Raw genomic sequence first — 288,358 nt, 5'->3', positions numbered from 1 at the left:
ATACCAGGCTGGTTGACATATATACTAGAATGGGCACAAGATGGGGAACATATATACCAAAATGTAAGACATGTATACCAAGATGGGCCCGGGATTGGGAACATATCTACCAGGACAGGTCCCAGTATGAGGGATATATATACAGTACTTGCAATGAGTACAGGATAGGGGAAATTACTACATAATGTAAGAGGAGGTGGGTCAAAATATATGTCCTTATATGATTTAGAACACTACAATTGCTCATACATCTCATCAACATGTGGGGCCCCATGTCTAAATTTTGCATAGGGACCCATCAGATTCTTGTTACACCACTACTCTCATTCCTTCATATTTATGGTTTGACCTGATGATCCATACTCTCATTCAATTTATTTTACCAAAATAGCTTCATTCCCACAATAAGTATGTGTCTGTACTGTAAAGGCACTAAAAATCGCAGCAAAATTCCTCAAACCCAACAACAGGGAGTCATTCACTGTTTTCTTGTTTTGTATATATTTGTCATGTCCCTGTAATGTGAAAACCTCATATCTATTATCTTTTCCATTTTGATATATTACCAGTCAAATTATTTACATTTATTTTATCATATTCTATGCATTTATCTTATAATGTTCTATGTCTTTTGCTTTGAAATCCTCTTGATAAACCTTCCAATGTTCCTCCACCCTACTTTCACATTTTGCAGCAGTCATAGTAGATACTGGAATTGGTCTGAATCAATCTGTACCCAGTAATCTCTGGGCACTGGACAAGATCACTATGAATTGCCTCCTACTTGAAATCATCTACAGTTCTTCTTTTGATTAGCCAGCCTGGTGCAATATTACAAATGCACTGCATTGTAAAAATGACATTACTAGGCTGGCTAATAAAAAAAGAGCTACAGATACTGAAAGGTAAGGCATGGTTCTCAGGACTCTAGTACAGTAGCTAGAGATTAGAGAATAGCGAACTTGTAGGGGAAATGTTCGCCAATCTCAAAGTCGGCAAGAACACTGTATATTCTGATTCATGTTCGGCTTCTCGAGGATTTTTCACAAAGCTGGCAAAATTTGGCCAAAGTTTGGTAAATTTCTACTTAGGCTATGTGCACACATCGGCTCTGATTAGCGGTAATGTTACCACTGGCAATATCGTTACTATCTGTCAGAGCGCTGTGGGGTTAAGCTGTCAAATGTAAGCGTGACCCCGCAGCTGTGACTAAGACTCAAAGTAAAAAGCTTATTGTAAGTCACAGGCATCAGCTGATGAGAGACTACTACTCCCATCATCTGATGCTGCTTCTCTACCCAGCAGCCAGCAGCACACTGACAGGATCATGTAATCACTCCTGCAGTGTGTAGCGCTGAGCTGCCGTAAGTGAGGTCACTGGAGATCATCAGCTGATGAGCCCCAGAGAGCTCACGGAGCAGAGGTGCCATAAGTGTGGTCATTGGGGCTCATCATCTGATGAACTCTGGTGAACTTTCTCACCCCAGCTCTGTGCTCCAGACTTCAGGAGTGATTACACACTCCTGTCAGTGTGTCATCAACTGCCAGATAGATAAGTGACATTATTGACTGCTCTCAAAGTCATCAGGATTGTCATAGGACAATATGGATTATCTCTTCACTTTGGAGAGAAATACGGTTGTTTATTATTTTAAGTCATTTGCAGGGAACATTGGCTTCAGTGGACTGGGCAATGACGTGAGTATGGATTAATTTAAAGTCAATAAAATACAGTATATACTCGAGTATAAGCCGACCCGAGTATAAGCCGAGACCCCTAATTCATTTAATTTATTTATTTTAAGGGAAAACTTATTGACTCGAGTGTAAGCCTAGGGTGGAAAATGCTGCAGCTGCCAGTAAATGTCAAAAATAAAAATAGATACCAATAAAAGTTAAATTAATTGAGACATCAGTAGGTTAAGTGTTTTTGTATATTCATTTTGAATCAGGAGCCCCATATAATGCTCCATACAGTTCATGATGGGCCCCATATAATGCTCCATACAAAATACGCCCCATATAATGATCCATACAGTTTATGATGGGCCCCATATTAAAATATGCCCCATATAATGCTGCACAAATGTTGATTATGACCCCATAAGATGCTCCATAGACATATTTGCCCCATATAGTGCTGCACAAATGCTGATTATGGCCCCATAAGATGCTCCATAGACACATTTGCCCCATATAATGCTGCACAAATGCTGATTATGACCCCATAAGATGCTCCATAGAGATATTTGCCCCCATATAATGCTGCACAAATGCTGGTTATGGCCCCATAAGATGTTCCATATAGATATTTGCCCCCACATAATGCTGCACATGGCCCCATAAGAGGCTCCATAATAATATTTACCCCATATAACGCTGCACATGGCCTCATAAGATGCTCCATAGAGATATTTGCCCCATATAACGCTGCACATGGCCCCATAAGACGCTCCATAGATATATTTGCCCCATATAACGCTGCACATGGCCCCATAAGATGCTCCATAGAGTTATTTGCCCCATATAAGGCTGCACATGGCCCCATAAGATGCTCCATAGAGATATTTTCCCCATATATTGCTGCACAAACATTGATTATGGCCCCATAAGATGCTCCATGAAGATATTTACCCCATATAGTGCTGCACAAACGTTGAATATGACCCCATAAGATGCTCCATAAAGATATTTGCCCCATATGCTGTTGCTGCGATTAAAAAAAAATGACATACTCACCTCTCGTCGCTCAGGCCCCCGGCACTTGCTATATTCACCTTTTCTCCCTTCCACTGCTGGGTGCCACTGTGTCTTCCCCATCCTCCGCACTGATGCTCAGGCAGAGGGTAGCACACACACTATTCGAGTCATCGCGCCCTCTGACCTGAGGACACGGAAGGCACAGCGGCACCGACGGTGAAACGAGGAACAGGTAAATATAGAGCACTGCCCCGCCATACTCACCTGCTCCCGACGTGGTCCCTGGATGTCCCTGGTTCTCCGGGTGCCAGCTGCTTCTTCCTGTATTGAGCAGTCACATGGTACCGCTCATTACAGTAATGAATATGCGGCCCCACCCCTATGGGAGTGGAGTGGGGTCCATATTCATTACTGTAATGAGCGGTACCATGTGACCACTCAATACAGGAAGAAGCTGTCAGCGCCCGGAGAACGAGGGATGTCCAGAGACCGCGCCAGGAGCAGGTGAGTATTATTAGACAGCTGCTGCTTCCCCTCCCCTGCCGACCCCTGGGAATGACTTGAGTATAAGCCGAGAGGGGCAATTTCAGCCTTAAAAAAATGGGCTGAAATTCTTGGCTTATACTCGAGTATATATGGTAGTCTGTGTCATTATTTCAAATAAAGGACTTTAGTCTGAGTGTGTGTTTTTTATACAATATCACTATGGGGTTAGTAACGGGGGTCTTATAGATGCCTTGATGCCTCTCCATTATTAATCTCTTGGCTTGATGTCACCAGACAATACAAAGGTGACATCAACCCCACAAATATGAACCCCACTTGCTATTGCCACAGGGCAAGTGAGAAGATCTGGGCAATGCACCAGATGTGGTGCATCTAATACATGTGTCTTTTCTGGGGTGGCTGCGGACTGCTATTTTTGGGCTGGAGTGTGCAAAATCCATGGCCCCTTACTAGTGTAAGAATACCAACCCCCAACTGTCAGCTTTAGCTTGGCTGGCTGTTAATCATGGGGGGAACATAGCCAAACAGAGCTTTAAAATTTTTGCTCATCTCTACTAGATGTTACCATCATCAATAGTGTTGAGCATTCCGATACCACAAGTAACGCGTATCGGCCGATATTTGCAGTATTAGAATTCCGATACCAAGTTCTGATACTTTCAGTATATCGGATACCGGAATCGGAAGTTCCCATAATTCAAAGAGCCAGAATTCAGCCAATGAGGAATCATTAGAAGTGTGGGCACATCCTGTTCTGCATGTTAGTCATGTAACTACTGGCATGGCTGTGATTGGCTGCTGAAATGATGTCATGGTGCACTATAAAAGTCGCCGCCTCCTTTTTGAGTTTACTCTGCTGTGAATTCAGTTAGGGACAGAACACTGTGTTCTGACTGAGGGCGAGATTTGAGATAGTGATTTGCTTCATTGCACTTTACCCAGGCTAATTTAGCTACCGCTGTGTGAGAACCTTGTTTTTGCCTTGCAGCACTGTTCACAGCTATCTGCAAGGTCTCTGTGTGAGTGCAACTCACACTGTTGTCTGTTCTACAGCCAGCGCTGGTTGTAGTCAGCTCAGCATGTGTCACTGCCTCATACTGTTCAATTGTCCTTTTTTGCATTAGTGCTGCCTGCAGCATATTTTTCCTGTTTTTCTCCTATTAGTGGGTTTCCATCAGTATCCTGCTAGATTGTGGAAAAACACTATATAGGAGTACATAGAGGAGCTTTTTTTGGCCTTGCAGCGCTGTTCATGGCTGTCCGCATGGTCTGTGTGTGAGTGCAGCTCACTCTGTAGTCTGTTCTGCCGCCACAGCCGGTTGTAGTCAGCTCAGGGTGCATCACTGCCTCATTCTGTTCCATTGTCCTTTTTTCAATTAGTGCTGCCTGCTGCACATTTTTTAAAATGTATCCTATTAGTGGGTTTCCATCCGTATCCTACTAGATTGTGGAAAAACACTATTTAGGAGTACATACAGGAGCTTTTTTTGGCCTTGCAGCACCATTCACGGCTGTCTGCATGGTCTGTGTGTGAGCACAGCTCACTCTGTAGTCTGTTCTGCGAAAAAAACAAAAAGTTAATAAAGTTCACCAAACACTCCACTTTACAGTTCTGTAGGCTACATTAGCTCATATTAAAGGCTAGACTTTAGAAATTTAGTGTTTCTTATACCTGTTAGAAGCTGTTCAGGATTAAGCACACTAAGCCCTTAGTACTTTTCTGCCTATCTTTATCAGTCTACCAAGATGAAGAAGGCAGGGAGTAAGGCACGCGGTCATGGGCGTGGGAAGGGAGAGGACGTGGGGATTCTGTGCCTGCTGCGGGCACCGGTGACCCATCATCCCCCAGTCCTTCATGCGCAGCTTTGTAGGAGATCACCGTACCCCGCTGCTGCGGGATGAACAAATTGAAGCTGTTGTCGGATTGATGGCAGCTAACACATCTACTTCAATTAGTGCCACATCCTCTCAGGCACAGAGCACTGAAGAGCACCCATCTATCTCTTCCCCACCTGCCGAAATGCCCAAGCAGTCAGAGGGCCAAGGACAGGAACCATCTCTACTTCTGTTCTCTGAATCTCTTGGCTTGGAAAGAGGGGGCCAAACAAGCAGCATTCAAAAGATGGAAGAAGAGGCAGTATGCAGTGATGCCCAACAGCTTTGTCTCTCTGAATCTGAAGAGGCTGGTGGGCCAGTGTCTCCGGTCAGCACACCTCAGTACGCATCTGATGATGAGACTCAGGTGCCACTTTCTGGTGCGTACTGTGCTGACGAGACTGCCCAGGAGAAGCAGTTGGTGGAAGAGGGTAGTGTAGATGATGAGGTCCTTGACCCATCATGGCGTGAGGTACAGGAAGGTGGTGGGAGCAGCTCTGAGGAAGAGATTCCCCGAATGGCCCAAAGAGGGAGAGGGAGGGGGAAGACTGCGTTACCTGTAGCCTCCACTTCGGCACCCATTAGAAGCATGCCTCTTCCAAAAGCCAAAACAGGTGCTCCCAAGACTTGCAGTGCCTGGTCCTTTTTTGACACAGTTGCAGATGACATTTGCTTTGTCCAATGCAAGCTGTGTCATCAGAAAGTCAAAAGAGGGAAAAGTGTCAGCAACCTCAATACCACAAATATGTGGAAACATGTGCGGACCAAGCACGTGGTGGAGTCACAAAAACACACTGAAGACCTAGGCCAACCAACAGCAGCACCTACCACCTCTTCAGCTCGTGTTGTAGCCTCTTCCTCCAGCTCACACACAGCTAGTTCGGCTTCCTCACAGGATCGCCAAGGAAGAACCTCTGGCACTGTTGTCCAGAGACCCAGTGTAATTCCACCCACAGCACCACGTTCCCAGTCATCCTCACACTCCCAGCCCAGTCTACAGCCATCGGTAGCACAGGCATGGGAGAAAAGGCGGCCACTCTCTGCAATCCACCCCCGAGCACAGGTTCTGAATGCTGGCATTGCAAAACTACTGTCCCTTGAAATGCTGTCATTCAGGCTGGTGGAGACTGAAACCTTCCGTAACTTGATGGCATTGGCAGTCCCACAATACAACGTGCCCAGCCGCTTTTATTTCAGCAGGCAAGCCATCCCTGCCCTGCAAAATCATGTGGAGGGAAACATTAAACATGCGCTACTAAACGCCGTTAGTAGCAAGGTCCACCTCACCACCGATGCGTGGACCAGTCACCATGGACAGGGACAATACCTTTCCCTCACTGCCCATTGGGTCAATGTTGTGGAGCCGGGTACATATCGTGCAAGTGGCGCTGTACGTGTTCTGCCAACTCCAAGGATTGCAGGAATCCAGTCTGTACACAATGCCTCCTTATACTCCAGTTCCTCTGAATCATCGCTGCAATAGCCGTCACGGTCTACCTCCACCTTGACCCGTGAACGCTTACCAGTTACGACCGATATGAGCACAGCCGTGGCCAAATGTCAACAGGCCATACTGAAATTAATTTCTTTGGGGAATCGAAGCCACACAGCGCAGGAGCTCTAGAATGCCATCAAGCAGGAGAACGACGTGTGGTTTGTGCCAGCGAATGTCCAGCCAGGCATGGTAGTGTGTGACAATGGCCGAAATCTAGTGGCAGCTCTGGGCCTAGGCAACCTCACTCACATCTCATGTCTGGCACATGTGCTCAACTTGGTCGTGCAGAGTTTTTTGAGGGACTATCCGGATCTTGATGCACTGCTGCACAAGGTGCGCCTAGAGTGTGCTCACTTGCGGCGTTCCAGCATGGCAAGATCGCACTTTGCAGCTCTGCAGCGCTGATTCCACCTTCGGGAACACCACATCATATGTGACCTACCCACCAGGTGGAATTCAATGTTACATATGTTGGAGCGGTTGTGTGAGCAGCAGCCAGCAGTAATGGAGTACCAGCTGCATCAGGCGCAAAGAAGTTCAGACTTCACAACCGCTGAGTGAACCACTATGAAGGACATCTGCCAGGTTTTGCATGCCTTCCATGATTCCTTGTGGATGGCGAGTGCAGATGATGCACTAGTCAGCATGACTGTCCCCCTTACTTGCCTGCTTGAAAGAACACTGCAAGCTATAAGGGATGAGGTTGTGGAAGAGGTGAAGGATGAGGAGTCACAAATGCCATCTGCTTCTGGACAGTCTGGGCGACCTGGTTCCTCACAAAGGCCTAGGCAGGGGACTCTTTGTGAGGAGGTTGAGGAGGAGTCAATGGAGGAGGAAGACATCTGTCCTGCGGAGGGAGTTACACAATGCTCCAGTAGTCAGTAGCAAGGGTGGGGCGATGTAGAGCAGGAAGAGATCACGCCTCAAGCAGGGGACTGCGTTTTTTGGCCAGTTTGCAGTCTGCAGCACATGGTTGATTTCATGCTGCAGTGCCTGAGAAACGACCGCCGCATCGCCCACATTCTCAACACGGCTGATTATTGGGTGTACACCCTCCTAGATCCACACTACCAGGACAACTTACAAAGCCTCATCACACCAGTGAACCAGGAGCGTAAAATGCGGGAGTACCAAGACACACTGGTGCATTCCATCATCTTCTCCAGTCCAACTGAGAGCAGCACTGCTAGTGCATTACAAAGCAGCTCAGTGAGTTGAGGCAGTGGTGGAAGCTCGGCACAAACAGGGAGCAGAATCAGTGCCTCAGCACAAGGCAAGACCAGTATGGTCCAACTGTGGTAAACTTTTGTGTGCCCGTCACAAATGTCTACACCATAACAGACGGCTCCAGTCAGTAGGAGGCAACGTTTCATCAGATGGTGACAGACTACATGTCTTGCCCTCTCAGTGTACTCCCACACGGCTTTTCCCCCTTCAAGTTTTGGGTCTCTAAGCTGGATACATGGCCAGAGCTTAGCCAGTATGCATTGGAGGTGCTGGCTTGCCCTGCTGCTAGTGCATTATCGGAACACGTCTTTAGTGCCGCAGGTGGTGTACTAACAGATCGTCGCATGCAACTATCCTCAAATATCGTTGACCGGCTTACTTTTCTGAAAATGAACAAGGCCTGGAACTCGTAGGAATTTGCCACTCCTCTTCCAGATTAAATACTTGGTTGGTAAAATATTTGAAGGGTTTCTGAGGGATGTTATTCTGGATTATCTCAATGAGAATAACTGTTTAACCCCATATCAGCATGGGTTTATGAGAAATCGCTCCTGTCAAACCAATTTAATCAGTTTTTATGAAGAGGTAAGCTATAGGCTGGACCACGGTGAGTCATTGGACGTGGTATATCTCGATTTTTCCAAAGCGTTTGATACCGTGCCGCACAAGAGGTTGGTACACAAAATGAGAATGCTTGGTCTGGGGGAAAATGTGTGTAAATGGGTTAGTAACTGGCTTAGTGAAAGAAAGCAGAGGGTGGTTATAAATAGTATAGTCTCTAACTGGGTCGCTGTGACCAGTGGGGTACCGCAGGGGTCGGTATTGGAACCTGTTCTCTTCAAAATATTCATTATTGATCTAGTAGAAGGTTTACACAGTAAAATATCGATATTTGCAGATGATACAAAACTATGTAAAGCAGTTAATACAAGAGAAGATAGTATTCTGCTACAGATGGATCTGGATAAGTTGGAAATTTGGGCTGAAAGGTGGCAGATGAGGTTTAACAATGATATATGTAAGGTTATACACATGGGAAGAAGGAATCAATATCACCATTACACACTGAACAGGAAACCACTGGGTAAATCTGACAGGGAGAAGGACTTGGGGATCCTAGTTAATGATAAACTTACCTGGAGCAGCCAGTGCCAGGCAGCAGCTGCCAAGGCAAACAGGATCATGGGGTGCATTAAAAGAGGTCTGGATACACATGATGAGAGCATTATACTGCCTCTGTACAAATCCCTAGTTAGACCGCATATGGAGTACTGTGTCCAGTTTTGGGCACCGGTGCTCAGGAATTATATAATGGAACTAGAGAGAGTACAAAGGAGGGCAACAAAATTAATAAAGGGGATGGGAGAACTACAATACCCGGATAGATTAGCGAAATTAGGATTATTTAGTCTAGAAAAAAGACGACTGAGGGGCGATCTAATAACCATGTATAAGTATATAAGGGGACAATACAAATATCTCGCTGAGGATCTGTTTATACCAAGGAAGGTGACGGGCACAAGGGGGCATTCTTTGCATCTGGAGGAGAGAAGGTTTTTCCACCAACATAGAAGAGGATTCTTTACTGTTAGGGCAGTGAGAATCTGGAATTGCTTGCCTGAGGAGGTGGTGATAGCGAACTCAGTCGAGGGGTTCAAGAGAGGCCTGGATGTCTTCCTGGAGCAGAACAATATTGTATCATACAATTATTAGGTTCTGTAGAAGGACGTAGATCTGGGGATTTATTATGATGGAATATAGGCTGAACTGGATGGACAAATGTCTTTTTTCGGCCTTACTAACTATGTTACTATGTTACTATGTTAACAGTATCCAGGTCTCCTGCTGTGTTCATGTTTCTACCACCTGAACTATAATCCCTGGGCTCCATCACCGCCAGTTGCTGCTCAGAAGTGCTGTCTGCACAGTCAACACATGACTGTTGTGAGTTCCGTTCTGGAGCTCCCTCCTGTGGTTGCTAATGGTATTTTTGCGAGTTCTGCCCTTGGGCTCCCTCTGGTGGTTTCGAGTGGAACTGCTGCTCCGTTAGGTGGCTGTAGCAGCTGCCTTCACTAATCGCCTTGCCTGGGTTTGTTATTTAAACCTGCTCTGGGCTTTAGTCCATGCCTGCTGTCAATGTTCTTGGTTGGATTTGATTCTTCCCTTGGATGTCTCATATGGCCAGTCCTTGTCTGCAAAAGATAAGTTTTGCTAGTTTTGTTTGTCCATTTGTTTGGACTCTATTGCTTGCATTTTGTCTCTTTTGTCCAGCTTGTCACTATGTCTTATTCAGGCTAGCTGGAAGCTCTGGGAAAGCAGATTTGCCCCTCCACACCGTGAGTCGGTGTGGAGTTCATTTTTGTAAACTCTGCGTGGATTTTGTAGTTTTTTATACTGACCGCACAGTATCCTTTGCTCTTTGTCTATCTAGTTTAGTTTTGGCCTCCCTTTGCTGAAATCTAATTTCATTTCTGTGTTCGTCATTTCCCTTTCCTTTCACAGTCAATATTTGTGGGGGACTGTCTTTCCTTTTGGGGGTTTCTCTGAGGCAAGATAATAATAATAATAATAATAATAATAATAATTTTTATTTATATAGCGCCAACATATTCCGCAGCGCTTTACAAATTCTAGAGGGGACTTGTACAGACAATAGACATTACAGCATAACAGAAATACAGTTCAAAACAGATACCAGGAGGAATGAGGGCGCTGCTCGCAAGCTTACAAACTATGAGGAAAAGGGGAGACACGAGAGGTGGATGGTAACAATTGCTTTAGTTATTTGGACCAGCCATAGTGTAAGGCTCGGGTGTTCATGTAAAGCTGCATGAACCAGTTAACTGCCTAAGTATGTAGCAGTACAGACACAGAGGGCTATTAACTGCATAAAGTGAATGAGAACATAATGCGAGGAACCTGATTTTTTTTTTTTAAATAAGATAGCTTTCTATTTCCTTCTTTAGGGGTAGTTATATCTGAGGCTGTGACGAGGTGTCTAGGGAGTGTCAGGAACATCCCACGGCTATTTCTAGTTGTGCTGTTAGGATTAGGGACTGCGGTCAGTAGAGATACCACCTTCTCAGAGCTCGTTCCATGTTGCGTTTTAGCCACCAGGTCATAACACATGACCTAGTGTTTTTGGGTTTCAGTAACATCAGCTGATCCCCTGCTGTGTATCCGGCAATTGCTCCTGCTACCTCCACACTCACACTGCTACAGAAATTAAAGGGAACCTGTTCCCCCCAGGCGTTTGTAACTGAAAGAGCCACCTTGTGTAGCACAAATGCTGCACCAGGAAAAGGTGGCTCTTTTAGTTATGCTCCTTGCACACGCTGAACATAACACTTATAAAATATGTGTCCCCTCATACCATGAAACCGCCCGGGAGGTGGGACTTTCCTTGGTAATGAGACACAGCACAGCCGGCATTTATACCCCCTTGGCGCTGGGCGCCGCCCCCTCAGCGTTGTTTGAACCTGTCCCAGAGCCTGCGCTGTTATGTAGATTGTAAGCTCTCACGAGCAGGGTCGTCTTATTTTGCTTTAATTATTGTATTGTTAACGTTGTTACTTATGACTTTTGTGTTTGAAACTGTTAAACTGTAAAGCGCTGCGGAATATGTTGGCGCTATATAAATAAAGATTATTATTATTATGCGCAGTTAGCGCTGCCCGTCTTCTGACATCATTTGCTTGATTCTGCTTCTCCTGGATTCCCTGGGCTCCAACACCACCAGTTGGTGCTCTGAAGTGCTGTCTGCACAGAGACAAACACTCCCTCCCATGTTAGTGGAGTTCAGTAACATCAGCTGCTCCCCTGCTGTGTATCTGGCAATTGCTCCTGCAATCTCCACACTCACACTACTGCAGATTTGATCTTGCTCCAATTGGGCCTCCGCCTACACTCTGTTTCTTCTGTAATCCCTGGGCTCCAACACCACCAGTTACTGCCCAGAAATGCTGTCTGCACAGTCAACACTTGCTGCCATGTTATTGGGTTTAGTTACATCAGCTGATCCCCAGCGCTGTATCCGGCAATTGCTCTTGCTACCTCCACACTCACACTGCTACAGAAATTAACGGGAACCTGTCCCCCCCAGGCGTTTGTAACTGAAAGAGCCACCTTGTGCAGCACTAATGCTTCCCAAAGAAAAGGTGGCTCCTTGCACACGCTGAACTAAACACTTTTAAAATGTGTCCCCTCATACCGTGAAACTGTCCCGGAGGTGGGACTTTCCTTCGTAATGAGACGGAGCACAGCTATCATTCATACCCCCATGGCACCGGGCACCGCCTCCTCAGCATTGTTTTAATCTGTCCCGGAGCCTGCGCTGTTATGTTAAACCTTGGGCATGGGCAGTTAGCACTGCCCATCTTCTGACATCATTTGGTGTCAGGCTGACTGCGCCTGTGCTGTGCGCTGCCCGAGATCCCTCCTCGCAGTGTCTTCTAATTTATTCACACTGTGGGGCTGGGATTCATGGCCATGCGCAGTGCATATCTTTGCCTGTCACTCATCTCCTTCCGCCTGCTTCACCGGTGCAAGGGGGTATGAATGACAGCTGTGCCCCATATGATTTGGAAGGAAAGTCCCGCCTCCAGGACTTTCACAGTATGAGGGGACACATTTTATAAGTGTAAGTTCAGTGTGTGCAAGGAGCATAACTAAAAGAGCCACCTTGTCCTTGTGCAGCACTACTGCTTCACAAGGTGGCTCTTTAAGTTACTAATGTCTGGGTGGGTTAAAGGTTCCCTTTCAAATTGCTCCAATTAGGCCTCGGCCTACACTTTGCTTCTCCTGGATTCCCTGGGCTCCAACACCGCCAGTTGCTGCCCGGAAGTGCTGTCCGCACAGTCAACAGTTGCTCCTCTGTTATTGAGGTTCAGTAATGCCAGCTGCTCCCCTACTGTGTGTGTGGCAAGTTCTCCTGCCAGTCTCTTGCATTGACCCTGGACTCCAACACCGCCAGTTGCTGCCCGGAAGTGCTGTCCGCACAGTCAACAGTTGCTCCGCTGTTATTGGGGTTCAGTAACATCAGCTGATCCCCTGATGTGTGTGTGGCAAGTTCTCCTGCCAGTTTTTTGCATTGACCCTGGGCTCCAACACCGCCAGTTGCTGCCTGGAAGTGCTGTCCGCACAGTTAACAGTTGCTCCTCTGTTATTGGGGTTTAGTAAGGCCAGCTGCTCCCCTGCTGTGTGTGCGGCAAGTTCTCCTGCCAGTTTCTTGCATTGACCCTGGGCTCCAACACTGCCAGTTGCTGCTCGGAAGTGCTGTCCACACAGTCAACACTTGATGCCATGTTATTAGGGTTCAGTAATGTCAGCTGATCCCCAGCTTTGTATCCGACAATTGCTCCTGCTCCCTCCACACTCACACTACTACAGAAATTAAAGGGAACCTGTCCCCCCCAGGCATTTGTAACTGAAAGAGCCACCTTGTGCTGCATTTGGACAAGTTGGCTCATTTAGTTATTTTCCTTGCACACGCTGAACTAAACACTTATAAAATGTGCCCCCTCATACCGTGAAAGTCCCGGAGGCGGGACTTTCTTTGCTAATCAGATGGGGCACAGCTGTCATTCATACCCCCTTGGCGCCGTGCACCGCCTCCTGACTGTGGTTTGTTTCTGTCCCGGAGCCTGCGCTGTTATGTTAACCCTTGGCTATACGCAGTTAGCGCTGCCCATCTTCTGACAACATTTGATGTCAGGTTAACTGCGCCTCTGCGTTTGCGCTGCCCGAGAACCCGCCCTGAAGTGTCTTCTGATTTATGCACACTGCGGGGCTTGGATTTATGGGCATGCGCAGTGCATATCTTTGCCTCTCACTCATCTCCTTCCGCCTTCTTCAGACTGTGCAGCGTCACGGCCGTGACATGTGATTAGGGATCAACTGATGCCACACAGTCTGAAGAAGGCGGAAGGAGATGAGTGAGAGGCAAAGATATGCACTGCACATGCCCATGAATCCCGGCCCCGCAGTGTGAATAAATCAGAAGACACTGCGTGGCGGGATCTCGGGCAGCACGACCACAGAGGCACAGTTAGCATGACACCAAAAGATGTTAGAAGATGGGCAGCGCTAACTGCGCATGGCCAAGGGATGACATAACAGCGGGACAGAAAAAAACAATACTCAGGAGGCTGCGCCCGGCGCCAAGGGGGTATGAATGAAGGCTGTGCTTCCTCTTATTAAGAAGGAAAGTCCCACCTCCAAGACGGTTTCACGGTATGAGGGGCGACATTTTATAAGTGTTTCGTTCAGCCTGTGCAAGGAGCATAACTAAAAGAGACACCTTTTCCTTGTGCAGCATTACTGCTGCACAAAGTGGCTCTTCTAGTTGCTAACGTTTGGGCAGTTAAAGGTTCCCTTTCAACTTGCTCCAATTAGGCCTCAGCCTACATTCTGTTTATCATGTAATCCCTGGGCTCCAACATTGCCAGTTGCTGCTCAGAAGTGTCTTTGGCATGGGTACTCCCTCCTGCCCAGCCTGGTTCCAGCACGCCAGCTGTTTCCGGGTAGTGTCAAGGTCGCTTTGGCTCAAATACTTTGTCCTGTCGTGTTGCGGTCAGGTTAGCCGACTCTATGGTGCCTGCAGTTTAGGTGCTTCCTATGTGGGCTGCGGGAACTGGCAATCAAGGCTGGTTCCGTAGTGCCAATAGAACAAGCTCCCCCTGTAAGACTGTGGGTTTTCGGTAACTACGGATGGAACGCGGCCTAGCAATATTTTTTTTCTGTGGACCTTCTGCTGCCTATCTGAGTTCCAGCACCATTAGCTGGTTCTTAGAAAGACCATCTTGAATAGGTCCCCCTGGTTCCAGTACCATCAGCTGGTTCCGGGCAGAGTCTTTGACTTAGGTGCATCCTTCTGGGTATCCGAGTTCCATCAACATCAGGTGATCCTTGGTAGTGCTTTCTGGCACGGGTACCTCGTGCTTAGTAACCGGGTTCCAGTAATGTCAGCTGGTCCTTGGTTGTTCCATTGGCTCTTGTACCGTCTGCTACCCATCTGGGTTCCAGTACCATCAGCTGCTTCTCAGCAGTATCTTTTGCTCTTGTACCTTCTGCTCCCCATCCTGGTTCCAGTACCGTCAGCTGGTTCCGGGCAGAGCCTTTGGCTTAGGTGCCTCCTTCTGGGTATCTGAGTTCCACCAACGTCTGGTGGTCCTTGGTAGTGCTTTCTGGCACAGGTACCTCCTGCTTAGTAACTGGTTTCCAGTACCGTCAGCTGGTCCTCGGTTTTTCCATTGGCTCTTGTACCTTCGGCAACTCTTCCGGGTTCCAGTACCGTCAGCTTGTTCTCGGCAGTGTCTTTGGCACAGGTACTCCCTCCTGCCCAGTCTGGTTCCAGCATGCCAGCTGTTTCCGGGTAGTGTCAAGGTCACTTTGCCTCCAATATGCTGTCCTGTCGTGTTGCGGTCGGGTTAGCTGACTCTATGGTGCCTGCAGTTTAGGTGCATCTTATGTGGGCTGCGGGAACTGGCAATCAAGGCTGGTTCCATAGTGCCAGTAGGACAAGCTCCCCCTGTAGAACTGTGGGTTTTTGGGAACTACGGCCAGATCACGGCCTAGCAATTTTTTTTCCTGTGGACCTTCTGCTGCCTATCTGAGTTCCAGCACCATTATCTGGTTCTTAGGAAGACAATCTTGAATAGGTCCCCCTTGTTCCAGTATAGTCAGCTGGTTCTGGGAAGAGCCTGTGGCTTAGGTGCCTCCTTCTGGGTATCCGAGTTCCACCAATGTCAGGTGGTCCTTGGTAGTGCTTTCTGGCACGGGTACCTCCTGCTTAGTAACCAGGTTCCAGTAACGTCAGCTGGTCCTCGGTTGTTCCATTGGCTCTTGCACCTTCTGCTACCCATCCGGGTTCCAGTACCATCAGCTGGTTCTCGACAGTGTCTTTTGCTCTTGAACCTTCTGCTCCCCATCCTGGTTCCAGTACCGTCAGCTGGTTTCGGGCAGAGCCTTTGGCTTAGGTGCCTCCTTCTGGGTATCCGAGTTCCACCAACATCAGGTGGTCCTTGGTAGTGCTTTCTGGCACGGGTACCTCCTGCTTAGTAACCATGTTCCAGTAACGTCAGCTGGTCCTCGGTAGTTCCATTGGCTCTTGGACCTTCGGGCAGCCATCCGGGTTCCAGTTGAAGGAAAAAAGAAAAAGTCGTTCCAGCTCCATATTAGTAAAATCCAGGCTTGAAACTTTATTATGCCAATATAAAAGCAGTGGGACAATGCTCTCCAGATGCACACCGGGACACAAGCGACGCGTTTCGATCACTACGGATCTTTATCAAAGCTAAGTTCCAGTACCGTCAGCTGGTTCTCAGCAGTTCCTCAGCCTTCTTGTACCTTCTGCTACAATTCCAATTTCAAGACCCTAAAGACGACGACCCTGAAGACCACCCCAAAGAAGGATGATGACCCCGGAGACGACGACCCCGGAGACGACGACCCCGGAGATGACGACCCCGAAGACGACGACCCTGGAGATGACGACCCTTAAGACCTAGAAGCAGAAGAACAAGAAGCTGCAGAACAAAGAGCAGAAGAACATTAAGCATAAGACTAAAATCAGAGCAAAAGATATTATCTAAATTATAAGCAGAAGAAGACTAAGCAGTGTATGGCGGTGAGTCCGTTCCACCTTGTGGAGCCCCTGGAAAAAGCCTGCTGCTGCAGGCCAAACTGAACGCGGACAAATCCTGTTGTTAATCTTTTGTGACAGGCAGAACGGAAGGTGTAATCTTCAAACTTTTGTAAATAACAACTACAGGAATGCCTGTCACAAATAAGAATATGATGAAGAAGAAGATGAAGAAGTAGAATATGAAGAAGAATAATAGTTGAATAAAAAGAATATGAAGAATGTAAAAAAAAAGAATAATAGGAGGAAGGTGAAGAAGAAGATGAATAAGGTGAAGAAGAAGTTGATGAAAAAAGATACTGCTGCTGAGGATGATGAAGAAGAAAGCGTGGGAAAAGTAAAAAAGAAGGTGAAGAGCATGGAATTAGTGAAAACATAAATATCTGACAAAATGTAAAAAATCTTAACATAGTCATTATGTTTGTAACTCCGAACGTCTTAAAAAAAATATTAATTCCTGCTATTCCATTTGATTGGGCTAAACCTCTATGCATTTAATGTCTCCTCCACCTCCCCCAATACATCCTACATTATTCTTAGTTGTTTTCCTTCATGTAGAATTAATCTACAAGGAAAGAAAGGGTTTATTTTAATTCCGATATTTTTGTCCCATTGACTTGCATTGGTATCGGGTATCGGCGATATCCGATATTTTTTGAATATCGGCCGATCCAATTCGATACCGATATTTCCGAATATCGGAAGGTATTGCTCAACACTAATCATGAATAATAAACCAGGTACTGCAAATCGCTTTACACCAACTCTACTATTTATTTATGCCTAGCAGTAATATCTGACCATGTTCATTTCTGTGCAGCATCATAATATGGTCCATGTAAAGTATATATCTCTATTCCTACTAGATTTGCATCCGGCCTAGGGTCCACAGCTGCAGAGGCAGAATATATAGATATATTTTATTTAAAAAAATCTTTGATATCACTATACTATCAGTGTACTCATTTGGAATTAACACTATACCAAATCAAATATTTGTTTTCTTATTTTATTCTGCATGCAATTTTTATAGTAACACTAGAAGCACACTGCAAATGTAGAAGTATTTTAAAGATCATATGAAGCATAGTGCAGTTCATAAATAAAACACTTATAGCAATCACCGGAGAACATTAGTATCCAGTGTGAATTACTCTACCTAGGGAACAGCATGCCTTTCTAATTGTGGATCCATTCAGAGGTATTTTCCATCTCAGGGCACATGTTTCACAGGCAGGATGTATTTCTAAACCGTGAGAGCAAGCTATAGCTGGTATCTATTTTTGGTGTTGGTCTGCTGTGAATGTGCAATATGCTTAGCATTTATAAAATTGGTTAGTTAGTAAGCTGCAGTCAATAAATACTCAAAATGGTTTTATTTCTCACTCAAAACATACCTTGTTAAAATGTTTTACTGTATATTTATGTACATATACACAAATAGATAAAATAAATAAATAATATATATACTGTACATATACATAGAAACACACCACATCTATATGATGGAAAGCATATGGCTAACAAATGATATTTTATATCATAATGCAAGTCATTTACATATTCATTTTCCAAAGATGAAGTGCAATTTTACATTTGGTTCAACATATGTAAATATATGTTTATATATCTGAGAATAAAATATAGATCATTCACATGGTATTTTATTTTTATTTGGTTGGATTTACCCACAATGGATTGAGGCATGTTTTGGAGCTTTTATTGTCATTTTTTTAGTGGCTTTTAAAATTCAATGCGCTCTCTGATCTATTTATTGGGAGCTATGTGTCCTACATGCTTTCATATATAACTAGTGATGAGCAAATATTTTTGGCACTATTCGTTACTCGTGCAAATATTATGGTATTTGGGCTATTCTTTACTCTGTGAGTAATTTGCTATAAAACCCAGTATATTCGAATGACCCATGACTCAGCATGTTTGGTGCTTTTTTGGCAGCCAATGAACATGCTGGGCTTGATTGCCAATCACAGTAATGCCGACACCATCTTTGGTGTGGTATTACTATGATTGGCTGCCCGAACACCAGGTGTTTGTTGCGCTGTCATGTGCATGACAGCTCAGCAAACACAGCTTCTGATTGGTGGTGAAATCATCACCATCGGCCAGAGAACCGTAGTTAACATGCTGTAAAAAAGATATTGTGAGTGTGCAACTGTGATCGGAGGTATAAAGTTCACTGCCGGTCACTGGCGTCAGCTGATGGAACTGCAGCTCCTATCGGCCGGAGCCTGCTGCCGCTAATGCTGCCTGTTTTTTTCATTTTTTGACTAGCACTTGCTTATTTACTGTGACTTTTTTACAACAGAGTATTTTTTTACCTCTCTGTGCGCTTTTGTGTCTTCAAGTTCTTTGGTGGTGTGAACAGGTTTCTACAGAATTGTTCGCTGTGCAGGTGGCCCATGTGTTTTTGGTTTTATAATAATTGGGAGAGCAGGAGTGGCTGAAAAGGAGTATTCATCAGCCGGCTTCTGTGCTCTAAATAAATAATAATAAAAAAAACGACATGGATTCCCCTGTATTTTTAATAACCAGCCAGGCAAAACTCACAGCTGGGGGCTGCAACTCTTAGCTGTCAGCTTCAGCAAGTCTGGTTATCAAGATTCAAGAGGGGTCCCCAAGCAATAATTTTTATTATTTAAATAATAACAATACAAAGGTGACACCAAACCCACAAACATGAACCCCACTTGCCACTGCTACAGGTCAAGTGGGAAGAGCTGGGCAAATTGCCGGAATTGACAGATGCATCTTTTATGGTCAGCTCTGGGCTTCTATTTTTAGGCTGCGAGGGGCAATATCCATGGCCCCTTACCAGCCTCAGAATACTAGCTACCAGCTGTCTGCTTTAGCAAGGTTGGTTGTCAAAAATGAGGGAAAACTCCACGCTGTTTTTTTTATTTTTTATTTAAATAAATTAAAAATATGGCTTGGCGACCCCTCTATTCTTGATAACCAGCCTTGCTAACACTGAAATATGAGGGTTGCAGCCCCCAGTTCTCAGTTTTTCCTGGCTGGTTATAGAAAATATAGGGGAACCCACGCCATTTTTTTTCATGTATTTATTTATAGCGCAGGCGGTGGGTGAAGAATACTCCCAATAGCCGCTCTTGCTGTCACTATTATTAGCGGCAGCAAGTGTAGGCTGATTGGCGTAATAGTCCCAAAAGCCACTATCTGCTGTCATTGTTCTCACTTGAACACAACTCCCATCATTCTCCCCTGCTCGCACTTATTGCTGGTGGAGCAGGGGAGAATGATGAGAGTCGTCTTCAGCACCAGGGAACAGCGCTTACTGTACTGTAGCTTTACTGGCATCCGCTGCATGGTACTGATGTGGCACACCGTTGCCACACGTGTGCCACACGTATTACACACACGGACAATGACATCTCTGGTACTGATTTGACGTTAGCACATGGCCACGCGCAAGTATGTTAGCGTCGGCTGGACGGCAGTTATGAAATAGCCCCAACGGTATCCCCTGATGAAAAGTAAACAAAACGCGTTGGGACCAAAGGAGGGGGAAAGGGTCCATCGCCATTATTGGAACAAGATATCACGCTGTAGAATGGTTCCAGGGGGGTGAGATCGTTCTTTATATACATGTGACAGGTATAGTTGAGATGGATTCTTGTAGATATTATGAGTAATATATAGTCAATGCATCTTGTGAATATTATAGGAAATATTGCATACTGACTGCACCTAGGAATCCAATGATTAACCCCTAGGTTAGATAATTGATGTTATAAGCCTATTTTTGCATTGGGGTTAAAATCCTATAGTGGTCTGATATGGATTTAGGTTAGAAATCCGGAATAAGAAGCAACCATACCCGCTTGGGTTCTTGAGGCATTGTTGTCCTATACCTAGAACGTGAGGTGTGGTGAACTTCAGTGGTTATTGCGCTATACTGAATTAACCACACCCTGTGTGTTGGAGTGGTACGTTATGAAAGTAATTCAATGATTAAGAGACTTTTGTGCAATATTTTCAATTAGAGACGAGGACTTTACACATATGCACAAAAACAGCAATATATAATAGTTTAATAGTGAATATATAAGAAAATAGAGCGCACTCGCCGATCATCCAGTGCAGGAATCTTTATTCAAACATCGTGCTGTACATCTTCACGACCGGGGGTGCTGTACAGAGAGTGCGGCAAAGCGGGACGACGGCCGTTTCACGCCTGGCGGTTCCCACTTTGTTCTTCCTGGCAGTGGTGCTGTCTGGCTGTTCCTTTTATATTGGCTATATAATAGTTTAAATGTATCACATGATCCTACCAAAATCTTGAGAACATAGCATAAGCAGGAATGAAAACATAACTTTTAATGTATAACCAAATAAAGGAATATATTGAATAAACTGTCACCCCCCCAAAAAAGTATATCGATAAAAAGTACTACTGGGTATACCCTGTCAGGGTACGTGCCATACAAAATTTAGTACTTATTCAGGATTTTTGTGCAGACACTGGCAGTGGTCCAGTGTCCTATCACTCAACCCAAGGTACCTGATTAAATGGTGATAATGCCTATAGAAGAAGCATTTATCAAGTGCCAATACAGATAAACAGATAGCCTTGGTTGCATTAGTATTAGCAGTTATCACAAAATAAAGGGAGGGGTAAGATCAATTGGAAAAGGTACGTACACAAACGTAACATTGGAACAATCTCACCAATTGCTGAGGATAGGTAAGGTGGAGCCCCAATTCGCTTAGGTGGAGAAATCCTTCAAGCCACAACATCAGGAGACAATTCCCTGTCAGTCCCTGGGGGGCTATCAATAAATCTCAATCCCCAAGCTCCTGCCCTTACAAGGACAGTCCACATCTACCCCTAAGGTATAATATGCCCTGCACTCTCCCTATTTCCAGGTCCCAACACGTTTCTTTGCAAGCAGGATCATCAGGGGACTAGCTTGCATGGGAGATAAGTTGCTTCAGTGCTACAAATAGAGTTACCACCGTCTATACTAAACTGCAGAAAGACTTTACACATATGCAGTCATATTTTGGTTTCTAATATTAAACCATAGAGCAATCCACTAGTGTTGTATGTTTGTCTGTTATATGAACCTTGCACTTTTTGATTATGATTATGGACATATTGTGTTTTTTTTTAAAAGAATCTAGTAAAACTTATATTTTAATCCTCTACGCATATACATACAATTATTAGGATTATACCACAAGCTGATTATATTGTAAGTTTCTAATGGTTTAGAAAGCTGAGTCTGATGGGCAATAATGCATTCATGTGCCTGTATCTGCCTGTTTGAGTTTGGCGCCAAACTGTGTTTGCATAGGTAAGAAGGGGAAGCAGCCCGCAGATACCTGTCCTATGCCGGGTCCACAACTGTCGGGGCTGTCTCCTCTGTTGTCCGGGGGAAGGAATAAGAGACCAGACAGACCTTTGAACTTGAAATTAGGGGGCGTGGCTAAGTGGCAAGAGCCATAGCGCGCACAGAAGCATTCAGTCTAGGCAGCGCACAGGACAGAGGGAGAAGCACTCCAGCCCTTGAGCAAAGGGGCTGTGCCGGCCGCTTTCATGTACTTCTGCCGTCACCAGTGGGTCTTGCAGAGAGAGAAGTGCAGCACGCCTGGTAACTGGTAGTGAGCGAGGTGACATGCACTTCATGACTGTGAGTACTGTGAGTGCCGCAAAGGGAGAATTGGCTACCAGAAAGACGTTTGTGGCCCACCTTACCAACAGATACCTTCCTGCCCAGAGAGGGCCTTGATCGTGCTGCAGACTTGTTTGCCCTGGCCGCCTATGTTCATGGACTAACGGCTCAGTGGAAGGTACTGGAGACCGACTGCTGCTGCTAGAAGACGGACCGCCATTGCCAGTTGAATCTCCTTGGACCAACACCACCCCAGCCATTGACAGCGCTACCAACCCCCAAGTGGTAACTGCAGTCTGAAGAACTCCTGACACGATAAGTGCATCACAGAATTACTGTAACTTTATTTACCCTGCCTATTTTCCACAATTGGACTGCTATTCCCCTGTTCAACCCTTCATCTCTCTGCAAGGAGTTAACCCCCTGTTAAATTAAAACTGTTAAATCTGTTAACCCTTGCTCTGCCTCCTGTCTGTCACTGCATCCTGCTTACACGTACACATTCCCACAGTAATCCTTGTTGTAGGCCTGAGCTCAGGATTTACCGACCTGTTTATAGTCACTCTGCCACTGCAGATGAGCCTGTCTGGATGACAGCTATTTGAACAAGGAATGACATGTTTCTAATGGCACATCTTACCAAAATAGACTTGCTGGAGGGCCCTCTGGATGTGTCACAGATGTTGCATCCTGGGGATTTCAGCTCCACTGATGGCGATCGATGGAGACATCACACATCCTCTTCCTTCCAGATTGCACCAAGCTTTCTGAAGATGGCCACCGAACAAATCTCTTTCTGTCAGGCACTTCTTCTCAATTGCTTGTACTGCCCCCACCCAGGGGCTCTGACTAGTTCTGTCCAAACTGCAGTTCAAAGCAGCAGAACAGAGTCCATTTAACCCCTTAATGACAGAGCCAATTTGGTACTTAATGACCAAGCCAATTTTTACAATTCTGACAACTCTCAGTTTATGAGGTTATAGCTCTGGAACGTATCCCACTGATTCTGAGAATGTTTTTTCATGACATATAGTACTGTGTGTTAGTGGTAAAATTTATTTGATATAACTTGTGTTTATTTTTTTTAAAAACTGAAATTTGGCAACACATTTGAAAATTTCACAATTTTCAAAATTTTCATTTTTATACTCTTAAATCAGAGAGTTGGGTCACACAATATAGTTAAAAAATAACATTTGTCACAAGTCAACTTTACATCAGCACAATTTTGGGAACGACATTTTTTTTGCTAGCACTTTGTAAGAGTTAAAAGTTGAGCAGCAATTTCTCATTTTACCAACGAAATTTACAAAACCATTTTTTTAGGGTTTAGGAACCACTTCACATTTGAAATGAGCTTGGCGGGTCAACTCTAAGCCTAATGGAAAAATGGAAATTAATACATTTTTTTTTATTTTATTATTATCAAGCAGCATTTTGCTTCGTTTTGCTCTTCTCAGCAGCTCTTTCACCGTATTTTCCTTCCACATTGCTTTAATTCTCGTGAAGCACATGAAGGGTTAATAAACTCCTTGAATGTGGTTTTGCGCACCTTGAGGGATGCAGTTATTAGAAAGGTGTCATTTTCGGGTGTTTTCTGTTTTATTGACTGCCCAAGCTCACTTCAAATGTGAGGTGGTCCCTAAAAAATGGTTTTGCCCATTTTGCTGAAAAAAAATGAGAAATCACTGGTCACCTTTTAATCCTTATAACTTCCTAAGAAAAAAAATGTTGTTTTCCAAAATTGTGCTGATGTAAAGTAGACATGTGGGAAATGTTATTTATTAAGTATTTTGTGTGACGTGACTCTCTGATTTAAGGGCATAAAAAGAAGAAAGCACAGCGCCGAGACGCGTGTAGGGGTGGGTGGAACCATAAATTTACAGGTAACCATTTGGCATGTAACTAATAACACTCTGGTTGCTCAGCACTTTTTGTTCGGTTTTGGTATACAGCCTTTCCGGTTTCTTTACGATTGTATGAACCCTGTCCTTCTTATTTATTATATATCCTTGCTTACATCTCAGGGCTACTGATTACATGTTTTGCACATGCACTTTGAGCTTATCAAGTCTTCACATTTCATCCATATGTTTATTAGTTTGCCAGAGTCTTTACTGTGGTTCCACCCTTTGGCTTAACTGTCATATTCCTAGTTACTTTCAGTGGTATGTTTTTTATTTTGATGTATTTAATAAAGTTTTAAATTTGTATTATGTGGTTCTGATTGGTGCAGTTTCTTTATCTGAGTTTCAATACTCTTTGCACTGAACCCTTTCTACCTATCCGTACACACTGCTACACTGATTGATTGTTCTTTCTAATTCTGGGTGTTGGCCTGGTTTTATATTCTAGAATATAGCACCAAAGTGAGAAAAAGAAAACTTAACTTTCTAGCTATAGGTATAAAATCACGTACGGGGTAGTATAAAAAGAAAACACCTTTGTACACATTGGAAAAATAAATGAAAAAGCAGCCTCAGTGATGGACAAGTCAATAAAAAAGGGACACACGCCTTCGATTCACATAGCTATTGTATAACGAATAGGCAGCCACAGTGGTGGATAAAACAATAATAGAGAAGTTAGACCTGTGGATTGAAACTCTGCTATTCTGCCTCAGAATGACAGTAGTCACAAATAGAGATGAGCTAACTATTCAAGGTTTGGTTCGGTTAGATTTGCATAATGTTTAGACATTCGCTGAACACATTCGCTGAACACGTTCGCTGAAAGGTTCAACAAATGTACCCTAACCGAACACCATTAGATTCAGTGGGAAATCAAACCAAACGTATAGGCAATACCTTAAGGGGTGACAAAAATCTTCCTAACAGCTAAAATTAAGGGTAGACACCATGAAAAGTGGCATCAATTGACTCACAGTAGAAATTTGCAAATAGCAGAGCAGCAGTCAGCCATGGGCCATGCATGAGGTATGAGGGACTGGCCCAGCATTTACAGTTTAGAATTGAAGTTTCAATGAGGACCTGGTGTTTAAGGGAGCAGTGTAAGCCTTCTTAGCCCGGAGACCCAATACCTCATGCAACAACTCCAGTTTTTTTTTTATTCAAGCCACACTCAAATGGCACAAACATCAGTTTCATGAAGAAATATTGGCCAAAAAATGCAAGGAAAACAATTGGTGGTTGCTTGTTGACAAACAGGCCTTGCGGAGTGAACTGGTGAGTAAACACGGCAACGGAGGAAGTTGTGCAAAATATTGCACCTCACTAATCTCAGTCACTGCCAGATGATTTTACCGCTGATATTGACACTATTAATTTGAGTCAATATTTTTTACAGAAAGATCTGCTTGTTCACAATTTACAGGGAGGGATCATGCTTGGATCGTTTTTTATTTTAGAAAACCATGATAAGACTGTCAATGCAGTAAATTATTGAATAAACTGTTACTTCTTTCCATGATGAAATCACTTTAACATTAAAGACGTACTCCCACGAAAAATTTTCCTCACAAAATTTATTTATTTTACTCACTTATATAGTGCCATTAATTCTGCAGTGCTTTACAGACATTATTGGCACTATCCTCATTGGGGCTCACAATGTAGATTTCCTATCAGTATGTCTTTGGAGTGTGGGAGGAAACCGGAGAACCCGGAGGAAATCCACGCAAACAAAGGGAGAACATACAAACTCCTTACAGATGTTGTCCTTGATGGGATTTAAACCCAGGATCCCAGCGCAGCAAGGCTGCAGTGCTAAACACCGAGTCACCGTGCTGCCCATAGTATATTACATCAACATATTATATCTGACTGAGTACAAACAATTTCTCATTTTGACTTTCTACCCAGCTAATTCTTCTTTTTTTCTCTGCTCTTTGTAAAAAATAGGAAGACTTTTGTCCCTGCAGAAATCATTCTAATGGAAAACAGAATTCATAACTGGGTAGAAATGCAAAATGAGCAAATGTAAGTTCACAGTACAATATAATATGATGACTGCAACATATTAAGATGAAAGACATTGTGATGGCAGTGCTTCTTTAATTTTGTTGTGCTTTTGTTAAAAAGCTTGAACGTGGTAAGATACATTTCTCGGAGTCCTCAGTGTGTTACACACATCTTTTCCAAGAAATTGAATGTTTTACTATATTTTGATGATTTGATTCACTTCAAATTGTTTTTTTTAATTTACTGAACCTGTCAAATTCAAATAAAAAAAATGGGATACTCTATAGAAATGATTACTTGACTCAATAACAGTATTTCTGATTCAGATTCAGAGATTGTGTTCATATTAAAGAATTTTGCTTCTTAGGGTACCCAAAAAGCTCATCGCCACAATTTCACTGTTTACTACCTACTACTAATTGAATAAAATTTGACAACAAACAATATTTTTTTGCAATCAATAGCAGATCGTCATGGTTACCTTAAAAATTGGACATGCTTTAAATTTTCATCCAGTTATCAACTAGTCCACAAAAGATCTTTCCATGGACAAATGTTTCAAAGATGTTCCGAGAAACTTTATTCATTTTTCACTCTGAATGTAACTAAAAATGTATGATCAATTTGAAAAACTGTAACGGCCAATATGGTTTTCAATGTGTTTGACGCCAATGATGTAAGGATCATTCACCAGACAATTGTTCATTTAATGGCTGGTTAACCATCAATCTACTTCTATATAATGTGTATGACCACCATAATAATGATGAATGCTTCCTATTTTTTATCCTATGTGTTGCTGTAATAGCATGTACGGTAAGTGGCCAGAATTCTGCTTTTTTAGCTAGATATTAAATCATATTGTAGGCTTATAAACATTTGAATGATGCAAAATCTCACAGTATTCTTTCATTACTGTCAAAAGTTCATCAGCTTTCTTTAGCAAAGTTATGTGATAATAATTCTCGCGCTTTTCACAATTTAAAAGTGAGTGTTTATACTATGTTACATTTTTAATTACTATATTCTTTTTCATTGTGCATGTATCTTGCACTTAATACAATTTTAGATTAATGAATTTTGTCTTATTAGAACTCTATCTACTCAGTAAAAATCCAGTGGAAATCGTTAAAATAAAATTAAAGAAAGGAATTCCCATTAGGCCTATGCCCAGCGTGTGCATTTTGAGCAGCAGAACTGGTGTCTACATTGACATTTTAAAAGTCAATTCTTCTATTCTGCTTTCAGAATTTCCTGCTACCTATCAAAGACTTTGGTATTTTAGGAGACTTGCTGGTGAGAAAAACAATAATAGAGATACATATTCTGATTTCTGTATGACCTTTACACAGAAGACACCAATAGTGTATTGTTGTTAGACTAAGCTTCAGTATCTTAAAAATCTGTTAGTCGCTTCAAATGTTCATTTTAAATCCTCAAACTGGAATGACAGTAAACTATTGATCCCCTAACAAGCCGGATTTAAACATCACTGCTAAACACCTTAAATAAGAATACATGCCCTAACCTTTCAATGATATCTTGTTTTTCGTTTCATCTTTTGGTTCATTAAAGCTGTAGTTCTACTATAAAGAATTTGTTGCCGCCCTCCACATGCAGCACAAGGAAGATCTGCACAAGTTGTAAGAATGAGATGACAAAATTATTACTGTTGGCATGCAAAAAATTGAAATTAAAGGCAAATAATAAAACCTTTTTTCATTCCCACCAGTTAAATTTGTCTATTATTCATTGGCTGCTTTAATATGTGAAATGTTGCTTGTAAAACTTGAATATAATCTGAATTTATATTACTCTCATTCACTTTAGTGGGAGATAAATTGCAGTACTTGACAGTAGTCACTAAACAATGTACCGAGTTGTGATGATATACTCGAAACATTGCTTACATTCGTCCACCTCCAGAGCATATATCAACAGATTGCTGAGTGCTCCCCACTAATTTCTTATTGAAGACTTGTTTTACGGCCAGGTCATCAATAATTTATCCTATGACAATCCTTTTAGTAAAGACACAGGAAACACTCTCTGCTTGCAAGAAGAGTCTCGCAAGGGAACATGTCACCAAAGTTTTGGTCAAGTGACACGACACTATGCTTCAGTACAGATTAGAAATACCTTTCTGGTCTCTGTTGAAATCTCCTGGTCTAATGTGAGAAAGTTAAAGAAGTTATAAAGCAAAATGTGATACTCACTCTCCAAAAGTCAACTGAGCAGCACTCTAGTAATAAAGAATAACAGTGTTTTGAATGTTAGAAAACTCAGTATTCCATGGATGACATCATTGGGGTGCAACTAATTCATATGCCCTCAAATATGCCAATTAAGGCACCACTCAAGCATCTTTGTTATTTCACTGCTGGAGTGGTGCTACTACCAATTCACGCTCCTTGACCCTGGTATTATACTTATCAGTCACTATCTTCACCTGTTATCAGTGCTATGCCAATCCCGCACCAGCAACTTGTGACCACAACTTCTGACTGACCGGAAGTCAGAGGTAACGGTCACAAGATTTCAATGTATGTCAGTGGGAGATAAATGATGAAGCCCACAACTCGTAATAAAACTAGTGAAAGGGAACTTAGATTGGTAGAACTACCCCAGTATAGCAGTAAAAAAAAGCCCCTGGAGTGGTGCTTTAAGAAACAATAGTCATGCTAACAGTCAGAGCAACAACACTCTTCAACAAGATGTCTAATCTGTCTCTCCCATAAAAGCGAGCGATAGTCATACAGTACGTGCACACTACTATGCATTTACGAAGGTACCTTTTATAACCTCTGGACCCCAATTGATTTAACAATTTTTCACCTGTCCTTTGAAAACCCCCTTTAATGTGTGCCAGCATATACTATGTCAATCATATAGATGATATAATTAATATTAATATGGAAATATACATAAGATGCATAGTATGATTTTAGCTCTGCTCATAGTAAGACCTTAGTGTCAAGGATGGATCGATTTGCAAATAGATCACCTTGGCTTATATTGGGATCCATGTAGATTCCATTGGGATTCAATTGTTTTAACTGCAAAAAAGTGACCTGATTTGTGGAATGTAACATGGTCCAACACAATCACTGTAATCCAAGCCACAAATGTGGCACAAATTATTGCCGAAATGTACTCCAGTCTATAAGTAGTGTACATTTTCTATCACATAGGCATCTGAAATACATGCCAAATTCATTAAGAGTACAATGCACAACTTACACCAACAGATTCTGGATCAAGGTTGGCATATAAAATGCCAGTCTTGATTACCGTAATTACTCCCAAAATTGTTTAAAAATCTCCTTTCTGCTGCTTTCCCATGAGGTGAATCAGGCTGATTCTTTTCCCCTTATATTTACAATGCTTTCACAAAAAAATATTTAGAATTGAGAGTCCTACAACATAATATAGCGTACACTGAAGGTTTAGTTAATAAAAATATGGATATGCCGGGATGTATACTATAACGTTTCTACTTTTACAGGTTATTGTGCTATAATTTCCTTCCCTTCAAAGCCATATCAGGTCCCTTGTGTCACAGTAATAAGAATGAGAAATACATTGTCGATGTTGAGTCTTGGAAGAGCAATGGAAATGAGATGCCAGTGGGTGTGCCACCTCTCACTTCCTATTTTATTACATGGCTACCCTGGAGCTTTACCAGCTGCATCAAACAACTTATACAGCTCCTGGCTATTTTATCTATGCTGGAGACTGAAGTACTTAACAAGCTCAAAAAGTCAACAGAGAGGATATCAAACAAATGCAAATGTTTGTTCCAAGTTATATGAGTGCAGTTTAAATAAAGTAAAGAAGGTACAAATAGCATTTGTATTTATATTACTGCCGTTTATTCCGATGCTGTATTTTCACAATCAGGCCGGGGATTGATCAACTCAGCTGTGTTGTTCTTTAATTTAGTGCTATTAACAGAAGCATCAGTGTAAATGAGAATAATGAATGCACAAATGATGTTTATCTTTTCGTGATCAAATAATATTACCTGGTACTAATGTATTTGACCTATTCTAAGTCAAAATACTCATTTACATTGTATTTGCTTTATTAAAGCAATTCATTTTATTTTGCAACCCATCACATAAAAAATGTTTGGTAATGAGAAAACAAGTGGACGGGCTTGAGAATTGGAGATTTTTTTCATACTGTATCTAGGCCACATAATTCTGTTAAAGAAGGTCATACAAGGCCAAAACTTAGGTTTCCAGAGGCATAACTAGCCTTTTTTTCACCTGGGGTATTTATTCAGTTTGGTTTCATAGTCCTGTATCCAAATACCCAACACTTTTAACACTTGCTATTACCCTGGTGAAGTAATAAAAACTTGTTAAACCTGATGGTTTATATGCACAGAAAGTCTGGTCACGCAATAAATTTATACATTTATGTATGATATTTTGTTGTACACATATAGTTTTGAGAATAATTTTATTACTTTTTCGTTAAAATATTTTAAAGGTAGGTATCGCCAGTAGCTGTAGGATGTTGGCTGGATCGTTTGTTTTCTTCAGGTGTTTCCAGTAATTAGTAATCAAATCTCATCATGCGGAATGCGATTAATGGAAAAACAAGAATTAATAGTCATCAGCAATTAAATCTAGGACTAATCAAGGTTCTTTTTTAATTTTTCATAAGTACATTTAGGAGTTTTAAATCTTTATGGCTCAGTTTTCTCTATCATTCATATTTATTACAGACCAGCGGACACTTCGTGTGCTATCATATTGTTTATCTGTTAGGCACTGTGGTCTTCTTTGTAACAATCTAGAGTTAAAATACCTGCATAATGAAGTTTTTCATGCTAAATTTCACCTCTGGTGTAAGGTTTGGGCTTGTAGAATGTTATGGGCACTGTTTTTTCAGGTATTATCACTCAATACCATTTAGTAATAGTGTTAATACTTCCTATAGGTTATATACTTATGATAAAGATGAGAAGGTACAGATTTCTTGCACAGACATCATGGATGCTAATTAGTATTGGGCAGTTAAAAATACATACTGTGAGACAGTGAGGGGATCATATGCGAGGGTCGATATGTATCCCCCAGGATAGAATCATATTGAGGCTGCTGAAGTGCATTACAGTCACATGCATAGCTGTGATTGCAATGCAAAATAAAAGTAAGCGTGGATCGGGTCAAGTTATTTGGCAAAGGCAATTTTTAGGAAAACCGATTAAAGGCTTTTACTTTTGGAGCGAACTACAGGATGGTAGTGGGATGGTTTGCTCTCTCCAGCTGGGTCTTACAAGTGGCCCATGACCACAGATTTTTTAAAAACCCTGCAGCAAATGAGTAGGTTTGTCAGTCTTGGTTTGCAAACTGCAGAACAGGTGGCTCTGCAACATTCAGCTTGTGTGAAGTAACACCGAACAAAGCGAAGCCAAAATGCCTGGCACCCCTCAGTGGGACACGGTGGTACTGTCGCCCATGGCAACCAGTTTCAGATTCGGACTGCCTTGATGCGCTGGCTGTGATCTTGAGGATACTATTTGTTTTCCATTTGTGAGTTACTTTGGACATTAAAGAAACTTTGCTTTGAACTTTCCCATGGTCCCTGCCTATCTGTCGCACTGCACCAAACCCGCTGCACTGCATGCAGTAAATGTTAACGTTTTTGATATCTGAGTCTTTGTACTGAGCAATTACTTTTCCTATTCTGTAATATGTTATTTGAAATATATATAGACTACATCTTTTGTCCCATTTACTCGTAGAACAGATGTTTTGTACTGATTTCATTTCTTAGGTTCCTATTGACTAAAATTTACTTAAGGGAACCATGACAAGAGCTGGGAAAATCCCATAACAATGTAATTTATACAGCTCACTAAACTGCTAAACTGCTGTGTTTGGTAACACATTTCAGCTTTTTAAATTTCTATTATATTCACTTGTGATTTTATACATATCTGCAATTCGTCACAATGGTAAATTATAAATTCAGGCAATTTCCTTTATATTTACCCAATGATTATGACTTGGGTAAGTCTGAACTGACAAAAAGTGGCTTAAGGTACCTTCACACATAACGATATTGTTAACGATATTGTTGCAATGTCACACTTTTTGTGACGTAGCAATGATCCCGCTAATGATATCTTTATGTGTGACAGCGACCAACGATCAGGACCATTTTTGGTCGCTGATCACCCCGCTGTCATCGCTAGATCGGCGTGTGTGACGCCGATGTAGCGATGTGTTCATCTGTAACCAGGGTAAACATCGGGTTACTAAGTGCAGGGCCGCGCTTAGTAACCCGATATTTACCCTGGTTACCATTGTAAAAGTTAAAAAAAAATCACTACACACTCACGTTCTGATGTCTGTCCTGTCCCCCGCCGTCAGCTTCCCTGCACTTACTCAGCGCCGGCCATAAAGCAAAAGCAGAGCACAGCGGTGATGTCACCGCTGTGCTCTGCTTTACGTCCGGCACTGACACAGTCAGTGTGGGAAGCTGACGCCGGGGGATGTGACAGACATCGGAATGTGAGTATGTAGAGTTTTTTTTTTTTTTTAACTTTTACAATGGTAACCAGGCCCTGCACTTAGTAACCCGATGTTTACCCTAGTTACCCGGGTGCTGCAGGGGGACTTCGGCATTGTTGAAGACAGTTTCAACGATGCCGAAGTCTATCCCCTGATCGTTGGTCGCTGGAGAGAGCTGTCTGTGTGACAGCTCCCCAGTGACCACACAACGACTTACCAATGATCACGGCCAGGTCGTATCGCAGGTCATGATCGTTGGTAAGTCATTTAGTGTAACTGTACCTTAAGAGGGCACAGTTTATAAGGCAAACACAGTTTAGCTGGCACAGCTGTTTAGAGTGCACAGCAGTTTAGAAGTGACATAGTTTAGAGGGCACAGTTTAAATTACTTTTCTAATTTAAAGAGACAATAAGGTGTATGCAATATGCTTGTAGTTACATCAACAACTATATATAGTCCTGTAACAAAGACATATATTCATCGTTACATTTAAGTCAGTTTGTAAATGGGTGACACTCATTTCTTTCCTCTAGGATACTGAAAAAGACCCTAAAAGAACATTTCATTGATCTCTCCCTATTTGCGGTATCTGTGTGGTTATCCTTGCTTGTCATGTATGCCTGTTATGCCCATTGTGAACAGTACATAGCGGCTCCTCGAGTCTCCAACAGTGTCAATGATTGGGAGTCAGTGATTAATGCTTCTCTTGAATTCCAGGTTTTAAAGTTAGCCTGCTATCAAAAAAAATGCTAAGCATCCTGTGCTGAAAGTTTCTGTTTTGCCATTGAATTAATTTATTTTTTTTATTCCTTTAAACTGCATTATTCCACCAATATGAACTCAAACTGAGTATAACTCTAAATGGCTTGCAGGCCATACTGCTGTGCTTCCTAGAGTACCATGTGATATACTGTACGTTGCGAGTTTGAAGTTGAGTGTAGTCAGATTTTGTAAAGTTGAGTCACATCGTAAACTCAAAGGTCTGCAGATGCACAAAGCAATTACAATACGAAGTGAGTGATGCAACTCTGTGATTTGTGCATAGACTAGGCAAGCTGTGGTAGAAAGTAGCCTCTCAGAGACCCATAACAGTACTGTACGTGAAGATGAGAACCAAGAACTATCTTAGTGTAACCCATATTGTTGAGACCTGTGTTAGGGTCACACTAAAGCAGTGTAATCATCTTAATTGTCTGTTGCCAAATTGAATATCTCTGAGAGAATTACGGGTATATTGAGACATACCACTTGTGATTGAAGACACCGTAACTAGCAGCAAATCTGTTTATTGATCAAAAGGCACATCTTTTTATAGGTTTTCACTTGTCACTCTAAATATTGGTAAACCCCCTAACTTCTCCTCCCTCAGGAGGACTTTAATCATTATTCATCAGTTTTTGTGATTCTGTTTTCCTCCTAAATAGGGTTGAGCGACCTTTACTTTTATAGGATCGGGTCGGGTTTCACGAAACCCGACTTTTGAAAAAGTCGGGTCGAGTGAAATCGGCCGATCCTATAAAAAAGTCGGGGTCGGGGTCGGACGAAACCCGAAACCCAATGCAGTGCATTGGGTTTCCATGGTTCCCAGGGTCTGAAGGAGCGGAAACTCTCCTTCAGGCCCTGCGATCCATATTTTAGTGTAAAATAAAGAATTAAAATAAAAAATATCGCAATACTTACCCTCTGACGCGCCCTGGTACTAACCGGGAACCTTCCTTCCTTAGAATCAGCCTTCCAGGACCCTGCGGTGACGTCGCGGTGACGTCACGGCTTGTGATTGGCCGCGCGGCCGCCCATGTGACCGCTCGCGCGGCCAATCACAAGCCGCGACATCACCGAAGGTCCTGGAAGGGCTGATTCTTAGGAAGGAAGGCTGCCGGAAAGAAGCAGGGCGCGTCCGAGGGTGAGTATATACCTAATAGGAATATACTCACCCTCGGACGCGCCCTGCTTCTTTCCGGCAGCCTTCCTTCCTAAGAATCAGCCCTTCCAGGACCTTCGGTGACGTCGCGGGTGACGTCGCGGCTTGTGATTGGCCGCGCGAGCGGTCACATGGGCGGCCGCGCGGCCAATCACAAGCCGCGACGTCACCGCGACGTCACCGCAGGGTCCTGGAAGGCTGATTCTAAGGAAGGAAGGTTCCCGGTTAGTACCAGGGCGCGTCAGAGGGTAAGTATTGCGATATTTTTTATTTTAATTCTGTATTTTAGAAGAAAAGGTGCGGGGTCTGGAAGAAAGAATAGCAACCTTGAAACTCATCAAAGAGAATGAAGACTTTCTAGACAGAACAGAAGCATCTCTACTGGTCACAGAAGGTGAAAAAAGTGTCAGAGAACCTCCAAAAGCAGATGAGTGGAAGCATGTGACCAAAAGAAGCAAGAAGACCATGGAGAAATCACCAACCACACAACTGAAGAACCGATATCAAATCTTTGTAGAGGATGAAGATGGCACACCTAAGGAAGAAGCAATACCAGCAAGCAAAAAAGAAAAGGGCACACAGCAACAAGTGACAGCAAAAAGTACAGCCCAGAAGCAACGAAGAGTGGTGGTGGTGGGAGACTCACTACTGAGAGGCACAGAAGCAGCCATCTGCAGACCGGACATAACTGCAAGAGAAGTATGCTGCCTTCCAGGTGCGATGATCAAGGATGTGACCGATAGGATACCAAAGCTCTTCAACTCCAAGGACTTCCACCCATTTCTTCTGATACATGTTGGCACCAATGACACGGCAAGGAAGGACCTACCGACAATCTGCAAAGACTTTGAAGAGTTGGGGAAGAAAGTAAAGGAACTGGATGCACAGGTAGTTTTTTCTTCTATCCTTCCAGTAGACGGGCATGGCACCAGGAGATGGAACAGGATCCTTGATGCAAACAACTGGCTAAGACGATGGTGCAGACAACAAGGATTCGGATTCCTGGACCACGGTGTGAATAACTTGTACGATGGACTCCTCGCCAGAGACGGACTACACCTCAACAAACCTGGGAAAGACACATTCGCCAGAAGACTCGCTACACTCATCAGGAGGGCGTTAAACTAGAAGAAGAGGGGACGGGAAGAAAAACATTAGACTTGAACAAAGAAGATCCAGGAAAACATACTCAGAAGGGAGGTAAGAACATTTCTAAAACAATCCACAGCGAGGAGATTGGAACAAAACAAAATCCTCTAAACTGCATGCTTGCAAACGCCAGAAGCCTGACAAACAAGATGGAAGAACTAGAAGCAGAAATATCTACAGGTAACTTTGACATAGTGGGAATAACCGAGACATGGTTAGATGAAAGCTATGACTGGGCAGTTAACTTACAGGGTTACAGTCTGTTTAGAAAGGATCGTAAAAATCGGAGAGGAGGAGGGGTTTGTCTCTATGTAAAGTCTTGTCTAAAGTCCACTTTAAGGGAGGATATTAGCGAAGGAAATGAGGATGTCGAGTCCATATGGGTCGAAATTCATGGAGGGAAAAATGGTAACAAAATTCTCATTGGGGTCTGTTACAAACCCCCAAATATAACAGAAACCATGGAAAGTCTACTTCTAAAGCAGATAGATGAAGCTGCAACCCATAATGAGGTCCTGGTTATGGGGGACTTTAACTACCCGGATATTAACTGGGAAACAGAAACCTGTGAAACCCATAAAGGCAACAGGTTTCTGCTAATAACCAAGAAAAATTATCTTTCACAATTGGTGCAGAATCCAACCAGAGGAGCAGCACTTTTAGACCTAATACTATCTAATAGACCTGACAGAATAACAAATCTGCAGGTGGTCGGGCATCTAGGAAATAGCGACCACAATATTGTACAGTTTCACCTGTCTTTCACTAGGGGGACTTGTCAGGGAGTCACAAAAACACTGAACTTTAGGAAGGCAAAGTTTGACCAGCTTAGAGATGCCCTTAATCTGGTAGACTGGGACAATATCCTCAGAACTAATAATACAGATAATAAATGGGAAATGTTTAAGAACATCCTAAATAGGCAGTGTAAGCGGTTTATACCTTGTGGGAATAAAAGGACTAGAAATAGGAAAAACCCAATGTGGCTAAACAAAGAAGTAAGACAGGCAATTAACAGTAAAAAGAAAGCATTTGCACTACTAAAGCAGGATGGCACCATTGAAGCTCTAAAAAACTATAGGGAGAAAAATACTTTATCTAAAAAACTAATTAAAGCTGCCAAAAAGGAAACAGAGAAGCACATTGCTAAGGAGAGTAAAACTAATCCCAAACTGTTCTTCAACTATATCAATAGTAAAAGAATAAAAACTGAAAATGTAGGCCCCTTAAAAAATAGTGAGGAAAGAATGGTTGTAGATGACGAGGAAAAAGCTAACATACTAAACACCTTCTTCTCCACGGTATTCACGGTGGAAAATGAAATGCTAGGTGAAATCCCAAGAAACAATGAAAACCCTATATTAAGGGTCACCAATCTAACCCAAGAAGAGGTGCGAAACCGGCTAAATAAGATTAAAATAGATAAATCTCCGGGTCCGGATGGCATACACCCACGAGTACTAAGAGAACTAAGTAATGTAATAGATAAACCATTATTTCTTATTTTTAGGGACTCTATAGCGACAGGGTCTGTTCCGCAGGATTGGCGCATAGCAAATGTGGTGCCAATATTCAAAAAGGGCTCTAAAAGTGAACCTGGAAATTATAGGCCAGTAAGTCTAACCTCTATTGTTGGTAAAATATTTGAAGGGTTTCTGAGGGATGTTATTCTGGATTATCTCAATGAGAATAACTGTTTAACTCCATATCAGCATGGGTTTATGAGAAATCGCTCCTGTCAAACCAATCTAATCAGTTTTTATGAAGAGGTAAGCTATAGGCTGGACCACGGTGAGTCATTGGACGTGGTATATCTCGATTTTTCCAAAGCGTTTGATACCGTGCCGCACAAGAGGTTGGTACACAAAATGAGAATGCTTGGTCTGGGGGAAATTGTGTGTAAATGGGTTAGTAACTGGCTTAGTGATAGAAAGCAGAGGGTGGTTATAAATGGTATAGTCTCTAACTGGGTCGCTGTGACCAGTGGGGTACCGCAGGGGTCAGTATTGGGACCTGTTCTCTTCAACATATTCATTAATGATCTGGTAGAAGGTTTACATAGTAAAATATCGATATTTGCAGATGATACAAAACTATGTAAAGCAGTTAATACAAGAGAAGATAGTATTCTGCTACAGATGGATCTGGATAAGTTGGAAACTTGGGCTGAAAGGTGGCAGATGAGGTTTAACAATGATAAATGTAAGGTTATACACATGGGAAGAAGGAATCAATGTCACCATTACACACTGAATGGGAAACCACTGGGTAAATCTGACAGGGAGAAGGACTTGGGGATCCTAGTTAATGACAAACTTACCTGGAGCAGCCAGTGCCAGGCAGCAGCTGCCAAGGCAAACAGGATCATGGGGTGCATTAAAAGAGGTCTGGATACACATGATGAGAGCATTATACTGCCTCTGTACAAATCCCTAGTTAGACCGCACATGGAGTACTGTGTCCAGTTTTGGGCACCGGTGCTCAGGAAGGATATAATGGAACTAGAGAGAGTACAAAGGAGGGCAACAAAATTAATAAAGGGGATGGGAGAACTACAATACCCAGATAGATTAGCGAAATTAGGATTATTTAGTCTAGAAAAAAGACGACTGAGGGGCGATCTAATAACCATGTATAAGTATATAAGGGGACAATACAAATATCTCGCTGAGGATCTGTTTATACCAAGGAAGGTGACGGGCACAAGGGGGCATTCTTTGCGTCTGGAGGAGAGAAGGTTTTTCCACCAACATAGAAGAGGATTCTTTACTGTTAGGGCAGTGAGAATCTGGAATTGCTTGCCTGAGGAGGTGGTGATGGCGAACTCAGTCGAGGGGTTCAAGAGAGGCCTGGATGTCTTCCTGGAGCAGAACAATATTGTATCATACAATTAGGTTCTGTAGAAGGACGTAGATCTGGGGATTTATTATGATGGAATATAGGCTGAACTGGATGGACAAATGTCTTTTTTCGGCCTTACTAACTATGTTACTATGTTACTATGTTACTATGTATTTTACACTTAAATCTGAATTCCGATACCAATTCCCGATATCTTAAACATATCGGGAATCGGTATCGGAATTCCGATTCTAGATTCAAAAGATCGCCGACTTCATGGCCGACCCCACACTGGGGTCGGGTCGCCAAAAGTCGGCGACTTTTGAAAAATTTCGACCCGTTTCGCTCAACCCTACTCCTAAGTATTGCTGCATTCCTTATTAGCTCAGTGGATCACGCTATCATGTCAGAGTCCACATGAGTGTTCTAAAACCTGCTGACAGGTATGACTTCGAGCACGTACACACATCAATCAGTCTCTGTGATTCTTATATACTGTACATTCAGTTAAGCGTCCATTTTATCTGCAAACATCCATTTTGGATATCATCAAATACATATCCTTAACACCTGTAGTGGAGGTTGGGGTTCCTGACCCTGGTTTTAAGACACAACTGCACCTATATTGTTTGGGGGATTCGCTTGTGCAAGCTGTGGAGACACGTGGGTCAGTGGGTACTCTTGTCCGCCGGCCCAGCTTTCTTTAGAAAGACTGCATGGACCAGGGTTCATACCACTAAATGACCACTCTCTCTCCCCTTTGGTCAGAACAGTACTAAGACAACAGAGGGTAAGGGAAAAACAGTGTGGCAATAATTTATTGAACTACCAACCCACAATAACAAACAGAACAGTCCTAGCAAATACCCAGGATGGTGCAAATTACAGAGTCTCACCCTTCCGTTGACTCGCCAGGATTATAGCTGCTTCCAGTGCTGCATATCCCCACGAGTGGATCCCCACTTTTGGCGTGCCTCCAAAACGAGGCGGTAACAACAAGCTAAGGAAGCTAACTGAGAGCATTGAGGTATGTGGCCAGGCGACCCTATTGTCCTAATCTGGTATCTTTAAGCTGTCTCTGGGGTTTCAGTGATGGTCAGTGAAGCAGTCCTGTGTTTTTCCAGCTGGGGCAGTAGTCCTCTAAGCTGAGATCCTGAAGAGTCACATGGGCCAGAAGAAAAAGTCTCTTATATAGTTTCCAACTGGCCTTCAACCAGCATCCATAGGTCAGAGAGATGTGAATGAGGCCAACCTGCATTGTTTATGTTTGATTTGATTCTGTCATCTATTTGCATAGTTTTTCCTCCTCAATTTGGGAATGCCAACAAACTGTCTAGGATGGACAATGTATGTAATCCACAAACAACATTGTTCAGTAGCCATGCATTACTGTTTTGCAAAGATAACAGAAAATAAACTGTAGGAGATAATATTAGAGGTAAATATTCGTTCTACAAGAAGAGTCAAAACTTAAGGCAACAGTTTAATATTCTGGGCCTAATACAATTTACATCTGGCATAATTAAGAAGAAATGCTGTGTTGTCACACAAGCTTTTTAATAGAATTGTGCTTTTAAGCTATGATCTTAGACTAATGGACAAAGACAATATTGGATTTACTAAAAATGTAATTTTTTTTCTACAAAGAAATGCATGGGCTGTGTAGCTCCATTTGATCCCTTAACATGACATGGAATAAGGCTTACCCTAAACTAAAATTCCAAGCTGGTAATATTGCCAGATTAATAAATATGTCAAAATGTGCATTTAGCTTACTAAGACTGCTTTCCACTTCAACGTATAAAAAATTTTAACAGAATTAATAAGTAATGAGATAATTTCCATATAAATTGCAATAAGGCCAATAAATATATATTCTGTATATCAACTATAATAAGCAATTCTATTATTGGTTTTCTTATAGCTCAGGTTCGAAATTATAGCAAATACAATTCTGAGGATTATTTATCAGTTTAAATAAACAGTGCAGCAAAAAGACTCAGTCATAGTCATGCTGATCTAGTGCAATTGAACATCACTAGGCCTATTTCATGCCTTAAAGGTTTAAAATAAATCACAAGTGTGTGTGTTTACGGGTGGTAGGGGGGTGATTTTTTTTATTTTGGCACACAGGCTATTTGTGTATGTTTAATGAAAATGGTCTTTTGTTTTCTTAAATGAGAATAATCTTTAGCCTTGACTTTTTCAATTAAAAAAAAAAATAGGTTAAGTAAGGGTTTTAAGTAGCAATGGGTGAGAGTGCTCAGCATCACTAGGTACTTAATCGAGCATCGGGGTACTTGATCGAGTAGTGAGCATTGCCGAGTATCTCATGATACCCAAGTGCTCAGATCCCCATAAGTAAATTATCTGAGCTGGGGAGAGAGAGAGAAAAAAGGAGATGGAGAGAAATTGTATCACAATTTGATGTGCTAAACGGAATCTGAGGACAGCATTCTTTAGGGGTTGAAACACAGATTTCAGCAATACCTCTCTTATCAAGGTCCATACTGTTGTGTACTTGCATTTATTGCTTTAAAGTAGCTTATCATTGCTGTGACTATCTGGTCTCCTGATGCCTGGTCCCACACAACCCCTCCTATGATAGGCACCTTAGTGTTTATTGACTTTGTACATGGAGAGCCTGGTGTTGGCAGGGTTAGCTTCCTTAGCTCTGCTTCATGCTAAATCTTAAAGTACTGTTTATATCAAAATGGCTGCACCCAGTAATCTAATCTATCTGATGCTTGTTGGATTCAGCTTTTCATTGCCTATATCAGGCTGCCCTTAGATGAGGTAGCAAAAACCTGCTGACAGATTCCCTTTCTGTCAGTAGGCTCAACCTTCCTAAGCTGTCTATATATTCATGTAGGTCATAGGAAGCTGAGTAAAATAGTACTTTGACATCTATGATCCAATGTCTTACTCTAGAGAAATCCACATTTTGTAAATGAGCTGTTACGATCTATGGGCCAGAAACAGATATCCCTGAGAATTTGCCTACAGAGCTTATTTTAAAAGAAAGAGGACAGGGTGAGACACGTGGACCTGGAGAGTAGACTATCAGTCATTATATGTCATACTTGTGATGCCTCCTTTCATTTAAATTAAGCTTTGGAGGAAGATTCTTGAGGAGATCTATGTCCAGTCCATGGATCTTAACAGCTCATTTCCATATTAAGAAAAATACAAATTAATTAGAAATATAACATTGGATCACTTATATCAAAATATAATTTTATCAATCTCTTTATGACCTACATTTAGACGGCTTAGGAGGGACAATCCTACTAACTAGGGTTGAGCGACTTTTCATTTTTTCAGGTCGAGTCGGGTTTCACGAAACCCGACTTTCTCAAAAGTTGGGTCGAGTGAAATCGGCCAATCTTATTGAAAAGTCGGGGTCGGGGATCAGCCGAAAGACAAAACCCAATGCAAAGTCAATGGGAATTTTTTTTATATATATTTACTGCAGCGCGATATAGCAGAAAAGTCGGTAATTCAATTGCCGGCTTCTCATTTCTCCTGCCTAAACCCGACATGATATGAGACATGGTTTACATACAGTAAACCATGTCATATCCCCCTTTTTTTGCATATTACACACTACTAATGTTAGTAGTGTGTATGTGCAAAATTTCGGCGCTCTAGCTATTAATTTAAGGGTTAAATCGCTGAAAAAATTGGCGTGGGCTCCCGCTCAATTTTCTTCGCCAGAGTAGTAAAGCCAGTGACTGAGGGCAGATATTAATAGCCTGGAGAGGGTCCACGGTTTTTGCCCTTTTGCCCCCCCCCCCTGGCTAAAGACATCTGCCCCCAGCCACCCCAGAAAAGGCACATCTGGAAGATGCGCCTATTCTGTCACTTGGCCACTCTCTTCTTATTCCCGTGTATTGTAAAGTGACATTAAGCCAGATTAATAATGGAGAGGTGTCAATTCTGACACCTATCCATTATTAATCCAATTGTATGAAAGGGTTAAAAAAACACACACACACATTATTAAAAAGTATTTTAATGAAATAAACACACAGGTTGTTGTAATATTTTATTGTACTCTCAATCCACCTGAAGACCCTCGCTCTGTAACAAAGGAAAAATAAAAAAACAACAATATACATACCTTCCGATGATCTGCCACGTCCCACGATGTAAATCCATCTGAAGGGGTTCAAATATTTTACAGGCAGGAGCTCTGCTATAATGCAGCTGTGCTCCTGCCTGTAAAACCCCGGGGAATGAAGGTAATGTAGGTCAATGACCTATAGTTACCTTCAGTCCTGGTGATGCGCCCTCTGCTGGATGTCCTCAAATTACCTCGAGCGTGGGAACTTTCCTGGAAAGCTCCAAGGCTCGAGTTCGGACTCCGACTTTGGAGTAAAAATCGCTGACCGCCGACCCGATCCCACAGTGGGATCGGGTCGGGTTTCACGAAACCCGACTTTGCTAAAAGTTGGCGACTTTTGAAAATTGCCGATCTGTTTCGCTCAACCCTACAACTCACAGACTCGCTTTAAAAAATATTATTGTGCTGAAAGAATCATACACATGAGCCCCTTCTATGTACTATGTAACCTCTGTTTCTGACAATCTAGGAACATGGCTGGCACATTTTAGAACTCCTGGCCTGGGGAGGAAGCAAATGAGTATACAGACTGGACAACAAGACAGTGCAGCTAATACTTTTTCTAAGGTAAAATAGCAGGGAAATGTTTTACCTCACAAAAAGCAGCCGCTGTGATGCCATGCTGTCCTGTCTATTTACTCTTTTGCTTCCTTACTGCCCAGGACATGTGGTATGATCAGACCATGTTCCTGCATGGTAAGACACTGCCATTACATGGTATATAGCGGGGACACAGTTGTATATTTTTTTAATACATTCAACTCTGGAAGTTATTTCTGTTTCAAGATGTTATGCTCAAAATGTACTTTGTTAGTGTGACAGCTCCTTTAAGGAAAGTAACCTTGTGGATCACTTGTATTTTTAGGAGTTCATTGCATTTGAAACTTGTTCCAAACTATACTTTATACCTTTTAATATGTTGAACTATGCACATGGATGTATTTATATAAAATCTCCAGCTGTAGTAAGAGTTAATTCATGTATCTCAGTATTTTATGTAAAAGAGGTATCTACTGCTTATGGACAAGCTCTCCTTGTATACTGATCAATATCATTCAGCAGGGTCTGTCTTATCAAACTTTTCATGTTTATTCCTTCAATTTAAATGACTGAGTTTTGTAGAGATTGGTGTTTACAAAAATGCACAATTGGACATAGGTAATTATTCTGAAGGTCTACGACTCCTCTTAGAAACAATAATATAAAACTGCATCAGAATATATTGAACACAATTATTTTATTTCTTGGGTCAAATATTAGCTCTATAAATGATCTGTTTTGTGTTACAATCTGTTGTTAACATAAGAAGAGGAAAAATGGAAAAAAGTTGTACTTGTAAGCTAGCCAATTTTGGACTCCGAAACGTGTCGTCTGATACGGAAATCCCGATGACATATTGCAACATTAGATGTATTGATTTCTTGTGATATAACGCTGCTACCTGTGACATACTGCGACTATGACAGAGAAGCAAATGTTTCCTAATGAGTTGGATTTTCTGTTGCTGGTCGTGAGTCGCACTTAACACACTTGCCACAGATTTCAATAAAATAGTCACTTGATAGCAAATGGCAACTTTTCAGAGAATTGCTACCGTTCGGCATTTGTTGCAGGGTAGTCCCAGCATTCCTGATGGTGGAAGATTGCAATCTAGCCTTCTTGTTCACAGAAGTTCATATTTATTTTTAGTTGGGAATTCTTCTTTTAAGAACTTCAATTTATCATGCTACAAAGCCAATGTAACATAATGATATGATAGCAAAACTTGCCTCTTCAAAATATTTTAGACAAATATACATAGACAAGTATGGCATAAACATCTCCAGAAAATGTGTTGTTTTTCTCAAAGCTGGTTATCTTGTGTCACAGACCACAAAATATGGTATTCCATGCCATAACTATGTATTAACCATCTGCAGTTGGCTATTTCTCATGGTCAATACAGTCAGCTGTCGCTTAGATTCCATTATGGCTACTGATGGATTTAGTACCTATAGGGCATTATCAATATATTATTGGGTAAGCCATTTCAGGAAAATATAGTAGGATAGAATAGCAGAAATCCTTCTTTGAGGCATAAAACCCATTATTATTCCACCAGGGAATAATGTTATTCATATTACATGCATAGAAAAAGGAATATAGTACTTTGTGGGGAAAAAAAAGTAAATTAGAAAATCTACTTATGGCAATCTGCTACATTCAACCAATATTTCCCATGAACAATTATACACATTTACGGCATAGAGTGATATATTTTATACATCTTGCTGGAAAAGAGACAAAAATTAGAGTTAAAAATAAAGGAATTTTGATTTGCAATACAAAAAAATTAAACTCTGACATCTTCACAGACCGAGTTTCCAAAGGTTTCTCAGCAAGTAAAGAACATAAAATGCTTGTTCCATTTCAACATTTTTTTCCCCATTCCTCAGTGATGTATATCTCTGAGTTTTACTTATGCCTCTACCAGATCCACCATTGTTTCACCGATGCCTGCTCCAGCCTCTTTTGATCGGACGCAGTGGTTGTGTAAAATAGACAGTTGCACAATCAATTACTGAGCATAGCACTGTGCCGGTGCAGCCAATGAGCTCAGTAATTAACTGGAACACTTTTGATCTAACGTCACCACTGCAGCCAAGCAACAGAGACCGGATCAGCAGGAGGGACACAACACCGGACCCAGGAAGAGTAAGTTCCTTTTTTTATATATCACTGAGCCTATGATTTGTTGAAGGGAGATGCCTCATTTAAATCACTTAAATATGGGCTCCCGTAAATATAGGAGTGGCCTATGGCAAAAAAGCCATTAAGAACAATATGTCCCTTTGAATACTCACAAATATACTAAAAATGCATGGACTTGCCAAATTGTGAAATGCTCTGCTCAGTGGTTCTACCTAATAGAGCAACTCTGAGGCAATGAATACTAATAAATCTTTTCCATTAAATCTACCGTATATACTCGAGTATAAGCCGAGATTTTCAGCCCAAAATTTTGGGCTGAAAGTGCCCCTCTCGGCTTATACTCGAGTCAAGGTGGGTGGCAGGGTCAGCGGGTGAGGGGGTGAGGGCGCTGAGGCATACTTACCTAGTCCCAGCGATCCTCGCGCTGTCCCTGCCGTCCCACGGTCTTCTGTGCTGCAGCTTCTTCCCCTCTTCAGCAGTCACGTGGGACCGCTCATTACAGAAATGAATAAGCGGCTCCACCTCCCATAGGGGTGGAGCCGCCTATTCATTCCTCTAATCAGCGGTGCCGGTGACCGCTGATAGAGAAAGAAGCTGCGGCACCGAAGACCAGGCAGAGGGACAGCGCGAGGATCGCCAGGACTAGGTAAGTATAGCATATTCACCTGTCCTCGTTCCAGCCGCCGAGCGTCACTCCATCTTCCCGGCCGGCGCCTCCATCTTCCCGGCGTCTGCGCTCTGACTGTTCAGGCAGAGGGCGCGATGATGCATATAGTGTGCGCGGCGCCCTCTGCCTGATCAGTCAGAGCAGAGACGCCGGGAAGATGGAGGCACCAGAACGAGACACCGGGAGCTGCAATCAAGGGAGCAGAGATTTATGTGGAGCATCTATGGGGCATAGTGAACGGTGCAGAGCACCGTATATGGCACAGCTATGGGGCACAATGAACGGTGCAGAGCACCGTATATGGCACATCTATGGGGCACAGTGAACGGTGCAGGGCACCGTATATGGCACATCTATGGGGCACAGTGAACGGTGCAGGGCACCGTATATGGCACAGCTATGGGGCACAGTGAACGGTGCAGGGCACCGTATATGGCACAGCTATGGGGCACAGTGAACGGTGCAGGGCACCGTATATGGCACATCTATGGGGCACAGTGAACGGTGCAGAGCACCGTATATGGCACATCTATGGGGCACAGTGAACGGTGCAGAGCACCGTATATGGCACATCTATGGGGCACAATGAACGGTGCAGAGCACCGTATATGGCACAGCTATGGGGCACAGTGAACGGTGCGGAGCACCGTATATGGCACATCTATGGGGCACAATGAACGGTGCAGAGCACCGTATATGGCACATCTATGGGGCACAGTGAACGGTGCAGAGCACCGTATATGGCACATCTATGGGGCACAGTGAACGGTGCAGGGCACCGTATATGGCACATCTATGGGGCACAGTGAACGGTGCAGGGCACCGTATATGGCACATCTATGGGGCACAGTGAACAGTGCAGAGCACCGTATATGGCACATCTATGGGGCACAATGAACGGTGCAGAGCACCGTATATGGCACAGCTATGGGGAAATATGAACAGTGCAGAGCACTGTATGGCACAGCTATGGGGAAATAATGATCTATTTTTATTTTTGAAATTCACCGGTAAATGCTGCATTTCCACCCTAGGCTTATACTCGAGTCAATAAGTTTTCCCAGTTTTTTGTGGCAAAATTAGGGGGGTCGGCTTATACTCGGGTCGGCTTATACTCGAGTATATACGGTATATACCCTCAATATCTGTCATAGACAGAAAACTCTTTGAATACTACAGTATATGTTAATACTAACAAACATGGCAGTCTATTGATCTAAAGATATTATTGTCTATATCTTTGGTGTTCTAAAACACTGAAGAAATTAATGGTGATATCAGGGACTTTGTAAAAAACAAAAAATGTGTATGAGCAATAACAGTCAGATAGTTGCTACCTACCTGCTTGTTGTGCCCAGCACTGTTCTTTCCTGGCAAAGAGAAGTCACAGACCACTCCTGTTGGCGAATCAGTTGCCTCAGTTCTATGTAGATTGGAGGGGGAGGATGTGGGGTGAACTCTGCCTCTAGCTCTGACCTCCTCCCATCTACAGAGAATTATATTCATAAAACTGCCTTGTCCTGTCTCACTAATGGTAAAATCTGTCTTCAGTGAACACAGATTTTACCACAGAATTGAAAATTTTGATAATGACTGATTAATTTTGTCAGAGAAAGAAACAAGTCTCTCAGATGAGATATTTTACAAAGCTGTTTATTTTTATTTGTGCTATTGATTTATGAAATAAAAATTAAAACGACGGTTACTCTTCAAACACATTTTTTTGTTTTTCACAATGTCCCAAATAACCCTTTGAGAGCCAATATAACTGGTGTGCTAACATAATTAAGGAGTTAAAGTTAATTCCATTATCATTAGTACCACTCCAAGGCTTTTTTTTAAACATCGATTAGGTATCAGTAATGTACAGTATGTTGACTTTGTGTTATCACTGGTCATCATCTTCTGCTGTTCCTAGCGCTACTCTTGTCCTCTTCTGGACCATGTGAATGAAGTTGTGACTAGTGAGATCCATGGACAGACCAGTACTCATTAAGACATTAAGAAAGATAGTGACTGTTAGCAATGATTACTGGCCAGTGACAGCAGTGGTCTCAAAATGGCAGAAAGTGACCGGAGCAAATGACCACCAGTAAATAATTTACTGTACACAGGGAACATACATTACTGATATCTATAAAGTGGTAATGTTAAAAGAAAATGGACTGCTACTTCAAGTTCTTTAACCCCTTAGTGACAGAGCCAAATTTTTGAAATCTGACCAGTGTCACTTTATGTGGTAATAACTCTGGGGCACTTCAACAAATCCCAGTGATTTTGAGATTGTTTTTTTGAGACACATTATACTTTAGGACAATGTTAAATTTAGGTCAATATGTTTTGTGTTTATTTATAAAAAATATAAAAAATTTGAGAAAAATGTTAAAAAAATTAGCAATTTTCTAAATTTGAATGATTATCCCTTTAATCCAGATGGCCATACCACAGCAAACCATTAATAAATAACATTTCCCACATGTCGGCTTTCCATCAGGACCATTTGTAAAATATTCTTTTATTTTGCTTATCATTTTAGGAGGTTTAAAAATGTAGCAGCAATTTTTCATTGTTTTCAAGGAAATGTACAACATTTATTTTTTTAGGGAACCATCCATGTTTGAAGTGACTTTAGGGGTCTCATATATTGGGAAACCCCCAAACGTGAAAACCATTTTAAAAACAGCACCCCCTGACATATTGAAAACTGCTGCCAGGTAGTTTATTAACCCTTCAGATGCTTTACAGGAATTAATGCAAAGTGGTATGACAGAAATGAAAATGTGTATTTTTACCACCTAAATGTCGCTAACTTCTGAACAGGTTACAACAGCTGTCAGACTGTAAGACTGCTATTTGGTCATGAATTGCCATGGCAAACTTCAGGACCACACAATCATGATCTGAGAGCACCAATTAGGATAAAGAGGGAGCCCCCACACTCTTTTAACCATTTATAATGATGTAGTCATTATTGACAGCAATATCTAATTGGTTAAACAGGTTTGGACGGTGCAAACCCTGATCGTGGCTGATACAGCAAGTTGTCAGCTATAGTGTACAGCGGACAGCTGCCGGATTGTCACCTGTATAGGGATACTATTCTTTTATATCTCAGGTCAGTTAAAATACGTATTGGCTGTCATTAAGGGGTTAATATGATGAAAGATTATTGGAAAATTCATTGGTGTTTATCCAAAGACAGAACTGTTTAATTATGCTGTGTCTGAATGATGGACAAAATGTAACATATGAAACCGGACACAAAGATTTATATGATTGTAAAAATAATGCTCCTAATCGTATAAAAAATAAATCACATAGATAAAAAAAGGGGGAAATTTATGTGGAAACTAGAAAAATTTTATTAAAAAATTAATTAATGAATAAGCTGTGAAATTGTGAACAAAAGAGACAATTGTGAAAAGAGGAAGTGAAACACTACTAATCAACTGAACACTTTATGAGTGGCAGAAAATATATAATATAATAATGCCAAAACTCTGAATCCTGTTATGAAAGGTAATTCAGTACCACAATGGACATAGAGGTCAGCGCACATACAGTGACCTGGCAATAACCCAAAAAACAAGAACGAGCTCTGAGACGTGGGAACTCTGTTGACCGCAATCGCTAATCCTCTCCAACCACACTAAAGGCAGCCGTGGATTGCGCCTAACGCTCCCTATGCAACTCGGCACGGCCTGAGAAACTAGCTAGCCTGAAGATAGAAAATAAGCCTACCTTGCCTCAGAGAAATACCCCAAAGGAAAAGGCAGCCCCCACATATAATGACTGTGAGTTAACATGAAAAGACAAACGTAGAGATGAAATAGATTTAGCAAAGTGAGGCCCAACTTTCTGAACAGAGCGAGGGTAGGAAAGGTAACTTTGCGGTCAACACAAAACCCTACAAAAACCACGCAAAGGGGCAAAAAGACCCTCCGTACCGAACTAACGGCACGGAGGTACACCCTCTGCGTCCCAGAGCTTCCAGCAAGCAGAAAAATACAAATAGACAAGCTGGACAGAAAAAAACAGCAACCAAATAGCAAAGAGTAACTTAGCTATGCAGAGCAGCAGGCCACAGGAACGATCCAGGAGGAAACAGGTCCAATACTAGAACATTGACTGGAGGCCAGGATCAAAGCACTAGGTGGAGTTAAATAGAGCAGCACCTAACGACTTCACCACATCACCTGAGGAAGGAACCTCAGAAGCCGCAGTACCACTTTCCTCCACCAACGGAAGCTCACAGAGAGAACCAGCCGAAGTACCACTTGTGACCACAGGAGGGAGCTCTGCCACAGAATTCACAACAGTATTCCCCCCTTGAGGAGGGGTCACCGAACCCTCACCAGAGCTCCCATGACGACCAGGATGAGCCATATGAAAGGCACGAACAAGATCGGGAGCATGGACATCAGAGGCAAAGACCCAGGAATTATCTTCCTGAGCATAACCCTTCCACTTAACCAGATACTGGAGTTTCCGCCTTGAAACACGAGAATCCAAAATCTTCTCCACAATATACTCCAACTCCCCCTCCACCAAAACCGGGGCAGGAGGATCAACAGATGGAACCATAGGTGCCACGTATCTCCGCAACAATGACCTATGGAATACGTTATGTATGGAAAAAGAATCTGGAAGGGTCAGACGAAAAGACACAGGATTAAGAACCTCAGAAATCCTATACGGACCAATAAAACGAGGTTTAAACTTAGGAGAGGAAACCTTCATAGGAATATGACGAGAAGATAACCAAACCAAGTCCCCAACCCGAAGTCGGGGACCCAAATGACTGACATCTTTTGAGAGATGGGAAGATCTGAAATAAAATCCATAGAGATATGTGTCCAAGGCCTCTTCGGGACCGGCAAGGGCAAAAGCAACCCACTGGCACGAGAACAGCAGGGCTTAGCCCGAGCACAAATCCCACAGGACTGCACAAAAGTACGCACATCCTGCGACAGAGATGGCCACCAAAAGGATCTAGCCACTAACTCTCTGGTACCAAAGATTCCAGGATGACCAGCCAACACTGAACAATGAACCTCAGAGATAACTTTATTCGTCCACCTATCAGGGACAAACAGTTTCTCCGCTGGGCAACGATCAGGTTTATTAGCCTGAAATTTTTGCAGCACCCGCCGCAAATCAGGGGAGATGGCAGACACAATTACTCCCTCTTTGAGGATACCCGCCGGCTCAGATACACCCGGAGAGTCGGGCACAAAACTCCTAGACAGAGCATCCGCCTTCACATTTTTAGAGCCCGGAAGGTATGAAATCACAAAGTCAAAACAGGCAAAAAACAACGACCAACGAGCTTGTCTAGGATTCAACCGCTTGGCGGACTCGAGATAAGTCAAGTTCTTATGATCAGTCAAGACCACCATGCGATGCTTAGCTCCTTCAAGCCAATGATGCCACTCCTCGAATGCCCACTTCATGGCCAGCAACTCTCGATTGCCCACATCATAATTTCGCTCAGCAGGCGAAAACTTCCTGGAAAAGAAGGCGCATGGTTTCATCACCGAGCAATCAGAACTTCTCTGCGACAAAACAGCCCCTGCTCCAATCTCAGAAGCATCAACCTCTACCTGGAACGGAAGCGAAACATCTGGTTGACACAACACAGGGGCAGAAGAAAAACGACGCTTCAACTCTTGAAAAGCTTCCACCGCAGCAGAAGACCAATTGACCACATCAGCACCCTTCTTGGTCAAATCGGTCAATGGTTTAGCAATACTAGAAAAATTGCAGATGAAGCGACGATAAAAATTAGCAAAGCCCAGGAACTTTTGCAGACTTTTCAGAGATGTCGGCTGAGTCCAATTATGCATGGCTTGGACCTTAACAGGGTCCATCTCGATAGTAGAAGGGGAAAAGATGAACCCCAAAAATGAAACCTTCTGAACACCAAAGAGACACTTTGATCTCTTCACAAACAAAGAATTAGCACGCAGGACCTGAAACACCGTTCTGACCTGCTTCACATGAGACTCCCAATCATCCGAGAAGATCAAAATGTCATCTAAGTACACAATCAGGAATTTATCCAGGTACTCTCGGAAGATGTCATGCATAAAGGACTGAAACACTGATGGAGCATTGGCAAGTCCGATCGGCATTACTAGATACTCAAAATGGCCCTCGGGCGTATTAAATGCAGTTTTCCACTCATCGCCTCGCTTAATACGCACAAGATTATACGCACCACGAAGATCTATCTTGGTGAACCAACTAGCCCCCTTAATCCGAGCAAACAAATCAGATAACAATGGCAAGGTGTACTGAAATTTAACCGTGATCTTATTTAGAAGGCGGTAATCTATACAAGGTCTCAGTGAACCATCCTTCTTGGCTACAAAAAAGAACCCTGCTCCTAATATATATATATATATTTTTTTTTTTTATTGGAGAATTTGTTCAGACATGTGCACATGTCTTGTTTGTAGTATACTGCTTGCCAGAATCATTAAATAAAGGCATTTTTTATATACATCTAGTCTAGTATTTATTTATATACATCAATTGTTCCATATTTATATCCATTGTTTGAGTCTTGTTTAGCATTCCAGAATGCTGTAGATAAGCCCCTGATGCTGGTGGGCTTAGCCCATCTTTAATTTTGGGGGTGACAGGTTCCCTTTAAGAACTTTGCTCGAAACGCATCAGGCATTTAGGGGCTGTGTCCCCGAATGATTTTTTATACTTAACATGAAATTAAAATATTGAAGATTAAATAGACGCCTGGTGCTGGAACTTTTTTCCTTTCTTTGCTAAAGAATTGTAAAAATTATTGCCTATCCGGGACTTTTTGATATGTTTTCTAGAAAACCTAAAAAGGCAAGTTGGCAAGCTTGCACAGGGCTTTGTCCCCTTTGCTGTGATCTCTGCAACTGAACAGTTCACAAAGACAATAACATATTTTCAATCCTTAATAAACAATTTTATGTATGACTCTCCATATTTATGCAAGCATCTCTGCTGCTCAATTATATTTCTTTGGCACTGCCAAAAAGATTTTGGTACCAAGTACACAAAAACACCTATACATTTTAAAATCACATACGTTCAATCGATTCTGAATGCGCTGTATTTGATAAGTGATGCTCAGTTATTACAATAAATGTTTAAAACAATTTGTTTTTGGCTTAAGAAAATATTTCAAGATATATTTATTACATAAGTAGGTTTCATAGATCTATATTTGGGATCCCAGTATGTGCACAAAAGTTTGTGAATGATGATAAAACTGTTTAAAAATTTGCATCTAATGCACATACAGTAATACCAAGCACATTTTTCATATCTTCCAGAGTGATGAGTATTTTTTGTAGTACCATTTGCATAATACGAAATTTTAAGTGACTACTCATATGTTTGTACCTACTAATCCTAATATGGTGATTTTTGAAAGGGTAAGACCATTAATTAGAGACCAGTGCAGCTTTCCTTCTTACTGCTGTAATCATTAAATTGATTTTTCCAGTCCATCATGTAATTGTTCCAGCGATGGAATTCAGCTTTCCACTGTTGTTCTACTTCATCAATATTTCCTGAAGAAAAAAAAAAGATTAAAAGGGGCGTATTAATCTAAATTTGAATCTACGTGTTTACATTCATTGAAATAGAATGAGTGTTAGTGACATTGTTTCTGGAAATACAAAAACACTAGATGGTCTCCCGAAGCGAAACAAGCAATGCAGAAAATGTGCTGTTCATTTATTTATTATTGTATTTTATATATTTATTATTGTATTTTTAGAATCATAATCGAGTATAATGTAGCATTCCAGATCACAATAAAGAAAGCATCAATTCAGCTCATCCTAATGAGGCTTCTGGTCCCTTAGATTGAGAAAGTCCCTTTGAGCTGAGCTGAAATGTTACATATAGTGCCTTGCGAAAGTATTGGGCTCCCTGGAACTTTTCAACCTTTTCCCACATATCATGCTTCAAACATAAAGATACCAAATGTACATTTTTGAAGAAGAATCAACAAGTGGAACACAATTGTGAAGTTGAACGAAATTTATTGGTTATTTTAAATTTTTGTGGATATTGAAAGACTGAAAAGTGGGGCGTGCAATATTATTCGTCCCCTTTAACTTAATACTTTGTTGCACCACCTTTTGCTGCCATTACAGCTGCAAGTCACTTGGGTTATGTCTCTATCAGTTTTGTACATCGGGAAACTGAAATTCTTGCTCCTTCTTTCTTGGTAAACAGCTCGAGCTCAGAGAGGTTTGATGGAGATCGCTTGTGAACAGCAGTTTTAAGCTCTTTCCACAAATTCTCAATTGAATTGAGGTCTGGACTTTGACTTGGCCACTCTAACACCTGGATATGTTTATCTGTGAACCATTCATTGTAGATTTTCCTTTATGTTTGAGGTCATTGTCTTGTTGGAAGACAAATCTCCGTACCAGTCTCAGGTCTTTTGCAGACTCCAGCGTGTTTTCTTCAAGAATGGTCCTGTATTTGGCTCCATGCATCTTCACATCAATTTTAACAATCTTCCCTGTCCCTGCTGAAGAAAAGCCAGCCCAAACAATGATGCTGCCACCACCATGTTTGACAGTGGGGATGTTGTTTTCAGGGTGATGAGCTGTGTTGCCTTTACGCTAAACATATCGATTGGCATTGTTGCCAGAAAGTTCGATTTTGGTTTCATCTGACCAGAGCACCTTCTTCCACATGTTTGGGGTGTCTCTCAGGTGGCTTGTTGCAAACTTTAAACAACGCTTTTTATGGATATCTTTGAGAAATGGCTTTCTTCTTGCCACTTCCATAAAGGCCAGATTTGTGCAGTGTACGACTGATTGTTGTCCTATGGACAGACTGTCCCACTTCAGCTGTAGATTTCTGCAGCTCATACAAAGTGATCATGGGCCTCTTGGCTGCATCTCTGATCAGTCTTCTCCTTGTTTGAGATGAAAGTTTAGAGGGATGGCCGGGTCTTGGTAGATTTGCAGTGGTATGATACTCCTTCCATTTCAATATGATCGCTTGCACAGTGCTCCTTGGGATGCTTAATGTTTTGGAAATCATTTTGCATCCAAATCTGCCTTAAAACTTCTCCACAACATTATCACGGACCTGCCTTTTGTGTTCATTGGTCTTCATGATGCTCTCTGTGCTTCAAACAGAACCCTGAGAATATCACAGAGTAGGTGCATTTATACGGAGACTTGATTACACACAGGTGGATTATATTTATCATCATAAGGCATTTAGGACAACATTCAATAATTCAGAGATCCAAAATAAACTTCTGGAGTCAGTTTGCTGCACTGAAAGTAAAGGGGCCAAAAAATATTGCACGCCCCACTTTTCAGTTTTTGAATTTCCACAAAAATTTAAAATAACCAATAAATTTCATTCAACTTCACAATTGTGTTCCACTTGTTGTTGATTCTTCATCAAAAATGTACATTTGGTGTCTTTATGTTTGAAACATGATATGTGGGAAAAGGTTGAAAAGTTCCAGTGGGCCGAACACTTTCGCAAGGCACTGTATGGGTTACTAAAGTATCATGATTTGGAATGCTACTTTATAATAGATTTTTTTTATCATATATACATTTGAAAATATACAAGATGCAACAAGGCAATTAAACCATACCCATAAATTATGCCTAAAATTCACAACAAATTAGTTGAAATATGGTTTTAACCCCTATTTTTTTCAGGAAATTTTCCATTTTTCAATTGTCGTTTTATTCTCATTATTAAGAGAACAATATTTTTTTTTTTATTTATGTGTTAGCATAGCCATATGAGGGCTTTTTTTTGGGGGGGAGAGGGTGAAAAGTTCTTGTCTTGAATACTACCATTCATTTTATCATGTAATGTACTGAAAAATGGGTAAAAAAAATTTAAGTGGTGTGACATGCAGTTCATCTGCGACTTTTTAGATTTTAATATCATGGAGTTAACGGTGTAGTAAAATTCACCTAGCAAAATGATTCTCCATTTCAGTATGATAGTGGCAATACAAAGTTTATAAAGTTCTTTATATATTACAGAGGTAATGTTTATATACTGTACATGTATATAGTAAAAATATTATACAGCTTTTTAGTGCACTGCCCTAATGTTTTCTTAATGCCAACTTGGAGTACATACAATATTTTAATTGTCTTTTATTTCTTTTTTTGTGAAATGTGTGTCAACTAAGTGACGTTCACTCTGGTGCTTTCTTTCACTTTTCGATATATGATGTACAGTTTCAATTTATTTTTTAGACCTTGCACACGAAGTTAAGTAGCGGTGCTGTTCCTATTTTTACTACTGTCTTTAACATTGGGTACGCAGGCCATGCGAATGTATGCGGATGCCTCCACATGCGTCGTTTTGATGCAACACATTTGACAAAGTTTGGCGCAGCATCAAAACGACGCATGCAGAGGCATCCGAATGCATTCACATGGCCTGTGTACCCAATGTTAAAGATAGATACGCAGGACTCATGCCGACATAGGCGGAGTTTAATGCAAGAGGTGCGGCAGTAGGCAGGGCGTAACGGAGCAACTAGGCAGCTCTCTGCAGCTCTGCCCAACGGAAGTGTGAAACCAGCCTAATAGAGATAAGCAATTGGATTGCAATAATTACTTTGTGAAGAGACAATTTACATATTTCCCAGAGGAGCATTGCACCTTTATGTCTCCTCATCTCGGCATGCTTATCATGTCTCTCTCCGCAAGGAGAAAAGTGATCCCTTGGATACTGGTCAGATGCCTCTCATAGAGCCAAACCAGATCTCACACTTTACACTGATGAGGGGCAGTACCTTGAAACACTGTGTCTGCAAAATGAGACTTTGGTTTTGGTTTTCATCCTAAGTCATGTGACAAGGTTCGTTAAAGGGTTGACATTGACTTTTAGTATTGCTTCTTCCTAGAGGTGGCGCTAGAGTTCTAGATCTCTTCCGCTCTGAAGAGACAATTTTTGTATTTCTATTGTATCAAATACATATTTCATGCAATAAAATACTAATTAATTATGGAAAAATCATACAATGGGATTTTCTGGATTTTTTTAAGATTCCGTCTCTCACAGTTGAATTGTACCTATAATAAAAATTACTGACCTCTCAATTCTTTGTAGGTGGGGAAACTTGCTAAATTTGCCAGTGTATCAAATGCTTGATTTTCCTGCTTGATATATATATATAGTACAGACCAAAAATTTGGACACACCTTCTCACTTAAAGATTTTTCTGTATTTTCATGACTATAAAAATTGTAAATTCACACTGAAGGCATCAAAACTTTGAATTAACACATGTGGAATTATATACTTAACAAAAAACATGTGAAACAACTGAAAATATGACTTATATTCTAAGTTCTTTGAAGTAGCCACCTTTTGCTTTGATGACTGCTTTGCAAACGCTTGGCATTCTCTTGATGAGCTTCAAGAGGTAGTCACCAGAAATGGTCTGCCAACAATCTTGAAGGAGTTCACAGAGATGCATAGCACTTGTTGGCCCTTTTGCCTTCACTCTGCAGTCCAGCTCACCCCAAACCATGTCAATTGGGTTCAGGTCTTGCGTAGCACCCCATCACTCCTTCTTGGTCAAATAGCCCTTACACAGCCTGGAGGGATGATTGGGGTCATTGTCCTGTTGAAAAATAAATGATGGTCCAACTAAACGCAAACTGGATGGAATAGCATGCCGCTGCAAGATGCTGTGGTAGCCATGCTGTGGTACTATGCCTTCAATTTTGAATAAATCCCCGACAGTGTCACCAGCATAGCACCCCCACACCATCACACCTCCTCCTCCATGCTTCATGGTGGGAACCAGGCATGTAGAGTCCATCCGTTCACCTTTTCTGCGTCGCACAAAGAGACGGTGGTTGGAAACAAAGATCTCAAATTTGGACTCATCAGACCAAAGCACAGATTTCCACTGGTCTAATGTCCATTCCTTGTGTTCTTTAGCCCAAGCAAGTCTCTTCTGCTTGTTGCCTGTCCTTAGTAGTGGTTTCCTAGCAGCTATTTTATCATGAAGGCTTGCTGCACAAAGTCTCCTCTTAACAGTTGTTGCAGAGATGTGTCTGTTTCTAGAACTCTGTGAGGCATTGACCTGGTCTCTAATCTGAGATACTGTTTACCTGCGATTTTTGAGGCTGGTGATTCAGATAAACTTATCCTCAGAAGCAGAGGTGACTCTTGGTCTTCCTTTCATTGGGCGGTCCTCATGTGAGCCAGTTTCTTTGTAGCGCTTAATGGTTTTTGCAACTGCACTTTGGGACACTTTCAAAGTTTTCCCAATTTTTTGGACTGACCGACCTTCATTTCTTAAAGTAATGATGGACACTTATTTTTCTTTACTTAGCTGCTTTTTTCTTGCCATAATACAAATTCTAACAGTCTATTCAATAGGACTATCAGCTGTGTATCCACCAAACTTCTGCACAGCACAACTGATGGTCCCAAACCCCATTTATAAGGCAATAAATGCCACTTATTAAACCTGACAGGGCACACCTGTGAAGTGAAAACCATTTCTGGTGACTACGTCTTGAAGCTCATCAAGAGAATGCCAAGAGTGTGCTAAGCAGTCATCAAAGCAAAAGGTGAATACTTTGAAGAACCTAGAATATAAGACATATTTTCAGTTGTTTCACACTTTTTTGTTAAGTATATAATTCCACATGTGTTAATTCATAGTTTTGATGCCTTCAGTGTGACTTTACAATTTTCATAGTCATGAAAATACAGAAAAATCTTTAAATGAGAAGGTGTGTCCAAACTTTTGGTCTGTACTGTATATATATATATATTGATAGATAGATAGATAGATAGATAGATAGATATTCATACATAAATTCCTTAAAAATTGCCATGAGTTTGTCAACATGCTGTGAATATACAAAGATTGTGCAGATATAATGTCCAAATAGTGCTGACATGATGAGAGTAAATAATCACAAAGGAGTCACACAAGGTTAGTGTAAGAAGTAGAAGAAATACATAAATGAAATAGTAAATGGGAAAGAGAAACCTGTGAAGTCAGACTGAAAATAGCATAAGGAATAGTGTTGAGCATTCCGATACCGCAAGTATCGGGTATCGGCCGATACTTGCGGTATCGGAATTCCGATACCGAGAACCGATACTTTTGTGATATCGGGTATCGGTATCGGATCAATAGGGATGTGTAAAATAAAGAATTAAATTAAAAAATATTGATATGCTCACCTCTCCGGCGGCCCCTGGACATCACGCTGCTAACCGGCCGGCTTCTTTGTTTAAAATGAGCGCCTTCAGGACCTGCGAATGACGTCGCGGCTTCTGATTGGTCGCGTGCCACCCATGTGACCGGCACGCGACCAATCAGAAGCCGCGACGTCATTCTCATTCACAAAACTCCTAATTCTAGGAATTAAGGACCTGCGAATGACGTCGCGGCTTCTGATTGGTCGCGTGCCGGTCACATGGGCGGCACGCGACCAATCAGAAGCCGTGACGTCATTCGCAGGTCCTGAAGGCGCTCATTTTAAACAAAGAAGCCGGCCGGTTACCAGCGTGATGTCCAGGGGCCGCCGGAGAGGTGAGCATATCAATATTTTTTATTTTAATTCTTTATTTTACACATCCCTATGGATCCCAGGGCCTGAAGGAGAGTTTCCTCTCCTTCAGATCCTGGGAACCATGAGAATACCTTCCGATACTTGATGTCCCATTGACTTGTATTGGTATCGGATATCGGTATCGGCGATATCCGATATTTTTCGGGTATCGGCCGATACTATCCGATACCAATACTTTCAAGTATCGGACGGTATCGCTCAACACTAATAAGGAATGAATCCCACGCATACCACCAACTCCCTATGGCTTCCTCAAGGGTAAAGCTGCAGTGAATGTTAAACCAAACTCCTTAAATACAGATACTTAATAGAACAAACAATTAAAAACATATTTCTCCTTTTGTTATTTCTAATAAAGTTTTCTTATTTAGTGATCCAATAACGTTTGCATGCTTCTTCTTTATCATGCTTTAGAATAATACTTCTGGCGTAAGTGGATCGCCCCTACAGGGCAGCAGGGTACTCGGTACCGAGTCCTGAGTTCACAGGGGGGTGTCATGGCGGTGACCCGGTCCGTGGCCCTGGAGCATCCATGTAAAAAGGGAAGGGTCTTTAATTGGAATAAAGTTTGTGTTCGTGACGCCACCTGTGGTATTCGGTCAGTGGGATCCGACGCTACTTTAAGGGGTCCTCTGGGGTGATGTTATGGCAGCTAGATGGTATAACTTCCCACAGGTGAAGTGTATCCCCAGGGCTCCCGGTTTGTAGATGGAAGATGGTGAGGAGTGCAGTAAAGAATGAGGACACAGGTTTGCAGTCTCTTTACCTTGGTTTACTGAAGACTTCAGCATCCACAGTCCAGAGTACCAGATCACAGTGCAGGCAGGGTCAGGCCGGCTTGAAGGCAAGTTATGGGTCCTCTTACCCAGGTGGAAATCAAAAGCCTCCCTCTGGAGCTGTGGTGTGGTAGTCCCATATGGCTTAAATCTCCATGTAAGGTCTTCACAGATGTTATCTCTCTCTCTCTCTGTCCCCCGGGTAAGATAGGACATAACCCATCTGGCTGGTGGCTTGAGGCTGTTTATAGGGACTCTAGCACGCCCCAGCCTCGGAGGGGTGCCACTGTGCCTCCTGGGTGTTAGCTCGGACAGGTAACGTAAAGTTCAGCTGTCCTGCCGGTCCCTGATGTAAGTCATAGAGTGCCTTATGATCCTTGGTGTTACGGCTACCGGTCCTGCGCCTCAGAAGGAGGCAGCCTGCTCGGGGCTGATCCCCCTCTGATATCCACTCCTGTGCTTTGCTCTCCTGCATGCTCTCTGCAATCAATTTGGCTTTCTGAATGTCTCTTTCCAGGAACTGCTGCACTGGGGCTACACAGCTCCGTAAAACCTTCGCCTCCCTCAGATAGCTCCTGCCTGCTTCCTGGCAGGAACCCTATGGAAAACTGACTGACTCTCCCTACAGACTACCAGTTATATCTATATGGGGAGTCACCAAGCAAGTAGGATCAAAAGCTCACCCTGGTGACCTGGAGTGTGAATGTGTTGCATGTTTGTGGTACCTGGTTACAGCTATCCCTTCTTGGCTTCAAGCATAACATCACTCTCCCCCCCGTGAGGGTGAGGAAAGCAATGCTACTGTGACGACCAGGACCCTGGGGCGCCACATAAGTAATTCAATGAGTTGAAATCATCATGCCCCGCCAAAATCCTGCTGCTGATCTATCCATTTTGCACATAAAGCTGCCAAAAATGTGCAATTTTTTTCGCATATTTGGACTGTGAAAAAATAATCCCACTGTGATGAATCAGAATCTGTGCATCTTTCATATGGCATATCACCTATTTTTCTATAATTTTGTAAAAAATAAATATGACTATATATTTAAAAGAAAAAGGCTGTTTCCAAAATTGTTAGGTGACAGGTAAGAATAAATATTGTAAAATTTTATTTAATAACTTTATCGACGATGTAACAATGGACATTTATAAACATCTATAATATAACGCTAGGAGCGTCACTCTGTCCGAAGCCTTTATAGACTGCGCTGGCGCAAGCGCCGGCGCAGTCTGGCCCCCACAGAGTGACGCTCCCAGGAGATCGCGGTATGCGTAAGCACTGAACGCATATCGCGATCTCCACCGGAGAGTCAGGGACCGCCAGGAGGGTAAGTATATTCACCTTTCCCCGTTCCAGCGCTGCGTGCGGCTCCGTCTCCCGGCTCCTCTGCTGTGACAGTTCAGAGGGCGCGATGACGCGCTTAATGCGCGCCGGCGCCGCCCTCTGACTTACCAGTCACAGGCAGAGGAGCCGGAGTGTGTCTTCAAGAAAATGGCGCCAGAAAGCGCGGACTGCGCAGGCGCCGATTCCTGCTGTCGGAATCGGCGCCTGTGCAGTCCGCGCTTTCCGGCGCCATTTTCTTGAAGACACACTCCGGCTCCACTGCAGGTGTGTCTTCAAGAAAATGGCGCTGGAAAGCGCGGACTGCGCAGGCGCCGATTTCTGCTGCCGGAATCGGCGCCTGCGCAGTCCGCGCTTTCCGGCGCCATTTTCTTGAAGACACACCTGCAGTGGAGCCGGACGATAGGTGAGTATGGTATATTTTTTTTTTATATGGCAGCAGCATACGGGGGCATACACACTGGAGCGTCTTATGGGGGGCATATAATACAATGGTGGCACAGGATGGGAGCAGCACATGACAGAACAGGGGCAGGATGGCAGCAGTACATGACAGAACGGGCGCAGGATGGCAGCAGCACATGGCAGAACGGGCGCAGGATGGCAGCAGCACATGACAGAACGGGCGCAGAATGGCAGCAGCACATGACAGAACGGGCGCAGGATGGGAGCAGCACATGACAGAACGGGCGCAGGATGTCAGCAGCACATGACAGAACAGGCGCAGGATGGGAGCAGCATATGACAGAACAGGGAAGCAGGATGGGAGCAGCACATGACAGAATGGGCGCAAGATGGCAGCAGCACATGACAGAGCGGGCGCAGGATGGCAGCAGCACATGACAGAACGGGTGCAGGATGGGAGCAGCACATGACAGAACGGGCGCAGGATGGCAGCAGCACATGACAGAACAGGCGCAGGATGGGAGCAGCACATGACAGAACAGGGGCGCAGGATGGGAGCAGCACATGACAGAACCGGGGCGCAGGATGGGAGCAGCACATGACAGAACGGTGGCGCAAGATGGGAGCTGCACATGACAGAACGGGGGCGCAGGATGGGTGCAGCACATGACAGGATGGGAGCAGCAAATGACAGAATGGAGGCGCAGGATGGGAGCAGCACATGACAGAACGGGCGCAGGATGGCAGCAGCACATGACAGAACGGGCGCAGGATGGCAGCAGCACATGACAGAACGGGCGCAGGATGGGAGCAGCACATGACAGAACAGGGGAGCAGCACATGACAGAACGGGGGCGCAGGATGGGAGCAGCACATGACAGAATGGGGGCGCAGGATGGGAGCAGCACATGACAGAACGGGGGAGCAGCAAATGACAGAATGGAGGCGCAGGATGGGAGCAGCTCATGACAGAACGGGGGCGCAGGATGGGAGCAGCACATGACAGGATGGGGGCGCAGGATGGAGCAGCACATGACAGAATGGGGACGCAGGATGGAGCAGCACATGACAGGATGGGGACGCAGGATGGAGCAGCACATACCAGGATGGAGACCATAAACCAATATAAATGCTCGCCACCCGGGTGTAGAACGGGTTCAATAGCTAGTTTTTATATAAGGGGAAAAAGAGCAATGTTCATTTTTTTAGTGTCCTCTTGAGATATAATAAACGTTACTCTTTTTATTAAAGAGTGAAGCCACAACTCTACATAATATCTTATGTGAATTTAAAAAATATTGCAGGTTGTATGACATACATATAATGCTGAAAACTTTCCAGCATTGTCTTAACAGGTGTTTCTATGAAATCACAGCGGGCAACTTCTGAATGTTTTCAGAATCTCTGCTCTTGTCATTTCTCTGTAGATTTCTAAGAGAACAGAACTCTTCTACCTAGGGAGGTCTACAGGCCTAAATCAAAAGCAGCCAGCACTCTAAAACATCAATGTTCTGTGAATTATTTTAAGACTTGGATATACACATGTTTATTTTAAGTGCATAAACCAGGCTTGTGTTATAATAATGGAATCATACAGATAAGGTAAGAGGAGACACCTGTGCACACATCTGAGAATTTACTCATGAGTCATGATTGTCTTTGAGCTCCCACATTTTTTATTGTTGCAAAAACTGATTTACCTAATAAATAGAGCAGAATGATAACATGAAATAACCATACTACAATATGCACATCAGCTGTCTTGTGGAGGTCAGTGTTGGATTACCTTCTCTCTGGGTTCAAATATGACTGCAGAACCTAAATACAAAAGCCTGAAAGATGTTTCTTGTAGCTATCAAGTTGCAGTTTTTTTTGTCTAGTTGTATAAATGCTCAGTGGATAGGATCTCATAGACAGTCTTTAGTATTCAAAATGAGAGATAATTGAAAAATACACTCTAAAGGGACATTCAGACAACCAGATGAAGATCAGAACGCAGTGCACACGGATTTACCGACCCAAGTGTGACAGCTTTACGTATTTCTGTGCAGCTGTCACGTTTGGGTCGGTCTGGAGAGCCGCCGACCAGTCCAAGTATTCTCTTCTGATCTAATTCTGATATATACGGCTGTCAGACTGTAAAAGTATTTATTAGGGTTGAGCGAAACGGGTCGTTCATTTTCAAAAGTCGCCGACTTTTGGCAAAGTCGGGTTTCATGAAACCCGATCCGACCCCTGTGCGTGTTCGGCCATGCGGTACGCGACTTTCGCGCCAAAGTCGCGTTTCAATGACGCGAAAAGCGCCATTTCTCAGCCAATGAAGGTAAACGCAGAGTGTGGGCAGCGTGATGACATAGGTCCTGGTCCCCACCATCTTAGAGAAGGGCATTGCAGTGATTGGCTTGCTGTCTGCGGCGTCACAGGGGCTATAAAGGGGCGTTCCCGCCAACCGCCATGTTACTGCTGCTGATCTGAGCTTAGGGAGAGGTTGCTGCCGCTTCGTCAGAAGCAGGGATAGCGTTAGGCAGGGTCCATTAACCACAAAACCGCTTGTGCTGTAGCGATTTCCACTGCCCAACACCACCTTCGGTGTGCAGGGACAGTGGAAGCTACATTTTTTTTTTTTCCCCCTCAGCGCTGTAGCTCATTGGGCTGCCCTAGAAGGCTCCCTGATAGCTGCATTGCTGTGTGCTGTGCAAACCAACTGCTTTTTTCAAAGCACAAATCCTCTTGTTCCTTCCTTTCTGCACAGCTATCTTGTTTGTTTGTCCACACTTTTTATTTAATTTGTGCATCAGTCCACTCCTTATTGCTGCCTGCCATACCTGGCTGAGATTACTGCAGGGAGATAGTAATTGAAGGACACTCCCTGTTTTTTTTTTTTTTTGTGGGAGATTAAGATTGACATTTCTGCTAGAGTGCCATCCCTGTGTGTGCCATCTCTCACTCAGTGGGCCATAGAAAGCCTATTTATTTTTTTGCTTGATTTGGGTTATAAAATCTACCTGAAAAAATCACTACATCAATCAGTGGGAGAAAAATATTGGCCTCAGGGCTTGTGTGCCACTCCTGACTCCTGTGTGTGCCATCACTCACTCAGTGGGCCATAGAAAGCCCTTTTTTTTTTTTTTTTGCTTTATTTGGGTTCTAAATTCTACCTGAAAAAATCAATAAATCAATCAGTGGGAGATTAATATTGGCCTTTGGGCTTGTGTGCCAGTCCTAAGCGTGCCATCTCTCTCTCTCAGATAGTGGGCCATAGAAAGCCTATTTATTATTTTTTTTATTGGGTTTATAAATTTTCCCTGGAACAAAAAAAAAAAAAAGTGGGAGATTAATATTGGCCTCTGGGCTTGTGTGCCAGTCCTGAGCGTGCCATCTCTCTCACAAATAGTGGGCCATAGAAAGCCTATTTATTTTTATTTTTTTGGTTTTATAAATTCTCCCTGAAAAAAAAAGGGAGATTAATATTGGCCTTTGGGCTTGTGTGCCAGTCCTAAGCGTGCCATCTCTCTCTCTCTCAGATAGTGGGCCATAGAAAGCCTATTTATTATTTTTTTATTGGGTTTATAAATTTTCCCTGGAACAAAAAAAAAAAAGTGGGAGATAAATATTGGCCCCTGGACTTGTGTGCCACTCCTGACTCCTGTGTGCGTCATCTCTCACTCAGTGGGCCATAGAAAGCCTTTTTTTTGTTTTATTTGTTTTCTAAATTCTCCCTGAAAAAATCATTTTATTTTATTTGGTTTCTAAATTCTTCCTGAAAAAATCATTTTATTCTATTATTTTTTTTTCCTAAAGTCTCCCTGAAAAAAAAAAAACAAAAACAAATCAGTGGGAGATTAATATTGCCCTTTCTGCTTGTGTGCCAGTCTTGACTCCTGGGTGTGCCATCTCTCTCTCTCTCTCTCCAATTGTGGGCCATAGAAAGCCTATTATTTTTTTAGCTTGATTTGGGTTCCAAAATCTACCTGAAAAAATCACTATATCAATCAGTGGGAGATAAATATTGGCCTCTGGGCTTGTGTGCCACTCCTGACTCCTGTGTGCGTCATCTCTCACTCAGTGGGCCATAGAAAACCTTTTTTTGTTTTATTTGTTTTCTAAATTCTCCCTGAAAAAATCATTTTATTTTATTTGGTTTCTAAATTCTTCCTGAAAAAATCATTTTATTCTATTATTTTTTTTTCCTAAAGTCTCCCTGAAAAAAAAAAAAAAAACAAATCAGTGGGAGATTAATATTGCCCTTTCTGCTTGTGTGCCAGTCTTGACTCCTGGGTGTGCCATCTCTCTCTCTCTCTCTCCAATTGTGGGCCATAGAAAGCCTATTATTTTTTTAGCTTGATTTGGGTTCCAAAATCTACCTGAAGAAATCACTACATCAATCAGTGGGAGATAAATATTGGCCTCTGGGCTTGTGTGCCACTCCTGACTCCTGTGTGCGTCATCTCTCACTCAGTGGGCCATAGAAAGCCTTTTTTTGTTTTATTTGTTTTCTAAATTCTCCCTGAAAAAATCATTTTATTTTATTTGGTTTCTAAATTCTTCCTGAAAAAAATCATTTTATTCTATTATTTTTTTTTCCTAAAGTCTCCCTGAAAAAAAAAACAAAAACAAATCAGTGGGAGATTAATATTGCCCTTTCTGCTTGTGTGCCAGTCTTGACTCCTGGGTGTGCCATCGCTCTCTCTCTCTCCAATTGTGGGCCATAGAAAGCCTATTATTTTTTTAGCTTGATTTGGGTTCCAAAATCTACCTGAAAAAATCACTACATCAATCAGTGGGAGATAAATATTGGCCTCTGGGCTTGTGTGCCACTCCTGACTCCTGTGTGTGTCATCTCTCACTCAGTGGGCCATAGAAAGCCTTTTTTTGTTTTATTTGTTTTCTAAATTCTCCCTGAAAAAAATCATTTTATTTTATTTGGTTTCTAAATTCTTCCTGAAAAAATCATTTTATTCTATTATTTTTTTTCCTAAAGTCTCCCTAAAAAAAAAAAAAAAAACAAATCAGTGGGAGATTAATATTGCCCTTTCTGCTTGTGTGCCAGTCTTGACTCCTGGGTGTGCCATCTCTCTCTCTCTCTCCAATTGTGGGCCATAGAAAGCCTATTATTTTTTTAGCTTGATTTGGGTTCCAAAATCTACCTGAAAAAATCACTACATCAATCAGTGGGAGATAAATATTGGCCTCTGGGCTTGTGTGCCACTCCTGACTCCTGTGTGCATCATCTCTCACTCAGTGGGCCATAGAAAGCCTTTTTTTGTTTTATTTGTTTTCTAAATTCTCCCTGAAAAAATCATTTTATTGTATTTGGTTTCTAAATTCTTCCTGAAAAAATCATTTTATTCTATTATTTTTTTTTCCTAAAGTCTCCCTGAAAAAAAAAAAAAATCAAATCAGTGGGAGATTAATATTTACATTTGTGCTTCAGTGACAGTCCTGTGTGTGTGGCATCTCTCTCATTTGTTGCCACCAACAACAGAGTGTGTAACATTTTGCCTGATTTTCGTTGTGGTCTTACTCACCTGTAAAGGGGTAGCTAAATCATACTGAAGTTATAGCTCACCGTGTAATTTGTGTGACAGCAACAAATACCGTTAGTTTGTTTACGTTTTTAAAACAATGAGGAAGTCTGGTGGAAGAGGTCGTGGCCGGGGGCGTTCATTGTCAGCTGGTAATGAGGGTAGTGGTAGTGGTGGAGCATCAGCTGGTCGTGGGAAAAAAAATATTGCACCTAAGTCTGGAGCTGTGGAGCCAGGTTTGTCGTCTGGCTACACAAGGCCTCGAACGCTCCCTTTTCTGGGAGTAGGAAAACCGCTTTTAAAGCCGGAGCAGCAAGAGCAAGTTTTGGCTTATCTTGCTGACTCAGCCTCTAGCTCTTTTGCCTCCTCTCGTGAAACTGGTAAATGTCAAAGCAGCGCGTCGTTAGTGGATGTTCACGGTCAGGGACAAGTCGCTTCCTTGTCCTCTTCAGCAAAAACAACAACAGAGAAGAATGCAGCAGGCGACACAACGGGTTACTCCATGGAGCTCTTTACACATACCGTCCCTGGCTTAGAAAGTGAAGCAGTTAACAGTCCATGCCCATTACAAGTTGAATCTGACATGGAGTGCACTGATGCACAGCCACAGCCAGACTACTATGCTGTTCCTTTGACTCAGACCACAACATTGCCCTCGCAGGGTAATGATCAAGAATCAGACCCTGATGAGACTATGTTGCCCCATCACGAACGCTATACCACCGACCGACACGGTGACACAGACGAAGTTGCACACGAGCTACAAGAAGAGGTAATAGATGACCCAGTTCTTGACCCCGATTGGCAGCCATTGGGGGAACAGGGTGCAGGCGGCAGCAGTTCTGAAGCGGAGGAGGAGGGGCCGCAGCAGGCATCAACATCGCAACAGGTTCCATCTGCCGGGCCCGTATCTTGCCCAAAACGCGTGGCAAAGCCAAAACCTGTTGGAGGACAGCGTGGCCATCCGGTTAAAGCTCAGTCTGCAATGCCTGAAAAGGTATCCGATGCTAGAAAGAGTGCAGTCTGGCATTTTTTTAAACAACATCCAATTGATCAGCGCAAAGTCATCTGTCAAAAATGTTCAACTACCTTAAGCAGAGGACAGAATCTGAAAAGTCTCAATACAAGTTGCATGCATAGACATTTAACCACCATGCATTTGCAAGCCTGGACTAACTACCAAACGTCCCTTAAGGTTGTAGCACCCTCGGCCAATGAAGCTAGTCAGCAACGCAACATCCCTTCCGGCAGTGTAGGGCCACCATTTTCCGCACCACCTGCAGTATCTGTGCAGGTTTCTTTGCCAGGCCAAAGCAGTCAGGGTCAGGGAATCACCAGTTTCGTAGTAGGAAACACTGCATCTAGGACACCGGCGGCAACAATACCATCTCCCACCGTCTCTCAGTCTGCCATGTCCACCGGCACCCCCGCTAGTTCCACGATCTCCAGATCTCCAGTCCAGCTCACCCTACATGAGACTATGGTTAGAAAAAGGAAGTACTTAGCCTCGCATCCGCGTACACAGGGTTTGAACGCCCACATAGCTAGACTAATCTCGTTAGAGATGATGCCCTACCGGTTAGTTGAAAGCGAAGCTTTCAAAGCCCTGATGGACTACGCTGTACCACGCTACGAGCTACCCAGTCGACACTTTTTTTCCAGAAAAGCCATCCCAGCCCTCCACCAGCATGTTAAAGAGCGCATCGTCCATGCACTCAGGCAATCTGTGAGCACAAAGGTGCACCTGACAACAGATGCATGGACCAGTAGGCATGGCCAGGGACGTTACGTGTCCATCACGGCACACTGGGTAAATGTGATGGATGCAGGGTCCACAGGGGACAGCAAGTTTGGGACAGTTCTGCCTAGCCCACGGTCTAGGAAACAGTTGGCTGTAGCCGTTCGCACCCCCTCCTCCTCCTCTTCGTCCTCCTGCAGAAGCGAGAGCTCGTCCACAGACCGCAGTCGCACAACCACTCCATCCGCAGCTGCCACTGTTGCACACCAGGTCTCCCATTATGGGGCAGCTACTGGCAAACGTCAGCAGGCTGTATTGGCTATGAATTGTTTGGGCGACAACAGACACACCGCGGAAGTTCTGTCCGAGTTCTTGCAGAAAGAAACGCAGTCGTGGCTGGGCACTGTAGATCTTGAGGCAGGCAAGGTAGTGAGTGATAACGGAAGGAATTTCATGGCTGCCATCTCCCTTTCCCAACTGAAACACATTCCTTGCCTGGCTCACACCTTAAACCTGGTGGTGCAGTGCTTCCTGAAAAGTTATCCGGGGTTATCCGACCTGCTCCTCAAAGTGCGTGGACTTTGCTCACATATCCGCCGTTCGCCCGTACACTCCAGCCGTATGCAGACCTATCAGCGTTCTTTGAACCTTCCCCAGCATCGCCTAATCATAGACGTTGCAACAAGGTGGAACTCAACACTGCACATGCTTCAGAGACTGTGCGAACAGAGGCGGGCTGTTATGTTTTTGTGGGAGGATACACATACACGGGCAGGCAGTAGGATGGCAGACATGGAGTTGTCAGGTGTGCAGTGGTCGAAGATTCAAGACATGTGTCAAGTCCTTCAGTGTTTTGAGGAATGCACACGGCTGGTTAGTGCAGACAACGCCATAATAAGCATGAGCATCCCCCTAATGCGTCTGCTGATGCAAAGTTTGACGCACATAAAGGATCAGGCGTCTGCAGCTGAGGAAGAGGAAAGCCTTGATGACAGTCAGCCATTGTCTGGCCAGGGCAGTGTACAGGACGAGTTAGCGGGCGAAGAGGAGGAGGAGGACGAGGAGGATGATGGGGATGATTATATTTGTAATGAGGAAGCTTTTCTGGGGCCACTGGAAATTGGTGGCGCGGCAAGGCCGGGTTCTGGTTTTGGAGGGACACAAGTGACGTGGATTTGCCTGAAACTGCCCCTCAACCAAGCACAACCGGAGATTTGAGAACTGGAACTTTGGCCCACATGGCGGATTATGCCTTACGTATCCTCAAAAGGGACACACGCATAACTAAAATGATAAACGATGACGATTACTGGTTGGCCTGCCTCCTTGATCCTCGCTATAAAGGCAAATTGCAAAATATAATGCCACATGAGAACTTGGAACTAATATTAGCAACCAAACAATCAACTCTTGTTGACCGTTTGCTTCTGGCATTCCCTGCACACAGCGCCCGTGATCGTTCTCACACGAGCTGCAGGGGCCAGCAGACCAGAGGAGTTAGAGGGGCAGAAATCAGACGTGGCGTTGGCCAGAGGGGTTTTCTGATCAGGTTGTGGAGTGATTTTGCTATGACCGCAGACAGGACAGGTACTGCAGCATCAATTCAAAGTGACAGGAGACAACATTTGTCCAGTATGGTTTCAAACTATTTTTCATCCCTTATCGATGTTCTCCCTCAACCGTCATTCCCATTTGATTACTGGGCATCAAAATTAGACACCTGGCCAGAATTGGCAGAATATGCATTGCAGGAGCTTGCTTGCCCGGCAGCTAGTGTCCTATCAGAAAGAGTATTCAGTGCTGCAGGTTCAATACTAACAGAAAAAAGGACTCGTCTGGCTACCCAAAATGTAGATGATCTAACCTTCATTAAAATGAACCACAACTGGATTTCGAAATCTTTTGCCCCACCTTGCCCGGCTGACACCTAGCTTTCCTATGTAAAGGTCTTGCCTGTGGACTATTCTGAACGACTTTTCCAATCTCATAATTTGCAGCACCTGATTGTCCAGCATCCGACATGTTAACACCTCCCTAAATGGCCAAAGTCCCCACACGGGGCCATGGTATCGCCACTTGGCGCCAGCACCCGTGAGAGTACTGTTTGTCTGAAGAGGTGGGTGTGCCCGCTTTTGGTCGACGGCACTGCCACTAGGTCCCTCATAGTACAATAAAGTGTCTGGCGGTGGTGGTGCGCACCCAACGTCAGACACACCGTTGTAATTTGAGGGGCCCTGGGCCTGTACCGCCGGCCACAAGACAGTCCCCCCCCCCAGGTCAAACAGTGCTCTACGACTTGCAAAATTTTCTCTCACAGCTCCACCAATGTTTAGTCTATGCGCTGACATCCTTCAATGCCTGGCACTGTCAATGCCATTGTATTGACATTTTTCTTATGTTAGGCCTTCGAAGCCTGTCTGCGGTCCCTCCTTCCACTAGGCCTCCACTGACCTGTCTACTGCTGCCCGTGTTCCCCTGGAACCAATTTTAAATTGCCTACAGCCAGCCCAATTTATTATGTTAGGGCTTCAAAGCCTGTCTGCGGTCCCTCCTTCCACTAGGCCTCCACTGACCTGTCTACTGCTGCCCGTGTTCCCCTGGAACCAATTTTAAATTGCCTACAGCCAGCCCAATTTATTATGTTAGGGCTTCGAAGCCTGTCTGCGGTCCCTCCTTCCACTAGGCCTCCACTGACCTGTCTACTGCCGCCCGTGTTCCCCTGGAACCAATTTTAAATTGCCTACAGCCAGCCCAATTTATTATGTTAGGGCTTCGAAGCCTGTCTGCGGTCCCTCCTTCCACTAGGCCTCCACTGACCTGTCTACTGCCGCCCGTGTTCCCCTGGAACCAATTTTAAATTGCCTACAGCCAGCCCAATTTATTATGTTAGGGCTTCGAAGCCTGTCTGCGGTCCCTCCTTCCACCAGGCCTCCACTGACCTGTCTACTGCTGCCCGTGTTCCCCTGGAACCAATTTTAAATTGCCTACAGCCAGCCCAATTTATTATGTTAGGGCTTCGAAGCCTGTCTGCGGTCCCTCCTTCCACTAGGCCTCCACTGACCTGTCTACTGCTGCCCGTGTTCCCCTGGAACCAATTTTAAATTGCCTACAGCCAGCCCAATTTATTATGTTAGGGCTTCGAAGCCTGTCTGCGGTCCCTCCTTCCACTAGGCCTCCACTGACCTGTCTTCTGCTGCCCGTGTACCCCTTGAACCAACATCAGAAAATATAAAAATAAGTATTTTGCTTATAAAAAAGAAAATACTGGAGAGATATCAAATGCAGACATTTTAACATTAAAAACAAACACATACAACAAAAATCTGGTACAGTACTAAAAATGGCCACCAGCTACAATAACTTTCTCCTGCAAGTAGTTAACTGAAAGTTTTTTTCAATTTAAAACACAGATATGGCATCCACCGAGTGTTGTCCTGTCGCGTCTTCTTTATATTATTGCCAAGAAGATGCAAAACAATGAAAATAATAAAATCATTATTTACCAAAAAAATAGAGTAAGTCAAAACCACATTGCAAATAAACATTCATTACAAATAAAGAAGCAGGGCGTGTCCGAGGGTGAGTATATACCTAATAAGAATATAATCACCCTCGGACGCGCCCTGCTTCTTTCCGACAGCCTTCCTTCCTAAGAATCAGCCTTTCCGTGGTGTAGAGAGAGGGTTTGTTACACTCCAAGGTGTTCCCCAGGTAGCCTTTCCTGAGCTTCGATCTTCATGCTCTCGTTTAGTAGTTGTCGGAAAGTAGGCTGCATTAGGCCTACAAATTGGGTATGGGGTGGAGAGAGATGGTGTGTTACACTCCAAGGTGTTCCCCAGGTTTCCTTGCCATTGCTTCGGTCTTCCGACTCTCGTTTAGTAGTTGTAGAAAACTACACTGCATTAGGCCTACAAAATGGGTATCGGGTGGAGAGAGATGGTGTGTTACACTCCAAGGTGTTCCCCAGGTTGCCTTTCCTGAGCTTCGATCTTCCGGCTCTCGTTTAGTAGTTGTTGGAAACTACACTGCATTAGGCCTACAAATTGGGTATGGGGTGTAGAGAGATGGTGTGTTCCACTCCAAGGTGTTCTCCAGGTTGCCTTTCCTGAGCTTCGATCTTCCGGCTCTCGTTTAGTAGTTGTTGGAAACTACGCTGCATTAGGCCTACAAATTGGGTATGGGGTGTAGAGAGATGGTGTGTTCCACTCCAAGGTGTTCCCCAGGTTTCCTCGCCAATGCTTCGATCTTCATGCTCTCGTTTAGTAGTTGTTGGAAACTACGCTGCATTAGGCCTACAAATTGGGTATGGGGTGTAGAGAGATGGTGTGTTCCACTCCAAGGTGTTCTCCAGGTTGCCTTTCCTGAGCTTCGATCTTCCGGCTCTCGTTTAGTAGTTCTTGGAAACTACACTGCATTAGGCCTACAAATTGGGTATGGGGTGTAGAGAGATGGTGTGTTCCACTCCAAGGTGTTCTCCAGGTTGCCTTTCCTGAGCTTCGATCTTCCGGCTCTCGTTTAGTAGTTCTTGGAAACTACACTGCATTAGGCCTACAAATTGGGTATGGGGTGTAGAGAGATGGTGTGTTCCACTCCAAGGTGTTCTCCAGGTTGCCTTTCCTGAGCTTCGATCTTCCGGCTCTCGTTTAGTAGTTGTTGGAAACTACGCTGCATTAGGCCTACAAATTGGGTATGGGGTGTAGAGAGATGGTGTGTTCCACTCCAAGGTGTTCTCCAGGTTGCCTTTCCTGAGCTTTGATCTTCCGGCTCTCGTTTAGTAGTTGTTGGAAACTACGCTGCATTAGGCCTACAAATTGGGTATGGGGTGTAGAGAGATGGTGTGTTCCACTCCAAGGTGTTCTCCAGGTTGCCTTTCCTGAGCTTCGATCTTCCGGCTCTCGTTTAGTAGTTCTTGGAAACTACTCTGCATTAGGCCTACAATTTGGGTATAGGGTGTAGAGAGATGGTGTGTTCCACTCCAAGGTGTTCTCCAGATTGCCTTTCCTGAACTTCTATCTTCAGGCTCTCATTAAATTGTGGTTAAACGGAACAACTGCATTTGGCGTACTAGTTGGTTTGGGGCCTACTATCGGTGTCTGCCACTCCTTGCTGTTCTCCTGGTTTCCTGTCCTGAAATTCCGTTTTCAGGCGCTCGTTAAGTAGTTGTTAATGTTAGACTGCATTTGGCCTACTAGTTGGGTTGGGGCCTACTATCGGTGTCTGCCACTCCTTGCTGTTCTCCTCCACTGAACAAAGCTGTGCCGCCTGTTTACTACGGTTGCCAATTTTGAACTGCATTTCGACTACTTACTGATTTGGGCCTACTCTCTGTGTCAGCCTCTCATTCCAGTTGTCCTCCACTGCAATGCCCCCTGGTTATTCCTGTGTTACCAATTTTGAACTGCATTTAGCCAACTTTATTCTTTGGGCCTATATCTGTGTTTCCTCCTCATCCTGCCCATTGCCGAGCCAGTGATAGATGAGTCTGCTGGTACATTGACCCATAACGCAACATTCCCCGTGCACGCTACACAACAACATTGTGACCCTGCTGAAAGTCAGGTTGCTCTTCCCGCATACCATACCACCTTACACGGGGACAAAGAGGAAGGTGCAGATGAAAGTGCAGGTTCCTTCATCAGGTGGGGGGAGGAATACTAGTTGGCGACGTCACTGGCACAGGGCCTCTCATAGTACGCAAAAGTGTTGCTGCCGGTGGGAGGCGCCCCCGCCGTGCAAACACACCGCTGTACTTTGAGGGGCCCTGTGCCAGTGCCAATGCCAACGAGTGGGCCCCCCCTGCTTGCTCAGGTTCACAGCACTTGCAAAGTTGAAATACTTACCTCTCCCTGCTCCACTGCCGTGACGTGGTCCAGATTTCCTGGGCCCACTAATTACTTGAACCAGCCCTACCCACCACAACTTTAGCCAAATGACCCCCAATTTCAAATGCCTTACAATTATTATAAGGTAAATTACGCTTGACAAGCTTCATTAAGAAGAATGGATGGTTTTGACATTAAAATGGGCACTCTAGGTGTTTTCCTGGCCCCCACTCACTGCCGACTATGCTGCCCCATTGAGTTGCATTGGGTTTCGTGTTTCGGTCGATCCCGACTTTACGTCATAATCGGCCGATTTCACTCGACCCGACTTTTGAGATAGTCGGGTTTCGCGAAACCCGGCTCGACTCTAAAAAGGTCAAGGTCGCTCAACTCTAGTATTTATTGTTATTATCATTATTATTATACATCTACAAATCTGCAAAGATTCCGGTTTGATTAATAACATGGATTTTACAGGGAAATTCGATCTGCATTGATAAAATAAGAATCGATACTCAACTTACCATTCACCAGCTCTGCCATCCCCATCGCCTACTATGCAGGCTTCTGTATATTTTCTTCCCCCATTCTCCTATCATGTGTATTCTATTCCTTGGCTGTATGACTTAATGCTGTGGATTTAATCAACACTGATATCACAGTGCTGACTAGGCCTTGGACGATACAAGTCATAATGTTGAAATATCATAAAATGAGCCATGGCAACAGCACGGAAAGCTGGGATGTCAGAGGCTTCGATAGCAATAAAAGCCATGGCATGGAATTAAGGGGCACAAAAGGACGTGCTCAACTGAGAAGGGAAAAAGAAAAGGAGTGGAGGAGCAGAATATGGGCTGCAGGGCTGGCGGGATAGGCGAGTAGTGAGGCAAGTACTATTTTTTAATTATTTCCCTGGGCCTCTGCAGTTCAGCAAAATAAAATCATCAGCTGGCTGCCATTTTGCTAAATTTGCATTGTCCTTTTTATTCTAGGAATAAGCTTTATTATTTTTGGTGAATTTTGCTTAATGGAATAATAATAGTATTGGTTTACATAACTTCCATTTACTTCATTTGGAATTTACTGCTTAGGTAAAGAGATAAACATTTAAAGGCACTCTGTCACTACATTTGACCTTTTTAAAGCATTACTATGGCCATATAGGTTAAAGATTACTGAGAATAGTACTCCCTGTGTGTTTCATATCAGTTGTTTTATTGCTGAGAAATCATCTTTTATCACTTTATATAATTGACTTCTTCCAAGCTCCAGGGTGGATGGTGTCTTGAGATAACTCTGCCTCCAGGACTAATTTTAAATATAAGGGAGAGTTGCCAGTGTCCTCTCTCTGCTGTCCTGATAACTGACACATTTGAATGTTCCTTTCAGCTTCAGCCTCCAGCTCACAGGAAGGCAGGGTGCAATATTTTTGCAATACAGCAGAGCTGAGAGAGAAGCAAAAAATGTGTTTTCAAGAAGACAAATTTAATTTCTCCTGTTCTGTGCTGGTTACTTGTCTCACTGGTAATTCCCCCTTCATTAAAATATGCTCTGGGGGCAGAGTTATCTCCAGACATTATACACCCCAGAGCTCGGAAAAGGTCACTTATATAAAGTGATAAAAAATAATTTCTCAGCAACAACACAGCTTATATGAGACACAAAGGGAGGCTTGTTTTCAGCAGTCTATAACATGTATGGCATTATTAATAGTTTAGATAGGTCAAATGTGGTAACAGATTCCCTTTAAAAGGGGTGGTCCAAAAATTACACTCACTTTTTAATCCAAAATATCTATTGAAAGTCATAATATAAGCTCTTTTCTAATATACTTTTATTAAAAAGTCCCTATAGTCCCCTAACTACTCTAACTGCTTTATTTTTTATTACCTATTTCCTGTTTAATGATGTTTTATTTGATAATCCTAAAAGCAGGCGTGGATACATATAACCAGTTGTGCTCAAAAATTTACATACCCCAGCATAATTTTTGCTTTCTTGGCCTTTCTTCAGAGAATATGAATGATAACACTAAAACTTTTTCTCTACTCATGGTTAGTGGTTGGGTGAAGCCATTTACTGTCAAACTACTGTTTTCTCTTTTTAAATCATAATGACAACCCAAAACATCCAAATCATCCTGATCAAAAGTTCACATACCCCATGTTAGGAGTCGAGTTTCCTCTGCTGCACAGGGGGAATCTCGATCCGTGTCTGCTGCGGTCTCCCATTCGGTATCGGCCACAGTGGGCTCTGCTAATCGGAGACGTCGCTCCCAGCGTCTCGCTGGGGCTGATTCGGTGCATAGGGTCACTACTGCCTTTTCTGGCTTTCCTATGGTACCCTGCACTGATCTGCGGCAAGCGAGCCTCTCTGGGACTAAGTCCTTGTTTACTCACACTGAGCATGCCCAGGGCAGGGTCTCCCATTGGAGGTCGAGGGCCACATGTTCGGTCACATGCTCAGGTGCTGCAGTACATTCCATTGGTCCTTCTGGAAGGTCCTGAAAGGGCAAAACAGGCTCAGGTACTGCAGCACTTTCTATTGGTCCTTCTGGAAGGTCCTGAAAGGGCAAAAACTTCAGTAGCAGCTTCCTGTGCTGCAACTATATAAACTGCGCATGACCGCACGGCCATGCGCTAGTATTGTCTTATGTTATGTGCTTTGCGCCAGTGTGGTCACATGTATGTGTGTTCAGGGACCCGGCTGAAATAAGCCCCTAGAATGCTGGCTCCTCCGGCGAGGAGATTGAGTCTGAGTGTATTCAGGGACCCGGCTGAAATAAGCCCCTAGAATGCTGGCTACTCCGGCGAGGAGTTTTGTGTGTTTGTGTGACCACTGACTGCTCTCTGTTTGGGCAGTTAGCCTGTGCCTCTGTGGAGTCTAACAGGGCACAGTGCTTTCCTTTCACGGCTACTCAGTGAATTAATTGAGTTAGTCTATACCGCCATATAGCTCCGCCGTTTGCTAGCAGCAGGTACTCCTGCACGGTGGACCCCGGGCTGCGAACGCACCAATATCAATAAACATCTCTATTTACTCGGTGCGTTCCGCTAGCCCTAACACCCCATTTCTTAATACTGTGTATTGCCCCCTCTAACACCAATGACAGCTTGAAATCTTTTGTGGTAGTTGTGGATGAGGTTCTTTATTTTCTCAGATGGTAAAGCTGCTCACTCTTTTTGGCAAAAAGCCTCCAGTTCCTGTAAATTCCTGGGCTGTCTAGCATGGACTGCTTGCTTGAGATCTCCCCAGAGTGGCTCAATGATATTGAAGTCAGGAGACTGAGATGGCCACTCCAGAACCTTCACTTTGGTCTGCTGTAGCCAATGACAGGTCAACTTGGCCTTGAGTTTTGGATCGTTGCCATGTTGGAATGACCAAGTTTGTACCATGCGAAGCTTTTGGGCTAATGAGTGCAAATTTGCCTCCAGTATTTCCTGATAATGTGCTGCATTCATCTTTCCTTCAACTATGACTAAGTTTCCTGTTCCTTTGCAGCTCACACATCCCCCAAAACATCAGTGATCCACCTCTGTACTTTGCAGTAGGAGTGGTGTTTCTTTCATCATAGAACATGTTAACCTCTCTCCAAATAACATTTATGGTTGTGGCCAAAATGTTCAATTTTGGTCTCATCAGTCCCAATTACCTTGTTCCAGAAGTTTTGAGGCTTTTCTCTCTGCTGTTTTGCTTATTGTAGGTGAGATACTTTGTGACATTTGCACAGTAATGGCTTTCCTCTGGCAACGTGACCATTCAGCCTATTTTATTTCAAGTGCCTGGTTATTGTTCATCTTGAAACAGCCACACTGCTAGTTTTCAGAGAGTCTGGTGTTAGGGCTAGCGGAACGCACCAAGTAATAGAGAGATTGATAGGAGGTGCGTTAGCAGCTCGGTGTCCATCGTGCAGAGATACCTGCTGCAAAGTAATGGCGGATGGACATTGAGCTCACCTGTGGGTTAAACTTCACCCTGTGTGAAATGAAAGTAAGCTCTGTTGCCTCACAGAGTCGCGCTGTACACAGAGAATAATACCTTAACTAGGGTTGTGCTTGCTCTGGAACTCTTCTGTGCTAACCGCACACATGAAGGAACCGGATGCTAAGCCATGGCTAATTGCCCCCATTGACGCTAGCTGCCTGCCTGAGTGTACAGCCCCAAAGCTAAACAGACTTACCACATATAAACTGAGTGGTAGAGTATCCACTGGCAACAGCCAAACACAAATGAAACTAGCGCATGGCCATGTGGCCATGCAAACCTTTTATAGTTGTAGCTCTCCCGGACCTTCCTAGTGGACCAATAGGAGCTGCTACAGGACCAGAGTGTGTGACCCCCAACTTCAAATGAGAGGTCTTCCCTTGGGCATGCTCAGAAGGAGAAAAGCAGAACTTAGTCCCAGGAGCACCTGCTCATCACCGAACAGTACTGGTTATAATGGCTTAACCTGGAAGGGCAGCAGTAACCAAAGGTGCAGTAACTGTCTGAGCCAGGTACTGGGACTGACGTCTCCATTGAGCAGGTTCCACTGCAGCTGGAGAAGAATGGGAGAGCACAGCGGACATGGTTCGAGATTCCCCCTTTGCAGCAGCAGGAATGTGACTACTAACATTAACCCCTCCTAGTGCCCCCCTCCTTGTGCCTCGCTACGTTCAAAGGCTGCAAAGAGCAGCGGAGCCCGAATGTGCTCCACAGATTCCCAGGTTTTGTCCTCTGGGCCGTGGCCCTTCCAGTCCACTAGATAGTATTTTTTGCCATGTACCACCTTGCACCCCAAGATAGAGTTCACCTCGTAGTCATCTGTGGACAAACCCGATGTCCCGGCAGATGACTCGGAAAACCAGGACATATAGACAGATTTTAAGAGGGATACATGAAAAGATTCGGTGGTACCTAGGCACAGGGGAATAGCCAAACGGTAGACCACAGGGTTAACCTGTTCCAGAACCTTGAAAGGGCCTATGTAGCGAGGCGCAAACTTAGTGAACTCAACTTGCAGCCTGATGTTACATGCGGAGAGCCACACTAAGTCACCAGGAGCAAAGGTCGGAGTGGGGTGCCGGTTTGCATTGGCATAAACTCTCATTCTCTCCTTGGAGGCCGAATGGCATCCTGTGTACGGTCCCAAATGTCATGTGCCTCCACCGCCAAGTCTGCCACCCTAGAATTGGTGGATGACACGGGCACGGACACGCCGATACTGGCCGTAATTAAGGAGAAATGGAGTCTGCCTGGTGGAGTCGGCTACGGCGTTGTTCAAAGCAAATTCTGCCCAAGGTCACAAAGATGCCCTGTCATCCTGCCTGGTGGAGACAAAATGTCGCTGGTATGTGACGAGTCTGGTTCTCCCTCTCTACCAACCCATTCGTCTCGGGATGGTATGCAGAAGAGAGATTCAGCTCAATGCTGAGGAAACGATAGAGCTCTCTCCAAAACCGAGACACAAACTGGGGTCCTCAGTCACTGACAATTTTCTCAGGCATGCCATGTAAATAGAAAACATGTTTAATGAACAACGCCGCCAAGGCCCGTGCAGAAGGTAACCGTGGAAGCGGAACCAAGTGCACCATTTAAAAAAATGATCGGTGACAACCCAGATAACGGTGCAGCTACGAGACTTGGGTAAGCCCACCACGAAGTCCATTCTGACCATCTCCCAGGGCCTGTCTACCACCGCCAGGGGGTAAAGTAGCCCAGCAGGCCATTGCCGAGGAGACTGATTCTTGGCGCTAGAGACACATGCCCGAATATAATCTCTGACATCACGGGCCACATGCGGCCACCAGTATGTGCTCGTCAGAAGCTCAGATGTCCTCTTGGACCCAAAATGTCCACCCACCCTGGACAAGTTAGCCCAAGAGACAACCTCCGGTCACAAATTAGATGGCACAAAAGTCTTGCCCGGGGGCACAGACTCTAGCGAAACCAATGCCACGGTCCTCAGGCTCTCAGAAGGGAAAATTGGCTGAGGCTCCTCCTCCTCCTCTACCAAAGACACCGCGGAGTAAGAGAGAGCTGTGGCACAGATGTTCTTCTCCCCAGTAAGATAATGGAGAGTAAAATGGAACTGGGAAAAGAACAGGGACAATCTAGCCTGGCGAGAGTTTAGCTGCTGCGCAGTCTGCAAATAAACCAAATTTTATGTTCGGTAAACACTTGGAAGGGAAAACGAGCCCCCTCCAGGAGGTATCTCCATTACAAGAAGGCCAATTTCATAGCTAGCAACTCCCTGTCCCCGATGCAGTAATTCCTCTCTGCGGGTGTAAAGGTCTTGGAGAAAAAGAAGCATGGATTCTTCCGACCTTGAGCATCCTTTTGGAAGAGGACTGCTCCTGCACCAACAGATGAGGCATCCACCTCCATAATAAACGGCTTATTTACATCGGGGCGATGTAGAATGGGAGCGCTAGCAAAATGGCACTTAATAGAGAGGAAGGAGTCCTCCTCCGACCACAATTTGGGAATTGCTCCATTCTTGGTGAGGGCAAACAGTGGAGCTACCAAAGTTGAGAAGTCAGCAATGGCGATAACAGTTGATGATCCATAAAGCAATGCACCGCTTTGAGAGAATGGGGTTCCTGCCAGTCCATAACAGCCTGTAGCTTGGCGGGATCCATAGCCAATCCTTGGGCTGAGATTATATAGCCCAGGAAAGGCAAAGACTCCTGCTCAAACACACACTTCTCCACCTTGGCATAGAGGGAGTTTGCCCGTAGGAGGTCGAAGACTTTGCAAATATCTCTCCGGTGGGAGTCTAAATCTGGAGAGAAGATGATAATATCATCCAGATAGACTACAACCAAGGTGGAGAGCATATTCCGGAAGATATCATTCACAAAGTCTTGGAAAATGGCAGGAGCATTACAGAGCTCAAAGGGCATCACCAGGTATTGATAATGCCCATCCCTGGAGCTAAAAGTTATCTTCCATTCATCCCACTCACGGATGCGAATCAGGTTGTAAGCACCCTGCAGATCTAGTTTAGTAAATACCCTTGCTCCCCAAAGCCTATCAAAAAGCTCAGATATCAGGGGCAGCGGGTACTTGTTCTTAATGGTCATGGCGTTAAGACCCCTGTAAACTATGCATAGACGTAATTCTCCATTCTTCTTCTTCTGCATGAAGAAGAACCCAGCCCCTGCAGGTGACACTGACTTCCTAATGAATCGTCTTGCCAGATTCTCCTGGATGTACTGAGACATTGTGTCCATCTCCGGGAGAGATAATGGGTAGACTTTACCCCAGGGAGGCTCAGCACCAGGCAAGAGGTCAATAGGACAGTCATAGCGGCGGTGAGGTGGAAGGTTCTCTGCTGCCCTTTTGGAGAACAAATCCGCATAGGGCCAATATTGCTTGGGGAGAAAAATCTGCGGGTACCTCAGTAGTAGCAACCTGAAAGCACTCCCATTGAAATCTACCTTCACAAGATTCACTCCATCCAAAAATTCTGCCTGTGGACCACTCTATATGAGGGAAGTGGTACCGTAGCCAAGATATCCCTAACAGGACCTCATCAATTCCCTCAGTAATGACGAGTAAAGAAATAATCTCCTGATGAGATGGCAACATAGATAGAGTAAAAGGGATGGTCTGGTGTGTTATATGTGAGGGCAGTGTCGACCCATTCACCACTCGTACGGTCGCTGGTTTGGCGAGCATCACCAGGGGTATTGTGTGTCTTTGGGCGAAGGCAGATGACATAAAATTGCCCTCCACCCCAGAATCCATGCAAATCTCTACCGAATGAGTGGATGAGCCTATGGTAATTGTGCCCTTAAAGGACAGTCTGGAGGAAAACGTTGCCTTGTCTAGTGTACTTCCTCCTACAACCACATATGTACAGAGTGGTAGAGTATCCACTGGCAACAGCCAAACACAAATAATATTAGCGCATGGCCGTGCAGCCATGCAAACCTTTTATAGTTGTAGCTCTCCAGGACCTTCCTAGTGGACCAATAGAAGCTGCTACAGCACCTGAGCGTGTGACCCCAGACCACCAATGAGAGGTCTTACCTTGGGCATGCTCAGAAGGAGAAAAGCAGGACTTAGTCCCAGGAGCACCTGCTTGCCACCGAACAGTACTGGTTATAATGGCTGAACATGGAAGGGCAGTAGTAGCCAAACATGCAGTATCTGTCTGAGCCAGGCGCTGGGACCGACGTCTCCGCTGAGCGGGTTCCACTGCAGCTGGAGAAGAATGGGAGACCGCAGTGGACATGGTTCGAGATTCTTCCTGTGCAGTGGCAGGAACTCGACACCTAACATCTGGTACTTTAGCTGATGTTATTTGTGGGTTTTTCTTTGCATCCTGACAGTTGTGGGTGAGATTTTTGTTGGTCTACCTGACTGTGGTTTTGTTTTTACAAAGCCCCTGATTTTCCATTTGTTAATTGCAGTTTGAACACTGCTGACTGGCATCATCAATTCCTTGGATATCATTTTGTATCCCTTTCCTGTTTTATACAGTTCAATTACCTTTTCCCGAAGATTGGTTGACAATTCTTTTGCTTTCCCCATGACTCACAATCCAGAAACATCAGTGGCTAGATAAAAGATGCAAGTGTCTGTCTCGATCCAAGAAACTCACTCAGCTTTTATGCACACACTGATTACAAGCAAACAGGTCACAGGTGAGGATTTTATCTTTAGTAGCCATTCAATCCCATTTGTGTCAACCTCTGTGCATGTTATCAGGCCAAAATCACCAGAGTATGTTAACTTTTGATTAGGGTCATTTGGATGTTTTGGGTTGTCAATATGATTTAAAAAGAGAAAACACAGTAGTTTGTCAAAAAATTGGCTTCACCCAACATCTAACCATGAGTGGAGAAAAAATGTTGGTGTTATCATTCATATTCTCTGAGAAAAGGCCAAGAAAGCAAAAATTCTACCGGCGTATGTAAACTTATGAGCACAATTGTATACAGGTGCTTCTTACAAAATTAGAATATCATCAAAAAATTAATTTATTTCAGTTCTTCAATACAAAAAGTGAAACTCATATATTATATAGAGTCATTACAAGCAGAGTGATCTATTTCAAGTGCTTATTTATGTTAATGTTGATGATTATGGCTTACAGACAATAAAAATCCAAAAGTCAATATCTCAGTCAATTAGAATACTTTATAAAACCAGATTGAAAAATTATTTTACTATCCGAAGTATTGGTGTTCTGAAATGTATGTTCAGTAATTGCATTCAATGCTTGGTTCCTTTTGCAACAAATACAGCATCGATGTGGTGTGGCATATAAGCGATCAGCCTGTGGCACTGCTGAGGTGTTATAGAAGCCCACGTTGCTTTAATAGCAGCCTTCAGCTCATCTGCATTGTTGGGTTCAGTGTCTCTCATCTTTCTCATTACAAAACCCCATAGATTCTCTATAGGGTTAAGGTCAGGCGAGTTTGCTGGCAAGTTAAGCACAGTAATACTGTTGTTTTTAAACCAGGTATTGGTACTGTTGGCAGTGTAGACAGGTGCCAAGTCATGCCGGAGAATGACATTTCCATCTCTAAAAAGCTTGAAGTGCACTAAAATTTCCTGGTAGAAGAATGCGCTGACTTTGGTCTTGATAAAACACTGTGGACCTACACCAGCAGATGACATGGCTTCACAAACCATCACTGATTGTGGAAACTTCACACTAGACCTCAAGCAGCTTGGATTATTTGCCTCTCCACTCTTCCTCCAGACTCTGGGACCTTGATTTCCAAATGAAATTCAAAATTTACTTTCATCTGAAAACAACACCTTGGACCACTGAGAAAGAGTCAATTTCTTTTTCTTCTAGGCCAAGGTAATATCCTTCTGGCATTGGCTATTGGTCATGAGTGGCTTGACACAAGGAATGTGACACTTGCAGCTCATGCCCTGGATACGTCTGTGTGTGGTGGTTCTTTAAGCAATGACTCCAGAAACAGTCCATTGCTTTTGAATCTCCCTCAAATTTTTGAATGGCCTTTTCTTAATAATCTTTTCGAGGCTACGGTTGTTTCGGTTTCTCGTGCACCTTTTTCTACAACACTTTTTCCTTCCACTCAAATTTCCATTATTATGCTTGGATACAACACTCTGTGAAACCCTAGCTTCTTTAACAATAACCTTTTGTGGCTTAGCCTCCTTGTGGAGTGTGTCAAAGACATGCCTTCTGGACATCTGTAAACTCAGCAGTCTTCCCCATTATTGTGGAGCCTACTGAAACAGACTAATGGACCTTTTTAAACATGCAAAACCTATAAACAGGCCAACACCAACAATAGATGTGCCGATCAAATGATCAAAGAATAGGGGTAAAAGAATAAATAAGGAAGGTTCATATCAAAGAAAAAAAAACACAAACAAGAACCAAAGTCCAAAAATAATAAAGCTTTATTGAAACAATAGTAAGATAAATAATAAAACGTAAATGGGAAAATGAAAGTAGAAAGCCAAAGAATTGAAACCACGGAAATAGGCAAAATCACAGGCAATATACACAATTGTATATGTACAAATATGCTCAAAAGTGCAAGTGCATTGTGCAACAAAGTGTACCCATAAACATACGTAATGTAGATGGTAATTGTAAATAAATACCAAGGTACGGTTAAGAAGCAAAGGAATCCAAAGTGGCTGTGTGCCAAAATTGGAAAAAATGTGCAGAGCAGACGCAAGGGAAAAGACATAAATGCCTGGAAGGTTACTTGTAAGACCGTGGTGAGAAATAAGTATTTGATCCCTCTGGCAAACAAGACTTAATACTTGGATGCAAAACCCTTATTGGCAAGCACAGCAGTCAGACATTTTTGTAGTTGATGATATTTTCTTTGATTCATAAATGGTCATATAAAGTATATATGGTGACAAGGCCTTCACATTGGCAAAACCCTAATTACTACTTTAATAAATCTGGTAAGTTCATCACTACATCATCATGTGAATAATATAATTGGCTATTGAAAATGTGGTGATGCCAAATACAGGCTTTTGATGTCACATTTTGTCACAGATATAATAAAAAAATTTTTAATGAAAAATATAGTGATACTCAATTATATAGACAATTTCTCGCCATCCCGGGTCTTCATCACCTGTATCTCAGGGACAATAGAAAAATTTCAGAGTGGGTCAAAGCTTGGGTCAGATTTGATAAAAACAATAAACATCAACTATGTCAAAAATATCTTCAGTGCAGTGTAATAATTAGTGATGAGCGAATATACTGGTTACTCGAGATTTCCCAAGCACGCTCAGGTGTCCTCCGAGTAATTTTTAGTGCTCAGAGATTTAGTTTTTTTCGCCACAGCTGGATGATTTACAGCTACTTGCCAGCTTGATTACATGTGGGGATTCCCTAGGAACCAGGCCACCCCCACATGTGCTTATGCTGGCTAACAGATGTAAATCATTCAGCTGAGGCGATGAAAACTAAATCTCCGAGCACTAAAAAATACTCGGAGGATACCCGAGCGTGCTTAGGAAATCTCGAGTAACGAGTATATTCGCCCATCACTAGTAATAATCTATATCTATAATAGATCTTAGTACATTTGTTGCATAAAAAATGTTAAAACTCCTACAATAGGTACCTGTCAAATAGATTCTACCAACTGCTATTTCTTCTGAATTCTCCATATAAAGGAGTACTTGGCTTGACTGAATGTTAGAGCAGGTGTGGATGATCATATTGTTCCCATCCGAAAAAAATTGGATAAATTATTCTAATCCCACTCTGATTAGATTCTGATTAGAATTTGATCAGAGTGTGATCCAATTTTTTTTAGAGGTGGAGGAAAAAAATCAGACCACACTTGATTTTTTCCATGAACACAAAGTTGAATAGGGAAAGAGCCATCCAATTCTCTGGGGCAAATCGTGGAAGGTGTAATTTTTTTTCCTCAAATCGACTCAGTTTTGGGAGAAACGACAGATAGCACTCATCCGAGTGATACGGTAATCCGAAGGACCTCTTACTCTGTTCTCTGTTAGTGAACAACTACCAGACTTCTCTGGCATCAGTTTTTCTCCCTGAGAAGAAAAGCAGTGGTCATCTAAAATTAGACTTGCTCCTTAAATTATTCTTTTCTCTGCTATCATCTGTTGGGGCAGACTCAAGAGAGTCAATATGTTAGACAGTTAGCTGATCTCGACATTATTCAGACGTTAGGCTAGTGTGTATGATGAGGAATTAAACATGGAAAAGAGCTTAAAAATAAAGTGTTAATTTACAAAAAGGAATCAAGTTAAAATTTCCTGTATAGTTCTGTAATAGTAAAAAATATCATCATCAGAATCGGAGAAGCTCAGGAGAGCGAAACGGCCGTCTTCATTTGGAACCACAGGTTCTCCCTGCCATGTCCTGCTGTTTTAATATGAAGCCTCAATAAAGGAAAGACACTTTTTGTACGGATGGTGAGTGCTCGTTTTTCTTCCATATTTCGATAGTAAAAAATATCATTCTTTCAAAAGCAAATGTTCTGATAAATTTGAAATATCTTGTTATTACAAAATGTCTTCTATGCTAAAATTGCTATTACTACTTTATTGGCCATTGCAATAGATTTGCATACTAAGGCACAGAAGGTACAATTATGGTCCCAATTCAGCAAATCATCCTCTGCATGGAACCATGGGTTATTTGCTCATCTACTTGTTGCCAGCTGCCAGCAAAGTGAGAATGTTCTTTATCAGGGAACAGAACAGTGAACAGTGAGACTCCAATAAGCTTACATACAGTAAAACAAAACTACAGCTATGAATGCAGTCACGGTAATGCTGCTGCCAAATGAATGGTGAAGATTGTCTGTACCTCCATTTATACTAGTCTGTCTTTTAATTGCAGAAGAAACTTTTCTATTTCAGTTCACCTAGAAATTACATTTACTGCTTCAAATATCTACTATTCTGGGTTTTTATCCTTTTGAGAATCTCAATAGAGCTTAATGTAATAAAACAGCCCTTGATAATAACACCTGTGACAATAGAAACATAAACATCATTAAACATATGTCTTCATACATAATTGATCTGGTTAATTACTTCACAGAAATTCAATCCAATGTAACACTCTAATTCCACAGAGGAATTCGCATCCTGAAAGGCAGTAGAAGGACACACAGTGTGATATATTATTGCCCCCTGTTTACTTTCTTAGTGATAAGGTCACACAAATCAAATCATAAGTCATGCATCTTATTAACACTGACCTCATCAATCCAAGTGAAATGACTACCTCAGACAGAAATGAGACTGTCGCTAATAAAGTAAGATTAGTGTGTTCTGTTCCACCTCTAATTAAAATAAATTGTCCTTGTACTGGGTTTGATGTAAAGCAAAAATAAGTATTATCAAGAATAGTAAGTTAAATCTGACATGTCAACATATAAGTTAATAAATCAATAAATCAATATACATAAATCAACCCAACATACAACATTTCTGCATTTTAGATTAAATTATACTGTATTGTTTAATAATCAATAATAAGGAACATATTGTACAGATGCCCAAGCATCTTTGACTCCTAACATGTATATAACCCAACTACCCCTCACCTAGCTGAATGTTCTTGTTTTTCAAAGGAAAGTAAACTTTTGCTAGACAGCTTTGAAGGTGTCATTTCTTCCCAAAGAACTGAACGGCATTTTGAATTTAAGAGGTGGAACCTGCACCAATCAGCAAAACGATCATATAGATGTGGGTCCCATTCTATCTTGTTTTAATTTTTTACTCACCAGTCCCAAGCGCACACGAGACTCCTTATGCAAATTCAGATGAAGCTCTCCATAACTCTGAACATGTCTTTGGTTCTTCTGGTGTGGGTCTTTGGTTTTTCTACTGCTGAGGCCCATCTAGCTATGTGACGACCACATGGTCAATTACGTGGTGGTGGACGTCATTGACATTATTGACATGCATTGTCCCCTACACATTTCAATAACAACTAATCTTTCAGCTGAATCCAGTAAATCTGACGAAAACGGATTCATAAAATTGACTCATCTATTTAACCCCTTCATGACCTTGGGATTTTCCATTTTTCCATGTTCGTTTTTCGCTCCCTTCCTTCCCAGAGCCATAACTTTTTTATTTTTCTATCAATATGGCCATGTGAGGGCTTATTTTTTGTGAAACGAGTTGTACTTTTGAACGACATCATTGGTTTTAGCATGTCGTGTACTAGAAAACAGGGAAAGAATTCCAAGTGCGATGAAATTGCAAAAAAAGGCAATCACACACTTGTTTTTTGCTTGGCTTTTTCACTAGGTTCACTAAATGCTACAACTGACCTCTCATTATGATTCTCCTGGTCATTACGAGTTCATAGACACCAAACATGTCTAGGTTCTCTTTTATCTAAGTGGTGAAAAAAAATTCCAAACTTTGCTAAATAATTTGGGGTCGGTTGAGGGCTTATTTTTTGCGTGCAGAACTCACGTTTTTATTGATACCACTTTTGTGCAGATACATTCTTTTGATCGCCAATTATTACATTTTATTGCAATGTTGTGGCAACAAAAAAAACGTAATTCTGGCGTTTCGAATTTTTTTCTCACTGCGCCATTTCATCAGGTTAATCTATTTTTATTGATAGATTGGGCTATTCTGAATGCGGTGATACTAAATATGTGTAGGTTTGATTTGTTAATTGTTTTATTTTGAATGAGGCGAAAGGGTGGTGATTTAACCCCTATCTGACCTTGGACGGGATAGTACGTCCAAGGTCAGATCCCCTGCTTTGATGCTGGGCTCCGCGGTGAGCCCGCATCAAAGCCGGGACATGTCAGCTGTTTTGAACAGGTGACATGTGCCCGTAATAGGCGCGGGCATTATCGCGATCTGCCCGCACCTATTAACTAGTTAAATGCCGCTGTCAAACGCAGACACCGGCATTTAACTACCGCTTCCGGCCGGGCGGCCGGAAATGACGTCATCGCCGACCCCCGTCACATGATCGGGGGTCGGCGATGCATCTCCATTGTAACCATAGAGGTCCTTGAGACCTCTATGTTACTGATCGCCGGTGGCTGTGAGCGCCACCCTGTGGTCGGCGCTCACAGCACACCTGCATTTCTGCTACATAGCAGCGATCAGCAGATCGCTGCTATGTAGCAGAAGCGATCGAGTTGTGCCTGCTTCTAGCCTCCCATGGAGGCTATTGAAGCATGGCAAAAGTAAAAAAAAGTTGAAGAAAAATGTTAAAAAAATAAAAAATATATAAAAGTTTAAATCACCCCCCTTTCACCACAATCAAAATAAATCAATAAAAAAAAAAAATCAAATCTACACATATTTGGTATCGCCGCGCTCATAATCGCCCTATCTATCAATTAAAAAAAAGCATTAACCTGATCGCTAAACAGCGTAGCGGGAAAAAAATTTGAAACACCAGAATTACATTTTTTTGGTCGCCGCGACATTGCATCAAAATGCAATAACGGGTGATCAAAAGGACGTATCTGCACCGAAATGCTATAATTTAAAACGTCATCTTGGCATGCAAAAAATAAGCCCTCAACCGACCCCAGATCACGAAAAATGGAGACGCTTCGATTATCGGAAGATGGCGCAATTTTTTTTTTTTTTTTTTAGCAAAGTTTGGAATTTTTTTTCACCACTTAGATAAAAAATAACCTAGACAAGTTAGGTGTCTACGAACTCATACTGACCTGGAGAATCATAATGTCAGGTCAGTTTTAGCATTTAGTGAACCTAGCAAAAAAGCCAAACAAAAAACAAGTGTGGGACTGCACTTTTTTTGCAATTTCACCGCACTTGGAATTTTTTTCCCGTTTTCTAGTACATGACATGCTAAAACCAATGATGTCGTTCAAAAGTACAACTCGTCTCGCAAAAAATAAGCCCTCACATGACCAAATTGACGGAAAAATAAAAAAGTTATGGCTCTGGGAAGGAGGGGAGTGAAAAACAAACACGGAAAAAACGAAAAATCCCACGGTCATGAAGGGGTTAAACTTTTATATTTTTTTATTTTTTCACATTTTTTTAATATTTTTTTTAACTTTTGCCATGCTTCAATAGCCTCCATGAGAGGCTAGAAGCTGGCACAACTCGATCGGCTCGGTTACATGGGAGAGATCATCAGATTGCTCCTATGTAGCGGAATTCCTGCATTGCAATGAGCGCCGACCACAGGGTGGCACTCATAGCAATCCGGCATTAGCAACCATAGAGGTCTCAAGGACCTCTATAGTTACTATGCAGATGCATCGCTGACCCTCGATCATGTGTCGGGGCCGGAAGCGCTGGTTAAATGCTGTTGTCAGTGTTTGACAGTGGCATTTAACTAGTTAATATTGGCAGGTGGATCACTATTCCACCCGTCGCTATTGCAGGCACATGTCAGCTGTTTAAAACAGCTGACATGTCCCGTCTTTAATGCAGGCTCACCGCCGAAGCTCGCATCAAAGCGGGGGTTCTGACCTCGGACGGGATAGTATGTCTGAGGTCAGAAAGGGTTAATTACTTTTCAGCATGCAAAGGACCATAAATACCCAACTACTATGAATAAAAGACTCTATAAGTTATGTGGTCTATATTGTGACCATTACCTCTCTAGAGCCTTATAGTAATTAATCTTCTTTCTAAAAAAACAATTTTAATACAGAAGAACTATTGCAATTATTATCACTAAATATTTTTGGATCTTTATTCGGTTATCAAACATTACAATAGTTGGAATCATAGGATCTCTTTATTGCAAATAAGATAATCACATTGCTGTATCGAACTGTACATGAAGTCTATGAAGTTGTCTTTAACTTTTTACTTTATATTTACCTGTTATCTGAAGGATTTGGGGATAGAATTTGTTCCAGAATCTGCACTGCTTGGCACGCATTTTCCGATCTGTCTTTAAGTCTTCTGTGTCTAACATAAGGTAATGTTGTTCATCGAGTGTGAAAGCTGGCCATCTGTTTTCCTGAGACTGAGCCCCGTTTGGATTGCTAAACGAAAGATATTTGAACATAACGACTGTTATTGCATACTTTGTTCATATTTTGTATTACGCTCTTTATATCAGCAGCCCTTTGGTTACTCATCCATATTCAAAACACACAACAATGCTTGTAATATTGCTCAGAATTAAAAGCTCTGAATACTGCACTGTGTTGTTGGATTTATCAGTGCTCGGTGCAGACTGTGCTATGCTCTGTACCTTATATATCAAGCTTAGAAATACAGATCAACAAAACGGAGTTGCTTTTCTAAGAAATGTTCACATTTCTGAATAAAAAATGAATTAAAATATAAAAGACAGAAAAGCAACACAAGTCAAGCGCATACTAAGTTTTCTACAATACCTCTAAAAAAATATGAGACTTCAAGCTACAAGTCTTAGAGACATCAACTTGTATAAAGCCTTTTAATATTCAAGTCAGCTCTGTCAATGTTATCTCAGGCTAACAGATGCTGGGTAACATCCACTAATGGCTGCCAATACACGGTGGATAGGAACCACATCTGTAGGTAGGATTTCCCTCACTCAAGGAAAAATTCAGTTTATCACCTTATTCTTGTATCTCAATATCCTTGGTAAAGAAGAAGAACGTGTTGACATACATCCCAGCACTCATCACTCGGGGCATAAACTCCCCAAACACCACCTATTACAACCATGTTAGTAGCTAGCTCCAACCACCTGAAAAATGCATATTCTGTATAGATGAAGCAAATCAAACACAATAAAACATTGAATAAACTTTGTAGATCATGTGTGACAGCAAATAAATCTATAGTGTATAAATTTTAATGGAACGGAACCCATAACTGTAAGGAATAGCCACAAATGGTATCTGTAATTCCCAAATTGGTACCAGCATATCTCTACCATCAGATGTAATAACATGAGTAAAGAACCTAAAGTGCTATTAAAACTTCACAATTTCCTAGACAATTTCCTAGACAACTGACCTAACAAATATAAAAAATTGACCTAAGTTTCCCCTTTCTATCGCAGAAGTCAATAAACTTATCAATTTACTTTGTGACTCTGCAGTCAGAGACTGACTAACCTATCTGGTGTAGCCTATATCAGGGGAGAAACTGATCTTTTTTTTCCCCGCCAGCATTCAGTATTCAGTCATAGGCTGCCATCACACTAGCAATATTTGGTCAGTATTTGACATCAGTATTTGTAAGCCAAAACCAGGAGTGGAACAAATAGCGGAAAAGTATAATAGAAACATATGCACCACTTCTGGATATATCACCCACTCCTGGTTTTGGCTTACAGATACTGATGAAAAATACTGATCAAATACTGCTAGTGTGACGCCGGCCATAGGGACAAGGGCAGTGCTGGTTCAGTTATTGCTGAGTATACAGAGTGGCCGTCAGTCATTTCCAAGCTTCCACACAAAATCATACTACATAAATACATTTAATGGTCCTATGACAGCAACTAATACTATTAAGGGGTAAAGGCGAGTGACAGTGGGTTGATCATCAATGTTCCAATTTCAAACAAAACAAAAAAAGCAATTTCACAGCACATGGCACAGTTATTGCAGAAATTGCAGAAAAGGAAATGCTACACTTTTATCAAAAGAAGCATGAATATTGTATAAATTGTACATGGAAAAATGTAGAACGGAATAATAGAAGGTAACGTTATCATATAGACTCAGAGAAATGTATTTCTTGTTTAATGTAAAGTGATTCTCTGCTCCATCACTTGAAAAATTTCAGAGCCCTATTGTCTTAGTTAAAAGGGCTGTCCACTTTACCTTTAATTTATCAAATATGTTGGGCCCTTGATTTTTTGGCACTTACCTACAGTGGGGCAAAAAAGTATTTAGTCAGTCAGCAATAGTACAAGTTCCACCACTTAAAAAGATGAGAGGCGTCTGTAATTTACATCATAGGTAGACCTCAACTATGGGAGACAAACTGAGAAAAAAAAATCCAGAAAATCTCTTTGTCTGTTTTTTTATCATTTTATTTGCATATTATGGTGGAAAATAAGTATTTGGTCAGAAACAAACAATCAAGATTTCTGGCTCTCACAGACCTGTAACTTCTTCTTTAACCCCTTAGCGACCGCCGATACGCCTTTTAACGGCGGCCGCTAAGGGTACTTAAACCACAGCGCCGTTAATTAACGGCGCTGTGGAAAAAGTCCATAGCGCCCCCCAGAGGCCGATTTTCTCCGGGGTCTCGGCTGCCGAGGGTAGCCGAGACCCCAGAGAACATGATTCGGGGGGTTTTTAACCCACCCCGCATTTGCGATCGCCGGTAATTAACCGTTTACCGGCGATCGCAAAAAAAAAGCGATCTCTTTTTAATTTCTCTGTCCTCCGATGTGATCGCACATCGGAGGACAGAGAAAAGGGGTCCCAGGTGGCCCCCCAATACTCACCTAGCTCCCCCGATGCTCCTTGTGTCTCCCGGTGGGCGCCGCCATCTTCAAAATGGCGGGCGCATGCGCAGTGCGCCCGCCGGCCGGCACCGGGAGAATCTTTGGGGTCTCGGCTGCCGGGGGTAGCCGAGACCCCAAAGAGCACGATCAGGGTCGGTATTACCGACCCCTGTTTTGCGATCGCCGGTAATTAACTGTTTACCGGCGACCGCAGAAAAAAAAAAGTAAAGTGTAATTCTCTGTCCTCTGATGTGATCGCACATCAGAGAACAGAGAAATAGGGGGATTCGGGGACCCTAGCATACTCACCTAGGTCCCTGGATCCTCTTGCTGCTCCTCCTGGCCGCCGGCAGCAGAACATGGCGGACGCATGCCCAGTGCGCCCGCCATCTGTCTCCATCTGCCGGCCGGCAGGAGAACAGCAGTTGGGGCTAAAATTAGGGTTAGGGGTAGGGTTAGGGTTAGGGGTAGGGTTAGGGGTAGGGTTAGGGGTAGGGGTAGGGTTAGGGGTAGGGTTAGGGTTAGGGGTAGGGGTAGGGTTAGGGGTAGGGTTAGGGGTAGGGTTAGGTTAGGGGTAGGGTTAGGGTTAGGGGTAGGGTTAGGGTTAGGTTAGGGTTAGGTTAGGGGTAGGGTTAGGGGTAGGGTTAGGGGTAGGGTTAGGTTAGGGTTAGGGGTAGGGTTAGGGGTAGGGTTAGGTTAGGGGTAGGGTTAGGGCTAGGGTTGGGGCTAAATTTAGGGTTAGGGTTGGGGCTAAATTTAGGGTTAGGGTTGGGGCTAAATTTAGGGTTAGGGTTGGGGCTAAACTTAGGGTTAGGCTTCTTTCACACTTACGTCGGTACGGGGCCGTCGCAATGCGTTGGCCCGACATACCGACGCACGTTGTGAAAATTGTGCACAACGTGGGCAGCAGCTGTAGTTTTTCAACACATCCGCTGCCCAATCTATGTCCTGGGGAGGAGGGGGCGGAGTTACGGCCACGCATGCGCGGTCAGAAATGGCGGATGCAACGTACAAAAAAACGTTTCATTGAACGTTTTTTTGTGCCGACGCTCCGCCAAAACACAACTGATCCAGTGCACGACGGACGCGACGTGTGGCCATCCGTCACGATCCGTCGGCAATACAAGTCTATGGGCAAAAAACGCATCCTGCGGGCACATTTGCAGGATCTATTTCTTGTCCAAAAAGACGGATTGCGACGGAATGCCAAACGACGCAAGTGTGAAAGTAGCCCTAGGGCTAGGGTTAGGGTTGGGGCTAAAATTAGGGCTAGGGTTGGGGCTAAAGTTAGGGTTAGAGCTGGGATTAGGGTTAGGGTTTGGATTAGGGTTGGTATTAGGGTTAGGGTTGGCATTAGGGTTACGCTTGGGATTAGGGTTAGGTTTGGGATTAGGGTTAAGGTTAGGGTTGTGATTAGGGGTGTATTTGGAATTAGGGTTAGGTTTGAGGTTAGGGTTGAGATTAGGATTAGGGGTGTGTTGGATTTAGGGTTTTGATTAGGGTTATGGTTAGGGTTGACATTAGGGTTGTTTTGGGGTAAGGGTTGTTTTTATGGTTAGGGTTAGTGATTAGGATTATGGATGAGGTTGGGATTAGGGTTAGGGGTGTGTTGGGGTTAGGGTTGGAGCTAGAATTGGGGGGTTTCCACTGTTTAGGTACATCAGGGGGTCTCCAAACACGACAGCCAATTTTGCGCTCAAAAAGTCAAATGGTGCTCCCTCCCTTCTGAGCTCTGCCGTGCGCCCAAACAGTGGGTTACCCCCACATATGGGGCATCAGCGTACTCGGGATAAATTGGACAACAACTTCTGGGGTCCAATTTCTCTTGTTACCCTTGTGAAAATAAAAACTTGGGGGCTACAAAATCTTTTTTGTGAAAAAAAAAATATTTTTTATTTTCACGACTCTGCATTCTAAACTTCTGTGAAGCACTTGGGCATTCAAAGTTCTCACCACACATCTAGATAAGTTCCTTGGGGGGTCTAGTTTCCAAAATGGGGTCACTTGTGGGGGGTTACTACAGTTTAGGTACATCAGGGGCTCTGCAATCGCAACATAATGCCCACAGACCATTCTATCAAAGTCTGCATTCCAAAAAGGCGCTCCTTCCCTTCCGAGCTCTGCCGTGCGCCCAAACAGTGGTTTACCCCCACATATGGCGCATCAGCGTACTCGGGATAAATTGGACAACAACTATTGCAGTCCAATTTCTCCTGTTACCCTTGTGAAAATAAATACTTGGGGGCTACAATATCTTTTTTGTGGAAAAAAAAATATTTTTTATTTTCACGACTCTGCATTCTAAACTTCTGTGAAGCACTTGGGCATTCAAAGTTCTCACCACACATCTAGATAAGTTCCTTGGGGGGTCTAGTTTCCAAAATGGGGTCACTTGTGGAGGGTTTCTACTGGTTAGGTACATCAGGGGCTCTGCAAACGCAACATAATACCCGCAGACCATTCTATCAAAGTCTGCATTCCAAAACGGCGCTCCTTCATTCCGAGCTCTGCCGTGCGCCCAAACAGTGGTTTACCCCCACATATGGGGTACCAGCATACTCAGGACAAATTGGACAACAACTTTTGGGGTCCAATTTCTCTTGTTACCCTTGTGAAAATAAAAATTTGGTGGCTAAAAAATCTTTTTTGTGGAAAAAAAAAATATTTTTTTATTTTCATGGCTCTGCATTATAAACTTCTGTGAAGCACTTGGGCATTCAAGGTTCTCACCACACATCTAGATAAGTTCCATGGGGGGGTCTAGTTTCCAAAATGGGGTCACTTGTGGGGGATTTCTACTGTTTAGGCACATCAGGGGCTCTCCAAACGCGACATGGCGTCCGATCTCAATTCCAGCCAATTCTATATTGAAAAAGTAAAACGGCGCTCCTTCACTTCCAAGCTCTGCAGTGCGCCCAAACAGTGGTTTACCCCAACATATTGGGTATCGACGTACTCAGGAGAAATTGCACAACAACGTTAGTGGTCTAATTTCTCCTGTTACCCTTGTGAAAATAAAAATTTGTGGGCAAAAAGATCATTTTTGTAGAAAAAATGCAATTTTTTTTTTCACGGCTCTACGTTATAAACTTCTGTGAAGCACATGGGGGTTCAAAGTGCTCGCCACACATCTAGATAAGTTCCTTAAGGGGTCTAGTTTCCAAAATGGTGTCACTTGTGGGGGGTTTCCACTGTTTAGGCACATCAGGGGCTCTCCAAACGCGACATGGCGTCCAATCTCAATTCCAGCCAATTCTACATTGAAAAAGTAAAACGGCACTCCTTCTCTTCCAAGCTCTGCGGTGCGCCCTAACAGTTGTTTACCCCCACATATTGGGTATCAGCGTACTCAGGAGAAATCGCACAACAACTTTTGTGGTCTAATTTCTCCTGTTACCCTTGTGAAAATAAGAATTTGTGGGCGAAAAGATCATTTTTGTGTAAACAAAAGCGATTTTTTATTTTCACGGCTCTACGTTATAAACTTCTGTGAAGCACTTGGGGGTTCAAAGTGCTCACCACACATCTAGATAAGTTCCTTAAGGGGTCTAGTTTCCAAAATGGTGTCACTTGTGGGGAGTTTCCACTGTTTAGGTACATCAGGGGCTCTCTAAATGTGACATGGTGTCCGATCTCAATTCCAGCCAATTCTGCATTGAAAAAGTCAAACGGCGCTCCTTCACTTCTAAGTTCTGCGGTGCGCCCTAACAGTGGTTTACCCCCACATATGGGGTATTGGCGTATTCAGGAGAAATTGCATAACAAAATTTATGGTTACATTTCTGTTTTTACACTTGTGAAAATAAAAAAAATGGTTCTGAATTAAGATGTTTGCAAAAAAAAGTTAAATGTTCATTTTTTCCTTCCACATTGTTTCAGTTCCTGTGAAGCACGTAAAGGGTTAATAAACTTCTTGAATGTGGTTTTGAGAACCTTGAGGGGTGTAGTTTTTAGAATGGTGTCACACTTCATTATTTTCTATCATATAGACCCCTCAAAATGACTTCAAATGTGATGTGGTCCCTAAAAAAAAATGGTGTTGTAAAAATGAGAAATTGCTGGTCAAATTTTAACCCTTATAACTCCCTAACAAAAAAAAATTTTGTTTCCAAAATTGTGCTGATGTAAAGTAGACATGTGGGAAATGTTATTTATTAACTATTTTTCATGACATATCTCTCTGATTTAAGGGCATAAAAATACAAAGTTTGAAAATTGCAAAATTTTAAAAATTTTCACCATATTTCCGTTTTTTTCATAAATAATCGCAAGTAATATCGAAGAAATGTTACCACTAACATGAAGTACAATATGTCACGAAAAAACATTCTCAGAATCAGCGGGATCCGTTGAAGCGTTACAGAGTTATATCCTCATAAAGTGACAGTGGTCAGAATTGCAAAAATTGGCCTGGTCATTAAGTACCAAATTGGCTCTGTCACTAAGGGGTTAAGAGTCTCCTCTTTCCTCCACTCATTACTAGTGTTGAGCGATACCTTCCGATATCGGAAAGTATCGGTATCGGTTTGGATCGGCCGATATTCAAAAAATATCGGATATCGCCGATACCGATACCCGATCCCAATGCAAGTCAATGGGACCAAAATATCGGAATTAAAATAAACCCTTTCTTTCCTTGTAGGTTCATTCTACCTGAAGGAAAACAACTAAGAATAATGTAGGATGTATGGGGGAGGTGGCGGAGACATTAAAGGCAATGAGGATTAGTCCAATTAAATAGAATAGCATGTTTTTTTTTTTTTTTTAAAGACGTTCGGATTGAAAAAGATATTGAGTATGTAAATTTTTTTTATTTTGTCAGATATTGATGTTTCACTATTCCACGCCCTTCCCCTTCTTTTTTTTCTTTTTTTTTTTTTCTTTTCCCACACTTTCATCTTCATCATCATCAGCATCCTTGACATCAACTTCTTCACCTTATTCATCTTCTTCTTCATCTTCTACCTATTTTTTTTTTTTATTACATTCTTCATATTTATTTTCTTCAACTATTATTATTCTTCCTATTCTACATATTCTTTTTATTCCACTGTTATTATTCTTCCTATTCTACTTCTTCATCATATTCTCATTTGTGACAGGCATTCCCGTAGTTGTTATCTATAAAAGTTGGAAGATTACACCTTCCGTTCTGCCAGTCACAAAAGTTACATTTGTCCGCGTTCAGTTTGGCCTGCAGCATCAGGCTTTATCCAGGGGCACCACGAGGAGGAACGGACTCACCCCCATACACTGCTTAGTCTTCTTCTGCATATAATTTAGATAATATCTTTTTCTCTGATATTAAGTCTTATGCTTAATGTTCTTCTGCTCTTTGTTCTGCAGCCTCTTGTTCTTCTGCTTCTCGGTCTTCCATGTTGTCGTCTCCAGGGTCTTCGTCTCCAGTGTCGTCATCTCCGCCGTCGTCGTCTCAGCCGTCGTCGTCTCCGCCGTCGTCGTCGTCGTCGTCATCGGGGTGGTCTTCCGGGTCGTCGTCATCGGGGTGGTCTTCCGGGTTGTCGACGTTAGGGTCTTCAACTTGGAAATGTAGCAGAAGGTACAAGAAGGCTGAGAAAATGCCAAGAACCAGCTGATGGAACTGGAACTCGGATGGCTACCCGAAGGTTCAAGAGCCTATGGAACTACCGAGGACCAGCTGACGTTACTGGAACCCGGTTACTAAGCAGGAGGTACCCGTGCTAAAAAGCACTACCAAGGACCGCCTGACGTTGGCGGAACTCGGATACCCAGAAGGAGGCACCTAAGCCAAAGGCTCTGCCCGGAACCAGATGACGTTACTGGAACCAGGATGGGGAGCAGAAGGTACAAGAGCAAAAGACACTGCCGAGAACCAGCTGACGGTACTGGAACCCGGATGGGTAGCCGAATGTCCAAGAGCCAATGGAACTACCAAGGACCAGCTGACGTTACTGGAACCCGGTTACTAAGCAGGAGGTACCCATGCCTGAAAGCACTACCAAGGACCACCTGACATTGGTGGAACTTGGATACCCAGAAGGAGGCACCTAAGCCAAAGGCTCTGCCCGGAACCAGCTGACGGTACTGGAACCAGGATGGGGAGCAGAAGGTACAAGAGCAAAAGACACTGCCGAGAACCAGCTGACGGTGCTGGAACCCGGATGCGTTGCCCCAGTGTGCAAGAGCCAATGGCACGACCGAGGACCAGCTGACGGTGCTGGAACCCGGTTACTAAGCTGTAGGTGCCCGCGCTTAAAAGCACTACCAAGGACCGCCTGGCGTTGGCGGAACTCGGATACCCAGGAGGAGGCACCTAAGCCAAAGGCTCGGCCCGGAACCAGCTGACGGTGCTGGAACCAGGTGGTGGACCCGAAGGCCCACAGGAGAGGAGAGAACAGCTAGGCCGCAAGGCAGCCGCAGTTACCGAACCCCAACAGTCCTACAGGGGGAGCTGGGCCTACTGGCACTACAGAACCAGCCTTGACTACCAGTTCACGCAGCCCACATAGGAAGCTCCTAAACTGGAGGCACCCTGGAGTTGGCTAACTCGACCGCCCCACGACGGGGCAAGCATAGGCGTCTCAGTGAAGTTGACACAACCCGGAAACAGCTGACGGTGCTGAAACCAGGCTTGGCACGAGGGAGTACCTGTGACAAGAACACTGCCGAGAACCAGCTGGCGGTGCTGGAACCCGGATGCGTTGCCCCAGTGTGCAAGAGCCAATGGCACGACCGAGGACCAGCAGACGGTGCTGGAACCCGGTTACTAAGCTGTAGGTGCCCGCGCTTAAAAGCACTACCAAGGACCGCCTGGCGTTGGCGGAACTCGGATACCCAGGAGGAGGCACCTAAGCCAAAGGCTCGGCCCGGAACCAGCTGACGGTGCTGGAACCAGGTGGTGGACCCGAAGGCCCACAGGAGAGGAGAGAACAGCTAGGCCGCGAGGCAGCCGCAGTTACCGAACCCCAACAGTCCTACAGGGGGAGCTGGGCCTACTGGCACTACAGAACCAGCCTTGACTACCAGTTCACGCAGCCCACATAGGAAGCTCCTAAACTGGAGGCACCCTGGAGTTGGCTAACTCGACCGCCCCACGACGGGGCAAGCATAGGCGTCTCAGTGAAGTTGACACAACCCGGAAACAGCTGACGGTGCTGAAACCAGGCTTGGCACGAGGGAGTACCTGTGACAAGAACACTGCCGAGAACCAGCTGGCGGTGCTGGAACCCGGATGCGTTGCCCCAGTGTGCAAGAGCCAATGGCACGACCGAGGACCAGCTGACGGTGCTGGAACCCGGTTACTAAGCTGTAGGTGCCCGCGCTTAAAAGCACTACCAAGGACCGCCTGGCGTTGGCGGAACTCGGATACCCAGGAGGAGGCACCTAAGCCAAAGGCTCGGCCCGGAACCAGCTGACGGTGCTGGAACCAGGTGGTGGACCCGAAGGCCCACAGGAGAGGAGAGAACAGCTAGGCCGCGAGGCAGCCGCAGTTACCGAACCCCAACAGTCCTACAGGGGGAGCTGGGCCTACTGGCACTACAGAACCAGCCTTGACTACCAGTTCACGCAGCCCACATAGGAAGCTCCTAAACTGGAGGCACCCTGGAGTTGGCTAACTCGACCGACCCACGACGGGGCAAGCATAGGCGTCTCAGTGAAGTTGACACAACCCGGAAACAGCTGACGGTGCTGAAACCAGGCTTGGCACGAGGGAGTACCTGTGACAAGAACACTGCCGAGAACCAGCTGGCGGTGCTGGAACCCGGATGCGTTGCCCCAGTGTGCAAGAGCCAATGGCACGACCGAGGACCAGCTGACGGTGCTGGAACCCGGTTGCTAAGCTGTAGGTGCCCGCGCTTAAAAGCACTACCAAGGACCGCCTGGCGTTGGCGGAACTCGGATACCCAGGAGGAGGCACCTAAGCCAAAGGCTCGGCCCGGAACCAGCTGACGGTGCTGGAACCAGGTGGTGGACCCCAAGGCCCACAGGAGAGGAGAGAACAGCAAGGCCGCGAGGCAGCCGCAGTTACCGAACCCCAACAGTCCTACAGGGGGAGCTGGGCCTACTGGCACTACAGAACCAGCCTTGACTACCAGTTCACGCAGCCCACATAGGAAGCTCCTAAACTGGAGGCACCCTGGAGTTGGCTAACTCGACCGCCCCACGACGGGGCAAGCATAGACGTCTCAGTGAAGTTGACACAACCCGGAAACAGCTGACGGTGCTGAAACCAGGCTTGGCACGAGGGAGTACCTGTGACAAGAACACTGCCGAGAACCAGCTGGCGGTGCTGGAACCCGGATGCGTTGCCCCAGTGTGCAAGAGCCAATGGCACGACCGAGGACCAGCTGACGGTGCTGGAACCCGGTTACTAAGCTGTAGGTGCCCGCGCTTAAAAGCACTACCAAGGACCGCCTGGCGTTGGCGGAACTCGGATACCCAGGAGGAGGCACCTAAGCCAAAGGCTCGGCCCGGAACCAGCTGACGGTGCTGGAACCAGGTGGTGGACCCCAAGGCCCACAGGAGAGGAGAGAACAGCTAGGCCGCGAGGCAGCCGCAGTTACCGAACCCCAACAGTCCTACAGGGGGAGCTGGGCCTACTGGCACTACAGAACCAGCCTTGACTACCAGTTCACGCAGCCCACATAGGAAGCTCCTAAACTGGAGGCACCCTGGAGTTGGCTAACTCGACCGCCCCACGACGGGGCAAGCATAGGCGTCTCAGTGAAGTTGACACAACCCGGAAACAGCTGACGGTGCTGAAACCAGGCTTGGCACGAGGGAGTACCTGTGACAAGAACACTGCCGAGAACCAGCTGGCGGTGCTGGAACCCGGATGCGTTGCCCCAGTGTGCAAGAGCCAATGGCACGACCGAGGACCAGCTGACGGTGCTGGAACCCGGTTACTAAGCTGTAGGTGCCCGCGCTTAAAAGCACTACCAAGGACCGCCTGGCGTTGGCGGAACTCGGATACCCAGGAGGAGGCACCTAAGCCAAAGGCTCGGCCCGGAACCAGCTGACGGTGCTGGAACCAGGTGGTGGACCCCAAGGCCCACAGGAGAGGAGAGAACAGCTAGGCCGCGAGGCAGCCGCAGTTACCGAACCCCAACAGTCCTACAGGGGGAGCTGGGCCTACTGGCACTACAGAACCAGCCTTGACTACCAGTTCACGCAGCCCACATAGGAAGCTCCTAAACTGGAGGCACCCTGGAGTTGGCTAACTCGACCGCCCCACGACGGGGCAAGCATAGGCGTCTCAGTGAAGTTGACACAACCCGGAAACAGCTGACGGTGCTGAAACCAGGCTTGGCACGAGGGAGTACCTGTGACAAGAACACTGCCGAGAACCAGCTGGCGGTGCTGGAACCCGGATGCGTTGCCCCAGTGTGCAAGAGCCAATGGCACGACCGAGGACCAGCTGACGGTGCTGGAACCCGGTTACTAAGCTGTAGGTGCCCGCGCTTAAAAGCACTACCAAGGACCGCCTGGCGTTGGCGGAACTCGGATACCCAGGAGGAGGCACCTAAGCCAAAGGCTCGGCCCGGAACCAGCTGACGGTGCTGGAACCAGGTGGTGGACCCCAAGGCCCACAGGAGAGGAGAGAACAGCTAGGCCGCGAGGCAGCCGCAGTTACCGAACCCCAACAGTCCTACAGGGGGAGCTGGGCCTACTGGCACTACAGAACCAGCCTTGACTACCAGTTCACGCAGCCCACATAGGAAGCTCCTAAACTGGAGGCACCCTGGAGTTGGCTAACTCGACCGCCCCACGACGGGGCAAGCATAGGCGTCTCAGTGAAGTTGACACAACCCGGAAACAGCTGACGGTGCTGAAACCAGGCTTGGCACGAGGGAGTACCTGTGACAAGAACACTGCCGAGAACCAGCTGGCGGTGCTGGAACCCGGATGCGTTGCCTTGCCTATTAAAGATTGTCTTCCTAGAGCCCCAACTAGCGGTGTTGGAGCAAAGGGTAAGCAGGGGGAGATGAGTGTAGGCCGAAGCCTGCACTGGAGGCAGCTTTGTGTCTGCGTTGCGTTTGCAGGACACTTTGCCGGCTACACACTGGGGGAACAGCTGGCGTTGCTGAACCCCACTAACACAATGGCGTGTGTTTTTATCTGTGCAGCTAGCACTTGCGGGCAAAAACTAGCGATGTTAGAGCCCGTGTTGAAGCAGGAGGAGGAGGAGAGGAGCAGAGTGTAGGCCGAAGCCTAGTTGAACCAATTTCAAAGGAAACCTTTAACCCCCCCCTCAGGTGTTACAAAGTACAAGAGACACACCTTGTGCAGTATTAATGCTGCACAAGTGAAAGGTTGCTCTATTAATTTGTCTACTTGCACACGCTGAATGAAAGACATACACAATTTACCCCATTCTACAGTCAAACTGTAGTGGATGCGTGACTTGGTTTTTTGATGAGACGCAGCACAGGTGTCCAAAATAGCGCCTTGGTGCTTGGCGCAGCTTCCTGAGCGTTGTTATTTGCTGTACAGGAGTCTGCGCTCTTGTGTTATCCCTTGGCAATGCCCTGTTAGCGCTGCCCATCTTATGACCTCATTTCATGTTGGCCGGTGCAGTTAACGATGGCCATAAATCCCAGACCCACAGTGTCTTTTCATAAAGCCACACTGCGGTGCTGGGATTCGTGGCCTTGAGCAGTAAATATTTTGGCCGCTCACACACGTCCTTACACCTGCTTCAGACTGTGCGGCCTCTGCTGATCCCTTCTCGCATGCCGCGGCCATGAGGCTGCACAGTCTGAAGAAGGCGGAAGGAGATGAGTTAAGACAGGCGAAGATATGCACTGCTCGTGCCCATCAATCACACCCTCGCAGTCAAAATAATTAAGACAACGAGGAGCATTTTATTCAGGCAGGGCGGACGAACAGGCGCAAGTAGCCAACCAATGATGTCAGAAGACGGGAAGCGCTACCAAGGGGGGTGCTGCGTATCATTAGAAAGGAAAGTCACACCTCAGGGACAGTGGAATGGTCTCAAAGAGACACATTTTGTACGTGTTGAGTTCCACGTGGGCAAGGAGAAAACATCAGCCACCTTGTACAAATGCAGCAGTACTGCTGTACAAGGTGGCTGTTATACATAGAAACACCTGGGGGTGGGGGCCAGGCTCCCTTCAATTTCAGTTCATGTGCCTGCGTGGCGTTTGCAGGTCACGTTGCAAGCTGCACAGCAGGGGAACAGCTGGCGGTGCTGAACCCCACTAACACATTGGCTGGTGTTTTTCTCTGTGCAGCTAGCATGTCCGGGCAGAAACTGGCGTTGTTTGAGCCCAGGGTCAGCAGGAGGAGGAGAGGAGCAAAGTGTAGGCCGAAGCCTGCACTGGTGGCAGCTTTTGTTCTGTTGTGCCAGCGTGGCTTGTGCTGGACACGTTGCCGACTACACAGCAGGGGAACAGCTGGCGGTGCTGAACCCCACTAACACATTGGCTGGTGTTTTTCTCTGTGCAGCTAGCATTTCCGGGCACAAACTAGCGGTGTTTGAGCCCAGGGTCAGCAGGAGGAGTAGAGGAGCAGAGTGTTGGCCAAAGCCTAGTTGAACCAATTTCAAAGGTTACCTTTAACCCCCCCCTCAGGTGTTGCAAGGTACAAGAGCCACACCTTGAACAGCATTATTGATGCACAAGTCAAAGGTTGCTCTATTTAATTTTGCTCCTTGCACACGCTGAATTAAACACGTACACTATTTAGCCCATTATACTGTCAAACAGTAGTGGAGGCGTGACTACTAGTCTTTTTAAGGAGACGCAGCACAGGTGTACAAATTTACACCTAGGTGCTGTGCGCAGATTCCTTACCGTTGTTATTTGCAGTACAGGAAACTGCGCTCTTGTGTTATCCCTTGGCAATACCCTGTTAGTGCAGGCCGTCTCATGACCTCATTTCATGTTGGCCGGTGCGGTTAACGATGGCCATAAATCCCAGACCCACAGTGGCTTTTCCTAAAGTCACACTGCGGTGCTGGGATTCGTGGCCTTGTGCAGTAAATATGTTCGCCGCTCACACATGTCCTTACACCTGCTTCAGACTGGGCGGCCTCAGCTGATCCCTTATCGCATGCCGCGGCCATGAGGCCGCACAGTCAGAAGAAGGCGGAAGGAGATGAGTTAAGACAGGCGAAGATATGCACTGCTCGTGCCCATCAATCACACCCTCGCAGTCAAAATAATTAAGACAACGAGGAGCATTTTATTCAGGCAGGGCGGACGAACAGGCGCAAGTAGCCAACCAATGATGTCAGAAGACGGGAAGCGCTACCAAGGGGGATGCTGCGTATCATTAGAAAGGAAAGTCACACCTCAGGGACAGTGGAATGGTCTCAAAGAGACACATTTTGTACGTGTTGAGTTCCACGTGGGCAAGGAGAAAACATCAGCCACCTTGTACAAATGCAGCAGTACTGCTGTACAATGTGGCTGTTATACATAGAAACACCTGGGGGTGGGGGCCAGGCTCCCTTCAATTTCAGTTCATGTGCCTGCGTGGCGTTTGCAGGTCACGTTGCAAGCTGCACAGCAGGGGAACAGCTGGCGGTGCTGAACCCCACTAACACATTGGCTGGTGTTTTTCTCTGTGCAGCTAGCATGTCCGGGCAGAAACTGGCGTTGTTTGAGCCCAGGGTCAGCAGGAGGAGGAGAGGAGCAAAGTGTAGGCCGAAGCCTGCACTGGTGGCAGCTTTTGTTCTGTTGTGCCAGCGTGGCTTGTGCTGGACACGTTGCCGACTACACAGCAGGGGAACAGCTGGCGGTGCTGAACCCCACTAACACATTGGCTGGTGTTTTTCTCTGTGCAGCTAGCATTTCCGGGCAAAAACTAGCGGTGTTTGAGCCCAGGGTCAGCAGGAGGAGTAGAGGAGCAGAGTGTTGGCCAAAGCCTAGTTGAACCAATTTCAAAGGTTACCTTTAACCCCCCCCTCAGGTGTTGCAAGGTACAAGAGCCACACCTTGAACAGCATTATTGATGCACAAGTCAAAGGTTGCTCTATTTAATTTTGCTCCTTGCACACGCTGAATTAAACACGTACACTATTTAGCCCATTATACTGTCAAACAGTAGTGGAGGCGTGACTACTAGTCTTTTTAAGGAGACGCAGCACAGGTGTTCAAATTTACACCTAGGTGCTGTGCGCAGATTCCTTACCGTTGTTATTTGCAGTACAGGAAACTGCGCTCTTGTGTTATCCCTTGGCAATACCCTGTTAGTGCAGGCCGTCTCATGACCTCATTTCATGTTGGCCGGTGCGGTTAACGATGGCCATAAATCCCAGACCCACAGTGGCTTTTCCTAAAGTCACACTGTGGTGCTGGGATTCGTGGCCTTGTGCAGTAAATATGTTCGCCGCTCACACATGTCCTTACACCTGCTTCAGACTGGGCGGCCTCAGCTGATCCCTTATCGCATGCCGCGGCCATGAGGCCGCACAGTCAGAAGAAGGCGGAAGGAGGGGAGTGAAAACAGGGGAACATATGCACTGCTCGTGCCCATCAATCACACCCTCGCAGTCAAAATATATGAGACAACGGGGGGCGTTGTGTCGGGCAGGGGGGACGCACAGGCACAGCCAGCCAACCAATGATGTCAGGAGACAGGCAGCGCTAACAATGGGGGTGCTGCGTGTCATTAAAAAGGAAAGTCACACCTCAGGGACATTGTAATGGTCTGTAATGAGACACATTTTGTACTTGTTGAGTTCCACGTGTGCAAGGAGAAAAAGTCAGCCACCTTGTACAAATGCAGCAGTACTGCTGTACAAGGTGGCTGTTATACATAGAAACACCTGGGGGGGTGGGGGGCAGGCTCCCTTCAATTTCAGTTCATGTGCCTGCGTGGCGTTTGCAGGTCACGTTGCAAGCTACACAGCAGGGGAACAGCTGGCGTTGCTGAACCCCACTGACACATTGACTGGTGTTTTTCTCTGTGCAGATTGCATGTCCGGGCAAAAACTAGCGGTGTTAGAGCCCAGGGTCAGCAGGAGGAGGAGGAGAGGAGCAAAGTGTAGGACGAAGCCTGCACTGGTGGCAGCTTTTGGTCGGTTGTGCCAGCGTGGCTTGTGCTGGACACGATGCCGGCTACACAGCGGGGGAACAGCTGGCGGTGCTGAACCCCACTAACACATTGGCTGGTGTTTTTCTCTGTGCAGCTAGCATGTCCGGGCAGAAACTGGCGTTGTTTGAGCCCAGGGTCAGCAGGAGGAGGAGAGGAGCAAAGTGTAGGCCGAAGCCTGCACTGGTGGCAGCTTTTGTTCTGTTGTGCCAGCGTGGCTTGTGCTGGACACGTTGCCGACTACACAGCAGGGGAACAGCTGGCGGTGCTGAACCCCACTAACACATTGGCTGGTGTTTTTCTCTGTGCAGCTAGCATTTCCGGGCAAAAACTAGCGGTGTTTGAGCCCAGGGTCAGCAGGAGGAGTAGAGGAGCAGAGTGTAGGCCGAAGCCTAGTTGAACCAATTTCAAAGGTTACCTTTAACCCCCCCCTCAGGTGTTGCAAGGTACAAGAGCCACACCTTGTGCATCATTAATGCTGCACAAGTAAAAGGTTGCTCTATTTGTTTTGCTCCTTGCACACGCTGACTAAAACACGTACACTATTTAGCCCATTATACTGTCAAACAGTTGTGGAGGCGTGACTTGTCTTTTTAACGAGACGCAGCACAGGTGTCAAAATTTGCACCTAGGTACTGGGCGCAGATTCCTGAGCGTTGTTATTTGCTGTACAGGAGTCTGCGCTATTGTGATCCCTTGGCCATGCGCTGTGAGCGCTTCCTGTCTTCTGACCTCATTTCATGTCGGCCGTTGCGGTTAGCGATGGACATGAATCCCAGACCCACAGTGTGTTTTTAAAAAATCACACTGCGGTGCTGGGATTCGTGCCCTGGTGCACTAAATATGTTTGCCGCTCACACATGTCCTTACACCTGCTTCAGACTGGGCGGCCTCATCTGATCCCTTATCGCCTGCCGCGGCCATGAGGACACCCAGTCTGAAGAAGGCGGAAGGAGATGAGTGAACACAGGCAAACATATGCACTGCACATGCCCATCAATCACACCCTCGCTGTCCAAAAAAATAAGACACCGAGGGCCGTTGTTTCGAGCAGGGGAGATGCACAGGCGCAGCCAGCTAACCAATGATGTCAAAAGACGGGCAGCGCTAACAAGGGTGGTGCTGCGTGTCATTACAAAGGAAAGTCACACCTCAGGGACATTGTAATGGTCTCTAATGAGACACATTTTGTACGTGTTGAGTTCCACGTGGGCAAGGAGAAAAAGTCAGCCACCTTGTACAAATGCAGCAGTACTGCTGTACAAGGTGGCTGATATACATAGAAACACCTGTGGGTGGGGGGCAGGCTCCCTTCAATTTCAGTTCATGTGCCTGCGTGGCGTTTGCAGGTCACGTTGCAAGCTACACAGCAGGGGAACAGCTGGCGTTGCTGAACCCCACTGACACATTGACTGGTGTTTTTCTCTGTGCAGATTGCATGTCCGGGCAAAAACTAGCGGTGTTAGAGCCCAGGGTCAGCAGGAGGAGGAGGAGAGGAGCAAAGTGTAGGCCGAAGCCTGCACTGGTGGCAGCTTTTGGTCGGTTGTGCCAGCGTGGCTTGTGCTGGACACGATGCCGGCTACACAGCGGGGGAACAGCAGGCGGTGCTGAACCCCACTAACACATTGGCTGGTGTTTTTCTCTGTGCAGCTAGCATGTCCGGGCAGAAACTGGCGTTGTTTGAGCCCAGGGTCAGCAGGAGGAGGAGAGGAGCAAAGTGTAGGCCGAAGCCTGCACTGGTGGCAGCTTTTGTTCTGTTGTGCCAGCGTGGCTTGTGCTGGACACGTTGCCGACTACACAGCAGGGGAACAGCTGGCGGTGCTGAACCCCACTAACACATTGGCTGGTGTTTTTCTCTGTGCAGCTAGCATTTCCGGGCAAAAACTAGCGGTGTTTGAGCCCAGGGTCAGCAGGAGGAGTAGAGGAGCAGAGTGTAGGCCGAAGCCTAGTTGAACCAATTTCAAAGGTTACCTTTAACCCCCCCCTCAGGTGTTGCAAGGTACAAGAGCCACACCTTGTGCAGCATTAATGCTGCACAAGTAAAAGGTTGCTCTATTTGTTTTGCTCCTTGCACACGCTGACTAAAACACGTACACTATTTAGCCCATTATACTGTCAAACAGTTGTGGAGGCGTGACTTGTCTTTTTAACGAGACGCAGCACAGGTGTCAAAATTTGCACCTAGGTACTGGGCGCAGATTCCTGAGCGTTGTTATTTGCTGTACAGGAGTCTGCGCTATTGTGATCCCTTGGCCATGCGCTGTGAGCGCTTCCTGTCTTCTGACCTCATTTCATGTCGGCCGTTGCGGTTAGCGATGGACATGAATCCCAGACCCACAGTGTGTTTTCAAAAAATCACACTGCGTGGCTGGGATTCGTGGCCTTGTGCAGTAAATAGGTTTGCCGCTTACACATGTCCTTACACCTGCTCCAGACTGGGCGGCCTCAGCTGATCCCTTATCGCCTACCACGGCCAGGAGGCCGCACAGTCTGAAGAAGGCGGAAGGAGATGAGTTAAGACAGGCGAACATATGCACTGCTCGTGCCCATAAACCACACCCTCGCTGACAAAATAAATATGACAACGAGGGGCGTTGTTTCTAGCAGGGCGGATGCACAGGCGCAGCCAGCTAACCATGATGACAAAAGACGGGAAACGCTACCAAGGGGGGTGCTGCGTATCATTACAAAGGAAAGTCACACCTCAGGGACAGTGGAATGGTCTCAATGAGACACATTTTGTACGTGTTGAGTTCCACGTGGGCAAGGAGAAAAAGTCAGCCACCTTGTACAAATGCAGCAGTACTGCTGTACTAGGTGGCTGTTATACATAGAAACACCTGGGGGGGTGGGGCCAGGTTCCCTTTTAATTTCAGTTCCTGTGCCTGCATGGCGTTTGCAGGTCACGTTGCCGGCTACACAGCAGGGGAACAGCTGGCGTTGCTGAACCCCACTAACACATTGGCTGGTGTTTTTCTCTGTGCAGCTAGCACTTCCGGGCAAAAACTAGCGGTGTTTGAGCCCAGGGTCAGCAGGAGGAGGAGAGGAGCAGAGTGTAGGCCGAAGCCTGCACTGGTGGCAGCTTTTGTTCTGTTGTGCCAGCGTGGCTTGTGCTGGACACGTTGCCGACTACACAGCAGGGGAACAGCTGGCGGTGCTGAACCCCACTGACACATCACCTAGTGTTTTTTTCTGTGTAGACAACACTTCCAGGTGGCAACTGACAGTGTTGAAACCCAGGGAATCAAAGAGGAGCAGAGTGTAGGCCGAAGCCTGCAGTGGAGCAAGTTGAAAGGGAACCTTTAACCCCCCCCCCAGGCATTTGTTGCTGAAAGAGCCATCTTGTACAGCAGTAATACTGCACATGGAAAATGGTGGCTCCGAAAATTATGCTCCTTGCAAACGCTGAAGTACACACTCATATAATGTGTCCCCTCACACCGTCAAACCATCCCGGAAGTGGGACTTTCCTTTGTAATGTGACACAGCACAGCCGTCATTCCAACCCCCTTGGTGCCGGGCACCACCTCCTCAACGTTGTTTGGTTCTGTCACGGAGCCCGCACTGTAATGTTATCCCTTGGCCATGCACAGTTAGCGGTGCCCGTCTTCTGACATCATGTAGGTGTCAGGCTGGCAGTGCCTGTGCGTCCAAGCTGCCCGAGATCCAACCTTGCAGTGTCATCTAATGTAGTCCCACTGCGGGCCAGGGATCCATGGGCATGCGCAGTGCATATCATCGCCTCTCACTCACCTCCTTCCTGCTTCTTCAGACTGTGCGGCGTCACGGCCGTGGCATGCTATTAGGGATCAGCTGACGCCGCCTAGTCTGAAGAAGCGTGAAGAAGGGGAGTGAGAGGCTAGTATATGCACTGCGCATGGCCATGGATACCAGGCCCACTGTGGGATCACATTAGACGACACTGCGAGGTGTGATTTCGGGCAGCGTGGACGCACAGGCGCAGCCAGGACGACAACAAATGATGTCAGAGGACGGGCAGCGCAAACTGTGCATGGCCAAGGGATAACATAACAGCGCAGGGTCCATGACGGAATCAAACGCTAAGGAGGCAGCGCACGGTGCCAAGGGGGTAGCAATGACGGCTGTGCTGCGTCACATTACAAAGGAAAGTCCCACCTCCGGGACGGTTGGACGGTGTGAGGGGACACATTACATGAGTGTGTAGTTCAGCGTTTGCAAGGAGCATAATTTCAAGAGCGACCTTTCCCTTGTGCAGTATTAGTGCTGCACATGGTGGCTCTTTCAGTAACAAACGCCTAGGGGGGGCGGGGACAGGTCCCCTTACATTTTAGTTGTGCCAGCGTGGCGGTCGCATGACACGTTGCCGGATACACAGCTGGGGATCAGCTGACGTTACTGAACCCCAATAACAGAGGAGCGACTGTTGACTGTGCACACAGCACTTCCAGGCACCAACTGGCGGTGTTAGAGCCCAGGGACAGCAGGAGGAGCAGATTGGAGGTATTGCCGCACACACAGCTGGGGATCAGCTGACGTTACTGAACCCCAATAACAGAGGAGCGACTGTTGACTGTGCACACAGCACTTCCAGGCACCAACTGGCGGTGTTAGAGCCCAGGGACAGCAGGAGGAGCAGATTGGAGGTATTGCCGCACACACAGCTGGGGATCAGCTGACGTTACTGAACCCCAATAACAGAGGAGCGACTGTTGACTGTGCACACAGCACTTCCAGGCACCAACTGGCGGTGTTAGAGCCCAGGGACAGCAGGAGGAGCAGAGGAACAGAGTGTAGGCCGAAGCCTGATTGGAGCAAGTTGAAAGGAAACCTTTAACCCCCCCCCCCCAAGACGTTTGTAGCTGAAAGAGCCATGTTGTGCAGCACTAAGGATGCAAAAGGAAAAGGTTGCTCTTTTAATTATGCTCCTTGCAAACACCGAAGTAAACACTAAAAATGTGTCCCTTTATACCGTTAAACCGTTCCGGAGGTGCGAATTTCCTTCGTAATGGGACACAGCACAGCTGTCATTCCTATCCCCTTGATGCCGTGCGCTGCCTCCTCAGCGTTGTTTTAAGCTGCCACGGAGCCTGCGCTGTTCTGTTAGCCCTTGGCCATGCCCAATTAGCGCTGCCTGTCTTCTGACATAATTTGGTGTCAGGCTGTCAGTGCCTGTGCGTCCACGCTGCTCCAGATCCCACCTCGCAGTCTCATCTAACGTAATCCCACTGCGGGCCTTGGAACCATGGGCATGCACAGTGCATAACCTCGACTCTCACTCCCCTCCTTCCCTCTTCTTCAGACTGTGCGGTGTCACGGCCGTGGCATGCTAGGGATCAGCTGACGGCGCACAGTCTAAAGAAGGCGGAGGGAAATGAGCGAGAGCCCGAGGGGAAGATATGCACTGCGCATGCCCATGGATCCCAGGCCCGCAGTGTGACTCAATCAGAAGACACTGCGAGGCGGGATCTCGGGCACCGCGGCCGCACAGGCACAGCCAGCCTGACACCAAATTATGTCAGAAGACAGGCAGCGCAAATAGGGCATGCCCAAGGGATAACAGAACAGCGCAGGCTCCGTGACAGCTTAAAACAACGCTGAGGAGGCAGCGCATGGCACCAAGGGGGTAGGAATGACGGCTGTGCTGCGTCACATTACGAAGGAAAGTCCCAGCTCCGGGACGGTATAACGGTATCAGTGAACACATTTTATAAGTGTTAAGTTCTGCGTGTGCAAAGAGCTAAAAAAAAAGAGCTACCTTTTCCTTGCGCAGCATTACTGCTGCACAAGATGGCTCTTTCAGTAACAAACGACGGGGGGGGGGGGGAGAGGTTCCCTTACATTTAGGTTGTTGTGCCAGCGTGGCGGTCGCAGGACACATTGCCGGCTACACAGCTGGGGATCAGCTGACGTTACTGAAACCCAATAACACTGGGTCGTATGTTTTTACTGTGCAGCCTGCACTTCTGAGCCGCAACTGGCGGTGTTGGAGCCCAGGAATAGCAGTTCAGGTGGTAGAAAGATGAACACAGCAGGAGACCTGGATGACACCCAATTACTTAATCAGGCAGAGGAGTGGCAAATTCCTGCGAGATCCAGGCCTGGTTCATTTTCAGGAAAGTAAGCCGGTCAACGTTATCGGAGGATAGTCGCATGCGACGGTCTGTTAGTACACCACCTGCGGCACTAAAGACACGTTCCGATAAGACACTAGCCGCAGGGCAAGCCAGCACCTCCAATGCATACTGGCTTAGCTCTGGCCATGTATCCAGCTTAGAGACCCAAAACTTGAACGGGGAAGAGCCGTCTGGGAGTACAGTAAGAGGGCAAGCCATGTAGTCTGTCACCATCTGACGGAACCGTTGCCTCCTGCTGACTGGAGCCGCCGGTGATGGTGTAGACATTTGGGGCGGGCACACAAAAGTGTGCCAGAGTTGTGCCATACTGGGCTTGCCTTGGGCAGAGGCACTGCTTCTGCTCCCTCTTTGGGCAGAGCCTCCCCCACTGCCTCGACGCACTGAGCTGCTTTGTAAAGCACTAGCAGCACTCCTCTCAGTTGGACAGGAGAAGATGATGGAATTCACCAGTGTGTCGTGGTACTCCCGCAATTTACGCTCCCGGGTCAACGCAGGGATGAGGTTTTGGACGTTGTCCCGGTAGCGAGGATCGAGGAGGGTGAACACCCAATAATCAGGCATGTTGAGAATGTGGTCGATGCGGCGGTCGTTTCTCAGGCACTGCAGCATGAAATCCACCATGTGCTGCAGAGTGCCAACCGGCCCAGAAACGCTGTCCCCTGCTTGAGACATGATCTCTGCCCGCTCGTCATCACCCCACCCTCGCTGTACACACTGACCACTGGACAATTGTGTCGCTCCCTCCTCTGGACGGAGCTCTTCCTCCTCCATTGACTCCTCCTCATCCTCCTCACAAATTGGCCCCTGCGTACCCCTTTGTGAGGAACCACGTGGCGCTGACTCTCCAGAAGCTGATGGAAAAGGTGACTCCTCATCCTCCACCTCTTCCACCACATCATCCCTTAACCCTTGCAAAGTTTGCTGAAGCAGGCAGATAAGGGGGACAGTCATGCTGACTAGTGCATCATCTGCACTTGCCATCCGCGTGGAATAATCAAAAGGACGCAAAACCTGGCAGACGTCCTTCATAGTGGCCCACTCTGTGGTTGTGAAGTCTGATCGGCGCTGACTGCGACTTCTTTGCGCCTGATGCAGCTGGTACTCCATAACTGCTTGCTGCTGCTCACACAACCGCTCCAACATATGTAACGTGGAATTCCACCGGGTAGGTAGGTCACATATGATGCGGTGTTCCGGAAGGCGGAATCGGCGCTGCAGAGCAGCAATGCGGGATCTGGCCAAGCTGGAACGCCGCAAGTGAGCACACTCTAGGCGGACCTTGTGCAGCAGGGCATCAAGATCCGGATAGTCCCTCAGAAAACTCTGCACAACCAAATTGAGCACATGTGCCAGACATGGGATGTGAGTGAGGTTGCCAAGGGCCAAAGCTGCCACCAGATTTCGGCCATTGTCACACACTACCATGCCTGGCTGGAGATTCGCTGGCAGTAACCACACATCGCTCTCCTGCTTTATGGCATTCCAGAGCTCCTGCGCTGTGTGGCTTCGATGCCCCAATGAAACTAGTTTCAAGACGGCCTGCTGACGTTTGGCCACGACTGTGCTCATGTCGGTCATAGGTAAACGTTCACGGGTCCATGTGGGGGTGGACTGTGACGGATCCTGCAGAGAGGAATCAGAGGAACTGGTGTAAGAGGAGGAGTCGATGCGTACAGACTGGATTCCTGCAATCCTTGGAGTGGGCAGGACACGTCCTGCGCCACTCGCACGATCTGTACCTGGCTCAACAACATTAACCCAATGGGCAGTGAGGGAAACATATCGCCCCTGTCCATGCTGACTGGTCCACGCATCGGTGGTGAGGTGGACCTTGCTACTGACGGCGTTCAGTAGCGCATGTTTTATGTTTGCCTCAACATGCCTGTGCAGGGCAGGGACAGCCTGCCTGCTGAAGTAAAAGCGGCTGGGCACCTTGTACTGTGGGACTGCCAATGCCATCAAGTCACGGAAGCTGTCAGTCTCCACCAGCCTGAACGAGAGCATTTCCAGGGACAACAGTTTGGCAATGCCTGCATTCAGAGCCTGTGCTCGGGGGTGGTTGGCCGAGAATGCCCGCCTTTTCTCCCATGCCTGGACTACCGATGGCTGTAGAGTAGACTGGGAGTGTGAGGATGACTGGGAAGGTGGTGCTGTGGGTGGAATTACACTAGGTCTCTGGGAGGAAGCCAAACCAGCTGTGCGTGAGCTGGAGGAAGAGGCAACACGAGCTGAAGAGGTGGTAGCTGCCGCTGTTGGTTGGCCTACATCTTCAGTGTGTTTCTGTAACTCCACCGCGTGCCTGGTCCGCACATGTTTCCACATATTTGTGGTATTGAGGTTGCTGACATTTTTCCCTCTTTTTACTTTATGATGACACAGCTTGCATTTGACAAAACAAATGTCATCTGCAACTGTGTCAAAAAAGGACCAGGCACTGCAAGTCTTGGGAGCGCCCTTTTTGGCTTTGGAAAGAGACAGGCTCCTAACGGGTGCCAAAGTGGAGGCTACAGGCTCCGCAGTCTTCCCCCTCCCTCTCCCTCTTTGGCCCGTAAGAGGAAGCTCTTCCTCTGAGCTGCTCCCACCACCTTCCTGTTCCTCACGCCACGATGGGTCAAGGACCTCATCATCTCCACTACCCTCTGCCACCAACTGCTCCTCCTGGGTAGTCTCAGCAGCACAGTACGCACGAGAAAGCGGCACCTGAGTTTCATCATCAGATGCGTACTGCGCTGTGGTCACCGGAGGCACTGGCCCACCTGCCTCTTCAGAGTCAGAGAGAAAAAGGTGTTGGGCATCACTGCACACTGCCTCTTCTTCCATTTCTCCAATGCTGCTTGGCTGGCCCCCTGTTTCCAAGCCAAGAGATTCAGAGAACAGAAGTAGAGACGGCTCCTGTCCTGGGCTCTCTGACTGCCTGGCCAATTTGGCAGGTGGTGAAGAGACAGATGGCTGCTCTCCAGTGCTCTGTGCCTGAGAGGATGTGGCACTAACTGAAGTCGATGCCGAGGCGTTAGCTGCCATCCACCCGACAACGGCTTCAATTTGGTCTTCACGCAGCAGCGGTGCACGGCGCTCTCCGACAAAGCTGCGCATGAAGGACTGTTCCCTGCTGAAACTGAGTGACGACGAGTCACCGGCGCCCGCAGCAGGCACAGAATCACCACGTCCTCTCCCTGCTCCTCTCCCTGCTCCGCGCCCACGCCCACGTGCCTTACTCCCTGCCCTCTTCATCTTGGTTGACAGATAAAGATAAGCAGAAAAGTACTAAGGCCTTAGTGTGCTTATTCCTGTAATGCTCCTCCTAACAGGTGTAAGAAACACTAATGTTGTAAATTGTGGACTAAACTTTATTATTTTTCAAATGTGGCCTACACAAGTGTAAGTTGTGTTTGGTGAACTTAACCTTTTTTTTGGTGCAGATCGGGCTACAGAGCTAGTTTAAATCACACGGAGACCGTGCAGACAGCCGTAAACGGCGCTGCAAGGCCAAGAAACCCTCCTCTAGGTTATCCTATATAGTGTTTTTCCACTATTTAGCTGGATACAAGTGGAAAGACACTAATAGGAATTTTTTTTTTCAAATTTTAAACTGGCTGCACTATTTGAAAAAAAGGAAATTGTTTTTCAAGGTATGAGGCAGTAACGCACCCTGAGCTGAATCCAACCGGCTATGGCTGCACACAGACTACAGGGCGAGCTGCGCTCACACAGAGACCGTGCAGACAGCCGTAAACGGCGCTGCAAGGCCCCAAAAAAAACCTCTAGGTTATCCTATGTAGTGTTTTTCCACAATTGAGCTGGAGACTGGTGGAAAGACACTAATAGGAATTTTTTTTTTTTCAAATTTTAAACAGGCTGCACTATTTGAAAAAAAGGAAAATTTTTCTCAAGGTATGAGCCAGTAACGAACCCTGAGCTGAATCCAACCGGCTATGGCTGCACACAGACTACAGGGCGAGCTGGGCTCACACGGAGACCGTGCAGACAGCCGTAAACGGCGCTGCAAGGCCAAAAAACCCTCCTCTAGGTTATCCTATATAGTGTTTTTCCACTATTTAGCTGGATACGAGTGGAAAGACACTAATAGGAATTTTTTTTTTTAAATTTTAAACAGGCTGCACTATTTGAAAAAAAGGAAAATTTTTCTCAAGGTATGAGCCAGTAACGAACCCTGAGCTGAATCCAACCGGCTATGGCTGCACACAGACTACAGGGCGAGCTGGGCTCACACGGAGACCGTGCAGACAGCCGTAAACGGCGCTGCAAGGCCCAAAAACCCCCCTCTAGGTTATCCTATGTAGTGTTTTTCCACAATAGAGCTGGAGACTGGTGGAAAAACACTAATAGGAAATTTGAGAAAAAATGTGCAGCAGGCTGCACTAAGAGCAAAAAAGAACAACTGTGTGAGGCAGTGTGAACCCCCCCTGAGCTGAATACAACCGGGTATATGGCTGCACACAGACTACAGAGTGAGCTGCACACACACACACACACACACAGAGACCTTGCAGAACGCTGTTAAAACAGCGCTGCAAGGCAAGAGCAAGGTGAACAGTGAAGAACACACAGCGTTTTGCTAAATTAGCCTTTGGAAAGGAAAATAAAGCAATTAGCTAGCTCAACTGGCCCTCAGTTAGAACACAGCGTCCTGTCCCTAACTGAAATCACAGCAGAGTGAGCGCAAAATGGCGGCAGCGCTTTTTTATAGTGCAGAGTGACATCATTTCAGCAGCCAATCCAAGCCTTGCCAGTACTTACATGCCCACCATGCTAAACAGGATGTGCCCACACTTTCATTCATTCCTCATTGGCTGCTGCGTTCAATTTGAATTCTGGGAACTTCCGATTCCGGTATCCGATACGCGGGAAGTATCGGAATTCAGTATCGGAATTCCGATACCGCAAATATCGGCCGATACCCGATACTTGCGGTATCGGAATGCTCAACACTACTCATTACCTGTAGTAATGGCACCTGTTTAAACTTGTTATCAGTATAAAAAGACACCTGTGCACACCCTCAAACAGTCTGACTCCAAACTCCACTATGGTGAAGACCAAAGAGCTGTCAAAGGACACCAGAAACAAAATTGTAGCCCTGCACCAGGCTGGGAAGACTGAATCTGCAATAGCCAACCAGCTTGGAGTGAAGAAATCAACAGTGGGAACAATAATTAGAAAATGGAAGACATACAAGACCACTGATAATCTCCCTCGATCTGGGGCTCCACGCAAAATCCCACCCCGTGGGGTCAGAATGATCACAAGAATGGTGAGCAAAAATCCCAGAACCACGCGGGGGGACCTAGTGAATGAACTGCAGAGAGCTGGGACCAATGTAACAAGGCCTACCATAAGTAACACACTACGCCACCATGGACTCAGATCCTGCAGTGCCAGACGTGTCCCACTGCTTAAGCCAGTACATGTCCGGGCCCGTCTGAAGTTTGCTAGAGAGCATTCGGATGATCCAGAGGAGTTTTGGGAGAATGTCCTATGGTCTGATGAAACCAAACTGGAACTGTTTGGTAGAAACACAACTTGTCGTGTTTGGAGGAAAAAGAATACTGAGTTGCATCCATCAAACACCATACCTACTGTAAAGCATGGTGGAGGAAACATCATGCTTTGGGGCTGTTTCTCTGCAAAGGGGCCAGGACGACTGATCTGGGTACATGAAAGAATGAATGGGGCCATGTATCGTGAGATTTTGAGTGCAAACCTCCTTCCATCAGCAAGGGCATTGAAGATGAAACGTGGCTGGGTCTTTCAACATGACAATGATCCAAAGCACACCGCCAGGGCAACGAAGGAGTGGCTTCGTAAGAAGCATTTCAAGGTCCTTGAGTGGTCTAGCCAGTCTCCAGATCTCAACCCTATAGAAAATCTTTGGAGGGAGTTGAAAGTCTGTGTTGCCAAGCGAAAAGCCAAAAACATCACTGCTCTAGAGGAGATCTGCATGGAGGAATGGGCCAACATACCAACAACAGTGTGTGGCAACCTTGTGAAGACTTACAGAAAACGTTTGACCTCTGTCATTGCCAACAAAGGATATATTACAAAGTATTGAGATGAAATTTTGTTTCTGACCAAATACTTATTTTCCACCATAATATGCAAATAAAATGATAAAAAAACAGACAATGTGATTTTCTGGATTTTTTTTCTCAGTTTGTCTCCCATAGTTGAGGTCTACCTATGATGTAAATTACAGACGCCTCTCATCTTTTTAAGTGGTGGAACTTGCACTATTGCTGACTGACTAAATACTTTTTTGCCCCACTGTATATGTGAGTATTACAGGTTCTTCTGCTTTTATATGTTTTACCTGCTTTTCAGTAATGTTTTTAACTTGTGTGCAATTTGTATTAACTATTTTTTTAACCAAATGAGAGGTGCGTAGTGTGTATAAATGTCTTTTTTTAACTTTATATATATTGCCATGATTAAGATTGTAAGGTCAAAACACGTTTGATTTTAATACTGAAGATTACTGTTTTACTTTATTTAGGTTCCTGAAATAAACACAAGTTTTTATAGTCTGGGATCTGAGTGCTGGTTTCCATCTCTTCTTATAGAAATTCCATGTTCATGGCACTGTGAACTTGAGCCAACGGGGAACATTTACAATGGAAGGAGTGAGCCGGCAAGACATAACCTTTAAACTTATGAAGGACACGGAATAATTGCAAGATGGACACAAATGGAGCCTAAAGGACCCCTTTAAATATATTGGAGTCTGTAGTCTATCAATCTAGGTTTTTTCTGTTAAAATTATATAACATGTGACTGAGCTTTTTGCTGGCTGCAGAATATACACTAGAAATGTTAAGAAGATGGTCAAGAAAGCCAATTGAGACAATTTCCTGTCAACTGTTGGCAGTGGCACAATCAAATAAATATCAAAACAATTTTTTGAAAAATATATCAGGTCAGTTGCAGTCATTTTTAATATTTGACAAGTTGTTTGTGTCATATGATAATAAATATAAATAATCTTTATTTTTATATAGCGCTAACATATTCCGCAGCGCTTTACAGGTTGCACACATTATCATCACTGTCCCCGATTGGGCTCACAATCTAGAATTCCTATCAGTATGTCTTTGGAATGTGGGAGGAAACCGGAGTGCCCGGAGGAAACCCACGCAAACACGGAGAGAACATACAAACTCTTTGCAGATGTTGTCCTGGGTGGGATTAGAACCCAGGACCCCAGCGCTGCAAGGCTGTTGTGCTAACCACTGCGCCACCGTGCTGCCCCATATGATAAATAATACCTTTATGAATAAAAGCACTGCCCATGTTCAAGATTCAGCATACCTATTATTTTTATTTGTCTTAACTACAGAGATGAACAAATCTATTGAAATTCAAATTTACCAGCTGTGCCGAATTTTTTCCCAAAATTTGATTTGCCGCACATGTCAAAACTGCAGAGCCTATTATTGTGGGAAAAAAAATATATCATTCTCACCCAAGTTATTCTTTGGTTTCAGCAGCCTAATAAAGCTTGTTGAAAGACTTCAGCACAGCCAATCAACAAACTTTAAGTTTGCGGGCACCCCATCACAGGTTTTTGCAGCACTACTCTCTGAAAATGTCCCGGATCCATGAGGATAGACAATGTGTAAGCATAGGATATTTAATGATAAAGCTATACACAAAGGTGGTGAAGGTGAAAATAAATACATTTAGAAATTACATTTTAGGAGCTGGACCACTCCTTTAAGGTCCTGTTACTATAGCATTTCACAGAACAATCAATTTACAATCATAGAGACTATATACAGTAAGAAACCTGCTCATAGTGTAATAAAAAGAATTGTTTTGCACACAACTGGTATGCATTTATTTTCTCCTAGCAATTGTGATTGAAAAGGCTAAAGCCCCCAATTGGGCCTCACTGATGATCCCATAATCTAATTTTGGCCTGGGTCAGATGAACGTATGGCCATCGGATGCAATATGCTAATGACCCTTGGCTCCTGCCCTGCTGCGAGCGAGAGCCGAGTGTCATGCGTCTGTGCTCTGAGGCTCTCGCACAGAGCGGATCAGAGCACAGCTGCGGAGGAGGAGGAGAAATGAATTTCTCCATCTCCTCCATTGATTGGGTCAGCGTATATCGCACAGCACTCAGATGATATCCGAATGATGTGCATTGTCTCACTCGCACCCATAGGCTTATATGGGTGCGAGTAAGCCGAGACTTGGCTGAGTGTTGATGACAATCGCAGCATGGTGCTATTTCACTTGCTTGCTGTAAACGGCGGAGATAAAAAAACGGTGATGTGAGCTGCCCCATAGATGAATACTGTTCCGAGTGCTATGCTATGTTTTATCACATAGCACTCATTACTATTCATAGCTAGTGTGACCCCGGCCTTTAAGTCAGGAACAAACGCTACAACAACTGCATTATAAAATTCTAAAATGATGCTGCTTAGCGGACCCTCATCTTTTATAGTCCCTGTGATAGACCCCTCTGATTGATTGGACCAAGTAATGTGATATATCCAAGGACTTATGGGGAAGCCAGCATCACTGCTCATGTCATGAGCCCGTTCTATGGCTGCCATAGTCATCTGCATTGAATGGCACAGGGCATTTTTATGTAACCTCGCCAAGCACATTGCACATCGATTGAGTTGGTGTGGACCTGAAAATTTTGGGGAATTAGACTCAAGGTTGATCCACAGTGGATTGTTCCATTCATCTTTAATTGTAATGATTCCTTAGCTATCAGTTTTTACCTACAGCACCTTGACTAAACAATAAATCATGGAAGATAATTAAAGTGCTATCAGTACTAAAATATAAAAAAAAATTAAAATTATGTAAATTATGTAGTCTTATCTAGAGCTGTTGTAGTTTTATCCCTTCTTAAATATAATCAATTTATTTATTAGATACATTTTTAAATAATTAGCTTAAAAAATAAACCACATAAGATATTCATGCTCGAAGAAAGGTTTTAACCCCTTAATCCCATATGACGTACTATCCCGTCCAGGTGACCTGGGACTTAATTCCCATGGACGGGATAGTACGTCATATGCGATCGGCCGCGCTCACGGGGGGAGCGCGGCCGATCGCGGCCGGGTGTCAGCTGCCTATCGCAGCTGACATCCGGCACTATGTGCCAGGAGCGGTCACGGACCGCTCCCGGCACATTAACCCCCGGCACACCGCGATCAAAGATGATCGCGGTGTGCCGGCGGTGCAGGGAAGCATCGCGCAGGGAGGGGGCTCCCTGCGGGCTTCCCTGAGACGATCGGTACACGGTGATGTGCTCACCGTGTACCGAGCGTCTTCTCCCTGCAGTCCCCGGATCCAAAATGGCCGCCGGGCTGCATCCGGGTCCTGCAGGGAGCACTTCCGGGTCAGGATCAGGCTGCAGCTGCAGCTCTAATCCTGCCCGGCTGTATGTCAGATCACCGATCTGATAGAGTGCTGTGCACACTGTCAGATCGGTGATCTGTGATGTCCCCCCCTGGGACAAAGTGAAAAAGTAAAAAAAAAAATTTCCACACTTGTAAAAAAAAAAATAAAAAAAAAATTCCTAAATAAAGCAGAAAAAAAAAAATATTATTCCCATAAATACATTTCTTTACATAAAAAAAAACAAAAAAACAATAAAAGTACACATATTTAGTATCGCCGCGTCCGTAGCGACCCGACCTATAAAACTGGCCCACTAGTTAACCCCTTCAGTGAACACCGTAAGAAAAAAAAAAAAAAAACGAGCCAAAAAACAACGCTTTATTATCATAACGCTGAACAAAGAGTGGAATAACACGCGATCAAAAAGACGGATATAAATAACCATGTTACCTCTGAAAACGTCATCTTGTCCCGCAAAAAACGAGCCGCCATATAGCATCATAACCAAAAAAATAAAAAAGTTATAGTCCTCTGAATAAAGCGATGCCAAAATAATTATTTTTTCTATAAAATAGCTTTTATCGTATAAAAGCGCCAAAACATAAAAAAAATGATATAAATGAGGTGTCGCTGTAATCGTACTGACCCGAAGAATAAAACTGCTTCATCAATTTTACCAAACGCGGAACGGTATAAACGCCTCCCCCAAAAGAAATTCATGAATAGCTGGTTTTTGGTCATTCTGCCTCACAAAAAAATCGGAATAAAAAGCGATCAAAAACTGTCACGTGTCCGAAAATGTAACCGATAAAAACGTCAACTCGTCCCGCAAAAAACAAGACCTCACATGACTCTGTGGACCAAAATATAGAAAAATTATAGCTCTCAAAATGTGGTAACGCAAAAAATATTTTTTGCAATAAAAAGCGTCTTTCAGTGTGTGACGGCTGCCAATCATAAAAATCCGCTAAAAAACTCGCTATAAAAGTAAATCAAACCCCCCTTCATCACCCCCTTAGTTAGGCTAGGTTCACATTGCGTTAATGGGTTAACGCTAACGGACAGCGTTGCACGGCGAAAATGTCACAATTAACGCCGTGCAACGGGTCCGTTAGCACAACCATTGACAGCAATGTGATTTTCAGGTGTAGCGCATCGCTAGAGCGTGCCATTTTCGGCTCGCGCTAGCAAGGTGCCATTCTTTTGTGGCGCGCCTCAGACGCTGCTTGCAGCGTCCGCGGCGCGCCCGAGGTCCGATCCCCGATCTTCCAGAGCGGGGACGTTAACGCGACCACTAAACACGACACCTAAAAAGACATTGTGTTAGCGCAATCCGCTAGTGCTAAACGGATTTCCCTAACGCAATGTGAACCTAGCCTTAGGGAAAAATAATAAAATTTAAAAAAATGTATTTATTTCCATTTTCCGGTTAGGGTTAGGGTTAGGGCTAGGGTTGGGGCTAGGGTTAGGGTTTGGATTACATTTACGGTTGGGATTAGGGTTGGGATTAGAATTAGGGGTGTGTCTGGGTTAGGTGTGTGGTTAGGGTTACAGTTGGGATTAGGGTTAGTGGTGCGTTTGGATTAGGGTTTCATTTATAATTGGGGGGTTTCCACTGTTTAGACACATCAGGGGCTCTCCAAACGCGACATGGCGTCCGATCTCAATTCCAGCCAATTCTGCATTGAAAAAGTAAAACAGTGCTCCTTCACTTCCGAGCTCTCCCGTGCGCCCAAACAGGGGTTTACCCCAACATATGGGGTATCAGCGTACTCGAGACAAATTGGACAACAACTTTTTGGGTCCAAGTTCTCTTGTTATCCTTGGGAAAATAAAAATTTGGGGGGCTAAAAATCATTTTTGTGGGAAAAAAAAGGATTTTTATTTTCACGGCTCTGCGTTGTAAACTGTAGTGAAACACTTGGGGGTTCAAAGTTTTCACAACACATCTAGATAAGTTCCATGGGAGGTCTAGTTTCCAATATGGGGTCACTTGTGGGTGGTTTCTACTGTTTGGGTACATCAGGGGCTCTGCAAATGCAACGTGACGCCTGCAGACCAATCCATCTAAGTCTGCATTCCAAATGGCGCTCCTTCCCTTCCGAGCTCTGCCATGAGCCCAAACAGTGGTTCCCCCCCACATATGGGGTATCAGCGTACTCAGGACAAATTGAACAACAACTTTTGGGGTCCAATTTATTCTGTTACCCTTGTAAAAATACAAAGCTGGGGGCTAAAAAATAATTTTTGTGAAAAAAAAAAGAATTTTTATTTTCACGGGTCTGCGTTATAAACTGTAGTGAAACACTTAGGGGTTCAAAGTTCTCACAACACATCTAGATAAGTTCCATGGGAGGTCTAGTTTCTAATATGGGGTCACTTGTGGGGGGTTTGTACTGTTTGGGTACATCAGGGGCTCTGCAAATGCAACGTGACTCCTGCAGACCAATCCATCTAAGTCTGCATTCCAAATGGCGCTCCTTCCCTTCCGAGCTCTGCCATGAGCCCAAACAGTGGTTCCCCCCCACATATGGGGTATCAGCGTACTCAGGACAAATTGAACAACAACTTTTGGGGTCCAATTTATTCTGTTACCCTTGTAAAAATACAAAGCTGGGGGCTAAAAAATAATTTTTGTGAAAAAAAAAAAGAATTTTTATTTTCACGGGTCTGCGTTATAAACTGTAGTGAAACACTTAGGGGTTCAAAGTTCTCACAACACATCTAGATAAGTTCCATGGGAGGTCTAGTTTCTAATATGGGGTCACTTGTGGGGGGTTTGTACTGTTTGGGTACATCAGGGGCTCTGCAAATGCAACGTGACTCCTGCAGACCAATCCATCTAAGTCTGCATTCCAAATGGCGCTCCTTCCCTTCCGAGCTCTGCCATGCGCCCAAACAGTGGTTCCCCCCCACATATGGGGTATCAGCGTACTCAGGACAAATTGGACAACAACTTTTGGGGTCCAATTTATTATGTTACCCTTGTGAAAATACAAAACTGGGGGCTAAAAAATTTTTGCGAAAAAAAAATAAATTTATTTTAACGGCTCTGCGTTATAAACTGTAGTGAAACACTTGGGGGTTCAAAGCTCTCAAAACACATCTAGATAAGTTCCTTAGAGGGTCTAGTTTCCAAAATGGTGTCACTTGTGGGGTTTTTTAATGTTTAGGCACATCAGGGGCTCTCCAAACCAACATGGCGTCCCATCTTAATTCCAGTCAATTTTGCATTGAAAAGTCAAATGGCGCTCCTTCCCTTCCGAGCTCTGCTATGCACCCAAAAAGTGGTTTACCCCCACATATTGGGTATCGTCGCACTCAGGACAAATTGCACAACAACTTTTGTGGTCTAATTTCTTCTCTTACCCTTGGGAAAATAAAAAATTGGGGGCGAAAAGATCATTTTTGTGAAAAAATAAGATTTTTTATTTTTACGGCTCTGCATTATAAACTTCTGTGAAGCACTTGTTGGGTCAAAGTGCTCACCACACATCTAGATAAGTTCCTTAAGGGGTCTACTTTTCAAAATGGTGTCACTTGTGAGGGGTTCCAATGTTTAGGCACATCAGGGGCTCTCCAAACGCAACATGGCGTCCCATCTCAATTCCAGTCAATTTTGCATTGAAAAGTCAAATGGCGCTCCTTTCCTTCCGAGCTCTGCCATGCGCCCAAACAGTGGTTTACCCCCACATATGGGGTATCGTCGCACTCAGGACAAATTGCACAACAACTTTTGTGGTCTAATTTCTTCTCTTACCCTTGGGAAAATAAAAAATTGGTGGCGAAAAGATTATTTTTGTGAAAAAATATGATTTTTTATTTTTACGGCTCTGCATTATAAACTTCTGTGAAGCACTTGTTGGGTCAAAGTGCTCACCACACCTCTAGATAAGTTCCTTAAGGGGTCTACTTTCCAAAATGGTGTCACTTGTGGGGATTTCAATGTTTAGGCACATCAGGGGCTCTCCAAACGCAACATGGCTTCCCATCTCAATTCCAGTCAATTTTGCATTGAAAAGTAAAATGGCGCTCCTTCCCTTCTGAGCTCTGCCATACGCCCAAACAATGGTTTACACCCATATACGGGGTATCAGCGTACTCAGGACAAATTGGCCAACAATTTTTGAGGTTCAATTTCTTCTCTTACTCTTGGGAAAATAAAAAATTGGGGGCGAAAAGATCATTTTTGTGAAAAAATATGATTTTTTATTTTTACGGCTCTGCATTATAAACTTCTGTGAAGCAATTGGTGGGTCAAAGTGGTCACCACACATCTAGATAAGTTCCTTAGGGTGTCTACTTTCCAAAATGGTGTCACTTGTGGGGGGTTTCAATGTTTAGGCACATCAGTGGCTCTCCAAACGCAACATGGTGTCCCATCTCAATTCCTGTCAATTTTGCATTTAAAAGTCAAATGGCGCTCCTTCCCTTCCGAGCTCTGCCATGCGCCCAAACAGTGGTTTACCCCCACATATTGGGTATCAGCGTACTCAGTACAGATTGTACAACAATGTTTGGCATCCATTTTATCCTATTACCCTTGGTAAAATAAAACAAATTGGAGCTGAAATAAATTTTGTGTGAAAAAAAGTTAAATATTCATTTTTATTTAAACATTCCAAAAATTCCTGTGAAACCCCTGAAGGGTTAATAAACTTCTTGAATGTGGTTTTGAGCACCTTGAGGGGTGCAGTTTTTAGAATGGTGTCACACTTGGGTATTTTCTATCATATAGACCCCTCAAAATGACATCAAATGAGATGTGGTCCCTAAAAAAAAATGGTGTTGTAAAAATGAGAAATTGCTGGTCAACTTTGAACCCTTATAACTCCCTAACAAAAAAAAATTTTGGTTCCAAAATTGTGCTGATGTAAAGGAGACATGTGGGAAATGTTACTTATTAAGTATTTTGCGTGACATATCTCTGTGATTTAAGGGCATAAAAATTTAAAGTTGGAAAATTGCGAAATTTTCAAAATTTTCGCCAAATTTCCGTTTTTTTCACAAATAAACGCAAGTTATATCGAATAAATGTTACTACTAAAATGAAGTACAATATGTCACGAGAAAACAATGTCAGAATCGCCAAGATCCGTTGAAGCGTTCCAGAGTTATAACCTCATAAAGGGACAGTGGTCAGAATTGTAAAAATTGGCCCGGTCATTAACGTGCAAACCACCCTCGGGGCTTAAGGGGTTAATATTTTATCAGAAAACGCTAATGTGCTTACTAGTAATGAGCGAATATACTCATTACTCGAGATTTCTTGAGCATGCTCGGGGGTCCTCCGAGTATTTTTTAGTGCTCGGAGATTTAGTTTTTTTTGCCATAGCTGGATGACTTACATCTGTTAGCCTGCATAAGTACATGTGGGGATTCCCTAGCAACCAGGCAACCCCCACATGTACTTATGCTGGCTAACAGATGTAAATCATCCAGCTGCGGTAAGAAAAACGAAATCTCCGAGCGCTAAAAAATACTTGGAGGACCCCCGAGCGTGCTCGAGAAATCTCGAGTAACGAGTATATTCGCTCATCACTAGTTCTTACATTAGAGTTTGTACCTCAACATCAGACCCTTTGAAAGTCATGCTCTACAGCAGGGGTCCCCAACTCCAGGCCTCGAGGGCCGCCAACAGTGCAGGTTTTCAGGATTTCTTTAGTATTTCATCGGTGGTAATGTGATCATCTGCATAGGTGATGATTCCAACCCCTGTGCAATACTAAGGAAATCCTGAAAACCTGCACTGTTGGCGGCCCTCGAGGCCTGGAGTTGGGGACCACTGCTCTACAGTATTGAAAATTGTCATTTGGTCCTACCCAAGACCCTTTCACACACTCATTAAAAAATGGTTGTCATAACAGATTAGAAATGAAAATATAAAGATGGAATTTTAACCATGTTTTTGTGGTATGTACAGAGAAGCATTTCAACGCTTCCCTATTACAGCAAAATGTATGAATCAGCGAAATTGGGATGCGTTGAAATGGAAGCATCTGGGTGACAAGTATAGTTTTTTTTATTCTAAATATTGAGAATAGTGTAGTTTTGTTTTACTTCAAACTCATCTGTTTAGAAATATCTGCACCAACTGAATTTTGTAGCAGATTTTTACTTTTGATATTGACATCAATGGAAAAAAGTAATACAAAATCTAAGAACAATTCACAGTACTATTTGACACAAAATAGGTGTTAATGTTAAACTAATGGCATGGGCTGAATGGCTTTGCTATAATAAGTTAATACATGAATTTAGTAAAAAAAATCTGCAGCCTGGTTTTCTTTAAATCATCATGTTAAATTTTGTTTTCCTCAGTGCTTTATGCTTCGAAGCGGGACTTGTGGGTGGGACTGTGAGTAGGGTTTTTGTCTCAGAGGACTTAGCCACGGCCCGTCTGCTGCCTCTGTTGCATTCATCATCATGCATTCATTTTAATTTTTTTGCTGGCGCTGCAGATTTCTAAACTGAAGGTATAAATTAAATCAGTATGACAGTGCCATTCTGCCCATACCTTTAGTTTAACATGGATTATCCTAATGACAGGTTTATTTTAAACCAATAAATAGTAGAAATGGAAAACAGGGTTGATTGTGTGTTTTTCTGCACCAGGGGCAAATATTCAGCTTGGCGCCCCCTATTCACAGGTAAAATGGTTTGAGTAGTCGTCATGTGACTACTCATACCCATTTTACATGACTATAGTCATGTGCCGATGAACTGCTCTTCCTATTATTCTCAATGTTCAGTAAAAAACTACAGCCACTACTTCAATGAGCATGTGAAAATCATATATCAGTGGTCATGTGATGACAGCTGTAAACAGCAATCAAAGCAAAATCTTGACAGTAAGGATATTACACGCTGTTTAAGATTTGCCATTCCCCATCACTTAATTTTATAATGAATGCACCTAACATAATTACAGATCCCTTAGCTTGTCAGATGGCACAATAGTTTATTAACAGCCATGTATCATGCTATAAGACAAGTTATCAATTGTTACATGCACACAGGATCAGAAACAAACATCAACAGAACCTCCAAGTGTACAGAAAAGCAGCATTACAACCATCATCAGTACATGAATACCACCAGAACGATCATCAGTGCAGAAATACATCACCAAAACCACCATTAGAACCAGAATACAGTACCAGAACCACCGTCAGTACCAGAATACAGCACTATAACCACAATCAGCAAATGCATACATAATATGTACAGTGATCAATTGTAATTTCAGGTCATCCCCATGTACAATTATTTTGCATGAAACTACAATTCATAGTACAGTATGTCCTTGACAATGATAAGGAGATGTTGCTACCAGCCATCATAAGAATGTGGACCATACAGGAACCACAGTACAGATGAGATGTTATCAGCATCACCAATAAAAAACTTTTTACATTAAGTTACCTTATAGATGACCTCTTCTCTGATTATGACTTTTCACATCCACAGCTCATCTCGGCAGACTTCAATCTTCTTTGGTCTTCTGCAGCACATTCTGACACAGTGCACTTAAAAATAACAGTGTCATTATGATGTAAAAATATCTGCCCTATGCTGTACCCCTGAATAATTCCCCCTCTCTGTGCTCTCTGCACAAAATAAGACTTCCACACTGCCCTTTATATGTTATATGCCCTCTACACTCCCTTCTCCTTTCCATACTGAGCCCCTATTCATTATGTCCCATGACACTATGTGCCCCTTATTCTGAACAGTCTCTATAATGTGAAGTTTACTCACACTTCCAACCCCTCTGCATACTGTTCCATCCTAACTGTGCCCTCACACTGTCCATCAATGCTGCCTTATCTCTATACTGTGCCTTACCCTACCAATTCTCTTTTTTGTGTCCTTCCACACTTTTCTCCCATACAGTCTCTTCAAACTCCATTTAATACTGTATCCTCAGATATTTCTCCCCCATGCTGTCCCCTCTGTATACTGCCCCCCCCCCCACACTACCCACTCGCTACACCTTGTCCCTTCACAAGTTTTAAACAAATATTGATTTTTTTATTATTATTTTTGATTTTTTAAGAAAATATTTTTACAATTAATTATTTTTTTTCAAACTTTTTTCTATCTTTTTTACTTTGTCCCAATGTGGGACAATCATTTTTTGCAGGCTTATCGCTGCTATGACATGTAGATGAAGCAGCATCTGCATGCCATAAAACCTGTCAGCGCTACACTGACAAGGAGCCTTGGTGATCATGCACTGCAAATGATCACCAAGTTTCCTAGCTGTGGTGACCAGGATGTCACCATGATGACATCGGGTCAAAATGGCAATGATCAGAAGCCCACGTCACGCCGCGGAGTCTCCGATGCCAAGGCAAATGGGCTGTCAGCCCCTGTGCCAGCTTTGAGAATGCTGCAATCGTGTTCCATCGCAGGATTTCAGAGGTTAAAGTGCCAGCAGCGGTCCCTAACATCTAGTGGCGGGTGCCAGCTGTCATAATCAGCTGACACCCGGCGGCTGAGATGTACTATTCCATCCATGGTCAAATTGGATCAGGTCACATGGACGGAATAGTACATCTGATGTCAGAAAGTGGTTTAGGCATGTGTACCCATAGAATGAACCAAAAGTCATGATGTTAGGCACTATTGAGTGTCATGCTGCTCTGATTAAGACACAGAAACTGTGTAGATTGCAAGGGAAGCTGCTGAAGAAAATAACATCAGTCTAATACAGTAAAATGTCACAAATAGTGATGAGCAGGTGTATTCCTTACTATTCGCTATTCGCTTGGTTAGTACGGTATTCGGGTTACTCGTTACATTGCAAGTATTTGTGCACTCGCCTCGCTATATTCGGATGTCCCGCTGTGCACTTTTAGTGCCTCCTTTATAGCCACTAAACATGTTGGGCTTCTTAACCAATCACAGTAATGCTGCAGACATCTTGGTTGTGGCATTATTCTGATTGGCTAGCCACCCAGCATCATAGGGTCTATTTAAGCCCTTCCACCGCCATTTTGCGCACATGGCATCCAGAGCCTATATTCTACAAGCATAAGTAGAGATCGCTCAGCTGCTGGGGACAGTCTTTAGGCCTCTTGATAACACAAATAGCCCTTTTCAGGGCTACCTGCAGTGTATAATAGGTCAGTGTAGAGTAGGGCCATTTTTCCCTCTATTTTTGTGGTCACAACCTGGCTTCTGTTGTCCACATTAGTCCACTTAAAAAGGTGTTTAGTGCCATAAGCAAAGCAGTAGCTCAAACATTTCCTACTGCCTGCTACCAAGCATGCACCAGGCCATTTCCCCCCGCTTTTTTGGAGGTCAGAGCCTGGCATATGCTGTCCACATTATTTCACTTAAAAAGGCAGTTAGTGCCCTATGCAAAGCAGTAGTCAAAACATTTCCTACTGCCTACTACCAAGCACGTACTACACCTGCTAACATTTCTGAAAAGTTACCCTACCTTGCCTTACCTACTTGAGAAGCTGCGCTGTATTACTGCCCATTTTGGTCATTCCTCTACTGCTTTTGCTGATCTTACAGCACTGCAAAAGAGCTTGAATTTGCAAGCCACCAACTCATTTGTCACCTGCCCACGTTATTGAACTCATCCTATCATATGTTGGTGAGGATTAGTGATCAGCAGAGGGCAGTACCTGAATACCAGCTTCAACTTGGCTGTCAGACTGATAGTCAGCCACCACACATAACAACTGTCGAGTGGGTGTGGATCACTGACATTTGTGAGGTTCTTGAGAACTACGAGTACTGCACCAAGCTCGTGAGCAGTGATCAGGCTATTATCAGCGTAACCATCCCGCTGCTATGTCTGTTGAAACAATCACTGCATAATCTCAAAGAGGAAGCTTTGAGTGCCCAGCATGTTGGTATGGAGCCAGATTTCACAATGCGTGATACTACCAGCCCAGCCAATATTCTGAGGCAACATTGAGTGATGAGGAGGAAGAGGAGATGGATGAGGAGGGAGAGGACTTGTTTTTCTGTGCTACTGACGGGACTCCTAATGTTACAGAGGGGACACCAAATCAAGTTTTTTGTCTGTGTAGCCTGAATGGGCTGGAGAGGAAGAGGTAGAGGAGGAAGAGGCTAGTCAGCATGAGGAGAGGATGGGTACTGTTCCTACTGTTTGAGACACAGAACATTTGCATTTTTGCAGCTTGGCTCACATGGCTCAGTTCTTGTGTAAATGTCTGTGGCAAGACGCACATTTTATACAACAACCAATACTGGTTGCAACCTTTCTCAATCCACGGTACCAGGAGAAATTTCCTTCTCTCCTTTTGGAGTCAACAAAGAGTTTTACAATGGAATCGTTCAAGAAGGCCATAGTAGAGCAATTTCTGAAAACATCACCCTCAGACAATGCTGGTGGCAGAGGTAGATAGCAGCCGGAAGAGTATAACCCAATAGAATTAAAACATAACTTTTACTAACACTGTTTAAAACATGGACAAAAAATACACAACACAAACACAAAAAAAGAAGGTGCTCACGCCGAAAACTGTGCTCTAATAAAAAATTGGTTTGGTCTCACCAATTGTGGACGAGGGTACCCATGCCAATAGTAGAGGGTCCCAAGGAGGGTCCAGTAGTTGTAGGATCAGACAGAGGGGACGGGGACCTTATCACTAAACCCCTGTCGTGCCCCAGCAATAACTCCTGTCCTCACAAGGATGGGCCCAAATGAACCCTACTACGGACACCCCCCACCATGTGTAGATGTAGTCAACGCCTCCCTACGCGTTTCTTCTCCAATCGCGGAGATTCATCAGGGGAGTTTCCAATGGCCAGAAGGCCCAGATAAGAACTCAGAAGTCCATAGGTAAAGTCCACTCAATGTCCATAAATCAGGGGTATACGCAGTGGCTGTATAACATCCCAGGAATAGGCAGTAACAAGTGACAGTCTGCCACCATAAGTGAGTCCCAAGTGGCAGAGGTAGCAGCTGTTTTCAACACCAAGGGATAATGGGTACAGACACGAACACCAGGTCCAACAGAGGTGGGAGAAAAATGTGCAAAAATTTGGAAATTTTCAATAAACCAGCACAACATCAAGGGCTATCTGTGTCTGTAACAATGCCAAGGAGGGAGAAGTTGCAGAACATGGTAAAGGGGTACTTAAGTGACCATACGTGCACCCTTTCTGATGCTTCAGTTCCCTTTAATTATTGCATGTCCAAGCTGAACACTTGGCCCAACCTCTGCTTATGCGCCTTGGAAGTGCTGGCCTGCCCCACTGCTAGTGTCATGTCATAGCGTGCTTTCAGTTCCTCTGGGTCAATCATCACTGATAGGTGCCCTTGCCTTCCCACGGAAAATTCAGACAGACTTACTCTGATTAAATTCAACAAGGACTGGATATTTCCACAGTTTGCAATCCCTCCAGATGACAGCATGCCAAAATAAATTCACCAAAAATACTGATTCATGCTACTGCTGTTAACGTCAACCCCTTCCCATAAAAACCCATTTCCTTCCTTTGTCAACCATGACTCAGCTCTTAGGGCTAATTTTTACAAACCCTATGCACATTGTGCAGTCGACAAAGCAGGACAGTATTGTTACTCCAGCCTAACTACTATTTGTGATTGAAGGCCCTTGAGATGTTGGCTTCCTGCTTAAACCATTACATAATTTTTACTAACCCTATGCACATTGTGCAGTGGACAAATCTTGAATGTAGAGTTGTCCTACCAAACTAATATTTGTCATTGGAGGCCCTTTTGACAGGTTGTCCCATATTGTGACTGAGATATAGGATACATATTCAATAGAAATATACACTCACTGTTGATGACCGAGTGATGGCCCTCTGAAAACTTGAATTGAGCTAGTCAGTTTTTAATAGATCTAATGCATAGATATCATAGACCTTATGCAAAACAGAAGAATTAATTGGGTGAATGGCAAATTGAACAATCATAAGTACACAGTGCCATATAATATGACCTTCAATATATTAAGAAGATAAACATGTTGATGGGAGTGCTTCTTTAAGGTGTGGTTGGCTGTAAACTGACAGCACAATGCAATAAGGCACTTCTGTCAGTGTCATGCCTTAACAGCATTGTGCAGGGCAGATGCAGTGCCGGAAGGACCTTATTACATGTGTATTTATATCATACATCATGGATATCAATGTGGCTCAGACCAACTTGTCTGATAAAAATAACGGCAGTGCTGCATATGCCCCACATAATCTAGAATAATAGAAATAAAAGAATTAAAAACAAATGGTAAGTGAAACATGTAATATAGTCCGTTAGTGTTTTTATTAAATTTGGATGCACAGTAAAAATGTCAATATCTGATTTTGTGATATTTAGGATAATGTTATATATGTAAATAGTGCTACTATTAAATTTAAAAATATTATTAAAATTATTTATTTATGTTATATTATATAAGTGCTAAAACATACATTTGTCCATATGTTCTTGATGACAGATCATTGTTGGATTAAAATGGATCATGGTGTTACATAGAAATCATTCTCATGAGGACTCACACTTTGTATTACAAGGTAAAATCTAATAAAAAAATGTTGTTAATTTTCATCAGCAATGAATGAGTAATAAACGTAATAAAAATTTAAATAAAGCAATATATTAATCAGATTTACTTGTCTTCTATAATTTGTATATAAATATGCATGAGGTAATAGGAAAATATTACATGTGACAGCCCTGTTCTAAATCTATGCTAACAAATGGATGTGTCTATTTGCTACCTTTCTGAAAGTCTATACGGGGGTAACTTAGACAAGGAAGTTTTCCTTTATATTCATTTTCCATCTTGAATTTTACAGATGGGGCCAAGGAATTCAAAGTTGGCAAAATTCCATAGGGATCCATTACACTAGCTTGTAAATGGAGCCAAACCATCATTAACATACCATATCCATAGTACAGGGCACCACGTGGAATATTCCAAAACAGTATCGTATCGCATTACAGGAACAGCAATCCATTGTAAATTACCATAAGATATATGTCTGCTCATAAATCAAGACAGTGGGGTGACTAAAGCAAGGATGTAAGCATGATAGAGATGGATCTTTACTGTACAAGCATTACAAATGTCCATATTATTTTGGATTCCTTCCATAAATAACGGCATACTTGAGTTTAAAGGAACATTTTATAGATATCTAGTTAGGATGTGCATTACATGGTTTTACATGCTGTTTAGCTATGCAATTCAAGACAGAAGGACTGTCAGAGATTCTTAAAAATTACATTTTTCCTTATGTTTATAATATTGTATATAGAGCCCTAGTGTTTTTTTTGTTTTTCTTAAGTCACTTTTATTTTTATCTTGTGGTCTTCACTGATGTTTTTTTGTGCCAAGTTCATCAAAATGACACAATTCCTAAACTGTGGAGAAAATGTAAAAAAAAAAAAAATCCAGTTTTTTATTTTTTTTTTTCTACTTTTTAGAGTAAGAAGTTGCAAGTTTTTCAAAATGTTACAAATTTATGGTGTATATAAAATAACTCCAGGGGGAACGAAGGACATTTGTGACAACCTTTTTGATTATTTGCAAACAAAACCCAAAGAAGAAAACTTAAAAAACAAAACTATCCGAGCACATATAAAATAGGTTTAGGAATAGATGCAAATAGAAAAATAATTTTATTGCAATCAAGAAAAGGTGCAAAAAAATCAACAAAAAATAGGCACAGGTGCAATAATTAGATTAGCCCACACCAGCTGATTTATTAAGACTGGCATTACTAGTTTTATTGGAAGAAAACTGAAGTTAACACTTTGGTGACTCATTACCATAGTGATTTAAAATCCATTTTTTTCCATTACAATCTCAAATAAATTGTAAAAGTTACATATACAATGTCAACATAGCAGTGTGCACACACCGGCCATAGGGATAATGGCAATGGGTGATGCATGTGTAAGGGGGTAGACAATGTTTCTGCTATGCCTTGCATTTCTCTCTTGTTCCGCTTCCGCCTGTTATATATATATATATGTATAGTATATATACACTCGAGTATAAGCCGACCCGAGTATAAGCCAACCCCCCTAATTTTGCCTCAAAAACTGGGAAAACTTAATGACTCGAGTATAAGGCTAGGGTGGGAAATGCAGCAGCTACCGGTAAATGTCAAAAGTAAAAATAGATACCAATAAAAGTAAAATTAATTGAGACATCAGTAGGTTAAGTGTTTTTCAATATCCATATTGAATCAGGAGCCCCATATAATGCTCCATAAAGTTTATGATGGCCCCATAAGATGCTCCATATTAAAATATGCCTCATATAATCCTGCATAAAGGTTAATAATGGCCCCATAAGATGCTCCACAGACACTTTCCCCATATAATGCTCCACAAACGTTAATTATGACCCCATAAGATGCTCCATAGACAAATTTGCCCCATATAATGCTGCACAAATGTTAATTATTGCCCCATAAGATACTCCATAAAGATATTTGCCCCATATAGTGCTGCACAAACGTTATGGCCCCATAAGATACTCTATACAGACATTTGCCCCATATAATGCTGCACAAACATTGATTATGGCCCCATAAGATGCTCTATACAGACACTTGCACCATATAGTGCTGCACAAACGTTGATTATGGCCCCATACAGACACTTGCCCCATATAGTGCTGCACAAACGTTATGGCCCCATAAGATGCTCCATACAGACATTTGCCCCACATAATGCTGCACAAATGTTAATTATGGCCCCATAAGATGCTCCATAAAGATATTTGGCCCATATAGTGCTGCACAAACGTTATGGCCCCATAAGATACTCTATACAGACATTTGCCCCATATAATGCTGCACAAACATTGATTATGGCCCCATAAGATGCTCTATACAGACACTTGCACCATATAGTGCTGCACAAACGTTGATTATGGCCCCATACAGACACTTGCCCCATATAGTGCTGCACAAACGTTATGGCCCCATAAGATGCTCCATACAGACACTTGCTCCATTTGCTGTTGCTGAGATAAAAAAAAAAATCACATACTCACCTCCCCATTGCTCAGGCCCCCGGCACTTTCAATATTCACCTGACTTTGTTCCGGTGCCGCTCCATCTTCAGCGTCTTCTGGACTGATGTTCAGGCAGAGGGCGCGCACTAACCACGTCACCGCGCCCTCTGACCTGAGCATCACTGCAGAAGACGGTGAAGATGGAGCGGCGCCCGGAACGGGGAGAAGGTGAATATCGCGCAGCGCTGTGCTCCCCCTCCTCATTATACTCACCTGCTCCTGGCGTGGTGCAATCCCTGCTTCCCCAGCACTGCAGTTTCTTCCTGTACTCAGCGGTCACCATTACCGCTCATTATAGTAATGAATATGCGGATCCACCCCTATGGGAGGTGCAGTAGCATATTCATTACTTTAATGAGTGGTACCATGTGACCGCTCAGTACAGGAAGAAGCTGGGGCGACGGGGAGCCAGGGACCTGCAGGGACCGCACCAGGAGCAGGTGAGTATAATTAGACAGTCCCCGCTCACCCCTCCCCTGCCGACTGCTGGGTATGACTCGAGTATAAGCCGAGAGGGGGATTTTCAGCCCAAATAAATGGGCTGAAAATCCTGGCTTATACTCGAGTATATACGGTATAAATATATTTATGAGTGTGTGTGTGTGTGTGTGTGTGTATATATATATATATATATATATATATATACACTGTATGTATATATATATATATACACACAGTATATATATATATATATATATATATATATATATATATATATATATCTATACATACACACATAATTATATATATATGTATATATATATATATATACATACAGTTAGGGTCAGAAATATTTGGACAGTGACACAATTTTCGCGAGTTGGGCTCTGCATGCCACCACATTGGATTTGAAATGAAACCTCTACAACAGAATTCAAGTGCAGATTGTAACGTTTAATTTGAAGGTTGAACAAAAATATCTGATAGAAAATGTAGGAATTGTACACATTTCTTTACAAACACTCCACATTTTAGGAGGTCAAAAGTAATTGGACAAATAAACATAACCCAAACAAAATATTTTTATTTTCAATATTTTGTTGCAAATCCTTTGGAGGCAATCACTGCCTTAAGTCTGGAACCCATGGACATCACCAAACGCTGGGTTTCCTCCTTCTTAATGCTTTGCCAGGCCTTTACAGCCGCAGCCTTCAGGTCTTGCTTGTTTGTGGGTCTTTCCGTCTTAAGTCTGGATTTGAGCAAGTGAAATGCATGCTCAATTGGGTTTAGATCTGGAGATTGACTTGGCCATTGCAGAATGTTCCACTTTTTGGCACTCATGAACTCCTGGGTAGCTTTGGATGTATGCTTGGGGTCATTGTCAATCTGTACTATGAAGCGCCGTCCAATCAACTTTGCAGCATTTGGCTGAATCTGGGCTGAAAGTATATCCCGGTACACTTCAGAATTCATCCGGCTACTCTTGTCTGCTCTTATGTCATCAATAAACACAAGTGACCCAGTGCCATTGAAAGCCATGCATGCCCATGCCATCACGCTGCCTCCACCATGTTTTACAGAGGATGTGGTGTGCCTTGGATCATGTGCCGTTCCCTTTCTTCTCCAAACTTTTTTCTTCCCATCATTCTGGTACAGGTTGATCTTTGTCTCATCTGTCCATAGAATACTTTTCCAGAACTGAGCTGGCTTCTTGAGGTGTTTTTCTGCAAATTTAACTCTGGCCTGTCTATTTTTGGTATTGATGAATGGTTTGCATCTAGATGTGAACCCTTTGTATTTACTGTCATGGAGTCTTCTCTTTACTGTTGACTTAGAGACAGATACACCAACTTCACTGAGAGTGTTCTGGACTTCAGTTGATGTTGTGAACGGGTTCTTCTTCACCAAATTAAGTATGCGGCGATCATCCACCACTGTTGTCATCCGTGGACGCCCAGGCCTTTTTGAGTTCCCAAGCTCACCAGTCAATTCCTTTTTTCTCAGAATGTACCCAACTGTTGATTTTGCTACTCCAAGCATGTCTGCTATCTCTCTGATGGATTTTTTCTTTTTTTTCAGCCTCAGGATGTTCTGCTTCACCTCAATTGAGAGTTCCTTTGACCGCATGTTGTCTGCTCACAGCAACAGCTTCCAAATGCAAAACCACACACCTGGAATCCACCCCTGACCTTTTAACTACTTCATTGATTACAGGTTAACGAGGGAGACGCCTTCAGAGTTAATTGCAGCCCTTAGAGTCCATTGTCCAATTACTTTTGGTCCCTTGAAAAAGAGGACGCTATGCATTACAGAGCTATGATTCCTAAACCCTTTCTCCGATTTGGATGTGGAAACTATCATATTGCAGCTGGGAGTGTGCACTTTCAGCCCATATTATATATATAATTGTATTTCTGAACATGTTTTTGTAAACAGCTAAAATAACAAAACTTGTGTCACTGTCCAAATATTTCTGGCCCTAACTGTATATATATATATATATATATATATATATATATACAGCCCCTGGCAAAGTTTAATTTAATTTTCAGTTTGTCTGATTTTTTCTCTTTATAGGTATATTTTTTTTAGTAAAATGTAAATTGCTCTTTTATTCTCTAAACTACTGACAGCATGTCTCCGAAGTTCAAAGCAATACATTTTGTATTTATTTTCTGAAAATGAGAAATGGTCAAAATAACAAAAAATGCATTGCTTGCAGACCTCAAATAATGCAAAAAAAAAAGCAAGTTCATAATCATTTAGAAACAACAATACTAATGTTTTAACTCAGAAAATCAATATTTTGTGGAATAACCATGATTTTTAATCACAGCTTTCATGCATCTTGCCATGCTTTCCACCAGTCTTTCACACTGCTTTTGGGTGACTTTATGCCACTCCTGGTATAAAAATGTAAGCAGTTCTTCTTTGCTTGACGGCTTGTGACTATCCATCTTCCTCTTAATTATATTACAGAGGTTTTCAATAGGGTTCAGGTCTGGAGATTGGGCTGGCCATGACAGGGATTTGATGTGATGGTCCTTCATCCACACCTTAATTGACCTAGCTGTGTGGATTGGCGCATTGTCCTGCTGGAAAAACCAGTCCTCAGAGTTGGGGAACATTGTCTGAGCAGAAGGATTCAACTGTTTTTCCAGGATAACCTTGTATGCGGCTTGATTCAAATGTCCTTCACAAAGAACAACCTGCCAAATTTCAGCCTTGCTGAAGCATCCCCAGATCATCACCTGGTCATCTAATGGTTAGACGGTGACCTGGAGAGGCTTACATGCCAAAGTGTCTTGCACCCACTGTGAAATTTGGTGGAGGATCAGTGATGATCTAATAACAAGCCTTCAAACAAAGAAGAACTGTTTAAATGTTTGCACCACGAGTGGCATAAGGTCATCCAAAAGCAGTATGAAAGACTGGTGGAAAGCATGCCAAGATGCATGAATGCTTTTATTAAAATTAATGGTTAAAACATTAGTATTGTTGATTCTAAAAGAATAAGAACTTTTTTTTTTTTTTTGCATTATTTGAGGTCTGCAAGCAATGCATTTTTTATTGTTATTTTAACCATTTCTCCTTTTCAGAAAATAAATACAAAATGTATTGCTTGGAACTTTGGAGACATGTTGTCAGTAGTGTTGAGCGATACCGTCCGATACTTGAAAGTATCGGTATCGGATAGTATCGGCCGATACCCGAAAAATATCGGATATCGCCGATACCGATATCCGATACCAATACAAGTCAATGGGACATCAAGTATCGGAAGGTATTCTCATGGTTCCCAGGGTCTGAAGGAGAGGAAACTCTCCTTCAGGCCCTGGGATCCATAGGGATGTGTAAAATAAAGAATTAAAATAAAAAATATTGATATGCTCACCTCTCCGGCGGCCCCTGGACATCACGCTGGTAACCGGCCGGCTTCTTTGTTTAAAATGAGCGCCTTCTGATTGGTCGCGTGCCGCCCATGTGACCGGCACGCGACCAATCAGAAGCCGTGATGTCATTCGCAGGTCCTTAACCCCTTCATGACCGGGGAATTTTTCGTTTTTCCGTGTTCGATTTTCGCTCCCCTCCTTCCCAGAGCCATAACTTTTTTATTTTTCCATCAATTTGGCCATGTGAGGGCTTATTTTTTGCGGGACGAGTTGTACTTTTGAACGACATCATTGGTTTTAGCATGTCATGTACTAGAAAACAGGAAAAAAATTCCAAGTGCGGTGAAATTGCAAAAAATGTGCAATCCCACATTGGTTTTTTGTTTGGCTTTTTTGCTAGGTTCACTAAATGCTAAAAATGACCTGCCATTATGATTCTCCAGGTCATTACGAGTTCATAGACACCAAACATGACTAGGTTATTTTTTATCTAAGTGGTGAAAAAAAATTCCAAACTTTGCTAAAAAAAAAATGTTGCACCATTTTCCGATACTCGTAGCGTCTCCATTTTTCATCATCTGGGGTCGGTTGAGGGCTTATTTTTCGCGTGCCGAGATGACGATTTTAATGATAGCATTTCGGTGTAGATACGTTCTTTTGATCGCCCGTTATTGCATTTTAATGCAATGTCACGGCGACCAAAAAAACGTAATTCTGGCGTTTCAAATTTTTTTCCCGCTACGCTGTTTAGCGATCAGGTTAATACTTTTTTTTAATTGATAGATCGGGCGATTCTGAGCGCGGCGATACCAAATATGCGTAGATTTGATATTTTTTTTATTGATTTATTTTGATTGGGGCGAAAGGGGGGTGATTTAAACTTTTATGTTTTTTTTATTTTTTTCACATTTTTTTAAACTTGTTTTTTTTAACTTTTGCCATGCTTCAATAGCCTCCATGAGAGGCTAGAAGCAGGCATAGCACGATCGGCTCTGCTACATAGCAGCGATCTGCTGATCGCTGCTATGTAGCAGAATTGCACATGTGCTGTGAGCGCCGACCACAGGGTGGCGCTCACAGCGACGGGCAATCAGTAACCATAGAGGTCTCAAGGACCTCTATGGTTACCATTCACAAGCATCGCCGACCCCCGATCATGTGACGGGAGTCGGCGATGACGTCATTTCCGGCCGCCCGGCCGGAAGCGGTAGTTAAATGCCGCTGTCTGCGTTTGACAGCGGCATTTAACTAGTTAATAGGTGCGGGCAGATCGCGATTCTGCCCGCGCCTATTACGGGCACATGTCAGCTGTTCAAAACAGCTGACATGTCCCGGCTTTGGTGCGGGCTCACCGCGGAGCCCTGCATCAAAGCAGGGGAGCCGGCATCGGACGGTATAGTACGTCCGATGCCGGTAAGGGGTTAATTCCGAGAATTAGGAGTTTTGTGAATGAGAATGACTTCGCGGCTTCTGATTGGTCGCGTGCCGGTCACATGGGCGGCACGCGACCAATCAGAACCCGCGACGTCATTCGCAGGTCCTGAAGGCGCTCATTTTAAACAAAGAAGCCGGACGGTTACCAGCGTGATGTCCAGGGGCCGCCGGAGAGGTGAGCATATCAATATTTTTTTTATTTTAATTCTTTATTTTACACATCCCTATTGATCCGATACCGATACCCGATACCACAAAAGTATCGGATCTCGGTATCGGAATTCCGATACCGCAAGTATCGGCCGATACCCGATACTTGCGGTATCGGAATGCTCAACACTAGTTGTCAGTAGTTTATAGAATAAAAGAACAATTTACATTTTACTCAAAAATATACCTATAAAGATAAATATCAGACAAACTGAAAATTTTGCAGTGGTCTCTTAATTTTTTTGCTGTATATGTCTAGGTATAATTATCTATTGGTAGTGCTACAGCACTATGTGTATTTTCATTCTTGCTAAATATTTATTGCATTTTTTGGGCTGCTATGTATAGAGTAAGTACAGTTATTTTACTGGCCACTAGATGGGGCATTATAGTGTACAGAGATTTCATCAAGCGTGTAATGTAGGAAATGGTGAACATAGGAGGGGCTGCAGTGTGGGAAGTTAGGAACGTTTCCTTGAATAGTCAGAAGGGCTCGGGCATCCGAAAAGTCCACACAGGCTCTAGGCCCAGGACACCACAGTAGCCACACAATGTTATAAGGAGGGAAGCTTAGCCATTCGGAGTCTATAGGACAGAAGTATGTATCAAGCAGCAGGATTGCAGCAGTTCATAGCTGGAGAAAGGAAGTGGTCTGGAATAGCACAGGGCGCAGATTGATCAACATGTGGCAGATTATTGCATGGACCGATGCTCTCAAGAATTGGGCAAAATGGACTGGAGAGTCCCCAGGCACAGTGAGTCTGAAAATGGAGAATGCTATGGTACCGCCTAAGGCACAATTATCCCGTAATATACTGGAGGATGTGGAACTGAGTGCAGGGAAAGAGCAGAATGAGAACTGCATGGGACTTGCTGTTGATGTTGTTACTGACATGAATGTGCTGCCAAGTTATTCAAATAAAGTTTCACAGGTTGCATTTGAACTGGACTGTGTCTCAATTCTTGTGAAATCGTCTGCAGACAGCCTTCAGTTGCGCAGAGGAGAACCTGATGATGCTGGACCTGAAGACATAGGTTTACTGACTAAGGAGCATTGTGCTTATGTGAGGGGAGGCCAGGGTGCGATGGAGCAGGAGTCCTCAGCCACGGCTACAGCCCTGGCCTACCCGAATACATGCACACTGTTATGTTGACATTGTAGTACATTACTTCAATAAAATGGCGCTGGAGTCAGCATGTGGGCATTCCGTGCTATCCGGCTCCATTTTATTTAAGGATCTGTTTATACCAAGGAAGGTGACGGGCACAAGGGGGCATTCTTTGCGTCTGGAGGAGAGAAGGTTTTTCCACCAACATAGAAGAGGATTCTTTACTGTTAGGGCAGTGAGAATCTGGAATTGCTTGCCTGAGGAGGTGGTGATGGCGAACTCAGTCGAGGGGTTCAAGAGAGGCCTGGATGTCTTCCTGGAGCAGAACAATATTGTATCATACAATTATTAGGTTCTGTAGAAGGACGTAGATCTGGGGATTTATTATGATGGAATATAGGCTGAACTGGATGGACAAATGTCTTTTTTCGGCCTTACTAACTATGTTACTATGTTACTATGTTACATGATGGAAATTTGCAGACAGTGTTTTAAAAAATGATGCTGGATAGCATGGTTTACACACACTGACTCTGGCACCATTTTATTGAAGTATTGTACTACAAAATTAAAGGGCACCTGTCTCCAGAAATAACGCTATTTACCTGCAGATATGCAGTTAATCTGCAGGTTAATAGTACTATTATGCTGCCTAGCACCTGCATGCAACTGAATACAGTGGGAAGAAAATTAACTTTATTGTCCCCGCCAGTATTCAGCTTCAGTCGGGGCGGTACAGGTTCAGTCACGAGCGGCCACTGTAACCACACTTCCTGCCCTGATTGACACCAGCTCTGCATTGAGGCAGGCTGTCATTCAGGCTCGCAGGTGACTGAAACCGAATGTCGGCAGGAAAAAAAAACAGTTCATTTTCTCCACGCTGTATTCGGCTCCGTGCCGGCGCCGAGCAGCATAATATCGCTGTTACCCTGCAGATTAACCACATATCTGCAGGTTAACAGTATTCTTTCTGGTAACAGGATCTCTTTAACAGCGCATAAAAATGTACCAATAAAAATGCTCGCCACCCGGGCGTAGAATGGGTTCAATAGCTAGTCCTTGAATATGCTCCTGAAGCCTGGTATATCCTTCCCCATCCTGGTACATGCTCCTCCAGCCTGGTACATGCTTCCCCTGCCTAGTATATGCCTCCTCAGCCTGGTACATGTTCCCCCAGCCTGGAACATACTCTCTCTGCCTGACATGTGCACCTCCTGCCTGGTATAATGCTTCCCATCCTGGTATATGCTCCCCCATCCTGATATATGCTTCCCCAGCATGGTACTTGCTCCATCATTCTGGTCCCCCACCTTATTATGTGCTTTCCCATCCTGGTCTCCCATCCTATTATATGATCCCCAATGCTCCCCCATCCTGGTATATGCTCCCCATCCTTTTTATATGCTCTCCCATCCTGGTTCCGCACCCTGGTATATGCTCCCTCACCCTGGTACCCTGTCTTATTATTTGCTACCCCATCCTGGTCCCCCATCCTGCCTGTGCTGCTGTTGTTCCATACAATCAAACAAAAAAAACTCCTATTCTCCTTTTTTCTTCTCTCCTGCAGCGTCTTATCTGAGTTAAATATTTAAACAAAATGGCGCCACAGTCAGTGCATGCACATATCGCGTTATCCAGTGCCATTTTGTTAAAGACACTGTGTGCAAATTTCTCTTCAATATGCACAGCCTTGCCAAATATCGGTGCATGTCCTAATGGCGCTGGAGATCACAGTATGCAGTCAGCGATTACACATATCGCGATCTTCGGGGCCACACTCCTCCATCCTCATCCTCTGTATGCTGGATGCATTCTTCTGATGTGGCCACACTGCACAGGGGCAGTCTATAGAGGCTTCAGACAGACAGACAAATCCACCGATATATTATAGATTACATCCATCGAAATGTGCAGCCTGATATTAGTCTTTTAATGAGGTTGTTTTCTTACTAACGTACAGTTGTAGCCAGACCTATTTTATCAAATGTCACACTACTGAGATTAACTATCTCTATACTTGGAAGGGCTGTACCTAAGTGTATCCCCACAATGCATAGGCCAAGTTCACATGAATGTATTTTTGTTCTGATTGCTGTCTGTGGAAAAACGGACAGCACACAGACATGATTAGACCTAATATTATTAATGGGACTGTGCAGATGAGCAATGTTTTTTTACTGACCAAATTCCCATGGGAAAAAATTGAATCATGTACTAGTTTCTTCTATATGTCAGATGAAATTTACCCAGTCAAGTATATGGGCTTGCAAAAAAATCAGAGTCAGAGTGTAACATTTTTTCAGATACATTGAAATTCTTTATTCTTTATATAGGCTTATGAGACTGATAATTCAGATCAGGAGGCCTATGGCTGGCCCAGCTATTATGTTCCATAAATTGACAATAGTCTTAATCAGTGAAAGCAGCATTTTACTATCCTCTGCAATGACATCACAAGAAAAATCATAGTGTTATACTGTTCTCACTAAAATCAATCTGTTATTTGTCTTTAAATAGAGATTATTTCAATTACAATAGCCTAATTTCCAATATTTACAGATTAATTTCTTGAATATTTGCCGAAGATAACCTAACACCATTCATGTCAATGGGACGCAAAAACAAATGCATGCATAACACCTTCTAAAAGCCCCAAATGGTGCCAAAACACATCAAATGAGGGACAGACAAGGAAAGTGGTCTCAATTCACCCACAGTACAAATTGTAACATAGAACTGCAGCAATCAGCCAGACATGATGTATCGGGGTCTTGGATAGCCTTTACAGCTTTCAATTGAACGTCACAGTAAGATAAGGAAGGTGAGGGATTGGGGTAGGCCTCCTTTGCTGGAAGTCCTGATACCATATGCAACCCCTCTACCTGTTTCATGCTGAGCCACACTTAGGTGGCACAAATATAAGTTTTGCAGTCTACCATTGACAGAAAAATTTAAAGGAAAGTAGCACGGGTAGTTAATTCCAAATAAGTGGAGACCTGACGGTTTTGGAGGCCTACTGCTACAGACAACACGCATGAAGGAGACCCAACCAGGAGTGGTCACATTTCCAAAAATTATTGGCAGATGATACCAAATTGGCATCAATTTCTCCACAGTACAAATAGTAAAATAGTGACAGACAGGTCTTCTGCTACACCCAATCCAGCCGATGAACATCTAAACAGTAGTGTTCACATTTAAACAAATGAGGGACTTATACCATAGAAGTGGCATAAATTTCACGAGAGTAGAAATAGTCTTAAAGGGACCGACAGGTCTTCCACTGCACCCAATCCAGCAGATGAAAACCCAGCCTGGAGTTTTCACATTTTAAAAAATGAGGCCCTAGCATAACTGAAGTGGAATAAATGTCATGAGAATAGAAATAGCAGAAGTGGGACCAACACATCTTCCACTATAGCTAACCCAGCAGATGTAGACCAACCATGAATGTTCAAATTTTGACAAATTAGTGTTAACATCAGCAGCAGCAGCCATAGCAGGCACAGAAGCCATACTAAAGATATCACAGAGTACAGTTACGTGACATTAATGCATCAAACTAAAAAATTAAATGTCACCAAGTCTGTACTATTTGCGATTGGGGTGCAAAAGTCCTTGGACATCCTTACCTTGGTGAAAGTTAGGCAGTCTACACTTTCAGGGGACAGCTGTGTCACATCACCGTCACTGCTGCTACTGCCTCCCGACTCCTCCCATACTTATCTTCATTCGGCGTCTTGGTGTACCTCTGCAGCTGTCGATCCTCGCCGGCTCTCTTTCTCGGCGCTCCCGCTCGGCATCTGCCTCCCATCAGGTGCACACACACACTGAGTTCTGTGCTGAGTTCTCCGGGCCTTCCTCTCACTTGTCCTCTCTATCATCCAGGAGGACTCCCACCCAGAAGTACTGCGCGGCACTACCCTTATTACTCTGCCTCTTCCGCTTTGCTTTGCCTCTTTCTCATTTGTGTTTACAAGTGATTCTGGCCGTATGCCTGTTCAGCGTTCCCTGTTATCTGACTTTGTTCTTCTGCCTATTCTCTCCTTAGATCCAGCCCTCGTTCTCTGTCCTGTCTGTTCTTTAGTGTCCTGCCTGCCAGCTTGTGTCTTACGCCAGAGGTCCCCAACTCCAGTCCTCAAGGCCCACCAACATGTCATGTTTTCAGGATTTCTTTAGTTTTGCCCAGGTAATAATTGCATCACCTGTGCAATGCAAAGGAAATCCTGAAAACATGACCTGTTGGTGGGCCTTGAGGACTGGAGTTGGGGACCTCTGTCTTACGCCATGCCCGTGTTCCTGACCCCAGACTGTCATTTCTCTTCCTCCGCCCACTCCATGTTTCCGTGAATCGCCTTCCTGTCCATCCAAGCCTACAAGCTGCCATGGTGATAATCTCCAGCGGGTCTGCCCCTAACGCTCCCTGTATAGGGGGTGGTCTATCTGTTCAGCTCGCCCGTGGGAGGATCGTTGTCATGGTCCAGTGGGTCCACCACTTAGTATTCTCAGTACAGTCCTCGCAGTAGAAACAGGCCATGGATGTCTCCTCCGCTACCCAAAAGGAATTACTTTTCTTATGGGAGAAACAGACTAGGATCATGACCTTTTTAAAATCTATGGAGTCTCATCTCTCAGCCTTACAGTCCTCTGATCCGGGTAACGCCTCTCAGTTAACTGCTCTTCAGCAGGAGCTCATCCAGCAGCGGGACACTCAGTCTCATATTCTGAACTATATGGCCTCGGTGGATAACCGGCTTCTCTCTCTCTAGACTGCCGCCTCTGCTCCTGCACTGGCCTCTGCTCCGCATTCCTCACCCCATTTAGCCAGACCTCCACGGTATGGTGGAGATCCTAAATCATGTTGTGGATTTCTCAACCAGTGCCAGTTACATTTTGAATTGTCACCGCTACTATACCCCACCAACCGAGCTAAGGTGGCTTTTGTAGTCTCCCATTTTGAGGGTGAGGCCTTAGCCTGAGTAAATCCCCTTTGGGAGTGTGACGATCCTTTGGTTTCCCAACTCACTTCCTTCTTAGACACCTTTTCGTAAGGTGTTTGATGAACCCAGTCATCTGGTCTCTACCACTAAATCCCTCTTCAACCTCCATCAGAGCACTCTTTCTGTTGGTCAGTACGCCATTCTTTTCTGTATGCTGTCCTCAGACCTAGGCTGGAACAATGAGGTTTTGGTTGGAGCTTTTTGGCGAGGTCTGTCATCTCAGATTAAAGATGAGCTGGCAGGACGTGACACACCCACCTCATTGGATGATCTTATTTCATTGGCGACTCGCATTGATTTATGCTTCCAGGAGCATTCCTGCGAAGCCGCCAGAGAGGAGACCTCTTCGTTTGTCTTCTGCTACACGTGGTCCCTCCTACTCTCAATCCGCTTCTTCTTTTTCTCCTGAGCCTATGCAGGTAGATTGTCTCAAACCAGCAGAACAACGCCGCAAGGAGAGACTCGCACAGGGCCTTTGCTTTTATTGTGGCAGTGCCACTCATCTTCTGCGTTCCTGTCCTCAAAAGCTGGGAAACGCTTCCTCCCAGGACAGGTAAGAGGCCTCCCTAGGTAACTATGATTCCTCTCCTCCTCTAATCCTTTCCGTTTTATTGCATTTGGGTTCTAGTCGCTTCTCTCTAGAGGCTTATATTGATTCGGTGCGGCTGGGAACTTTGTTCACATAGAGGCAGTAAAAAAACTTGGGATTCCTGTCAGACCCTTGGAGACTCCTTGGCAAATAGCTTCAGCTGACGGTCAGCCTTTGCAGGAGACCATCAACTTGGTCACCGAGGAAGTGGAACTGCAAATTGGAGCCCTACATCGAGAGAGGTTGGTCTTCTACATCCTGCCCTCTTTGTCACATACGTTCCTTCTGGGAATTCCATGGTTGAGAAGTCACGAACCCACCCTGGACTGGTGTACCGGAGATGTTCTTCATTGGGGACAGTCTTGTCTAAATGAGTGTCTGCTTTCCATCCAGCCAGTTAGACCTTCTCAGCCTGCTTCAGAACCTGCGAACCTGCCTCCGGCTTACTGCTTTTTTTCGGACGTCTTCAAGAAGAAAGAGGCCGAGATCCTACCACTGCATCATCCATATTATTGCCCGATCGATGTCGTTCCTGGTACTACTCCTCCTAGAAGTCATGTTTATCCTCTATCTCCTACCGAGATTCAAGCCATGTCTGAGTACGTTCAAGAGGAGGCTTTATTCAAAAGTCTTCTTCACCTGCAGGAGCAGGTTTTTTCTTTGTCAAGAAGAAGGATGGTTCTCTTCGTCCTTGCATCGATTACAGAAGGCTCAATAATATCACGATAAAAAACAAGTACCCACTTCCTCTTATTCTGGAACTCTTCGATCGCCTTCGAGGAGCATGAATCTTCACTAAATTGGACCTCCGAGGTGCTTATAATTTAATCCATATCCGCTCTGGGGATGAGTGGAAGACTGCTTTTAACACCATAGACGGTCATTATGAGTACTTAGTTATGCCCTTCAGTTTATGCAATGCACCCGCTGTTATCCAAGAGTTGGTGAATGATGTATTTCGGGACCTACTTTACACCTGTGTAGTAGTTTACTTAGACATTATTCTTGTGTTTTCTCCTGATATGCCTTCTCATAGAAGAGATATTCGACAAGTACTTCAGCGTCTGAGGGACAATTGCCTGTGCGCTAAACTTGAAAAGTGCGCTTTTGAACAGTCTTCTCTCCCATTCTTGGGTTTCATCATCTCCGATTCCGGCTTACGCATGGATCCTGGGAAAGTCTCTGCCGTGCTCGACTGGCCACGTCTGCTCGGTGTTAAGGCAATTAAGCGATTTCTAGGATTCTCAAATAATTATTGGCAGTTTATACCCCACTTTTCCTCTTTGTCTGCTCCCATCTCTTCTCTACTACGAAAGGGGGCCAACCCTCACCTTTGGTCAGCAGAGGCCGAAGAAGCCTTCCAATCTCTCAAACAAGCATTTGCCTCAGCTCCAATACTCCAACATCCTGAAGCTAATAAACCCTTCGTTCTTGAGGGTGATGCCTCAGCCATCAGGGCCGGAGCAGTTCTTTCCCAGAGGTCATCTACCGGTTGGCTTACCTCCTGTGGTTTCTTCTCCAAGACTTTCTCCTCTTCTGAAAGGAATTATTCCATCAGCATCAGGGAATTTTTGACCATCAATTTGGCACTGGAGGAATGGAGGTATCTTTTGGGGGGAGCTGTACACCTCTTTGTAATCTACACGGACCATAACAATTTGACGTACATTCATTCTGTGCACAGACTTAATCCTCAGCAGGCCAGGTGGGCTCTGTCCTTCACCCCTTTTTGACTTTGAGCTTCGTTTCCAGTCCAGTAATAAAAACATTAAGGCTGATGCATTGTCCAGATCCTTCTTGTCGGTGGATATTGAGGAGGAACCCACGCACATCATCAATCCTTCTAAAGTCATCACGGTTGCGCCAGTCTGTCTAACCTCTTTACCTCCAGGTAAGACTTTTGTTCTGGAAAAGGACAGGAGATGTGTCTTACATTGGGGCCACACCTCCAACCTAGCAGGTCATCTCGGTCTCAAAAAGTCTCTCATTCTGATTTCTCGCTATTACTGATGGCCAACCCTTTTCGTAGGATATCCGAAGTTTCATAGCCTCTTGCCCTTCTTGAGCTAAGAATAAGGTTCCTAGGCAATTACCTTCTGGGCTTCTTCATCCTCTTCCAAATCCTTCTACTCCGTGGCAACACTTTGCAATAGATTTTATTACTGACATGACCCGCTCTTTTGGTTGCACCATCATCCTCGTGCTCGTGGATTGATTATCTAAGATGGCTCATTTCATCGCTCTTCCTGATTTACCTTCAGCACCTGAGTTGGCGAGGATCTTTATCCACCCTATTTTTCGTATTCATGGTCTACCACAACACATTGTTTCTGACAGAAAACCAGTTCACCGCTCAATCCTGGAGGTCTCTTTGTAAGTCTATGAATATCTCGCTTGACTTCTCTTCGGCTTACCATCTGCAGACTATTGGCAAAGTGGAACGTACAAATCAGATTCTGGTGACTTATCTTCATCATTTCTCCAATGCTCATCAGAATGATTGGTCAGACTTCCTTCCATGGCCTGAATTTTCCCATAACAACCATACCAGCGAAGCTTCTTCCAAGTCTCCATTTTTTATCGCCTACGGTCAACATCCTGGTCTTCCTCTACCGGTTCCTCCTGTCTGCCATACCGGTGGCTGATCTTCTGTCTAGAGAGTTCTCCAGGATCTGGCAGGAGACCAAGTCCGCTCTTGAATTAGCATGGGATAGGATGAAGAGACATGCAGATAAAAGGCGCCTTGATTCTGGCCCACCCAAAAAAGTTTGCATCATCACTGAACATAATGTTCTGTGTAAATTGAGGGTCCTGTTCCAATTTTTGTTTTGCCCATTCTGCAAATTCAGCGCGCTGATCTGGCATCAGTCAAACATCCCTTCAGCGCATATTAGCTACTCACAAATAGCAGCCTTACAAAATCCAGCTGCTGCAGTATCTCAATGAGGATGACCCAGACCAGCGCGCTGAATTTGCAGAATGCGCAAAGCAAAAATTGGATCAGGACCCTCAGTTTACACAGAAAATTATGTTCAGTGATGAGGCAAACTTTTTTGGGTGGGTCATTTATATGGATACACCTAAATAACATGGGAATGGTGACAGTTTTCTTGCATAGAGTGTCTTGCATTGAAATCTGCTGCAGTGACCCGGGTACTGCGTTCACCAGACATCAACACAACTTCTACCACTCCTCGATTGTTAACCTCTGTAACAATGGCTGTAAATGAAGAGAAACTTGAAAATAACTCATGAAAGAATAAAGTTACATTAAAACCAAGCACACCATTGTTTTTCTTGTCAAATTCTCAATAAGTTTCATGTGTCACTTGACCCTCTTCCCATTGGAAAAAATAAAGTTGGATCCAAAATGGCCAATTTAAAATGGCTGCCATGGTCACCACTCAACTTGAAAAGTTTTCCCCTCCCATATACTAATGTGCCACAAACAGGAAGTTGATATCACCAACCAACCATTCCCATTTTATTTAGGTGTATTCATACACATGGCCCACCCGATATAGTAAAAATAATTGTATTATCATGATTGTAAATACATCATTGTAAATACACACCTGTACTTTGCATCTCCCCCTCCTCATTGTAGATTGAAAGCTCTCACGAGCAGGGTCGTCTTACTTTGCTTTAATTATTGTATTGTTAACGTTGTTACTTATGACTTTTGTGTTTGAAACTGTTAAACTGTAAAGCGCTGCGGAATATGTTGGCGCTATATAAATAAAGATTATTATTATTATTATTATTAAATAACAGCTCTAGTTTAAAGAGTCCCAGTTTACCCAAACAAGAGATTGAAATTACAAATATCTGATATGTATGACCAGCTTTATCCTCAGTACTGTGTTTACTGTGTTAGATTGAATAACAATATGCACCACAGTCGAAAGGAATGGAAAAAGGAAGTTGCTCATTCATTCATGTTATATTGATTTACAGGAGTAATGACACAGCGAGGGTAAATTGCAGGGTTCAAAGAAAAGACACCCCAGAATTGGCATTTTTATGGGAAATGCTTATAATTAGTGTTGAGCATTCCGATACCGCAAGTATCGGGTATCGGCCGATACTTGCGGTATCGGAATTCCGATACCGAGATCCGATACTTTTGTGGTATCGGGTATCGGTATCGGATACATAGAGATGTGTAAAATAAAGAATTAAAATAAAAAATATTGATATATTTACCTCTCCGGCGGCCCCTGGACTCAGCGCGGGTAACCGGCAGGCTTCGTTGTTCAAAATCAGCGCTTTTAGGACCTGAGAATCACGTCCCGGCTTCTGATTGGTCGCGGGCCGCCCATGTGACCGCCACGCGACCAATCACAAGCCGCGACGTCACCGCAAGCTATTAACGCGCTCATTTTTAAAAATGAGCGCGTTAATGACTTTCAAAGACGTAGCGGCTTGTGATTGGTCGCGTGGCCGCGACCAATCACAATCCGCGACGTCACCGCAAGCTATTAACGCGCTCATTTTTAAAAATGAGCGCGTTAATGACTTTCAAAGACGTAGCGGCTTGTGATTGGTCGCGTGGCCGCGACCAATCACAAGCCGCGACGTCACCGCAAGCTATTAACGCGCTCATTTTTAAAAATGAGCGCGTTAATGACTTTCAAAGACGTAGCGGCTTGTGATTGGTCGCGGCCACGCGACCAATCACAAGCCGCTACGTCTTTGAAAGTCATTAACGCGCTCATTTTTAAAAATGAGCGCGTTAATAGCTTGCGGTGACGTCGCGGCTTGTGATTGGTCGCGGCCACGCGACCAATCACAAGCCGCTACGTCTTTGAAAGTCATAACCGCGCTCATTTTTAAAAAATGAGCGCGTTAAGGACCTGCGAATGACGTCACGGCTTGTGATTGGTCGCGTGGTGGTCACATGGGCGGCCCGCGACCAATCAGAAGCCGGGACGTGATTCTCAGGTCCTAAAAGCGCTGATTTTGAACAAAGAAGCCTGCCGGTTACCCGCGCTGAGTTCAGGGGCCGCCGGAGAGGTAAATATATCAATATTTTTTATTTTAATTCTTTATTTTACACATTCCTATGGATCCCAGGGCCTGAAGGAGAGTTTCCTCTCCTTCAGACCCTGGGAACCATGAGAATACCTTCCGATACTTGATGTCCCATTGACTTGTATTGGTATCGGATATCGGTATCGGCGATATCCGATATTTTTCGGGTATCGGCCAATACTATCCGATACCGATACTTTCAAGTATCGGACGGTATCGCTCAACACTACTTATAATTAATTTTTTTACTATGCCTATTGTACATCTCAGGGCAGCTTACTGATGCACTTCACAATGATTTAACCTAATAGTGAGCAAGCACTGTAAATTTACTATGCTTAGTTCTGGGCTTTAACACTGTGCCATTGTAATTTTATGTTTGAAATGAATGCACTTGGTCCTGTGCAAGTTTGTGACTTAGCTGGAGACCCAGAGGAGAAGCCAGAAGTGGTTTAATACAGCTTCTGTCTTCTCATTTGCTTAGAACTACATAGTCCAGAGAGCGCAGCAAACAGAAGCATCAGCAAGTGGGATGATTCTGGGTGAATTGGCAGTTACAAGATCAATGGGGCTCTGGCTGGCATAGCAGAGCTGCTGGTTCCAAAATGATCCAAATCAGCTCTGTCAGTCTAATATGCCATTGCAGTAGTCTGTTTTATCCTATAACTGGGGCTCCTATGGAATTCTTTAGTTACAATGGAAAAAAATAAGATATAAAGAAAAAAATATGTTCCTAAGAGATCTCTTAGGTTTCCCCAGGGAACAAATTATGAGAATATATACATATATGTATATCTATATACAGTGGGGAAAATAAATATTTGATATTCTGCTAATTTTGGATGTTTTCCCACCTACAAAGAATAGAGAGTCGTGTAAATTTTATCATTGGGAAACTTCAACAGTGAGAGTGAGAATCTAAAAATAAAAAACAGAAAAACATTGCATGATTTTGAAATAATTAAATTGCATTTTATTTCATGGAATAAATATTTGGTCACCTAACAACCAGCAAGAATTAATTGCAGCTGATTGAGCTCCTCAACCTCTCCATCATAGCCAAGAATAAAGAGCTGTCTAATGACACCAGGGACAAAATTGTAGACCTGTACAAGTTTGGGAATATCTACAGGACAATAGGCAAGCAGCTTGGTGAGAAGGCAATAACTGTTGGCACATTTATTAAAAAATAGAAGAAGCACAAGATGACTGACAATCTTCCTTGGTTTAGGGCTCTACGCAAGATCTCGTCTTGTGGGGTAAGGATTATTTTGATTAAGGTCAGGAATTAGCCAAGAATTACATGGGAGGATCGGATCAATGACCTACAGAGAGTTTGGACCATAGTCTCAAACAATACCGTTAGTAACACACTGGGCTGTCATTGATTAAAATCCTGCAGGGTACGCAAGATCCCCCTCCTCACACCAGCACCTGTCCAGGCCCATTTGAAGTTTGCCAATGACCATTTGAATGATCCAGTGGAGGCATGAGAGAAGGTCATGAGGTCAAATGAGACCAAAATAGAACTTTTTGATATTAAACTCGTCGTGTTTGGAGGAAGAAGGATGAGTACAAGCCCAAGAACACCATCCCAAGCATGGGAGGGGAAACATCATACTTTGGGGTTGCTTTTCTGCAAAGGGGATAGGACAACTGCATATAGAATAGCAATTGGATAAAACGTAACCTTTATTAGGTCTACATTTAAAATCTAAAAATCAAATGAAACAAAAACAATGGGGAAGAGAAACCAAGTGTCAATGTGACCCTCACCAAACACAGAATAGGGAAAACAAATATATACAAAAAATGGCAAAGTCACATTCCCCTATATGGAGATAAGGTAAACAAACCATAAAGGCTACTGGCAACCCTCAATATGCTGCAAACAGTGGTGCTCATATGTAGCCAATAAAATCAGGTCTGTATGTATGACTTGGATCATAGAGTTAGAATAACCCAAAGTACTACCTTAATATATCATAAGTATGCTCCATATAGATACAATGCCGCTAAATATAGGTCCTGTACACTATATATGAAGGTGATTATCTCATTAATGTACCATTCATAACAGAGAGTACATTAGCCAAAGCAAACATGAAGACTACAATATGACCCAAAGCATGTACCAAGCTCATTTAAAGCGGCAGTGACACACACACTGTGCGTCATATGTGACTGTCAAATAACATGGCAGCGTATAGGAGGCAATATGAGCCAAGAATGACCATAAGGAGTATTAGCAAACCAGCATCAGAACGGGACCATGCTGCCCCATGAAGCCGTTCATGAGCATCCCTCTGTGTGTGTCAATATACTCCTGGTTCTATGGAGAAATAACCTTTGCTGTCAGACACATTAGTGCCAATCTCCATATAGCTCAAAATAATGGATGGATCTCACCCAATGTTGGAGAGCCTGTTCCTAACTCTCAAAGGGTGAGACTGCCTCCACTAGACCGTAGCGTCTCCCGATGCGTTTCGTCCAGATGGACTCATCAGGGGAGTATAAAGACCTGTAACTGCTGCTTACCGGGCTCCCCGCTACTGTGCCATAAAATTACTCAAAGCGTGTAAGCGCGCCAAGGAGACCCCGCCCCTAGCGTGTGATGCGCTTCCCATGCTTCGCTCCATACTTCCGGTATTACGGAGCTCCACGGAACAAACAGCGCTGGGTGCCATGGAGACAGAACGCCAAGCGCTCCTCTCCACGGACCACCCCGCACCATCCAAAATGAGACTCATGTTGCTACGCACCGGAGTATGTCTAGTGTAAGATCCTGCAAGGATCTTACATATTATATGCGGGTGAACTATATTCCATGTCCAGATGGACAAATGGCCAGATAACATTCACCGCATATAAAAGGATGGACAAAATCTTGTCATATCAGTCACATCCACCCTATGATATGGTCCGGTATTTTACAGGCTCGCTTTCATTTCAAACAGTGTTCTGAAGGCCCACAGAGGCCAAACTCGATCTTTTATACAAGAAACAATCCAAAAAAAGGACAAAGAAAAAAGTGATGAAGGACTTAATGAGTATACTGAACTCAGTATGCTCAACCCACGGCAAAAGTAGTAGTAGATAATAAAACAGACTAATTCGTCACTGAAGGCCCAACTGTGGGCACATCCTTGAGAGATGAGGCAACGAGGAAAGAGGAGAGAAAAACCCCATATATGGACTACAAAAAAACGCAATAAATAGAAATATGAAAAATAAAAATAAATATAAAGGGGGAATGCGAGACACCACCAAAAAGTGGGCCAAAAAGAGATGAAGGAAGGCCCCCTATTACGCCCTTACATGACTCCCTATCTTTCTGTACCCTACCTGATGCGGACAACTGCACCATACTGACAGAAGGCTGCATGGGGATTTGTAAGGCAAGATTTTGGCCAACAACCATCTTTGTGGCTGGGTCTTCCAGCATGACAAATGCACAGCTAGGGCAACTAAGGAGTGCCACGTAAGAAGCATTTCAAGGTCCAAGAGTGGCCTAGTCAGTCTTCAGACCTGAAACCAATAGAAAATCTTTGGAGCGAACATAAACTCAATGTTGCCCAGAGACAGCCTCAAAACATAAAAGATCTAGAGAAGATCTGTATAGAGGAGTGAGCCAAAATCCCTGCTGCAGTGTGTGCAAACTTGGTCAAGAAGTACAGGAAATGTCTGACCTCTATAATTGCATCAAATTCTTATCTCATGCAATAAAATGCAAGTTCATTATTTTAAAATCATACAATGTGATTTTCTCGATTTTTTTAAGATTCTGTCTCTCACAGTTGAAGTGATCCTAGGATAAAAATGACAGACCTCTCCATTCTTTGTAGGTGGAAAAACTTTCAAAATTTGAGGTGTCAAATGCTTAACGTCCTCACTGTACATTTTCCTTGCCTTATTGAAATTATCTACTGGATTGCTTTCCTTTCTAAATAAATACAATATATATTCTGTTCCTTTGGATCTCCTTATACTGTAATTTGCAACAATGTTATTTATTAACCTTTACTAAAGTACTGATCATTTTGAAAATACTATTAACTTGTGTATTATTAATACATAATTCATATTTATTTCACTTTAGTTATCAGTCTTTGCCGTTTTATTAGAAATGCACAGAAGCATCTCTGTCTTTCATTAGCAGCCGTGATCGTATTTTGTTACTGTGTGACTAGGGGAGGAAAAGTCAACTCAAGATACTTTATAACATGGCTAAAGTTTCCAGCCTACTGTCATCATGCTGGATTCTATCAGTTTTCCTTTAGTTGATTAGTGTCTTGGCAACATATGATAAAAGAAAACACAACATTTTTTTAAGCAGTAGGAAGGGTGTGAGTTACTTTGTGGTTTGTCAGACATAAACCCTTTTGGGTTGCAGCCATGCTTCTTTTTATGAACTTCTTCATTAATTTCAGAAAGACGCTTTGTTCCACTCCTTATTAAGCAAGATTGATGCTGCAGTCAGCTGAGATAATGTATAAATAGATCACTAACAGCATCAAAATATGAATATATTTTTCTTTTAAAAGCTGCTATGCTGTAAAATGTCATTTAAAAATAGGAAACTTTTTTTCATACAATTTGATTTTTCTTCTAGTAAAATATTTTTTGAAAGTTTTCTATATTTGAATGTTTCCATGTTTCACTTTGTCTATTGAAATTAGAATCTTTTTTTAAATGTGGTATTGTAGTGCCATTGCAGTATATTATTCATGATACAAAAGATAGTCTTTTATTTATTACTTAGTTGGGTTGAGAAAAACGCATGTCACGATCAACCGAGGGATGGCAGAGGATAGTAGGAAGGGAAATACATAAAATCACAATGCATGACCTAATTTGTCCTAAAATAGTAGGTTTTTCCCACACAATGATGAGCGTCAATTGGCTTGATAATAATCGAGAACAAGAATTTTATGCATTTAAATAAATATTTCCATTAATTTTGTCTGAAATATTTTTACATAGGTTTTGAAATGTTTTTCAGAAGTATTTTATTGGTAACAATATATCCCCAATGTTTAAAGTACATATCTAGTAAATGATAAATTAATTCCTTAATGGCTTTATCTGTCATGAAACACGTGCACGTTTGTGATGCTTACGCCAGATCTACAAAAGGCACGTTAAGTCCTGCTTTCAGATTTGCTTTAATCATAATAACTAGTGATGAGTTTTTATATGAGCACTAAGAAATACTTGGAGGACCCTCGAGCGTGCTCGAGAAATTTCGAGTAACGAGTCTATTCGCTCATCACTAATAATAACCATTTAGATGCCAATACTATAGCAGCTGGGAAAACATGGTGATAGGTCACTGTGAAGATAATGGTCCCATTGCTATCCTCTTGGAGCTCTTATGGGCTTCATAGGTTATCATTATTTTTTACTTTTTGAGGAAATTGAAATGTTTAGCAGAACAAATTACAAGAAAATAAGTTATCACAGGTTCAAACCTTTTAAGGCAACAATACATGTGTGGTAGATGATTAAAGAATTAAATACACATTTAAAAAAAGCATCACAGTTTAAATCACTTTCCTGTTTCAATCCAAAAATAAATAAAAATGCTTATTTGTAATCACTGCAAGTAAAAAAGGCCCCATCAAAATAGAAAATGATTTAACCTATGCTGTAAACACCACTAAGAAAAACAGCATACACACGAGAATTGCTGTTTTTCTAATACTTCACTTCCCCAAACATACGTAATGAGACAAGCACAAATCGTTATATGTACCTGGAAATGGTGCCCGTTAAAAGTACAGTTTACCTTACCAAAAGAAGCACCTATACAGCTATTTTATCTTCATTTAAACAAAATAAAAAAGTTATTTGATTTCTGAAAATGGTGACAACAACTCTATAATTCCTTATAAAAAATGTTTTAGATTTTACATCTTACTTTTATTATACTCTCGGGTATGGAAAGATCCTGGAGAATAATAAGGAACATTAAATTTGCAGAGAATAACTTGTCTGCTAATAAAATTTCCCAATAAAATTGTCATGAATGGGCAAATTCAAATTTTGTCTGATCCGCTCATCTCCATCTTATTTTTGCAAACTTATGTACAATATTGTTTCTTAGACTTTGATCATACAAAATCTCTGACTTAGATTTTACACTAGAAAAAAGCATCTAAAGTACATGCTATGTATATCCATTGGATTTTATTATCCAGACAGAGGTTAAAAATTTTGAGAAAAAGATATATCTGGACAATAATCATAACAAAAATGAGAGGACTCCTACTAATATATTGCCTAAGACAAATATGAAATCACAACCTCCAAATAATAAAATATTTTTTTTATTGAAAACAATATAAACATTGAAAAAATTGTAACAAGAAAATCTAGAGTAAATGTATATGTATTATAACTGGTAGTAAGCGAGGTTCACAGTGAAGGGTCAAAAAGGAGGAATACACCTATTGCAGGCAAAATAATGTATAAATAGGTAGTAAGAGGAAAACACTAGCATATTATGATGTGAAGGGCGTTAAACTAGAAGAAGAGGGGACGGGAAGAAAAACATTAGACTTGAACAAAGAAGATCCAGGAAAACATACTCAGAAGGGAGGTAAGAACATTTCTAAAACAATCCACAGCGAGGAGATTGGAACAAAACAAAATCCTATAAACTGCATGCTCGCAAACGCCAGAAGCCTGACAAACAAGATGGAAGAACTAGAAGCAGAAATATCTAGAGGTAACTTTGACATAGTGGGAATAACCGAGACATGGTTAGATGAAAGCTATGACTGGGCAGTTAACTTACAGGGTTACAGTCTGTTTAGAAAGGATCGTAAAAATCGGAGAGGAGGAGGGGTTTGTCTCTATGTAAAGTCTTGTCTAAAGTCCACTTTAAGGGAGGATATTAGCGAAGGAAATGAGGATGTCGAGTCCATATAGGTCGAAATTCATGGAGGGAAAAATGGTAACAAAATTCTCATTGGGGTGTGTTACAAACCCCCAAATATAACAGAAACCATGGAAAGTCTACTTCTAAAGCAGATAGATGAAGCTGCAACCCATAATGAGGTCCTGGTTATGGGGGACTTTAACTACCCGGATATTAACTGGGAAACAGAAACCTGTGAAACCCATAAAGGCAACAGGTTTCTGCTAATAACCAAGAAAAATTATCTTTCACAATTGGTGCAGAATCCAACCAGAGGAGCAGCACTTTTAGACCTAATACTATCTAATAGACCTGACAGAATAACAAATCTGCAGGTGGTCGGGCATCTAGGAAATAGCGACCACAATATTGTACAGTTTCACCTGTCTTTCACTAGGGGAACTTGTCAGGGAGTCACAAAAACACTGAACTTTAAGAGGTTTATACCTTGTGGGAATAAAAGGACTAGAAATAGGAAAAACCCAATGTGGCTAAACAAAGAAGTAAGACAGGCAATTAACAGTAAAAAGAAAGCATTTGCACTACTAAAGCAGGATGGCACCATTGAAGCTCTAAAAAACTATAGGGAGAAAAATACTTTATCTAAAAAACTAATTAAAGCTGCCAAAAAGGAAACAGAGAAGCACATTGCTAAGGAGAGTAAAACTAATCCCAAACTGTTCTTCAACTATATCAATAGTAAAAGAATAAAAACTGAAAATGTAGGCCCCTTAAAAAATAGTGAGGAAAGAATGGTTGTAGATGACGAGGAAAAAGCTAACATATTAAACACCTTCTTCTCCACAGTATTCATGGTGGAAAATGAAATGCTAGGTGAAATCCGAAGAAACAATGAAAACCCTATATTAAGGGTCACCAATCTAACCCAAGAAGAGGTGCGAAACCGGCTAAATAAGATTAAAATAGATAAATCTCCGGGTCCGGATGGCATACTCCCACGAGTACTAAGAGAACTAAGTAATGTAATAGATAAACCATTATTTCTTATTTTTAGGGACTCTATAGCGACAGGGTCTGTTCCGCAGGATTGGCGCATAGCAAATGTGGTGCCAATATTCAAAAAGGGCTCTAAAAGTGAACCTGGAAATTATAGGCCAGTAAGTCTAACCTCTATTGTTGGTAAAATATTTGAAGGGTTTCTGAGGGATGTTATTCTGGATTATCTCAATGAGAATAACTGTTTAACTCCATATCAGCATGGGTTTATGAGAAATCGCTCCTGTCAAACCAATCTAATCAGTTTTTATGAAGAGGTAAGCTATAGGCTGGACCACGGTGAGTCATTGGACGTGGTATATCTCGATTTTTCCAAAGCGTTTGATACCGTGCCGCACAAGAGGTTGGTACACAAAATGAGAATGCTTGGTCTGGGGGAAAATGTGTGTAAATGGGTTAGTAACTGGCTTAGTGATAGAAAGCAGAGGGTGGTTATAAATGGTATAGTCTCTAACTGTGTCGCTGTGACCAGTGGGGTACCGCAGGGGTCAGTATTGGGACCTGTTCTCTTCAACATATTCATTAATGATCTGGTAGAAGGTTTACACAGTAAAATATCGATATTTACAGATGATACAAAACTATGTAAAGCAGTTAATACAAGAGTCTTTAGAAATACCCTGGTTTAGGGAAAGAGGGGAAAAAAAAAAAAAAAAGAGACAAGTGCGGCGCTTCCTCTGAGCGTAATACGTTTTTACCAACAAGTTAAAAACATTTCTTTTATTTGTAGTTATGCTCACCTTCTATCGGTAAGAAATGCACGTTGAGATTCTCAAGGAATCAATTCTTTAGGCAACTCTTCTTCGTATGTTGTATAATCCAATAAGGTGTGCAGCTCACTTTGGAGAACTATGTGTTGATCCTGCTTCAGATCCACATAGGTGGCAATTTCAAAGAGAAAAAAAAAAAAAAAACTCCAAGTAAATGTGGCGCTAAGCACCTACGGATTTTTTGAATTCATCCACTTCAAGTGAAAAATGTTAAAAAATTCATTTATTTTCTCAAAATAAAATATATTTGAAGTGGATGAATTCAAAAAATCCGTAGGTGCTTAGCGCCACATTTACTTTTTTTTTTTTTTTTTTTTTTTCTCTTTGAAGTTAATACAAGAGAAGATAGTATTCTGCTACAGATGGATCTGGATAAGTTGGAAACTTGGGCTGAAAGGTGGCAGATGAGGTTTAACAATGATAAATGTAAGGTTATACACATGGGAAGAAGGAATCAATATCACCATTACACACTGAATGGGAAACCACTGGGTAAATCTGACAGGGAGAAGGACTTGGGGATCCTAGTTAATGATAAACTTACCTGGAGCAGCCAGTGCTAGGCAGCAGCTGCCAAGGCAAACAGGATCATGGGGTGCATTAAAAGAGGTCTGGATACACATGATGAGAGCATTATACTGCCTCTGTACAAATCCCTAGTTAGACCGCACATGGAGTACTGTGTCCAGTTTTGGGCACCGGTGCTCAGGAAGGATATAATGGAACTAGAGAGAGTACAAAGGAGGGCAACAAAATTAATAAAGGGGATGGGAGAACTACAATACCCAGATAGATTAGCGAAATTAGGATTATTTAGTCTAGAAAAAAGACGACTGAGGGGCGATCTAATAACCATGTATAAGTATATAAGGGGACAATACAAATATCTCGCTGAGGATCTGTTTATACCAAGGAAGGTGACTGGCACAAGGGGGCATTCTTTGCGTCTGGAGGAGAGAAGGTTTTCCACCAACATAGAAGAGGATTCTTTACTGTTAGGGCAGTGAGAATCTGGAATTGCTTGCCTGAGGAGGTGGTGATGGCGAAATCAGTCGAGGGGTTCAAGAGAGGCCTGGATGTCTTCCTGGAGCAGAACAATATTGTATTATACAATTATTAGGTTCTGTAGAAGGACGTAGATCTGGGGATTTATTATGATGGAATATAGGCTGAACTGGATGGACAAATGTCTTTTTTCGGCCTTACTAACTATGTTACTATGTTACTATGTAAGATGCAGACCTGAACCTCATTGTAAATATCTGGAATGCAATCAAGAGGATGATGGATAGTCACAAGCCATCAAACAAAGAAGGACTGCTTAACTTTTTGCGCCAGGAGCAATGTGAAAGACTGGTGGAAAGTATACCTAGACGCATGAAAGCTGTGATTAAAAATCATGGTTATTCCACAAAATATTGATTTCTGAACTCTTCCTGAATTAAAACATTAGTATTGTTGTTTCTAAAAGATTATGATTTTGTTTTATTTGCATTATTTGAGGTCTGAAAGCACTGTTTTTTTATTAATTTGACCATTTTTCTTTGTCAGAAAAAAATACAAAATGTATTCCTTGTAAATTCGGAGACATGTTGTCAGAAGTTTATAGACTAAATGAAAAGTTTACAATTTACTCACAAATATACCTATAAAGAGAAAAATCAGACAAACAACATTTTGCAGTGGTGTCTTAATTTTTGCCAGAGCTCTATATATCAATTAACCTCAAAGTATAAGAGTAATAAGTATCCTCAAACAGTCCAAGATAAAGGAAATCACAAAAATGAATCACCATATATAATATAGTATATAAGTGAAACACATGTGCGTTAAGCACCCACTATATACATGATACATAACTGCACTAGTATTAAATAGCCAGAAATTCCCTACCCATACTAATGGTGTATGCCTCGTAACCCAATTGCGTGTCTCACTTAGGCTTCAACTAAATTTAGATTAGATGTTCTTGGAGAAATTTTTGCAATTTTTATTTTGTTTTCAATAAAATTTATATTATTTTTTTGGAAGTTGAGATTTCATAATTTTGTATGTTATGTACTGTAAGTCTAAAACGATGTCCTTAAGCCCTCTTTTAGGCTATGATTGTGAAAAAAAGCCATGGAGTACCCTAGAAGATTACAATATTACATATAATGATATCTAGCATAGCAAAAAGTATGGGAAGTATTTCTGATATGACTTTGTGGTTGATTAATGCAACTGCAGCTTTATGATTTACAGTGAAGGCTTTCCTGTAATGAATGCTTCTGAAGCTTTTGCAGGGTGTACATCAGATGCCATATATTTGATTTGCTCTTATCCTTGAAGGTCTCTTATCAAGTATACAAAAACAGGCAGGGAGGATTTTTCCATATTTTAGTATCCATATAACTTGTGCAATACTTAGACCTTTTCTTTAGTCCCTTGGATGCATGCATACTGTAGATGAACAGTATTAATAGCTGACTAGATGGTGGCCCGATTCTAACGCATCGGGTGTTCTAGAATATAGATGTAGTTTATTTATGAAGATTTTAGAATAATACAATGAAAACACAGAATTCAGCTGGCCGTGAAGGACCAATTAGCGAAGCGTGGTTCAAATCCCGCGCCAATTCACGCCCGGAGTGCGCCTGTTGATGATTGTTCGCAGCCAGCCATGTAGTATATAGCACCGCGTTATGCCGCGGTGTAAGGCAGTCCGGTTAACGCTATGTGGGCGCTGACTGGGGGGGAGTAGGGAGGGGACACTGACTGCAGGGGAGGAGGGAGGGGCCAATTCACGGCTGGACTGTGCCTCGGACCGCGACCAATCAGCGACGCTGGATTTCCGTGACAGACAGATAGACAGACGGAAGTGACCGTTAGACAATTATATAGTAGATTGGAACAAGAACACATAAATATATTAATATTTGTTATTTATGTTTTTCTAAAAATGTTTCATAGTCATGCTAGTTTATATTATATTATCCAAAGGGGGGACATATAATGTATTGAGAGAAAATTAGCAGCTAATTGGATTGAGATGATGCGCTCATTGGTAAACTGTTATTCCAAAATGCAAGCCGTCAAGTAAATTCAAGCCTCTCTTTCTGGAATGTAAGTAGAAGGATCTGAGCTAATCTCAGCTGCTACGTCCAGAATGTATTTATAGCATTAACTATAAAACTGATATCCAATATTTAATGAATGGTCGTCCTTAACCTCTTAAATCTTTTTACTCACGTGTTTGTGGATAGATAACAATAACACTTACACACATACTATATATTATTTATTCTTGGATTATATTTAGTAAAGCTGCCCAATTATGAAGCACAATTCAGTATATTAGAACTAGTAAATAGAGATGAGCAGATGTTAGGACTGGCGGAACGCACCAAGAAAGGTGATATAGATGCGTGAAAACCTGCTGCTAGTAAATACAGACTATATGGCGTACACTAAAGTATATACACGTGGGTTCAACCTCACCCAGCGTGAAGGGAGCAATCCTGTTGTGTCACAGGATCGCGGTACCGCACCTAAAGCGCGAGCGAGTAGTCAGCATACTTAACCCCAACTGGGATTGAAGTCCGATTAGACCCTCGCTGGCACTACACCACAACTGGGTGTGTAAGGAAACTAAGTTTAAATATATAAATGCACAGGAGTGCGAGCAATGCCGCACAGACGGACGCCACCAACCACACTGGCTAGGGTATGGAAAGCGCAAGGCAAGCGCACGGCGCCGTACAGGCGGACATAGCAAAGAGGACGCTGTAATGTGTGTATCGTGCAGATGATTAGTCGGGCGCTAGATAGCTACCAACATCCGCGAGCAGACAACAACTCTAGGGAGGGATATTTAGGAGCTTTCATCCATCGACATACATTCATCTACACACACACATATAACGTTATGAGACAATACTAGCGCATGGCCGTGCGGTCATGTGCAGTTTATATAGTTGCAGCACAGGAAGTGGCTACAGCACTTTTGCCCTTCCAAGACCTGCCAAGAGGACCAATGGAATGTGCTGCAGAGCCTGAGCACATGACCCTCGATCTCCAACGGGAGATCTTACCCTGGGCATGCTCAGTACGTGCAGACAAGGACTTAGTCCCAGAGAAGTCCGCTCGCTGCTGACCAGCACTGACTTTAATGGCAGAGACTGGAGAAGCAGCAGCAACTCTTCGCACAGAGTCAGACTGAGCGAGACGCTGGGATCGACGTCCCTGCTGAGCAGACTCCACTGCGGCTGGAGGAGAATGGGAGACCGCAGCGGAGACGGGTCGAGATTCCCCCTGTGCAGCAGAGGAAACTCGACTCCTAACAGCAGACCTTTTGAAATTCATATTTGTCTGCTTAGACAAATTTTTCCAAAAAATTAGATTTGTGGTCAATAATTTTTTTTTTTTTCTCAATACTAGAAAGTTTGTAATTGCTCATAAAATACACTAGGAGGAAAGGAGATAGAAAGAGAGAAAACCTGCTGACCATAAGAGCTTACACGCTAAAGGACAGAGATACAGAGAGAGGACTCTGCTCTCGTTAAGGGTATGTGCACACATCAGGATTTCTTGCAGAAATTTCCTGACAAAAAACGGACATTTCTGCCAGAAATCCGCATGCGTTTTACATAGTAACATAGTAACATAGTTAGTAAGGCCGAAAAAAGACATTTGTCCATCCAGTTCAGCCTATATTCCATCATAATAAATACCCAGATCTACGTCCTTCTACAGAATCTAATAATTGTATGATACAATATTGTTCTGCTCCAGGAAGACATCCAGGCCTCTCTTGAACCCCTCGACTGAGTTCGCCATCACCACCTCCTCAGGCAAGCAATTCCAGATTCTCACTGCCCTAACAGTAAAGAATCCTCTTCTATGTTGGTGGAAAAACCTTCTCTCCTCCAGACGCAAAGAATGCCCCCTTGTGCCCGTCACCTTCCTTGGTATAAACAGATCCTCAGCGAGATATTTGTATTGTCCCCTTATATACTTATACATGGTTATTAGATCGCCCCTCAGTCGTCTTTTTTCTAGACTAAATAATCCTAATTTCGCTAATCTATCTGGGTATTGTAGTTCTCCCATCCCCTTTATTAATTTTGTTGCCCTCCTTTGTACTCTCTCTAGTTCCATTATATCCTTCCTGAGCACCGGTGCCCAAAACTGGACACAGTACTCCATATGCGGTCTTACTAGGGATTTGTACAGAGGCAGTATAATGCTCTCATCATGTGTATCCAGACCTCTTTTAATGCACCCCATGATCCTGTTTGCCTTGGCAGCTGCTGCCTGGCACTGGCTGCTCCAGGTAAGTTTATCATTAACTAGGATCCCCAAGTCCTTCTCCCTGTCAGATTTACCCAGTGGTTTCCCGTTCAGTGTGTAATGGTGATATTGATTCCCTCTTCCCATGTGTATAACCTTACATTTATCATTGTTAAACCTCATCTGCCACCTTTCAGCCCAAGTTTCCAACTTATCCAGATCCATCTGTAGCAGAATACTATCTTCTCTTGTATTAACTGCTTTACATAGTTTTGTATCATCTGCAAATATCGATATTTTACTGTGTAAACCTTCTACCAGATCATTAATGAATATGTTGAAGAGAACAGGTCCCAATACTGACCCCTGCGGTACCCCACTGGTCACAGCGACCCAGTTAGAGACTATACCATTTATAACCACCCTCTGCTTTCTATCACTAAGCCAGTTACTAACCCATTTACACACATTTTCCCCCAGACCAAGCATTCTCATTTTGTGTACCAACCTCTTGTGCGGCACGGTATCAAACGCTTTGGAAAAATCGAGATATACCACGTCCAATGACTCACCGTGGTCCAGTCTATAGCTTACCTCTTCATAAAAACTGATTAGATTGGTTTGACAGGAGCGATTTCTCATAAACCCATGCTGATATGGAGTTAAACAGTTATTCTCATTGAGATAATCCAGAATAACATCCCTCAGAAACCCTTCAAATATTTTACCAACAATAGAGGTTAGACTTACTGGCCTATAATTTCCAGGTTCACTTTTAGAGCCCTTTTTGAATATTGGCACCACATTTGCTATGCGCCAGTCCTGCGGAACAGACCCTGTCGCTATAGAGTCACTAAAAATAAGAAATAATGGTTTATCTATTACATTACTTAGTTCTCTTAGTACTCGTGGGTGTATGCCATCCGGACCCGGAGATTTATCTATTTTAATCTTATTTAGCCGGTTTCGCACCTCTTCTTGGGTTAGATTGGTGACCCTTAATATAGGGTTTTCATTGTTTCTTGGGATTTCACCTAGCATTTCATTTTCCACCGTGAATACCGTGGAGAAGAAGGTGTTTAATATGTTAGCTTTTTCCTCGTCATCTACAACCATTCTTTCCTCACTATTTTTTAAGGGGCCTACATTTTCAGTTTTTATTCTTTTACTATTGATATAGTTGAAGAACAGTTTGGGATTAGTTTTACTCTCCTTAGCAATGTGCTTCTCTGTTTCCTTTTTGGCAGCTTTAATTAGTTTTTTAGATAAAGTATTTTTCTCCCTATAGTTTTTTAGAGCTTCAATGGTGCCATCCTGCTTTAGTAGTGCAAATGCTTTCTTTTTACTGTTAATTGCCTGTCTTACTTCTTTGTTTAGCCACATTGGGTTTTTCCTATTTCTAGTCCTTTTATTCCCACAAGGTATAAACCGCTTACACTGCCTATTTAGGATGTTCTTAAACATTTCCCATTTATTATCTGTATTCTCATTTCTGAGGATATTGTCCCAGTCTACCAGATTAAGGGCATCTCTAAGCTGTTCAAACTTTGCCTTCCTAAAGTTCAGTGTTTTTGTGACTCCCTGACAAGTCCCCCTAGTGAAAGACAGGTGAAACTGCACAATATTGTGGTCGCTATTTCCTAGATGCCCGACCACCTGCAGATTTGTTATTCTGTCAGGTCTATTAGATAGTATTAGGTCTAAAAGTGCTGCTCCTCTGGTTGGATTCTGCACCAATTGTGAAAGATAATTTTTCTTGGTTATTAGCAGAAACCTGTTGCCTTTATGGGTTTCACAGGTTTCTGTTTCCCAGTTAATATCCGGGTAGTTAAAGTCCCCCATAACCAGGACCTCATTATGGGTTACAGCTTCATCTATCTGCTTTACAAGTAGACTTTCCATGCTTTCTGTTATATTTGGGGGTTTGTAACAGACCCCAATGAGAATTTTGTTACCATTTTTCCCTCCATGAATTTCAACCCATATGGACTCGACATCCTCATTCCCTTCGCTAATATCCTCCCTTAAAGTGGACTTTAGACAAGACTTTACATAGAGACAAACCCCTCCTCCTCTCCGATTTTTACGATCCTTTCTAAACAGACTGTAACCCTGTAAGTTAACTGCCCAGTCATAGCTTTCATCTAACCATGTCTCGGTTATTCCCACTATGTCAAAGTTACCTGTAGATATTTCTGCTTCTAGTTCTTCCATCTTGTTTGTCAGGCTTCTGGCGTTTGCGAGCATGCAGTTTAGAGGATTTTGTTTTGTTCCAATCTCCTCACTGTGGATTGTTTTAGAAATGTTCTTACCTCCCTTCTGAGTATGTTTTCCTGGGTCGTCTTTGTTCGAGTCTAATGTTTTTCTTCCCGTCCCCTCTTCTTCTAGTTTAACGCCCTCCTAATGAGTGTAGCGAGTCTTCTGGCGAATGTGTGTTTTTTTCCGCTTTTTTTTCTTGTTTTTTTGTGCGTTTTTTTTGTGTTTTTTCCCAATGCATTATATAGAGGGAAAAACACAAAAAAATCTGCAAAACTAATGAACATGCTGCTTTTTTTTACTGCGATGCGTTTTTTTTCGCGGAAAAAGATGCATCATCTAAATGATAGGATGCATATGTCTGCATTTTTTATGTGTTTTTATAGCGTTTTTATCGTGAAAAATCGCGAAAAAACACGAACAAAACCTGAACGTGTGCACATACCCTAAAAGCTTACACACTGCAGATGCAAAAGAGAGGGTGAACCCCACTGATCATAACAGCTACCACACTACAGAAGAAAGCGAGAACCTCGCTGACCATGCCCTCCACAAGAGAAAGAGAGAACCCCACTGATCATAAGAACTTACTCTCTACAGGAGAGAGAAATACATTTCTCTGGTGATCACAGGAGCCTACACATTACAATTAGAGAGAAAGGATTATGCTATCAGAGCTTACACTTTCAATGATCCTGTTATTATTATTTACATGGAGGGTATTACAGCTGTATGCCATATAGAAGAATTCACACAAACCACATTGCAAACTCTTTGGATTTAGGAATATCCAAAATGTTTTTAAAATTCACCAAGGATTAAATTATCCTCAAATAAATTAGCTTATCTGTAGTCTTTTAACTTCAATGCCCTACATGTCCTTACACCAGCTAGTGTAAAAACCATACATATGTCCTGCCAGTAGCTAGGCTAGCTTTAGGAATAGTGTGTTGGGTCCTGAAGGACCTGATATGGCAGAGAAAGTCTGTGAGACCCCTGGATTATAGGGACCAGTTGCAACTGTAACTCCTGTGACTTGTAAAACATTGTTACTGGTTGTAAAAATTGTTACTGCTATTAATGTATTTTTTGTAAAAAGCTTTGGTCATGATGCAGAATCAGAGAACAATAATACATTTTTTATATTGACCAAAGTCAGGAGCACATTTTAGATACTAAACATTAATAGGTAGATGATAGATAGATAGATAGATAGATAGATAGATAGATAGATAGATAGATAGATAGATATGACAGATGAATAGGTTATGTGCAATACATTTTCCCATTTTACTTCAGCATGTACAACATTGTGTGTTTATACACATTTGATGAAATCAAGATAGAACATTTTCCAAACATCACAAATACATATACTAGACAAATATGCAAAATATAAAGACTCATACATTATATACAAAAAACCTAGATCTTATAGGCTGAGCATAATGTCATGGCAACAGCATGCGTGGTTTTTTTAAAATTTAGAACAGCTGAAGCGTTCACCCTATTAGTACGCATATAAGGCAGAGTTAACATGTTACAATTGCTGGCATGTTTTCTAAGTGATTTTTCAGAATCACAGAATAATTTTTGAAAGTCTGCCGGAATTATGCTGCGGTTTGTAATGTGTTAAGCATTAGAGATAAACTAAGCAAAATCTATAAAAAAAAACTGCCTATTAAGATCATGCTTTCCTGCCAAGTACATTGCAAACTTCCACAGAATACTTAGAAAAAATAAGAGTAATAATTCTATTCCTGTTGTTAATAGCAATCATTTTAGACTTTTCAAATTCAGTTAGCAAATTATTACAGCAAGATTAAAATATTTTAATTTTCTTGGGAAGAAGATCAAACTTACCCAGTTTTGGCAAAATTGGCCCAAAATCTCATTACATTTCTGCTCAGTGTTTCTTCTTCTTTTGTATAATTGAGTCTCCTGTACATTGGAACTCCAAAAACAAATTCGATTTCATAGCCATGTACAACTCCCATCCAGCCTGCCCATGCTAGCTTTGATGATCTATGATTGAAGAAGTATAAATAGGCTTTGTTTCCAAGTTCTGAATTTCTCTTTGTGAATTCCAGCAGAGGACATATAAAATTGTAATCTCCAACAATATCATCCATCGCATCACGATTAAGAACTGGATTCTTCTCATCTTCCCAGTTTGTGTAGTGAAAAATTATAGAGTCAACTGCAAGCTCGGTGACTTTGGGAAATGCTAGTTTTACACTTTCTTGAAACTGAGTTCGATTTATAAAACTGTCATGATCTTTGCTAAACCCTGGTAACAGATAAACTAAGAAATATGACCCTTCATCTTTATTAACTCCTGTTAGTATCTGTGTATTTTTTTTTAGTTGACCAAGTTGTAGAAGATTTTTTGGTAAATCAATGAGAAAATCTCCATCAACTGTTGGCACAAAATTAATTTCTAATAATGATCTACGTGGTAGAATAGAAATTGATTTTTCAATGACTTCCTGTGGATTTTTACTCCGAATACAACCAATTATTTCTGTCTCATTTCTGAAAGAACAACTCAACATGTTTGCCAATGTTACAGCTCGGTTATGAGCTTCTGTGCTGTCTATAGCAGCCCAAGGAGCATTTGCTGTTCCACTTTGCATAATGGCCCTTGTAAAATATGGATGACTATTAGGAGAAAGCACATGATAACTGACCGATGCTCCTCCTGCACTTTCTCCAAATATAGTTATACTTTTTGGATTACCACCAAATGCTGCAATATTATCATGAACCCACTGTAATGCCAACCTCTGATCAAACAGTCCAGCATTTCCTGGTGCTTCAGAGTTACCTGGAAAAGCCAAAAATCCCAAAACCCCCACTCTGTAATTCAGTGACACAACAATAACACGTTCATTCCGAGCTAAAAACTTGCCATCATAAATATCTAAGGAAGATGTTCCAGTCTCGAAACCACCACCATATATCCAAACCATAACACTTGCATTCCTTGGCTTTGGGCTTGGTATCCATATATTAAGATAAAGACAGTCTTCACTTAGTTGCGTATTAGGATTCCACATTTCAGCCCCAGAAAATCCAGGGAATGTTTGATCAACATACTGATAGCAGGAATTGCCATATGTTGAAGCATTCCACACTTCTGACCAAGGTTTGGTAGGTTCAGGTTTTTTAAATCTCAAAGCTCCAATTGGTGGTTCTGCATAAGGTATCCCAAGAAATGCTGTAATTGTCTTTGAAAACACTGATATTTGCAGTCCTTTCACTTTTCCAGATTTGGTTAGAACTACATCATTATCATCATGATCACTGCCGATAGTTGAGGAAAATACACAAATAACTGTGAAGCAGATTGCAGAGATGTTCTTTCTTTGTGTCGGCTTGTACCACATAACTGATAACTGAAATGGATATAATAATTTGTTATATTAAATGTTTATAGCAACACAAAGCAAAAATAATAGAAATAGGAAATATTCTTGCCATGTAACCAGTTATTATAAAGAATGAAGCAAGCAAGGAAGGTTTGTTGGATTTGTAGAATGCGGATTGTTAACACCCTTGTCATAGTGGCCAGATTCTGCTTTAAAGTGAACCTCTCAGCTGATACATGCTACTCAATCGATTGGCAGCATGTATCAGGCTTTGGCTGTATCACCTCAGCCATGTATGTTCAACTCTGAAACACTGCGACGCTCCAGAAGAAAACATACTTTAAAAGCCTCCGCGGACCAAGACTATGTTATAGACTACTTAAACAGGCAGGTCCCTGGTGGTTTCTACCCACCCGCTGCCCTGGAGTGAAAGGTCTCTGCCTATATATCAACATAGACAGAGACCTGTCAATCCAGGGCACTGGACAGACCCTGAGGACAAGCCTATTTTTTTAGTCTATAGCCATAATGATCCATTATGAATGGTCAACCATAAAGATTGATATCAACATACTTGAAAACCTCTGTAAACCCTATTCATGTTGCTTCACAGCAGTGTATTGTCTTGGGTTGCTATGAATATGGGCAGTTGATGTGTTGTAATCTTTGATAGATCGCTCAACGCACATCTGAACTGTGTTCGCAGTGCACATCTGTCTGCTTGTCTTAAACGTTACCCCTTAGACCCCAGTCCAGAGCCTCTCACCTAGCCAAATTAGTTCTCATGCTTCGCACTGATGAGGGTGAACAGCCCGAAACACCATGTCTGTGAATTGAGATACTGATTTGGCTTTTATCCTAAGTCATATTGCACGACTCGTTAAAGAGTTGATTGTGACTTGTAGGATCGCTACTTCGAGCAGGTGGCGTTATAGAGTTTAAGTCCTCTTTTTCTCAGAAGAGGCAATTTGCATATTTAATTTCCCAGAGGAGCATTGCACGGCGAATAAGCCTCCTTACCTTGACAAGCCAGCTGGTATATCACTCTCCATAAGGAGAAACCTTACCCCTTAGACTCCAGTCCAGAGCCTCTCACTCAGCCAAATCAGTTCTCATGCTTCGCACTGACGAGGCCCCACAGCCCGAAACACCGTGTCTGCGAATTGAGATACTGATTTGGCTTTTATCCTAAGTCATATTGCACGACTCGTTAAAGGGTTGATTGTGACTTGTAGGATCGCTACTTCCAACAGGTGGCACTATAGAGTTTAAGTCCTCTTTTTCTCAGAAGAGGCAATTTGCGTATTCTCGTCTTAACAAATAGCTAATCATTTACTGATGTCATTCGATTAGTTTAAATGGACCTTCAGTGGCTAAGCCTCAGGTAAGCTGGGTGAAAGGAGGATCCATCTATACCTTGTTCAAATTAAAAACAGTCTTGGATGAATCGGGTGCAGCACCAATAAAGGTAGCAGTGTCCGACACCTCCGACAATCTATATCTTAGATTACTTATGTTTGATTGCATAAAAGATCACTTTTGCCTACAAAAATTAAAATTGTTCCCTTTGAACTGTAATTTAATCAGGTTTGAGATTAACTATTCCCGTAATTAATTGTATGCTCTTCTGATGGTGAATTGCATAATTTCATATTAAACAACATTTAGACTTCTGTAGTTCTTGCACATGTCTATAGAACATATATACGTTTAGGGCTATTTATGATACACTTTAATAACATTATTTTTGTAGTGTCATAAAAAAGTTTCTAGTGCAAGTGCACACCAAAATATAAATGACAATAAAATTATAATTTATCTTTCTCAATTGTGCACACCTAAAGCATTATAACCAGCAACAATGTTGATAATTGCAGTTTGTAGTACCTATGAAATGAAGACACTTTTGGCTCAGGAAGAGGACACTTCTCTAACTGATTGATCTAATGGAAACTGTCCCCACATGACAGAAGATTTTTTTTAAACCACCCACCAAGAAGAACAAAAACAGCTGTATCTAAAATAAATAAATAAGTGGTGACATTTTTAAGCAGAGTGTAATATCTGTTACCAATAAAGATTACGGTATGTTTAAGGATATGTGCGCACGGTAAGTATTTGCTGAAGACATTTCTGCTGCAGATACTTCAGCATTGGCAGAAAAATTGCAATTTAAAATATTTTTTTACAGCATTTGTTATGCGTTTTTTACATGTCTTTTGCATCCTTTTTTTGCCATGTAATGGATTGGGTGAAAAAACACCGCAAAATCGCTGAAATACTTGACATGTTGAAGATTTAACACCACTTCACATAGGCAAGGAAAAACTAAGCAACATGTGCATGAGACATTACGAAACTGATTAACTTTGCTGGTACTAGGAAATATTTCAGTTTTTATTATAAAACTCAGCAGAGAAAAACAAAACCAACAGCAAAGACTCTAATACTGTATTCTAAATCGCTGCAGACTTTACTGATAATTCTGTAATGCTGCATTGCTCTGACCACGTTGTTGGATAGCATTGTACTAATGGAAAGTGAAATCATTATCTGCCATTATTTGTAAGCATATAATAATCTCTTGCATTGTCTTGAAGCTGCGATCCCAATATGCTCCACTGCCCTCATGTGCCCTTTACATATTAATAACTTAATTTACGCTAATATTAGATGCTCTAATCCTATTACTTGTGCTATTTTAGTTCAAGTATATTTTTCACATGATAATGGACCAGGAATTAGTGCAGCTTAACAACTGACTGAAGGAGATAGAATGGCAATATGCTGGTGTTTATAAAAATAAATCACAAAGCCGTATTGATGTTCAATTGTTATATTGTGGCTACCATAACAATACATCCATTCACGGCGTATGCTAATTAGCATGTGCTCTTCTGCTGCGTCTGTGAATGCAGAGAGCTTCTGGAATTTGATTATTGTAATTTCTAGTAACTTCTAAGATGTTTTCCACTTAAATAAACAAATAGCACAGGGTTATACTCAGTTATTCTTGTATTATTTTTGGCACATGTATTTTTCTTTGGCAAGCATTACTATAGAGCAAGACAACATAAATAAAGCCAAGTATGGCAGCATGGTAAAAACTTTATCAACCGTAAAGTTAGAAACAAAATTCCCTCTTAGGTAAAACTTTATTCAACAGAAATTTAAAGCAGTAAGTAACATCATAGCAAATGTATTTCAAATGGTTGGTAACGACTTGTTTATCTGTCTGTCTGTCTGTCTATCTATCCCATATCTATTTATCATCTCTTTATTATCTAGCTATCCCCTATCCATCTATCAATCTATCTATCTATCCCATAGCTATCTGTCTATCTATCCCATATTTATCAAGCTATCTATCCCTTTTCTATCTATCCATCTATCTATCTATCTATCTATCTATCTATCTATCTATCCCATATCAGTCTATCTATCCCATATTTATCAATCTATCTCATATCTATCTATCTCATGTCTATCTATCTATCTATCTATCCCATATTTATCAATCTATCCCCTATTTATCTATCTATCTATCTATCTATTTATCTAATATCTATCTATCTATCTATCTATCTATCTAATATCTATCTATCTATCTATTTATCTATCTATTTATCTATCTAATACCCATCTATCTAATATCTATCTATCTATCTATCTATTTATCTATCTAATACCCATCTATCTAATATCTATCTATCTATCCCATATCTATCTATCTATCTATTTATCTATCTATCCCATATCTATCTCATATCTGTCTATCTATCTCATATCTATCTATCTATCTATCTATTTATCTATCTATCCCATATCTATCTCATATCTGTCTATCTATCTCATATCTATCTATCTATCTATCTATCTATCTATTTATCTATCTATCCCATATCTATCTCATATCTGTCTATCTATCTCATATCTATCTATCTATCTATCTATCTATTTATCTATCTAATACCCATCTATCTAATATCTATCTATCTATCTAATACCCATCTATCTAATATCTATCTATCTATCCCATATCTATCTATCTATCTATCTATCTATCTATCTATCCCATATCTATCTCGTATCTGTCTATCTATTCCCATATTTATCTGTTTTTTATTCTATACATTTATAAAGTATAAGATCATCTTTCATCTTATTTTAAAAACTAATCTTAGCAGATGTCCAGAAAATATTTATTATTGTAAGGTATCAAGGTATAAGTCTACAGAATTAAAACCCTAATTTGATATGTTTGTTCCAGCATAAAGTAGAGGTCTACAACCAGTGAACGTGTGCAGCTTTCATGGTTAATTGTAAGTTTTGGTCTCAGAACAGCTGGAGAGCCGCAACTTCTTGCTTATAACTCTATATATTAATAATCTAAAAATAAAATACTATATATACGAATCATTTTAATTCATATTATTTTTATCTTATTACAACATTGTAATTTGAAATAACCCATATTGAGTAACATACAGAATGCATAATTTTTACTATAGTAGTAAAACCAGTGCAGTTTCGTGCAGCAGATCCCTTTTTTTTTAACTGGAGTTATAATATAAATGAATGTCACCAATCAACTCAAACACATGTACATAATGGAATGATTGGTAAAACAAAACAAAAATACATTTTATTGAATTTCTTTTTCGGCAGATGATGCAGGATTACTACAGTCTTTTCTGTTAGATATATAGTAAACCTGCATTCATTCTTCCTGAAATTTTCTCCGTCATCCAGGTTTAAATGGACATATATTAGAAGACTTTTTGAAATGTAGAAATATAGCAGCACTTACCTTTTTAATGTTTCAAAGTTTAGGCTAAAAGCGGTGAAGTGATCTTAAGTAGTTCAATGCCTAGAAGTGCATCTGCTGCCTCAGTTCTGCAAATTGGAAAGTACAGACATTAATAGAAACTGTGTCTGAATTAAAGCTCGCGAGACTTGGCAGTAGCAACATGATCTGCAAGCAACACAACTTTACCATCTGACATCTGCTCTATGCATAAGTCTTGTCTATACAGACTGCTAAAAAATACACAATGTCGTCACATGATTGACAAAAGACAGTTTTCTAATGCAACGAGAGGGTAATATAGTAACACACTGATTTAATGTGTTCAACAGTAATTACATACATTTTACTATATAAAGCTGTAATTACTGAATTATGACATGCATATTAATAGAAACTGAACAGTTCCCACTTGTTGAGATTGAATGTAATTATACAAATCTTGGCATGAAACCAGAGATCTCTTGTGCATTTTATTTCACCAATTGCCATCGGCCGCTCCAGGGCTTTTTCCCTGCAATATGGTGCCTGAAGGCTGTTGGAGACTCTACTCTCTTATGTCCTCATTGAATATCAACATCTCTTGTCTTTAATGTATAGATTTTCCTGCTCACATGACTAGAAATATAATTAAACTCACAGAAAAAGCATGGGTACCATGTGGTAAAAAACATAGAAATCAAAGTAAATCCAAGTATTCCCTCATGAAAAAATAAATGGATAAAGTACCGTATATACTCGAGTATAAGCCAAGATTTTCAGCCCATTTTTTGGGGCTGAAAGTCCCCCTCTCGGCTTATATTTGAGTCATACCCAGGGGTCGGCAGGGGAGGGGGAGCAGGGGCTGTCTAATTATACTCACTTGCTCTTGGCACGGTCCCTGCAGGTCCCTGCTTCCCCGGCGCTGCAGCTTCTTCCTGTAGTGAGCGGTCACATGGTACCGTTCATTACAGTAATGAATATGCGGCTCCACCTCCCATAGGGGTGGAGCCACATATTCATTACTGTAATGAGCGGTAACAGTGACCGCTCACTACAGGAAGGAAATGCGGCACCGGGGATCAGACGTACAGTGATGGTGCCAGGAACAGGTGAGTATGACGGGGGCAGTGCGTGATATTCACCTGCTTCTCATTCCACCATTGGTGCCGCTGTGTCTTCTGCACTGACACTCAGGTCAGAGGGCGTGGTGGCGCGATTAGTGTGCGCGCCGCCCTCTTCCTGAACGTCGGTGCAGAGGATGGGAAAGACACAGCGTCGGTCAGTGGTAAAACGAGGAGCAGGTGACTATAGCAAGTGCCGGGTGGCCGGAGAGGTGAGTAAGTAAATTTTTTATTTTTGTAATTGCAGCAACAGCATATGGGGCACATTTCTGTATGGGGCATCTTATGTGGCCATGTGCAGCATTAGATGGAGCAACTATCTGTATGGGTCATCTTATGTGGCCATGTGCAGCATGATATGCGGCAAATATCTGTATGGGGCATCATATGTGGCCATGTGCAGCATTATATGGGGCAATTATCTGTATGGAGCATCTTATGGGGCCATAATCAGCATTTGTGCAGCATTATATGGGGCATATTTTAATATGAAACATCTTATGGAGCCCAACATAAAATGTATGGAGCATTATATGGGGCTCCTGATTCAATATGGATATTCAAATACACTTAACCTACTGATAACTCAATTAATTTTACTTTTATTGGTATCTATTTTTATTTTTGAAATTTACCAGTAGCTGCTGCATTTTCCACCCTAGGCTTATACTCGAGTCATTAAGTTTTCCCAGTTTTTTGTGGCAAAATTAGGGAGGTCGGCTTATACTCGAGTATATACGGTAAATGTGTACTCCTAAATAATATGAAGAAACAAAGAATTGGAGTTCATACACAGTTTTATAAAAATATACAAAATGTTTTATTAAATGACATAACACAATAAAATGCCAATATTTGGAAAAAGGAAACTATGATCCTAGTTATAGCACATAGGATCCATGGCATATAATGAATTAGTAATTAGCACCATGGTAACGAGAAATGGCATTATATAACAAAATTATAATCACACCAATCATGCTAATATAGAAGTGCATAATGAAGTCAGCCAGTTTATCCGGAAAAAATTCTCCCTAAAGTGTCATAGTGACAAAATATATGCACAAAAAAACTTTTGTTTGCCTTTAAAAGCTCAAGTGCTTATCAATGGTTTAAGTGATGAATGCCTAAGAGCCAAGCGCACCCCCTTTAAGACAAGAAGATGCTAGGCTAAAGAAGTGAAACTAAAATGTCTAAAGGTACCTTCACACTGAACGATATCGCTAGCGATCCGTGACGTTGCAGCGTCCTGGCTAGCGATATCGTTGTGTTTGACACGCAGCAGCGATCAGGATCCTGCTGTGACATCATTGGTCGGCGAAGAAAGTCCAGAAGTTTATTTCATCGCTGGACTCCCGCAGACATACGCCGATTCAGCGATGTCTTCACTGGTAGCGAGGGTACACATCGAGTTACTAAGAGCAGGGCCGCGCTTAGTAACCAGATGTTTACCCTGGTTACCAGTGTAAATGTAAAAAAACAAACACTACATACTTACATTCCGGTGTCTGTCCCCCGGCACTGTGCTTCCCTGCACTGTGTAAGCGCCGGCCGGAAAGCACAGCGGTGACGTCACTGCTGTGCTCTGCTTTCTGGTGGTGCTTACACAGTGCAGAGTAGCACAGCACCGGGGGACAGACACCGGAATGTAAGTATGTAGTGTTTTTTTTTTTTTTACATTTACACTGGTAACCAGGGTAAACATCAGGTTACTAAGCGCGGCCCTGCGCTTAGTAACCCGATGTTTACCCTGGTTACCAGGGGACTTCGCATAGTTGGTCGCTGGAGAGCTGTCTGTGTGACAGCTCTCCAGCGACCACACAGCGATGCTGCAGCGATTGGGATCGTTGTCTAGATTGCTGCAGTGTCGCTAAATGTGACGGTACCTTAAGGTCCTACCGGCAAATGGGTCCTAAGTGGTTTATCCTCTGATCAAAAACTTTATCCACCTGACGTTTTGAAAAACATATTGCAAGTTTATATATTAGGTTAAGTCCTTTGTGAATTTTTAATGAAATTTTTGATTTTGCATGCGAAAAGGTGAGAGGGTTTAGAAAGGAAGGTATTTTGCATATGTGTCCATGTCAACAAGGAGTTTTTTTTCAGCAAGCAAATTTCCATGCTATATTCTTTTTAGCAGAAATTTCTCCAGTTGAATATTGGTTTAATCCGTCTGAAAGGTTGTTTCAGAAAAATTGAACAGCAGTAACACCATTTTCAGCAGATATCCAAAGTATGAGCTATATAAAAGGGTAAAAATAACTTAAAATCAATTTTGGAACAAATTAAGCCAGATATGTCACTTGAAGTAAGGATCATCAAGTTATGACTTGACAACATTGGACACATCATACGAAGAGAGCAATCACTGGAGATGAACATTATGGTAAGAAGAATAGAAGGAACAAATCAAAGAGTAAGACCAGCTACTTGATAGCATAGCTTGATACTATCAAGATAACTGAAGAGAGGACCTATCTAGGGTTGTAGAAGATCGATCTTCCTACAGATCGTTCATTCATCAATTCACCATGGCTCCACATTGAATCGAAGGCCACTAAAATGTAAAAAACTATGCAAAGTATAAACATATCATAATAGAGAAAGTCTTTGTAAATGTAGAGAGTGATTATGTGAGGTGTATAACTGTACTATACTGTACTGGAGGAGGCAACCTTAGATACATTTCTTAATTTGACCAAAAAATTTTCAGATCCTATGGTTTTCTCCTAATCTATTCATAGTCTAAACTACACCATAGTGATTGACTAAGAGGTTTTGTTTTCTGCCCTCAAATAAATAAGATGAAATAATGGGTATTTCCAGTCCACAATATTTTAGTAAATACTGTTGACATTCAATAAATGAGTGTCTAGAGAATTGATAAATGGTGTTATAGTGGATGTGCTATTTAGAAAATAAAGACACTTTTGCAGAGTTCCCTGCACAGGAAACTCTGTCAGTGCAAAAAGTATCTATTTAAATGGATCTTCTCCCTGGCTTTAAAGTAGTCCTACGATAAGGGATGCCTCTCCGGTTGTGTCCAGCTTTATGTGAACATGTAATGCTGAAGGATGAAAGTTATTTATTTTTTAATTCCAAATGTTCTATTAAGCATTTGATGTAATGCAAAGAAAAACATAGTATGCAGCAATTTTACATTTAATTGCATTGTAATATCATAAATCAACTATTAGTGATACATTTCATTTATCAATATATCAATAATAGAAGGTTCTGGAGTCTAAATGATGTCTAGCTCTTTCATAAGGCAAAACATCTATTTTAATCACCTATTTGTAGAAAGAAGAGAATGAGAAAAAAATCATACAGCCAGAAAGATAGAAAAAGAAGAACAATATATTAACAATGAGGCTATGTGCTATTTTGGAAGAGCTTCTTTAAGAAAAGAAAAATGGGCTATTGGTTCAGGTTTCCCAGATTTTGTAAGAACATATTGTGTTGTGGAGCGTACAGGGAATTTTTAAAAGATATGAATGATACGGTGTAACATCAAGCACTTTATCAGAATGCACAAATTCCTCATCCATACTGCTATAGTAGCAGATCAGACAGTCAGAGATCGTAACGGGTTCCATGTAGTAGATGTCATAACTTAAACCAATTTAACTCCAGGTTTTCTCATATTTCATAGAGTTAGCAGCTGACATTTCCAACTAGACCTATTTCATATATACCTTTAATTTTATGAAGTCTTCAAAGATAATCATAGCAATCAGCACCAAATTTGACACATGGGTACAGAGGTAAAACCTGATCCAAAACTTTTCAAATTTGACTAAAATGCAGAACTGCACTTTCCAGGCCACACTTGCAAATTTGGCACTCCATTTGTTGCAGAACTTAACCTCTCAACATTCCCCGACAGCCTCAGACTGTCAGACAGCTGTCATGACACGTTGGAAGTTGCACGTCCCAGTATTAGAAAAAAACTTAATAAATGTATAACCTATCTAGACTATGTGACAATATGTATATACACTGTTTAAAAAAATAAAGACTAACTCCAAGTAAGTCAAACTTCTGTGAAATCAAACTGTCCACTTAGGAAGCAACACTGTTTGACAATCAATTTCACATGCTGTTGTGCAAATGGAATAAACAACAGATGGAAATTATTTTCAATTATTAAGACACACACAATAAAGGAGTAGTACTGCAGGTTGGGACCACAGACCACATCTCAGTACCAATGTTTTCTGGCTGATGTTTTGGTCACTTTTGAATGTTGGTTGTGCTTTCACACTTGTGGTAGCATAAGACGGACTCAACAACTCACACAAGTGGTGGTGCACCATCTTGGATATAAGGTCCGAGCATTCCTACATGAACAGTTTCCTAGAAAGTGGATTGGTCATTGTGGGCCAGTTGAATGGCCGCCAAGCTCTCCAAACCTGACTCCCTTAGACTTTTATCTTTGGGGTCATCTGAAGGCAATTGTCTATGTTGTGATTATACGAGATGTGCAGCATCTGACAAATGGATATTGGAAGCCTGTGATAGCATTTCTTCTGCAGTGTTGCTATCAGTGTGTCAAGAGTGGGAGAAGAGGATTACATTGACAATCAAACACAATGGGCAGCACTTTGAACACATTTAATGAGTGGTCATAAACGTGTAAATAACTAATGAAATAATGAAATTACATTACAACCAAGCACATCCTTGTTTTTTGTGAAATTCTCAATAACTTTGATGTGTCACATGACCCTCTTCCCATTAAAAAAATAAAGTTGGATCCAAAATGGCTGACATCAAAATGGCTACCATGGTCATCACTAGAGTTGAGCGACTTTTACTTTTTTCGGATCGAGTCGGGTTTCGCGAAACCCGACTTTGTCAAAAGTCGGGTCGGGTGAAATCGGCCGATTATTGCGAAAAGTCGGGGGCCGACTGAAACACGAAACCCAATGCAAATCAATGGGGAATCAAAGTCGGCAGTGAGTGGAGGACAGGAAAACACATACAGTGCCCATTTTAATGCCCAAAACATCAGTTCTTATTACTTAAGCTTGTCAATCTTAATTTACTGTATAATAATAGTTAGGCATTGAAAACTGGGGGTCATTTGGCTAAAGTTGTGGGAGGGTAGGGATGGCTCAAGGTTTTTGTGGGCCCAAGAAATGCAGAATACGTCACGGCGGTGGAGCAGGAAGAGGTAAGTATTTCAACTTTGCAAGTGCTGTGATCCTGAGCAAGCAGGGGGGGCCCACTCGTTGGCACTGGCACAGGGCCGCTCATAGTACGGTAGTGTGTTTGACGGCGGGTGGCACCTCACACTGCCAGAGACACTTTTACTGTGAGAGGCCCTGTACCAGTGTCGTCGCCAATGAGTATGCCCCCCCACCTGATGAAGGAACCTGCACCTTCATCTGCACCTTCCTCTTTGTCCCCGTGTAAGGTGGTATAATATGCGGGAAGGGGAACCTGACTTTCAGCAGGATCAGATTCTGGCTGTGTAGAGTGCAAAGGGAATGTAGTCTGGGTCAATGTACCAATAGACTCATCTAGCAGTGGCTGGGCAATGGGCAGGATGAGGAGGAAACACAGATATAGGCCCAAATAATAAAGTAGGCTAAATGCAGGTCAAAATTGGTAACAGGACTAAACAGGCGGCATTGCTTTGTTCAGTGGTGGAAAACTGTAGTGAGTGGCAGACACAGATAGTAGGCCCAAATAATAAAGTGGGCTAAATGTCTGCCAAAAAATTGTTGATAAATAAACAGGTGGCATAGCTAGGTACAAGGGTGGGCTCCTCTGCTGAGTAGCAGACAGTGGTAGTAGGTGCAAAGTATTAACTGGTCTAAATGGAGGGCAGGGCCCCTGTATATTTTAACTATCATCTATCATTTCAACAAATTTGTATTGGCAGTGCCATTGAAGGATATAACAGCACAGACTGCACAGTGGTGGAGCAGGGAGAGGTAAGTATTGCAAGTGGTAGAGCACTGTTTGAGCTAGGGGGAACACTCTCTCATGGGAGGCGGTACTGGCACAGGGCCCCTCATATTACGATGGTGTGTCTGACATTGGTTGTGCACCACCACCGTCAGAGACACTTCATTGTACTATGAGGGACCCTGTGCCAGTGCCGTCGCCCAAGAGTGGGCACACCCACCTGTCCAGGCAAACGGCACTCGCATGGGTGCTTGCTCCAGGTGGTGACCACGGCCCTGTGGGGGAAGTCAGCCCATTTAGGGAGGTATAAAAATGGCCTATGCTGGACATTCAGCAGCTGCAAATGGAGGAATTGGAGAAGTCAGTAAGAGGAGGCCAAAAGCAAGACATTTTTCAGGCAAGTTACGTGTCAGCAGTGGAAGGTGAGGCAAAATAATTTGAAATCCATGATTGGTTCATTTTAATGAAGGGTAGATCATCAACATTCTGGGTAGCCAGAGGTGTCCTTTTTTTCGGTCAGTATTGAATCAACAGCACTGAAGATTCTTTCTGATAGCACACTAGCAGCAGGGCAAGCGAGCTTCTGTAATGCATATTCTGCCAATTCAGGCCAGGTGTCTTTTTAGATGCCCAGTAATCAAAGGGGAATGATCTGTGAGGGAGAACATTGATAAGGGAGGAAAAGTAGTTCGTAACCATACTGGACAAATGCTCCTGTCACTTTGAATCGATTCAGCAGTACCTGTCGTGTCAATGGTCATTGCAAAATCACTCCACAACCTGGTCATAAAACCCCTCTGTCCAACGCCACTTCGGATTTGTGCACCTCTAACACCTCTGCCATGTTGCCCTCTACGGCTCGTGTGAGAATCATCACCGCCACTGTGTGCTGGGAATGCCTGAACCAAACGGTCTACAAGAGTTGCTTGTTTGGTACCCAATATTTGCTCAAGATTCTCGTGTGGCATGATATTTTGTCATTTTCCTTTATATCGTGGATCCAGGAGGCAGGCCAACCAGTAATTGTCATCGGTCATCATTTTGATAATGCGGAGGCCCCTTTTTAGGATACGCAAGGCATACTCAGCCATGTGGGTCAATGTTCCAGGTGTCAATTCACTGCTTGTGCTGGGTTGAGGAGCACTTTCTTGCAAATCAATATCACTTGTGTCCCTCAAAAACCCTGCACCTGACCTTGCAACGCCACCAGTTTCTATTGCCCCCTGAGAAGCATCCTCCTCCCATAAATATTCATCCCCATCATCCTCCTCCTCCTCTTCATCTGCCACTTCATCCAGGAGAGTTCCCTGAGCAGACAATGGCTGACTGTCATCAAGGCTTCCCTCCTCCTCGGCTGCAGACGCCAGCTCCTTAATGTGCATCAAACTTTGCATCAGCAGATGCATTAGTAGGATGCTCATGCTTATGATGGCGTCGTCTGCACTTACCAGCCATGTGCATTCCTCAAAACACTGAAGGACTTGACAGAGGTCTTGTAGCTTCGACCACTGCACACCAGACAACTCCATGTCTGCCACCCAAGTGCCTGCCCGTGTATGTGTATCCTCCCACAAATTAATTACAGCATGTCTCTATTCGCACAGCCTCTGAACCATGTGCAGTGTGGAGTTCCACCTTGTTGCAACGTTGATTATTAGGTGGTGCTGGGGAAGATTCAGCGATCGCTGATGGTTCAGCATACGGCTGGAGTGTATGGGCGACCGGCGGATGTGCGAGCAAAGTCTTCACACCTTCAGGAGCAGGGCTGGATAATTTTTGAGGAAGCACTGCACCACCAGGTTCAAGGTGTGAGCCAGGCAAGGTATGTGTTTCAGTTCTGAAAGGGCTATGGCAGCCATAAAATTCCTTCCGTTATCACTGACTACCTTGCCTGCCTCAAGATGTACACTGCCCAGCCATGACTGAGTTTGTTGCTGCAAGTACTTGGCCAGTACTTCCGTGGTGTGTCTGTTGTTGCCCAAACACTTCACTTGTAACACAGCCTGCTGACGCTTACCACTAGCTGTTCGATAATGGGACATCTCGTGTGCAACACTGGCAGCTGCGGATGGAGTGGTCGTGAGACTGTGCTCTGTGGATGAGATTTTGCTTCTGGAGGAGGAGGGGTGGCGAACGCCTACAGCCAACTGTTTCCTAGACCGTGGGCTAGGCAGAACTGTCCCACTATAGCTCTCCCCTGTGGACCCTGCATCCACATTAACCCAGTGCGCCGTGATGGACACGTAACGTCCCTGCCCATGCCTACTGGTCCATGCATCTGTTGTGAGGTGCACCTTTCCACTGACCGATTGCCTCAGTGCATGGACAATGCGGTCTTTGACATGCTGGTGGAGGGCTGGGATGGCTTTTCTCGCAAAGAAGGGCAGACTGGGTAGGTCATAGCGTGGTGCTGCGTAGGCCATCAGGTCTTTGAAAGCTTCGCTTTCAACCAACCGGTAGGGCATCATCTTTAACGAGATTAGTAGAGCAATGTGGGCGTTCAAACCCTGTGTACATGGATGACAGGATGAGTACTTTCTTTTCCTAACGAGAGTCTCTTGTAGGGGGAGCTGGACTGGAGAGCTGCATATGGTGGAACTAGCGGTGGTGGTGGTGGTGGACATGGCGGATTGAGAGAGGGTTGGTGATGGTATTCTTGATGTTGGCCTATGTACAGTGTTTCCTACCAATAACCTTGTGATTCCCTGACTGCTTTGGCCTTGCGACGATACCTCCACATTTGCTGCTAGTGGTGCCCTAACTGGTGGGCTTACAGTGAGGGAAGCAATGTAGCATTGCTGACTACCTTCATTCTGAGCAGATGCACCAATGGTATGGGACGTTTGGTAGTTAGTCCAGGCTTGCAAGTGCATGCTGGTTAAATGTCTAAGCATGCGCGTTGTATTTAAATTTTGAAGATTCTTCCCTCTGCTAAAGGTCTTTGAGCATTTCTTACAGATAACTTTTGACTGATCATTCGGATATTGGTTAAAAAATTGCCACACTGCACTCTTCCTACTATGGAATACCTTTTCAGGCATTGCATGCTGTGCTACTTTCACCGGATGGCCACGCTGTCCTAAAACTGTTTTTGTTTTTGACAAACGTTTTTGGCCTGATACGGGCCTGCAAGATGACAGCTGTTGCAATGTAGATGGCTGCTGCGGATCATCCTCCTCTGCTTCTGAGCTACTTGCAGCAGCACCCTCTTCCCCCAATGGCTGCCAATCTGGGTCAACAACTGGGTCATCTATCACCTTCTCTTCAATGTCATATGCACCTTCCTCTGTGTCACCGTGTAAGGTGCTATAGCATTCAGGACGGGGCACCATAGTCTCATCAGGGTCAGATTCTGGCTCAGTACACTGCGAGGGCAATGTAGTGATCTGAGTCAATGGAGCAGCATAATAATCTAGCTGTGGCTGTGCATCAGTGCACTCCATGTCCGATTCATCTTGTAATGGGCATGGCCTGTTAACAATTTCCCTTTCTAACCCAAGCATGGTATGTGTAAAGAGCTCCATGGAGTAAACTGTAGTGTTGCCTGACGCATCCTTCACTTTTGGTTTGGGTGAAGGACACAAGAAAACATCTTGTTAATGACTGGAAGCTTCCACTGACGACTCGCTGCTTTTATATTTGGAACTTTCTGAAGAGGAGACGAAAGAGCTAGAGGCTGAGTCAGCAAGGAAAGCCAAAACTTTTTCCTGCTGCTCTGGCTTTAAAAGCTGTTTCCCTACTCCCAGATAAGGGAGCCTTTGAGGCATTGTGTAGCCAGACGATGCTGCTGGCTCAAAACCTCCAGCCTTAGGTGCTATTGTGCTTTTGTCACTACCACCAGATGCACCACCACCACCACCATCAGTACCAGCTGGCAACCACGGTCCATGGGCTCTTCCACCAGATTTCCTCATTTTTTGGAAAATCTAACCAAAATAACAACCGTTATATGGTACTGTAAAACAAGGTAGAAGGTGAATATAAACTTGTTGAGAATTTAAATCTCCCTTTTTTTGGGGAGACTGAACCAAAACTCAGGCTTTGTGTATAAAACAACACAATGTTAGTGGCAGAAAGTGGCTGGCTGATATACGACAAACTAACAGGACTGAAGTATATCCACTTTGTGAGAATTTGAATCTCCCTTTTTTTTGGGGGAGACTTAACCAAAACTCAGACTCAGTGTATATAACAACGCAAACTAAGTGGCAGAAAGTGGCTGGCTGACATATGACAAACTAACAGGACTGAAGTATATCCACTTTGTGAGAATTTGAATCTCACTTTTTTGGGGGAGACTGAACCAAAACTCAGGCCCAGTGTATAAAACAACACAATGTAAGTGGCAGAAAGTGGCTGGAAGATATATGAAAAAATACAAGGACTGTAGTACAATTTCAATCTCCCTACAATGATATCAGGAAAAGTATGGCAGCAATAAAAAGTACTGCTGCACACAAAAGTGTGGACAAATAAACAAGATAACTGTACAGAAAGGAGCAACAGGATTTTTGCTTCTAAAAAAGCAGTTGGTGTGCACAGCAGCGTGCAAACAGCAATGCAGCTATCAGGGAGCCTTATAAGGCAGCCTAATAAGCTATAGAGCTGATGCACAAAAATATAGCCTCCACTGTCCCTGCAAAGAAATTATGGTGTTGGACAGTGGAAATCACTACAGCACAAGCAGTTTGGGGGTTAATCTTCCCTCCCTAACTATATCCCTTCTTCTGATGAAGCTGCAGCAAACTCTCCCTATGCTAAGATCGGCAGAAGTAAGATGGCGGTCGGCGTGCATGCCCCTTTATAGCCCCTGTGATGCCGCAGAAAGCAAGCCAATCACTGTCATGCCCTTCTCTAGGATCGTGGGGACCGAGACCTATGTCATCACGCTGCCCACACTCTGCGTCCTCCTTCATTGGCTGAAAAATGGCGCTGAAAGCGTCATATGAAACTCGACTTTTGCGAAAGATCGGCGACCTCATGGCTGATCCCACACTAGGATCGGGTCAGGTTTTATGAAACCCGACTTTGCCGAAAGTCGGTGATTCTTGAATTTGTCTGATCCGTTTCGCTCAACTCTAGTCACCACCCATCTTGAAAAGTTTTCCCCCTCCCAAACACTAATGTGCCACAAACAGGATGTTGATATCACCAACCATTCCCATTGTATTTAGCTGTATCCATCAAATGGCCCACCCTGTACAATCCTATCTCAAACCAATCACCAATCCTCCACCAAATTTCACAGTGGGTGCAACATACTGTGGCTTTTACACCTCTCCAGGTCTCCGTCTAACCATAAGACGACCAGGTGTTGATCTGGGATGCTTCAGCAAGGCTGGAATTGGGCAGGTTGCTCTTGCGAAGGACGTATGAATCAAGTTGCATACAAGGTTATCCTGGAAGAACAGTTGATTCCTTCTGCTCAGGCAATGTTCCGCAACTCTGAAAGCTTCTTTTACCAGCAGGACAATGCGTCATGCCACACAGCTAGGTCAATTAAGATGTGGATGAATGACCACCACATCAAATCCCTGTCATGGCCAGCACAATCTCCAGATCTGAGCCCCATTGAAAACCTCTGGAAAGTAACCAAGAGGAAGATGGATAGTCACATGCATCAAACAAAGAAGAACTGCTTAAATTTTTGCGCCAGAAGCAGTGTGAAAGACTGGTGGAAAGCATGCCAAGACGCATGAAAGCTGTGATTAAAAATCATGGTTATTCCTTAAAATATTGATTTCTGAACTCTTCCTGAGTTAAAACTTTAGTATTGTTGTTTCTAAATGATTATGAACTTGCTTTCTTTTCATTATTTGAGGTCTGAAAGCACTGTTATTTTTTTTAATTTTTTTTGACCATTTTACTATGTCAGAAAAAAATACAAAAATTAATGCTTGGAAATCCGGAGACATGTTTTCAGAAGTTTATAGAATAGAAGAATAATTTACATTTCACCCAAAAATATGCCTATAAAGAGAAAATGCATGTAGAAAAGCCGCGGAGACACCATCACGTGTTTCTCAACGCAACAGTAAATAGCCAGGTCGTTCACCGGGAAGGAACAACCACGGGAAGGGCAGCATCCATAAAGGAAAACCACCGATGCCAAAACATGGTATCCATCCACAGACAGCTGTTTTGGGGTATTTGCTCCTCATCAGTGTGGAGTTGGAAACTGCCTATTAGGAGCAGGACTATAAACATAAGGATGAATGACCTCCGGGAGATCAAAACATCCAACATCGCGGAGACACCATCACATGTTTCTCAACGCAGTGATCCAGAACACTGCCCCCATCCCTTATGGGAAATATGCAAATGCATGTAGAAAAGCCACGGAGACACCATCACGTGTTTCTCAACGCAATCAATAAATAGCCAGGTCGTTCACCGGGAAGGAACAACCACGGGAAGCTGTCTGTGGATGGATAACATGTTTTGGCATCGGTCGTTTTCCTTTATGGATGCTGCCCCATGGGCATGCTCAGTATGTGAAAAGCAGGACTTAGTTCCCGAAAGACCTGCTTACTGCTAAACATTGCTGGCTACAAGGACAGAGCCTAGAAGGGCAGAAGTAATCAGTCATCTAATATCAGCCTGAGCTAGACACTAGGATCGACGTCTCCACTGAGCAGACTCCACTGTGGCTGGAGAAGAATGGGAAACCACAGTGGAGATGGTTCGAGATTCCCCCTGTGCAGAGGCGGGAACTCGACACTAGTGTTGAGCATTCCGATACTGCAAGTATCGGGTATCGGCCGATACTTGCTGTATCGGAATTCCGATACCAAGTTCCGATATTTTTGTGATATTGGAAATCGGTATCGGAGTGTGCAGTGCGTGTGGTTCCAAGGGTCTGAAGGAGTGGAAACTCTCCTTCAGGCCCTGGGATCCATATTAATGTAAAAAATAAAGAATAAAAATTAAAAAATATGGCTATACTCACCCCTCTGGCGAACCCTGACTGTCACCGTTGCGAGCGTCCGCCTCCGTTCCTGAGACTGTAGTGAGTGAAGGACCGTCAGTGACGTCACGGTCAGGTGAGCGGTCATGTGAGCGGTCAGGTGACTGGTCACCTGACCGCGATGTCATCGAAGGTCCTTCACTCTCTGCAATTCTCAGGAATGGAGGCGGACGCTTGCAGCGGTGACAGCCAGGGTTCTTCGGAGGGGTGAGTATAGCCATATTTTTTAATTTTTATTCTTTATTTTTTACATTAATATGGATCCCAGGGCCTGAAGGAGAGTTTCCTCTCCTTCAGACCCTGGGAACCATCGAGGATACATTCCGATATTTGTGTACCATTGACTTGTATTGGTATCGGAACTCGGTATCGGCGAGATCTGATATTTTGCCGGTATCGGCCGATACCATCCGATACCGATACTTTCAAATATCAGAAAGTATCGCTCAACACTACTCGACACCCCTCAGGCCAGTCCATGCCTAAAAGTGAGATTTTGTGGGGGGGTTTTAGGAGAAAGCTGTGTGTGCAGATTTGTTGGACATCTATTAAAGAGAATTATTATGCAACTAAATAAAATGTAAATGTTCTCGCCTACATTATTTATTTTAATCTGTTAAAGTGATAATTAAAACTTTATAACTTTTCATGAACAGAACACATTTCTGACATTTAAAAAATGTTATCAGTGACCACTATAGCCACCCTTCTTTATAATAACAGCCACAAGCCTTCCATCCTTGACGTCTGTCAGGCTGCCATTTTTTTGCTAATATGTAAGTGTCTGAGTGTGAGAACTGGTTGGCAGCAGGAGATTAGTAGTACAATATCAGGCTGCCCGATAAGAGCTCACTGCCGCTGTCGCTGCAGTGTTCGGAGCATGTCAGTGTAATCATTCACAGCTGTGCTTTGAACACTAACTTAGCTCTATTCAGTCAGTGTAACTCATCATTCAGATGTCTGTAATGCAGGATTTATGATGACACAGCAAAGCCATGTATCTAATCACATCATGTAGGGATATAGTCTGACAGAATCTGGGGATTTATTCTGATGGACTCTGGAGATTTATTCTGATGGAATATAGACTGAACTGGATGGAGAAATGTATTTTTCGGCCTTGCTAACTATGTTACTATGTGTCATACTGTCCACTGAGCCCTGTATCTAATCCTATCATGTGACACATACAGTCTGCCAAGTCTTGTATCTAATCCTATCATCTGTTATACAGTCTGCTAAGGCTAGGCTTACATTGTGTTAGGGCGATCCGTTTAACGGATCTGTTACTAAGCGGCACTAACGCAATGTAACGGATCTGTCAATGGACCCATTGCCATACATTATTGTAACGCATCCTAATGCATGTCAAAATCTCCATGCATTAGCGATGATGCGTTACTTTGTGATACACCCTCGAACGCGGTCTATGCGGTATGTTTGGTCTAACGCACAGTGAACGGACGCGTTCGCTGCACATTGACCTCTATTGTTAATGCATGCCAATGCAGTGGTACCATGTGTTAGTGCATGCGTTAGCGTGATTGTAGAAAAAAAGAGATTTTGCGCATCAGCGTTAGCGCATCTGTTTAACGGATCCATTTAACGGATCGCACTAAAGCAATGTGAACCTAGCCTAAGCCCTGTGCCTAATCACATCATGTGTGATATGGTACGCTGAGCCTTATATCTAATCCCATCACGTGATACAGTCAGTTGAGCCCTGGATCTAATCTCATCCTGTGTGATACAGTTCATTGACCTGTACATCTAATTCCATCATATGTGATACACTATGTGTATCTAATCCCATCCTGTATGATACACTCCATGTATTTAATACAATCATGGGGATAAACTCTGTGCATCTAATCGCAGCATGTTATACAGAGAAGAGCCCCAATTAACAGAATCACCACATTGCTCACAGTTGTTCTCAGTGACAGTGTCCATATGTCAGTATCACTTTGCAGTCATCAGGAAAATATCTCTGCACTGTGATCCTAAACTTCAACCTCTTCTTGTCCTTGAGCAAATGCCCAGCAAGGGAAGGACGGAGTGACATCAGACACATGCAGTATATCTCGCCACTTTCACTACAATCGTAAAATGAGTTCAGGAGATTTTCATTGGACATTTCAGCAGCTGCTTCCCATAGTGTTTAACTCCTTTCAGATCTTTGACATATCCATACATCCCAGGTAAGTAAGTACCAGGCCACAGGGATGTATGGAGATCTCCTGGCGATATTGCGCACACAGACGCTGTGTGCACATGATCGCCGCCTGGTGTCAGCTGACACCCGGAACTCAGTGCCAGGAGTGGTCAGACAATGCACTTGGCATTCTAACCCCCTAAATGTTGCGATTGAACTCAATTGCAGCATTTTGGGAGTAGGCAATGCTATAACTTATAACTGTGATTAGACTGCATACAGTAAAAGTAAAAAAGATTTTAGAAAGTGAAAAAAAGCAGTAAAATACATTTAAAAAATATAAGCTAATAATAAAAAGATTAAGATATAGTACACCCTTAAATAAATATTTTTATGGAAAAAAATATAAACAATAAAAGTACACTTATTTGTTATTACTGCGTCTGGAATGACTCAACCTAAAAAACTGTCTCACTAGTTAACCCTTTTAGGGAATACTGTGAAAAAAAAAGCAAGGCAAAAAATTGGTTTATCATCAAAACGTGGATTAAAAGGCGATCAAATAGACGAATATAAATATACATGAGACCGCTGAAAATATAATCTCGTTCTGCAAAAAACAAGCCATAACACAACTTCATCAAAAGAAAAAAAAGTTATAGTTCTCAGAATAAAGTTAAGCAAAAATATTTTTTTTTTATAAAAATTGTTTTTTATTGTGTAAACGTGCCAAAGCATAAAAGAACTATATAAATGTGGTATGGCTGTTATCGCACTGACCCAAAGAATAAAGCTGCCTTATCAATTTCAGTACACACGGAAGGACATAAATAAAATCCCCCCTAAAATTCAATGAATTGCAAAATTTTGCTCATTCTGCCTCCCAAAAACTTAAATAGACATCGATAAAAAAGTCACGTGTCCAAAAATGGTACCAATAAAAATGTCAACTTATCCTGCGAAAAACAAACCATCACATGACTCTGCGGGCTGAAATATGGAAAAATTGTAGCTCCCAAAATATTGTAATACAAAAACTAGTTTTGGCAATAAAAAGCTTCTTTTAGTGTGTGACAGCTGCCAAACATAAAAACCTGCTATAAATGTGGTATCACTGTAATCGCACAGACTCGAAGAATAAAGTCGCTTAATCAATTATACCACACAAAGAACAGCGTAAAAAATAAAACCAATTTATCACCTGCTGTTTACCTGTAAATGTCTGAAATACATGATGCAACCTGATACGCAGCAGAAAATTCCTTACAATGAGGCAGATGGAGGCACTGTGGACGCTGTCTGGCCTATGATCCCTTGGTGTCCGTCTTTTTAAGTGTACATAAAAGTGCAGTTGGCCACAGTTTTATGCACTTCTGAAAAGAAGGACAACGCTGAACAGAGGCCAGACAGAGTTCTGAGTAACTCTGCTTCGTCATTATAGTGAATGGATCCCTTGGGGGTTTCATCTGAAATCAAATCACTCTGAGATTTAGATAGAAACCTCAATGTAAGTGCTCAGCGTAGAGCGCCGGTGAAATGTGATCCTAAATGTTATGTAAAATGTTCCCAATAAAAGATTCAACTCAATCCACTAAAAAAAAACAAGTCCGCATTCAGATTTGTCATCTGTTAATGGAGATATAGGGCACTTCCACGTAAGTGGTAGTACAAAGACTCTGGAAAAGGAAAATGGCTCATCACCCTCCAAAGGAAATTCCACAAATTATGTGCTCCCAAATCCAAATACCCACATCCTTTGTGAGTCCCAGAATGCCTAAACCACATATAGAGTCCACGTGTTTGGTATTCCTGTAGCGATAAGAGCCCACATAAATTATGGGTGCGTGTCTCTGGAAGCATGAGCTTGGCACAACAAACTGGTCACTAGTAGGGACAGGTCACTACAGCATACTGGTTACTACAATGGCAGTTTGCAATTTTCTCTCTTCAATATCCACTGCTGCTTGTGTCTGAAAAACACCCATGAAGTTAAAATCATCACTACACCAGTAGATAAATTCCCAATGGTGTATGTTTTCCAAAATAGGGTCACTTGAGAGAGGTATTCTGTTCTTTTATCATCTAGGGGCTCTGTATTTGAAGTCTGCAAACTATTCTAAGAAAATCTGTGCTCCATGAGGCAAATAGAGCTCCATCCCTCCTGAGTATCACCATGTGGCTAAGCAGTACTGTACAGCCACATATGGGGTATTGCCATGTTCAGTAGAAAATGTACCCACTTCTTGAGTGAAAATGTAAAATCTGGGGCTGGTGGTAAAAAATGTTTGTGGTAAAAAAGAAAAAAAAAATTCTTCACTGCATAATGGTATAAAATTATGTGACTCACCCGTTGTATCAATATGATCACTGCACCCCTAGATGAATTTGTTGAGAGGTGTAGTTTAGAAAATGTGGTTACTTATGGGGGATTCTTCTGTGCTGCCACCTCAAAGGCTATACCAGTGGGTTATGGACCCCGTAAACCACAACAGTAAAATCTACACTATCATACACTCCTTTCCTTCTGAGCTTGGCACTGAGCCTAAAAAGCATTTTCCGCTTATGTGTAGAGTATTTGTGCACTCAATTAAAAATGTACCTCAGTTTGTTGGAAAATTTCTTCTATTAGCCCTTAGCAAAATTAAAATCTTGGGGTTTAAACATATTTTAGTGGTAAAAATGTAATTTATTCTATATTCTCCGCTCAATGGTATAAAATTCTGTAAGGCACATGTAGTGTCAATTTGATCACTGCACCCCTAGATGAATTAAGAAGGTGTAGTTTATAAAATTAGTTCCCATATGGGGATTTCTTGTGTTCTAGCACCTCGGGGGCTCTGCCAAAGTAACATGGCACACTAAAACCATTCCAGCAAAATCTGAACTCCAACAATTCAAAGTTTGAAAAATGCAAAATTTTCTAAATCTTTGCCAAATTTCCATTTTTTTCACAAATAAATGCAAATCATATAAAAGAAATTTTACCACTATCACAAAGTACAATATGTCAAGAAATATGTCAATATAAGAAAAATGTTCTGAGAATGAGTGGGATCCCTTGAAGCGTTCCAGATTTATTACCTCATAAAGTGATGCTGGTCAGAATTGCACAAATTGAATGGTCATTAATGTGCAGAACACCTTGGGAGGTAAAGGGGTTAAAGGTGGATAACATCAAAACCTCTTATATTATTTTTCTAATTTTATACCAATTAAAATATATATATTTTTATCAAACCATCAATACTTCATAGAATGCCATAGAATGTAAGTCCGCAAGGACAGGGTCCTCTCCCCTCTGTACCAGTCTGTCACTAAACTTGTTTACTGTAAACGATATCTATAACTCTGTATGTAAACCCTTTCTCATGTACAGCACCATGGAATTAATGGTGCTATATAAATAAATAATAATAATAATAATAATAATAATAATAATAAATACTTCAGATTTTATCAGTTGCTGAAAAACAATAATTATGGCACATTCCCTTTAAGACCTTTAATGGCTAACCACGCAGTGGAGACTTTGATGCATGTGTTGGAGCATCATCATTCATAGAAATCATGTTTTTCTTGAAAGATGCAGAGATTTTCCAGTTTGTGCCCGTTACTCATCAAGCTATGAGCTCAGTCACCTGGTCAATCAAGAGTCACTTTTATCTCATTAAACCATAAAACCTTTGGAAATCTGTCTTCAGATATTTCTTCGCTCAAACTTGACTGAACAAGACACAGAAGTTGAAACTGTTGTGAACTAAAGGAAGTAACTGCACACCAAAAAGCATGTGGAGATGCTTAATTAGAATTTATCATGAATATTTCAAATCAATAGCTCACACTGCAGTTGATATACAAATGCAAGTGCTTCTCACTAAATTAGAAGATCATCGTTAGTGTTGAGCGATACCTTCAGATATCCAAAAATATCGGTATCGGATTGGATCGGCCGATATCCAAAACATACCGGATATCGCCGATACCGATGCCGAAAACCAAGGCACGTCAATGGGACAAAAATATCGGAATTAAAATAAACCCTTTCTTTCCTTGTAGGTTAATTCTACATGAAGGAAAACAACTAAGAATAATGTAGAATGTATTGGGGGAGGTGGCGGAGACATTAAAGGCATAGAGGTTTAGCCCAATCAAATGGAAGACCAGGAAATATTTTTTTTTAAGACGTTGGGAGTTACAAAGATATTGACTAGGTTAAGATTTTTTATATTTTGTCAGATATTTATGTTTCACTACATCCATGCTCTTCACCTTCTTTTTTACTTCTCCCACACTTTCTTTTTCATCATCCTCAGAAGCAGCATCTTTTTCATCAACTTCTTCTTCACCTTATTCATCCTCTTCTTCACCTTCTTCCTATTATTCTTTTTTTATATTCTTCATATTCTTCTTATTCAACTATTCTTCTTCTTCATATTTTACTTCTTCATCTTCTTCATTTTCTTCTTTTTCATCAAATTCTTATTTGTGGCAGGCATTCCTGTAGTTGTTATATCTAAAAGTTTGAAGATTACACCTTCCATTCTGCCTGTCACAAGATTTACAACAGGATTTGTTCGCGTTCAGTTTGGCCTGCAGCAGCAGGTTTTTTCCAGGGGCACCACGAGGAGGAACGGACTCCCCCCCCAAACACTGCTTAGTCTTCTTCTGCTTATAATTTAGATAATATCTTTTGCTCTGATTTTTAGTCTTATGTTTAATGTTCTTCTGTTTTTTGTTCTGCAGCTTCTTGTTCTTCTGCTTCTTTGTCTTCTTTGGGGTGGTCTCCAGGGTCGTCGTCTCTGGGGTCGTCGTCTCCGGGGTCATCGTCTTCTTTGGTGTAGTCTTCAGGGTTGTCGTCTTTATGGTCATTGTCAGGGAGATCCAGAGTGATTAACAAAAACCATTTCAAAAAGCTTGAAATTGGAAATGTAGCAGAAGGTACAAGAAGGATGAGGAACTGCCGAGAACCAGCTGACGGTACTGGAACCCGGATGGGTTGCCGAAGGTACAAGAGCCAATGGAAGTACCGAGGACCAGCTGACGGTACTGGAACCCGGTTACTAAGCAGGAGGTACCCGTGTCAGAAAGCACTAACAAGGACCACCAGACGTTGGTGGAACTCGGATGCTGAGAAGGAGGCACCTAAGCCAAAGAATCTGCCTGGAACCAGCTGACTGTACTGGAACCAGGATGAGTAGCAGAAGGTACAAGAGTAAAAGACACTGCCAAGAACAAGCTCACGGTGCTGGAACCCGGTTACTAAGCAGGAGGTACCCATGCCACAAAGCACTACCAAAGACCACCAGACATTGGTGGAATTCGGATATGGAGAAGGAGGCACCTAAGCCAAAGGCTCTGCCTGGGACCAGCTGACGGTACTGGAACCAGGATGGGTAGCAGAAGGTACAAGAGCTAAAGACACTGCCGAGAACCAGCTGATGGTACTGGAACCCGGGTGGATAGCAGAAGGTACAAGAGCCAATGGAACTACCGAGGACCAGCTAATAGTACTGGAACCTGGTTACTAAGCAGGAGGTACCCGTGCCTGAAAGCACTACCAACGACCACCAGATGTTGGTGGAACTCGGATACCGTGAAGGAGGCACTCAAGCCAAAAGGCTCTGCCTGTAACCAGCTGACGGTACTGGAACCCAGGGGGACCTATTCAAGATTGACTTCAAAAGAACCAGCTAATGGTGCTGGAACTCAGATAGGCAGGAGAAGGTCCTCATGAAAAAACAAATTGCTAGGCCATGAGCCGTCTGGAGTTACCGAAAACCCACAGTCCTACAGGTGGAGCTTGTCCAATTGGCACTACGGAACTAGCCTTGGTTGCCAGTTCCCACAGCCCACATAGGAATGACCTAAAGTGCAGGCACCATAGAGTTGGCTAACCCGACCGCAGAAAGACAGGACACCATATTGGAGGCAAAGGAACCTTGACACTACCCGGAAACAGCTGGCGTGCTGGAACCAGGCTGGGCAGGATTGAGTACCCATGCCAAAGACACTTCTGAGCAGCAACTGTCCGTGTTGGAGCCCAGGGATTACAGGAGAAACAGAGTGTAGGCTGAGGCATAATTGGAGCAAGTTAAAAATCTGTAGTGTCATTGTGGAGGGAGCAGGAGAAATTGCTGCACACACAGCTGGGGATCAGCTGACGTTACTGAACCCCAAAACAATGGAGCATGTGTTGACTGTACAGACGGCACTTCCGAGCAGCAACTGGTGGTGTTGGAGCCCAGGGATTACAGGAGAAACAGAGTGTAGGCTGAAGCATAATTGGAGCAAGTTGAAAGGGAACCTTTAACCCACCCAGGCGTTTGTAACTAAAAGAGCCATCTTGTGCAGCACTAATACTGCACAAGGAAAAGGTGGCTCTTTTAGTTATGTTCCTTGCACATGCTGAAGTAAACACTAGGGTTGAGCGACTTGTTTTTTTAGGGTCGGGTTGGGTTTCACGAGTGAAATCAGCCGATCCTATTAAAAAGTCGGGGTCGGCCGAAATACGAAACCCAATGCAGTGCAATGGGATACTAATGGTTCCCAGGGTCTGAAGGAGAGGAAACTGCTGCCGGTTAGTACCAGGGCGCGTCCGAGGGTGAGTATATCCCTATTTTTTATTTTTATTCTTTATTTTACAAATAAATATGGATTCCGATACCGCAAATATCGGCCGATATCCGATACTTGCGGTATCGGAATGAAACGCGACTTTTGCGCGAAGATCGCCGACCTCATGGCCGACCCCACACAGGGATCGGGTCGGGTTTCATGAAACCCGACTTTGCCAAAGGTCGGCGACTTCTGAAAATGGCAGACCCGTTTCGCTCAACCTTAGTAAACACTTTTAAAATGTGCCTCCTCATACCGTGAAACCATCCCGGAGGCGGGACTTTCCTTCTTAATGAGACGCAGCACAGCCGTCATTCATACCCCCTTGGCGCCGGGTGCTGCCTCCTCAACATTGTTTGAATCTGTCCCGGAGCCTACAATGTTATGTTATCCCATGGGCATGTGCAGTTAGCGCTGCCCATCTTCTGACATCATTTGTTGTCAGGCTGACTTCGCCTGTGCGGCCAGGTTGCCCGAGATCCCACCCCTGATTTATTCACACTGCGGGGCTGCGATTCATGGGCATGTGCTGTGCATATCTTCGCCTCTCACTCATCTCCTTCTGCCTTCTTCAGACTGTGCGGCATCAGCTGAACCCTACGCGCATGCTGATCCCTAAGCACTGATTCAGAGGAACTGGAGTATGAGGAGGAGTCAATGTGTACAGACTGGATTCCTGCAATCCTTGGAGCTGGCAGAACACGTACAGCGCCTCTCTCAAGATCTGTACCTGGCTCCACAACATTTACCCAATGGGTAGTGAGGGAAAGGTATCGTCCCTGTCCATAGTGACTGGTCCACAAATTGGTGGTGAGGTGGACCTTGCTACTGACGGCGTTTAGTAGCGCATGTTTAATGTTTCCCTCTACATGCTTTGCAGGGCAGGGACAGCTTGCCTGCTGAAATAAAAGCGGCTGGGCACGTTGTATTGTGGGACTGCCAATTCCATGAAGTTACGGAAGGTGTCAGCCTGAATGAGAGCATTTCAATGGACAGTAGTTTTGCAATGCCAGCATTCAGAGCCTGTGCTCAGGGGTGGTTTGCCAAGAATGGCCGCCTTTTCTCCCATGGCTGTAGACTGGGCTGGGAGTGTGAGGATGACTGGGAACATGGTGATGTGGGTGGAATTAAACTGGGTCTCTGGACAACAGTGCCAGGGGTTTTTCCATGGCGATCCTGTGAGGAAACCGAACCAGCTGTGTGTGAGCTGGAGGAAAAGGCTACAACAAGAGCTAAAGAAGTGGTAGGTGCCGCTCTAGGTTTGCCTAGGTCTTCAGTGTGTTTTTGTAACTCCACCACGTGCCTGGTCCGCACATGTTTCCACATATTTGTGGTATTGAGGTTGCTGACACTTTTCCCTCTTTTGACTTTCTGATTACACAGCTTGCATTTTACAAAGCAAATGTCATCTGCAACTGTGTCAAAAAAGGGCCAGGCACTGCAAGTATTGGGAGCGCCCGTTTTGGGTTTTGGAAGAGCCATGCTCCTAATGGGTGCTGAAGTGGAGGCTACAGGCAACGCAGTCTTCCCCCTCTTTCTCCCTCCTTTTTGGGCCGTTCAGGGAATCTCTTCCTCAGAGCTGCTCCCACCACCTTCCTGTACATCACGCCATGATGGGTCAAGAACCTCATCATCTACACTACCCTCTTCCAACAACTGCTTCTCCTGGGTAGTCTCAGCAGCACAGTACACACCAGTAAGTGGCATCTGAGTCTCATCATCAGATGCATACTGAGGTATGCTGACTGTGGCACTGGCCAACCCGCCCTTTCAGATTCAGAGAGACAAAGTAGTTGCGCATCACTGCCTCTTCTTCAGTTTCTTGAATGCTGCTTGGCTGGCCCCCTCTTTCCAAGCCAAGAGATTCAGAGAACAGAAGTAGAGATGGCTACTGTCCTGGGCAATTTGGCAGGTGGTGAAGAGACAGATGGGTGCTCTTCAGTGCTCTGTGCCTGAGAGGATGTGGCACTAATTGAAGTCGATGCGTTAGCTGCCATCCATCCGACAATGGCTTCAATTTGTTCGTCCCGTAGCAGTGGGGTACGGCGAGCTTCTTCAAAGCTGCGCATGAAAGACTGTTGCCTGCTGAAACTGGGGGATGATGAGTCACTGGTGCCTGCAGCAGGCACAGAATCCCCACATCCTCTCCCTGCTCCACGCCCACGAAAACGTGCCTTACCCTCTGCCTTCTTCATCTTGGTAGATTGAGAAAGATAGGCAGAAAAGTAGTAAGGGTTTAGTGTGCTTATTCCTGAACAGCTGCTAACAGGTATAAGAAGCACTAATTTTATAAAGTGTGGACTAGACTTTAATATGATCTAATGTGGCTTACACAACTATAAAATGGAGTGTTTGGTGAACTTTATTAACTTTTTGTTTTTTTTCACAAAAAGACACTGGATGTGCTCAAAGATGTAAAACCGATAGTATCACCAACTTTTTGTAGCGATTACAATGCAGGAAGGTAACCTACAATGCAATAGATGAGGCTCCAAAAAAAGTCTAATACTAATCTGGCTGGGGCTGCAGGGCACAAGGCTGCAGAAAGGCTCCTCTACATAATACTATATAGTGTTTTTCCGCAATCTACCAGGATACGGATGGAAACCCACTAATAGGATAAATCAGGAAAAATGTGCAGCAGGCGGCACTAATTGATAAAAGAACAATGGAACAGTATGAGGCAGTGACACACTCTGAGCTGTCTACAACCAGCTGTGGCTGCAGAACAGACTACAGCGTGACCTGCACTCACACAGAGACCTTGCAGACAGCCGTGAACAGCGCTGCAAGGCCAAAAAAAGCTCCTCTATGTACTCCTATATAGTGTTTTTCCGCAATCTAGCAGCATGCAGATGGAAACCCACTAATAGGATAAATCAGTAAAAATGTGCAACAGGCAGCACTAATTGAAAAAAGGGCAATGGAACAGTATGAGGCAGTGACGCATGCTGAGCTGACTGCAAACAGCTGTGGCTGCAGAACAGACTACAGTGTGAGCTGCACTCACATAGAGACCTTGCAGACAGCCGTGAACAGCGCTGCAAGGCAAAAACAAAGTTCTCACACATGGGATGCTAAATTAGCCTGGGTAAAGCCCAATGAAGCAAATCGCTATCTCAAACTATTCCTCAGTCAGAACAGCAGCGTCCTGTCCCTAACTGAATTCCCAGCAGAGTGAACCCAAAATGGTGGCGGCTTTTGTAGTGCATCATTAAATCATTTCAGCAGCCAATCACAGCCATGCCAGTAGTTAGATGCCTAACATGCAGAACAGGATGTGCCCACACTTCTATAGATTCCTCATTGGCTGAATTAAATCAAACTGGCTCTTTGCATTATGGGAACTTCCGATTCCAGTATCTGATATTGCAAAAGTATCGGAACTCAGTATTAGAATTCTAATACCACGAATATCGGCCGATACCTGATATTTGCAGTATCAGAATGCTCAATAATAATAATAATCTTTATATAGCGCTAACATATTCCGCAGCGCTTTACAGTTTTGCACACATTATCATCACTGTCCCCGATGGGGCTCACAATCTAAAAGAGTATGTCTTTGGAATGTGGGAGGAAACTGGAGTGCCCGGAGGAAACCCACGCAAACACGGGGAGAAAATACAAACTCCTTGCAGATGGTGTCCAAGGTGGGATTAGAACCCAGGACTCCAGTGCTGCAGGACTGCAGTGCTATCCACTGAGCCACTGTGCTGCCCTTGATGCTCAACACTAATCATCATCAAAAGTTACTTTACAGTTCTCCAATACAAAAATTGAAACGCTTATATTATTATTATTATTATTATTATTATTATTATTATTATTCATTTTTATAGAGCCATTTATTCCATGGTGCTTTACATGTGGAAGGGGCAATTATAGACAAGTACAATAAACATGAGCAAAATAAGGCACAAACAAGTACAGAGGGAGTGAGGACCCTGCCTGCCAGGGCTCACAGTCTACAGGGGATGGGTGAGGATGCACTAGAAGAGGGTAGAGCTGGTTGTGGATGACTGCAATTTGTAGGCTTGTTGGAAGAGGTGGGTCTTCAGGTTCTTTTTTAAGGTTTCTGTGGTAGGCGAGAGTCTGATGTGTTGGGGTAGAGAGTTCCAGAGTAGGAGTTAAGCACCGGAGATGTCTTGTATGCATTTGTGAGAAGAAGAAAAAAAGAGGGGAATAGAGAAGGAGATCTTGAGAAGATCGAAGGTTGCGTGTGGGTAAGTACCAGGAGACCATGTCACAGATGTATGGAGGAGACAGGCTGTGGGTGGCTTTGTATGTCATAGCTAGGGTTTTGACCTAGAGCCTCTGGACAATAGGAAGCCAGTGAAGGGCTTGGCTGAGAGGGGAGGCTGGGGAATAATGGGGAGACAGGTGGATTAATCGAGCAGCAGAGTGTAGGATGGATTGGAGAGGTGTCAGAGTGCTAGAGGGGAGGCCAGAGAGTAGGAGGTTGCAGTAGTCAACGCGGGAGAAGATAACGGTGTGCACTAATATTTTTGTGGTTTCATGGTCAAAGAATACACGGATTTGTGAAATATTTTTGAGTTTGAGTTGGCAGGAGGAGGCAAGGGCTTGGATACAGTATGTGGCTTTAAAGAGAGGGCAGAGTCAAGGATCACCCCAAGGCACCAAGCGTGTGGGACTGGGGAAAGCAGCCATTAACATTGATGGATAGGTCTCGTGGAGGGGCACAGTGAGATGGAGAAAGATGATGAATTCTGTTTTGTCCATGATCAGTTTTAGAAAGTGAGCAGAAAATAAAGCTGAAATAGCAGACAGACATTGTGGGATTTTAGTCAGTAAGGAAGTGAGGTCAGGTCCAGAGAGGTAGATCTGCGTGTCATCGGTGTAGAGATTATACTGCAAACCGTGGGATTTTATGAGCTGTCCCAGGCCAAAGTTGGAGATAGAGAAGAGCAGGTGCCCTAGGACTGAGCCTTGGGGAACATGGAGAGACAGGGAGCAAGGTGAGGAGGTTGTGTTGGAAAGTGAGACACTGAATGTTCGGTCTGTTAGATATGACAAGATCCAGGATAGGGCCAAGTCTGAGATGCCAAGAGATGAGAGAATCTGTAGCAGGAGGGAATGGTTGACAGTGTTGAAGGCAGAAGACAGGTCCAGGAGAATGAGGACAGAGTAGTGTTGTTTGCTCTTGGCGGTTAGTAGGTTATTGGTGACTTTAGGTAGGGCAGTTACAGTTGAGTGATGCAGTTGGAAGCCAGATTGTAAGCGGTCAAAGAGGGAGCAGGAAGAGAAGTAGAAGGACAGTTCAAGATGAATATGCTGTTCCAGTAGTTTTGAGGCATAAGTGAGAAGAGAAATCGGGCGATAGCTAGATAAAGAGGATGGGTCGAGGGAGGGCTTTTTGAGGATGGGTGTGATCGAGGCATGCTTGAAAGATGAGGGGCAAACACCATTTATAAGTGAGAGGTTGAAGACGTGTGTTAGGGTTGGTATGAAGACTGTGGCAAGGTTAGGGATGAGGTGGGATGGGAGCGGGTCAAGCATGCAAGTGGTGAGATGTGATCTTGACAGGAAAGTGGAGAGCTGATCTTCTGTCATGGTGGAGAAGCTGGTTTTGGAGGAACAGAGCTGAGAAGCAAAGAGGGGCATTGGGGACTGCGGGCCAAAGCTTTCTCTGATCGTATCAATCTTCTGCTTAGAGAAGGAGGCAAAGTCTTCAGCAGAAATGAGAGGAGAAGGAGGAGATGCTGGGGGATGGAGTAAAGAATTGAAAGTGTGGAAAAGCTGTTTAGGGTTGTGAGACAGGAAGGATATGAGAGATGAGAAGTTTGTTTTGCGGCAGTGAGTGTGAGTTTGAAGCTGGCGAGGGACTGCTTGTATGCGATGAAGTGCTCGGCAGAGTGGGATCTCTTCCATTTCCACTTAGCGACCCTGAAAGCCCTTCTCAGTTCTTTGTTCGGGCTAGTCAGCCAGGGCTGCCTGTTGATTGTATGAATTTTGCAATGTGTGAGGGGGGCGGCCGAATCAAGTGTTGCTGTTATTGGGGTGTTATAAAAACTGGCAGCAGCATTTGTGTCATGAAGGAAAGCTATGTCTGTAAGAGGGAAAAGACTCAGAGAGTGATTGTAAATTGAGGTGTTTAAGATTTTTGGGAGGGTGAGTGAGTTTGTGGCGTGGGGGTTGCACACTAGGAGAGGAGAGTGAAGAGAATGTCAGTAGGCTGTGGTCAGAAAGGGGGAGGGGTGAGTTAGTGAGATTAGTAAGGGAGCAGAGGTGGGTGAAGATAAGGTCCAGCGTGTGGCCATCTTTGTGAGTGGCTGCAGAGGACTATTGAGTGAGGCCAAAGGAGGCAGTGAATGATAAAAGTTTAGAGGCAGCTGAGGTGGAAGTGTCAATGGGGATGTTGAAGTCCCTCATGATGATAGTGGGGATGTCAGCAGAGAGGAAATGAAGCAGCCAGGAGGTGAAGTGGTCGAGAAAGGTGGAGATGGCTAGTTCTGGGGGGTGGTAGATGACCGCCAGCTGGAAGTTGGGCGGGATGTGTGAGAGAGATGGAATCCACCATAGGAAAGAGCAGCTGGAGAGGCAGAGTCAGAGGGGGTGATCCAAGTTTCAGTGATGCCAATGAATGAGTTTGTTGGTGATAAAGAGGTCATGGATAAACAACAGTTTGTTGCAGATAGAGCATTCATTTCATAGAGCTCCAGGTAAGGGGAATGGGGGAGTGGGGGCTTGATGAATGGATTTGAGGTTATCATCATTGCGAAAACGTGTAGAGGATTGTGGCAGGTGGTTAGAAATGAGTGTGGGGTTGTGTTCAGGAGGGCCAGGATGTGGGGATATGTTGCCTGCAATGAGGAGCAGCAGACAGAGTGTTAGAAGGTGGGAGCAGGATAGGACATGGTGTGGCCGTATGTGTCTGGAGAAAAAGTCTTGAATGTTAAGGAACAGTTCAGAAGAGAAGGTGAGATGGCTGGGGAGGATGGAGGGAGAAATTGCTACATCCTTACTTGGTGGAGGGATTACAGGAGATTTGAAAAAATAGAGTAGTATGGGGGTGAAGGTTGTTGTGAATTCTGTTGTCGAACTCCCTCCTGTGGTCGTGAATGGTACTTCAGCGAGTTCTGTCTATGGGCTCCCTCTGGTGGCTGTGAGTGAAGCTGCTGCTTCTGAGATTCCTTACACAGGTGATGTGGTTTATCCTTTGGTTGGCTGCTCTATTTAACTCCACTCAGATCGTTACTCCATGCCAGCTGTCAATGTTCCTGCATTGGTTCAGTTCGCTCTTGGATCTTTCTGGTGACCTGTCTTCTCCAGCAGAAGCTAAGTTCCTGATAGTTATTATTTGTTCATTGTTTCCTTGTCCAGCTGGTTATCATGATTTTGTCTTACTAGCCTGAAGCTCTGGGATGCAGAGTGGCACCTCCGCACCGTGAGTCGGTGCGGAGGTCTTTTTGCACACTCTGCGTGGTCTTTTGTAGTTTTTTGTGCTGACAGCAAAGATACTTTTCCTATCCTCTGTCTGTTTAGTAAGTCTGGCCTCCCTTTGCTGAAACCTGTTTCATTTCTGCGTTTGTGACTTTCATCTTTACTCACAGTCAATATATGTGGGGGGCTGCCTTTTCCTTTGGGGAATTTCTCTGAGGCAAGGTAGGCTTTATTTTCTATCTCTAGCGCTAGAACATACAAACTTGAAATACGAAATTTGAACTGCATTACTGCACTAGAAATATGAAAAATGAGAGGGTTTAGCGCATAAAAATGGCCAATTTCGTATTTCAAGTTTGTATGTTCTAGCGCCGCAGTGTGCTGCCTTATTTACTTAACTATATAAGAGTTGGCGACTCTAGGTTCAGCACCTGTTCACACAGAGTCTATGTTTGGATGTGCAGGTCAGGTTTTTGAAATGTATTCTCTAGCCTTCTGATCGTGCACTCCGCCTCCTAGCCTACAGGTGTTTTAATTACAGCAGTTCCAATACCCCTCCATAGAGAGAGAGAATTTTTAGTCTAGGAAGAGGTTTCACATGTACCCATTCAGATGGAGACGTTTGTTCTCAGCGAGGTAAGGCAAGAGTAGGACCTGGTATAAGAGAGATGCCGTGAAGGGGCTACCAGGTACACATAAAATTGGCCATTTTTATGCGCTAAACGCTCTCATTTTTCATATTTCTAGTGCAGTAATGCAGTTCAAATTTCGTATTTCAAGTTTGTATGTTCTAGCGCTGCAGTGTGCTGCCTTATTTACTTAACTATATACGAGTTGGCGACTCTAGGTTCACCACCTGTTCACACTGAGTCTATGTTTGGATGTGCAGGTCAGGTTTTTGAAATGTATTCTCTAGCCTTCTGATCGTGCACTCCGCCTCCTAGCCTACAGGTGTTTTAATTACAGCAGGTCCAATACCCCTCCATAGAGAGAGAGAATTTTTAGTCTAGGAAGAGGTTTCACATGTACCCATTCAGATGGAGATGTTTGTTCTCAGTGAGGTAAGGCAAGCGTAGGACCTGGTATAAGAGAGATGCCGTGAAGGGGCTACCAGGTACACATAAAATTGGCCATTTTTATGCGCTAAACGCTCTCATTTTTCATATTTCTAGTGCAGTAATGCAGTTCAAATTTCGTATTTCAAGTTTGTATGTTCTAGCGCTGCAGTGTGCTGCCTTATTTACTTAACTATATACGAGTTGGCGACTCTAGGTTCAGCACCTGTTCACACTGAGTCTATGTTTGGATGTGCAGGTCAGGTTTTTGAAATAGAAGAAGAGAGGAGCCTGGAGACTTCACATTTGATCATATCACAGAAGAAGGAGAGTGAGCCAGGGGAGATGCAGGGAGGGATGGGAGTCGCTGAACTTGGTGATTGGGAGCGGATTTCCTGACAGATATTGTCTATTATTTCTGTAAAGTGAGAGGCCTGGTCATCAGCACAAATGTCTGTGATAGGGACTTGAGCTTTTGGCCTGAGGAGGGAGTGAATGGTGTCAAAAAGTTTCTTGGGCTTGTTGGATAGTGAGGAGATCAGAGTGGTGAAGAAGGTCTGTTTGGCGATGTGAAGGGAAGAGTTATAGGTTTTTAACATAAATTTGAAGTGTATAAAGTCTTCTGGTGTGCGAATTTTCCTCCATAAGCGTTCAGCACTCCTAGAGCATCGCTGGAGAAATCTGGTTTGTGATGTGAGCCAGGGCTGTTTTACTCTGTGTTTGGAGGTTCTGAGGGTGAGGGGAGCTACTTGGTCTAGGGTGCTTCTAAGAGTGTCATTGTAGTAATGTACCGCCAGATCAGGACAGGAAAAAGAGGAGATTGGGGACTCTGATAAGCGTAAGGAGTCTGAAAGTGTATGAGGGTTAATGGCTTGTAGATTTCTGACTGAATGGTAGGTAGGAGGGTGCTGGGGTGAGTGAGGATTTGTGAGCATGAAGGAGAGAATGTTGTGGTCAGAGAGGGGAAGCTGTGAGTTATTTAGGTAGGAGATTGAACACAGCCGGACAAAGACCAGGTCAAGTGTTATGATTAGGTGGTCTTGGAGCAGCATGAATTGACCTTCGCTGGAGCAGTGGTAACTTTACTGACCGCAAACCCTGATCCTATCACCACAACTAGAAGTAGCCGTGGGGTGTGCCTAACCAGACCTAGACACCTCGACACAGCCTAAGGACTAAATATCCCTAAAGATGGAAATAGGAAAACTCTTTTGCCTCAGAGTAGATCCCAAAAGGATAGGGAGCCCCCCACAAATAATCACTGTGAGTAGGAGAGGAAAAGACACCCGCAGACAGAAAACAGGGATAAGCAAAGGAGGCCACTTCTACCTAGATAGGAAAGGATAGTACAGGATACTATGCGGTCAGCATAAAAAACTACAAAAAATCCACAGCAGAAAAATACAAAAACTCCACACCTAACTAAAGATGTGGAGAGTATATCTGTGACTCCAGCGAGTCCAACTAGACTGAGAAAAACATCAGGCACAGTCTAGCAGGAACAAAATAGAAACAAGATAAGCACAGAAAATAAACACACAGCAGTGTGTCTAAAAAAATGAAGCAAACACTTATCTTAGCTGAATTGGCAGCAAGCAGGAGAGGCCAGGCAGAGGACCAACACTTCCAAAGGAACATTGACTACTGGCAAGGACTAATGAGTCCTGCACAGCTAAATACCCCAGTCAGAATTGCAATTAGCAGAAACACCTGTCCAAGACTGCTGCTCAGGAATAACTGCATTACCATCAACAACGACTGGAGGGAGCCCAAGATGTTGTGAATTCTGTGGCAGAGCTCCCTCCTGTGGTCACAAGTGGTACTTCGGCTGATTCTCTCTGTGAGCTTCCGTTAGTGGAGGAGAGTGGTACTGCGGCTTCTGAGTTTCCTTCCTCAGGTGATGTGGTGAAGTCGTTAGGTGCTGCTCTATTTAACTCCACCTAGTGCTTTGATCCTGGCCTCCAGTCAATGTTCTAGTATTGGACCTGTTTCCTCCTGGATCGTTCCTGTGGCCTGCTGCTCTGCATAGCTAAGTTCTGCTTTGCTATTTTGTTTGCTGTTTTTTCTGTCCAGCTTGTTTATTTTGTTTTTTCTTGCTTGCTGGAAGCTCTGGGACGCAGAGGGTGTACCTCCGTGCCGTTAGTTCGGTACGGAGGGTCTTTTTGCCCCCTTTGCGTGGTTGTTTGTAGGGTTTTGTGTTGACCGCAAAGTTACCTTTCCTATCCTCGCTCTGTTCAGAAAGTCGGGCCTCACTTTGCTAAACCTATTTCATCTCTAAGTTTGTCTTTTCATCTTAACTCACAGTCATTATATGTGGGGGCTGCCTTTTCCTTTGGGGTATTTCTCTGAGGCAAGGTAGGCTTATTTTCTATCTTCAGGCTAGCTAGTTTCTCAGGCTGTGCCGAGTTGCATAGGGAGTGTTAGGCGCAATCCACGGCTGCATCTGGTGTGGTTGGAGAGGATTAGGGATTGCGGTCAGCAGAGTTCCCACGTCTCAGAGCTCGTTCTATGTTTTTGGGTTATTGTCAGGTCACTGTAAGTGCTCTGACTTCTATGTCCATTGTGGTACTGAATTACCAGATCATAACACCAAGAGCAGAGTTCACAACTGTCAAGGGTGTTACAGTCCTTGTGTGTCTCAAAGCTTGAGAGCTGTGAGAGGCCGAGCGAAGTGGTTAGTGATAGAAGCTGGGATGCAGATGTAGGAGTGGGGCTGTTTATGGGGATGTTGAAGTCTCCCAGGATAAGGGTTGGGAGTTCTGAGGACATGAAGTGCGTCAGCCTGGCATAGAAATGGTCCAGGAAGTGGGTGGGTGAGCCTGGGGGCCGATATATGACCGCTACTCTGAGGGAGAGGGGACGGAAGAGCCTGATGGTGTGGACCTCAAGAGAAGGGAATGAGAGTGATGGAGTTGGTGGGATGACCTGGAAGGTGCATTGTGGGGAGAAGAGTATGCCGACTCCACCACCAGGTCTGTTTGTGGGTCTCCGGGAATGGGAGAATTGTAGGCCACCATGGGAAATGGCAGCAGGGGAGACCGTGTCAGAATCCTGGATCCAGGTTTCAGTGAGGGCCAATAGAGACTTTTTCAGAAAGGAGATGTGCAGGAAAGGAAGCTTGTTACATACAGACCATGAATTCCAAAGAGCACAATTAAAAGAAGGAGATGAGGGAGTGCAAGTAATATTAATAAGGTTAGAATGGTTTTGATGTGAGGTAGGGTAGGGGTTGAGGTTGGTGGATGGTGGACCGGGGTTGGGGGAGATGTCCCCTGAAATCAGTAGGAGTAGGAAGATAAAAAGCAAGAAGTTTTTGGAATTGTAAGAAGTTTTTTAGTGCAGTGTGTTTTGGCAAGATGGACTGAGGTTTTTCAGGACGGTGAGAAGTGCATGGGAGCTGTACATGGGAGAGGGACGTATAGATGTATATGAATTGTGATGGAGGGGGGATTGGGCGGTGGATGTGGATTGCAAGGGAACTTAGGAGGATAGGAATAAAGCACATGGATAGATGGGAGTGCAGAGTGTGGGTTACCTGACTCCTGCCCTCACTAACTGCCATGGAATAACTGCTATAACTTGATGCTTAGCTAATGTGATGCTTTGCTAAATGCATGTGACTCCACACATGCGTGCACCCTTAAGAATTAATCTAAATTTATAGACCCCCAGTGCAGGGAGAGGACAGCGGGATTATGGGACCTGGTTAGTTATAAATCAGGGACAGCTGGTCAACACATCCTATTGTAGATAAGGTACCTTCACACATAACGATATCGTTAACGATATCGTTGCTTTTTGTGACGTAGCAACGATATCATTAAGGAAATCGTTATGTGTGACAGCGACCAACGATCAGGCCCCTGCTGGGAGATCGTTGGTCGCTGAACAAAGTCCAGAACTTTATTTTGTCGCTGGATCTCCCGTGGACATCGCTGGATCGGCGTGTGTGACACCGATCCAGCGATGTCTTCACTGGTAACCAGGGTAAACATCGGGTAACTAAGCGCAGGGCCGCGCTTAGTAACCCAATGTTTACCCTGGTTACCAGCGTAAAAGTAAAAAAAACAAACAGTACATACTTACCTACCGCTGTCTGTCCCCGGCGCTGTGCTCTGCACTCCTCCTGCTCTGGCTGTGAGCGTCGGTCAGCCGGAAAGCAGAGCGGTGACGTCACCGCTCTGCTTTCCGGCCGCTGGAGGAGTGCAGAGAAGCAGAGCGCCGGGGACAGACAGCGGTAGGTAAGTATGTAGTGTTTGTTTTTTTTTACTTTTAGGATGGTAACCAGGGTAAACATCGGGTTACTAAGCGCGGGCCTGCGCTTAGTTACCCGATGTTTACCCTGGTTACCAGCATCGTTGGTCGCTGGAGAGCGGTCTGTGTGACAGCTCTCCAGCGACCAAACAGCGACGCTGCTGCGATCCGGATCGTTGTCGGTATCGCTGCAGCGTCGCTTAATGTGAAGGGGCCTATAGATGATCAAAGATGCAGTCCTGATAACATCTCTATACTAACACCTCGTCTGTGATAACCATCTACAGAGACCCTCCGTGGAGCTACAACAGTGAGTACCGAAAACCATGTAACTGATGATGAATTCTAACACAGGAGTTGAAAGACATGAAATTACCATTCAGGGTGCTTGCTGACACAGAAAATCATTGCAAAATACAGAGACATTCAGGATCCAGGGAGAGCTGGGGATATTCACTGCATACCATTCAAGATCAAAGTCAGCCCAACCGTCTGCCAGGAAATTTTAGAGCACTTTTTGCTTCCCTCTGCTGATCAACTTTCTGGAGATGGAAATGTCATTCTCCAGCAGGATTTGGCATCTGTCCACACTGCCAAAAGTACAAATTCCTGGTTTAAAAACAACTGTATCACTGTGATTGATTGGCCAGCAAGCTTACCTCAACCCCATAGGGTATTGTCAAGAGGAATATGAGAGACACCAGAACCAACAATGCAGACAAGCTGAAGGCTGCTATCAAAGCAGCCTGGGCTTCCCTAACACTTCAGCAGTGCCACAGGCTGATCGCATCCATACCATGCCGCATTGATACAGAAATTGATTCAAAAGGATCCCTGACCAAGTATTGAGTGCATTTACTAAACATACAATATATTCCAATTGGCCAACATTTTGGATTTTAAAATCATGTTTCAAGATGGTGTTATAAAATATTCTAACTTACTGAGATAATGACTTTTGGGATTTCGTTGGCTGTAAGCCATAATCATTAACATTAACAGAAATAAACACTTGAAATAGATCACTCTGTTTGTAATGACTATACAGGTCCTTCTCAAAAAATTAGCATATAGTGTTAAATTTCATTATTTACCATAATGTAATGATTACAATTAAACTTTCATATATTATAGATTCATTATCCACCAACTGAAATTTGTCAGGTCTTTTATTGTTTTAATACTGATGATTTTGGCATACAACTCCTGATAACCCAAAAAACCTGTCTCAATAAATTAGCATATTTCACCCATCCAATCAAATAAAAGTGTTTTTTAATAACAAACAAAAAAAACATCAAATAATAATGTTCAGTTATGCACTCAATACTTGGTCGGGAATCCTTTTGCAGAAATGACTGCTTCAATGTGGCGTGGCATGGAGGCAATCAGCCTGTGACACTGCTGAGATGTTATGGAGGCCCAGGATGCTTCAATAGCGGCCTTAAGCTCATCCAGAGTGTTGGGTCTTGCGTCTCTCAACTTTCTCTTCACAATATCCCACAGATTCTCTATGGGGTTCAGGTCAGGAGAGTTGGCAGGCCAATTGAGCACAGTAATACCATGGTCAGTAAACCATTTACCAGTGGTTTTGGCACTGTGAGCAGGTGCCAGGTCGTGCTGAAAAATGAAATCTTCATCTCCATAAAGCATTTCAGCCGATGGAAGCATGAAGTGCTCCAAAATCTCCTGATAGCTAGCTGCATTGACCCTGCCCTTGATGAAACACAGTGGACCAACACCAGCAGCTGACATGGCACCCCACACCATCACTGACTGTGGGTACTTGACACTGGACTTCAGGCATTTTGGCATTTCCTTCTCCCCAGTCTTCCTCCAGACTCTGGCACCTTGATTTCCGAATGACATGCAAAATTTGCTTTCATCAGAAAAAAGTACTTGGGACCACTTAGCAACAGTCTAGTGCTGCTTCTCTGTAGCCCAGGTCAGGCGCCTCTGCCGCTGTTTATAGTTCAAAAGTGGCTTTACCTGGGGAATGCGGCACCTGTAGCCCATTTCCTGCACACGCCTGTGCACGGTGGCTCTGGATGTTTCCACACCAGACTCAGTCCACTGCTTCCTCAGGTTCCCCAAGGTCTGGAATCGGTCCTTCTCCCACAATCTTCCTCAGGGTCCGGTCTCCTCTTCTCGTTGTACAGCGTTTTCTGCCACATTGTTTCCATCCAACAGACTTACCATTGAGGTGCCTTGATACAGCACTCTGGGAACAGCCTATTTGTTGAAAAATTTCTTTCTGGGTCTTACCCTCTTGCTTGAGGGTGTCAATGATGGCCTTCTTGACATCTGTCAGGTCGCTAGTCTTACCCATGATGGGGGTTTTGAGTAATGAACCAGGCAGGGAGTTTATAAAAGCCTCAGGTATCTTTTGCATGTGTTTAGAGTTAATTAGTTGATTCAGAAGATTAGTGTAATAGGTCGTTTAGTGAACCTTTTCTTGATGTGCTAATTTTTTGAGACAGGTTTTTTGGGTTATCAGGAATTGTATGCCAAAATCATCAGTATTGAAACAATAAAAGACCTGACAAATTTCAGTTGGTGGATAATGAATCTATAATATATGAAAGTTTAATTGTAATCATTACATTATGGTAAATAATGAAATTTAACACTATATGCTAATTTTTTGAGAAGGACCTGTATATTATACAAGATTCACTTTTTGCATTGAGGAACTGAAGTAAATTAAGTTTTGCTGATATTCTAATTTAGTGAGAAGCACTTGTATGTAACATTTCAGATATAGCACCATTCATCTGAAGTGTAAGTAATAGTCATTGCAATTTGGTTAGAAAAATCCAGAGGAGAGGGTGGGCTTCCCCTAAGCAAAGGTGAATCATGAGAAATATATGAATTTGAAACATCAAGTCTGGTCCAAATATCTAAAGATGGATTTTTCAATGGTTTTATTGATTGAAGAAATCAGAGTGAGGCTTCATGGACCAGATAAATGGGCCCATAGTGGGATCAGTACCGTACATAGACCTCCTCTTCAACTCAGTTGCCAGCAAGGTGGAGATGGGGTACTGCTAAAGGCTGATATTATTAAAGATGAGATAGATGGACATTTTTGAGTTGAAAATGGACTCAAAATCAAGTCATGCCAGTTTTTAGAAGATACTCTCATCAAGGAGTCATACAGGAAAAAGTCTACATCAGGTACTGTACTGGGATTTCACAGAATCATAGATGGGGTCTTTGAGGGTTCAGTGATGGTCAATGATGCAGCTCTGTATTTCTTCAGTTGGAGACTTGATGCCATGTCTGAAATAGTACATCTGGATAATTCAAATTAAATGCTGTGTTATCACATACCTCCACCATCTTAACCTGATGTGATAGGCATCCAATCATACTTTACTTATTGGGGACAATTAATTAGCATGTCTTTAAGCACAGATAAAAATGTAAGAGGTTACACATTCATGAGAATGAAACTTTGTAACATCCAGATTCCTCAAAGCATATTCCATGTCTTCCTTATGAATATACTCTAGAATCCCAATGCCATCCTTTTGCACATGAGCATAGCAGTAATCTCCAGCTTCTCTCATATGAGGAAAGTTCTGAGACGAGGACTCTATATTCAGATCGGCGGGAAGGTCAATTGTTCCTCTAGCGGAGTTCTCCATAACCTCTCCCTGGTCAATGGCTTGACCTGGGAAGCTCCATATGTAATCAACGAGAACCGAACTCGTATCCATTGCTTCCAATCACAGCGTTCTCAGCATCCTATGGGTTCTGGAAGCTGATGAAGGCAAATGATGTGGCACCGTCTCCCCCATGATTCTTCAGCTCGATGGTACTAATCCTCTCATACTGATGGGACAACTCCTCCAGATCCTTCTGCCATACATTGGCTGGTAAATTGCCTGCATAAATGCGCTCATTCTCCAAGCGCTGATCTCCAGCCCTGGAGAAGGTCACTTGGTGGCCTGATAAATGGTGTTCTTTTGGGACAATATCTGAGCAGGCTGGAGTGACGGAAGACTCAATGTTCTGATGTCCCTGAGCTTTGATATGACTGACAGGTTGGAAGTGGCTATGGAGGTTGGCTGGTGTAGGGTCATCAATCTATATATAGTGTGAACAGGTTATATCACTTCATCTTTTGCTGGTGCATCCCAGAGGTTTTACTTCTCAGATCCTGATGGCTCTTCTTGGCAGACGTTGACTGAATGGGCCGGCAGATGGACTCCAAGCATGGAACCCTGTCCTGTAGACAATCTTTGGCCACGTGTCCAATTTGGCTACATGTAACAGCGAAGTAGGTTGGGAAAATCATGGGTCTTGTTTGTAAACCTTTGTCCTGGTGGGGTTTCTGCTGGGTAGCGAGATAGTCCTGCTTGAATGGCTTGCGGCAGCTTGAGTCCTTGGTTGGCTACTCACTCTTGTATCTCTGGGGCCATTTTTCCAAAAGTTGCTGAAGCACAATCATGTCCCAGAGGGCATCAGCGGAATGGACAGCCCAACCATCGAGTCAGCAGTTGCAGTGTTGTCGTAGGTGACTGACAAATTCTACATAGGAGACCCCCTGGGGAGACAATGTCCAGAACTTGATGGGATATCTTCCTGGGGCGACTGTAAAAAAGGACAATAAGGTGTCCTGAATAGTCCAGATAAAAAAGTGTTAAACCGCACCCTTAATCGTCCAAGTCTTTCAAGACCAAGAGGCGCACATCAAAACCAGGGAGTCCATCCTAGAGAATGTTCCATATCCAGATAAATAAAAATAACAGCGCCTTGAAAAAGGTCTCTGGACTGAAACGTCACCATAGGAGGCAGAATAAAATGTAAGATTTAATCTTCACTACAGTTTGAGGCTCTGTTTTTTTATTTATCTTAATAGTCCAGACAGTCCTGAGGCCCAGGAGACCGAACAGCATCCTGTGCCCTGCCAGTCAAACTAGTCCACAAGTATTTGGCTCAATCAACTGTGGACACCTGGTGCATCATCATTAGGGTCTCAAAGCTTTGCAGATGCTCATGAACATCTATGTTGGCCTCATTAAACCATGGCACTTTTGTGTAGCTCAGATGATTTCCTTGATGGTGAGCAATCATGGAGGTAGGGTCTGTTGTTAGTGGCAGGGGTACTGGAACTGAAAACAATGATTCAATAACACAAGCCATCTCCTAAATTGAGGTTCTGGGTCCCATTGCAATCAATAATTCCTGGATTAGGCTGCTGGTGACTGGGTATTTGATTCCAAACGACCACTGAATCCTATATTTGGCAAGCAGTTTCATTCCTCTGGGTCCACTTCAGCAGAGTTTTTATTGTCCTACATGATGTTCTGGGCATCCCAAAGGGCTAATTCCTGTATCAAATCTGACCAAGTGTCGGTGGCCCTGTATTCCATCTGTGGAAGCTGGCATAACTCCTGCAGTTGCCGTTTCTTGTTGCATCGGCATATCTCCAGTCCTCCTCCCAAGGTCCAACTGGTGGGGTTGGACATGGTAGCTTCTGAAATGTTCTATCCATGCCTCATCTATGGTCTACTGTGTTTGTCTATTTGCCTCCCTGGTTACAAAGCCCTGGATGGTGTCTAAGAACACCAGTCCCCTTCAGCCCCCCTGATCGGCCGGGCTGAGTAGTATCCCACCAACAAAACAAAACAGTGAGGCAATAATTTATTGAACCAACAAGACAAAAATAGCATATAGAACATTCCCAACAAATACCCAAGATGGTACACATTACAGAGTCTCACCCTTCCACTGGCTTGACAGGATTAGAGCAGCTGTAGCATTGGAGCTTCCAGGGCCATCTACCCCCAGCAGTGGCACCCCACTTTTGTCGGGCTCACACTGAGTGGAGGTAACGATAAGTTTAGGAAGCTGACAATCCATTGATGTACTAGGCCAGGTGTCCTTATTGTCCCAACCTGGATTCACTAAACGTCTTTGACGTTTCAGTGAAAGTCAATGAAGAAGCTCTGTATTTACTCAGTTGAGGACTTGATGCCATGGCTACTGTAATGTAGAGTCTATCTAAACAAAGACAAATCCTCCTTTTTATAGTTCACAACTTCTCATTCAGGCATTCCTACACTGTCTTGGGGGAAGATGGAAAGAGGTCTGCTGGAGTGTTCAAACCACATGCATCGTTTGTCATTCATATTTGTTGAGCAGCAAAGGGTCATCAACATATTAACAAACATTGTGCCTTTGTTTCCCAAAGACGGTGGATTAATACCAGGATAGATACAATAGTTGATCAGCAGCATGTCAACAAATGGCAGCCATTGAACATTAATTCAATGACAATAAGAGTCAACATTCATTCTCACATGAACTCTAGCTCATGTCCCTGGACCTACTGAAATAATATGTCTGGATAATTCAGATTAAATGCTGTGTCACCACAATAATGATAATTCATGACAGATGATTTATGCTAAATGATTTACAAAATTTCTGGAGAAAGAAGCGTTGGTACTTTTGCTGACTTTGATGGGCACGTGCTGCCTCCTGCATGCCATCTCCATTTTTAGCTAAGCAGCTTCAATTAAGCTTGAAAAAAACCAAGCATCAGAAAATGTTTCCTCAAGTTAGCAAAATGTTGTGACTATAGAAAGTTTTTAAAGCAAGAAGGCATAAAAGCTTTCATGAATTGGATCCTATGACATGCTAGAATGGAGACAAATGTAAAAAGCCAGAAAGGGGCCCCTGCACATGTTACATTTCATTATGTATAAAAGTGTGTCAAAACTATAGCAAAATCAATGTACGAGGGGCGATCCAAAAGTAATGATAATCGGTTATTTCTATTGCACACAAAAATTAAAATAAAATGTTTTCTTCTCTCTTAGGTACCCACTAGTCCAGGAAAAAAAAATTACTTAAATAGACCACGATTCCCGGGAGCTACATTCATTTGAATATGAACTGCCGAGGAGTGAACATCAAAATGGAAAAAAACGAGCTCAGAGCTGTCATCAAATACCTCTGCTTGAAAAAAATGACTACCAAAGACATACACAGTGACTTGGTGGAAACATTGGGGGACTCTTCTCCTCCATATTCCACAGTTGCACGCTGGGCCAAGGAATTTAAGCTGGGAAGAACATCGACGGAAAATAACCATCGTGAAGGACGCCCATCCACGTCCCTCAATGAAGAAAACGTGAAAAAAGTTGAAGAAGTTGTATTGGCAGATCGAAGAGAGGGTCAAGATCAATAATTTTTTTCGAAGGGAATTCTAAGTTTAGAAAAGAGATGGACTAAATGTATAGACTTGTTAGGAGACTATGGAAACAGGAACACATGGGCTACTTGCACAGTGAACAAGTCTGTATGATCATGTTCACACACCACCAAGAAACCTGAAGACACAAAAGAGAATAGTAAAACCAAAAACACTCAGTTTGAAAAAATGTTGCAGTAATCCGCAAGTGCTAGTAAAAGATGTAAAAAACAGGGTATTTGGTTGATACGTTTTTTGCAAAAAATGTATACTAAGCTGCTCTACCAATCTTCACGGTATACCCTTATCAGAGCAGTCCTAACTAATGTATGCAATCCCTATCTGATGTATTTAAAAACCTGATCATCTGTATATAACCTGTGTGAACAGGGTTCAGAGAGGAAAAATCCATGTGTGCATACAGGGTAGAACAGCTTTTGTGCAGATAGCCCAAGAGGAGTGGTGGAACTCCCCAGTCTTGTAGACACAAGAGAACAATTATGGAAACAGGAACACATGGGCTACTTGCACAGTGAACAAGTCTGTATGATCATGTTCACACACCACCAAGAAACCTGAAGACACAAAAGAGAATAGTAAAACCAAAAACACTCAGTTTGAAAAAATGTTGCAGTAATCCGCAAGTGCTAGTAAAAGATGTAAAAAACAGGGTATTTGGTTGATACGTTTTTTGCAAAAAATGTATACTAAGCTGCTCTACCAATCTTCACGGTATACCCTTATCAGAGCAGTCCTAACTAATGTATGCAATCCCTATCTGATGTATTTAAAAACCTGATCATCTGTATATAACCTGTGTGAACAGGGTTCAGAGAGGAAAAATCCATGTGTGCATACAGGGTAGAACAGCTTTTGTGCAGATAGCCCAAGAGGAGTGGTGGAACTCCCCAGTCTTGTAGACACAAGAGAACAATAATGGAAACAGGAACACATGGGCTACTTGCACAGTGAACAAGTCTGTATGATCATGTTCACACACCACCAAGAAACCTGAAGACACAAAAGAGAATAGTAAAACCAAAAACACTCAGTTTGAAAAAATGTTGCAGTAATCCGCAAGTGCTAGTAAAAGATGTAAAAAACAGGGTATTTGGTTGATACGTTTTTTGCAAAAAATGTATACTAAGCTGCTCTACCAATCTTCACGGTATACCCTTATCAGAGCAGTCCTAACTAATGTATGCAATCCCTATCTGATGTATTTAAAAACCTGATCATCTGTATATAACCTGTGTGAACAGGGTTCAGAGAGGAAAAATCCATGTGTGCATACAGGGTAGAACAGCTTTTGTGCAGATAGCCCAAGAGGAGTGGTGGAACTCCCCAGTCTTGTAGACACAAGAGAACCCGTGAAGATTGGTAGAGCAGCTTAGTATACATTTTTTGCAAAAAACGTATCAACCAAATACCCTGTTTTTTACATCTTTTACTAGCAATTGCGGATTACTGCAACATTTTTTCAAACTGAGTGTTTTTGGTTTTACTATTCTCTTTTGTGTCTTCAGGTTTCTTGTTGGTGTGTGAACATGATCATACAGACTTGTTCACTGTGCAAGTAGCCCATGTGTTCCTGTTTCCATTATTGTTCTCTTGTGTCTACAAGACTGGGGAGTTCCACCACTCCTCTTGGGCTATCTGCACAAAAGCTGTTCTACCCTGTATGCACACATGGATTTTTCCTCTCTGAACCCTGTTCACACAGGTTATATACAGATGATCAGGTTTTTAAATACATCAGATAGGGATTGCATACATTAGTTAGGACTGCTCTGATAAGGGTATACCGTGAAGATTGGTAGAGCAGCTTAGTATACATTTTTTGCAAAAAACGTATCAACCAAATACCCTGTTTTTTACATCTTTTACTAGCACTTGCGGATTACTGCAACATTTTTTCAAACTGAGTGTTTTTGGTTTTACTATTCTCTTTTGTGTCTTCAGGTTTCTTGGTGGTGTGTGAACATGATCATACAGACTTGTTCACTGTGCAAGTAGCCCATGTGTTCCTGTTTCCATAATTGTTCTCTTGTGTCTACAAGACTGGGGAGTTCCACCACTCCTCTTGGGCTATCTGCACAAAAGCTGTTCTACCCTGTATGCACACATGGATTTTTCCTCTCTGAACCCTGTTCACACAGGTTATATACAGATGATCAGGTTTTTAAATACATCAGATAGGGATTGCATACATTAGTTAGGACTGCTCTGATAAGGGTATACCGTGAAGATTGGTAGAGCAGCTTAGTATACATTTTTTGCAAAAAACGTATCAACCAAATACCCTGTTTTTTACATCTTTTACTAGCACTTGCGGATTACTGCAACATTTTTTCAAACTGAGTGTTTTTGGTTTTACTATTCTCTTTTGTGTCTTCAGGTTTCTTGGTGGTGTGTGAACATGATCATACAGACTTGTTCACTGTGCAAGTAGCCCATGTGTTCCTGTTTCCATAATTGTTCTCTTGTGTCTACAAGACTGGGGAGTTCCACCACTCCTCTTGGGCTATCTGCACAAAAGCTGTTCTACCCTGTATGCACACATGGATTTTTCCTCTCTGAACCCTGTTCACACAGGTTATATACAGATGATCAGGTTTTTAAATACATCAGATAGGGATTGCATACATTAGTTAGGACTGCTCTGATAAGGGTATACCGTGAAGATTGGTAGAGCAGCTTAGTATACATTTTTTGCAAAAAACGTATCAACCAAATACCCTGTTTTTTACATCTTTTACTAGCACTTGCGGATTACTGCAACATTTTTTCAAACTGAGTGTTTTTGGTTTTACTATTCTCTTTTGTGTCTTCAGGTTTCTTGGTGGTGTGTGAACATGATCATACAGACTTGTTCACTGTGCAAGTAGCCCATGTGTTCCTGTTTCCATAATTGTTCTCTTGTGTCTACAAGACTGGGGAGTTCCACCACTCCTCTTGGGCTATCTGCACAAAAGCTGTTCTACCCTGTATGCACACATGGATTTTTCCTCTCTGAACCCTGTTCACACAGGTTATATACAGATGATCAGGTTTTTAAATACATCAGATAGGGATTGCATACATTAGTTAGGACTGCTCTGATAAGGGTATACCGTGAAGATTGGTAGAGCAGCTTAGTATACATTTTTTGCAAAAAACGTATCAACCAAATACCCTGTTTTTTACATCTTTTACTAGCACTTGCGGATTACTGCAACATTTTTTCAAACTGAGTGTTTTTGGTTTTACTATTCTCTTTTGTGTCTTCAGGTTTCTTGGTGGTGTGTGAACATGATCATACAGACTTGTTCACTGTGCAAGTAGCCCATGTGTTCCTGTTTCCATAATTGTTCTCTTGTGTCTACAAGACTGGGGAGTTCCACCACTCCTCTTGGGCTATCTGCACAAAAGCTGTTCTACCCTGTATGCACACATGGATTTTTCCTCTCTGAACCCTGTTCACACAGGTTATATACAGATGATCAGGTTTTTAAATACATCAGATAGGGATTGCATACATTAGTTAGGACTGCTCTGATAAGGGTATACCGTGAAGATTGGTAGAGCAGCTTAGTATACATTTTTTGCAAAAAACGTATCAACCAAATACCCTGTTTTTTTACATCTTTTACTAGCACTTGCGGATTACTGCAACATTTTTTCAAACTGAGTGTTTTTGGTTTTACTATTCTCTTTTGTGTCTTCTTTTTGTTAGGAGACTATGTAGAAAAATAAATTTATTTTTTGACTATATTCATTGTGTTTAGTATTGATTATCATTACTTTTGGATCGCCCCTCGTATAGTAGTTCCATAATAGAAGACTAAAACACACAGCTACAATGAGACGGTTATGCCATAGCCAATGGATAGCAATGCTTTTGTCTTCTTTGTGGTATAGATTTGATTAAGAATATGTGCACTGTTGCAACTTTGGTTACAGCTTTCTTTATGGCTAGATGTGGAGCGATGAAAAGTATAGTAATTCCCCATGAAAAAGTCAAGTTGTTGCTTTAATTTTGGAATGTTCTTTGAGAGGCAGAATCTGACTGAGCACTACATGCAACTGCTTCATATATCTTTTGCTCCTCCTTGATACATCTCCCCGTAGGCAGTTTCCTTATTTACCTATTTAATTATTTATTAGATTTTTGATAAAGTCTATAAATTATAGATTGGCTGGGGTCACGCCAAGGGTATTCTCTGCAGCCGAGAGAATCAGGCCTATTATGCTAATCACACCCTGATCACACTGTGAGTTTGAACAGAGTCTGAACATAGTGTGCTCCGAGGAGAAGATAGAAAAAAAATGTCAGTCTTCTCCATTCTGTCAGTCCATGAAAATGAGACTGTATTTAGATGATGTCAGAGTGCAGTCTGATGTTCTCCCCAAACTAATTAACTTGCATGCTAGAATGTGAACTGGATTCAAATCAAGCATGCTGAGATTTCTTCCTCGGATGGACTCTGTTGCAAGAAACAATTGACTCACATGTAAAGCGCCATGGAATAAATGGCGCTATAAAAATGAAAAATAATAATAATAATAGTAATAACATGTTTACAGCCTCATAAAATAAAATTGATCCGAGTGAGTTCCAATGTTCACACATGGAAAGAAAATATGGTCGTCTGCACAAGCCCTTCAAGTCCAGTGGCATGCAAACTTATTCACCCCCCTTGGCTTCTTATTTTGCTACATTATAACCTATGTTTAAATAATTTTGTAATCCAATTTGTGTGGGATCCATTAGCACTAAATAGTCTAAGTTGGTAAAGTGAGAAAAATATATACATAAATTAAATTTATGGGATCAAATAACTAAAAATTGTCATGCGCATATGTTTTTACCCCTTTTGCTATGAAGCCCCTAAAAATTTCTGATGCAGGCATTTATCTTCATAAGTCACATGCTTAGTGACATGAAGTCTACCTGTGTGCAATCTAAGTGTCACATGGTCTGTCATTATGTACTCACTTTTTTCTGAAAGGCCACAGAGGCTGCAACACCATTAAGCAAGAAACACCAGTAAGGCTACTATCACACTTCCTTCTTTTCAGATCTATCACAATCCGTCGATTTTTGAGAATGCAGGATCCTGCAAAAAAAATTTGCAGGATCCTGCATTTTCCCATAGACTTGTATTCGCGACGGATTGTGATGGATAGCAATCCTTTTCATCCATTGTGCACTGGATCCGTCGTAAAAAAGCGGTCCACCGTGCAGACAAAATGTTAATTGTAACGTTTTTTGTGCACGCCAGAAAATCGGTCAGCGATGCATCCTGCGCTGCCCGTCGTCGGATACAATGGAAGCCTATGGACACAGGATCCGTCGCTGACCGTCACACACAGGAATCCAGTTTTTCCCTTCTGAGCATGTCCGGAAGGATTTTCAAGTCTGGTAAAAATTCTCTCTCTCTCTCTCTCTCTCTCTCTCTCACGGAAGTGTGAAAGTAGCCTAACGTAACCAAACAACACCATGCAAACCAAGAAGAACTCCAAACAAGTCAGTGACAAGGTCGCTGAGAAGGACAAGTCTGAGATGGATAATAAAACTATTTCAAAGTCTCTGATGAAAACCCAGGACACCATAAAATCCATTATTATCAAATGGAAAGAAAATGATACCACAACAAAACTGCCAAGAGTGGGCCGCCCACCAAAACTCTCAGCCTGGGCATGAAGGGCATTAATCAGATAGGCAGCACAGAGACCAAAGATAACCCTGAGGGAGCTGCAGAGTACCCAAGCAGTGTCATATCTGTCCATACAGCCATAATAAAGTGTACACTACATAGTGGTGGCCTTTATGGAAGAGTATCAGAAAAAAAGCCTTTACTTGCATATAAAAACTGTACGGCTCATATTGAGTCTGCCAAAAGACATGTGGGAGATTCCCCAAATGAATGGAGGAGGGGGTGCTGTGGTCGGATGAGACCAAAATAGAACTTTTTGGCCATCAAGGTAAATGCTATACCAACACAGCTCATCTCCACAAGAACACCATGCTATGGTGGCAGCATTATGCTGTGGGGACGTTTTTTGGGCAGCAAAGACAGGGAAACTGGTCAGAGTCAAAGAGATGTATGGTTCAAAATACAGGGATATTGTTGAGCAAAACCTGTTTCAGTCTGTCAGTGTTTTGAGGCTGGGATGGACGTTCACCTTTCAACAAGACAATAGCAAACTGCTAAAGCATGGGCAGCATGGTGGCGCAGTGGTTAGCACAGCAGCCTTGCAGCTCTGAAGTCCTGGGTTCAAGCCCCACCAAGGACAACATCTGCAAAGAGTTTGTATGTTCTCTCCGTGTTTGCGTGGGGGTACTCCGGCTTCCTGCGCTGTGGAATATGTTAGCGCTATATAAAAATAAAGACTATTATTATAATCCAATTGAGAATCTGAGGTCAGAATTAGATGTTTCCTTGGAACAGAAATCTTTAAGGAAGGAGCAGTTTTACCTTGAAATATTGGAGAAAACCCCTGTGGCAAGATGTGGGAAAGATCATACAGATTTATGCAAAGCAACTGGCAACTCTAATTGCCAAAAAAGGAGTCTCTACAAAGTACTAATTTTAGGGGGCTGAAGAGTAATGCAGACTGAAGTCTTTAATAATTTTGTCCAAAATCAAAATCAAAAGAAAACCAAATGTTCACAGCTGTAGGCATGTTCTTTACATGAATTGATTCAAATGCTAAAAAAAAAAACAACAACAACAGGGTATTTCCAGGTTAAGGTGGCAAACACACAAAACGCTAAGCCACTGTAAGTCATGAGAATAGGTTTATGTGGTAAATTACTTCTGGATCAAAATATATAAACTGAAAGATGCTATTGTGCTTTTACTCTAAGGGGTAACATCGGATTATTTAAGAGGTTTTTTTTTTAAATACAGATGCTGCCCATGAGGTATCTTAATAGTCTCTGCTAGAAGTTTGTAAGTTGTCCTTTGTCTGGTTGTAAAACCTACACAACATTAGTCTGCAAAAAAATGACACATTTAAACCATATTTCTAATTTACATTGACAAGTTCTAAAATATCCTGAAATCAATGCATATTTTGTATCTGTTCACATTAATATTCATTTGCGAGCTGTAGATGACAGTCTGATACAAGATAGTATTATTGTTTACATGATGTGAGCATTTTTCTAAAATGACAGCATGCAAAAAAACTACATTCCATTCAATGACTTATGTGTAGGAAAGGGCAAATAACATCAATTTGTATTTTTCTCTTAGCATAGTACTGAAATAAGATGGATTCATTCTGTCGCTGAGTGAAAATCAGATGCCTATCTGTTACCTCTTATAACCATAGCCTAATCTTGAGCAACACTGTATGCTTTAGATAATAAATAAGATTTAGTTACTGAATGATTCTTTTCATATACTAAAATATCCAACAATGTGTGAAATATAAGTGGGATTCTACCGCGATCAGATTGTGTCAAAGAAAGGAAAATGTGTCCACCCACTGTATGACTTCAGGAAGTGGTAAAGTATTAATTAGAACAGCTAACATAGAGAAACTCACAAAAACACATCATGAAAAGCAGACTCACCAAAAGCTTGTCAAATGACAAATGCACTAGCAGGGTGCAGCAGACCCCACTGATAAAAGCTGGAGCAGCACAGGTGCAAGCTACTGAGGTGAGTGGGTGGTTGTTCTCATCAGTAGCTTGCACCTGTGTTGCTCGAGCCTTGATCAGTGGGGGCCTGCTGCACCCTGCACCCTGCTAGTGCATTTGTCATTTGACAAGGTCTTGGTGAGTCTGCTTTTCATGATTTTTTTTTTAGTTTCTCTATCTTAGGTCAGTTTCACATTTGCGGTTGTGTCCGCAGCATTTCTTCCGCATATATCCGCATGTGTTGTGTATTCCTATATTTAACATTAGGGACGCATGCGTCTGCGATCGTTTGCTTTTTGCCGCGTTTGACGACGCATGCGTCGTTTTGTCATCTGCTGTTTTGCGCGGAAATGCAACATGTAGTAATTTTTAGAGGTGTCAATTTGCCGCCTATAAACGTATGCGGTCGATTGCGTAAGGAATTCGCCAAAAAAACACATTGCTGTCTATGTGAACGCATGCGTTCACAAGCACATGCATTTGCTTGTGTTCGCAAAAGCATGTGTTGCACCAGAGAAAAACATGTCTAGACACTGATAAGTCACCCCCCACATACAAGGTGATAAAGGGAGGTAGTGGACATTTGCAGGTCACTACTCAGCAGACAGCCAAGCAGAACAGACGGACCACAGCAGACAGCCAAGCAAAGCATACAGACCACAGCACCTTTGAGAAAACAAGCCTCTGAAAAATTTACAATCTATTCTATTTATGTGGTTATGCTAAAGACAGAAAGGAAAATACCCCAAAAATACATGTCTGAACACCCAAAATTTGGACTGTCATTGGTTTAGATTTGGAACGTACCTTAATGTAACCAGCAGACGTTCCTCGGGTGGAATCGCTCTACGGAGCTGGGTGTGCTGTCTCTGTATGGATCCTTGGACACGAGCAAGCAAATCTCGGAACGAGTCTTGCAACATCCTTGTATATTCTTGGAATTTCTCCGGGTTGGCATTAAGCTCGCCATACAGCGTGTGATAGGCTCCCCGTCTCTCACGTAATTCAATAATGGGGTGTCTCCAAAAATGCCTACGCTATCTCCTTCTCAATCTTTCGCGATTTCTGTCTTGCTCCCAAGCAAACGCACAGGCAAGAAACAGCTTGATGCTTAAATCCAGGTTGAAATAAAAGCTCTCGATGCGAAGATCCATTATGACACAGCATACAGGAGCAAAATCTGAAGATTTCAGCTGTTCTAGGGTCTATATATAGAGATCCCATAATACATGCCCTCTGTAGTCCCATTGGTGCTGCCCGGTTATCTAGATTTTTCTCCTGTTAAATTTTTCATCCTATGCACCAAAAACGCAAACGCAGTAAAAAGCGCATAGAAGCACGTACAAGCGTGGCATTTTTTAACCGCATGCTTTCCCTGCATGCGGTCTCCCATTCTTCTCCAGTCGCAGTGGAGTCTGCTCAGCGGAAACGTCAGTCCAAGCGTCTTGCTCAGTCTCACTCTGTGCATAAGGTTACTGCTGTTTTTCCTGCTTCTGCCATTGAAGCCAGTGCTGGGCAGCGGCCAGCAGACGCTTTTGGGACTAAAGGTACCGTCACACTGAAAGATATCGCTAGCGATTCGTGACGTTGCAGCGTCCTGGCTAGCGATATCGTTCAGTTTGACACGCAGCAACGATCAGGATCCTGCTGTGATGTTGTTGGTCACTGCAGAAAGTCAAGAACTTTATTTAGTCGCTGGATTCCCTGCAGACATCGCTGAATCGGCATGTGTGACGCTGATTCAGCGATGTCTTCACTGGTAACCAGGGTAAACATCGGGTTATTAAGCGCAGGGCCGTGCTTAGTAACCCGATGTTTACCCTGGTTACCAGCGTAAAAGTAAAAAAAACAAACACTACATACTTACCTTCTGCTGTCTGTCCCCGGCGCTCTGCTTCTCTGCACTCCTCCTGCATCCTGTGTCAGCGCCGGCCAGCCGGAAAGCACAGCGGTGACGTCACCGCTCTGCTTTCCGGCCGCTGTGCTCACAGTCAGTGCAGGAAATCAGAGCGCCGGGGACAGACAGCTGAAGGTACGTATGTAGTGTTTGTTTTTTTTACTTTTACGATGGTAACCAGGGTAAACATCGGGTTACTAAGCGCGGGCCTGCGCTTAGTAACCCGATGTGTACCCTGGTTACCGGCATCGTTGGTCGCTGGAGAGCTGTCTGTGTGACAGCTCTCCAACGACCAAACAGCGACGCTGCAGCATCACTTAGTGTGAAGGTACCTTAAGTCATGCTTTTCCCCTTCTGAGCATGCCCAGGGCAAGATCTGGGCGTTCGGCACAGTTAGCACTCTCGTGCTATTTAATTATTTGTTTTGTTACGTGCGGTACTGCGGCCCTGTGACGCAACAGGGTTAGCTTCCTTCACACAGGGTGAAGTTAACCCGTGTGTGTATTCACATTGTACCACCATATAGTCCGTCAATACTTGGCAGCAGGTTCCATCTCTGCACGGTGGACCCCGGGCTTCGAACGCACCTTATTCTATCTTATTATTTGGTGCGTTCCGCTAGCCCTAACACATACTACATGCATACTACATACATACACCATACTACATACATACCGCATACAACATACTACATACAGTCATGGCCAAAAGTTTTGAGAATGACACCAAAATTATATTTTCACATGATCTGCTGCCCTCTGGTTTTTATTAGTGTTTGTCTGATGTTTATATCACATACAGAAATATAATTGCAATCATATTATGAGTTCCAATAGGTTATATTGACAGTTAGAATGAGTTAATGCAGCAAGTCAATATTTGCAGTGTTGACCCTTCTTCTTCAAGACCTCTGCAATTCTCCCTGGCATGCTCTCAATCAACTTCTGGACCAAATCCTGACTGATAGCAGTCCATTCTTGCATAATCAATGCTTGCATTTTGCCAGAATTTGTTGGTTTTTGTTTGTCCACCCGTCTCTTGATGATTGACCACAAGCTCTCAATGGGATTAAGATTTGGGGAGTTTCCAGGCCATGGACCCAAAATCTCTATGTTTTGTTCCATGAACCATTTAGTTATCACCTTTGCTTTATGGCAAGGTGCTCCATCATGCTGGAAAAGGCATTGTTGGGCGCCAAACTGCTCTTGGACGGTTGGGAGAAGTTGCTCTTGGAGGACATTCTGGTACCATTCTTTATTCATGGCTGTGTTTTTAGGCAAGACTGTGAGTGAGCCGATTCCCTTGGCTGAGAAGCAACCCCACACATGAATGGTTTCAGGATGCTTTACAGTTGGCATGAGACAAGACTGGTGGTATCGCTCACCTCTTCTTCTCCGAATAAGCTGTTTTCCAGATGTCCCAAACAATCGAAAAGGGGATTCATCAGAAAAAATGACTTTGCCCCAGTCCTCAGCAGTCCACTCCCTGTACCTTTTGCAGAATATCAGTCGGTCCCTGATGTTTTTTCTGGAGAGAAGTGGCTTCTTTGCTGCCCTCCTTGAAACCAGGCCTTGCTCAAAGAGTCTCCGCCTCACAGTGCGTGCAGAAGCACTCACACCAGCCTGCTGCCATTCCTGAGCAAGCTCGGCACTGCTGGTAGTCCGATACCGCAGCTGAAACAGTTTTAAGATATGGTCCTGGCGCTTGCTGGTCTTTCTTGGGCGCCCTGGAGCCTTTTTGACAACAATGGAAGCTCTCTCCTTGAAGTTCTTGATGATGCGATAGATTGTTGACTGAGGTGCAATCTTTGTAGCTGCGATACTGTTCCCTGTTAGGCCATTTTTGTGCAGAGCAATGATGGCTGCACATGTTTCTTTAGAGATAACCATGGTTAACTGAAGAGAAACAATGATACCAAGCACCAGCCTCCTTTTAAAGTGTCCAGTGATGTCATTCTTACTTAATCATGACTGATTGATCGCCAGCCCTGTCCTCATCAACACCCACACGTGTGTTAATGGATCAATCACTAAAACGATGTTAGCTGCTCCTTTTAAGGCAGGACTGCAATGACGTTGAAATGTGTTTTGGGGTTTAAAGTTCATTTTCTGGGCAAATATTGACTTTGCATGTACAGTAATTGCTGTTAAGCTGATCACTCTGACATTCAGGAGTATATGCAAATTGCCATTAGAAAAAATGAAGCAGTAGACTTTGGAAAAATTAATATTTGTCTCATTCTCAAAACTTTTGACCATGACTGTACATACTACATACATACTACACCGTCGTGGGACACTCGTGGATTTCTGTGGATCAGAGAGTATATTGGTTGTTTGTTATTTTAATCTTTTACAGATGACACTGGCTTTGGGGATCAAAATGACAAGTGCTGGTGAGTATGTACTCTATGTTATATCTACTGTATGTCTGTTTGTATGTATTCTATGTATTGTATGTCTGTATGTATGTATTGTATGTAATGTATGAATATATGTAATATGTAGTATGTATGTAGTATGTATGTGTGTAGTATGTATGTATGTATGTAGTATGTATGTATGTAGTATGTATGTATCTAGTATGTATGTACTATGTATGTAGTATGTATGTATGTAATATGTAGTATGTATGTAGAATGTATGCAGTATGTAGTTTTTTTTTTTGTTTACATTCAACACATGTCCGATGATGGGAGTACTACTGTCCCATCATTGACTAATGTGTCAATCACTGCCATTGTTGCAGGCATAGCCCGATGGAACTTGTAGTCCAATCAGACGATGTCTGCACACAAAGACTCCCGGCAGGCCCGCACAGACCACTGAGAGGACCGTACAGACCCCCGTCAGGTGGCACAGACCCCCGGCAGGCCCGTACAACCCCCCGGCAGGCCGCACAGATCCCAGGCAGGCCTCACAGACCCCCCCGAGAGGCCCGTACAGACCCCCGGCAGACCGCACAGATTCCTTTCAGACTACACAGACTCCCGAGAGGCCCATATCGACCCCCGGCAGGTCGCACAGACCCCCGAGAGGCCCATACAGACCCCGGCAGGCCGCACAGACCCCCGGCAGACCCGCACAGACCCTCAGCAGGCCCGCACAGATATCCCCATGGTCACGCACACACGCCCCCCACACGCACAGACACACAGTCTCCGTCCGCGCACTGCCCACACTCCATTATAGTGTATCATTGCACTATAGGAACTTCCGATTCCGGTATCCGATATCTTAAAAGTATCGGAACTCAGTATCGGAAATCTGATACAGCGAATATCGACCGATACCTGATATTTGCAGTATCAGAATGCTCAACACTATTAATGATAAGAACCACCTCATGAGGCACAAAGACAGTATCCTGAGATCATAAACAATATTGTGCAAAGGCATAGCCCTAAATAATTCAGTCTCAAAATACCTCCATAGAACTATAAAAACAAATATACAGGAAGACTAAAATTGCAATGACCAAACAATGGTGAGATTTCAGTTCTACAGCGCAACCAGTACACTCAAGCTGTACATCACCACAATACATAGACTTATACATGACATCCTCTCTGAGTGAAGTTCTCCACTTTCAAATTTCTCAACACCCGGCCCAGATCTACAAGATAACTTCTTCTTACCACCACTCATCTCTGAAGATTAAGATGTCCAGATGGATAGGTCAACTCAAGAGTTATTTGGTTGATTTGAAATCTTGCTGTGTAAAGTAGCTTTACTTAAAACTCTTCTCTTATCAAACAAGAAGCAACATCTCTTAAACATTTTTAACCCCTTAGTGACAGAGCCAATTTGGTACTTAATGACCGAGCCAATTTTTACAATTCTTACCACTGTCACTTTATGAGGTTATAACTCTGGAACACTTTAACGGACCCTTCTGATTCAGAGGCTGTTTTTTCAAGACATATTGTACTTCATGTTAGTGGTAACATTTCTTCAATATTACTTGCGATTATTTATGAATAAAATGGAAATATGGCGAAAATTTTTTAAATTTTGCAATTTCCAAATTTTGAATTTTTATGCCCTTAAATCAGAGAGATATGTCACACAAAGTAGTTAATAAATAACATTTCCCACATGTCTACTTTACATCAGCACAATTTTGGAAACAATTTTGTTAGGAAGTTATAAGGGTTAAAAATTGACCAGCAATTTCTCATTTTTACAACAAAATTTACAAAAACTTTTTTTAGGGACCATCTCACATTTAATGTAACTTTGAGGGGTGTACATGACAGAAAATACCCAAACTTTTTTTATGTTCACAAGTGTAATAAGAGAAAATGAACCACAACATTTGTTGTGCAATTTCTCCTGAATACGCTGATACCCCGTTTGTGGGGGCAAATCATTGTTTGGGCGCACGGCAGGGCTTGGAAGAGAAGGAGCGCCGTTTGACTTTTTCAATGCAGAATTGGCTGGAATTGAGATCTGTTGCCATGTCGCATTTGGAGAGCCCCTGATGTGCCTAAACAGTAGAAACCCCCCATAAGTGACACCATTTTTGAAACTAGACCCTTTATGGAACCTTTCTAGATGTGTGTTGAACACATTAAACCCCAAGGTGCTTCACAGAAGTTTATAAGGTAGAGCCGCGAAAATAAAAAAAATCACATTTTTTCGACAAAAATGATATTTTCGCCCCCACATTTTTATTTTAGCAAAGGTAACAGGAGAAATTAGACCACGAAAGTTGTTGTGCGATTTGTCGTGAGTACGTCAATACCCCATATGTGGGGGTAAACCACTGTTTGGGCGCCCGGCAGGACTTGGAAGAGAAGGAACACCATTTGATTTTTTTTCAAATCAGAATTGGCTTGAATTGAGATCGGATGCCATGTTGCGTTTGGAGAGCCCCTGATGTGCCTAAGCAGTAGAAACCTCCCACAAGTGGCACCATTTTGGAAACTAAACCCTTTAAGGAACCTTTCTAGATGTATGGTGAGCACTTTAATGCCCCAGGTGCTTTACAGAAGTTTATAACTTAGAGCCGTGAAAATGAAAAATCACATTTTTTCTACAAAAATGATCTATTCACCAGAATTTTTTTTATTTTCACAAGGGTAACAGGAGAAATTAGACCACGAAAGTTGTTGTGCAATTTTTCCTGAGTATGCCGATACCCCTTATGTGGGGTAAACCACAGTTTGGGCACATGACAGAGCTTGGAAGAGAAGGAGTTCTGTTTGACATTTTCAATGCAGAATTGGCTGGAATTGAGATTGGACGCCATGTCGCGTTTGGAGCGCCCCTGATGTGCTTAAACAGTGGAAACCCCCACAAGTGTCCCCATTTTGGAAACTAGACCCATTAAGGAACTTATCTAGATGTGTGGTGAGCACTTTGAACCCCCAAGTGCTTCACAGAAACTTATAACGCAGAGCCGGGAAAAATGATTTTTTAGCCCGCAATTTTTTATTTTCTCAAGGGTAACATGAGAAATTGGACCCCAAAATTTGCTGCCCAGTTAGTCCTGAGTATGCTTATACCCCATATGTGGGGGTGACCACGGGAAGTAGTAACATTTTAAAAAGCAGACTTTGATGGAATGGTCTGCTGGCGTCATGTTGCATTTGCAGAGCTCCTGATGTACCTAAAAAGTAGAAATCCCCCACAAGTGACCCCATCTTGGAAACTAGACCCCCCCAAAGAGCTCATCTAGATGTGTGGTGAGCATTATGAACCCCCAACTGCTTTACAGAAGTTTATAATGTAGTGCCATGAAAATAAAAAATCATATTTTTTCCACAAAAATGATCTTTTCACCCCCATATTTTTACTTTCACAAGGGTAACAGGAGAAATTGGACCCCAAAATTTATTGAGCAATTTATCCTGAGTACGTTGATTCCCCTTATGTGGGGGGACCACTGTTTGGGTGCATGGCAGAGCTCAAAAGAGAAGGAGCGCCGTTTTGGAAATCAGACTTTGATAGAATGGTCTGTGGGCATTATGTTGCATTTGCAGAGCCCCTGATGTATCTAAACAGTAGAAACCCCCCACAAGTGACCCCATTTTGGAAACTAGACCCGCCAAGAAACTTATCTAGATGTGTGTGGTGTGCACTTTGAACACCTAAGTGCTTCACAGAAGTTTATAATGCAGAGTAGTGAAAATAAAAAATATTTTTTCTCACAAAAATTATTTTTTTAGCCCCCAATTTTTTTTTATATTACACTTTATTACCCAGCACCACAAGACACCACAGTAGTCTTCCCAGCATTCTCAGGGACATACCCCCTCCGTGCCATACCGCAACTCTATGTGTATTCATTATAGTGAGGTTTGATAAAGACCCACCACGGGGTCGAAACATTACCTACCTTAAACCCATTACGGAGACATTCTCTAAATTGCCCTAATACTTAAACTTTTTGCTCTTGTTATGCATTCAAAAACCCAAAATCTGAGTGCGGCTGTTTTCTTAAATATATGACTTTGACTGGATCACCTCCACGTTCAGCAAGCACCTATCTAACCATCCACTGAGTGCACACCTTTTTTTCTATAAATTAACCAGTTCATGATCGGGCCATTTTCTCCTCTTGCAGACAAGGCACATTATTGTTTTTTTTTTTTACATGGTCTTTTAATGGCTCTAAAGAATATTCTTGTCCAGATATTCAAATAATTTTTGCCCCCTTTTTAGGCAACACATTTTATGTAATTTGTTTGCCCTTTTTCTGATATACGAGGAAAATGTAAAGAAAAATATGAGATATGTGTATATTTTTTATTTTGTTTTTTACAACTATTAAACTTTTTTACATACTGGATATATCTGTATTCAATAAGGTTGGGCAGAAACAGTATTTTATACTGGCAATATCTCTGATTTTCACTTTCAGTTATTTATGTTTGTTTTTTTATTTTATCTTTGCTTTGTATATAATATACACACACATATACAGTATTTACAATTGTGCTCAAAAGTTTACATGCCACAGAATTTTTCCTTTCTTGCCCTTTTTTCAGAGAATATGAATAAATTAATAACACCAAAACTTTTTAATCACTCATAGTTAGCGGCTGAGTGAAGCCATTTATTGTCAAACAACTGTGTTTTCTCTTTTTAAATCATAATAACAACCCTAAACATCCAAATGACCCTGATCAAAAGTTCACATACCCTGGTGATTTTGGCCTGATAACATGCACAGATGTTGACACAAATGGATTTGAATGGCTATGAAAGGTAACATCCTCACCTGTGACCTGTTTGCTTGTAATCAGTGTTTGCATAAAATCTGAGTGAGCTTCTGGGATCCAGGCAGACTCTTGCATCTTCCATCCAGCCACTGACGTTTCTGAATTCTGAGTCATGGGGAAAGCAAAAGAATTGTCAACGGATCTATGGGAAAAGGTAGTTGAACTGCATACAACAGGAAAGGGATACAAAAAGATTATCAAGGAATTTATAATGCCAGTCAGCAGCATTCAAACTGTGATTAACAAATGGAAAATCATGGGCTCTGTAAAAACAAAACCACTTTTGTGGTTTGAAATGCTGGACTATCTGAAAAACTAGCAGTGTGGCTGTTTCAAGATGCACAATAAGGAGGCACTTGAAGAAAAGTAGGCTGCATGGTCGAGTTGCCAGAAGAAAGCCATTACTGCACAAATACCACAGAGTATCTCTTCTCCGATATAATAATAATAATAATAATTTTTATTTATATAGCGCCAACATATTCCGCAGCGCTTTACAAATTATAGAGGGGACTTGTACATACAATAGACATTACAGCATAACAGAAATACAGTTCAAAACAGATACCAAGAGGAGTGAGGGCCCTGCTCGTAAGCTTACAAACTATGAGGAAAAGGGGAGACACGAGAGGTGGATGTCTGATATGCAATACAGTACAGAGACAAGCCTCAAAACTTCTGGATGAAGGTAATTTGGAGTGATGAGTAGGGTTGAGCGAAATGGATCGTTCATTTTCATAAGTCGCCGACTTTTGGCAAAGTCGGGTTTCATGAAACCCGACCCGATCCCTGTGTGGGGTCGACCATGCGGTACGCGACTTTCGCGCCAAAGTCGTGTTTCAATGACACGAAAAGCGCCATTTCTCAGCCAATGAAGGTGGACGCAGAGTGTGGGCAGCGTGATGACATAGGTCTCAGTCCCCACCATCTTAGAGAAGGGCATTGCAGTGATTGGCTTGCTGTCTGCGGCGTCACAGGGGCTATAAAGGGGCGTTCCCGCCGACCGCCATCTTACTGCTGCTGATCTGAGCATAGGGAGAGGTTGCTGCCTCTTCATCAGAAGCAGGGATAGCGTTAGGCAGGGTACATTAACCCCCAAACCGCTTGTGCTGTAGCGATTTCCACTGTCCAACACCACCTTTTGTTTGCAGGGACAGTGGAAGCAACATTTTTTTTTCCTCAGCGATGTAGCTCATTGGGCTGCCCTAGAAGGCTCCCTGATAGCTGCATTGCTGTTTATACACCGCTGTGCAAACCAACTGCTTTTTTCAAAGCACAAGTCCTGTTGCTCCTTCCTTTCTGCACAGCTTCCTTGTTTGTTTGTCCACACTGTTGACTTTTTTTGTGCAGCAGTCCACTCCTTGTTATTGCTGCCTGCCATACATTGCTGAGATTACTGCAGGGAGATAGTAATTGTAGGACAGTCCCTTTTTTTTTTGTTTCGTTATATCTCTTCAAGCCACTTTCTGCCACAGAAAATAGACTCAAATACAGTGGCCCAGATTTATTCACTAGTCTCCATGAATAATAAAAAAAAAGGGTGCAGATTAAAATTGGCAAATCTGCATCAGTGGCAGTCCTGTGTGTGGCATCTGTGTCTCATTTTCTGGCACAGAAAACATACAGTCCAACAGTGGGCCTAATTTCTTGCCAATTCTCCCAGAAATAAAAAAAAAAAATAGTGGGAGATTAAGATTGGCATTTCTGCTTGAGTGCCAGTCCTGTGTGTGCCATCTCTCTCAAATTTTGGTGCACAGAAAGCCTAGTGTCTATAATACTGTTTTTTTTTGTTTTTTTTTATTCTCACTGAAAAAAAAATAGTGGGAGATTAATATTGGCATTTGTGCTTGAGTGCCAGTCGTGTGTGCCATCTCTCTCAAATTGTGGGACACAGAAAGCCTAGTGTCTATAATACTGTTTGGTTTTTTTTATTCTCCCTTAAAAAAAATAAATAGTGGGAGATTAATATTGGCATTTGTGCTTGAGTGCCAGTCGTGTGTGCCATCTCTCTCAAATTGTGGGGCACAGTAAGCCTAGTGTCTATAATACTGTTTTATTTTATTTTTTTTTAATTCTCCCTGAAAAAAAAAATTAGTGGGAGATTAATATTGGCATTTGTGCTTGAGTGACAGTCCTGCGTGTGTGGCATCTCTCTCATTTTGTGCCACAGAAAACCTAGTGTGTAACATTGTGCCTGATTTCCCTTGCATCTCACCCACCTATAAAGGGATATCTAAATCCTACAGAAGTTTGAGTTCACCTTGTAAGTTGTTTTACAGTAACAAATACCATTACTTTGGTTACGTTTTGCAAACAATGAGGAAGTCTGGTGGAAGAGGTCGTGGCCGTGGGCGGTCATTGCCAGCTAGTAATGATGGCAGTGGTGGTGGAGCATCAGGTGGTCGTGGGAAAAGCAATATAGCACCTAAGTCTCGAGTTGTGGAGCCAGGTTCGTCGTCTGGCTACACAAGGCCTCGAACGCTCCCTTTTCTGGGAGTAGGAAAACCGCTTTTAAAGCCGGAGCAGCAAGAGCAAGTTTTGGCTTTCCTTGCTGACTCAGCCTCTAGCTCTTTTGCCTCCTCTTCTGAAACTGGTAAATGTAAAAGCAGCGCTTTGTTAGTGGATGTTCACGGTCAGGGACAAGTCGCTTCCTTGTCCTCTTCAGCAAAAACAACAACAGAGAAGGATGCGTCAGGCGACACAACGGGTTACTCCATGGAGCTCTTTACACATACCATTCCTGGGTTAGAAAGTGAAACAGTTAACAGGCCATGCCCATTACAAGTTGAATCGGACATGGAGTGCACAGATGCACAGCCAAAGCCAGATTACTATGCTTTTCCTTTGACTCAGACCACAACATTGCCCTCGCAGTGTACTGATCCAGAATCAGACCCTGATGAGACTATGGTGCCACGTCACGAATGCTATACCACCGGCTTACACGGTGACACAGACGAAGTTGCACACGAGATAGAAATGGAGGTCATAGATGACCCAGTTGTTGACCCCGATTGGCAGCCATTGGGGGAACAGGGTGCAGGCAGCAGTAGTTCTGAAGCGGAGGAGGAGGGGCCGCAGCAGGCATCAACATCGCAACAGGTTCCATCTGCCGGGCCCGTATCTGGCCCAAAACGCGTGGCCAAGCCAAAACCAGTTGGAGGACAGCGTGGCCATCCGGTTAAAGAAGCTCAGTCTGCAATGCCTGAAAAGGTATCCGATGGTAGAAACAGTGCAGTCTGGCATTTTTTTAAACAACATCCAAATGATCAGCGCAAAGACATCTGTCAAAAATGTTCAACTACCTTAAGCAGAGGTCAGAATCTGAAAAGTCTAAATACAAGTTGCATGCATAGACATTTAACCACCATGCATTTGCAAGCATGGACTAACTACCAAACGTCCCTTAAGGTTGTAGCACCCTCGGCAAATGAAGCTAGTCAGCAACGCTACATCCCTTCCGTCACGGTAAGGCTACCATTTCCCGCACCACCTGCAGTATCTGTGCAGGTTTCGTTGCCAGGCCAAAGCAGTCATGGTCAGGGAATCATCAGTTTCGTAGTAGGAAACACTGCATGTAGGGCACCGGCAAGAATACTGTCTCCAACCGTCTCTCAGTCTACCTTGTCCACCGGCACCCCCGCTAGTTCCACGATCTCCAGCTCTCCAGTCCAGCTCACCCTACATGAGACTCTGGTTAGAAAAAGGAAGTACTTATCCTCGCATCCGCGTACACAGGGTTTGAACGCCCACATAGCTAGACTAATCTCGTTAGAGATTATGCCCTACCGGTTAGTTGAAAGCGAAGCTTTCAAAGCCCTGATGGACTACGCTGAACCACACTACGAGCTACCCAGTCGACACTTCTTTTCGAGAAAAGCCATCCCAGCCCTCCACCAGCATGTTAAAAAGCGCATTGTCCATGCACTCAGGCAATCTGTGCGTACAAAGGTGCACCTGACAACAGATGCATGGACCAGTAGGCATGGCCAGGGACGTTACGTGTCCATCACGGCACGCTGGGTGAATGTGGTGGATGCAGGGTCCACAGGGGACAGCAATATTGGGACAATTCTGCCTAGCCCACGGTCTAGGAAACAGTTGGCTGTAGCCGTTCGCCCCCCTCCTCCTCCTCCTCGTCCTCCTGCAGAAGCGAGAGCTCGTCCACAGACCGCAGTCGCACAACCACTCCATCCGCAGCTGCCACTGTTGCACACCAGGTGTCCCATTATGGGGCAGCTACTGGCAAGCGTCAGCAGGCTGTATTGGCAATGAAGTGTTTGGGCGACAACAGACACACCGCGGAAGTTCTGTCCGAGTTCTTGCAGAAAGACATGCAGTCATGGCTGGGCACTTTACATCTTGAGGCAGGCAAGGTAGTGAGTGATAACGGAAGGAATTTCATGGCTGCCATAGCCCTTTCCCAACTGAAACACATTCCTTGCCTGGCTCACACCTTAAACCTGGTGGTGCAGTGCTTCCTGAAAAGTTATTCGGGGTTATCCGACCTGCTCCTCAGTGTTTTGAGGAATGCACACGGCTGGTTAGTGCAGACAACGCCATAATAAGCATGAGCATCCCCCTAATGCATCTGCTGATGCAAAGTTTGACGCACATAAAGGAGCAGGCGTCTGCAGCAGAGAAAGAGGAAAGCCTTGATGACAGTCAGCCATTGTCTGGTCAGGGCAGTGTACAGGACGAGGTAGCGGGCGAACAGGAGGAGGAGGATGAGGAGGATGATGGGGATGAGTATTTTTTTAATGAGGAAGCTTCTCCGGGGCCAATGGAAATTGGTGGCGTGGCAAGGCCGGGTTCTGGTTTTTTGAGGGAAACAAGTGACGTAGATTTGCCTGTAACTGCCCCTCAACCCAGCACAACCGCAGATTTGACAACTGGAAGTTTGGCCCACATGGCGGATTATGCCTTACGTATCCTCAAAAGGGACCCACGCATTATTAACCCCTTCATGACCCAGCCTATTTTGACCTTAATGACCTGGCCGTTTCTTGCAATTCTGACCAGTGTCCCTTTATGAGGTAATAACTCAGGAACGCTTCAACAGATCCTAGCGGTTCTGAGATTGTTTTTTTCGTGACATATTGGGCTTCATGTTAGTGGTAAATATAGGTCAATAAATTATGCGTTTATTTGTGATAAAAACGGAAATTTGGCGAAAATGTTGAAAATTTCGCAATTTTCACAATTTGAATTTTTATTCTGTTAAACCAGAGAGTTATGTGACACAAAATAGTTAATAAATAACATTTCCCACATGTATACTTTACATCAGCACAATCTTGGAAACAAAATTTTTTTTTGCTAGGAAGTTATAAGGGTTAAAATTTGACCAGCGATTTCTCATTTTTACAACGAAATTTACAAAACCATTTTTTTAGGGACCACCTCACATTTGAAGTCAGTTTACGGGGTCTATATGGCTGAATATACCCAAAATTGACACCATTCTAAAAACTGCACCCCTCAAGGTGCACAAAACCACATTCAAGAAGTTTATTAACCCTTCAGGTGCTTCACAGCAGCAGAAGCAACATGGAAGGAAAAAATGAACATTTTAACTTTTTAGCAACAATTTTTTTGATTTCACAATCGTAAAAGGAGAAACTGAACCACGAAAGTTGTTGTCCAATTTGTCCTGAGTACGCTGATACCTCATATGTAGGAGTAAACCACTGTTTGGGCGCACGGCAGGGCTTGGAAGGGAAGGAGCGCCATTTGACTTTTTGAATGCAAAATTGGCTCCACTCTTTAGCGGACACCATGTCACATTTGGAGAGCCCCCGTGTGCCTAAAAATTGGAGCTTCCCCACAAGTGACCCCATTTTGGAAACTAGACACCCCAAGGAACTTATCTAGATGCATAGTGAGCACTTTGAACCCCCAGGTGCTTCACAAATTGATCCGTAAAAATGAAAAAGTACTTTTTTTCACAAAAAAAATTCTTTTAGCCTCATTTTTTTCATTTTCACATGGGCTATAGGATAAAATGGATCCTAAAATTTGTTGGGCAATTTCTCCTGAGTACACCGATACCTCACATGTGGGGGTAAACCACTGTTTGGGCACATGGTAAGGCTCGGAAGGGAAGGAGCGCCATTTGACTTTTTGAATGAAATATTATCTCCATCGTTAGCGGACACCATGTTGCATTTGGAGAGCCCCTGTGTGCCTAACCATTGGAGCTCCCCCACAAGTGACCCCATTTTGGAAACTAGACCCCCCAAGGAACTTATCTAGATGCCTAGTGAGCACTTTAAACCCTCAGGTGCTTCACAAATTGATCTGTAAAAATGAAAAAGTACTTTTTTTCACAAAAAAATTTTTTTGCCTCAATTTTTTCATTTTCACATAGGCAATAGGATAAAATGGATCCTAAAATTTGTTGGGGAATTTCTCCCGAGTACGCCGATACCTCATATGTGGGGGTAAACCACTGTTTGGGCACACGGCAGGGCTCGGAAGGGAAGGCGCGCCATTTGACTTTTTGAATGGAAAATTAGCTCCAATTGTTAGCGGACACCATGTCGCGTTTGGAGAGCCCCTGTGTGCCTAAACATTGGAGCTCCCCCACAAGTGACCCCATTTTGGAAACTAGACACCCCAAGAAACTTATCTAGATGCATATTGAGCACTTTAAACCCCCAGGTGCTTCACAGAAGTTTATAACGCAGAGCCATGAAAATAAGAAATAACTTTTCTTTCCTCAAAAATGATTTTTTTAGCCTGGAATTTCCTATTTTGCCAAGGGTATTAGGAGAAATTGGACCCCAAATATTGTTGTCCAGTTTGTCCTGCGTACGCTGATACCCCATATATGGGGGTAAACCACTGTTTGGGCGCACGGCAGGGCTCGGAAGGGAAGGCACGCCATTTGGCTTTTTAAATGGAAAATTAGCTCCAATCATTAGCGGACACCATGTCACGTTTGGAGAGCCCTTGTGTGCCTAAACATTGGAGATCCCCCACAATTGACCCCATTTTGGAAACTAGACCCCCAAAGGAACTAATCTAAATGTGTGGTGAGGACTTTGAACCCCAAGTGCTTCACAGAAGTTTATAACGCAGAGCCATGAAAATTAAAAAAATATATATTTTATCAAAAATAATCTTTTAGCCTGCAATTTTTCATTTTCCCAAGGGTAACAGGAGAAATTTGACCCCAAAAGTTGTTGTCCAGTTTCTCCTGAGTACGGTGATACCCCATATGTGGGGGCAAACTACTGTTTGGGCACATGCCGGGGCTCGGAAATGAAGTAGTGACGTTTTGAAATGCAGACTTTGATGGAATGCTCTGCGGGCGTCACGTTGCGTTTGCAGAGCCCTATATGTGGCTAAACAGTAGAAACCCCCGACAAGTGACCCCATTTTGGAAACTAGACCCCAAAAGGAACTTATCTAGATGTGTGGTGAGCACTTTGAACCCCCAAGTGCTTCACAGAAGTTGGTAACGCAGAGCCGTGAAAATAATAAATACGTTTTCTTTCCTCAAAAATAATTATTTAGCCCAGAATTTTTTAATTTTCCCAAGGGTAACAGGTGAAATTTGACCCCAATATTTGTTGTCCATTTTCTCCTGAGTACGGTGATACCCCATATGTGGGGGTAAACTACTGTTTGGGCACATGCCGGGGCTCGGAAGTGAAGTAGTGACGTTTTGAAATGCAGACTTTGATGGAATGCTCTGCGGGCGTCACGTTGCGTTTGCAGAGCCCCTGATGTGGCTAAACAGTAGAAACCCCCCACAAGTGACCCCATTTTGGAAACTAGACCCCGAAAGGAACTTATCTAGATGTGTGGTGAGCACTTTGAACCCCCAAGTGCTTCACAGAAGTTTATAACGCAGAGCCGTGAAAATAATAAATACGTTTTCTTTCCTCAAAAATAAATATTTAGCCCAGAATTTTTTATTTTCCCAAGGGTTACAGGAGAAATTTGACCCCAAAAGTTGTTGTCCAGTTTCTCCTGAGTATGCTGATACCCCATGTGTGGGGGTAAACCACTGTTTGGGCACACGTCGGGGCTCAGAAGGGAAGTAGTGACTTTTGAAATGCAGACTTTGATGGAATGGTCTGCGGGTGTCACGTTGCGTTTGCAGAGCCCCTGGTGTACCTAAACAGTAGAAACCCCCCCACAAGTCACCCCATTTTAGAAACTAGACCCCCCAAGGAACTTATCTAGATATGTGGTGAGCACTTTGAACCCCCAAGTGCTTCACAGACGTTTACAACGCAGAGCCGTGAAAATAAAAAATAATTTTTCTTTCCTCAAAAATGATGTTTTAGCAAGCATTTTGTTATTTTCACAAGGGTAACAGGAGAAATTGGACCCCAGTAATTGTTGCGCAGTTTGTCCTGAGTATGCTGGTACCCCATATGTGGGGGTAAACCACTGTTTGGGCACACGTCGGGGCTCGGAATTGAGGGAGCACCATTTGACTTTTTGAATACAAGATTGGCTGGAATCAATGATGGCGCCATGTTGCGTTTGGAGACCCCTGATGTGCCTAAACAGTGGAAACCCCTCAATTCTTCCTCCAACACTAACCCCAACACACCCCTAACCCTAATCCCAACTGTAGCCATAACCCTAATCACAACCCTAACCGCAACACACCCCTAACCACAACCCTAACCCCAACACACCCCTAACCCTAACCACAACCCTAATTCCAACCCTAAACCTAAGGCTATGTGCCCACGTTGCGGATTCATGTGAGATTTTTCAGCATCATTTTTGAAAAATCCGCGGGTAAAAGGCACTGCGTTTTACCTGCGGATTTACCGTGGATTTCCAGTGTTTTTTGTGCGGATTTCACCTGCGGATTCCTATTGAGGAACAGGTGTAAAACGCCGCAGAATCCGCACAAAGAATTGACATGCTGCGGAAAATACAACGCAGCGTTTCCGCGTGGTATTTTCCGCACCATGGGCACAGCGGATTTGGTTTTCCATAGGTTTACATGGTACTGTAAACCTGATGGAACACTGCTGCGAATCTGCAGCAGCCAATCCGCTGCGGATCCGCAGCCAAATCCGCACCGTGTGCACATGGCCTAATTCTAAAGGTATGTGCACACGCTGCGGAAAACGCTGCGGATCCGCAGCAGTTTCCCATGAGTTTACAGTTAAATGTAAACCTATGGAAAACAAAAATCGCTGTACACATGCTGCAGAAAAACTGCACGGAAACGCAGCGGTTTACATTCCGCAGCATGTTGCTTCTTTCTGCGGATTCCACAGCGGTTTTACAACTGCTCCAATAGAAAATCGCAGTTGTAAAACTGCAGTGAAATGCGCAGAAAAACAGCGGTAAATCTGCCATAAATCCGCAGCGGGATTTATCAAATCTGCAGCGGAAAAATCCGCAGAGGACCAGAATACGTGTGCACATACCGTAACCCTAACCCTAGCCCTAACCCTAACCCTAACCCTAGTTCTTACCCCAACCTTAGTGGAAGAGAAAAAAATCTTTATTTTATTATTGTCCCTACCTATGGGGGTGACAAAGGGGGGGGTCATTCAGTATTATTTTTATTTTGATCACTGCGATAGGTTTTATCGCAGTGATCAAAATGCACTTAAAACGAATCTGCCAGCCGGCAGATTCGGCGGGCGCACTGCGCATGCGCCCGCCATTTTGGAAGATGGCGGCGCCCAGGAAAGAAGACGGACAAACCACGGGAGGCTCGGTAAGTATGATGGGGTGGGGGGGAGCACGGGGTGTGGATCGGAGCATGGGGGGGTAAATCGGAGCACGGGGGGTGGATCGGAGCACGAGGGGGTGCATTGGAGCATCGGGGGGTGGATCGGACTGCAGGGGGGGTGGATCGGACTGCAGGGGGGGTGGATCGGAGTGCGGGGGGGTGGTTGGAGCACGGGGCTGGGATTGGAGCACGGGGGGAGCGGACAAGAGCACGGGGGGAGCGGACAGGAGGACGAAGGGGAGCGGAGCAGTGTAAAGGACAGATCGGAGGGCTGGGGGGGTGATCGGTGGGGTGGGGGCACATCAATGTTGCCAGCCATGGCCGATGATATTGCAGCATCGGCCATGGCTGGATTGTAATATTTCACCAGTTATAATAGGTGAAATATTACAAATCGCTCTGATTGGCAGTTTCACTTTCAACAGCCAATCAGAGCGATCGTAGCCACGGGGGGGTGAAGCCACCCCCCCCCCCTGGGCTAAACTACCACTCCCCCTGTCCCTGCAGATCGGGTGAAATGGGAGTTAACCCTTTCACCGGATCTGCAGGGACGCGATCATTCTGTGACACAGCATATGCGTCACAGGTCGGATTGGCACCGACTTTCATGACGCATATGCTGTGTCAGAGGTCGGGAAGGGGTTAAAATGATGACCGATGACGATTACTGGTTGGCCTGCCTCCTTGATCCTCGCTATAAAGACAAATTGCAAAATATTATGCTACATGAGAACCTGGAACAAATATTAGCAACCAAACAATCAACTCTTGTTGACCGTTTGATTCAGGCATTCCCAGCACACTGCGCCGGTGATGGTTCTCACACGAGATGCAGGGGGCAGCAGACCAGAGGTGTTAGAGGTGCACAAATCAGAAGTGGCGTTGGACAGAGGGGTTTTCTGACCAGGTTGTGGAGTGATTTTGCTATGACCGCAGACAGGACAGGTACTGCAGCATCAATTCAAAGTGACAGGAGACAACATTTGTCCAGTATGGTTAATAACTATTTTTCATCCCTTATCGATGTTCTCCCTCAACCATCATTCCCATTTGATTACTGGGCATCCAAATTAGACACCTGGCCAGAATTGACAGAATATGCATTGCAGGAGCTTGCTTGCCCAGCAGCTAGTGTGCTATCAGAAAGAGTATTCAGTGCTGCTGGTTCAATATTAACCGAAAAAAGGACTCGTCTGGCTACCCAAAATGTTGATGATCTAACCTTCATTAAAATGAACCACTCCTGGATTTTGAATTATTTTGCCCCACCTTTCCCGGCTGACACCTAGCTTTCCTATGAAAAGGTCTTGCTTGTGGACTGGTCTGACTGAGTTTTCCAATCTCGTAATTTGCAGCAGCTGTTTGTCCAGCATACAACATGTTTACACCTCCCTAAATGGGCAAACTCCCCCCACGGGGCCGTGGTCTCACCACTTGGCGCAAGCACCCGTGAGAGTGCCGTTTGTCTGAAGAGGTTGGTGTGCACGCTTTTGGTCGGCGGCACTGCCACTGGGTCCCTCATAGTACAATAAAGTGTCTCTGGCGGTGGTGGTGTGCAACCAATGCCAGACACACCGCTGTAACATGAGGGGCCCTGGGCCTGTACCGCCAGCCACAAGACAGTTCCCCCCCCAGCTCAAACAGTGCTCTACGATTTGCAAAATTATCTCTCCCAGCTCCACTAATGTTTAGTCTATGCGCTGACATCCTTCAATGCCTGGCACTGACAATACCAATGTGTTGACATGTATGATGCTACTTAAAATAGTCAGGGGCAGTGTCATAATATTTACACCAGTAAATACTTAGCGCCAAATTACTAGGTCTGAAACTCACCAGAGGAGCCCACCCCTGTACCTAAGTATGCCACCCTTTTGTTTTTTGGTTTTGTTGTATTGCGAGACATTAACATCTATTTATTTTTTGGGAGTACTAACTGTCAGACACTCCTTACAATTGGCCTCCGCTGACAACACCAATGCTGCCTGTGTACCCCTGCAAGATAATTCCAAGTGCATAGAGCCTACTTTTGTTATGTTAGGCCTACTAAGTCTGTCTGCAGTCCATAATAGAAATTGTCCTTCACTGACCACACCACTGCTGCCCGTGTACACCTGGAACCTATTTTAAAGTGCCTACAGCCTACTTTTCTTATGTTAGGCCTACTAAGCCTGTCTGCGGTCCCTCCTTCCAATAGTCCTCCACTGACCAGACCAATGCTGGCCGTGTACCCCTGGAACCTATTTTAAATTGCATAGAGCATCCTTTTTTTAATTGTAGGCGTACTAAGTCTGTCTGCGGTCCATAATTGAAATTGTCCTCCACTGACCAGACCAATGCCGGCCGTGTACCCCTGGAACCTAGGTGAAAGTGCATAGAGCCTACTTTTTTTCTTTATTTTATATTTATAAAGCCCAGATGAACTACGCTGTACCACGGTACGAGCTACCCAGTCGACACTTCTTTTGCGAGAAAAGCCATCCCAGCCCTCCACCAGCATGTAAAAGTCCGCATTGTCCATGCACTCAGGCAACCTAAGAGTAGAAAGGTGCACCTGACAACAGACGCATGGACCAGTAGGCATGTCCACGGAAGGTTACGTGTCCATTACTGGGTTAATGTGGTGGATGCATGGTCCACAGGGGACAGCCTACTAAGTCTGTCTGCAGTCCCTAATTCAAATTGTCCTCCGTTGACCACACCAATGCTGCATGTGTACAAATTTTTTGTTTAAGGCCTACTACCTGTGTCTGTCTGCGCCACTCAATACAGCTGTCCTCCTCTGAAAAAAGCTGAGCGTCAATTGTCTAGTTTTCAGCCTATAGGAATTTGAAAACTGCATTGGGACTACTACTTCGGTAGGGCCTACTAACGGTGTCTGCTGCTCCAAGGTGTTCTCCTGGTAGCATTTCCTGAGCTTCAATTTTCAGGCTCTCGTTGAAGAGTTTTTTAATTTAAAAACTGCAGTGGGCCTACTTGTTTGGTTGGGTTCTAGAAACGGTGTCTGCCGCTCCAATGTGTTCTCCAGGTTGCCTTTCCTTAGCTTCAATTTTGAGGATCTCGTTAAATTTTGTAATATAACAATGCATTTGGCCTACTTGTTTTGTTGGCCCTACTAACGGTGTCTGCCACTCCTTGCTGTTCTCCACTGAACAAACCAGTGCCGCCTGTTTACTTCTGTTTCCAATTTTGAACTGCATTTAGCCTACTTACTGATTTGGGCCTACTCACTGTGTCAGCCTCTCATTACTAACGGTGTCTGCCACTCCTTGCTGTTCTCCACTGAACAAAGCAATGCCCCCTGGTTAGTCCTGTTACCAATTTTGAACTGCATTTAGCCCACTTTATTCTTTGGGCCTATATCTGTGTTTCCTCCTCATCCTGCCCATTGCCCAGCCAGTGATAGATGAGTCTGCTGGTACATTGCCCCAGACCACTACATTCCCCTTGCACGCTACACAGCCAGAATCTGACCCTGTTGAAATTCAGGTTCCCCTTCCCACATACTATACCACCTTACAAGGGGACAAAGAGGAAGGTGAAGATGAAAGTGTAAGTTCCATCATCAGGTGGGGGGGGCATACTCGTTGGCGACGTCACTGGCACAGGGCCCCTCATAGTACGCAAAAGTGTCGCTGCCGGTGGGAGGCGCCCCCGCCGTGCAAACACACCGCCGTACTTTGAGGGGCCCTGTGCCAGTGCCAATGCCAAAGAGTGGGCCCCCCCTGCTTGCTCAAGATCACAGCACTTGCAAAGTTTAAATACTTACCTCGCCCTGCTCCACTGCCGTGACGTGGTCAAGATTTCCTGGGCCCACAAAATACTTGAACCAGCCCTACCCCCAACAACTTTAGCCAAATGACCCCCAATTTCCAATGCCTAACTATTATTGTAAGGGAAATTAAGATTGACAAGCTTCATTAAGAAGAATGGATGTTTTTGCCATTAAAATGGGCACTCTAGGTGTTTTCCTGGCCCCCACTCACTGGCGACTATGCTGCCCCATTGACTTGCATTGGGTTTCGTGTTTCGGTCGATCCCGACTTTACGACATAATCGGCCGATTTCACTTGACCCAACTTTAGAGATAGTCTGGTTTTGCGAAACCCGACTCGACTCTAAAAAAGTCAAGGTCGCTCAACCCTAGTGATGAGACCAAAATTGAACTTTTTGGCCACAACCATAAATGTTACATTTGGAGAGAGGTTAACAAAGCCTATGATGAAAGGATCACCATTTCTACTGTAAAGGACGGAGATGGATCGCTGATGTTTTGGGGATGTCTGAGCTACAAAGGCACAGGAAGCTTGGTCAAAGTTGAGGGAAAGATGAATGCAGAATGTTGTCAGCAAACAATGGAAGCAAATTTGCAAACATCAGCCTGGAAGCTGGGACGTACTTGGACGTTCCAACATGACAACAATCCAAAACACAAGGCCAAGTTAACCTGTCGTTGGCTACAACAGAACAAAGTGGCCATCTCAGTCTCCTGACCACAATATCATTGACCCACTCTGAGGAGATCTCAAGCACGCAGTTCATGCTAGACAGCCTAGGAATTTGCAGGAACTGGAGGCTTTTGCCAAGAAGAGTAGGCTTCTTTACTGTATGAGAAAATAAAGAACTTTATATACAACTACAACAAAAGACTTCAAGCTATCATTGATGTTAGAGGGGGCAATGTACAGTATTAAGAAATGGGGAATGTGAACTTTTGATCAGGGTTATTTTGATGTTCTGGGTTGTCATTATGATTCAAAAATAGAAAACAAAGTAATTTGACAATAAATGGCTTCACCATACCACTAACCATGAGTGTAGAAAATGTTTTGCTGTTATCATTCGTAATCTCTGAAAAAAGGGCAAGAAAGCAAAAATTCTGCCATGGTATGTAAACTTTTGAGCACAACTGTATACACACACACACATTATTTTACACACCCACACCCTACCCCCATAACGTTTTAAAAGATGGTTGAGGGACATTTTATCTTACTAATATTTTTGGGGGGCAAGGAGTGTGGGGCTGCCACTCTGGTCCATTAACCTCAGTTGCCACATAATTTCAGCCTCCTGGATACTGGGTCAAAGGATGTCCATCTCATCTCTATATATGCATCCAGTAGGCTGAAATTATGTGGCAATTGAGGTTAATGTACCAGAGTGGCACCCCCACACTCCTTGGTAAAAAAAATGTATATATTATTAATTATGAATAGTGTTGAGCGATACCTTCCGATATCGGAAAGTATCGGTATCGGATAGAATCGGCCGATATTCAAAAAATATCGGATATCGCCGATACCGATCCCCGATCCCAATGCAAGTCAATGGGACCAAAATATCGGAATTAAAATAAACCCTTTCTTTCCTTGTAGGTTCATTCTACATGAAGGAAAACAACAAAGAATAATGCAGGATGTATTTGGGGAGGTGGCGGAGACATTAAAGTCATAGAGGTTTAGCGCAATCAAATAGAATAGCCTTTTTTTTTTTTAAAGACGTTCGTAGTGACTAAGATATTGACTATGTAACTTTTTTTTATTTTGTCAGATATTGATGTTTCACTATTCCACGCCCTTCCCCTTTTTTTTTTTTACTTTTCCCACACTTTCATCTTCATCATCATCAGCATCTTTGACATCAACTTCTTCACCTTATTCATCTTCTTCTTCATCTTCTACCTATTTTTTTTATTACATTCTTCATATTCATTTTATTCAACTATTATTATTCTTCCCATTCTACATATTCATTTTATTCAACTATTATTATTCTTCCTATTCTACTTCTTCATCATATTCTCATTTGTGACAGGCATTCCCGTAGTTGTTATCTATAAAAGTTTGAAGATTACACCTTTCGTTCTGCCAGTCACAAAAGTTACATTTGTCCGCGTTCAGTTTGGCCTGCAGCATCAGGCTTTATCCAGGGGCACCACGAGGAGGAACGAACTCACCCCCATACACTGCTTAGTCTTCTTCTGCATATAATTTAGATAATATCTTTTGCTCTGATATTAAGTGTTATGCTTAATGTTCTTCTGCTCTTTGTTCTGCAGCCTCTTGTTCTTCTGCTTCTCGGTCTTCCATGTCGTCGTCTCCAGGGTCGTCATCTCCAGGGTCATCGTCTACTCCGTCGTCGTCTCCGTCGTCGTCATCGGGGTGGTCTTCCGGGTCGTCGACTTTAGGGTCTTCAACTTGGAAATGTAGCAGAAGGCACAAGAAGGCTGAGAAAATGCCAAGAAGCAGCTGATGGAACTGGAACTCGGATGGCTACCCGAAGGTTCAAGAGCCTATGGAACTACCGAGGACCAGCTGACGTTACTGGAACCCGGTTACTAAGCAGGAGGTACCCGTGCTAAAAAGCACTACCAAGGACCGCCTGATGTTGGCGGAACTCGGATACCCAGAAGGAGGCACCTAAGCCAAAGGCTCTGCCCGGAACCAGCTGACGTTACTGGAATCAGGATGGGGAGCAGAAGGTACAAGAGCAAAAGACACTGCCGAGAACCAGCTGACGGTACTGGAACCCGGATGGGTAGCCGAAGGTCCAAGAGCCAATGGAACTACCGAGGACCAGCTGACGTTACTGGAACCCGGTTACTAAGCAGGAGGTACCCGTGCCTGAAAGCACTACCAAGGACCACCTGACGTTGGTGGAACTTGGATACCCAGAAGGAGGCACCTAAGCCAAAGGCTCTGCCCGGAACCAGCTGACGGTACTGGAACCAGGATGGGGAGCAGAAGGTACAAGAGCAAAAGACACTGCCGAGAACCAGTTGACGGTGCTGGAACCAGGTGGTGGACCCGAAGGTCCACAGGAGAGGAGAGAACAGCTAGGCCGCGAGGCAGCCGCAGTTACCGAACCCCAACAGTCCTACAGCGGGAGCTTGGCCTACTGGCACTACAGAACCAGCCTTGACTACCAATTCACGCAGCCCACATAGGAAGCTCCTAAACTGGAGGCACCCTGGAGTTGGCTAACCCGACCGCAACACGACGGGGCAAGCATAGGCATCTCAGTGAGCTTGACACTACCCGGAAACAGCTGACGGTGCTGGAACCAGGCTGGGCACGAGGGAGTACCCGTGACAAAAAAACTGCCGAGAACCAGCTGGCGGTGCTGGAACCCGGAAGCGTCACCCCAGTGTGCAAGAGCCAATGGCACGACCGAGGACCAGCTGACGGTGCTGGAACCCGGTTACTAAGCTGTAGGTGCCCGCGCTTAAAAGCACTACCAAGGACCGCCTGACGTTGGCGGAACTCGGATACCCAGGAGGAGGCACCTAAGCCAAAGGCTCGGCCCGGAACCAGCTGACGGTGCTGGAACCAGGTGGTGGACCAGAAGGTCCACAGGAGAGGAGAGAACAGCTAGGCCGCGAGGCAGCCGCAGTTACCGAACCCCAACAGTCCTACAGGGGGAGCTTGGCCTACTGGCACTACAGAACCAGCCTTGACTACCAATTCACGCAGCCCACATAGGAAGCTCCTAAACTGGAGGCACCCTGGAGTTGGCTAACCCGACCACAACACGACGGGGCAAGCATAGGTGTCTCAGTGAGTTTGACAGTACCCGGAAACAGCTGACGGTGCTGGAACCAGGCTGGGCACGAGGGAGTACCCGTGACAAAAACACTGCCGAGAACCAGCTGGCGGTGCTGGAACCCGGATGCGTTGCCCCAGTGTGAAGAGCCAATAGCACGAACGAGGACCAGCTGACGGTGCTGGAACCCGGTTACTAAGCTGTAAGTGCCCGCGCTTAAAAGCACTACCAAGGACCGCCTGACGTTGGCGGAACTCGGATACCCAGGAGGAGGCACCTAAGCCAAAGGCTTGGCCCGGAACCAGCTGACGGTGCTGGAACCAGGTGGTGGACCGAAGGTCCACAGGAGAGGAGAGAACAGCTAGGCCGCGAGGCAGCCGCAGTTACCGAACCCCAACAATCCTACAGCGGGAGCTTGGCCTACTGGCACTACAGAACCAGCCTTGACTGCCAATTCACGCAGCCCACATAGGAAGCTCCTAAACTGGAGGCACCCTGGAGTTGGCTAACCCGACCGCAACACGATGGGGCAAGCATAGGCGTCTCAGTGAGCTTGACACTACCCGGAAACAGCTGACGTTGCTGGAACCAGGCTGGGCACGAGGGAGTACCCGTGACAAAAACACTGCCGAGAACCAGCTGGCGGTGCTGGAACCCGGATGCGTTGCCCCAGTGTGCAAGAGCCAATGGCACGACCGAGGACCAGCTGACGGTGCTGGAACCCGGTTACTAAGCTGTAGGTGCCTGCGCTTAAAAGCACTACCAAGTACCGCCTGACGTTGGCGGAACTCGGATACCCAGGAGGAGGCACCTAAGCCAAAGGCTCGGCCCGGAACCAGCTGACGGTGCTGGAACCAGGTGGTGGACCCGAAGGTCCACAGGAGAGAACAGCTAGGCCGCGAGGCAGCCGCAGTTACCGAACCCCAACAGTCCTACAGCGGGAGCTTGGCCTCCTGGCACTACAGAACCAGCCTTGACTGCCAATTCACGCAGCCCACATAGGAATCTCCTAAACTGGAGGCACCCTGGAGTTGGCTAACCCGACCACAACACGACGGGGCAAGCATAGGTGTCTCAGTTACTTTGACAGTACCCGGTAACAGCTGATGGTGCTGGAACCAGGCTGGGCACGAGGGAGTACCCGTGACAAAAACACTGCCGAGAACCAGCTGGCGGTGCTGGAACCCGGATGCGTTGCCCCAGTGTGCAAGAGCCAATGGCACGACCGAGGACCAGCTGACGGTGCTGAAACCCGGTTACTAAGCTGTAGGTGCCCGCGCTTAAAAGTACTACCAAGGACCGCCTGACGTTGGCGGAACTCGGATACCCAGGAGGAGGCACCTAAGCCAGAGGCTCGGCCCGGAACCAGCTGACGGTGCTGGAACCAGGTGGTGGACCCGAAGGTCCACAGGAGAGGAGAGAACAGCTAGGCCGCAAGGCAGCCGCAGTTACCGAACCCCAACAGTCCTACAGGGGGAGCTTGGCCTACTGGCACTACAGAACCAGCATTGACTACCAATTCACGCAGCCCACATAGGAAGCTCCTAAACTGGAGGCACCCTGGAGTTGGCTAACCCGACCGCAACACGACGGGGCAAGCATAGTCGTCTCAGTGAGCTTGACATTACCCGGAAACAGCTGACGGTGCTGGAACCAGGCTGGGCACGAGGGAGTACCCGTGACAAAAACACTGCCAAGAACCAGCTGGCGGTGCTGGAACCCGGATGCGTCGCCCCAGTGTGCAAGAGCCAATGGCACGACCGAGGACCAGCTGACGGTGCTGGAACCCGGTTACTAAGCTGTAGGTGCCCGCGCTTAAAAGCACTACCAAGGACCGCCTGACGTTGGCGGAACTCGGATACCCAGGAGGAGGCACCTAAGCCAGAGGCTCGGCCCGGAACCAGCTGACGGTGCTGGAACCAGGTGGTGGAACCGAAGGTCCACAGGAGAGGAGAGAACAGCTAGGCCGCGAGGCAGCCGCAGTTACCGAACCCCAACAGTCCTACAGGGGGAGCTTGGCCTACTGGCACTACAGAACCAGCCTTGACTACCAATTCATGCAGCCCACATAGGAAACTCCTAAACTGGAGGCACCCTGGAGTTGGCTAACTCGACCGCAACACGACGGGGCAACGCATAGGTGTCTCAGTGAGTTTGACAGTACCCGGAAACAGCTGACGTTGCTGGAACCAGGCTGGGCACGAGGGAGTACCCGTGACAAAAACACTGGTGAGAACCAGCTGGCGGTGCTGGAACCCGGATGCGTTGCCTATTAAAGATTGTCTTCCTAGAGCCCCAACTAGCGGTGTTGGAGCAAAGGGTAAGCAGGGGGAGCAGAGTGTAAGCCGAAGCCTGCACTGGAGGCAGCTTTGTGTCTGCGTTGCGTTTGCAGGACACTTTGCCGGCTACACAGTGGGGGAACAGCTGGCGTTGCTGAACCCCACTGACATAATGGCGGGTGTTTTTCTCTGTGCAGCTAGCACTTCCGGGCAAAAACTAGCGGTGTTAGAGCCCAGGGGCAGCAGGAGGAGGAGAGGAGCAGAGTGTAGGCCGAAGCCTAGTTGAACCAATTTCAAAGGAAACCTTTAACCCCCCCTCAGGTGTTACAAAGAACAAGAGACACACCTTGTGCAGTATTAATGCTGCACAAGTCAAAGGTTGCTCTATTAATTTGTCTACTTGCACACGCTGAATGAAAGACGTACACAATTTAGCCCATTCTACAGTCAAACTGTAGTGGAGGCGTGACTTGTCTTTTTAAGGAGACGCAGCACAGGTGTCCCAAATAACACCTTGGTGCTTGGCGCAGCTTCCTGATCGTTGTTATTTGCTGTACAGGAGTCTGCGCTCTTGTGTTATCCCTTGGCAATGCCCTGTTAGCGCTGCCTGTCATATGACCTCATTTCATGTTGGCCGGTGCGGTTAACGATGGCCATAAATCCCAGACCCACAGTGCCTTTTCATAAAGTCACACTGCGGTGCTGGGATTCGTGGCCTTGAGCAGTAAATATTTTCGCCGCTCACACATGTCGTTACACCTGCTTCAGACTGGGCGGCCTCTGCTGATCCCTTCTCGCATGCCGCGGCCATGAGGCTGCACAGTCTGAAGAAGGCGGAAGGAGATGAGTGACGACAGGCGAACATATGCACTGCTCGTGCCCATAAACCACACCCTCGCTGACAAAATAAATAAGAAACCGAGGGGCGTTGTTTCGAGCAGGGCGGACGCACAGGCGCAGCCAGCTAACCAATGATGTCAAAAGACGCGAAGCGCTACCAAAGGGGGGTGCTGCATATCATTAGAAAGGAAAGTCACACCACAGGGACAGTGGAATGGTCTCAATGAGACACATTTAGTACGTGTTTAATTAAACGTGGGCAAGGAGAAAAAGTCAGCCACCTTGTACAAATGCAGCAGTACTGCTGTACAAGGTGGCTATTATACATAGAAACACCTGGGGGTGGGGGGCAGGCTCCCTTCAATTTCAGTTCATGTGCCTGCGTGGCGTTTGCAGGTCACGTTGCCGGCTACACAGCAGGGGAAAAGCTGGCGGTGCTGAACCCCACTAACACATTGGCTGGTGTTCTTCTCTGTGCAGCTAGCATGTCCAGGCAAAAACTGGCGGTGTTTGAGCCCAGGGTCAGCAGGAGGAGGAGAGTAGCAGAGTGTAGGCCGAAGCCTGCACTGGTGGCAGCTTTTGGTCAGTTGTGCCAGCGTGGCTTGTGCTGGACACGATGCCGGCTACACAGCAGGGGAACAGCTGGCGGTGCTGAACCCCACTAACACATTGGCTGGTGTTTTTCTCTGTGCAGCTCGCATTTCCGGGCAAAAACTAGCGGTGTTAGAGCCCAGGGTCAGCAGGAGGAGGAGAGGAGCAGAGTGTAGGCCGAAACCTAGTTGAACCAATTTCAAAAGTTACCTTTAACCCCCACTCAGGTGTTGCAAGGTACAAGAGCCACACCTTGTGCAGCATTAATGCTGCACAAGTCAAAGGTTGCTCTATTAATTTTGCTCCTTGCACACGCTGAATAAAACACGTACACTATTTAGCCCATTATACTGTCAAACAGTAGTGGAGGCGTGACTTGTCTTTTTAAGGAGACGCAGCACAGGTGTCAAAATTTAAACCTAGGTGCTGGGCGCAGATTCGTGAGCGTTGTTATTTGCTGTACATGAGTCTGCGCTATTGTGATCCCTTGGCCATGTGCTGTGAGCGCTGCCTGTCTTCTGACCTCATTTCATGTTGGCCGGTGCGGTTAGCAATGGCCATGAATCCCAGGCCCGCAGTGTGTTTTCAAAAAATCACACTGCGTGGCTGGGATTCGTGGCCTTGTGCAGTAAATATGTTTGCTGCTCACACATGTCCTTACACCTGCTTCAGACTGGGCGGCCTCAACTGATCCCTTATCGCCTACCACGGCCATGAGGCCGCACAGTCTGAAGAAGGCGGAAGGAGGGGAGTGAAGACAGGCGAAGATATGCAATGCTCGTGCCCATCAATCACACCCACGCAGTCATAATATATGAGACAACGAGGGGCGTTGTGTCGGGCAGGGCGGACGCACAGGCATAGCCAGCCAACCAATGATGTCAGAAGACGGGCAGCGCTAACAATGGGGGTGCTGCGTGTCATTAAAAAGGAAAGTCACACCTCAGGGACAGTGGAATGGTCTCAATGAGACACATTTAGTTCGTGTTTAATTAAACGTGGGCAAGGAGAAAAAGTCAGCCACCTTGTACAAATGCAGCAGTACTGCTGTACAAGGTGGCTATTATACATAGAAACACCTGGGGGTGGGGGGCAGGCTCCCTTCAATTTCAGTTCATGTGCCTGCGTGGCGTTTGCAGGTCACGTTGCCGGCTACACAGCAGGGGAACAGCTGGCGGTGCTGAACCCCACTAACACATTGGCTTGTGTTTTTCTCTGTGCAGCTCGCATTTCCGGGCAAAAACTAGCGGTGTTAGAGCCCAGGGTCAGCAGGAGGAGGAGAGGAGCAGAGTGTAGGCCGAAGCCTAGTTGAACCAATTTCAAAAGTTACATTTAACCCCCCCTCAGGTGTTGCAAGGTACAAGAGCCACACTTTGTGCAGCATTAATGCTGCACAAGTCAAAGGTTGCTCTATTAATTTTGCTCCTTGCACACGCTGAATAAAACACGTACACTATTTAGCCCATTATACTGTCAAACAGTAGTGGAGGCGTGACTTGTCTTTTTAAGGAGACGCAGCACAGGTGTCAAAATTTAAACCTAGGTGCTGGGTGCAGATTCATGAGCGTTGTTATTTGCTGTACAGGAGTCTGCGCTATTGTGATCCCTTGGCCATGCGCTGTGAGCGCTGCCTGTCTTCTGACCTCATTTCATGTTGGCCGGGGCGGTTAGCAACGGCCATGAATCCCAGGCCCGCAGTGTGTTTTCAAAAAATCACACTGCGTGGCTGGGATTCGTGGCCTTGTGCAGTAAATATGTTTGCCGCTCACACATGTCCTTACACCTGCTTCAGACTGGGCGGCCTCAGCTGATCCCTTATCGCCTACCACGGCCATGAGGCCGCACAGTCTGAAGAAGGCGGAAGGAGATGAGTTAAGACAGGCGAACATATGCACTGCACATGCCCATCAATCACACCCTCGCAGCCAAAATATATGAGACAACGAGGGGGGTTGTGTCGGGCATGGCGGACGCACAGGCAGCCAACCAATGATGTCAGAAGATGGGCAGCGCTACCAAGGGGGGTGGTGCGTGTCATTAAAAAGGAAAGTCACACCTCAGGGACATTGTAATGGTCTGTAATGAGACACATATTTTACGTGTTTAATTCAACGTGGGCAATGAGAAAAAATCAGCCACCTTGTACAAATGCAGCAGTACTGCTGTACTAGGTGGCTGTTATACGTAGAAACACCTGGGGGGGTGGGGCCAGGTTCCCTTTAATTTCAGTTCAGGTGCCTGCATGGCGTTTGCAGGACACGTTGCCAGCTACACAGCAGGGGAACAGCTGGCGGTGCTGAACCCCACTAACACATTGGCTGGTGTTTTTCTCTGTGCAGCTAGCACTTCCGGGCAAAAACTAGCGGTGTTTGAGCCCAGGGGCAGCAGGAGGAGGAGAGGAGAAGAGTGTAGGCCGAAGCCTTCACTGGTGGCAGGTTTTGGTCTGTTGTGCCAGCGTGGCTTGTGCTGGACACGATGCCGGCTACACAGCAGGGGAACAGCTGGCGCTGCTGAACCCAACTAACACATTGGCGGGTGTTTTTCTCTGTGCAGCTAGCACTTCCAGGCTACAACTGGCGGTGTTATAGCCCAGGGTCAGCAGGAGGAGGAGAGGAGCAGAGTGTAGGCCGAAGCCTGCACTGGTGGCAGCTTTTGGTCTGTTGTGCCAGCGTGGCTTGTGCTGGACACGATGTCGGCTACACAGCAGGGGAACAGCTGGCGGTGCTGAACCCCACTGACACAATGGTGGGTGTTTTTCTCTGTGCAGCCAGCACTTCCGGGCCCCAACTGGCGTAGTTAGAGCCCAGGGTCTGCAGGAGGAGCAGAGTGTAGGCGGAAGCCTACTTGAACCAATTTCAAAGGTAACCTTTAACCCACCCTCAGGTGTTACAATGTTGAAGAGCCACACCTTGTGCAGCAGTAAAGCTCCACAAGTTAAAGGTTGCCCTTTAAGTTTTGCTCATGGCACACGCAGAATGAAAGACGTACACAATTTAGCCCATTGAACAGTAGTTCAGTTCTGTATTGGAGGCGTGACTTGTCTTTTTAAGGAGACGCAGCACAGGTGCACATAAATAACACCTTGGTGCTGGGCGCAGCCTCCTGAGCATTGTTATTTGCTGTACAGGAGTCTGCGCTATTGTGATCCCTTGGCCATGCGCTGTGAGCGCTGCCTGTCTTCTCACCTCATTTCATGTTGGCCGGTGCAGTTAGCAATGGCCATGAATCCCAGACCCGCAGTGTGTTTTCAAAAAATCACACTGCGTGGCTGGGATTCGTGGCCTTGTGCAGTAAATATGTTTGCCGCTCACACATGTCCTTACACCTGCTTCAGACTGGGGAGCCTCAGCTGATCCCTTATCGCCTACCACGGTCATGAGGCCGCACAGTCTGAAGAAGGTGGAAGGAGATGAGTTAAGACAGGCGAACATATGCACTGCACATGCCCATCAATCACACCCTCGCAGCCAAAATATATGAGACAACGAGGGGGGTTGTGTCGGGCAGGGCGGACGCACAGGCACAGGCAGCCAACCAATGATGTCAGAAGACGGGCAGCGCTACCAAGGGGGGTGGTGCGTGTCATTAGAAAGGAAAGTCACACCTCAGGGACAGTGGAATGGTCTCAATGAGACACATTTTGTACGTATTGAGTTCCACGTTGGCAAGGATAAAAAGTCAGCCACCTTGTACAAATGCAGCATTACTGCTGTACAAGGTAGCTGTTATACATAGAATCACCTTGGGGTGGGTGTCAGGGTCCCTTTAATTTCAGTTCATGTGCCTGCGTGGCGTTTGCAGGTCACGTTGCCGGCTACACAGCAGGGGAACAGCTGGCGGTGCTGAACCCCACTAACACATTGGCTGGTGTTTTTCTCTGTGCAGCTAGCACTTCCGTGCAAAAACTAGCGGTGTTTGAGCCCAGGGGCAGCAGGAGGTGGAGAGGAGCAGAGTGTAGGCCGAAGCCTGCACTGGTGGCAGCTTTTGTTCTGATGTGCCAGCGTGGCTTGTGCTGGACACGTTGCCGACTACACAGCAGGGGAACAGCTGGCGGTGCTGAACCCCACTGACACATCAGCTAGTGTTTTTTCTTTGTAGACAACACTTCCAGGTGGCAACTGACAGTGTTGAAACCCAAGGAATCAAAGAGGAGCAGAGTGTAGGCCGAAGCCTGCAGTGGAGCAAGTTGAAAGGGAACCTTTAATGCCCCCCCAGGCATTTGTTGCTGAAAGAGCCATCTTGTACAGCAGTAATACTGCACATGGAATATGGTGGCTCCGAAAATTATGCTCCTTGCAAACGCTGAAGTACACACTCATATAATGTGTCCCCTCACACCGTCAAACCATCCCGGAAGTGGGACTTTCCTTTGTAATGTGACACAGCACAGCCGTCATTCCAACCCCCTTGGTGCCGTGCGCCACCTCCTCAACGTTGTTTGGTTTTGTCACGGAGCCCGCGCTGTAATGTTATCCCTTGGCCATGCACAGTTAGCGGTGCCCGTCTTCTGACATCATTTAGGTGTCAGGCTGGCAGTGCCTGTGCGTCCAAGCTGCCCGAGATCCAACCTCGCAGTGTCATCTAATGTAATCCCACTGCGGGCCAGGGATCCATGGGCATGCGCAGTGCATATCATCGCCTCTCACTCACCTCCTTCCTGCTTCTTCAGACTGTGCGGCGTCACGGCCGTGGCATGCTATTAGGGATCAGGTGACGCCGCCTAGTCTGAAGAAGCGTGAAGAAGGGGAGTGAGAGGCTAGTATATGCACTGCGCATGGCCATGGATACCAGGCCCACTGTGGGATCACATTAGACGACCCTGCGAGGTGGGATTTCGGGCAGCGTGGACGCACAGGTGCAGCCAGGACGACAACAAATGATGTCAGAGGACGGGCAGCGCAAACTGTGCATGGCCAAGGGATAACATAACAGCGCAGGGTCCATGACGGAATCAAACAACGCTAAGGAGGCAGCGCATGGTGCCAAGGGGGTAGCAATGAAGGCTGTGCTGCGTCACATTACAAAGGAAAGTCCCACCTCCGGGACGGTTGGACGGTGTGAGGGGACACATTACATGAGTGTGTAGTTCAGCGTTTGCAAGGAGCATAATTTCAAGAGCGACCTTTTCCTTGTGCAGTATTAGTGCTGCACAAGGTGGCTCTTTCAGTAACAAACGCCTGGGGGGGGACAGGTCCCCTTACATTTTAGTTGTGCCAGCGTGGCGGTCGCATGACACGTTGCCGGATACACAGCTGGGGATCAGCTGACGTTACTGAACCCCAATAACAGAGGAGCGACTGTTGACTGTGCAGACAGCACTTCCAGGCATCAACTGGCGGTGTTAGAGCCCAGGGACAGCAGGAGGAGCAGATTGGAGGTATTGCCGCACACACAGCTGGGGATCAGCTGATGTTACTGAACCCCAATAACAGAGGAGCGACTGTTGACTGGGCAGACAGCACTTCCAGGCACCAACTGGCAGTGTTAGAGCCCAGGGACAGCAGGAGGAGCAGAGGAACAGAGTGTAGGCCGAAGCCTGATTGGAGCAAGTTGAAAGGGAACCTTTAACCCCCCCCAAGACGTTTGTAGCTGAAAGAGCCATCTTGTGCAGGACTAAGGATGCAAAAGGAAAAGGTAGCTCTTTTATTTTAGCTCCTTGCACACGCAGAACTTAACACTTATAAAATGTGTTCACTGATACCGTTATACCGTCCCGGAGCTGGGACTTTCCTTCATAATGTGACGCAGCACAGCTGTCATTCCTATCCCCTTGGTGCCGTGCGCTGCCTCCTCAGCGTTGTTTTAAGCTGTCACGGAGCCTGCGCTGTTCTGTTATCCCTTAGCCATGCCCAATTAGCGCTGTCTGTCTTCTGACATAATTCGGTGTCAGGCTGTCAGTGCCTGTGCGTCCACGCTGCTCCAGATCTCACCTCGCAGTGTCGTCTATTGTAATCCCACTGCGGGCCTTGGATGCATGGACATGCACAGTGCATATCCTCGACTCTCACTCCCCTCCTTCCCTCTTCTTCAGACTGTGCGGCGTCACGGCCGTGGCATGCTATTAGGGATCAGCTGACGGCGCACAGTCTAAAGAAGGCAGAGGGAGATGGGCGAGAGCCCGAGGTGAAGATATACACTGCGCATGCCCATGGATACCAGGCTCGCAGTGTGATTCAATCAGAAGACACTGCGCGGCGGGTTCTCGGGCAGCGCGGGCGCACAGGCGCAGCCATCCTGACACCAAATTATGTCAGAAGACAGACAGCGCTAATTGGGCATGACCAAGGGATAACAGAACAGCGCAGGCTCCGTGACAGCTTAAAACAACGCTGAGGAGGCAGCGCACGGCACCAAGGGGATAGGAATGACAGCTGTGCTGCGTCACATTATGAAGGAAAGTCCCAGCTCCGGGACGGTATAACGGTATCAGTGAACACATTTTATAAGTGTTAAGTTCTGCGTGTGCAAGGAGCTAAAATAAAAGAGCTACCTTTTCCTTGTGCAACATTACTGCTGCACAAGATGGCTCTTTCAGTAACAAACGCCGAGGGGGGGGGGGTACAGGTTCCCTTACATTTAGGTTGTTGTGCCAGCGTGGCGGTTGCAGGACACATTGCCGGCTACACAGCTGGGGATCAGCTGACGTTACTGAAACCCAATAACACTGGGTCGTATGTTTAGACTGTGCAGCCTGCACTTCTGAGCCGCAACTAGCGGTGTTGGAGCCCAGGAATAGCAGTTCAGGTGATAGAAAGATGAACACATCAGGAGACCTGGATGACACCCAATTACTTAATCAGGCAGAGGAGTGGCAAATTCCTGCGAGATCCAGGCCTGGTTCATTTTCAGGAAAGTAAGCCGGTCAACGTTATCGGAATATAGTCGCATGCGACGGTCTGTTAGTACACCACCTGCGGCACTAAAGACACGTTCCGATAAGACACTAGCCGCAGGGCAAGCCAGCACCTCCAATGCATACTGGCTTAGCTCTGGCCATGTATCCAGCTTAGAGACCCAAAACTTGAACGGGGAAGAGCCGTCTGGGAGTACACTAAGAGGGCAAGCCATGTAGTCTGTCACCATCTGACGGAACCGTTGCCTCCTGCTAACTGGAGCCGCCGGTGATGGTGTAGACATTTGGGGCGGGCACACAAAAGTTTTCCACAGTTGTGCCATACTTGGCTTGCCTTGGGCAGAGGCACTGCTTCTGCTCCCTCTTTGTGCAGAACCTCCTCCTCCAGTGCCTCGACGCACTGAGCTGCTTTGTAAAGCACTAGCAGCACTCCTCTCAGTTGGACTGGAGAAGATGATGGAATTCACCAGTGTGTCATGGTATTCCCGCATTTTACGCTCCCGTGTCAACGCCGGGATGAGGTTTTGGACATTGTCACGGTAGCGAGGATCGAGGCGGGCGTACACCCAATAATCAGGCACGTTGAGAATGTGGTCGATGCGGCGGTCGTCTCTCAGGCACTGCAACATGAACTCAACCATGTGCTGCAGACTGCCAACTGGCCCAGAAACGCTGTCCCCTGCTTGAGACATGATCTCTGCCCGCTCTTCATCACCCCACCCTCGCTGTACACACTGACCACTGGACAATGGTGGAACTCCCTCCTCTGGACGTAGCTCTTCCTCGTCCATTGACTCCTCCTCATCCTCCTCACAAAGGGTCCCCTGCCGACCCCTTTGTGAGGAACCACGTGGCGCTGACTGTCCAGAACCTGATGGAAAAGGTGACTCCTCATCCTCCACCTCTTCCACATCATCCCTTATCCCTTGCAGGGTTTCTTGAAGCAAGCAGATAAGGGGTACAGTCATGCTGACTAGTGCCTCATCTGCACTTGCCATCTGCGTGGAATAATCAAAAGGACGCAAAACCTGGCAGACGTCCTTCATAGTGGCCCACTCTGTGGTTGTGAAGTCTGAGCGGCGCTGACTGCGACTTTTTTGCGCCTGATGCAGCTGGTACTCCATTACTGCTTGCTGCTGCTCACACAACCGCTCCAACATATGTAACATGGAATTCCACCTGGTAGGTAGGTCACATATGATGCGATGTTCAGGAAGGCGAAACCGACGCTGCAGAGCAGCAATGCGGGATCTTGCCAAGCTGGAACGCCGCAAGTGAGCACACTCTAGGCGGGCCTTGTGCAGAAGTGCATCAAGATCCGGATAGTCCCTCAGAAAACTCTGCACAACCAAATTGAGCACATGTGCCAGACATGGGATGTGAGTGAGGTTGCCAAGGCCTAAAGCTGCCACCAGATTTCGGCCATTGTCACACACTACCATGCCTGGCTGGAGATTCGCTGGCACAAACCACACATCGCTCTCCTTTAGGACATTCCAGAGCTCCTGCGCTGTGTGGCTTCGATTCCCCAAAGAAACTAATTTCAAGACGGCCTGCTGACGTTTAGCCATGGCTGTGCTCATGTCAGTCGTAACAGGTAAACGTTCACGGGTCCATATGGAGGTGGACTGTGACGGATCCTGCAGCGAGGAATCTGAGGAACTGGTGTAAGAGGAGGAGTCAATGCGTACAGACTGGATTCCTGCAATCCTTGGAGTGGGCAGGACACGTCCTGCGCCACTCGCACGGTCTGTACCCGGCTCAACAACATTAACCCAATGGGCAGTGACGGAAGGGTATCGCCCCTGTCCATGTTGACTTGTCCACGCATCGGTGGTGAGGTGGACCTTGCTACTGACGGCGTTCAGTAGCGCATGTTTTATTTGTCCCTCCACATGCTTGTGCAGGGCAGGGACAGCTTGCCTGCTGAAGTAAAAGCGGCTGGGCACCTGGTACTGTGGGACTGCCAATGCCATCAAGTCACGGAAGCTGTCAGTCTCCACCAGCCTGAATGAGAGCATTTCCAGGGACAGAAGTTTGGCAATGCCTGCATTCAGAGCCTGTGCTCGGGGGTGGTTTGCCGAGAATGCCCGCCTTTTCTCCCATGCCTGTACTACCGATGGCTGTAGACTAGGCTGGGAGTGTGTGGATGACTGGGAACGTGGTGCTGTGGGTGGAATTACACTAGGTCTCTGGACAACAGTGCCAGAGGTTCTTCCATGGCGATCCAAGGAGGAAGCCGAACCAGCTGTGCGTGAGCTGGAGGAAGAAGCAACACGAGCTGAAGAGGTGGTAGCTGCCGCTGTTGGTTGGCCTAGGTCTTCAGTGTGTTTTTGGTACTCCACCGCATGCCTGGTCCGCACATTTTTCCACATATTTGTGGTATTGAGGTTGCTGACACTTTTACCTAATTTTACTTTCTGATGACACAGCTTGCATTTGACAAAACAAATGTCATCTGCAACTGTGTCAAAAAAGGACCAGGCACTGCAAGTCTTGGGAGCGCCCTTTTTGGCTTTTGAAAGAGACAGGCTCCTAACTGGTGCCAAAGTGGAGGCTACAGGCTCCGCAGTCTTCCCCCTCCCTCTCCCTCTTTGGCCTGTTAGGGGAATCTCTTCCTCTGAGCTGCTCCCACCACCTTCCTGTTCCTCACGCCACGATGGGTCAAGGACCTCATCATCTCCACTACCCTCTGCCACCAACTGCTCCTCCTGGGTAGTCTCGGCAGCACAGTACCCACCAGAAAGCGGCACCTGAGTTTCATCATCAGATGCGTACTGTGCTGTGGTCACCGCAGGCACTGACCCACCCGCCTCTTCAGAGTCAGAGAGACAAAGCTGTTGTGCATCACTGCACACTGCCTCTTCTTCCATTTCTCCAATACTGCTTGGCTGGCCCCCTGTTTCCAAGCCAAGAAATTCAGAGAACAGAAGTAGAGACTGCTCCTGTCCTGGGCTCTCTGACTGCCTGGCCAATTTGGCAGGTGGTGAAGAGACAAATGGCTGCTCTCCAGTGGTCTGTGCCTGAGAGGATGTGGCACTAATTGAAGTCGATGCGTTAGCTGCCATCCATCCGACAACGGCTTCAATTTGATCTTCACGCAGCAGCGGTGCACGGCGCTCTCCGACAAAGCTGCGCATGAAGGACAGTTCCCTGCTGAAACTGGGTGATGGTGAGTCACCGGTGCCCGCAGCAGGCACAGAATCACCACGTCCTCTCCCTGCTCCTCTCCCTGCTCCACGCCCACGCCCACGACCCTTACTCCCTGCCCTCTTCATCTTGGTTGACAGATAAAGATAAGCAGAAAAGTACTAAGGCCTTAGTGTGCTTATTCCTGAAATGCTCCTCCTAACAGGTGTAAGAAACACTAATGTTGTAAAGTGTGGACTAGACTTTATTATTGATAAAATGTGGCCTACACAAGTGTTAAGTGGTGTTTGGTGAACTTTACTTTTTTTTTTGTGCAGATCGGGCTACAGAGCGAGTTTAACTCACACGGAGACCGTGCAGACAGCCGTAAACGGCACTGCAAGGCCCAAAAACCCTCCTCTAGGTTATCCTATCTAGTGTTTTTCCACTATTTTGCTGGAGACGGGTGGAAAGACACTAATAGGAAATTGTTTACAAAATTTTCAACAGGCTGCACTAGTTGAAAAATAATGAAAAGTTATTTAACGGTATGAGGCAGTGACAAACCCTGAGCTGAATACAACGGGCTGTCGCTGCACACAGACTACAGGGCGAGCTGCGCTCACACGGAGACCGTGCAGACAGCCGTAAACGGCGCTGCAAGGCCCAAAAACCCTCCTCTAGGTTATCCTATCTAGTGTTTTTCCACTATTTAGCTGGAGACGGGTGGAAAGACACTAATAGGAATTTTTTAAATAATTTTTAAACAGGCTGCACTAGTTGAAAAAATGAAAAGTTATTGAACGGTATGAGGCAGTGACAAACCCTGAGCTGAATACAACTGGCTGTCGCTGCACACAGACTACAGGGCGATCTGCGCTCACACAGAGACCGTGCAGACAGCCGTAAACGGCGCTGCAAGGCCCAAAAACCCCCCCTCTAGGTTATCCTATCTAGTGTTTTTCCACTATTTGGCTGGAGACGGGTGGAAAGACACTAATAGGAAATTTTAGAAAAAATGTGTGGCAGGCTGCACTATGAGCAAAAAAGGACAATGGATAGAACTGTGTGAGGCAGTGTGAACCCCCCCTGAGCTGAATACAACCTGGTATATGGCTGCACACAGACTACAGAGTGAGCTGCACGCACACACACACACACACTGAGACCTTGCAGAACGCTGTTAAAACAGCGCTGCAAGGCAAGAGCAAGGTGAACTGAACAGTGAACACAGCGTTTGCTAAATTAGCCTTGGAAAAGCAAAATAAAGCAATTAGCTATCTTAACTGGCCCTCAGTTAGAACACAGCGTCCTGTCCCTAACTGAAATCACAGCAGAGTGACCGCAAAGTGGCGGCAGCGTTTTTTATAGTGCAGAGTGACATCATTTCAGCAGCCAATCACAGCCTTGCCAGTACTTACATGCCCACCATGCTAAACAGGATGTGCCCACACTTCCATTCATTCCTCATTGGCTGCTGCGTTCAGTTTGAATTCAGGGAACTTCCGATTCCGGTATCCGATACGCGGGAAGTATCGGAATTCGGTATCGGAATTCCGATACCGCAAGTATCGGCCGATACCCGATACTTGCGGTATCGGAATGCTCAACACTAATTATGAATATTATATTAAATATTACAATTTCAGCTTCCTGGATGCATAACTGAGCTGAATGGACATCCTTTGACCCAGCAGCTCCTGTTCCCACTATATACTCAGTGATCATATGTTCACTGGGTCTGGAGGAAGAAGAATGGTCAATGATTCCTAATTTATATATACAAGTGGCGATTTACCACTGTGTATACAGACATGGAATAGGTGAATATGGTGCTAAGTCATGTATATATTCTATCTGGGAAGTCTGGATGTGTTTGACAGCCCGCTTCCCACCCCAATGATTTTATGATCTAATGCAAGCTGCCTAAGCTTTACTGACATTTTAGAATGTCTGTGCAGGGAAAAATGGGAACTTCCCTGATATATATAATCTATTGATAGTCCCAGGGGCGGAGATACCGCATGTGCAGCTGATGCAGTAGCACTGTGGCCCAGGATGACAGGGGGCCCGATCAGGTGCTGAAATATCTTGTTCACTGATAAAGCATGCAGCAACATCTATACTAAGAGGAGAGGAAGTTGGCCCATACCTGAGTCATTTGCTGTCAGAGAGGGGCCCCTTGCTCTCCTTTTAGTTGATGCAGCAGCTCGCTCTATGATGCAAGAACCTGGGATTTCTGGACACCCCCCCCCCCCGGGATCCCTGGACATGCCCCCAGCTTCTCTGCAGGCAGGGACAGGCCTGGTAAGTATGGCTGATCTCAGCTAATCCTGTCTCTTGCCTCCTCACTGCCTCTGACTGCTGCTGGGAACAGCCTTGAAGCAGTCAGTACATCTGACACCTCTACAGCCTCCTGAGCAGTTCTGACAACTGAACTGCCTGATCAATGTTCACATCATATCAACCTCCCTGCCCGCTGTAGCTACCTCCACCCCCTGTACTGAGGGGGTTTTATTGGAAAACCGCTGCACTGGCCCATTCAGACGCAGGAGCTGCAGAGAGAATGCTGCCTGAGTGGACCAGTGCAGCCATTCCTCAGTAAAGACCCCTCAGTACAAGGGTTGGAGGTAGCTACAGGGGGCTGGTGGATTGATGTGATGGCCGATGTTCACATGGGTCAGGCACCTGCCAGAACTTCTCAGGAGGAGAAGTGTCAGATGTACTGACTGCTGGGAGGCTGTTCTGTGCAGCGATTAGAGGTAGTGAGGCAGAAGACAGGACTATCTATCTACCTATGTATGCTAAGTGTTTGTATGTATCTATGTGTACTGTGGTTATCTGTGTATGTATGCGTGTATACACACACACATAATTACAGTACACTATCTACTATATAATTGTCTAAGGGTGTTAGGAGTCGAGTTTCCTCTGCTGCACAGGGGGAATCTCGATCCGTCTCCGCTGCGGTCTCCCATTCTTCTCCAGACGCAGTGGAGTCTGCTCAGCAGGGACGTCGATCCCAGCGTTTCGCTCAGTCTGACTCTGTGTGAAGAGTAACTGCTGCTTTTCCTGCTTCTGCCATTGAAGCCAGTGCTGGGCAGCGGCGAGTGGACGTTTCTGGATCTAAGTCCTGCTTTTCTCTGTCTGAGCATGCCCAGGGCAGGATCTCCCGTTGGAGATCGAGGGTCACATGCTCAGGTACTGCAGCACATCCCATTGGTCCTTTTGGCAGGTCCTGAAAGGGCAAAACTTCTGTAGCTGTTTCCTGTGCTGCAGCTATATAAACTGCGCATGACCGCACGGCCATGCGCTAGTATTGTCTTGTAAATATGTGTGTGTGTTGTGAGTGAAAGTCGCTCTTTAAATAACCCTCCCTATTGAATGTCTGTTCGCGGAAGGTGTATGTTTGCTATCTAGCGCCCGACTTATCCAACAGCACGAAACACACATTACAGCTACCAGTTGCTGTGTCCGCCAGTACGGCGCTGTGCGCTTGCTCTGCGCTTTCCTGACCCAAGCCTGGGTGGTTAGTGGCGTCCGTCAGTGCGGCACCGCACGCACTCTTGTGCCTTAATATTATTATTTATGTTCCTCTGACACACCCAGTTGCGGTGTTGTGCCAGCAAGTGTCTAATCGGACTTCAATCCTGTGTAGGGGTTGAGTCCGCTGACTTCTTGCTCGCGCTTTATGTGCGGTACTGCGGTCCTGTGATGCAACAGGATCGCTTCCTTTACGCAGGGTGAAGTTAACCCATGTGTGTGTATACTTAGTACCGCCATATAGTCCGTCTTACTAGCAGCAGGGTCTTTTACCTGCACGGTGGACCTCGGACTGCGAACGCACCTAATACCCAAACATCTGATTCTTGGTGCGTTACGCCAGTCCCTAACAAAGGGTCACTTCCATCTTTATGTCTGTCCTTCAGTCTGTCCTTCATTCTGTCACGGATATTCATTGGTCGCGCCCTCTGTCTGTCATGGAATCAAAGTCGCTGATTGGTCTCGCCAGCTGCCTGTCATGGCTGCTGCGACCAATCAGCGATGGCAACAGTATGATTAGTCCCTCCCTACTCCCCTGCAGTCAGTGCTCGGCGCCCGCTCCATATTCCCCGCAGTCACCGCTCACACAGGGTTAATGCCAGTGGTAACGGACCGCATTATGCTGCGGGTAACTCACTCCGTTACCACTGCTACTAACCCTGTGTGACCAAGTTTTTACTATCGATGCTGCCTATGCAGCGTCAATAGTAAAAGGATCTAATGTTAAAAATAATTTAAAAAATCAAAAATCATTATATACTCACCTTCCGCCGCCTTTCCCGCTTCTTGCGACGCTCCAGTAACCACTCCATGCAAGCGGCATGTTGAGGTGGCAAAGATGGTATGCAACAAGGACCTGCCATGACGTCACGGTCATGTGACTGTGACCTCATCACAGGTCCTGCGTGCCTGCGCGAGAAGGACCTGCCATGATGTCACGGTCATGTGACCGTGACGTCATCACGGGTCCTGCGCTACCAACCCTGGGACCGGAAGCTGCCGAGTGCACCGCACACAGGCGACATGACTACAAGGGCTCTCTCGGAAGGTGAGTATATGTTTATTTTTTATTTTTTAACCTGTGACATACGTGGCTGGGCAATATACTACGTGACTGGCCAATATACTACGTGGCTGGGCAATATACTACGTAGCTGGGCAATATAGTACGTGACTGGCCAATATACTACGTGGCTGGGCAATATACTATGTGGCTATGTGCTGTGTACTACGTCGCTGTGCAATATACTACGTGGCTCTGTGCTGTATACTACGTCACTGGGCAATATACTACATATCTGGGCAATGTACTATGTGGCTGGGCAATATACTACGCGGCTGGTCAATATACTACGTGACTGTGCAATATACTACGTGACTGGGAAATATACTACGTGACTGGGCAATATACTACGTGGCCGGGCAATATACTACGTGGCTGGGCAATATACTACGTGGCTGGGCAATATACTACGTGGCTGGGCAATATACTACGTGGGCTGTGCAATATACTATGTGGACATGCATATATATATATATATATATATATATACATATGGAAACAGGAACACATGGGCTACTTGCACAGTGAACAAGTCTGTATGATCATGTTCACACACCACCAAGAAACCTGAAGACACAAAAGAGAATAGTAAAACCAAAAACACTCAGTTTGAAAAAATGTTGCAGTAATCCGCAAGTGCTAGTAAAAGATGTAAAAAACAGGGTATTTGGTTGATACGTTTTTTGCAAAAAATGTATACTAAGCTGCTCTACCAATCTTCACGGTATACCCTTATCAGAGCAGTCCTAACTAATGTATGCAATCCCTATCTGATGTATTTAAAAACCTGATCATCTGTATATAACCTGTGTGAACAGGGTTCAGAGAGGAAAAATCCATGTGTGCATACAGGGTAGAACAGCTATTGTGCAGATAGCCCAAGAGGAGTGGTGGAACTCCCCAGTCTTGTAGACACAAGAGAAAAATTATGGAAACAGGAACACATGGGCTACTTGCACAGTGAACAAGTCTGTATGATCATGTTCACACACCACCAAGAAACCTGAAGACACAAAAGAGAATAGTAAAACCAAAAACACTCAGTTTGAAAAAATGTTGCAGTAATCCGCAAGTGCTAGTAAAAGATGTAAAAAACAGGGTATTTGGTTGATACGTTTTTTGCAAAAAATGTATACTAAGCTGCTCTACCAATCTTCACGGTATACCCTTATCAGAGCAGTCCTAACTAATGTATGCAATCCCTATCTGATGTATTTAAAAACCTGATCATCTGTATATAACCTGTGTGAACAGGGTTCAGAGAGGAAAAATCCATGTGTGCATACAGGGTAGAACAGCTATTGTGCAGATAGCCCAAGAGGAGTGGTGGAACTCCCCAGTCTTGTAGACACAAGAGAAAAATTATGGAAACAGGAACACATGGGCTACTTGCACAGTGAACAAGTCTGTATGATCATGTTCACACACCACCAAGAAACCTGAAGACACAAAAGAGAATAGTAAAACCAAAAACACTCAGTTTGAAAAAATGTTGCAGTAATCCGCAAGTGCTAGTAAAAGATGTAAAAAACAGGGTATTTGGTTGATACGTTTTTTGCAAAAAATGTATACTAAGCTGCTCTACCAATCTTCACGGTATACCCTTATCAGAGCAGTCCTAACTAATGTATGCAATCCCTATCTGATGTATTTAAAAACCTGATCATCTGTATATAACCTGTGTGAACAGGGTTCAGAGAGGAAAAATCCATGTGTGCATACAGGGTAGAACAGCTATTGTGCAGATAGCCCAAGAGGAGTGGTGGAACTCCCCAGTCTTGTAGACACAAGAGAACAATTATGGAAACAGGAACACATGGGCTACTTGCACAGTGAACAAGTCTGTATGATCATGTTCACACACCACCAAGAAACCTGAAGACACAAAAGAGAATAGTAAAACCAAAAACACTCAGTTTGAAAAAATGTTGCAGTAATCCGCAAGTGCTAGTAAAAGATGTAAAAAACAGGGTATTTGGTTGATACGTTTTTTGCAAAAAATGTATACTAAGCTGCTCTACCAATCTTCACGGTATACCCTTATCAGAGCAGTCCTAACTAATGTATGCAATCCCTATCTGATGTATTTAAAAACCTGATCATCTGTATATAACCTGTGTGAACAGGGTTCAGAGAGGAAAAAATCCATGTGTGCATACAGGGTAGAACAGCTTTTGTGCAGATAGCCCACCACTCCTCAGGTTTTTAAATACATCAGATAGGGATTGCATACATTAGTTAGGACTGCTCTGATAAGGGTATACCGTGAAGATTGGTAGAGCAGCTTAGTATACATTTTTTGCAAAAAACGTATCAACCAAATACCCTGTTTTTTACATCTTTTACTAGCACTTGCGGATTACTGCAACATTTTTTCAAACTGAGTGTTTTTGGTTTTACTATTCTCTTTTGTGTCTTCAGGTTTCTTGGTGGTGTGTGAACATGATCATACAGACTTGTTCACTGTGCAAGTAGCCCATGTGTTCCTGTTTCCATAATTTTTCTCTTGTGTCTACAAGACTGGGGAGTTCCACCACTCCTCTTGGGCTATCTGCACAATAGCTGTTCTACCCTGTATGCACACATGGATTTTTCCTCTCTGAACCCTGTTCACACAGGTTATATACAGATGATCAGGTTTTTAAATACATCAGATAGGGATTGCATACATTAGTTAGGACTGCTCTGATAAGGGTATACCGTGAAGATTGGTAGAGCAGCTTAGTATACATTTTTTGCAAAAAACGTATCAACCAAATACCCTGTTTTTTACATCTTTTACTAGCACTTGCGGATTACTGCAACATTTTTTCAAACTGAGTGTTTTTGGTTTTACTATTCTCTTTTGTGTCTTCAGGTTTCTTGGTGGTGTGTGAACATGATCATACAGACTTGTTCACTGTGCAAGTAGCCCATGTGTTCCTGTTTCCATAATTTTTCTCTTGTGTCTACAAGACTGGGGAGTTCCACCACTCCTCTTGGGCTATCTGCACAATAGCTGTTCTACCCTGTATGCACACATGGATTTTTCCTCTCTGAACCCTGTTCACACAGGTTATATACAGATGATCAGGTTTTTAAATACATCAGATAGGGATTGCATACATTAGTTAGGACTGCTCTGATAAGGGTATACCGTGAAGATTGGTAGAGCAGCTTAGTATACATTTTTTGCAAAAAACGTATCAACCAAATACCCTGTTTTTTACATCTTTTACTAGCACTTGCGGATTACTGCAACATTTTTTCAAACTGAGTGTTTTTGGTTTTACTATTCTCTTTTGTGTCTTCAGGTTTCTTGGTGGTGTGTGAACATGATCATACAGACTTGTTCACTGTGCAAGTAGCCCATGTGTTCCTGTTTCCATAATTTTTCTCTTGTGTCTACAAGACTGGGGAGTTCCACCACTCCTCTTGGGCTATCTGCACAATAGCTGTTCTACCCTGTATGCACACATGGATTTTTCCTCTCTGAACCCTGTTCACACAGGTTATATACAGATGATCAGGTTTTTAAATACATCAGATAGGGATTGCATACATTAGTTAGGACTGCTCTGATAAGGGTATACCGTGAAGATTGGTAGAGCAGCTTAGTATACATTTTTTGCAAAAAACGTATCAACCAAATACCCTGTTTTTTACATCTTTTACTAGCACTTGCGGATTACTGCAACATTTTTTCAAACTGAGTGTTTTTGGTTTTACTATTCTCTTTTGTGTCTTCAGGTTTCTTGGTGGTGTGTGAACATGATCATACAGACTTGTTCACTGTGCAAGTAGCCCATGTGTTCCTGTTTCCATAATTTTTCTCTTGTGTCTACAAGACTGGGGAGTTCCACCACTCCTCTTGGGCTATCTGCACAATAGCTGTTCTACCCTGTATGCACACATGGATTTTTCCTCTCTGAACCCTGTTCACACAGGTTATATACAGATGATCAGGTTTTTAAATACATCAGATAGGGATTGCATACATTAGTTAGGACTGCTCTGATAAGGGTATACCGTGAAGATTGGTAGAGCAGCTTAGTATACATTTTTTGCAAAAAACGTATCAACCAAATACCCTGTTTTTTACATCTTTTACTAGCACTTGCGGATTACTGCAACATTTTTTCAAACTGAGTGTTTTTGGTTTTACTATTCTCTTTTGTGTCTTCAGGTTTCTTGGTGGTGTGTGAACATGATCATACAGACTTGTTCACTGTGCAAGTAGCCCATGTGTTCCTGTTTCCATAATTTTTCTCTTGTGTCTACAAGACTGGGGAGTTCCACCACTCCTCTTGGGCTATCTGCACAATAGCTGTTCTACCCTGTATGCACACATGGATTTTTCCTCTCTGAACCCTGTTCACACAGGTTATATACAGATGATCAGGTTTTTAAATACATCAGATAGGGATTGCATACATTAGTTAGGACTGCTCTGATAAGGGTATACCGTGAAGATTGGTAGAGCAGCTTAGTATACATTTTTTGCAAAAAACGTATCAACCAAATACCCTGTTTTTTACATCTTTTACTAGCACTTGCGGATTACTGCAACATTTTTTCAAACTGAGTGTTTTTGGTTTTACTATTCTCTTTTGTGTCTTCAGGTTTCTTGGTGGTGTGTGAACATGATCATACAGACTTGTTCACTGTGCAAGTAGCCCATGTGTTCCTGTTTCCATAATTTTTCTCTTGTGTCTACAAGACTGGGGAGTTCCACCACTCCTCTTGGGCTATCTGCACAATAGCTGTTCTACCCTGTATGCACACATGGATTTTTCCTCTCTGAACCCTGTTCACACAGGTTATATACAGATGATCAGGTTTTTAAATACATCAGATAGGGATTGCATACATTAGTTAGGACTGCTCTGATAAGGGTATACCGTGAAGATTGGTAGAGCAGCTTAGTATACATTTTTTGCAAAAAACGTATCAACCAAATACCCTGTTTTTTACATCTTTTACTAGCACTTGCGGATTACTGCAACATTTTTTCAAACTGAGTGTTTTTGGTTTTACTATTCTCTTTTGTGTCTTCAGGTTTCTTGGTGGTGTGTGAACATGATCATACAGACTTGTTCACTGTGCAAGTAGCCCATGTGTTCCTGTTTCCATAATTTTTCTCTTGTGTCTACAAGACTGGGGAGTTCCACCACTCCTCTTGGGCTATCTGCACAATAGCTGTTCTACCCTGTATGCACACATGGATTTTTCCTCTCTGAACCCTGTTCACACAGGTTATATACAGATGATCAGGTTTTTAAATACATCAGATAGGGATTGCATACATTAGTTAGGACTGCTCTGATAAGGGTATACCGTGAAGATTGGTAGAGCAGCTTAGTATACATTTTTTGCAAAAAACGTATCAACCAAATACCCTGTTTTTTACATCTTTTACTAGCACTTGCGGATTACTGCAACATTTTTTCAAACTGAGTGTTTTTGGTTTTACTATTCTCTTTTGTGTCTTCAGGTTTCTTGGTGGTGTGTGAACATGATCATACAGACTTGTTCACTGTGCAAGTAGCCCATGTGTTCCTGTTTCCATAATTTTTCTCTTGTGTCTACAAGACTGGGGAGTTCCACCACTCCTCTTGGGCTATCTGCACAATAGCTGTTCTACCCTGTATGCACACATGGATTTTTCCTCTCTGAACCCTGTTCACACAGGTTATATACAGATGATCAGGTTTTTAAATACATCAGATAGGGATTGCATACATTAGTTAGGACTGCTCTGATAAGGGTATACCGTGAAGATTGGTAGAGCAGCTTAGTATACATTTTTTGCAAAAAACGTATCAACCAAATACCCTGTTTTTTACATCTTTTACTAGCACTTGCGGATTACTGCAACATTTTTTCAAACTGAGTGTTTTTGGTTTTACTATTCTCTTTTGTGTCTTCAGGTTTCTTGGTGGTGTGTGAACATGATCATACAGACTTGTTCACTGTGCAAGTAGCCCATGTGTTCCTGTTTCCATAATTTTTCTCTTGTGTCTACAAGACTGGGGAGTTCCACCACTCCTCTTGGGCTATCTGCACAATAGCTGTTCTACCCTGTATGCACACATGGATTTTTCCTCTCTGAACCCTGTTCACACAGGTTATATACAGATGATCAGGTTTTTAAATACATCAGATAGGGATTGCATACATTAGTTAGGACTGCTCTGATAAGGGTATACCGTGAAGATTGGTAGAGCAGCTTAGTATACATTTTTTGCAAAAAACGTATCAACCAAATACCCTGTTTTTTACATCTTTTACTAGCACTTGCGGATTACTGCAACATTTTTTCAAACTGAGTGTTTTTGGTTTTACTATTCTCTTTTGTGTCTTCAGGTTTCTTGGTGGTGTGTGAACATGATCATACAGACTTGTTCACTGTGCAAGTAGCCCATGTGTTCCTGTTTCCATAATTTTTCTCTTGTGTCTACAAGACTGGGGAGTTCCACCACTCCTCTTGGGCTATCTGCACAATAGCTGTTCTACCCTGTATGCACACATGGATTTTTCCTCTCTGAACCCTGTTCACACAGGTTATATACAGATGATCAGGTTTTTAAATACATCAGATAGGGATTGCATACATTAGTTAGGACTGCTCTGATAAGGGTATACCGTGAAGATTGGTAGAGCAGCTTAGTATACATTTTTTGCAAAAAACGTATCAACCAAATACCCTGTTTTTTACATCTTTTACTAGCACTTGCGGATTACTGCAACATTTTTTCAAACTGAGTGTTTTTGGTTTTACTATTCTCTTTTGTGTCTTCAGGTTTCTTGGTGGTGTGTGAACATGATCATACAGACTTGTTCACTGTGCAAGTAGCCCATGTGTTCCTGTTTCCATAATTTTTCTCTTGTGTCTACAAGACTGGGGAGTTCCACCACTCCTCTTGGGCTATCTGCACAATAGCTGTTCTACCCTGTATGCACACATGGATTTTTCCTCTCTGAACCCTGTTCACACAGGTTATATACAGATGATCAGGTTTTTAAATACATCAGATAGGGATTGCATACATTAGTTAGGACTGCTCTGATAAGGGTATACCGTGAAGATTGGTAGAGCAGCTTAGTATACATTTTTTGCAAAAAACGTATCAACCAAATACCCTGTTTTTTACATCTTTTACTAGCACTTGCGGATTACTGCAACATTTTTTCAAACTGAGTGTTTTTGGTTTTACTATTCTCTTTTGTGTCTTCATATATATACATATGTATAGAATGAAAGGATAGTATATTCAAAACGTTGCCACGCCGTTCAGGCAATGAAGTCCACTTTTTTTCATTTTGTTGTGCTGTTTTCCTTTTTCTTTTATATATATAGATATATATATATATATATATATACTAGATGGTGGCCCGATTCTAACGCATCGGCTATTCTAGAATATGTATGTATGTGTATAGCAGCCACATAGTATATAGCACAGGCCACGTAGTAAATAGGAGCCATGTAGTGTATAGCAGACAAATACTACGTGGCCTGTGCTATATAGCAGTGTTAACGGAGTGCGTTACCCGTGGCATAACGTGGTCTGTTACCGCTGGCATTAACCCTGTGTGAGAGGTGACTGGAGGGGAGTATGCGGGCGGCGGGCACTGACTGCAGGGGAGTAGGGAGGGACTAATCGGACTGGGCCCGTTGCTGATTGGTCGCGGCAGTCATGACAGGCAGCTGGCGAGACCAATCAACGATGTGGTGTTTCCATTACGGAAGTTGCAGACAGAAGGAAGTACCCCTTAGACAATTATATATATACTAGATTGTGGCCCGATTCTAACGCATCGGGTATTCTAGAATATGCATGTCCCTGTAATATATGGACAATGATGATTCCAGAATTTGCGGCAGACTGTGCCCGTTGCTGATTGGTCGAGGCAACCTTTATGACATCATCGTCGCCATGGCATCCATTATGACATCATCGTCGCTGTGCCCGTTGCTGATTGGTCGAGGCCGCCAGGATGACGCAGGATGTCTACGTCCTTTATGACATCATCGTCATATGCATGTCCCTGTAATATATGGACAATGATGATTCCAGAATTCGCGGCAGACTGTGCCCGTTGCTGATTGGTCGAGGCAACCTTTATGACATCATCGTCGCCATGGCAATCATTATGACATCATCGTCGCTGTGCCCGTTGCTGATTGGTCGAGGCCTGGCGGCCTCGACCAATCAGAGAGCCGGGATTTCCAGGACAGACAGACAGACAGACAGACGGAAAAACCCTTAGACAATTATATATATAGATATATAGATATACGCACACCTCTCCCCCTATCCAGGGCAACCCTCCATCCCACCGTACAGAGCCCAATTATTAGGCATATACACACAGCTCTCCCCCTATCCTGTGCAGCCCTCCATCCCACCGTACAGAGCCCCAATATTAGGTATATACACACACACCTCTCCCCCTATCCTGTGCAGCCCTTCATCCTACCGTACACATAGCCCCATTATTAGGTATATACTCGCAGCTCACCCCCTATCCTGTGCAGTCCTCCATCCAACCATACACAGAGCCCTATTATTAGGTATATACACACACACCTCTCCCCCTATCGTGTGCAGTCCTCCATCCCACCGTACACATAGCCCCATTATTAGGTATATACACACACAGCTCTCCCTCTATCCTTTGCAGTCGTCCATCCCACCATACCCAATTATTATGTATATAAACACACCTTAAAATAAAAAATAAACATATACTCACCTTCCGAAGGCCCCTTGAAGTCCTGGCACCTATGTGTGGTGCACGCGGCAGTTTCCGGTCCCAGGGTTGGTATGATCGCAGGACCTGTGATGACATTGCGGTCACATGACCGTGACATCATGGCAGGTCCTTCTCGCATAGCATCCTTGGCACCAGAACCTGCTGCTTGCACTGCTGAGGACAGCGCGTGACGTCGGTAGGTGAGAATAACCTTTTTTTATTATTATTATTATTATTTGTAACATTAGATCTTTTTACTATATGCAGCATCAATAGTAAAAAGTTGGTCACACAGGGTTAATAGCTGCGTTAACGGAGTGCGTTACATCGCGGTCCGTTAACGCTGGCATTAACCCTGTGTGAGCGCTCAGCCCCCCTTGACGAAGCCCATGTGAAACGCGCGTAGGGGTACACGTGCGGCCGACCTGACAGCTATGGGTAAGAATAACTAATTAGCACATGATACTTTACACGAATGCCATAGGATGATATTGTTAATGTGATATGCCATCATAGGTCACGGTGACTGCATTAGTATGTTTTATGGCTATCCTTGGCATGAGTATTAGGGTACAGACTGTACTTATAGCATGAGCACTTTATTAATTTGTTGGTTTCTTCTTACCCGGATGTCCTGTCGGTCTGCATGTGGTGCTGCACTTGAGTCCTCAATTCAAAGGAGCTTTTGTCCTGTTATTTATTGTGTTATATGTATTCTTCAGTGCCATATATGTATAATCTTAAATAAACTATTTGGATTTTATTTTTTGGTGGAATGTTGTCACTCCAATTTTCTTCTTTGTTAAAAAAAAGGGCAGTAAAGCAGTGGCCATTTCGCTGCCAGACTATGGCCGTCGATGATTGGTCATGGTAATGGTCGTGGGCGTTTTGCCTCGACCAATCAGCGACTTGGATTTCCATGACAGACAGAGGCCGCGACCAATGAATATCCGTGACAGACAGACAGAAAGACGGAAGTGACCCTTAGACAATTATATAGTAGATATATATGTGTGTGTCTATGTGTATTAGTACATGAATGTACAGTAGTTATCTGTGTGCATAATGTATAATACATATATACAGGGTGGTCCAACAGTAGGTGGACAGAAAATAATAACATTTATTTTGATTTATTATTATTATTATTATTTATTTTGAATTTTTATTCTGTTAAACCAGAGAGTTATGTGACACAAAATAGTTAATAAATAACATTTCCCACATGTCTACTTTACATCAGCACAATTTGAAGTTAGTTTGTGGGGTCTATATGGCTGAAAATACCCAAAAGTGACACCATTCTAAAAACTGCACCCCTCAAGGTGCTCAAAACCACATTCAAGAAGTTTATTAATCCTTCCGGTGTTTTACAGCAGCAGAAGCAACATGGAAGGAAAAAATGAAGATTTAACTTTTTAGTCACAAAAATGATTTTTAGCAATCATTTTTTTATTTTCTCAAGGGTAAAGGGAGAAAGTGGACCCCAAAAGTTGTTGTCCAATTTTTCTTGAGTACGCTGACATGTGGGGAGAAACCACTGTTTGGGCGCACATTGGAGCTCAGAAGAAAGCTAGTGACGTTTTGGAATGCAGACTTGAATGGTCTGCGGGCGTCATGTTGCGTTTACAATGCCCCTGATGTACCTAAACAGTAGAAACCCCCCACAAGTGACCCCATTTTGGAAACTAGACACTCCAAGAAACTTATCTAGATGTGTGTTGAGAACATTGAACCCCAAAATCCATGTTTGATAAATCTCCCCATTCATAACCCTATTACACATACTCTCCACCTACTTTTGGACTACCCTGTACATATATATACACATATATACACACAGTCTTGGCCGAAAGGGTTTTCATGTATCGATGTGTACTTTGGTTATCTGTGCATGTATGTGTAATACACACACACTGATAATCGTACAATATATTTTATCACTTGTAAATATCACTTAACGTGGGTCTTCCAGGGCCAGACAAATTGCCAATGCAGCTGCATCGGGCCCAGAAATGGAGTAAGGCCACTGACACCAGTGAATATTTCAGCTCGATCTGCATCATCGGTCGCCCATTCAGCTAAAATATATTGCAGCTGCAGTACACGCTGCTGACCAATTTGCGTCCAGCATCTGTGACTAGGGAGCAAATGGCAATGACGACATGAGCGATGGTGAACACATGCATGTGAACACACATTGAACTAAATGCCTCCCAGCTGTTGCTGGGAGTATTTGCCAGGTGCGCGTGTTGCCCCTTTTAGAACAGGGGAGCTTGTGCACACGCACCCTAAGCACACCGTCGTGACACAGTGCAACATGCATAATGGAGGGAGAAGTCAGGAGCAGGAGCAGGCTGGGGACAGCACCATGAGCTGTGAGTAACTGGCATCCCTGCATCGAGGGAGGAGGGGATACCATGTCGGGCACAGTGCTACCTGCCCCTTTCTTTGATAATTTGTCTTGTTCTTCTGCAACACATGAGAAAAATCCCCATTTCTACTCAACTTTCTCCGCTCCCATGCCACGCGGCATCCTGTTCTGCAACCGGTGCAGGAGCCACCAGCTGACTTCGGCATCCCCACCATCATTCATGTTGTTACTGCCATATGCCCCCCAGTCACAGGCTTTGTCAGTGGGCAAACTTACAAATTCAGCAAGGGATCAAATATTTATTCCCTCACTGTATGTTATGTGGTTGGTGTGTATGCAACTGTATGTTGCCAGGTCCCCCATCCCTAATCTGATATAGTATCCCATAACCCATACCCTGTGTACTGTTATTAGTGCTCAATTCCTGTGACTGCTTCGGCGGTGAAATTTCATCTGCGGGACTGGTATCCTCCCGTCTCAAATTACTTAACATCCTCTCTATTAATGTATGGTGCCGTCCTTTATTATATAGCATTCTGTTATGTGGAGCGACAGCCATTATTACACATTATCATCTCTAGTCATCTACAGCACCATCCCTTAAATTGAGTATTCTCATTATTTTTGTTATTCACAGCACCATCTCTTTATTGCATAGTGTCCTTGTTAGGACTGGCGGAACGCACCAAGAAAGATGTAATAGATGCGTTCGCAGTCCGGGGTCCAACGTGCAGGTAAAAACCTGCTGCTAGTAAATGGCAGCGTAATATGGCGGTGGAAGCGAACCCGGTAAAACCACAGGTCCGCAATACCGCACTAAAGAGTGCAAGCAAGGAGTCAGCGAATACAACCCCAAGACACAGGATCGAAGTCCGATTAGACCACTTGCTGACACAACACCGCAACAGGGTGTGTTAGGCAACTCTTATAATTAGAGCACCGAAGTGCGAACTGTGCCGTGCTGGCAGGCACCACTAAGCACCCAGACGTGGGTCAGGAAGCGCACTACTGGCGCGTGGCGCCGCACTGGCGGTCACAGCAATAGACGCTGATACGTGTGTGACACGTTGAGTGATTAGTCGGGCGCTAGATAGCAGCCATACTCCATACGCGAACAGTCATACAATAGGGTAGGGGTATTTAATGAACGACTTGCACTCACAACAAACACGCGTATTCAATTGTAAGACAATACTAGCGCATGGCCGTGCGGTCATGCGCAGTTTATATAGCAGCAGCACAGGAAGTGGCTACAGTACCTTTGCCCTTCCAAGACCTGCCAAAAGGACCAATGGAATGTGCTGCAGAGCCTGAGCACATGACCCTCGATCTCCAACGGGAGATCTTACCCTGGACATACTCAGTACGTGCAGACAAGGACTTAGTCCCAGAGAAGTCCGCTCGCTGCTGACCAGCACTGACTTTAATGGCAGAGACTGGAGAAGCAGCAGTAACTCTCAGAACAGAGTGAGAATGAGCAAGATGCTGGG

At 44.0% G+C, this 288,358-nt stretch overlaps 1 protein-coding gene and 1 pseudogene across 1 annotated transcript; both read right to left on the bottom strand.

Annotated features, from left to right (window-relative positions):
• Nucleotides 1-52,879: 52,879 nt before the first annotated feature.
• On the bottom strand, nucleotides 52,880-180,885 carry BCHE (butyrylcholinesterase). Its single transcript, XM_069727391.1, has 4 exons — nucleotides 180,758-180,885; nucleotides 174,440-175,974; nucleotides 91,958-92,124; nucleotides 52,880-53,513 (listed from the first exon to the last, which is right to left on the bottom strand). Exons 2-4 carry the CDS (start codon nucleotides 175,963-175,965, stop codon nucleotides 53,389-53,391), a joined length of 1,818 nt encoding a protein of 605 aa, XP_069583492.1. The 5' UTR covers nucleotides 175,966-175,974; nucleotides 180,758-180,885; the 3' UTR covers nucleotides 52,880-53,388.
• A 38,748-nt stretch (nucleotides 180,886-219,633) lies between these two features.
• LOC138637815 (serine/arginine-rich splicing factor 9 pseudogene) lies at nucleotides 219,634-275,555 on the bottom strand (annotated as a pseudogene).
• Nucleotides 275,556-288,358: the final 12,803 nt, after the last annotated feature.

This window comes from Ranitomeya imitator, chromosome 5 (genome assembly GCF_032444005.1).
Source record: "Ranitomeya imitator isolate aRanImi1 chromosome 5, aRanImi1.pri, whole genome shotgun sequence".
Classification (NCBI taxonomy): domain Eukaryota; kingdom Metazoa; phylum Chordata; class Amphibia; order Anura; family Dendrobatidae; genus Ranitomeya; species Ranitomeya imitator.
This window is presented reverse-complemented; position numbering and strand designations above follow the sequence as displayed.

Bases quoted from the DNA above. Each gene is read 5' to 3' on its own strand.
- BCHE (XM_069727391.1), bottom strand. From the start codon at position 175,965: ATGTGGTACAAGCCGACACAAAGAAAGAACATCTCTGCAATCTGCTTC. The intron at 92,125-174,439 runs GTAAGTTTGATC...TCTTTCGTTTAG, and splicing joins GCCAATTTTGCCAAAACTGG to CAATCCAAACGGGGCTCAGT. The intron at 53,514-91,957 runs GTAAATATAAAG...TTTTTTCTTCAG, and splicing joins CCAAATCCTTCAGATAACAG to GAAATATTGATGAAGTAGAA.